General features: G+C 41.6%; 9 protein-coding genes across 15 annotated transcripts in view; 6 read left to right on the top strand and 3 right to left on the bottom strand.

Moving 5' to 3' along the window:
* The window catches only part of zfr2 (zinc finger RNA binding protein 2), an 80,854-nt gene extending 54,696 nt beyond the window's left edge, over positions 1 to 26,158 (bottom strand). The window contains 3 exon segments of the mRNA XM_034179819.1: positions 9,114 to 9,228; positions 9,468 to 9,723; positions 26,045 to 26,158. Coding sequence (XP_034035710.1) covers positions 9,114 to 9,228; positions 9,468 to 9,723; positions 26,045 to 26,094 — 421 coding nt within the window. The 5' untranslated portion in view covers positions 26,095 to 26,158.
* A 3,756-nt stretch (positions 26,159 to 29,914) lies between these two features.
* Positions 29,915 to 49,765, top strand: atcaya (ATCAY kinesin light chain interacting caytaxin a). 5 transcript variants are annotated; one of them, XM_034179820.1, is made up of 13 exons: positions 29,915 to 30,279; positions 32,315 to 32,414; positions 37,693 to 37,751; positions 37,894 to 38,142; positions 41,386 to 41,559; positions 41,748 to 41,850; positions 41,931 to 42,062; positions 47,195 to 47,281; positions 47,433 to 47,531; positions 48,630 to 48,665; positions 48,869 to 48,934; positions 49,063 to 49,106; positions 49,577 to 49,765. In XM_034179820.1, exons 2-12 carry the CDS (start codon positions 32,338 to 32,340, stop codon positions 49,094 to 49,096), a joined length of 1,116 nt encoding a protein of 371 aa, XP_034035711.1. In that variant the 5' UTR covers positions 29,915 to 30,279; positions 32,315 to 32,337; the 3' UTR covers positions 49,097 to 49,106; positions 49,577 to 49,765. The 5 variants fall into 5 exon arrangements, with proteins under 5 accessions (XP_034035711.1, XP_034035713.1, XP_034035712.1 ...); XM_034179822.1 differs by having other exon boundaries at positions 48,878 to 48,934; XM_034179821.1 differs by lacking the exon at positions 49,063 to 49,106.
* A 9,277-nt stretch (positions 49,766 to 59,042) lies between these two features.
* On the top strand, positions 59,043 to 63,647 carry mibp (muscle-specific beta 1 integrin binding protein). 2 transcript variants are annotated; one of them, XM_034179827.1, is made up of 8 exons: positions 59,043 to 59,169; positions 60,115 to 60,205; positions 60,703 to 60,751; positions 60,934 to 61,108; positions 62,321 to 62,392; positions 62,964 to 63,070; positions 63,193 to 63,278; positions 63,431 to 63,647. In XM_034179827.1, the coding sequence occupies exons 1-7, from the start codon at positions 59,144 to 59,146 to the stop codon at positions 63,276 to 63,278; spliced, it is 606 nt and encodes a 201-aa protein (XP_034035718.1). In that variant the 5' UTR covers positions 59,043 to 59,143; the 3' UTR covers positions 63,431 to 63,647. The 2 variants fall into 2 exon arrangements, with proteins under 2 accessions (XP_034035718.1, XP_034035719.1); XM_034179828.1 differs by lacking the exon at positions 60,703 to 60,751 and having other exon boundaries at positions 59,132 to 59,169; positions 63,431 to 63,644.
* Positions 63,648 to 67,605: 3,958 nt separating this feature from the next.
* On the top strand, positions 67,606 to 77,298 carry loxl5a (lysyl oxidase-like 5a). Its single transcript, XM_034179826.1, has 7 exons — positions 67,606 to 68,594; positions 68,707 to 68,815; positions 73,785 to 73,922; positions 74,749 to 74,905; positions 76,822 to 76,917; positions 77,070 to 77,185; positions 77,265 to 77,298. Exons 1-7 carry the CDS (start codon positions 67,649 to 67,651, stop codon positions 77,269 to 77,271), a joined length of 1,569 nt encoding a protein of 522 aa, XP_034035717.1. The 5' UTR covers positions 67,606 to 67,648; the 3' UTR covers positions 77,272 to 77,298.
* Positions 77,299 to 91,433: 14,135 nt separating this feature from the next.
* Positions 91,434 to 123,275, top strand: mydgf (myeloid-derived growth factor). The gene is made up of 6 exons (XM_034179831.1): positions 91,434 to 91,646; positions 105,674 to 105,724; positions 105,888 to 105,949; positions 106,247 to 106,328; positions 117,608 to 117,680; positions 120,338 to 123,275. Exons 1-6 carry the CDS (start codon positions 91,479 to 91,481, stop codon positions 120,415 to 120,417), a joined length of 516 nt encoding a protein of 171 aa, XP_034035722.1. The 5' UTR covers positions 91,434 to 91,478; the 3' UTR covers positions 120,418 to 123,275.
* LOC117518630 lies at positions 117,056 to 134,144 on the bottom strand. 2 transcript variants are annotated; one of them, XM_034179830.1, is made up of 3 exons: positions 132,944 to 134,144; positions 126,099 to 127,150; positions 117,056 to 117,318 (listed from the first exon to the last, which is right to left on the bottom strand). In XM_034179830.1, the coding sequence occupies exons 1-2, from the start codon at positions 133,958 to 133,960 to the stop codon at positions 126,233 to 126,235; spliced, it is 1,935 nt and encodes a 644-aa protein (XP_034035721.1). In that variant the 5' UTR covers positions 133,961 to 134,144; the 3' UTR covers positions 117,056 to 117,318; positions 126,099 to 126,232. The 2 variants fall into 2 exon arrangements, with proteins under 2 accessions (XP_034035721.1, XP_034035720.1); XM_034179829.1 differs by lacking the exon at positions 117,056 to 117,318 and adding an exon at positions 122,795 to 123,150.
* Positions 134,145 to 163,577: 29,433 nt separating this feature from the next.
* Positions 163,578 to 231,825, bottom strand: tnfaip8l1 (tumor necrosis factor, alpha-induced protein 8-like 1). The gene is made up of 3 exons (XM_034179833.1): positions 231,517 to 231,825; positions 167,185 to 167,464; positions 163,578 to 165,168 (listed from the first exon to the last, which is right to left on the bottom strand). The coding sequence occupies exons 2-3, from the start codon at positions 167,454 to 167,456 to the stop codon at positions 164,880 to 164,882; spliced, it is 561 nt and encodes a 186-aa protein (XP_034035724.1). The 5' UTR covers positions 167,457 to 167,464; positions 231,517 to 231,825; the 3' UTR covers positions 163,578 to 164,879.
* Positions 231,826 to 234,435: 2,610 nt separating this feature from the next.
* Positions 234,436 to 280,689, top strand: cope (COPI coat complex subunit epsilon). Its single transcript, XM_034179832.1, has 10 exons — positions 234,436 to 234,580; positions 234,744 to 234,806; positions 234,896 to 234,996; positions 241,017 to 241,169; positions 247,913 to 247,966; positions 248,221 to 248,302; positions 253,686 to 253,841; positions 256,941 to 257,009; positions 276,352 to 276,426; positions 280,447 to 280,689. Exons 1-10 carry the CDS (start codon positions 234,479 to 234,481, stop codon positions 280,498 to 280,500), a joined length of 909 nt encoding a protein of 302 aa, XP_034035723.1. The 5' UTR covers positions 234,436 to 234,478; the 3' UTR covers positions 280,501 to 280,689.
* Positions 280,690 to 281,455: 766 nt separating this feature from the next.
* The window catches only part of cers1 (ceramide synthase 1), a 111,454-nt gene continuing 104,551 nt past the window's right edge, over positions 281,456 to 288,358 (top strand). The window contains exon 1 of the mRNA XM_034179837.1: positions 281,456 to 282,185. Coding sequence (XP_034035728.1) covers positions 281,928 to 282,185 — 258 coding nt within the window. The 5' untranslated portion in view covers positions 281,456 to 281,927. The remainder of the gene's footprint in view (positions 282,186 to 288,358) is intronic.

Genomic DNA, 288,358 nt, shown 5'->3' on the forward strand with positions numbered 1-288,358 from the left:
CAAAATCAATCTTCTCTCAGGTTAACAAATACCAAAGTAAATTACCTATTAAATTAGGACAAATCTTACTCCTACAACTCCTGCTATGAAACCAAACTCTAAACTATAATCATTGCTCATTGACGGTTGTAATCATTAAATCGATCACTGTGATATGTCCTGTTATTTAACTCCTGCCAGGGTTAAATAAATATCTTAAACGTGTGAAGTCTGTGATTTTTGTATGGTTTTACAGAGGGTGTCGGATCTGACCTGCGGAGCTTATCCTTTAGAAACAGACTGATTAATTAAATTGAGGCTAATCAATTAATGAATGCTTAAATTACAAGGACCTATCCTTTGAACTAGGTGGTGCCCTGAGGTAAAATTATCCACAAGCGATAATTTTCAATATTCCAAAACATTATTATATTCATCCTGTGACTCTTTTCCCTACATGTGGAAAGGTCAACGCACTTTTCGTGAAGGGTCAAATTCATAAAATCTGTTATGATGGTCCGATTTTGACAATTTTGGTGTCTAATTATATGTTTTCTTGCATGAGAAAACCAATAAGACAACTTTCATAGACCATTATGCAAGTCTTAGCTATGAAAATACAATTATGTCAGAAAATCCAAGTTCTGAAATGGGTATGTCCATAGACCCCAGAACTTTCTAGGGTCTATGGTCATACATATTAACTGGCCTATTTTACCTCAAGCACCTTTATTGTAGATCAAAAACACTTAATATTTATGTATATTTTGGTAAATATGAAGAAAAAATAAAGATAATAAAGACATTTTAGAGTATATGATAATGGTCAATTTATCAGAATCATATTCAGGCTAGGTTGCTTTCGTAATGGCAACTAAAATTACAAAATTCACAGGTTAATTAACATTGATTTCAATTACGAGAGAAAAAGTGCATGAAAAAGCAATTTAAAATGTAAAACATGTTCCATGTGGCTTTCCATACAAGAAGCAGCATGATGCATGGGTGACAGGAGGGGTACAGGCTGGACGTAAACATTTGCATATGAAAAGAACTTTCTCCCATTGCTCAGAAGTTTGAGGAGATAAAAGTCAACCTTTTGTAGCTGTTGTTAGGTAAGTTTCGCATATTTTGCTAATTTCCAGTAATATGTTGTTGCATATAGAAAAGTAAAGTGGAACTCAATAGGAAATGTAGGTTATATGGTATTTCAAGTCAAGGTTGCTCCAAGTACATGGTCATCTGGATAGCTTCAAGGTATATAATTGACAAGTATCACATTCCATAAGCTTACTGACTTACTTTTGTGCAGTCTATTTATAACTACGGTAATAACTGCAAACATTATATACTACAGAAATCGTATTTTAATACTATATTACCTACATCAATCCACGACTAAAAATTAAAATGGGGTATGTTGAATGCAAGAAAGAAGCCTGTAAGTGCTTTAAGAGTGGTCAGCGTTGCATGGGTGCCGTGCAGAAGGCTGTTTAAACCCAGGTTGATTGCTTTAAGTAGCTAACACAACAAAACACTTAAAATGCAGTATTGTCAGTTTGGAATTTATATAGAATGTCCTTTGAATGCATTTATTTGTAATCTAATTTCAGAATTATGCAGTTTTGGATCTACATTTATTACAAGAGAAAAAAGGTACCTCTTGGAACTTACATTAACAACACAATTTATAGCTCATGGCTCTGATGCTTGAACTTGCAAATTATGATAAGTTAATGAATCAGAAAATGTGATTCTAAGAAAATTGATATTTTTTGCCCTAAGATGTCTTGTTTTGGTTGTTGTTTGTACCCTTTTTCCCCTCTATTTACACCCAAATATACTTCAAATGATGTCAAATCACATTAAATCATAGTTTTAACAAAATCATATTAATATATCTTTTTCCATAACATGGGTGCTAATCAGTTTAATTTTTTATGGAATGTCCCTTTAAGATAATTAAAATTTGTCAATTTGGTACTAATAACAAAAAAAAAATAATGTCAGTGGGTGTACTGAACTTATTTTGAATGGTTCTGATACTTGAGGTATCAAGTGTATGTTGTGTAATGGAAACAATGAATCATAAAAAATGATTTTAATAAATTAGCCATAGTGTACTCTAAAATGTCACTGTCTTCTTTGCTTTTGTATTCTGATTTTCTTTATATTCACAAAAAACATATTTATGCAATTTTTATATTTAATTAATGTGCTTGATGTAAAAGAGGCCAATTATGATCAATTTTGATGTCATAACCATTTTGAAGTTGGATAAAGTTAATCAACAGACCCATCTTAGCTGACATAATTGTATTTTCATAGCTAAGACTGGCATAATGGTCTATGTAAGTTGTCTTATTGGTTTTCTTGTGCAAGAAAACATAATTAGACACCAAAATTGTCATAATCGGACCATCATAACAGATTTTATGAATTTGACCCTTCACGGAAAGTGCGTTTGCCTTTCCACATTTTCGGTCATTGTGACGTAACGCAAGGTCAGAAATAGGTCAAACTATATATTTTTGAACTCTACTCATCAAGACGATTAATTTGATATGCATATAGCAAAGGGATTGGACCATTTTTTAATTTTGACCCAAAAATGGGGGGTTTTGGCCCAAAAATGATTTTTATTTTTGGCATCGCCCCTGATGTGAAACCTTACTATATAAGGACTTGATCTAGCATAGATGCCTGCTTGTAACAAAAAAATGCAGAAAAAAAAAAAAAATTTTTGAAGCACTTTTCTGCCTTCTGCTGGCTGTCTAATAGGGAAAAAGGAAATCAGAGCAGAGAGTGAGAGAGATATGACAAGTCCATAATATCAACTGGGACACCAGTCAACATTTGAAAATGAAAGTACAGTGAACTTTAATTCTTAAGAATGTTCAACACTGGAATTGAAACGTGGGAAAAAAAATTGGATTTGTATTTCAAAAAGGTGGTATGGGCTAATGGACTCTCAGCATGTATGCTCCTTCAGCTTCTCCCACTTTTCCACTCAGGGTCTAATGGCACCTGAGTGCCTGAACTAATGTGCCATTTTCTCCACATGATTGAGCACTTCTCAGATATAGTGCACCTGGAAAATATTCACAATGCTTAACTTTTCCACAGTTTGTTATGTTACAGCATGAATCCAAAATGGATGAAATTTTTTTTTCTCAATTCACACACAAAACCCCATAATGACAATGTGAAAAAAGTTTTGAGATTTTTGCAAATTTATTAGAAATCATTTAAAAACAAAGAAACAAACAAACAACTAAGAAATCACATGTACACAAGTATTCACAGCCTTTGCCATGAAGCTGAAAACTAAGCTCAGGTACATCCTGTTTCCTCTGATCCTTGAGATGTTTCTACACAGCTTAACTGGAGTCTACCTGGGGTAAATTCAGTTGACTGGCATGATTTGGAAAGACACATACCTGTCTGCATATAAGGTCTCACATTTGACAGTGCATGTCAGAGCACAAACCAAGCATGAAGACCTCCAAGACAGGATTGTCTCGAGGCACAAATCTGGGGAAGGGTACAGAAACATTTCTGCTGCTTTGAAGGTTCCAATGAGCACAGTGTCCTCCATCTCCATAAACTGAAGAATTTTGGATCCACCAGGACCAGGACCTGACTGCACGTTAAAACTGAGCAAGCAAGGGGAAAGGGCCTTAGTGACGGAGGTGACTAAGAACCCGATGGTCACTCAGTCAGAGCTCCAGCATTCCTCTGTGGAGAGAAGAGCAGCAATCCACCAATCAGGCCTCTATGGTAGAGTAGCCAGACGGAAGCCAGTCCTTAGTAAAAGGCACATGGCAGCCCACCTGGAGTTTGCAAAAAGGCAAAGGACTCTCAGACCATGAGAAACAAAATTCTCTGGTCTGACGAGACAAAGATTGAACTCTTTGGTGTGAATGCCAGGTGCCATGTTTGGAGAAAACCAGGCACCATCCCTACTGTGAAGCATGGTGTTGGTTGCATCATGCTGTGAGGATGTTTTTCAGTGGCAGGAACTGGGAGACTAGTCAGGATTGAGGGAAAGATGAATGCAGCAATGTACAAAGACATCCTAGATGAAAACCTGCTAGTCAGGATTGAGGGAAAGATGAATGCAGCAATGTACAAAGACATCCTGGATGAAAACCTGCTCCTTAGCACTCTTGACCTCAGACTGGGGTGATGGTTCATCTTTCAGCAAGACAACTCTAAGCACAAGATATCAAAGGAGTGGCTTCAGGACAACTCTGTGAATGTCACTGAGTGGTCCAAACAAAGCCCAGACCTTAATCTGATTGAACATCTCTGGAGAGATCTGAAAATGCTTGAGCAGCAACGCTCCTCATCCAACCTGATGGAGCTTGAGAGGTGCTGCAAAGAGAAATGGGCCAAAATGACCAACGATAGGTGCAATAAGCTTATGGCATCATACGCAAGAAGACTTGATGCTGTAATTGCTGCCAAAGGAGCATCAACAAAGTGTTGAGCAAAGAGTGTGAATACTTGTGTGCACGATTTCTTAGCTTCTTGTTTTTTTTTTTCAAAAAAATTAGCAAAAAAAAACAAAACTTTTTTTTCCCCACATGGGGTGTTGTGAGTAGAAGTTTGGGGGGGGAAATGAATTTACTCCATTTTGGAATAAGGCTGTAACATAACAAAATGTGAAAAAGTGGAGTGTTATGAATACTTCCAGGATGCACCGAATTAATGGGCCTGTGCAATATGGAATAAAAAATAAAATAAATAAATTCAAGATTTGTCATGTTTTAATTTACTGTAAGAGCTGCAACTTGAGGCAATTTAATTTAAATATGATGTAAGTTGGCAGCACAGTGGATTAGTGGTTGGCACGGTTGCCTCACAGCGAGATACGAGGTCTCTTAGATAATAAACCGACACTTTTATTTTTTTTTTTAACTATATGGATTTGAATGACATGCGATTACACCAATCATGCTTGAACCCTTGTGCGCATGCGTGAGTTTTTTCACGCGTGTCGGTGATGTCATTTCCCTGTGGGCATGCCTTGAGTGAGATGTGGTCCCGCCCTCTCAGCTGAATTCCTTTGTTTCACACGCTGCTCGAGACGGCGCGCGTTGCTTTATCAAATTTTTTTCTGGACCTGTGAGGAATATCCGAGTGGACACTATTCGAGAAATTAAGCTGGTTTTCTGTGAAAAGTTTAACGGCTGATGAGAGATTATGGGGTGTTTCTGTCGGTGTAAGGACTTGCAGCGCTTCCAGGCGCTGTCGTCGGCCTGTTTCGAGCTGAAAACATCCTAATTTAAGGCTTAATTCACCCAGGACATCGTGAGAGAACAGAGAAGATTCAGAAGAGGCCGGCATGAGGAATTTATGCGGACATTCCACTGTTTAAGGACATTTTTTTAATGAAAGACGTACGCGCAAATTCGCCGAATCGTTTCCGTGACGACTCGGCAAATCTGTGTGCGCCGCGACAGGAAAAACACCTCCGTGTTGAAAACCATTTGTAGAATTCAGGCGGCTTTTAATGGCTTTCAACAAGTGAGTAACTGAGAAATTGTTTAACAGCTTGGGCATGTTCCAACTTGCCCGTTAAGATTTCCAACGGAGGTGTTTTTCCTGCCGCGACCCCCCGCGGTCGGGTCCAGCCCGACATGCGACTCTGCCCACACGTTCTTTCATTACAAAATGACCGTTAACAATGGAATGTCCGAATAAACTCCTCATGCCGACTTCTTCTGAAAGTTCTCTGTTCTCTGACGACTTACTGCGTCAACAGAGCCTGAAATGTGGAAGTCTTCAACTTGAAACGGCGAGACGCTGCCGCCTCGAAGCGCAGATCGCCGTCAGGCGCCGTGGACCATCCTTAAAGCGACACTACCAGACCAAAATCTCTCATCAGCCGTTAAAATTTTTACCGAAAACCAGCTGAATTTATGGAATGGTGTCCACTCAGTTGTGCCTTACAGTTTTGAAAAAATTTTTATCAAACAAAGCAAGTCTCTGAGCCATTCCTAAACAATGAAAAAAATCGACGAGAGGGTGGACGACTCCTCACTCAAAGACTGCCCACAGGCGAATGACGTAACCGACAGGCGTGAAAAAACTCTTGCATGCCCACGAGGGTTCAAGCATGTCTGATGTAATCACACGTGATTCAAATCCATATGGTTTTTGAAAAAAATAATAAGGTCGGATACTTTTCTAATAGACCTCGTATTTGTGGATTTGCTTCCTGCCTGGTCCTTTGTGTGGAGTTTGCATGTTCTCCCAGTGTCTGTATGGGTTCCCTCCAGGTGCTCAGGCTTCTTCCCACTTCCAAAAACATACTGGTTAGGAGAACTGGAAACTTTAATTATGCCATAGGTGTGCGTGACAGTGTGACTGCTTTTGTCTGTCCATATGTGACCCCGCGATAGACTGGCGTCCTATCCAGGGTGTACCCTGCCTCACGCTCTAGGATAGGCTCCCCCACCCCAACCCCGTGACCCTTAATTGGTGTAAGTGAATCTATAAACTGAATGAAAAGGTTAAAAACACATAATTGCAATAACACAATATTGGATGGTCCAGTTTTCAAAACCGACATACAGTAGCTTTAATCTTGTGAGGCAAAAGCCTGCATCAGGCAGTGGAGCACCGTAAGAAAAGCGTAAACGTATACTTTATTTTTCATTTAACTTTTATGAATTGGATTACAGCTCGTCATTTACAGTGGATAAATTTAATGAGTGTATGTGCACATTAAGTGGTTTTTTTTTTTTATGTATCATGTGACATGTCATGGCTGCCTTCAGTATTTTGTCAATTTAAGTTTCTTTGAGTTTTGCCCAAATGATGGCATCTCATGAAACCTCACTCTGTACATCTTTGAAATCGTCACAAGCAGCATTGCTATTTGGCGACCATCTCCTCTGTGTAATTTTACAATCATAAAAAATGCCAACTTTTAAAATAAGCTGGTGCCGTTGTCTGCCTGAACTCACATATAGTGACAGCAATGTGGATCACTATACTTTGACTTTTAAGTTCATATTTCTAAAGAAAACTGTAAGTTAACCAATTTCATTTATTCTGTCAAACTCTTTGGATGGATAAGCCAGTTGCTTCACTTCAAATGCCTGGTTTTCTGCTGTTGTATGCTGTAGACTGCGTGCATCCCACACAAAGAGCAGGCTGAGCGGGCTGACCCCGCCTCCTGCAGAAAGCAGGCATCCATTCTGATCTTTGGACCCCCCCCAGGGGGCTGGGTCAGCAGCTTGTGAACTAGGGATCTGAGACATGAGTTACATGCAAGTCATTTTCTGAATGGACATGACAAAAATAAATGTAAATTTATGTATATTTTCTCAATGTCAGATTTTTTTGCACTATTTTTCATTCATTTTGACTGAACAGAACTACGACTGCATGAGAATTTATAAAACCCCTGGCAAAAATTATGGAATCACCGGCCTCGGAGGATGTTCATTCAGTTGTTTAATTTTGTAGAAAAAAAGCAGATCACAGACATGACACAAAACTAAAGTCATTTCAAATGGCAACTTTCTGGCTTTAAGAAACACTATAAGAAATCAGTAAAAAAAAAATTGTGGCAGTCAGTAACGGTTACTTTTTTAGACCAAGCAGAGGGAAAAAAATATGGAATCACTCAATTCTGAGGAAAAAATTATGGAATCATGAAAAACAAAAGAACGCTCCAACACATCACTAGTATTTTGTTGCACCACCTCTGGCTTTTATAACAGCTTGCAGTCTCTGAGGCATGGACTTAATGAGTGACAACAGTACTCTTCATCAATCTGGCTCCAACTTTCTCTGATTGCTGTTGCCAGATCAGCTTTGCAGGTTGGAGCCTTGTTATGGACCATTTTCTTCAACTTCCACCAAAGATTTTCAATTGGATTAAGATTCGGACTATTTGCAGGCCATGACAGTGACCCTATGTGTCTGTTTTCACAGTTTTCGCATTATGGCAAGATGCATTATCATCTTGAAAAATGATTTCATCATCCCCAAACATCTTTTCAATTGATGGGATAAGAAAAGTGTCCAAAATATCAACGTAAACGTGCATTTATTGATGATGTAATGATAGCCATCTCCCCAGTGCCTTTACCTGACATGCAACCCCATATCATCAATGACTGTGGAAATTTACATGTTCTCTTCAGGCAGTCATCTTTATAAATCTCATTGGAACGGCACCAAACAAAAGTTCCAGCATCATCACCTTGCCCAATGCAGATTCGAGATTCATCACTGAATATGACTATCATCCAGTCATCCACAGTCCACGATTGCTTTTCCTTAGCCCATTGTAAGCTTGTTTTTTTCTGTTTAGGTGTTAATGATGGCTTTCGTTTAGCTTTTCTGTATGGAAATCCCATTTCCTTTAGGCGGTTTCTTACAGTTCGGTCACAGACGTTGACTCCAGTTTCCTCCCATTCGTTCCTCATTTGTTTTGTTGGGCATTTTAGATTTTTGACACATATTGCTTTAAGTTTTCTGTCTTGACGCTTTGATGTCTTCCTTGATCTACCAGTATGTTTGCCTTTAACAACCTTCCCATGTTTGTATTTGGTCCAGAGTTTAGACACAGCTGACTGTGAACAACCAACATATTTTGCAACACTGCGTGATGATTTACCCTCTTTTAAGAGTTTGATAATCCTCTCCTTTGTTTCAATTGATATCTCTCGTGTTGGAGCCATGATTCATGTCAGTCCACTTGGTGCAACAGCTCTCCAAGGTGTGATCACTCCTTTTTAGATGCAGACTAAGGAGCAGATCTGATCTGATGCAGGTGTTAGTTTTGGGGATGAAAATTTACAGGGTGATTCCATAATTTTTTCCTCAGAATTGAGTGAGTCCATATTTTTTCCCTCTGCTTGGTCTAAAAAAGTAACCGTTACTGACTGCCACAATTTTTTTTCTTGATTTCTTATAGTGCTTCTTAAAGCCAGAAAGTTGCCATTTGAAATGACTTGAGTTTTGTGTGATGTCTGTGATCTTTTTTTTCTACAAAATTAAACAACTGAATGAACATCCTCCGAGGCTGGTGATTCCATAATTTTTGACAGGGGTTGTAGAAAATGAACAATAACTGCAACTTGAGAACAATGTAATAAAATTTAACTCACCAGTTTGGTAATAGTTCTCTGTGGGTGACCTCTGAGCTGAGGCTACACTTGTCTGGTAGTACCGTTTACTGTCATAAGCAGTCACAGCAGCAGATCGCCCATAGCTGTAGTTATCCTGTTTGGATTTACAAAATTGCAAAATGGCAATTGCAAGTGTGAAAACAGGTTTTTTTTTTGTTTTTTTTTTTGTTTTTTTGGGGGGGGGGGGTTGTTTTTTTTTACAAAAATGAATAATATTAAAAACTAACAATAAAACTCATTTATATGACACTACTCATCAGAAGAAATGACAAACATCACTACATCATACTTTGAGAACCTGTGAAATGGCACATTAAGGAAACAGAGACTCACCGTGTCCGTGTATACCTGGTATGTCTGTTGTGTAGTAGTAGGCTGGGCAGGGGCTGGGGGGTCAGGCTGTCTGTAGCCATAGTCAGGCGGGCCCTGGTGAGTCTGATAGGCAGGGTAAGTGGCAGAAGCCACAGGTCGAGCTGTTTGAACAGGGGCTGGAGAATAGGATGCAGTCACTGCATGAGCCACAGCTGAAGCCTGCTGGACAGTGTAACTGACTGTAGACGGATGGGAGTAGGCCGGGGGATGCTGGGTACTGAAGAAGAGGGGGAAGAAAATATAGGACATCAATCAATCAATCAATTTTATTTATATAGCGCCAAATCACAACAAACAGTTGCCCCAAGGCGCTTTATATTGTAAGGCAAGGCCATACAATAATTACGTAAAAACCCCAACGGTCAAAACGACCCCCTGTGAGCAAGCACTTGGTGACAGTGGGAAGGAAAAAATCCCTTTTAACAGGAAGAAACCTCCAGCAGAACCAGGCTCAGGGAGGGGCAGTCTTCTGCTGGGACTGGTTGGGGCTGAGGGAGAGAACCAGGAAAAAGACATGCTGTGGAGGGGAACAGAGATCAATCACTAATGATTAAATGCAGAGTGGTGCATACAGAGCGAAAAGAGAAAGAAACACTCAGTGCATCACGGGAACCCCCCAGCAGTCTAAGTCTATAGCAGCATAACTAAGGGATGGTTCAGGGTCACCTGATCCAGCCCTAACTATAAGCTTTAGCAAAAAGGAAAGTTTTAAGCCTAATCTTAAAAGTAGAGAGGGTGTCTGTCTCCCTGATCTGAATTGGGAGCTGGTTCCACAGGAGAGGAGCCTGAAAGCTGAAGGCTCTGCCTCCCATTCTACTCTTACAAACCCTAGGAACTACAAGTAAGCCTGCAGTCTGAGAGCGAAGTGCTCTATTGGGGTGATATGGTACTATGAGGTCCCTAAGATAAGATGGGACCTGATTATTCAAAACCTTATAAGTAAGAAGAAGAATTTTAAATTCTATTCTACAATTAACAGGAAGCCAATGAAGAGAGGCCAATATGGGTGAGATATGCTCTCTCCTTCTAGTCCCCGTTAGTACTCTAGCTGCAGCATTTTGAATTAACTGAAGGCTTTTCAGGGAACTTTTAGGACAACCTGATAATAATGAATTACAACAGTGCAGCCTAGAGGAAATAAATGCATGAATTAGTTTTTCAGCATCACTGAGACAAGACCTTTCTAATTTTAGAGATATTGCATAAATGCAAAAAAACAGTCCTACATATTTGTTTAATATGCGCATTGAATGACATATCCTGATCAAAAATGACTCCAAGATTTCTCACAGTATTACTAGAGGTCAGGGTAATGCCATCCAGAGTAAGGATCTGGTTAGACACCATGTTTCTAAGATTTGTGGGGCCAAGTACAATAACTTCAGTTTATCTGAGTTTAAAAGCAGGAAATTAGAGGTCATCCATGTCTTTATGTCTGTAAGACAATCCTGCAGTTTAGCTAATTGGTGTGTGTCCTCTGGCTTCATGGATAGATAAAGCTGGGTATCATCTGCGTAACAATGAAAATTTAAGCAATGCCGTCATATGATTCAAACCACCGCAGCGCAGTGCCTTTAATACCTATGGCATGCTCTAATCTCTGTAATAAAATTTTATGGTCAACAGTATCAAAAGCAGCACTGAGGTCTAACAGAACAAGCACAGAGATGAGTCCACTGTCTGAGGCCATAAGAAGATCATTTGTAACCTTCACTAATGCTGTTTCTGTACTATGATGAATTCTAAAACCTGACTGAAACTCTTCAAATAGACCATTCCTCTGCAGATGATCAGTTAGCTGTTTTACAACTACCCTTTCAAGAATTTTTGAGAGAAAAGGAAGGTTGGAGATTGGCCTATAATTAGCTAAGATAGCTGGGTCAAGTGATGGCTTTTTAAGTAATGGTTTAATTACTGCCACCTTAAAAGCCTGTGGTAGATAGCCAACTAATAAAGATAGACTGATCATATTTAAGATCGAAGCATTAAATAATGGTAGGGCTTCCTTGAGCAGCCTGGTAGGAATGGGGTCTAATAGACATGTTGATGGTTTGGATGAAGTAACTAATGAAAATAACTCAGACAGAACAATCAGAGAGAAAGAGTCTAACCAAATACCGGCATCACTGAAAGCAGCCAAAGATAACGATACGTCTTTGGGATGGTTATGAGTAATTTTTTCTCTAATAGTTAAATTTTTATTAGCAAAGAAAGTCATTAAGTCATTACTAATTAAAGTTAAAGGAATACTCGGCTCAATAGAGCTCTGACTCTTTGTCAGCCTGGCTACAGTGCTGAAAAGAAACCTGGGGTTGTTCTTATTTTCTTCAATTAGTGATGAGTAGTAAGATGTCCTAGCTTTACGGAGGGCTTTTTAATAGAGCAACAGACTCTTTTTCCAGGCTAAGTGAACATCTTCTAAATTAGTGAGACACCATTTCCTCTCCAACTTACGGGTTATCTGCTTTAAGCTGCGGGTTTGTGAGTTATACCACGGAGTCAGGCACTTCTGATTTAAAGCTCTCTTTTTCAGAGGAGCTACAGCATCCAAAATTGTCTTCAATGAGGATGTAAAACTATTGACGAGATACTCTATCTCACTTACAGAGTTTAGGTAGCTACTCTGCACTGTGTTGGTATATGGCATTAGAGAACATAAAGAAGGAATCATATCCTTAAACCTAGTTACAGTGCTTTCTGAAAGACTTCTAGTGTAATGAAACTTATTCCCCACTGCTGGGTAGTCCATCAGAGTAAATGTAAATGTTATTAAGAAATGATCAGACAGAAGGGAGTTTTCAGGGAATACTGTTAAGTCTTCAATTTCCATACCATAAGTCAGAACAAGATCTAAGATATGATTAAAGTGGTGGGTGGACTCATTTACATTTTGAGCAAAGCCAATTGAGTCTAATAATAGATTAAATGCAGTGTTGAGGCTGTCATTCTCAGCATCTGTGTGGATGTTAAAATCGCCCACTATAATTATCTTATCTGAGCTAAGCACTAAGTCAGACAAAAGGTCTGAAAATTCACAGAGAAACTCACAGTAACAAGCAGGTGGACGATAGATAACAAATAAAACTGGTTTTTGGGACTTCCAATTTGGATGGACAAGACTAAGAGTCAAGCTTTCAAATGAATTAAAGCTCTGTCTGGGTTTTTGATTAATTAATAAGCTGGAATGGAAGATTGCTGCTAATCCTCCGCCTCGGCCCATGCTACGAGCATTCTGGCAGTTAGTGTGACTCGGGGGTGTTGACTCATTTAAACTAACATATTCATCCTGCTGTAACCAGGTTTCTGTAAGGCAGAATAAATCAATATGTTGATCAATTATTATATCATTTACTAACAGGGACTTAGAAGAGAGAGACCTAATGTTTAATAGACCACATTTAACTGTTTTAGTCTGTGGTGCAGTTGAAGGTGCTATATTATTTTTTCTTTTTGAATTTTTATGCTTAAATAGATTTTTGCTGGTTATTGGTGGTCTGGGAGCAGGCACCGTCTCTACGGGGATGGGGTAATGAGGGGATGGCAGGGGGAGAGAAGCTGCAGAGAGGTGTGTAAGACTACAACTCTGCTTCCTGGTCCCAACCCTGGATAGTCACGGTTTGGAGGATTTAAGAAAATTGGCCAGATTTCTAAAAATGAGAGCTGCTCCATCCAAAGTGGGATGGATGCCGTCTCTCCTAACAAGACCAGGTTTTCCCCAGAAGCTTTGCCAATTATCTATGAAGCCCACCTCATTTTTTGGACACCACTCAGACAGCCAGCAATTCAAGGAGAACATGCGGCTAAACATGTCACTCCCGGTCCGATTGGGGAGGGGCCCAGAGAAAACTACAGAGTCCGACATTGCTTTTGCAAAGTTACACACCGATTCAATATTAATTTTAGTGACCTCCGATTGGCGGAACCGAGTGTCATTACTGCCGACGTGAATTACAATCTTACCAAATTTACGCTTAGCCTTAGCCAGCAGTTTCAAATTTCCTTCAATGTCGCCTGCTCTGGCCCACGGAAGACAACTGACTATGGTTGCTGGTGTCGCTAACTTCACATTTCTCAAAACAGAGTCGCCAATAACCAGAGTTTGATCCTCGGTAGGTGTGTCGTCGAGTGGGGAAAAATGGTTAGAAATGTGAACGGGTTGGCGGTGTACACGGGGCTTCTGTTTAGAACTACGCTTCCTCCTCACAGTCACCCAGTCGGCCTGCTTTCCCGGCTGCTCGGGATCTGCCAGAGGGAAACTAACGGCGGCTAAGCTATCTTAGTCCGCACCGACTACAGGGGCCTGGCTAGCTGTAGAATTTTCCACGGTGCGGAGCCGAGTCTCCAGTTCGCCCAGCCTGGCCTCCAAAGCTACGAATAAGCTACACTTATTACAAGTACCATTACTGCTAAAGGAGGGCGAGGAATAACTAAACATTTCACACCCAGAGCAGAAAAGTGCAGGAGAGACAGGAGAAGCAGCCATGCTAAACCGGCTAAGAGCTAGTAGCTGCGCTAAGCTAGCGGATTCCTAAAAACACACAAAGTGAATAATGTGTAAATAATTTAGAGGTGATTCAGCAGAGGGAGTGCTTTAGTTAAGGCACGTGAAGATTACACTGTGAAACAAATCGTTATCTAGTTAAGTAGATCAATCTAACTGCGCAGATTAAACAGCTAACAGATACAGCAAAACACCGCTGTGCTCTGGAACAGGAAGTGATACAATACCGCAGTGAGAGCCAACCACCAGTAGAGGCAAGCAAGAGCTCGCAATCCCACATCAATTAAGCAAGAAGATGAAAACAGTAAGTGAACATTTGCATGAACAAACGTTTGAGTCATTGAAACTTTTGAGTCCTTGAAGCTCATTTTTGTCATCATAATGCCGCGTTCACACCGGGCGCGACACGAGCGACTGCAGCCACAGGTTGCCATGTAATCCCTATGTAAGGACGCGTTTTGGCGCCAAACCGCGCAGCGCGACACGATGGACGATTTTGAGCATTTTGCGCGTTTGTGCCGCGATATTGCGTCGCATCACGTAGCGGTGCCCTCCTCCCCAAGTTGAAAAATCTGAACTTTTTCGTCTCTTCGCGCCGCGATGACCAATCAGGGACCGAATATGTAGTGACATGGAGATGTCAGGAGTTTGACTGAAGATGTGAACATGTCCTGCATCTGGTAGCAGCCTGTGAGCAGGACTTACGTCTCTTTTGTCCTTTATTTCACAATCATGACAGAGTTTTTGGAGCGAGCAGCAGCACCACAGCAGCAGGGAGCGGAGTTTCTCTCTCTTTTTATTTTACGAGCGCGCGCAAGCGAATCGTCCGTGGAGATTATTTTACTTATTAACTACATAGATGTATAGTAAAACAAATGGTGAGTGGTTTCTAAACACAATTATGACAGTTTTTTTGGGAAAGAGTGAGCAGCAGCAAGCAGCGGAGTTTCGTTTTTTTTTTATGTGCGCACGCGAGCGAATTGTCTGTGGAGAATATTTTATTAATTAACTACACAGATGTATAATAAAACAAATGGTGACTGGTTTCTAAACACAATTATGACAGAGTTTTTGGAGTGAGCAGCAGCCCTGCAGCAGCGGGGAGCAGAGTTTTTTCCTTTTCTTTTTTTTTCCTTTTCTTTTTTACGTGCGCGCGTGAGCAAATCGTTTGTGGAGAATATTTTATTATTTAAATACACAGATGTATAATAAAACAAATGGTGACTGGTTTCTAAATACAATTATAACAGAGTTTTTTGGGGGGAAGAGCCAGCTGCAGCAAGCAGTGGAGTTTTTTTTTTTTTTCTTTTTTTTTTTTTAATTGTTTACATGTGCGCGCGTGAACGGGACAGGAGTTCCTCAAACTGGGTCCCGCAGAGGTGGAAGGACCACTGAAAGCGGCCGTCATCCAGATGCAGCTCCTGCAGCAAATAATGATACTCTCTGTATTGGGAGCTTTTCACAACAACAAGCTTTGTGTGATCAAGGTCCGCCATGATGACTTGACGCCGAGCAGAATGGAAGCTCCTCCTATTTGATGACGCATTGGAGCGAATTTTCGCAGCGAAAGTCCACCCAAGCAGAGCGACACACCGGGCGAAGGAGGTGCGTCCGTCGCCACGCGACCCCCGCGAATTTGTACCGTCTGATCGCGCCCGGTGTGAACGAGGCATAAGGGGTCATTTATGCTCAATGTTAAACATGAATAAAGATACAGATAGAGCCTTCTGTCTGCAGTCTACCATAGTTCCCATTAGGTCCCTGTCACACTGGGGCTGCTTCAAGTTGCTTCCTGTGGCGTCATGACGACGCAGGAATGTCTGCGTCAGGTGAGCGCAGCAGGGGGCAGAGAGTAGGTGAGGACGCAGCTTGCAGGTTTTCTGCACATTCCTCTTCTACTTTATGTGTTCTTGTGCAGGGCTGCGGTGTGAGTTCTGTTACAGTTTATCTTTCCTCCTTTGACCGTGAGATGCGTGCGTGCGAACGAACTGTCCCTGAGTAAATGTGGAGATGTCTGGAGTTAGGCTTGATGTGGACATGTCCTGTCTCTGGCAATCAGTCTGTGAGCAGGACTTATGTCCTTTTCTGTCCTTTATTTAACAGAATGATGAGAGAATTTGAGGGGAGAGTGAGGAGCGCAGCCAGACAGTTTTTCTTTTAATTGTTTACATGTGCGTACGCGCACGAATCGTCCGTGAGTGGACTGGAGATGTCCAGACTTTTTACTGGATGTGGACATGTACTGTCTCTGGCAATCAGTCTGTGAGCAGGACTTTTATGGAGTTCACGAGGTCTATTAGAAAAGAAACCGACAGTTTTATTTTTTTTTTAAACTATATGGATTTGAATCACGTGTGATTACATCAGCCAAGCTTGAACCCTCATGCGCATGAGTGAGTTTTTTCATGCCTATCGGTGACATCATTCGCCTGTGAGCACACCTTGTGGAAGGAGTGGTCCAGCCCCCTCGCCGGATTTTCATTGTCTGAGAAGTTGCTTAGAGACTGGCGCTGTGCTTGATCAAAATTTTTTTTAAAACTGTGAGGCACATCCGAGTGGACACCATTCGAGAAATTCAGCTGGTTTTCGGTGTAAATTTTAACGGCTGATGAGAGATTTTGGATTGTTTCTATCGCTGTAAGGACTTCCCACGGAGCGGGACGTCGCGCAGCGCTCCGAGGCGACGTCGACATCCTGTTTCAAGCTGAAAACCTCCAAATTTAAGCCTCTGTTCACCCAGGACATCGTGAGAGAACAGAGAACTTTCAGAAGAGGTCGGAATCAGCAGTTTATCTGGACATTCCACTGTTAAAGGAGATTTTTTTAATGAAAGACGTGTGGACGGATTGCGCATCGGCTCGCAGCCGGCACGGTGCGCCCGCCACAGGAGAAACACCTCCGTGTTGATAACCATTTGTAAAATCCAGGCGGCTTTTGGTGGCTTTCAGTTGAGTGAGTATCTGAGAAATTGTTTAACAGCAGGGCATGTTCCAACTTGTCCTTAAGGCTTCCAACGGAGGTGTTTTTCCTGTGGCGGGCACGCCGGCTGCGAGCCGACGCGCCAATCCGTCCGCATGTCTTTCATTTAAAAAAAAACTCCTTTAACAGTGGAATGTCCGGATAAACGCTGATTCCGACCTCTTCTGAAAGTTCTCTGTTCTCTCACGACGTCCTGGGTCAACAGAGGCTTAAATTTGGAGGATGACGACATCGCCTCGGAGCGCTGCGCGACGTCCCACTCCATGTGAAGTCCTTACAGCAATAGAAACAATCCAAAATCTCTCATCCGCCGTTAAAATTTTCACCAAAAACCAGCTGAATTTCTGGAATGGTGTCCACTCGGATGTGCCTCACAGTTTTTGAAAAAATTTTGATCAAGCACAGCGCCAGTCTCTCAGCAACTTCTCAGACAAAGGAATTCCGACAAGGGGGCTGGACCACTCCTTCCACAAGGCGTGCTCACAGGCGAATGACGTCACCGACAGGCGTGAAAAAACTCTTGCATGCCCACGAGGGTTCAAGCTTGGCTGATGTAATCACACATGATTCAAATCCATATGGTTTTTTTTAAAAAAAATAATAAGGTCGGATACTTTTCTCACAGACCTCGTATTTAAACACATTTGTGAGAGAAGAGCGAGTAGCTGCTGCAGCAGCTGCAATCAGCAGCATTGTTTTTCTGTGCTCTTTTTGAGTGTGTAGTTTCACTGCATTGTGTATGCGGTATAAAAACAATCCTGCGTGATTTATACTTTGGGCACAATGGAACACAGCAGGAATCATAAATTGGCATTGGGTAATGTTGTATTGTGAGGGTGTGACTTCCAGTCACGTTGAGTACCGTTGCGTTGCCCTGACTTGTGCTGAAACCACTTAATTTCTGCATCGAGCAGAGGACGCAAAAAAAATTAAACATGTTCAATTTTTGCAATAAGATTTGCTTCGTCCTCTGCGCCCCTTGCACTGTTGTGGCGTTGAGCTACATTGTCTCGGCACTGGGTTGCTTCCACGTGGCATCGTCACGACACCGCACAACGCAACTCAAAGTGGGCCTGGTGTGAAAGGGTCTTTAGTGTTGTAACAGAGTAACGGCCCATTATGCTGCTGCCTGAAAAAAAAAAAAAAAAAAATACACTGCAATTGGGCTTTTATGTTGTGTTCAAGGGTGTATAGCTGGGGAATTATCATTTCTCTACATTGATTGTGGACCCAATGCTAAGCAGTGGGTACACAAAGCCATTTAAAAATGTCAATCATGACTCACCTTTCTGCTGATTAAAGTCACTAACCGGGACTCTTGTCTATTGTTGCGGGCAAGAAATGAGAATCATCCAGCCTTTCACACTTTACAGTTTTTATTCGTTCCTCATTAACATGCCTTTTTTGTGTGGCAGCCAACAGTTCTTTGGCAAGAACTAGACCATTAATATCTCCCACTTCTACAGTTCGTAAATTGAACATACAATACATACAACGGACTCTGAATTTGGATATCTGATGTTACGAACCCTGACGAGGCAGCAGTGCAACCCACTGTACGTCTGCAAAGGCGAGCACCATTTGCCATTTTGCCATTTGCCACCATGTACCATTTTGAGAAAAGAACATATTTCTGAAAATAAATAAAAGTACTTCATTTAGTCATACTTGGAGTCAGTTTTGCTTTAAATGCACAGTAAATCTATTTCAGATGATCAGCGTGCACCCTCTTTCTCTTAAAATGGTTTATTTTACTGTTTTGTGTCACGTGGGAAAGCAGTAGCTTTTAGTGCTACAGATCAACTCTTACACGGCTTATGTGCATGCTCTAGTCTTCTGTTTTTGTTTTTTTCTGGGGATGTTACAGTGCCACACACAGGCCTGGCATATGTACTAAAATGTTAAATGGAGCTTCGAGCAGCTTTGTTGCGATGGGCTTTCAGGATTCGCCCCAGAAACTTTTAGTATAGCGGTGCTGTTGACAGTTATCACCCCAGACGGCGCCTTGCGAGTCATTTTGACTGGTTTTAGATGCATTGAAAGCAAGAATAACAGACAAAAAAAAAAAAAAAATGACACTTATGCTATAATATCAAAGTTCTTTTTGCATGTTTCTAAGTTAATAAAATAAATAAGACTGAAAAGTTTAAAAACACAACATTTGATGGACATATCATTTGCTCTACTCTTCTTTAAAAATGACACATTGTACCTTTAATTCAGTCAGACAGGCAAAGTTTTACTGTCATGCTGACAGTTTAGTTTTTTTCTTTTTAACATTTCTGAGTGGGATTGCATACTTTTTAAAAACAATATAACCCCTAATTGTCTTGTTTGTGCAAGAGCTAAACCTGGACTGATTTGACTGTCAAATCAGAATCACGTTTAATGCAAAGCAAGTTCTCGCATACAAGTAATTTGATCTGTTGTCACTGGTGCATAAACAATAATACAAAGAAAACACTTCTGTAAGAAGTAAATTTGCTCTCATAAAGATGAAATCCTGGATGGAAAACCTTTCTGAATCAGTTTTTCACACTTTACTGTTTCACTGAATTATGTGGTGAAGATGATCATTGATTAAAATTGCTTCGCTTTTTTTTTTTTTTTTTACATTTTACATTACATTTCACACAACATCCCAACTCCATTGGAATTGGGGTTGTATTCAAGCAAGGTTCAGAGGCATGAGCAAACACTGACATCAGGCATGAGGTGAAAGTCGTGGTAGAGGAAAACCAAGCAAGATACGGTACATGGCTAAGCAAAAACAGATCTGTAAACAGAAGGCTGGAATGTGTACTATCAACGGAGTAGTGGCTGGGAGGTGTCTAAAAAAGACATAAATTGACAAGGTGTGAGGAACAATCTAGAAAGGGGTGTGGCTGGTGGGCAAAGATTATACATGGGGAAAGATAGTGAGGAAGGGAGTGCACAACATGGAGTGATGCAAGATACAAAGATGCGTGGGCAGGTGCAGAGTTTGAGTGAACAGAAACCCAAAGCAGACAGAAATAAAGTGCAGGTGCAGTGATGTGGAGTGAGAACATAATCAGATGGGCGTGAGGAAAACCGGGAACTATGAACCGAGCTAAACAGAAACCGAGGACAGAATAAAATATAGCAATAAACCGGGCATGAACATGAGGACTAATCAGAATAAATGGTAAATAAATACTAAAGCTAAACTAAACAGGAACTGACTAAGAAAACAAAGTAGTTAAACTATAAGAAAAACAGTGACTACAAGATAACAGAAAACAAAACCCAACATTAAAGCATAATACGAGGTCTGTTATAACAGTATCAGACCTTTTTATTTTTTGCAATAACCTTATGGCTTGAACCTTCGTGCGCATGCGTGAGTTTTTTCACGCCTGTCAGTTGCGTCATTCGCCTGTGAGCACACTTTGAATGAGCACTGGTCCTCCCCCCTCGTCAGATTTTCATTGTGAGGAAAATGTCTGAACGGCTGGAGCAGCAATGCATCAAATCTTTCCAGAAACTGTGAGAGACAGCTAGGTGGACACCATTCGGAAAATTCAGATGGCTTTCAGGGACGATTTTATGGGCATCACACAGATTAAGGAGTGGTACAGCCAGTTTAAAGACGGCGCACAATGGCGGAGGGCACGCCGCGCTACGAGCATCGATCGACAGGCTGAAACGACCAGATCCAAACTGAATGCTGTGTTGATCCAGGACGTCGTCTGACTACCAGAGAAATGGCAGAAAAGGTGGAAATAGCACTTTTCCGGCACATTCCACTGTTAAAGGAGATTGTGTCATGAAAACAGGAGCGGAGGAATTCGCCACGGAGCCGCTAATGGCGCGGAACAAAAGCACCTCCGTGTTGGTCTCACAGGACATGTGACATGCTCAGCTCTTCGACAATTTCTCGGATACTCACTAGACTGAAAAGCCACCCAAAGCCATCTGAATCTTCCGAATGGTGGAAGAGCTGGGCATGTCCCAAGAGACTTCCAACACGGAGGTGCTTTTTGTTCTGCGCCATTAGCGGCTCCGTCCTGACGCGCGAATTCCGCCGCACGTCTTTCATTACAAAATCTCCTGTAACAGTGTAATGTGCCGAAAAAGTGCTATGTCCACCTCTCTTGCCATTTCTCTGGTAGTCAGACAACGTCCCGGATCAACACAGCCTTCACTTTGGAAATGATCTGGTCGTTTCAGCCTGTCGATGGCAGCTCGAAGCGCGGTGCGCCCTCAGCCGCTGTGGGCCGTCTTTAATCTGGTTGTAATGCTCCTTAATCTGTGTGATGCCCATAAGATCTTCACCGAAAGCCATCTGAATTTTCCGAATGGTTTCCACCTGGCTGTCTCTCACAGTTTCTGAAAAATTTTGATGGAGCAAAGCGGCAGTCACTCAGCCATTTCATTTCCCTGACAATGAAAATCCGCCGAGGGGGCTGGACCACTCCTCCCACAAACCGTGCTCACAGACAAATGACACAACTGACAGGCGTGAAAAAACTCACGCATGCGCATGAAGGTTCATGCTTGGCTGATGCAATCACACGTGATTCAAATCAATATGGTTTTTGCAAAAAATAAAAAGGTCCGTTACTTTTCTAACAGACCTCCTAGATAGAAAATGAAAGGACCTAAATAACCAAGTGATAAACTAATGATTAATAATGAAAACAAATCCCCTTGAGAGCACCCAAAACCGAATTGTGGTGACAGCCACAAACACGTAACCATCCACACACAAAGACCCAGATCACAGCTAAATATCCGAGCACTACTGTGGCTGGTGTGTTGGGCCAAGACTAAAGTACACAACCTTATATGACATGGACCACTCCGGCGCGTCAAAATCATACGGCCGGCCGCGAGCGATGACAGCAATGGGCCTAAGATGCGGGGCCCCAGGAGAAAAGGGCAGCAGAAGGGCACAGGGGCCAGGAAGTGCAGCCCCCAGAGCCACCGGGGCAGAAGATGAACCAACCACCGCAACCAAATCCAAAACACGAAGAAGGACTACCAAGCCATACAAGGGCAGGGCCCAGCCCTCAGACTAGAGTTGAGGCCCAACCCCCGTGGCCAGGAAGCACAAGGCCCCCACGACACCCAAGCACCCCCAGCGCAGCCAGCAGGACCCCTCCAAACTCCCCCCAGCACCCAACCTACCCCCCACCCGGGGCCCCACCCCAAACACCAAAGCCCAAGACCAGGAGACCGCCCAAGCGAGAGCAGAGCACCATCCCACGGAGACCACGGCCCCCCAACCCCCCAGCAGCCGTTGCCCCCCCAGCGCATCCCCCGCACCCTAACCTGGTGAAGTGCATTAAAAGGGTGTGACATGTGAGGCCCAACCCCAAGCAGCAGGTGGAAGGAGAGGTGCGGCGCAGGGAGCGGGCCACATACACCAGCCTCATCAAGCCCCCAGCCCAACCCCAGATCCGGGAGAGGCGCCAGGGAAACCACGAGACGGGGGGAGGCGGGCAGCCCCGGAGGAGCACCGGAGGCCCAGTTTCTCAGGGTGCAGGACTACTTTGTGTCCCTAGCGTGAATAAGAAGTCTGCAGGTTCTCAGGGTGCTTTCTCCAGGAGTCGAATTAGTACGTGCATGTGCTAGTTTGTGCACATATTATTTGAGCGGTGCACGTAATTCTGTACTGCACTAGCACTGGTGCAAGTAACTTTATCCAAGTTTTATCAACTATAAGCACCAGTAGAATGAACCAATACAGGAATAAATAAGGAGAAAAACCATTTCCAGTGTGTTGTCTTCGTCTTCCCTGCATTTTATGACTCTCACACACGGAGCGAGTTGCTGTGCTCTATTTGTTGTGGAAAGCTGACAAACGTCACCAGCGGCGCCATCCCTGGGTTCACAACATCCTCATGAGACGTTCTCAATTCGGGGAGTTTCATTATTTGCTGCAGGAGCTGCAGTAAATAACTGGAGCTGCAGGAGCTCCAGTATGAGGACCTCCTGTCCCGTTCGCACGTGCACATGTAAACAAAGAAAAAAAAAAAACTGGCTGCTGCAGCGGTTCCTCGCTCTCTCTCCCCTCAAACTCTGTCATCATTGTGTTATAAACCAGTCACCATTTGTTTTATTATACATCTGTGTTGTTAATAAAATTATCTTCAGGGATGATTAGTTTGCACGCGCATGTGGGGAAAAAAAAAAAAGTCTGCCGCTGCTGCTGCTCTCCCCTCAAACTCTCCCCAAAGAAGAAGAGTCCGACACATCAGAAGAGAAGTTTTAAGGTTGATATAAGACTGACTTTTGGTTGTGCAAGTAACTTTTTTTTGGTGCAAGTAATTTTTTTGTTACTAGCACCAGTGAAAGTAGGTTAAAAAATGTATTTCAACCCCTGTTTCTCTTATCGTGCCCCAGTTCTGTGGAATGATCTCCCCGCGTCAACAAAACAGATTCTGTGGAGACTTTCAAGTCCAAACTTAAGACGCACTTATTTTCTCTTTCGTATGGCTAGCATACTGGCATAGTATAGTTCTGTGCTTTCTACTCTTTTATTTCATTAGGAAATGAAGCGGGCCGCGGCCTCAACTTTACCTAAATTCTGGGTCTTTTAGTGAAGCTTAGGGCTAGTGGCCGGCAATTACCTTAGTATTTCTTCTGTTTTTTTGTTGTTTAATGCTGGCAAATTATACTGTATTTCTTTTCTTTCTGATGCCTGATTCTGTTTTTTCTCTTTGTTTAAGGTGAGCTCCATCCAAAGATGGGTGTGGTATTTGTGATGAAAACCCTCCTGTGCACCGACAGCATTTCTTGTATATTCATTTTGTGAATTGTTCTGTAAACTGTGTCTGTAGCATGGCCCAAGCAGAGGGTCAATCAATCAATCAATTTTTTTTATATAGCGCCAAATCACAACAAACAGTTGCCCCAAGGCGCTTTATAATGTAAGGCAAGGCCATACAATAATTATGTAAAACCCCAACGGTCAAAACGACCCCCTGTGAGCAAGCACTTGGCTACAGTGGGAAGGAAAAACTCCCTTTTAACAGGAAGAAACCTCCAGCAGAACCAGGCTCAGGGAGGGGCAGTCTTCTGCTGGGACTGGTTGGGGCTGAGGGAGAGAACCAGGAAAAAGACATGCTGTGGAGGGGAGCAGAGATCGATCACTAATGATTAAATGCAGAGTGGTGCATACAGAGCAAAAAGAGAAAGAAACAGTGCAAAGACCAGACTCAGAGGGTCACCCCTTTGAGTCTGGTCTGCTTGAGGTTTCTTCCAAACAGGGAGTTTTTTTGTCAACACACATCAGCTATTTGAACTTCTAGCAAACACTGTAAAACTAGCTAATTTTAGTGAAGAACTGCTTTCATAAATCAAGAGAAACATTTCTTGCAGATGAATCACAGAATTAAATAATAAGTATATTACTTCTCAGAGTTAACCTACCTAACCTGAATTCAACTCTGCACTGAAAAATATAAATTAAAAGGAATTCATTTATTCAGGTATTTGGACTCCTGCAACATATGGCTGTTCCATGAGGTGGTCTAGCTGTTTAGCACAATATGCCTATTATCAACCTCATAACAAGGAATGGTTCCAAGTTTTCCAAAATCACTACTAAAAATGTGAGAGGAGTTGACTTCACAATGCAGGCACCCAAACTGACAGTCTAGATTTGTTAACTAAAGTCCATAATTCTGGTAAAACTGGCCCAACTCGAGCGATACTATAATATGTGTAATACCTACCTATATAACAATGACTTGTACCAAGTTTCTCGAAATTCCTCTTAAGTGTGAAGAGCTGATTTCAGAAGGCTTATACCCTTTTTGGGATGGACAGACATCACCATGACATAATCCCCCTTCAAGCCTTCAGCCAACGGGGGATAAAGAACCGAGGATCAAGAACTGATGATCCTATGGTCACAAGCCCACCCTTTAATGACTTGACCATCACCTCCACCACAAAAATTGTAGTCAGAAGAAAACAATTTTTCCAACAGAAATGCCTGAGGAAGTTAATGTATTACCAAAGCATTTATGTGAAGCATTACATTGCTGGATGATTAAAGGTTTGCACCCCTAAATTTCCTACTTGTGGTCCTAAAATTGCCAGTACAGTGCTCCTACTGAAAAAAGCTAACATGACGCGCTGCTAGTTGCAGACGTGGCTATTCATACGTAGCCATATTAAAAATTTCAAATGCTATTCGTAAGTAGGGCAGTCTTATTAGGGTTACGCGTTATGGTTAGGGGCTGGGATTTCTGATTGTGTTTAACATAGTTTAGGAATTTACGTATCAATAGCAAGTACAAATACGCATCCTCATGATCACATGACTTGGATTGACCAATGAGACGGATGCTATGTACAAATACAGCTATGTACAGATATCCACTGCCTTCTTGTTCTGGGTGGTCCTGGCTGGATTTTAAATCAAGATTCCACAAAAGCTCTGCATTTTCTAAAAAGTACGACTTTCTTCTGGAAACAAATTAAGTGGCAGCCAGTTCTTCAAGATCTAAACATGATGATACTGAATATCATTATTGACTCCACTGTGTATAAAAACAAAAACAGAAGATCTCTCTGCTGGCCCACTGGAACAGTGAAATATCATATTTGTTAGACTGGGCAGATAGGTTTGCTTATTTGGGCGACAAATAAGCAGTTTCCGCACCTGTCAAAGTGGCTTGTAAGAGAAGAAAGTGGACAGAAATATTAAACCCTCTGGAGACTGTCATTGGACCTTCACCGACTCAGTCCTCCTTATAATTGTCCAGAAAATCTGGCCAGTCAGCGTCATTGCACTTACCCTAACCTGCATACTTCAGTTTGTGTTTATAAGCAAAGTGTTAAAACACAAACAGTCGCTTCCCGACCAAATCTGGCCGCACGGAAAACGAAGCATGTCTTGAAATTCTGGCCTACGAAACCTGCTAGCAAACGTTAGCTAAAAATAGCTGCCCAGGTATTCTTTTCGTACACCGCCACGCAGTGAAAACCCATCAAATACCGCGTCTTTGCTGATACACCTAATTACGACTAATTAATATGGAGAAAACGCCACACTGTCATGAGCCGGCACTGGTTGAATTACCTGTACTGAGGACCGGCATGGGTGAAACCGAAATAGTTGCTGGCAGCCATCTTTGCATCTCCTTCAGACAAGCAGCAGCAAAGACCCGACACTGACCCACAAGATAACTCACTCCGCTGTCATAGACTTAAAAAAAATAAATAAATAAAATAAAATCCAAAACTGACCGACAAGAAAGTTCACTCTTCTGCTGCAGACACAGGACGGGGGATCCCATAAACGTTATTTTTTATACTCTAATATTGACGGATAAACTGCGAAAAGGCTCTGAATGCACTTTATAAAAGAACAATACATGGAAAATGGAATCCAAAATGAATGGAATCAAAAATGGATATCATTTCACCCAAACTAAAGATGGCTGCTTGGATACCATGATCTGGATGGCTGAGACTCTCTACAGACATAGTACCAGGACTGCCACGAAGGATAACCAAATATGTTGAACTCAATAATACACTGAATTTCAACAAAATTACATCAAGAACTAGTACACTGAATTTCATCTCAAGGAATCAAACTTCCCCACTAAAACCAAACAAAAATCCAACACCACATACATTACACCCAAGATTTACTAGCTTCAATGGTGTGGAACCCATGGAACATAGAGACATCTTCAAACTGTGAGAAGGTGCAAAGAAAAGTAGTCAGGTTTGTTATTGGATGGCAAAGAACAATGAGTAGCGCAACCCCCGTGATACGTAAACCGATTGCAATGCTTGTAAAGCAAAGAGAATTTCAAGACCTGATGATGTGTCATCATAGCCTGGCACAACCAGACTAATTCTCAAAGAATCAATCCAGTACGTCTCCATTCACATTTCATTTCCAGGGGGCAGTACCATCAGACACAGACAAAACTGTCCCTGAATGCTAGTGGATAGATATAAAACCAGACAAGTGTCAACCAATATACAAAGATGTTGGGTAGAGGAATAGATTCATTGGTGAATAACTATTGTCAGTTTTGCCATGAAAACCTGTAAGTCCATGACATTTTTAGTCATTTAAAAAATTTGTATTTATTTATTTAATTATGTATTTAAAATTGCCACCTCAGATCTGCTGTGGTGACCCCGAAACAAGGGAGCAGCCGAAGGGACTTACTATGTAGTAAAAATTGGTTTCGGTACATGTGGCTCTCCAACACCTCAGTGAATCATCACATAAAACCTGCCCAATTGCCGGTCGAGAGGAAACAATCTATAACAAGAGGGGGATCAAATTATTGGTCTGGTTTACCAAACAAAATGACAATATTGATAGAATAGTTACTGTATCTGTCATCTGTCAGTTAAGACCTGAGAGGACAGATGGTATAAAACCAACTACCTTACATGTAGGCTGTCAAGTATGTATCTGAGTGAAAAATCAGCTCCACAGCTATTGGGACAGTGACAAAATATTTGTAATTTCACCTCTGTAAACTACCACAATGACTTTAATACAAGAAAGCATCATATCTGGGCTCGATTCTCCCATGTGCCTTCTGGCCAACTGAACCTGAGATTTCACACCTTCTTTTTAAGAAAGTCCTTCTCTGTTCCACTCCACCAAGGAGCGATGCAGGATGCAACAGTCAAACAGTGTACTATGACCAGTCTCTCCACTCACAGCCACAGAAGCCTATAACTTCTTCAGGGTTGTCTGTGTGTTTTGATGATTTTTCTCACCAGTCTCCTCCTTGCAAAGTCAGTTAGTTTTTGAGAACTTCTCAGTCCAGACAGATATAACATACAATACAATAAAGTTTGTATTTCTTAATGACTGATGTAAATAAAGTCCTAGACATGTTTAGTAACTTGTCATTATTCATGTATTCATCCCCTAACTAGACTAAAGAACACTGGCCGTAAAAGTGATTATTTGTATTTTTTAACATATTTGGTTTGCATCAATATTTGTGATGTTTGAAAACAGAAGGACTGTGTATACAAATGGCCATTATTCCTAAAGGAAGAATATGATTTTTTTTAATTTTTTTTTTTTATTAAAGCTTTGATTTAAAGACGAGACTCTGAACTGCAAGTGTATATTGATTTCACTCTGATGGTGTGCAGAGACAGTTTTTCAATTTCAATTTATTTTCATTTATATAGCGCCAAATCACAACAGAGTTGCCTCAAGGTGCTTCATACAAGTAAGGTCTAACCTTTAACCCCCAGAGCAATAGTGGTAAGGAAAAACTCCCTCTGAGGAAGAAACCTCAAGCAGACCAGACTCAAAGGGGTGACCCTCTGCTTGGGCCATGGTACAAACATAAATTACAGAACAATTCACAGAACAATTCATGGACAAATATACAAGAAATGCTGTTGGTGCACAGGACAGGAGGATCGCCAACACAAATACAACTCCCATCTCTGGATGGAGCTGCACCTTAAACAGAGAGAAAAAACAGAATCAGGTATCAGAAAGACAAAAAATACTGCATAATTTGCCAGCATTAAGACAGCATTACAAAATGGTGTTGTTGTCTAAATGAGGATTGCATTTATTAATGATTGATGTAAATATAAACGGCTGAACTCGTTCAGCCAATTTATAGTACTTATTTATATCCTCTTTATCTTTGTGATATCATAAGGGAAACCTGTCTGGGTGTGTTTTAACAATAAGTTTTATAATAATAATAATTTAATAATAATTTATTAATTTATATAGCACCAAATCATGACTAATCGCCTCAAGGCGCTTCACAAACATCATTAAAAAGCAGAATAAAATGAAATAAGATTAAAACACAATAACAAAAATTTAACCATAAAAAGGTAAAAGAAGTAAAATAAATAAAAGGAATAAAAAAGACACACAATCATATAAAATGTTAATGATAAAACAGGGAGAACAAATGTGTCTTCAGCCTGGCTTTAAAAGTCTCCACAGAGTCCGACTGTCGTATCTGCGCAGCAGAGCACATAGGACTCAACCAGGCCGGCCAGATAGGGGGGTGCCAGTCCGTGAACAAATTTGTAGGCCAATAGTAATACTTTAAAATCTGATCTCAAAGAGACCGGAAGCCAGTGAAGGGATACCAGAATCGGCATAATGTGGTCAAACCTTCTACTTCGTGTCAGAAGTCTGGCAGCAGCATTTTGAACCAGTTAAGACCTCTGATGCTGGACTGTGGTAAACCAGAAAACAAAGCATTACAGTGGCCCAATCGAGAAGAAACAAAAGCATGAATCAGAATCTCAGCATTAGCCACAGACAAGATGGGACGAATCTTTCTTAGATGGAAGAAAGCACGATAAGTGCTTAACGATAAGTTTTAACGATAAGTTTTAAGTTTTAACGATAGCACAACTACAAGGTGAAAACAAGGATAAATCTCATAAAGTATCCAAATGTAGAAATAGAAGACAGTTGCGGGACTAGCAATGGCATCTAAAAAGTACCAACAGATAAAATGATGAAAGAGGTCCTTAAATATGAATCTACAGTGCATCGCATTTGAGGTATTGGATTTTTAATTACTGTGCATCTGGAGTACTGAGATTACAGAAGACAGCCAGTCATGGGGAAATGAGGGTATAGGATGTGTGTGGAGGGGAGAGATATGAGTGGAGGGGGGAGAGACAGGGATGGAGAGGGAGTGAGATGTTGTTGCCAGGGAACAGCAGCCATATCTAGGACTAGCGGGATTACCTCACACAGTGTTCACACATGGCTTGAATGAAAAAGGAGATGCAACCTTTGAAAAAACATTTCAAATCCAAAAAATTATAAAAGCCTTTGAATTGATATGAGAGAGAGAGAATACCTTTGGATCTACAAGCAAAGAAGCGAGGGGAGGAGAAAGATGATGATGATGATGATGATGATGATGATGATGATGATGATGATGATGATGATGATGATGATGATGATGATGATGATGATGCCAAAGCAGATGGGATCTCGCTAAAGGAATTTTGTATCTTGGTGCTGTCTGCGCTCTCTTTACGACCAGTCTTTTCATGCTCCCCTCCCCTAACAAAGGTGGCCAGAGGTGGAGGAGCAGAGGGGGAGTCCAGCACAGAGGTGTCCCCTGTCTCCTAACACCTGCTGCTGGCTACAGCCTGGCATTGAGGACACTGTGTGTCTGTGTGCATGTGAATGAGCAGAAACGGAGAGAACGAGGGGACTTTGCTGCTCATTTGCAGGATCAAGATTTCTTCCCGTTAAAATTTTTTTAGGAAACAAAGAGGCAAAAGGATGAGCCAGAGGCTTTGAGGACATCCAGCGTTCATGTGAGTATATTCACTGAATAGTCGCCTTTGTATTTCAAATATTTTCTCAGTCAGGCACATTAGATTTTTCCATAACACATTCATTTTTGGCCATCATGTGTTCTATTTGGGATGGTCTCGAAAGTCTGCAGTGAAATGTCCATATGTGGATGTGTTGCAGTTTGGTGGCCTTTAATTTTTATGTTGGATTTCAGATGTTAATTTGAATATTTTGTTGAAGTTATTTCGCTTATTGACATATTTCTGATGCCTCTTACAGGCAACGTGGTGAAGAAGCAACCTCAGCATAAATTATTCTTAAAGTTTAATGTATAACTTGCTTCAACCACAAAATGAGTGTTTGTGGATTGGACTAAATGTTCCATTGTCTCATTTTTGCTATTGTTGGATTAATATGTGTCATTTCGGAATAAGGTAGGTCATTTGAAATGTCATATTTTATGCTAATTATCATTATTATTATTATTATTGTAATTATTGTTGTTGTTGTTGTTGTTGTTGCCATTGCTGTTGTTCTTGATGGTGGTGGTGTTTTGAACAGGTAGGTCATATGAAAAGTTATATTTTTATGCGTTTTTAACTTTAGTTGCATTGTCTTCCAGGCATAGTGTGGTGGTCCACTGGTCAATGTACTTGCTTCCAATTAAACCAGAAAGTTCTTGATTCAAGACCAACCCGTTATCCATGTAACACAGAGTTATGTCAGGAAGAGCATACGGTGTAAAACTTGTGCCAAATCAGCATACAGACCCATATCGAATTGGCTGTGGCGACTCCTAGTGAAAAGGGAGCAGCTGAAAGAACTTAATAGTCACACTGTCTTTCAGTTTGGACACGGTGTTACCACCAAATAATATTTGAACCCTTTTGTACAATGAAGCTTTACATCAAGAATGACTAACAATTATCATTTCCATTTCACTATTTAGGTTGATTAATGGCATCTGATCAACCTCCAACCCTGATTTAAGAATCTGCTGTCACTCCTGACTTCCTCATTGTGTATTTCAAGTTGATACCCTTTTAAACAGTAGAATGAAACTGTCCTGCAAGTCACTATCCAAAACATAATAATACATTTTACTTGTATTTCACGTTTTAAAATACTCAGACACTTCACAATACATACTTTGTGTGCACATAGTTGGTGCTCATGTGTGCAAAAAATGAATGTTGCACAACAGAACACAGACAGACACACTTGTCAGGATGAAAGTGATGACGACAGACTGCAGGCAAAAGACTTCGCTCTGTGTTTTCTGCTGCGCATCATTTATTTATAGCTCACACGCATATGAGCACCAGTTATGTGCACACCTGTTTTAACACAGCTCCAGCTGTATAAGGTGAAGAGGCCTTGGGCAGCCTGGAACCTGGGATATTTTGCTTGGGAGACTTGGGTGATTACTGTTTGAGTCACTGTGCTGCCATACATAGTAACAACTCTGAAAATATAATGAATTATAATTTAATGATATTGGCGTATTATCATTGTTTACTGTATTTGTGCAAAGTATGTTAAATTCTGTGATATATGACACACAAGTACAAAGTAAACTGTTTCAGGTTTCTTTTATTCGTAGCAGTTTTCATCAGCACAGTCCCATAATTGTGCAGAATGTTTAACATTAAATAAAAAGTAACAATTTTGCACAAAATTCCCTCTTTAAGTAATAACGTTTGAACAGAAAAGCAGTAAATCAGGGAGCAGGGAGGTAGGATTTAGTTTGTGTTGCTCTCTATGTTTTCACCAACAGGAAATATTGGAGTATAGTGAGAGCTGAGCTCAGAAGAAAGGCCTTTTTAAAAGTCAGTCACATGGCCATCACATGCACTACTGTAGACACGGGCATAAAAAAAGAACAACATGAGTTTCATCCTTTAAATGAGAATAAATTCAGTAAACTCCTACAATGCTCACTACGTGCCAGTCATATCAAACACATTATGCGTGTCCCTATAAGTGGAGATCCAGTTTATGAGCAGTTTCTTCTGTACATAGTGTTCATAGATATTTTTGTTTCCATGCCACCAGGCCCATGCTCTCCTCTTTGAGTGATGGGCACCACAGAGGCAACTTTACGACTGGAGAACATGGAGGTGAGAGATGAGTGGCAGGATGAGGACTTCCCCAGGTGAGTTCCCTTGACTGTGTAGGCTGTCTAAAAATGGATGGCAGGAAATACAGCAGAGGGACGTGGGAGCCACTGCGGGGCACTGGGAAGCATTGCAAGGGTTGCAAAATGTTGTAGCTGATGTTCCCTCACAATGCAAGTGATATTGCTCATCAGAGTCTCCTAAAGTAACTGTGTACAAAGTCACTACAGACCTAGTAAGATATGTAGTCAATACCTTACGTCACTGATTAGCATCCATCTCACAAACATACATTGGAAGCACCAGGATGCTGAAGGAATTGGACCTTCACTCTCCATGATATCACCAAACATCTCTGTTGTGTGACCTCATGAGTCCATAAGCTCTTTCCAGGCATCTCCTGATCTTGATTTCTTTCTGAATGATTTTAAATTCAGGGGTACCAGTAAATCTCACCAAGACTGTGTTATCTTGTTTGAAAACATAATAAGCTTTGTTGCCAATATAACACAGATAATGAAGTGATGCATCCTTTAAAAACAGCAAGGAAAAAACATAGCTTTAAGTTATTACCTTTTTCTGTGTCTGTTCGCCGCAAAAACTGGTGTTACAGTCTGAAAGTTTCACACATTTCAGAACTGATTTTACCTTTTTACGGTGCATCCAGAAAGTATTCACGTTTCACTTTTCCACATTTTATGTTACAGCCATATTCCAAAATGGATGAAATTCATTTTTTCTCCTCAAACTTTTACACACAATACCCCATAATGACAATGTGAAAAAAGGTTTTTTGAGATTTTTGCAAATTTATTTAAAAAATAAAATAAAATAAGAAATCACATGTACGTAAGTATTCACAGCCTTTGCCATGAAGCTCAAAATTGAGGTCAGGTGCATCCAGTTTCTACTGATCATCCTTGAGCTGTTTCTACAGCTTAATTGGAGTCCATCTAGTGTAAATTCAGTCGATTGGACATGATTTAGAAAGGCACACACCTGTCGACATATAAGGTCCCTATAGTTGACAGTGCATGTCAGAGCACAAACCAAGCATGAAATCAACAAAATTGTCAGAGCTCCAGCATTCCTCTATGGAGAGAGGAGAAACTTCCAGAAGAACAACCATCTTTGCAACAATCCACCAATCAGGCCTGTATGGTAGAGTGGCCATACAAAAGCCACTCCTTAGTGAAAGGTACATGGTAGTCTGCCTGGAGTTTACTAAAAAGGCACCTGAAGGACTCTCAGACCATGTGAAACAAAATTCTCTGGTCTAATGAGACAAATATTGAACTCTTTGGCATGAATGCCAGGCGTAATGTTTGGAGGAAACCAGGCACCATCCCTACAGTGAAGCATGGTGGTGGCAGCATCATGCTGGGAGATGTTTTTTCAGTGGCAGGATCTAGGAGACTAGTCAGGATTGAGGAAAAGATGAATGCAGCAATGTACAGAGACATCCTGGATGAAAACCTGCTCCATAGCACTGTTGACCTCAGACTAAGGTGACAGTTCATCTTTCAACAGGACAATGACCCTAAGCACACAGCCAAGATATCAAAGGAGTGGCTTCAGAACAACTCTGTGAATGTCCTTGAGTGGCCCAGCCAGAGCCCAGAGCTGAATCCGATTGAACATCTCTGGAGAGATCTGAAAATGGCTGTGCACAGATGCTCCCCATCCAACCTGATGAAGCTTGAGAGGTGCTGCAAAGAGGAATGGGCCAAACTGCTCAAAGATAGCTGTGCCAAGCTTGTGGCATCATATTCAAGAAAATTTGAAGCTGTAATTGCTGCCAAGGATGCATCAAAAAAGTATTGAGCAAAGGGTGTGAATACTTATGTACACGTGATTTCTAGTTTTTATTTTTAACAAATTTGCAAAAATAAGAAAAATGTTTTATGTTGTCATTATGGGATGTTGTGAGTAGAATTTTGAGGGGAAAAATGAATTTACTCCATTTTTGGAATAAGGCTGTAACATAACAAAATGTGGAAGACGTGAAGCGCTGTGATGCACCATACAGTGTGTGGAGCATCAGCTTTGACATTTTGGCCATGCGGCATGTTTCTCTGTGCCTAATCCAGTGCATAGGTGCCTGAGTGTTGAGGACCCCAGTGGTGTCATGGTTCAGTGGTCATCGTGTCATGGATGCGGCATCAGAGCATGCTCTCAGACTTGACCTAATTTATAAATGTAACATATGTCACAGAAATCTAAAACCTTCCATTCAAGGCCTGAATTTTGCTTATAAGCAGATAATTTTTAAATGCAAAACTGACATTGACACTGTCTACCAGAAGCCCTGTACATATTTAATGATAATGGTTAGACAAAAATAAACCAAAAATGCACACTATGACCCCTTAAGCTCTTAATTAAAGCTAAAAAGTTAAATAAGACTAAATGTTAAAAGCTTTGCCAACATGGTTTCACACAGAAAGCCAATAAAATAAATTAATACATGAATAGATAAATAAATATACATTTACTATAATTATATATATTGTGTGTGAGTTTAAAATGCTACTTTGAAGTCATGAGATGAGCTCAATGTGCAGAAAGAGACCAGTCATGTAATGATGCTGTATGAGGCTGGGCTCTCTCCTCCTCCTTCTCCTCCTCCTCCTCCCTGCTCTGTCAGATGAGGAGGCAGAGCGCCAGGGAGCAGGTGCAGCTCTCTCAGTAAATCGTCTCAGGCTTACGTCATGTGACGCCACAGCCCTGACTGAACAACAACACAGCATCGTCAGGAAAATGGTGGCAGGTTTGGATAAAGGAGAGAAAGAGATGGAAGAATAACCAGACAGCAAATGGAAAGATAAGCTGCAACCATCAGAGACAAAGTCTGCCTCAGTCCATCTAAAGGGAGGGAATAGCTGTGACAATACAAAGGCGTGTCAAGTTAAAAAGTGTGATAAGGCTTCGACATAAGGTAAGCATATAATCTAATCATTCCCTGACATCTAAACTGTCATAGCTAAAAGGAATCTGCAGTCAGAGATGAAAGAGAAAAGCAAAATCCTCTTTTCTGACAAAGGAAGGGTCGAAATCACTGCAGGGCTCATCGTTACTTATCGCTGCCTGTGTTTTTGGGAGAGAATCTGCGTAGCTTGTTGGATTGTTCTGCAGATGGACAGAAGAGGTTGACATCCACAGCAGGAATACACAATGCAGAGTTGCACAGATGCTCAACACTGCAACTCCTGTTCCTGTTGCCACTCGGCTTCATAGATTTATGCACATGTACACCTGTCTGCCCTAATGCGCTTTCCTTTATGACACATGGAAACAGATCTCCTCCGTCTTAAAATAGGGTTGTAGTAAATAACTTGCAGCATGAAGTGCAACACAGCTGCCTCCCTCACAAGGGCCTTTTTCTCTCCCACGTACCAGACCAAAAAGTCACAACCACTGGCAGCTGCTGGTCTTTCAAAGAAGAGAAGCTTATTGTTGGCTTACATCATAAAATTTGTCAATTTATTTATAATGTAAATTCATATATGTAAAATGTTCATAACAGTCCCACAAGCATTTCACAATGTTTTTCTCTATTACATACAGTATTTTATCATGGCACAGTCACACTATAACACAAGTATATTATTAATGTTTTTAAACAAAAAATATTGTCAAAAATTTCAAGAAGCACATAGAACATTTATTATTAAACATACATAACAGAGCCTGACTGTTTCATGACATCTTACCCTTTATTGTTATGTGCAAATGTTATGTTAAAGATTGGTCAGCAGATGTCACCATATCTAATTGTATCAAAAGTTTTGAAACACTAAACCATTGCTTCATATTGATTCAGTGGTTCAAAACGCTTCGGTTTCTCCGTCACTAATTTTCATCGATAAATACCTCAGCGACCACTAATTATTACTACATGTGCACGGATACACTTATGATTGTGCAGCTGATTTATGGAAAACCCAAGTAAACGGGTACACTCTAGCTGCATTTAGTTATGCCCACTTGCCACCTCTCTTTAACATAAAGAGCTCTTACAAGTTTTGGATGTTGAACTCAACTTTACAACTCAGCTTGTAAAATTGAGTTCAACATCCAAAACTTGTAAGAGCTCTTTATGTAAAAGAGAGGTAGCAAGTGGGCATAACTAAATGCAGCTGCAATGTTTTAGAGTGTAAACATTGTGCAGTAACAGTGGCGGATTAGTACGTGGGCTTGTGATGGCTGACGTCGAGGATCCCCAACTCATGGGGTATTTTTCTGCACAAGAATACTTTTGTGACTTCCAGAAGGAAGATTGTATCAATGATCTGTTACAGGAACCTGATTAACAACAGTTTACACATTTTGAAAGCAAAAAAACACAACATACACGTCAGGAAGCACTGTGTGCACAAAACCGATGTCTCACACAATGCTAGTTATACAGTAACACTACGACCCATGAGGACTTGGACTTTGACAGACGGATGTTGATACAAGAAAACAGATCTAAATTATGAAGCTGTATAACTGATGATGCAACAGACCAAAGATGCGCTATTCATACTTGCTCCTATTGCAGCTACAGAAGCCTGGAAGTCCTTTTGACTTGTCTGGGTGTCTTGGTGGCTTCCCTCATTTTTTGAGAACTGCATTCACTGGACAGATTTACTATAGTACAGTACCCCACTGTTTGCATTTCTTAATGATTGGTGTAAATGTCCAAAACATATTCATTGACTTGGAAATGTTCATGTATCCATCCTCTGACTACTCTAAGGAAAACTGACTGTTAAACAGATGACATATTAACAATAATCGTTATGTTTGATTTGTTTAATTCCTTTTGGGTACTGAAAGTGGAAGTGTAGTTTGTAGAAATGACCATCATTTTTAAATGGGGAATGCAGTCCCTTTGTTAAAGTCCTTTAATTAAAAATTGAAAGTCTACACTACAAAAACATCTTGATTCTTTCATTTCAATTTCATTGTAGTGGTGCACAAAGGCAAACTTACAAAAAAAAAAATATGTGTCACTGTCCAAGTACTTATGGACCATTACTGTCCAAGAACTGATGCACTTCATGACAATATTTTATGTATAGTAAAGCAAACACTAATGTTTTGGCACTTTCCCTTAAAAAGAGTTTGATATTTAATGATATTTTCAAATATTGGGAAAACATTACAGAAACGTAGTGGAAATTGCTGTTTGCATTATTTTTATTGAAGGGCCCACATGTTAGTTTCGGCCAGTGACCTGTGCTTAACTTAACTCACCTTTGCATGCTGATGATTGAACTGTTATTTCTCTGCCAAATTCACAAAGTATCTGTCTACATTTGTTTTCAGGCCACTACCTGAATACGGAGACATGGATCCGTCCTGTGGTCTGACAGATAACAGAGTCTGTAAGTACCAGAGACGACTGATCATTGATGGAGATGCATAAAGACTGGAAATAGAGTTATTACTCCTGATTGGAAAGATTGCTTTAAAGGCATAAATTGTTCTTCGCCTGTCGTTTCCTTTTCTCTTTTGTTCTTCCTTAAGCTCCTCCTAACACCCTGAAGATGAGCCCCAGTGGAGGAGGTGGAGGCGGGTCCTTAGCCCATCATAAGCGCCGCACATTGGTTGCACCTGACATGAACCTGTCACTGGACCAAAGTGAAGGTTCTTTACTGTCAGATGACTTCCTAGATACACCCGATGACCTGGACATCAACATCGATGACTTGGATACTCCAGATGAGACTGACTCACTGGAGTTTATCACCAATGGCAACGACCTTGAGTGGGAAGGTCAGGGGTCAAAAAATTATTATACTTGCATACTGACTGCTGAAACACTTTATCCGCATAATTTATAGCAATCTCTCTCTCTCTCTCTCTGTCTCTCTCTCTGTCTCTCTCTCTCTGTATTTATGTACTTATATATATATAAATATATAATATAATATAATATAATATAATATAATATATTTCCTTTTCCTCCCGAGCTCGCGGCTGTGCGGGATACTGCTGCGGCCACCCCACACTCACATTGCCTCAATTCGGATGACGGACTGTCTTAAAGTTTAGCATACATAAACAATCAAATGCATATATATGGTTGTTTTAATTCTGATATGTGCCATTATTACGTCCAACTAGTAATAATTGTGGATTGATTAATTGCTGTATTTTGTCTGAGGTGATTGGTGTGAAGATAACTTTGTTGCACTTGTAACTTCATTGTACTTGTTGCAATGACAATAAAATAAATCTGTCTGTCTGTCTATCTATCTATCTATCTATCTATCTATCTATCTATCTATCTATCTATCTATCTATCTATCTATCTATCTATCTATCTATCTATCTATCTATCTATCTATCTATCTATCTATCTATCTATCTATCTATCTATCTATCTAAACAACCTAAAATCACCTCACCATAGTTTTTATTTATCTTAAACTTAAATAATCTCAACTGTAGTGTTGTATCAGTGTGAAAAATTGTAACTACAGATCATTTGGATCAAACAAATGTTTTCAGCAGAAATTTTTTTTAGATTTAATATTTTGTATTTTGGTAGTCAAGCAGTTAGTGCACTTGCTTCCAGAGCAGAAGGTTCCTGGTTCAAGAACAGCAATTTGCCATATAATGTGGAGTTACATCAGGAAGGCCATAGGAAGGCCATCCGGCATAAAACTTGTGCCAAATTAATATGCAGATCCATGGTGGATCTGCAGTGGTGACCCAGAGTGGAAAAAAAGACAAACAAATTTGTCAAAACTACTACTATTATTGTTGTTGTAATTGGAAAAAAATTACAAAAATCTTTCAAAAAAAACCCCTCACACTTAATTTCTTTATTTAATAGTCCTACTACCTGTACATGGCAACTGTTATTCCTAGGCTTTGGAAAAGAAAATAAGAAACAGATGCAGTACACTCCAAAAGTACTGGAACACTTGGTATTTCACACATTTTAATTTGTTTATGCCATTTCAAATATAGAAAGTACAAAAAATTACAAATTTCTAAAATTATCTTCCTTAAACTTAAACTGAAAGCAAATCTCTACAACTAGATATAAATTAATTAAAAATATAAAAGCCAAGATTGTTGTATGGCTGGGGGGCCTGGCTGCCTTTTTGTTTCTGTCTTTTGTTTTTCCTTCCAGGTGGCTTGCATTTGGGACTGAGTGGCTGTGTTGCTGAGGTTATCAGGACCTCACCCTGATCACCTGCGGCTCGTCAGGACTCACAGCTGAGGTGCATCTATATGGATTGGAACATGGTGGCATTTAAGACTGGAGTATACAGTGTGTATTTGCCAGAGACTCGACCTTGTGACCAGACGGGTGAGATCGTCGTCTCGGGAGCCATCTCATCATCAGTGGATGCAGAGAACGGCCAGGGTTTGATGCACGGTCTGTGAAAGAGGAGGGGGTGAGGTCTCACGCTCGTCAGCACACTTCCTGAGGTACGTTAGATTTTGTGACTAACATTTATACAGTCAGTAAATGTGGTGTCCCTCACACCTTTTTATATTGAGCTGTATGTTAGTCATGTATCGGCTTCCACTGCAGTGGAGTTTTGTGAACTGGATGTTCCATGCCTGCAGGTTGGGAAGCTGATTAGTAATCAAGCCAGGAAGTGTTTGCTGTTTGTACACCTTTAAGTGTTCTCTCTGTGTGTAGAGTGTGGACTCACATAATGGTTCCTTCTTTCACAGACTCGGTTTGTTGCAGCCACCTGGGGGGTGTCGGCGGGGTCCTTGGGTCCGAACAGCTTCTGGCTCCGGACCGTTAGCGCTGCTGGGAGCGCACCACGCCAGACCGCACTTTCTTTTGTTATTTTTTGTATCACTGTTATGTATTAAATTCAGTTAGCCTTTGTACCGTGCTCTGCTTATTTCATACTGGGTCCTTCGAACGCTGGTCGGTTCTCCGAGCTGCGTCCGACACATAACAAAGATGATGGGTTGTATAAGTAATGGAACACATTCTGCATAGTGTATGTTTTGTATCCCCAATTATACAGCTTCATAATGAAGTGGAATAGAGGAGGATTTTCTTAAAAGGAAGACCTGAACATTTAGCTACAATTTACCAGAACGCACATCTGAGATGCAAGCCTAGATTTGATTTTTTGGTGAAAGAAAATCCTCCTCTGTACCACTTCATCAAATGCAAAAACATGCAGTATGCACAATTTCTCCAATCACAGCCTATAACTTCTGGGTGTCTTGTTGGCTTTCCTCACAGTGCAGTCACTCAATTTTTGATAACGGTCTACTCCACACAGATTTACCATAGAGCGTCATACTATTTGTATTTCTTTATAATTGATGTAAATAAAGTCCAAAACATATTCAATGACTTGGAAATGTTCATGTATCCTTCCCCTGGTAATAAAACGGATAAAACCTGGCAATAAAATGGATTATTTACAAATAAAGTGGATTACTATACCAAAGCGTTCCATTGCGTATGCAACCCCATCACCTTGGCTTTTATATTTTTAATAAATTTATATCAAGTTGTAGAGATTTGCTTTCAGTTTGAGTTTAAGGAAGATAATTTTAGATTTTTTTTTTTTTTTTTTTTTTTTTTTTGTATTTTAAATAGCATAAACAAATTCAAATGTGTGAAATACCAAGTGCTCCGATACTTTTGGACAGCACTGTAGATAGATATTTGTTGTATTTATCCTATATCAATAAAATTATAAAATCTCATATTTATAATGCTTGATAATTCTGTTTTTCATTATTTTGAAAAGTTTTAATCACATCTAATATACATAAAAAGTCCAACCATTTTTTTGTTATTTTGTTCATGCACAAACACAAGAAATTACAATATCCTGTGTGTGCTGCAATGTGCAGGGTAACGAGCCTCAGTCCTGAAGCAACAACACAGATGATTAAAAACTGATACAGGATCAAATGTGAAACGAGCCCTTTCAACCCGTATGGCCTCCACAGACGGACATGATCTGGTAATCGATGTATTGTCCTTGAAAGCAACAAACTGGCTCTGTGTCTGTTCAGATGACACACCGGTGGCATCAGCTAAGGCGGGTCCTGGTGGCAGTTCGGGAGAGCTGGACGAGGATGGCACAGCCAGCAACGGGCGCCTCTGGAGGACGGTGATCATCGGGGAACAGGAGCATCGCATTGACATGCAGATCATCAAACCTTACCTTCGGGTCATTACGCATGGAGGTCAGGGTCGGGAAACAGTGGTGTGTCACAGAACTAAATGACGTGACATTTTTAGGACGCCACATAGGCCAAGATATTAAAACCACCAAATGAGCCACTTAATGTCTAAAGGAAGGGCTTGTTAAAGAACGAAAATATCTCCTCTGATTTTCGTGATGCCATATGAACTTTATGATCTCTCTCTTCAGGTTATTATGGTGAGGGCCTCAACGCCATCATAGTGTTTTCTGCTTGTTACTTGCCTGACAGTAGCTGTTCTAACTACCACTACATCATGGAAAACCTCTTCCTGTAAGGGTGCTTTTGCTAACCTGCTGTGGTTCTTTCTTTTTTGGGGAGGACTTACATATTTTTCCTCCCTGCTCCTCCAGGTATGTGGTGAGCAGCCTGGAAATGCTGGTCGCTGAGGACTATCTAATCATCTACATGAACGGAGCCACTCCACGCAGTAAGATGCCTGGGATCAGCTGGCTCAAGAAATGCTACCAGATGATCGACAGAAGGTGAAAAACTCAGAACTGAAGTTATAATTAACTGGCCTGGTTTTGTGACTAAGAGCTCGGCTTTCAGTGACTTCTTGGACTTGGCCATCAGTGTTGTATCTGTACGTGGTAGAAGTATTGAACATGTAGAGATGTTCACTTATCTCGTCACAGACATTCATGTCTCTGAGTCCTTTGCCTTTGAGATTGAGGGACACTTGGGAAGACCTTAAGCCCGGTGACATGGCACACGGTGATCACTGAATGAAGGAAAAAGTCTCAAAGCCAGAAAACGTTGAAAAAAAGTGGCCGAATCCTGCACTTCTCCCATCACCGAAAAGCCTGAGAGTGCAGAGTGCATAAAGACCGAAACAAAACTGAAACTAACAAAAGAAAAATGAAGCGAACGGCGACCTTGGTGCTGTGATCATTTCTGCAGCGGCTCTGGGCTCTCCACAGCCACCTGCAGCTGCGTTGTCTTGACAATAGGTTTGTCTTCACTACAACAACATATGCGCGCACATGCATGTTGCAGCCAGAGACAGCTGCAGCATGCATAAATAGTTAAAGTAGCTGATAAAAACATTCTTGCCGTTATTGTTTCTGTGTAAAAACGTTGCTTTTCATCCCACACATGGACGAGTCACGTTCAGCTCGTCAGATCTTTAGTATTGATCCATTCAGATATCGTCAATGTTCGTACTAGATGTCGGACTTGGGAGGTTGGATGAAGTTGGATAAGAATCAAATGGAATGCTGATGGTATGGGAACTAGACAAATGATGAGGAACCATCAAGACAGCAAAACGGAATACGAACGAACTGAGATTGTCATCAGGATTCATTCACATTTTTCAACAGTTTGAAAATTCTGACAAAGCGACAGCTACAGGAACAAAGCTGTACGACGGTTAACCGATGTCTCCGAAAGTCAACATACGAGGTGTATTAGATAAGAAACCGACACTTTTATTATTTTTTTTTAACTATATGGATTTGAATGACGTGCGATTACACCAATCATGCTTGAACCCTTGTGTGCATGCGTGAGTTTTTTCACGCGTGTCGGTGATGTCATTTCCCTGTGGGCAGGCCTTGAGTGAGATGTGGTCCCGCCCTCTCGGCTGAATTCCTTTGTTTCACACGCTGCTCGAGACGGCGCGCGTTGCTTTATCAAAATTTTTTCTGGACCTGTGAGGAATATCCGAGTGGACACTATTCCAGAAATTTAGCTGGTTTTCGGTGAAAAGTGTAACGGCTGATGAGAGATTATGGGGTGTTTCTGTCGCTGTAAGGACTTCCCATGGAGCGGGACGTCGCGCAGCGCTTCCAGGCGCCGTCGTCGGCCTGTTTCGAGCTGAAAACATCCTAATTTAAGGCTTAATTCACCCAGGATGTCGTGAGAGATTCAGAAGAGGCCGGCATGAGGACTTTATGCGGACATTCCACTGTTTAAGGACATTTTGTAATGAAAGATGTGCGCGCAAATTCGCCGAGTTGTTTCCGTGACGACTCGGCGAATCTGTGTGCGCCGCGACAGGAAAAACACCTCCGAGTTGAAAACCATTTGTAAAATTCAGGTGGCTTTTGATGGCTTTCAACAAGTGAGTAACTGAGAAATTGTTTAACAGCTTGGGCATGTTCCAACTTGCCCGTTAAGGTTTCCAACGGAGGTGTTTTTCCTGTCGCAACCCCCCGCGGTCGGGTCCGGCCCGACATGCGACTCTGCCCGCACGTTCTTTCATTACAAAATGTCTGTTAATAATGGAATGTCCGAATAAACTCCTCATGCCGACTTCTTCTGAAAGTTCTCTGTTCTCTGATGACTTACTGGGTCAACAGAGCCTGAAATGTGGAAGTTTTCAACTTGAAATGGCGAGACACTGCCGCCTCGAAGCGCAGATCGGCGTCAGGCGCCATGGCCCGTCCTTAAAGCGACACTACCAGACCAAAATCTCTCATCAGCCGTTAAAATTTTTACCGAAAACCAGCTGAATTTATCGAATGGTGTCCACTCAGTTGTGCCTTACAGTTTTGAAAAAATTTTTATCAAACAAAGCAACAGTCTCTGAGCCATTCCTAAACAATGAAAAAACGATGAGAGGGTGGGCGACTCCTCACTCAAAGACTGCCCACAGGCGAATGACGTAACCGACAGGTGTGAAAAAACTCTCGCATGCCCACGAGAGTTCAACCATGTCTGATGTAATCACACGTGATTCAAATCCATATGGTTTTTGAAAAAAATAATAAGGTCGGATACTTTTCTAACAGACCTCGTAAGTCCAGATTTCTTGTTTCATTTGGGCTTTGTTAGTGCTGAGTGACCGGGGCTTTATAGAGTCATGAAGTTGCTGGACAGAGATTTTTAGATTGCATATCTTGCAGGAGAATGAAGGTCCATATTTTTGGGGTCCTAGTGCTACCTGTCTTACGGTGTGGTTGTGCAGCTTGGGCACTAAGCAGTGAACTAGAAGATGTCTTTGGTACCAGGCCGCATTTGTCAGGTTTTGCATTCAATGAACCCAAAAATGCAGACAAGGGAACCACACAGCCAAGTGAAAGAAAAAATATACTTTACAAATCGTGACGTTATGTTCGAAGAAGACGGCTTTTCAAAGCAGAAGTATTGCTACAAGATGTTTCAATGCCTCGCTTCACCCTGCAAAAAAGTGGATAAGTGAGTGAGTGTGAGAACATTAGAAGGTGTTTGTGTGATAGTCTGTGTAGTGAGTGTTTGAGAGTGTGAGGAAAGGAGAGATAGGGAGGATGGAGGCAACTATTTATCCATCTCTTTACAGTTGGATAAAATCTGGCTTTATATGCCACCAAATTCTGTGCCATGTGAGAACTCAAGTGTACACCGTGGAAATGATCTTGTGTTTAATTAAAAACTCATGAAGTGCCCAGATCTCCTTCATTTTGTACTACTATTTTCATAACAGTCACTACTTGCACAATCACAATTTATTTCTCTATTACATACATTGTTTTATGATGGCACAACCACATTATAACACAAGTATGTTATTAATGTCTTTAAATTAAAATATAGTAAAAAAATCTCAAGATGCACATAGAACTTTTATTATTAAACATACATAACAGTGCTTGACTGCTTCATGACAGCTTGCCCTTTTTTCCATGCAAGTGCTATGTTGAAGATTAGCCAGCAGATGTCGCCATATTTAATTGTATCCGCTTCCTTAACAGCATCAAATGTTTCGACACACTGAACCATTTCAACACAATTACTTCATATTCATTCAGTGGTTGAAAAAGCTTTGATTTCTCCATCGCTAGTGACAAGAGGCAGACATGTCTGTGCCAGGAGTGACGGGTGGGAATACAGGGAGAGCATGGTAATAAAAGAATGGGTGACAACAAGAACACAGGGTGTGAGGAAAAAATATCCCAGCAATGCCACAAGAACAGTGAACAACTTAAATAGAGACAATGAGACAAGTAGATGAGCAACAGGTGGTGTGATTGGAATGTGGAACAGCTGTGAGGGAGCACAGGGTGACAAGGACAGGACAACAGACAAACGGCAGACAGGGACCCACAACAAAACCCGAGTGAGCGTCTAAGACAAACATTAATTAAGTACAACATAAAACTGAAATGAGAAATATAGGAGAACTCCAAAACTGGCTAAAGTATACAAGAACCCACAGTGAAACCTGGGTTTAGTGTATTATGACAAACCTTAAATAATTACCACATAAAACAGTGAAGTGTAAACTAAAGGAGCACTCAAACACAACTGAAGTATATAAAGTGACCCACAACATTTAAAAAAAAAAACACCAGACACGGACAAGGCCTAATAGCCTGTTGAGAGCAATTCACCTTCAGCACATGTGTGCGGTGTTCATTTGGATAGAGTAGCAGACAATTCAAAGGGCAGATTCATGAAATATCTCACTAATTCAAAAGCAGTGTGTATGTTCATTTTAACAGAAGTGTTATGGTTGGGGGTTCTGGTGGAACCGAACCGTTTCAGACTATGGACTCACACGTAGGGAGCTGGACACGGAAAACAGTTCAAAAGGAAAATAATATTTATTAATAATAACTAAGGAATGCTGCGCTGGGGTTTCTGCAGTATGGAGAATGACCCGCCTCCTGGCGGTGAAATTAGGGAGCTGTAGTTTTCTGAGCCAGGCTTGAAGGAATAAAGGCACAAAGGAGTCAGTGACCAGGGCCAGGTGGAATGCTGCTTCAGTAACCAGGAACTATGGAAGAAGACACACAGGGTGAGTGGAATGCACTAGTAACGCTGAACTACAAACAGTCACTGTTCATAAAAGGGAATAACACAGGATGTCACTGTTCATAGTTCATAAGTGGCCTTCAAGGTCAGAGGTCAAGTGCTGTGGGTTGAAGCGCAGCGACAATTAGCAGGACTTGCTACAGCTGGGCAGGGTTCTCAGTTGTTTGATATCACAGTTCATGCAGTTCTAGACAAAGTTCTTGAAATAGTTCTTTATCATAGCACAGTCACAACAGGAACTCATTGAGAATGGGATCTCACAGAGACGAGGGGAACTTAACTGGAGTTTAGTCGACGAGCGCTCCACGCCTGGAGCCAAGGAGTTCTCAAAGTGACGTTGAGGTGCAGGTATTAGTACCAGGGACCAGGTCCACTTGAAAGACATACTTGGAGCAGTAGGAAAAGACAGTTCACTCTAATGCGGGCATTGGAGGGAGAGCAGAATTACTTCAGTTTAAGTTGCAGGGTGCTTTGGCATCTGAGCGCACAGCTGAAAGACGTGTTCAAGGTAAATGTGCAGCAGTCAGGTAAAAACTCTCTGATCTCCATTTGGAGTATGACGAGGTTTGGCGGCTGGCGAGGCAAACGGTTAAGCAAGGCAACAGACAACAGACATGCACGTCTACAGTAGTATCTGGCAATTCATGAACATAAAGTCTGGGTTTAAATAGTCGCTCAATAATCAGTCATAATCTGAGCCTGGTATGAAGTACAACTTAAAGGCGCCATCTAGGAAAAGAATATGCTACCAGAACAAAACAGATGACGCCATCAAGTGGAGAACAAAAGTCATTGCACAGGTCCGGGCTAGTGAAATCCTGACAAGAAGTCTTTAATACCAAACTGAAAATCTCTGTTATTTGTGATTTACTGGCAGACTGAGGAAGAACCTGAAGTCTTTGGTCATCGCTCATCCTACGTGGTTCATACGCACTGTTCTGGCAATATCTAGGCCTTTTATCAGGTGATGCACAACCCAATCTCACACAAAAACACAAGCATGTCAACATGAAATAACAAAACTCTGAAATGTCTAATGCACATGGCATTGTTTGAAAGCAAACAATTATGAGAATGTAATTTTATCAGTAACTGAGGATTTCTGTCCTATGTAGTGTGAAGTTCCTGAATAAGATCCAATATGTACACAGTCTGGATGAACTGTCAGAAATGGTTCCCATGGAGCATGTGCATGTTCCTGAGTGTGTAGTGCAGTAAGTATCTCTGACAAATGGATACTCACTAGGTAGTCACTAGGATCATTAGGTAAAGAGCTGCAGCAGCAATTATCTTCCAGCACAGAACTTTCCATCATTGTAACACTGAAGGTACCTCTTCAGTTTTCTACTTCCTGCTCAGTGCATCTCCTTGAAATCTTCTGCTCATTTGTACCTCAGCACCACCCAGTGCATATTTAAATTTGATCAGGATCCCATAAGAGCTTTCAAAGTTATTGATGTTTTAAAAAATAAAAACTTGAATGTCAAGCAGGTTTCCGTGTTCAATTTTTAGTCCTGTAAGTCAAATCTCCTTGATATTTGGCAAACAGTGTTACTCGGCTTCTGCATGCTTAAATCCCACCGCGATCCAACTGGTACCTTAAACATTACAAATTTTAGGGGGATATTCCGTTTTGCTTTAGTTTGCCCCCAACCAGTCCCAGCAGAAGACTGCCCCTCCCTGAGCCTGGTTCTGCTGGAGGGTTCTTCCTGTTAAAAGGGAGTTTTTCCTTCCCACTGTCGCCAAGTGCTTGCTCATAGGGGTCGTTTTGACTGTTGGGGTTTTTCTGTAATTATTGTATGGCTTTTGCCTTACAATATAAAGCGCCTTGGGGCAACTGTTGTGATTTGGCACTATATAAATAAAATTGATTTGATTTGATTTGATTTGATTTGTTTATGTGATATTAAGCTTCATGTTGATTTGGCATGTTTTATGCCAGATGCCCTTCTGGATGTACTGTAACTACAGATGAACATAATTGAGAATGAGGCATAGATTGCTTTAAACTGGAGGCCTTCTGTTCAGGAGAACCTGGAACCTTAAATATTCCCGAGGTTAAAATGCCCCACTTTTCACTAACTGGCCAGAGCCACTTTAAATTTGGCACACAGTTTCTTCTCTGGCTGAGACAATGCATGCCACAGCTTTTCCAGAGGTGATATAAACCTACCAGGAAATTGATCTGAGTTGATCTTATATGAACTTTATATGAATTTTAAAATATTACATTTACGTACATGCTACTTCTTGGAAGTAGCAGTTGTAACCCTGCTTTTTCATTTTGCCTTCTTTTTTTCTCTTTATTTCAGATTTGACGAAGAGAGAATTAAAGCCAGGAGAGAAAGGTAAAATATTTTATGTAACTCTTCAGAATGCAATTACAACATTTATGCACTTGTTCTGATTTGCTTATTGACTACAAAATACTGTTTGCGTGTGTGTGTGTGTGTGTGTGTGTGTGTGTGTGTGTGTGTGTGTGTGTGTGTGTGTGTGTGTGTGTGTGTGTGTGTGTGTGTGTGTGTGTGTGTGTGTGTGTGTGTACACATGGGGGGTGCAGGATGGAACAGGAACAGCAGCAATCAGTTCCACAGGAGCCAATTAAAAAGTCTGACAGGTACTTTTAGTGCTATTCAACAAACTTGAACTTTCTGTCATATTTTTCATACTTTAGATGAAATTTCACCTTTTGCTGTATGGGTTTAGAGAGTTCTTAAGTCTCTTCATCCTTTGTTTAATTTCTAGGCCAAAGTCAGTGATTGTAAATCAAGGACTATGAGGACGAGGAGGTAAGAAAACTTTCCAACAGTTTAGCCACAAGATGGTGCTGTGCTTTGTGTAATGAGCCTCTACAGTGTGTGTGTGTGTGTGTGTGTGTGTGTGTGTGTGTGTGTGTGTGTGTGTGTGTGTGTGTGTGTGTGTGTGTGTGTGTGTGTGTGTGTGTGTGTGTGTGTGTGTGTGTGTGTGTGTGTGTGTGTGTGTGTGTGTGTGTAAAAATCCAGTTACCATGTTAATGGCAGTTGCATAATAGCTGTAGTGTTCTATATAGTACTGCAGAATAAAAAACAGATGGCAACAACATCACCCTAAACATTTTCAGAGTTTGAATTTTGTAAAAAAAAAAAAAACTTTTCAAAAGTGTCAAATGATGTTACATACTGCATGTGGGTTTGCAAAAAAAAAAAAAGTAACTTTCCCAAACGATTTGTTTTGTAATTGTGCTGGTGCTGAAGTCAACCGTTCACACCTTTTGTTCCAGTTTCAGTGCAGTGAGACTCACAAGTGGAACATGAAGCTGTGACTGTGAAGCAGAGCTCAGCAGACCTGCACAAATTTCTATGTTTCATCCTCATGCAAACTGAAGATTTGAGTCATCATTCGACGGGGAACGTTCCATCTCATATTGTGTCCCTCTGTACTGGAGGTGAGCTGCAGAGTGAAAATGGAAGAAGGAAGTTGTTCTTCTGCTGCACTCAGTTCATTTACCAGAAATGTTTTTGTCAAAGAACTCTTGCTGTTTGTTTTCTCAATTCATCTGTTGGCCGTGTATAAGTTGTAGAGTTTAAATTTCACGTTATTCCAAGGTTGTGAAGGTCAGGGTAATAAAAGGTTGTCATCTAAAATATAAGACAAAATCAACCAAAATCTAAGAAATGGTATAAAATATTGACAGTTTGTCAATGTTTCGTTTGTTTGTTTGTTAAGGAATCTTACTCTCCACACATAAACTAAGAAAGCGTTATTTCAATTTATTAGACTCAAAGATGTCCACCCAATTTGGCGCTTAGGCACCCTTGTGTTTCTGGATTAATGCAATTTTTGTTGTTTTTCTTCATTATGATGTAGGTAAAATGTCATGTTTGAAATGCATTTAAAAGCGGATCATGTTAGATAATTGAATATATACTGAAGAAAAATATCCATGTTCTCGCCCTGAGAAGACATGAATACTTTGAAGTTGACAGACCAATCCCGATTAGTCAAAGACAAACCAACACAAAGTGTTGCAATAACATCGAATTAAATGTGTGTCTAACACGATAAGAAAGTTAATTCAGTCTATAAGTTGTAGAGTTTAAATTTCATATTATTCTAAGGTTGTGAAGGTCAGGGTAATAAAAATATGTCATCTTCTAAAGTATAAGACAAGTAAAGTAAGTCCCTTCAGCTGCTCCGTTGTTTGCACTCGGGGTCGCCACAGCAAATCCAAGGTGGATCTGCATGTTGATTTGGCACAGGTTTTACGCCGGATGCCCTTCCTGACACAACTCCACATTACATGGAGAAATGTGGCAGGGGTGGGATTAGAACCCAGAACCTTCCGAACTGAAACCAAGCGCATTAACCACTTGGCCACCACCCCTAAAGTATAAGACAAAATCAACCAAAATCTAAGAAAATGTATAAAATATTGGCAATTTGTCAATGTTTTGTTTGTTTGAATCTTACTCTCCACCCATAAACTAAGAAAGCATTATTTCAGTTTATTAGACTGAAAGATGTGCACCCAATGTGGAGCTGTGCAAAAAAATCTTATGCACCCCTGTGTTTGACAAAACCAACACAAAGTGTTACAATAACATTGAATGAAATGTGTGTCTAACATCGTAAGAAAGTTAATTCAGTCTTAAAGGTAAAGTGCAGTTACACTATTGTAAAAATCTTAACATTGAAAAGGTCTTTATTATTTTTCATCTTTGCTTCATGAAAACTTTGTTATTTATATTGAGATTGTACTGACATTATTGCACAGTAAATCCTTTTCTGATTTGTCACCACAGAGTTAATGCAATACATCAAATTTGAAATGTTTTTATAGCCAGTTAAAATATTTTTTTTCTGAATATGACTGAAACCTACTTTAAAAAGGCAAATTAATATAATTTATATAAGGGGTAAATTTGTTCAAGGATTTATGTTTTAAATATTGCTAATGGTAAAAATTCTTTGGATTAACGGAATCATTCTGGAGTCAATCCAAAATTTAATTTTTTGGTTTCTTTTTTTGTTTTGTTTTGTTTTTTTGTTGTTGTTTGTTTGTTTGTTTTTACTACACTGATCAGAATTAAGCGAACACTGTACTAATGGTTACTGAACACAGACACACGCACACATTCTGTATCATAAGCTTTTCCATGTTATGCTGCACCAACATTTTGAAAGCTGTTGCCATGTTCAAGTCCTATCAGCTGAGCTGAGATTTTTTTCTGTTGTTCTCTCTGACCCAAACTGTAAAGGTTGGCTCTGTGAAATGTGCCTCAGTTTACTGTTTGTAAAAATGCTGGAAATATAATCAGTTTTTTACATTTGTGCTCATGAAATCCCAGAAAAAGAGAAAATCATGTATTTTGTAAATGCAAGGACATGTAACCAATATTTGCATGTTTTTTGTTCCATGATTTAGTTGTATACTGTACGTTGCAGGTTTGTGGAAACATAATATTACATATGTTCTGCATATGACATTTGACAGAATTTGGTATGTTGGCCCATCAAATATAACTGCTCCCGCGCAGCTGTAATGTAGACAAACATTGCACTTATTTGCACTTACCATTTTTTAATGTTACATTTTGTTGTAATTATTGTAGATGTACCGGGGACATTTCATGTCAACTCAGATTGTGATGTTAAGATGAAGCAGCCTCAAATACAGAAGATGTTCTAATGTGTGCTCAATCTGATCATAAAACTTCACTGAAGCTACTTTTTTCAGTAGGAAAACATCCCACGTTCAGTAAGTGTGCAGCTGTTTTTCATGTACAGTTGGGATGATATCAACACAGTGTCATATTTTTTGAATGCACTGACCATTCTCTGATGTCTTCCATCTGTTCACTTGTTACTCAGCTGATGGTAGCAGGAGGAAATAGAGGAGTGAGAGTTTTTTTTATTTTTGTAAAGAACACCATAAGTGTGTGTACACTCAATGTTGTTTTGCCTTTTTCAACACAGAATGTGAGTGAATTAAGTTTAGGAGATAATGTAGCATCTTTAAATATATTCAATTATCTTGCACATGCTTTTATTTTTAGCAGGTCTGACACATGAAATGCCTGCTTTAAAGTGCTGACTGTCTTTACTCATTTTCCTCTTTTACTTGGCTTTTTTGGTGCAGATTTTTCTTTTGGAAATGAATATCTTTTTTCCACTTCCTCTTAGTTCTGACAGTTTCCATTTATATGAACACAGAAACTGAGCTGATTCATCGTGTGTGCCTGATCAGCAGCTCAGAATGACCTTTAGGGTCACTGTCTGTACAGTAATGAGTGCCTGGGTTTTGAACCAAATGATGTAAAGAAATTCAAAGTTAAGGAATGTAAACTGCATTCTCAGCTCTGAATTATTACAACATATACTGTAGGTTTAATGTGTCAAATAACAATTAACATCACGAGAAAGTGAAATTTACTGTCATGACTAATACAATGCTTAAACAAATCATTTTGACTATAAAGCACAACATATTATTGCAAAGTCTTATGTTTGTCATCTGAAAATTAAAATGGGAAGGATTATTTCATTTTTATTTTTAACCATGAATATTTTTGGTGGTTCAAGAATTTTCATCAATGTTTCTGTCTTGTAACGATAGAAAAATAAATTGTTATTGCACCTGTTTCTCAATAAAGATACTGTTCATTCAAGTTAAGATATTCCTGTTGGTAAATTCTGTGGTTCTTAATCTGAGTACATAGAAACATGTAGACCCCTTCCCTGTAGGACCACATGTACATGGATCCGGACAATCGAGAGCTGAGGGAATTGATAGGCTGAAGCTGAAAGCCCTTCGTCTAGCGCAGACAGGGGTGCTGAAAAGGGAAGAATAAGGAGAAGGATTTTAGGGGCCCATGACTGACAGGGGTCCAGAGAGGCCCCTAACACAATTATAATACTGACAAAATAATATGGGGGGTGGCCCCATAAGATTTCTTTTCATGGGGCCCAAAATCCTTGGTGGCGCCTCTGAGTGCAGATACCCAGAAACACATACAGCCTTTAAAGGCTTTCTCACAAAATGTATTTTTAGCATTATCTTGGAATATAAGATTAAAAAAACAGTTAAAAGAAATAATAGAGTGCCAAAGTATAATCATGTTTGATCAATGCTAGTCTGCGTATTAGTTTGTTTGCTCCCCTACCATGTCCTTGGACCATGTGGATGAAGGTCAATGCCAGAACTGTTTATAAAGGGTTCATTTTTACCAAGGTCAGGGTGTTTGGAGTGAAAGGTCAAGGAATTTCATTTTTAACCTGATTTGGACCAAACGTGGTGCACATACACTGCTCAAACATATTAAAGGAACGCTTTGAAAACACATCAAATCTCAGTGGAAGAAAAAACATACTGAATATTTTTTCCTGATATGCACTGGTTAATGTATTAAGGAAAGGATGCCACATCCTTTGATGAAAATGAAAATTATCCACCTACAAAGGGCTGAATTCAAAGACACCCTGAAAAAATGACGTGGCAGGCTTGTCCATTTTGCAAAATTTCATTGCAGCAACTCAAAATGGTAAATGGACTGCATTTATATAGCGCTTTTCCATCTGCATCAGATGCTCAAAGTGCTTTACAATTATGCCTCACATTCACCCCGATGTCAGGGTGCTGCCACACAAGGCGCTCACTACACACCGGGAGCAATAGGGGATTAAAGGCCTTGCCCAAGGTCCCTTAGTGATTTTCCAGTCAGGCGGGGATTTGAACCCATGATCTTCTGGACTCAAGCCCAACACCTTAACCACTAGACCATCACCTCCCCTGGTACTCAGTAGTTTGTATGTCCCCCGTGTGCTTGTATTCATGCCTGACAATGTCAAGGTATGTTCCTAATGAGGCGAGGGATGGTGTCCTGGGGGATCTCCTCCCACATCTGGACCAATGCATCACTCAGCTCCTGGACAGTCTAAGGTGTAACCTGGCGGCATAATGTTCCAGAGGTGTTCTATTGGATTAAGTCAGGCAAGTGTGGGGGCCAATCAGTGGTATCAATTCCTTCATCTTCCAGGAACTGCCTGCATACTCTTGCCACATGAAGCCGTGCATTGTCGTGTACCAGGAGGAACCCAGGACCCACTGCATCAGCATAGGGTCTGACAATTGGTTCAAGGATTTCATCACGATACGTTAGCGCAGTCAGGATGTCGTTGTCTAGCCTGTAGAAGTTTGTGCGTCCTTCCAGGGATATGCCTTCCCAGGTCATCACACACCCACCACCAAACCAGTCATGCTGAATGATGTTGCAGGCAGTATAGCGTTCTCCACGGTGACTCCAAACCCTTTCCATCTGTCACATGTGTTCAGGATGAACCTGCTCTCATCTGTGAAAAGCACAGGGTGCCAGTGACAATCCTGCCAATACTGGTGTTCTATGGCAAATTCCATTTGAGCTCCATGGTGAGCCATGTTGTGCCAGTGAGCACAGGGCCCACTACACGACATCAGGGCCTCAGGCCACCCTCATGAAGTCTGTTTCTGATGGTTTTGATCAGAGACATTTACACCGGTGGCCTGCTGGAGGTCATGTTTTTGGGATCTGGCAGTGCTCATCCTGTTTCTCCTTGCATAAAGGAGCAGATACCAGTCCTACTGAGGGGTTAAGGACCTTCTCCAGCTCTGTCCAGCTCTCCTAGAGTAACTGCCTGTCTCCTGGAATCTCCTCCATGGTCTTGAGATGACACAGCAAACCTTCTGGCAATGGTACATATTGATATGCCAACCTAGAGGAGTTGGACTACAGGATCAAGGTACCGCACCATGCTACCAGTAGTGACACTGATCCTGGTCAAATGCAATTTAGTGGAAAAATCAGTCAGAAAAGATGAGGAGGGGAAAATATCAGTCATCTCCACCTGTAAAACCATTCTTCTTTTGGATGCTGCCTCACTATTGGCCCTCTAGTGCACCTGTTGTTAATGTCATTAACACCAAAGCAACTGAAACTGATTAATAACCCCTTCTGCTACTTAACTGACCACATCAATATCTCAAAAGTTGAACTGACTTGATACTATACTCTGATTAAAAAGTGTTCCTTCAACTTTTTTTTAGAATATGTAGGTCGAATCTGGAATTGGCCAAAGGCCAATCATTCAGGTGAAAGTGAAGGTCATTGGGGTTTGAGGTCAGGTCATTAGGCTCAAAGGTTAGATTTTTACAAGGCAAATAATTGTGTTCTTTACCTGGGAATTCTATAATAAACAAGGTGACCACAGCGTTATTGATGCAAAACTGTATCTATCCAACACAGCCCATAGATACTATTACCTCACTATTATAAAATGAATATGAAAAAATGTGGTCACAGAATTTTCTTACAAGCACCCGTGATTCCAAACATAAAATTTAACTAGACAATAAATAAATGTAAAATTTAGCCTAATCACAGCATGAAAATAATCCAAAATACATTCATTATTATTTCCTTTAACTTCATGCTATTATACCACATAATATCTGGGCCTATTCCTTGGGCCTGGAGTTAGAATGAGGTAGAAGCCTACTGTGCATCCAGAAAGTATTCACAGCGCTTCAATTTTTCCACATTTTGTTATGTTACAGTTTTATTCCAAAATGGAGTAAATTCATTTTTCCCTCAATAACTGTGACTGTGAATACTTACACTTACAGTATGTACAAGTAATTTCTTTTTTTTTTTAAGAAATTTGCAAAAATCTAAAAAAAAACCCTAACTTTTTCACATTGTCATTGTGGGGTACTGTGTGTAGGATTTTGACAAAAAAAATTAATTGAATCCATTTTGGAATAAGGCTGTAACATAACAAAATGTGGAAAAAGTGAAACGCTGTGAATACTTTCCAGATGCACTGTATTTGATGGACAATATCGATCTTAGTATATGAGAAGTTTCAAGTAGTGTGATCTTCTATGGTTCTTGTATTTTGATTTTACTTTTTGGGTATATTTCTCCATCCCTTTCTCGATAAGTCCCAGGGCTCCTATCACTAAAGCCACTGTTGTGATATTCATTTCCCTCATTCATTCTTTCTTGATTTTAAAGTGTTTATATTTTGACAGTTTTTCAGTTACTTTTACTGAGATGTTTCTTTTAGGTGGGATGGACATGTCAATGAGTGGGCAACTTTTTTCTGTTGGCCTTTGTCTCATGATCTGTCTGTACTGGCATGTCCCACAGGATTGTGATGTCATCGCTTTCTGTTACTGTTTGGGGCTTATGCTGCATGTATATGGCGGGCTGCCTTCCCTGCCATAATGATTTCCTGGAACTGATCACATATCCTGCATGCTTGATCTGTGCCATCTTTGAGGATTTTGCTCCAGTAATACTAGTTGGTGTGGATGGCTTGGCCTTTGGCAGCCATGTTGGTCACACCTGCTCTTTTTGGGTATTGCCAATGCAATTGTTTCTCTTCATATTTTTGTTCTTGAGCCTGATGTTTAGCTTTTTCTTTGACTTTTTTGGGCATAGATGGCTGGCGCGTCATTTACAGGCTGTGGTATTTTGGGAAAATTGAGTTCTCTTCTAAACATTGTGGCTTGGCTGGCTGTGGCTACTTATTATTATCATTATCATTCGTTCATTTTCTGAACCTGCTTATTCCAGTTGGAATATGGGGGGCTGGAGCCCATCCCAAGCAGTCACTGGGCAAGAAGCAGGGTGCCCCCTGGACAGGCCGCCAGTTTATTACAGGGCCAACACATAGAGACAGACAAACTCATTCACACTCACAGTCAATTTTAACTCATCAGTTCATTTAACTTGCTTGCTGTTAGAAGTGGGAAGAAGCCAGCGCACCCAGAAGCCCATGCAAAACTCCACACAGAACGGACAAAATGGGCCGCGATCCCACAACCTTCTCACTGTGAGACAACCTTGCTAACCACTAAACCATTACTATTACTATTATTATTATGATGATGATTAAAAACCACCCTCCAGAAGTGCTGGATAACAGCGGCAGGTTGGTACAAATGGGCGATAGTATGCACTGTATATAATGTAGGCTGCTTGATGAGTAGAACATGAGCCTGGTGTATGTGGATGTTCAAACGATTATATCCCCTGAATGTCTTCATAGAGAACCATATGTTGCTATGACCGATACCATTGTTGACCAAAATAAATTTTTCTTCTGGTCATTTCCCAGTAATGTTTTAAACCAATGTTGTTTTAACATATTATCGGTGTGTGAGTGGTGTTCCACGGTAAGCTGGGTCATGTGGATTTGGTGCTGAATGGAATCTCACAAGCTGCTGACCTTCTGTGTCCCAAAAAGGTAAATATGTGAAAGTTCACATGCTCTGACTAGGGTGGTAGTGCCTGTGCACGTAAAGGCAGCATGGAAAAAGAGCACGAGTCGCCCACGTCACACACACAAACAAAAATACACATCCCCACGAGAAAGGTCTGACTTCTGACTCATAAATACTTCAAATCAAAACAAGATTGATCTTGTTCGTACTGTGCTGTATGTGATGAAACGTCTGTGCCTATGAGCTGTGATGGAGCTAAACAACCAAACAAATGAATAAATAAGATCTCAGAAGCCTTATAAACTATAAGCACACATTGTTTCCGCAACCCAAAATGTCAATGCTCCAGGCAACAACCAAAAATGTGTAAAATGCGTAAAGTCATTAGATATTTGGCAAAAAAAAAAAAAAAAACTACAAAATATTTCTGGCAGTTGTCCTGAATATTTCAATGTAGCATTCCAGGATTTTGGACCACTGACGGGCAATAGAGAGTTTGGCTTTGCTTTAGCATAAGGGCTAAAAATCTATTCGAGTGAAATATACATATACAGAGGTTTGTAATGAAGAGGGTTACAATGTGCAAAAGGTGTTACTGATCATAACACAAAAACTGAATGTTAGTCTTGAAGAGGTAATTGTGCTCTTGAGTGCTGGAGGTCACTAGTTAGTCCAACTGAATAAAACAGGTGAAATGGGAAACAACACTAGTTATTTAGTGTTTAGTCTTTTTAGCATCAGAAAAAGTAATGTTGCCTTTTTTTGGCGGGGGGTTAATGTTGCATTTCTGAAGGTTAATCAGACCTGGAGAAAGTACTCCACAACAACTATAATAATAATAATAATAATAATAATAATTATTATTATTATTATTATTATTGATTATTATTATTATTAATCATTATTATTATTATTATTGTTATTATCATCGTCGTCGTCGTCATAAATGAGACAATAAGTTGCCCAATTTTGACATTTATGTCTCGTGCCTGAGCGACTCATGGTCTGATCCACCCTGCTCAGCGTGCCGCTCTTGTTGGAGCGACATCTCTGTTAATTTGGCATTGTGGGATAGCTTGCCGGACTACTTTTGCCGGACCCAGCGCTGCTGGATGAGTGTGAGTATTGACTTACGATAATTCAGGCGTAAAAACACACGAGATACACAAGTTCCTGTGCCAAATATACTCCTTATGCTTTTTTTTTTTTTACCCATGAAAACGCACTGTCATCACAATACAGCATTGTTTGGGAGCTACTTTTTGCGCAGGAATTCATCAAGCACGTCGGCCGTGGGCGCGTACTAACACAGAATATACAAAAACGGTATAGTAGTTCGGGCAAAACGACTTTTAGCTTGCCATATGTTAAGCTTGTGGATCATCGCGATCGTTTTCCTGGCCACGCCCCTTAATGTACGTGCTGTGCGTGCGCCTGACGTGTATATACGAATGCACCGCTGACTTTGAGGCAGTAGGAAGAATCTTTACTGGGATCCAACTACTTTTTGTAGACAGTTTGGATTTAAACGTCTTTATTTTACAGTGTTCTTGGTTGATTTTTTTGTGGATCAGTGGCGAAAAGATGAAATACATTATAGGAATTGGCGGGTAAGTTTAGTTTCTTTTGTGAAAGAGTAAATTATTTGCTAGTTTTTGATAGATATAAAAAAAAGGGAAAAGTAAATTGATGGATGTAAAATTGAGAGAAGTGTCCTTGTACTTTGGAGGCAAAAAACTGGGGCAGCTGATGTTGAATTATGACCCAGATGATTTTATTTTCTTATTGTTATTTTTGCAGTTGCAGTGTCAGTGCGCAGGACTTTTTTATAATCATTATTTATTAGAGCGCTTTTTCATTCACTTATTGCGTCAACTGCCGGCCGGGCTGTTTAAACCGGTTTACAGTGACATCCGGTGTGACTGCTGTGTTGCCATGAAACGAGCGGGACACATGGCGGGACATTTGAAAATGTTACCGCCAGAGATGGTTCAAAAGTGGAGGGAGATTTGTTACCACTTTGATGATCCGAAAGAAAAAATATTCAGAAGTTAAAATGCAGGTGTCAGTAGTTTTCTGCAACAGAACTGGATCGAAGCTACATTTTAAACAGCTTTTTCTTTGTTATACTCAGTTATGCCTGATACACTCGTACTTACCTACATTAATTTAAAGAGGACTGAAAAAAAATGAATCTAAAACAACTAATGGAAAACCCCTTTCCCAAATGAATTAATTATTTTTAAAACATCTACAAATGAGTAGCTCTGTCAGGATGTGTGTGGTGGTGATTAAGATGTGAGTGAGAATCTTCTTTTCATTTTTATGTTTTTTTTTTTTTTGTTTGTTTTTTTATAAAATACTGGCAATTGTTGCCAGTATTTTAAAAATGGACTTTGCAACATTAAAGATTATTCGTGACTGTATTTGTCAAAAAAAAGTCTTGCATAGATTTTATTTAGTTCTGCGTTTAACAAAAGCTGCTTGTGTGCCACAGTTTGATTGATACTGTTGTGCTTTTTCTTTTTCTCGCTCTCTCTCTCTGATCTCTACAGCGTCACTAATGGTGGTAAGACCACCCTGACACAGAAGTTGATCAAGACGTTACCCAACAGCTGCGTTGTGCATCAGGATGATTTTTACAAGGTAAGCTTTGGCAAATGGACAAATGCATTTATTTTAATATTATGTTTGCCTTCTTTTCCTCTGCATAATGAACATTTCATGGTCACCTCCCCACCTCTCCTCCACACTCTGACTTTGCCTGGTTCTCTCTTTGTGCCTTTGTACTTAGTCATTCAACCACATCTGTGCTTCAGGGGTTTTAGTTATGTATTTATTTATTACTACTTTATAAATTATCTTTATGTTCCTGTGTTGAACTTGTATGCTTACATGAATCCAGAAAGAACCAGAAGCATCTGCCCCCCTCTTCACCCCCCTCCCCCACCTACTACTCACCATGTGCAGACTTTTGTGTTCCACAATAGAACTTTCCATCTCCCTAAAGCTGCTTGCATCCTTTTGCATGCTATTTTGCATTTGCTTTTTTTTTTTTCTTTTCTGCCATGTGAATGGGTTCTGCAAGTGTTCCAGTTGCTGTGAGACTTGCAGCAATGTTTTATTGGTGACTGTTATTTCAGAAACCAGATCAGATAGAAGTCGGGGAGGACGGCTTTAGACAGTGGGATGGTAAGACCCGGATTTCACTCCAGGCGACTGCCAATGACTCATTGTCCACCTGATACTCACATAAGTGCTCCTTCACCCTCCTACAATTCCCCCAAGATGACGTATAATCTTTATAAAGAACATCAAATTCAGAGTATACTCTGATCCTCCTTGTACCCTTTTCTGTTGGTCCTTGTCCACAGTGATCACAGCTTTGGATATGGAGGCCATGACGAGCACGATAAAGGGCTGGTTGGAAAATCCTGTGAAGTTCGCCCGCTCTCATGGAGTCATTTTATCTCCGGCTTCTGAAATGGCTGACCCTGAGGAGCAGATCCACATCCTGATTGTAGAAGGGTTCCTACTCTACAACTACCCGTATGCTCCCTTATTCATTTTGTCAGTGGGTTGATTTGTGCACTGTGCAAATCTGCCTCTGGACCTGTGCAGATCTGGCATCTTTGCTTTATTACCACTGATGTGGTAGCTGTCAAATTTGGGTTTGTTCTTTCATTTCAAGCTATAACAAGAAAAAAAGTGGGTGAAAGGGCGCAGGCACTCATTTTTCTTAACTTGGGGGGGGGGCGGGGGACAAAATTTTACTGGTGACAAAGGCTTTTATAGTCATGTTTTAGGACAGGCAGGTGCATTTTAGAACAAGAGCAATCAGACATTTCTGGCGTTCGCCAGTACAGCTCCAGATCACCTCCAAAATTCAGTGGAGTCTTCCATGCCCTAATATCTATCTGGTGCAAATTTTGTAAGAATCTGTTTAGTAGTTTTGATGTAATCCTTCAAAGCCTATATAAAGTGAAATCTTGATCCAGATCCAGATCCCCTCCAAAATTCAGCGGAGTCTTCCATGACCTAATATCTATCTGTGGTGTAAATTTGGTGAGAATCCATTAAGTAGTTTGGAAGTAATCCTTCAAAGCCTATATTCTGTTATTTCAACATGATCACTGACGGTTAAAATGAAAGGTTGAATACAGGGTCATTTACATATGCACTAATTTTGAGATTTTTTTTTTTTTTTTTTTTTGTTCCAGGAGATGTTAAAAATGTATAATTAGATAAAAAAATTTATTTGGTTTCTGGGATCCCATGGGGCCCGAGACCCCGGCTCCTGCGGGCCTATGCTCCCCAGACCCCCTGCAAATTTTCTTCGGATTTCACAGTTTTCATTTCACAGCCTTGCTATATAAAGTGAAATCTGGACCCAGATCTGGATCACCTCCAAAATTTAATGGAGTCTTTCTTGGTCTACTATCTGTGGTGAAAATTTCATCAAACTGCAGTAGTTTTGAAGTAATCTTGCTAACAGATAGACATACAAATAAATAAATAAATGCCTATGATGTTATCATGTCCTTGGTGGACGTAATAAGGCTGTAACATAATAAAAAGTGGGGAAAATGAGGCACTGTGAATACTTTCCAGATGCACTGTGAGGGCTGATCCGTACCCTGTGTGCTCAGGCTCTGCTCTGAGCACACAGGGTGCGTTCTGCACATGCAAAGATTTGGATTTCAGCAGTGCATATGTGATGGAAACCTTATTCATCAGTAGCTGCTTGCTTTGTCTCTCCAGACCCCTGCTAGATGTTTTTGACAAGTGCTATTACATCTCTATCCCCTATGAAGAGTGCAAGAGGAGAAGAAGGTGAGTGAATGCTAAAATGTACTCACCTTTACCTATTATATTTCAAAGTAGAGTCTGCGATTTGGTAGAATTGGAGATTCTGCTAGTAGAATCTCTGATCGGAAACGACGAGTAGATTCTCCAATTGGAGAATCTACTGACAGAATCGGAGACTCTACTGGTAGACACTCCAATTCTACCATGCCATTCATTATCATGACAAGATGATATCTAGACATAGAATGACAGCAATACCTTACTGTGGAAATTAGAAAAATCTGTCTATTCACATATCTATCTACTCCAACTGCAGGCTCTACTAGTGTAGTTTCCGATCGGAGTCTCTGCTGGGATTCTGCCAGTAGATTCTCTGATCACAGTGTTTATATATGGTAGAATCTCCAATTCTACTATCTATATATATATATTTATATATATATATATATATATATATTTTTTCGTGCTCCCGTGACGAAATGAGTCAAATTTTTGTGACCGTTTTTTTTTTTTTTTTTTTTTACTCTCTATTCTTAATGTCTTCTCCTAAACCTTGCATATCAGTGACTATAAGTCATGTAACTCCATTTTTCAGTACAAGACAGTACACCGTGCCGGACCCTCCCGGTCTGTTTGACGGCCACGTGTGGCCCATGTACCTGAAGCACAGGAGAGAGATGGAGGCCACCGGTTTGAACATTGGTAAGCCACTCGGATCTGGGTCTGACTTTCCATTAGAATTATTGTTTTCCTTATTGATATTGTTGTAGATTTCACTTTGTGATTAGTCCTTTTTTTTTTTTTTTTTTTTTTTTTTTTTTCAGCATACCTGGATGGTTTGAAAACAAGGGAGGAAATCTACCAGCAGGTGTACATGGAAATCCATAACACCTTGCTCAATCGTTTATAGGTGAGGATTTATTTGAAACTCGGCCTGTCTGACAGATTAATTTGTGCATATAAAAACTGTTGTTTTGAACAAATTAATTGCTGACCTAAATAAATAAATATATGTCTATTTAAATAATATTATAACCTTGACCTTTTCTGTATCTCTTGCAGCATGAAGCTTCATCTCCATCCCTGTACAAAGCTGTAAATAATCCCAGCACTTGTTTTTTTACAGCATGTTTTTAATTTTATTATTTCTTTGTAAATAGACGAAAGCATTGTTAACGTTTCACTGACTTTGTCATCACAACTTCAGTCTGATATCTTCAGGGATTTTTTTGACCAGATCGTTAATATGTTGTCATTATTTTGAACCAATACGTGTTGTTGAACCATGTGCTCATCTCATTCATTTGCAAGTAAAATGCATAATGGGTTAGCAAAAACCTGTGTTGGACAAGTATTTATTGAGTCTCCATGTAGTCATAAATTATGCTATACAGGATCATTAAGTTCATTTTGATATTTGCTATACACCGACTCTAGTTTTGAAATGGCTGATCTCAAGGATATCTCAGAGTAGGTCACACATGCTGGGATTTATGCCGTTAGTGCTGGATTTGTATCATGTGCTCATATTACCTCTGTATGAATGGGTTAAAGTAATTTGTCATTTCTCAGAAGGGAGTAAACACTCATAATACCTCAGATAAATAAAGAAAAGGTGTGTTTGTCAGTGCAGCTACTTTATTGGAAACTACAGAGTTCCAAAGTGGTGACAGACTATACATATATGTATAACATTGGAGCCACATTTTGTGACATCGTATGAACACATTTTCATTAAATTTTCACAAGATAATGCGGCGCTCACTGCACACAGCCACTGTTTGAAGGACACCAAAGGTTAACTTTACATACAGTCAGAATCCTACCTTTGGGCCAATGCTGTTTACATTTTCATTTTTTACATAGTGTTTCACTGAGTACAAATACTGTTCATTCAGTCTGTAATTCCATTTTGACTGCTTCCAGCACCCTTGTGTAAGAGCACAAGTAGGTACACCACAAAATTCAAATGGCTGCTGAATTGCCAGCTCAACTGACTGCAGAATTTTTTTCCCCCTAAACAATGAAGTTGACCTCACCTGCCTCAAGTTAAAATAAAGCTTAATGTGTCCATGACTTACCAAGTACTACTGTTATAACGAGGGGCGGCTGGAATGTACCAGGGCTCTAGATGTATAAATAATGACTTTGTCAATATTTATCTTATGTGTAAATGAATCTCATGCACAAGTTAATACATAGGAATTCATTTTTGCACTCAATGTAGTAAAACATGGTCTCATGTATTTTCAAGGGGCTGGGGGTCAATGGCATCTATGGGGCTCCAGGGAACCAAACAGCCCTTTAAGTAAGGAGGTGATGGTCTCGTGATTAAAGTGTTGGGCTTGAGACCAGAGGATCCTCGGTTCAAATCCCAGCCTGACTGTATTACTAAGGGCCCTTGGGCAAGGTCCTTAATCCCCTAGTTGTACCTGGTTTGTAGTGAGTGCCTTGCATGGCAGCAGCCTCATATCAGGGTGAATGTGAGGCATTGATGTGTAAAGCACTTTGAGCATCTGATGCAGATGGAAAAGCTCTATATAAATGCAGTCCATTTACTGTTTAAATAAGTGTTTTGTCAGCGGTGTCCAAATCTTGGCAAAAGGATGCTGTAATTAAAGTTTTTTTTTTTTTTTTTTTTTTTTAGTCTCTTCATTTTTGTGTGTGTGAACAAAATAACAGTTTTTGGTCTGATTTGGATGAATGAATAGGGCCCAAAAAAGTGATGATTTTGAGAAATATCTGTTAAAGGTACAGATTCCAGGCAAAGGTTGAAATTGTGACACAATGTAATGCATTTTCACACAGTGGTGTCTCGATGGGCATCTTTCATAAAATGCACCAAATAAGATGCAGATCCATGTCAGATCAGCTGTGGTGACAGCAAAATAAAGAAGTTACTTTACTATATCTCCTTGTTACTGGCCTAATCGTGTGGCCATGACATAAATTTATAATGGCAATGTAGTAGCACTCTATTTTTAGTCTTCTGTGTCACACTTTTGAAGTCAGTCTAGCAACTAGTATTTGAGATGCAAATGAGGCAAATTTATCTTTTTAAAAGTTTACTAAGAAAACACAAAATTGTACAACTTAATAAAACCTATTGCTTCAAAAAAAATTCCACATCTCTAAAAAAATTAAAACTGGCAAGACTGCTAATAAGATCAAGGCTGACTTCTCAATTTTTCTTTTTAGTTTCCTGTCTGCTTACATTTGCATGATGATCCCCCTACACTGCAAAAAAGAGGTGTCTAAAAACAATACTAAACCTGAGGGAAATTATCTTGCTGCATGGACAGATATTTTCACTTGACAAAATGTCTTGAATTAAGTTTGTTAAATCTGGAAAGAAGCGTTCAAACAAAATAAGAAATTATCTAACTTCTCAATCGAAAGATTTTTTTAATGTTGGTACACTGTAAATTATTTGGTTCTAACCAACATAAAAAAACGGGTAACAGCAGGTAATACCTCCAAAATTTTAGAAACATAAAAAACGGGTAACAGCAGGTAATACCTCCAAAATTTTAGAAGCCAGGTGGCTGAAAGACATTGACATTAAAATAAAATAAACGTCCTGTGTATCCTTCAAAACTATATACACTCAACAAAAATATAAACACAACACTTTTGGTTTTGCTCCCATTTTGTATGAGATGGACTCAAAGATCTAAAACTTTTTCCACATACACAATATCACCATTTCCCTCAAATATTGCTCACAAACCAGTCTAAATCTGTGATAGTGAGCACTTCTCCTTTGCTGAGATAATCCATCCCACCTCACAGGTGTGCCATACCAAGATGCTGATTAGACACCATGATTAGTGCACAGGTGTGCCTTAGACTGCCCACAATAAAAGGCCACTCTGAAAGGTGCAGTTTTATCACACAGCACAATGCCACAGATGTCACAAGATTTGAGGGAGCGTGCAATTGGCATGCTGACAGCAGGAATGTCAACCAGAGCTGTTGCTCGTGTATTGAATGTTCATTTCTCTACCATAGGCCTTCTCCAAAGTCGTTTCAGAGAATTTGGCAGTACATCCAACCAGCCTCACAACCGCAGACCACATGTAACCACACCAGCCCAGGACCTCCACATCCAGCATGTTCACCTCCAAGATCGTCTGAGACCAGCCACTCGGACAGCTGCTGAAACAATCGGTTTGCATAACCAAAGAATTTCTGCACAAACTGTCAGAAACCGTCTCAGGGAAGCTCATCTGCATGCTCGTCGTCCTCATCGGTGTCTCGACCTGACTCCAGTTCGTCGTCGTAACCGACTTGAGTGGGCAAATGCTCACATTCGCTGGCGTTTGGCACATTGGAGAGGTGTTCTCTTCACGGATGATGCGAAGGAGATGTGTTGCACTGCATGAGGCAAATGGTGGTCACACCAGATACTGACTGGTATCCCCCCCCAATAAAACAAAACTGCACCTTTCAGAGTGGCCTTTTATTGTGGGCAGTCTAAGGCACACCTGTGCACTAATCATGGTGTCTAATCAGCATCTTGGTATGGCACACCTGTGAGGTGGGATGGATTATCTCAGCAAAGGAGAAGTGCTCACTATCACAGATTTAGACTGGTTTGTGAACAATATTTGAGGGAAATGGTGATATTGTGTATGTGGAAAAAGTTTTAGATCTTTGAGTTCATCTCATACAAAATGGGAGCAAAACCAAAAGTGTTGCGTTTATATTTTTGTTGAGTATATATGTGTGTGTGTGTGTTTATATATATAAATATAAACACACACACATTTAAATCAGTGCGATCTTGGTGAGCTTGTGTGTTGTCATTACAAGGAAAAAGTTATCAGATCATTCTTGGTGGACACATGGGAATATTTTAATTTGTGTGTCTCTTGTTAACCTGTTTGGTGAAAGACTCATAGGTTGCTATTTTTCGAGCAACAAATCAATTAAAATGTACAGTAAATTTTTTAAATAATTTAACATTGTGTTGTTACATTTACCACTGCAGGTAAGACAGCATACCCCCACACACACACACACACACAAAAACAAGTTTTATTTTTGCTTCTTTTGGAAGTTCCAAGTCTCCCCTGTAATTCGAGGGGTGGTTACAGACACTTGAACACGCCTCAACCCAAACTTTGCGTGGATTTTTTTTTTTTTTTTTTTTTTTTTGGCGCACCCGCCTAACGCACGTGACACCAGTCCTCCTCATCCCCAGCGTCAAAGTTTGATGTTGGTCACTTTTGTTTCAGTGCTGCAGCTCGTCCGACAGGGCCGTCATCACTTTGAGAAATGGAGAAGTTTGGATTTCTGTTCATTTTCTTTCTAGATGTTCTGGTGTGTTTTGGGAACGGTCAGCACCATTTACGCGCGCGTGTCGGACCGTGGAGACAGAGGATTCAGTGGGAGAACAACGGTCGCGTTTATAGTTTATTGAGCACAGGGACTCAGTATCGATCACCTGCTCAGACCAGAAGGCGCCCTCAGCTCTTACTGACCACAAAAAACAATTTGAATCGGCTTCATCCGCCTTCTGCGCCCTTAAGCAGAACCACCAGAACCAGGTCTGCAGACAGCTCTTACCAAAACGACCTCAGTCAAATGGGTGCATCCGTTTTGGGCGCAGATGGAGGACAGTACATGATTGCATCGCGGCTACCCAACGTCGGGTCGGTTCAGTCCCGACCGCGCACGGTGACCACCAGACCTGCAGCTGTTGGACACCGTTCTCACAAAAACACGTTTAATGTCAGCACTCCAACACCCAGCAACATGCAGGAGTTCTCTGGTAGCGGAATCCCAAGAGGAGGTCGCAGTTCTCCGGCGGACGATGCTGGTGCGCAACAGAGCGCGTCACCGGTGAGCGCACACAACTTTACGCGTACGTCTGGAAGCCTGAAATCAACTACGAGACCGAACACGTCTGAGTGGGTCACTGCAGGCGTGGATGGTGTGAATGAACGCCGCATCCCGCAGCAAAGCAGCTTTGGATACGCGCACAGAGCGCAGTCCGACAGCGCAGGCGAATCAGATGATTCTCCTGCAGCGCTGTACAGCAACGCAGTAGAAATCAACTTTTCTCATCCAAGGCTGGAAAACACAGACGGAGGGGACACCCAGGATCAGCACAGCGTTTCTAACACAAACTCAGTTTTCTATAACGCGTACCCGCCTAATGTCAGAGTCCCCGTGCGCCATGCGCCCGGAACGGGCTTTGGCACCAAGTTCTTCCACAACGGTACGAAATGCAAGGGACATTTTTGTTCCAAATGAAATTAGTATTGAAGAGTGGAGAGTGAGTGCATATCCTGATCATGACTGCATTCACCTCTGTGTCCCAAATCCCACAGGTCTCCCTGATTTGGTTCCTGATCCTTACTACATCCAAGCTGCCTCCTACATCCACAAAATGCAGATGTACGCGCTGCGATGCGCTGCTGAAGAGAACTGTCTTTCCAGGTGCAGACATATGTCATCAAACTAAATTTTAAAACTAAAAAAAAATTATTGACGATTTCTAAAGGTTGACAAAACCAGTGTAAATTCTCTGATTCTTTTAACCTAAATACTTTCTCACTAATGAATAATCTAATGGTCCGAGTTTAACATTCCTCTCGGGATGCCACATTAGGATGAATATTGGCCTCAGTTCTATTTGGAAAGTGCAGCCGACTGACAACACAGACAGTCACTCCTCTGATCTGAGTGACTTTGTTACTTTGCCAAGTAGAATGAGCTCTGAACGAATGGCAAAGGTTGTCTGAGGTGAATGCAAACACAAGAGAAGAGAATTTCAATAAGCACACATTTCTATATCAGTTCCAGTTCAGATTTAATAGTGTCAGCCAGTGGCGGCTCCAGAGGAGGGTGTTCTTGGTGGGGTTGGGCATTTATTTTGTGGTGAAGCAAGAGAAGTTGTTGTAAATATGCAAATGTTACTTGCATTTTGTTTGTTCACATGAATACACAACAGTTGAAATAACAACAACAAAGGTCTAGTGGCACAATCACTTTCCTGTCACTTTTTTTTCATACTGCGCCATTGTTTCCAGTCCAACAGCAGCAATGTTGTACACCTGCCGTCTGCAAATGCCAGCAAAATAGATAAAGAATTTAAATGATATGCTGTACCATATATACACAACTAAGAAGGTAAGAAAACAATTACCAACATTAGATAATGTCAAATGCTATCTTTTAGATTAGATTAGATTAGATTAGATTAGATTAGATTAGATTAGATTAGATTAGATAGAACTTTATTGATTCCTTGGGAATGCTAGCTTTTGGTTAATGTTCTATGTACTTCATCTCGTTAAATTTTCTACAACCGCTAACCGAGACTGTTTTAATGGGGACAGTGACTCTGAGCTGCCGCTAACAGAGCCAGCTTTAGCGGACAGAGAAGCTCTGTGCGGCAGCCAACACAGGCTGCTTTACTGGGGACAAAAACTCAGCAATGCTGCTAACAGATACTGTTTGATTGGGGACAAAAGGGACAAAAATTCCAAGCTCCCACTAACAGAACATTTTGCAGTGTTAAGCCCCGTTTACACATAGACGGTAAGAGCTCCCGGAAGAGTTTTTGGCCATCTTAAGGATCAAACGCCGTTGTCAACGCCGGCACTAGGGGGTGTGGCTTAGTTCCGGCTTTATCGGGAATCGGCGAAAAAATTATTCAACATGTCGAATAATTCTGGGAGCGCTCCTGGAGAATTCGTGTGATGATGGAGACAACGCGAACAACGGCATTTGATACTTTTTAATCGCCGTGTCATCCTGCTCCTTCCTGTAGTGCCACAGTTTACACCACCGTAATTGCCGGCCGGCGTTGTATCCCTAACCAATGGCGTGTAAACGGCGATAGAGCCCACAAAGGTCCTCAAAGGTGTTTTAACCGGTGACAGAGGCAGAGAAAATGGCGGCGCTAGCGAACAGTACGTGGTTCTAAACGCCACCTCCCAGTTAACGGCGTTCCAAACGGCCGATAGGCGGCGGTCAATATAAAAACGCTAGCGCGCTGCATGCAGGCCTCTCACTCGTGGCCAGCTCCAGATATTTTTGCAGAGAAGGTCCAGTATACCTCCTAAAAGAAAATTGGCAGCGGCAAGGACTTACCAAGAGGTCTGGTTCAGAAGCAGAGGAGAGCCCTGTCCTGGAGACGAGCAACACATTGAGGAGGGGAAAAGGAAGGAGAAGAAAAGGCTGAGAGATGAGCTCCCTCCCCCTGAAGTGACAGCTGCTTCAGCGTATTATACTCTGGGGGCGGTGCCTATATGCAAACGTTCCTGGAGTAACGCAGGATTTGCCTGGATAAATCCAGCAGTACACAGGGCATTATCGGCGGCAGCAGAACACCGCCGTTCACACGCGCGTCTTAACCTGCGATTGTAAAGGATAGAACTGGGTATTAACCCCCGTTGCCTGACGTGTACTGAATGCTATGGCGTCAAAACGCCGCTTTATTCGGCGTATTTAGCGGCGTTTTATCCGCGCATTTGCGGCTAGTACGGCGCTCAAAATGCCGGCAAAATGCTCCGCCCCTTTCCACCGCGAAAACAGCCGGAACTACCGCGAACTTCGGTCTACGTACTGCCCGCCAACAAAACCGTCTATGTGTAACCTGGGCTTTAATTGTGTATGTTTTTCAGCCAGTGTCTTCTCAAGTCAGGATCAGTCAGAAAGTCATAAAGCCTAATGCTGTTAAATTTGGAACCCTAATCCGCACAAAGTGGGACACAGCAATACTCAATATTTCTTCTCCTGTTTTTGAAAATGTTCCCTTTTAAATATTTTCCTGCATATACTCATGCTAAAATAGGACAAAGGCTGTTCGTAAGCGCTTTAACAACTAGACCGGAATCAACCAAGTAGTATTGTTTGAATCAGAAGTACGCCACAAATCCTAGTGCATGTAGCCAATTATTGTTTAAAAATAACAACTGCCCTTCTGACAGAACACACGTCAATTTGGAAAATTTCTTAAAATTTAGGCAGAACAACAGAAAAACAAAACAGGACAGACACTGAGTACAAGATCTGCTTCTTACATTATTAACATGATTCAGGCAAATAAATTGTTTGTGATTTAGAGATACTGATATTATGATATGGTTCTGTGTGGCCTTGACACTTGATCAGTTCCATCCAAAATTTTCTTGACTAATACACAACCCTTCCACCATGTTTATTTCACGCTGTTTCCAAACTGTTTTGAGTTAAACGGTTATGGCCTTGAGTTAAGGTCATAGGACACATGACCAGTAGAAAACTGAAATATCCAATACAATATATTGTACAATATATACACTCAACAAAAATATAAACGCAACACTTTTGGTTTTGCTCCCATTTTGTATGAGATGAACTCAAAGATCTAAAACTTTTTCCACATACACAATATCACCATTTCCCTCAAATATTGTTCACAAACCAGTCTAAATCTGTGATAGTGAGCACTTCTCCTTTGCTGAGATAATCCATCCCACCTCACAGGTGTGCCATATCAAGATGCTGATTAGACACCATGATTAGTGCACAGGTGTGCCTTAGACTGCCCACAATAAAAGGCCACTCTGAAAGGTGCAGTTTTGTTTTATTGGGGGGGATACCAGTCAGTATCTGGTGTGACCACCATTTGCCTCATGCAGTGCAACACATCTCCTTCGCATAGAGTTGATCAGGTTGTCAGTTGTGGCCTGTGGAATGTTTGTCCACTCCTCTTCAATGGCTGTGCGAAGTTGCTGGATATTGGCAGGAACTGGTACACGCTGTCGTATACGCCGGTCCAGAGCATCCCAAACATGCTCAATGGGTGACATGTCCGGTGAGTATGCCGGCCATGCAAGAACTGGGACATTTTCAGCTTCCAAGAATTGTGTACAGATCCTTGCAACATGGGGCCGTGCATTATCCTGCTGCAACATGAGATGATGTTCTTGGATGTATGGCACAACAATGGGCCTCAGGATCTCGTCACGGTATCTCTGTGCATTCAAAATGCCATCAATAAAATGCACCTGTGTTCTTCGTCCATAACAGACGCCTGCCCATACCATAACCCCACCGCCACCATGGGCCACTCGATCCACAACACTGACATCAGAAAGCCGCTCACCCACACTACGCCACACACGCTGTCTGCCATCTGCCCTAAACAGTGTGAACCGGGATTCGTCCGTGAAGAGAACACCTCTCCAACGTGCCAAACGCCAGCGAATGTGAGCATTTGCCGACTCAAGTCGGTTACGACGACGAACTGGAGTCAGGTCGAGACCCCGATGAGGACGACGAGCATGCAGATGAGCTTCCCTGAGACGGTTTCTGACAGTTTGTGCAGAAATTCTTTGGTTATGCAAACCGACTGTTTCAGCAGCTGTCCGAGTGGCTGGTCTCAGACGATCTTGGAGGTGAACATGCTGGATGTGGAGGTCCTGGGCTGGTGTGGTTACACGTGGTCTGCGGTTGTGAGGCTGGTTGGATGTACTGCCAAATTCTCTTAAACGCCTTTGGAGACGGCTAATGGTAGAGAAATGAACATTCAATACACAAGCAACAGCTCTGGTTGACAGCTCTGCTGTCAGCATGCCAATTGCACGCTCCCTCAAATCTTGCGACATCTGTGGCATTGTGCTGTGTGATAAAACTGCACCTTTCAGAGTGGCCTTTTATTGTGGGCAGTCTAAGGCACACCTGTGCACTAATCATGGTGTCTAATCAGCACCTTGATATGGCACACCTGTGAGGTGGGATGGATTATCTCAGCAAAGGAGAAGTGCTCACTATCACAGATTTAGACTGGTTTGTGAACAATATTTGAGGGAAATGGTGATATTGTGTATGTGGAAAAAGTTTTAGATCTTTGAGTTCATCTCATACAAAATGGGAGCAAAACCAAAAGTGTTGCGTTTATATTTTTGTTGAGTGTATATAAGGTCTTCACAAAGAGTGGCAATTTTGTGACTCAAGTTTATTTCACTATTTCTAACCTTACTCTTTCCTTTAACCTGAATCCTAACCTTAACCATAATCCTAACTATAACCCCCCCCCCATGCCCCCACACCTTGTGTCACCCCAAATTTCGCAATACCATCATGAATTAATTTTGTGATACCGTCACGAAAATGTGCCAAATTTCGTGACGGTATTAAACTAATGGACTAGCTCACAAACTTTTGAAATCCATGCATTTATTTCCTGAACTCGTTTATTCCATGGAAGGGCCACAGAGGGCCTGGAGCTAAACCCAGCGGTAAGATTTTGAAAGAAATTTCAAATTTGAGATGGCATTATGGTCAGACTGCTAAGATTCAGGAAGGGTGTGGTGAAGGTGGGTGGAGTTGGAGTTCCAGCCCTACCCATGACCACATACAATGTTCAGTTGGAACTCTGAACTTAGCTGTTTTTCTCCATGTTGTTTTCCTGTAGGTCTGCGTACAATCCAAATGTTGGAGACCTGGACTACAGAGTCCTGCTGCGGTTCCCTCAGCGTGTGAAGAACCAAGGAGCAGCAGATTTTCTCCCAGTGAAACCCAGACATGAGTGGGAATGGCACAGCTGTCACCAGTGCGTTCACTATTTCAATCAGACCCAATAAGTATCTGGACAGTGACAAATATTTTGGAACTTTGCCTCACATTGTAGAGTGCTTGTAGTGTAGACTTTTAGCTTTAAATCAAAGCATTTAACTAAAATATCACTCTAACCTTTTAGGAATTACAGTCATTTATCCAGATGCTCCCTCTCTTCTCACAGCCCACAAGTGATTGGATAAATTAGGGAGACATATACATGAACATTGCCAAATCACTGAAAATGTCTTGGACTTTATTTACCTCAGTCATTAAGAAATAACAAACAATATGGCAAAGTGTACTCAGTCTGTCTAGAGAAGGCAGTTATCAAAAACTGAGTGACTGTGCACAAAGGAGACTAGTGAGGGAAGCCATCAAGAGTCCCATGACAACTTTGAAGGAAACATAGGGTTCTGTGGCTGTGATTAGAGAAACAGCTTTTTTTGGTTGCATCATCACAGTCACAGCTTCATGGTATGGTGAATCAGAGAAGGACTTAAACAAGAAAACACATCAAATCTCAGTTCAAGTCTCCCATGTGCATTTTGGCAAACTGTCTTCTTTTTAAGAAAATACGTCTTTGTCCCAATACACCTTGAAGCTGTAAAAGTACATACGAGAATCATGCATAATAATAATAATAATCATCATCATCATCATCATCTCGTATCATGCATGTACAGTACAAACTAGTCTGATGTCTACATTTGATATTGATTCACACAAAGCACCAGATTTTTGGACACCAGATGGTTTCACATCAGACATTCTCACATTAGATTTGAAAGTTATTGTTTCTTGTCGCTTTCTTTTCTCAGACACTATCACAGTATGGAGGCCTTTAGCAACTATGACCTGCTGGATGCCTCCAATGGACAGAAGGTGGCTGAAGGACACAAGGCCAGTTTCTGTCTGGAAGATACATCCTGTGACCCGGGAAAACAACGCCGCTTCGCTTGCACCGCACATACGCAGGTTAGTCTGACTTCAGATTGATGGATTTGTAATCCATCCATCCATCCATCCAGAGAGCCAACTAGTAAAGTGGTCAGCCATCCATCCATCTAGTCAGTCAGTCAGCCAACTAACCATTCATCCATCTATTCAGTCAGTCAGTTAATTGGTCAGTCAGCCAGCCATTTTTTTCAATTTCAAGTTATTTTTATTTATATATCACCAAATGCACCCTGAGAACGCAAAGCCCAGGCTGGTACGTAGGGTTTAATTAGGTCAGCTAGGTAGGGAGGGGCCAGTCCGTGAACAATTTTATAGGCTAGTAGCAGAACCTTAAAATCTCATCTCACAGGGACAGGAGGCCAGTGAAGGGATGCCAAAATGGGTGTAATGTGGTCAAACTTTCTGCTTTGTATCAAACCATCCAACCATCCATTCATCCAGAGAGACAACCAGTCAGTCAGTCAGCCATTCACCCATCTAGTCCGTCAGTCAGTCAGCCAGCTGACCATTCATCCATCTAGTCAGCCAGTCAATCAGTCAGTCAATTGGTCCGTCAACCAGCTAGTAAGTCAATTGGTCAGTCAGTCAGTCAGCCAGCCAGCCAGCCAACCATCCATCCAGAGAGCCAACCAGTCAGTAGGTCAGCCATCCATCCATCTAGTTAGTCGATCAGTCAGTCACTCAGTCAGTCAGCCAGTTGATCTTTCATCCATCTAGTCAGCCAGCCAGTCAGTCAGTCAGTAAATTGGTCAGTCAACCAGCCAGTCAGTCAATTAGTCAGTCAGTCAGTCATCCAGAGAGTCAAACAGTCAGTCGGTCAGCCATCCATTCATCTAGTCAGTCAGTCAGTCAGTCAGCTATTCAACCAGTTGGTCAGCCAGCTGACCATTCATCCATCTATTCAACTAGCCAGTCAGTCAATTGGTTAGCCATTCATCCAGTCAGTCAGTCAGTCAGTCAGTTGGTCAGATGTTCATCCAGTCAGTCAGTCAATCAATTGGTCAGGCAACCAGCCAGTCAGTCAGTTGGTCAGATGTTCATCCAGTCAGTCAGTCAGTCAGTCAGTCAGTTGGTCAGGCAACCAGCCAGTCAGTCAATTGGTCAGCCATTCAGCTAACCAGCCAGCCATCCATCCAACCATCCATTCATCCAGAGAGCCAACCAGTCAGTCAGTCAGCCATCTATCTATCTAGTCAGTCAGTCGGTCGGTCAGTCAGCCAGCTGACCATTTATACATCTAGTCAGCCAAACAGTCAATCAGTCAGTCAGTCAGTCAGTCAGTAAGTCAACTGGTCAGTCAACCAGCCAGTCAGTCAAATGGTCATCCATCCATCCATCCATTCCTCTAGTCAGTCAGTCAGTCAGCCAGCCAGTTAACCATTCATCCACCTAGTCAGCCAGCCAGTCACTCAATTGGTCAGTCAGTCAATCAGCCAGCTGACCATTCATCCATCTAGTCAGTCAGTCAGTCAGTTGGTCAGTCATCCAGCCCAACCCAGTCTCACGGCAAGTCATGATTCAGCAGCACAAAATATACATTAATCTATTGGTTTGTGATATTGTGACGAAAAGCGCCTCATTTTCGTTAGGGCAGCACAAATTCATTCTAATTCATTATGTGATGGCTGCACGAAATTAAAAGTGAAGTGGGGGGGGGGGTCGGGGTGGTTATAGTTAGGCTTGGGGGAAGGAGTAGGATTAGGTTATGGTTAAGGTTAAGGTTAAGGTTAGGGTTGGGAATAGGAGTAGGGTTAGTAATAGTGAGTTTAAAAAAAAAACCCATCACGAAAATTTGACTCATTTCGTGACGGGAGCACGAAAAAAAAATTGTGAGACCGGGCTGACCAGCCAGTCATTCATCTGGTCCACCATTCATCCAGCCAGTAACTTTAAGTATGAGTGATTTTGCCCTTTCTGTCATATGTATTCTTTAGGGGCTTGGCCCTGGTTGCTATGATACATATCATGCCAACATCGACTGCCAGTGGATCGACATCACTGACGTACCTCCAGGAAACTACATTCTCAAGGTAGTATTAGACTCAAATACTCATCACATTAGCAGTGAATCTGAAAAAAAAATGTTTTTGTACATAAATGGAATCAAGTTAAATGGAGACACAACAAGTCAACAGAACTGAAAGAAGCACATTTCTCACATGCTTGCAATTTTCCTTTTCAGGTGTCAGTGAACCCATCACAGCTGGTCCAGGAGTCAGATTTCTCCAACAACGAGGTGCAGTGTGACATCAGATACACTGGAAGCTACGTGCAGGCGAGAAACTGCAGGATTACTGTGTAAGTCAGACCTGGTCAGCAGGACGTTTCTGGCTTTTCATCACAAGTTCATCACTGACGTCTGTGTTTTGTTCCACAGGAGCTGACCTGACTGAAAGGAGTCAGCTTTTTGGAAAAACAGTCATGCAGTCAGAACCTTCTGAATGTACAGCTGATACTTTGCACGCCAGCAGTTTCACACTAAGATGTCTGCTATTAACTAGATTATTTTTTAAGTTAGAATTTTTTGTAGTTATGATTGGGTTTTTAAGCAATGCATGATTACTGTGTGGATTGCCTGCAAGGAAAATTTGTATCACGAGTCACAAATGTGGTGAAAGTAAGAAAGTTTTAAAGCATCTTTTTAAATGCATCCAGTCATACAGTAAAAGTGTTGCTTTCAGCAAAGTACAGTGCTCGTTTGTCTGTAAAAGTCTTGGTATTTTTATATTATACTGAAATATATGAGTGTTGTAATAAAAAACTAATATTTCCTGTTTCTGAGACAGTGCTGTACATGATTTATTTATTTATTTTATTTAGGTTAATATTTATTGTGTGCTGTTTTCAGTTTTTCTACATTAAGCCATAATAACAGCAAAAAAAAAAAAAAAAAAAAAAAAAAGTTTCATTTTTACTTTACTTTTATGCTTTTTTTCTTGTTGGGTTTATTTTGGTGGGAAACTGAAATCTTTCATGCTAAACATTTTACAAAATATTCATTAAATATTGACATGAATATTTAGTGAACAATTTCCCATAATATTTACTTATTATTTGGCTTAACATTTATGTAAATATTACACATTTGTCTAACATTAAGCAACAGCAAAAAAAAAAGGTTTTAAGTTTGCTTCACTTTTTCAATGACATTTTGGTTTAAAACTGCCATTTTGTATGATAAACATTCAAGTAAATACTCATACTCACTAAATGTGTGGCTAAATATTAAGTTAAAAATGTAGGCCTACCTCAGTATTTAGTTATTATTTGGCTCATCATTAAACTAAATGCTGTTACCCATTTTTGCTACATATTTAGGTAAGCACATAACTAAATATATAGTTACAGTTTTGTCTAAAAAAAATTGCTTATATTGGTAAGCATGAAGCTAAATTTTTATTCAAGCATTTAATTTAATAAGTGGTGACACATTTGTCGAAATATTTACCTTATTATTTAGCTAAATGTCACAGTAAATAATTTGTATTTAGTATTCAGCATAACCTTAAATTAGTATGCAGATAAATATTTGTCTAAATATTTGCTTAAATATTTAACAATATATATTAAAGCAAATGTTTTAATCAACATTTAACTACATAGTTAATTACCACATTATTAATTCACACCCTTTTTTTCGGCTGCTCCCTTTCAGTTGGGTTGCCATGGCAAATCCTTCTATTTTTGGTATGAAACTCTGAGATTTATGTGTTAAATGTTTGTGGAATAACAGATTACACCTCAAAGAAATGTGTTAATCAGCCTCAGTCCACTTACGCCTCTCAGAAAGAGCAGCAAAAACAAATCCATCCTCACACCACACGCCTGGTATTTCTCAGTTAGTGTTTGGAAAAGCATTTAGTCCCCCGTCATTAATTCATTGCACAGTGTGTTGGAATGTCTCAGCCTGTTCATTAAAGATGCTGTCTGAGTCAAGCCACCTTGATGACTTCAGTTCTACAATAAAGACATCTGTCAGCTGCAGCTTGTTGGCTGATCTTCACTGGCTGCTTCATTTCTGTTTTACAGATATCAGCTGAATTAATCACAATTGTCACTCATATTGTTTATATTTAAAGCTACAAAGTCAGCTCACTCTCAGCATCTATTCATATCTGTGAGTGCAAAGTGTTCTGTGTAACCTTCTATGACCTGTGGGTGTTTTTCAGAAATTTATAGCTAAATGATACACTGTAGACCTAAAAGTACAGGCTTGTTACTCCTACATGAGCAAGAAAAGAATAATTTGCTTTGTACCAACTGACAAAATAAATAATATAATATAATATAATATAATATAATAGATAATAAAATAAAATAAACTTTCAAAATTCCAGGAAAATTATTTGGATTGAGATTTTGACATTCTTAAGTTCAACAATGGTGACAAAAACATTAAAATATTTAGGCAGACACAGAAATTTATTTGAAATTATAGTTTTGAAAAAATGGTTATTTCAGAAACACAATCTCATTGGATTCACCTCTAACTGCAGGAAGGTTTGGAATTATTGAGTAAATTTAAACAAAGAAAAAAAGTAATTTGTGAATGTGGGTGTCCTTGTTTTGGTGCAAAGTGGACATGCCAATACTCAGCTCACAAAAATAAAAAATAAAACACTATCTCACACACGTGCATTGTGAGTTAGTGTCAGTTATGACTTTTTTTTCTGTGCCTGATCAAATGTGTAGGTTAATCAGTGTTGAGGACCCTAGAGAGAGGAGAAACCCAAGGGGGTGCCCATGTTTCACCTGGCTGTGGCAGATAGATGGTATTTTAGAGAATTGGGAATGGACCAGTTGTCTGCTTTGGTGTTTGCCATCCAGAACATGGGCCAGTTCCTTGGTGTGGTAGATACGAAAGACATGTAACACCAACACATGGTCCCAGAATTGACTTGACCTCGCAATAAATAAGTAAATAAATAAATAATACATCGTTGGGCCACAATGGAAGCAAGCGCATATGCTTTTTTTGTGTTATCCAGTATATTTATGTATCTGTGTTTATTTAATACATTTTTATACTGTATTATTTTACACGTTTATATTTTATACGAATAAAAATCAATCATCAATCAATCAATTCTGTATCATCAGTTTTTCTTTATCCTGTTTTTTTTTTTTTCCTGTTGTCTGTGCACAGGTGCACCTGCCATTTGATGCATATTTTATAGGAACAGGAAATTGCCTGTTACCATAATTAAACAAAAGCAGAGACGGCTGTTGACCCATCAGTCAAGATCTCTGCCCGTCTAGTTACAGAGAAGTACTTTAAAAATAAAAGATTTCCGAGAAGACACTTTATCAAGAAGCACCAATGCTATGCTTTATCTCAGACGTTATTTTGTGCGTTGTTGGGTTTGTCTCAAAATCGTGTGAATATCCAAGTCATACTTGGGCTCATTTTGTTCCAGAGAAAGAAAACTTTCCTCAGACAGCAGTTTTAAAACATCACAAATGCTACTTCTGAGCACTGAACCTGCCTCCAGATCACTTTGGCTTTAAGGTTAATGTGTATTTACACACCCTACCTGCTTTGATCCCTGCAGTGACAAACATAGGACCTTCCACCTCATTTAACCTGCTTCTTATGAAATGCAAGCTGGAGTGTGGTTGTTTGAAGGACACGTGGTTCAGGGGTTTAGCATGGGGGGATTAGTTCCTTTGGTCAAATCCTAGCTGTTGCTCAAATTCTTTCCATCGGTCTTAAAGCTGTGACTGTGGGCATGCAAGCAGCATGGGGGCCACAGGCAGTCACCAACCGTCCCAATGCAAGGTTTACATGGACTTGTTGAGAAAACCAAAGCAGATCACAGTCCAGTCTAACATATTTATCATTACTGCACAATAAATATTAATGATAAATGATAAATCCTGGAAAATAAATAAAAATAAGACTCACAGATGACCAAGATCATCTGTTGAATATTAATGTGCATGAAGCAGACAGAGGCACATCACACTGAGCCTGAACTCATTTTACAAAACTCTCTCTTGCGCTCATTCTCTGTGGCACGCACACCATCATTGGTCAAGGAGCCGCCCAGGAGTTCAGCCACTGAAGTGGATCGTGGCAGAGGGTCAGGGCAGAGCGTCCGTTACTGCTGCAGCTGCTGTTTGCTCAGGGAGGGCCAGCGTGCTAAACCTCCATGGCGTGCTGTGTGGTTACGGCTGCTGACTGACCCTGCTGGAGATGTCACAGAGGAGAGAAATTCCACAGATCCACAGACGGAGCTGGAAAACCCAAATGCAAACTGCTGGCATCAGCAGCACCAGGGCTACACTATTCTTATCACGGGCTGACTCCGTCTGCAACGGTGGACCAGAGGCCCGACTATGGCCCAACTGTCTGAAAGTCCAGGTTAACAAGTGCCACCACCAGTAGGCGAGACTGCATTTATACACAATCATCCTCACTGTCTTCTTTGTCTAGACATTAATGGCAAGAACACTTAATACCCCTTAAATTTACACTTATAAGACAGCTTGGCTTTTTACTTTGCTCAGAGTTTGTTATTTGACACTTTCCGGAAAAACACACACACACACACACACACACACACATGCACACACAGCCATTTTCAAAGTTTTGAAACTTTTTTTTATTTTGACTGTCTCTATGTAAAATATGTTTCATGGGTGTAAATTGGCAATAATTTCAAATCCTTTTCCTAATTCTCCATCCTTACTTGATGTATTGAATTATAACAGAATTCCAGATAAATTCTGTAGATTGGTTCAAATGCTTGATCGCACAATTCCTCTTTATCAAAGAGTAAGGTTAGAGAGGTTAATAAAACTGTCTAAGCACAATAACACTATCAGCATAAATCTCCATTAATGCTCTCAGAGTATTAACTCACACTGCAGAGTAACATCAGCCATTCACAAGGATTAATCACTGTTAAAAATAATCCACTGATTATCCAATGATGGTGATTTAGAGTGTTGGGAAGCTGTCGACTTTCAGCAAGATAAGATTCTGTGGGAGCTGTTTATGATGACAGAACTGTGTATGTGGGGGTGGGGGGGGGGAGCTGGTACACAAGTGTGAGGTGTTGATTTTTTAACACTAAGGTGTGTGTAGAATATGAGCTGACCTCATAGGTCAAACTTAGCTCTGTTATTGTGTCTGTTTGAGTTTATAGTCTGCATTTATTTTCAGAAATAAGAAGGGTTTGTTTGCATTGTGGGATACGTTTCCTCTCCCAGAATGATGCAGCGTGTGTCCAACATCCTGACCTGGGTCGGAGCCTTCACACATCATTAGAGATTTAAGAGCCTCCCCTGCATGAAAAGCGAAATAACGTCTGTAGTTTTCCTCTTGGAGCACATGAGCAAATATCAAAATATTCAGCAGGCTCTCTGAAAGGATTCCTGCTGTTATTAATCCTGTTTTTGTGTTATTATTGGGCTAGGAAGTGGGATTTGGCAGGGAGGCCATCCTGATGAGGCTGTGAAAAGGGGATGACGAGAATGAATCTGGATCGGTCTAGCTACAGCTGGTAAAATAGGAATTTAACACATCGTCATTTTTCTCAGTTAATATATTTCTAAAGGAGCTATTGACATGAAATTTTCACCAGATGTTGGTAACAACCAAATCCACACATATAAAGAAACCAAAACAAATAAGTACATAAATTATGTGTAATAATGTGAAATGACAGGAAAAAAGTATTGAACACATTCAATTTAATTCAATTTATTTAATTTATATAGCACCAAATCACGGCAGCACGGTGGCTTAGTGATTAGCACTGTTGCCTCACAGTGAGAAGGTCATGGGTTCTATTCCCGCCTGTGGCCTTTCTGTGTGGAATTTGCATGTTCTCCCTGTGTTTGTGTGGGTTTCCCCCAAAGACATGTGGGTTAGGTGGATTGGAATCTTTAAAATTGTCCATAGGTGGTCGTGTGGGTGTGAATGTGTTTGTTTGTCTGTTTGTGGCCCTGTGACAGACTGGCGTCCTGTCCTGGGTGTACCCCGCCTCACGCTCTATGACTGCTGGGATAGGCTCCAGCCCCTTGCGACCCTTAATTGGACTAAGCGGTTGAGTGTGAGTGAGTGAACACCAAATCACAGCAAAGCTGCCTCAAGACGCTTAACACAAGCAAGGTCTAACCTTACCAACATATTAAGAATGGGAGGTACAAAAAGACATGGAAAGCCAAGACACCAGCTGAAATCTACCAGTAATTAGAAAGCAACCCTGCCCCTTGTCAGTGCAAATTAATATCAGCTGGTTCAGCCCCAACTAATGGCCTATAAAAAGGTGTCTTGTTACCAAGGTGTCACACAACAAAGATCTCATGATGGGTAAAACCAAAGAGCTCTCTCAAGATCTTCACAATCTTATTGTTGCAAAACATATCAATGGCACTGTTTACAGAAGGATTTCAAAACTTCTGAAGTGAGCACTGTGGGGTCATAAGTGGAAAGAACATCATTTCACCACAAACCGGCCACGACCAGGTGCTACTCACAAGATTTCTGAGAGAGGAATGAATTGAATGATCAAAAGAGTTGTGCAAAAGCCAAGGACCACTTATGAACAGCAAATAGACAATTGTTTCAAAAACAACAATATGTAATGCACTCAACTGCCATGGTCTGTATGCACACTCACCACAGAAGACTCCATTACTGAAGAAAACGCATGTTGACGCTTGTTTAAAGTTTGCTGCACAACATTTAGACAAGTCTGTGAAATACTGGGAGAATATAGTCTGATCAGATGAGACCAAAATTGAACTCTTTGGATGCCATAATACACACCATAAATGGCACTGCACATCACCCCAAAAACAGCATACCAACAGTGAAGTTTGCAGGTGGGAACATCATGGTGTGGGGCGGTGTTTTAGCATCCGGCACTGACAAACTTGACATAATTGAAGGAAGGATGAATGGAAAAATGTACGGAGACATTCTTGATAAATATCTGCTGCCATCAACCAGAATGATGACATTGAAATGAGGATGGACATTTCAGCAAGACAGTGATCCCAAACACACAGGCAAGGAAACTCTCGGTTTCTGCAGATGAAAATAAAGCTGCTAGAATGTCCCAGCCAATCACCTGACTTGATTCCAATAGAAAATCTATGGAAAGAACAAAAGATCAAAGTTCATAGAACAGGTTCACAGAACCTTCAAGATATGAAGAGTGTGTGGAAGAATGGACCAAAATCACACCTGAGCAATGCATGTGACTAGTTTCTCCATACAGGAGACATCTTGAAGCTGTCTTCACCAACAAAGGTTTTTGTAAAAAACATTAAATAAATTTCAGTAAGCGTGTTCAATACTTTTTCCTAGTGTCATTACATTTTATTAGACATAAATTAATATACTTATTTGTTTTGTTTCTTTGTATGTGTAGATTACTTGGGTTGTTACCAACATCTGGTGAAAATTTCATGTCAATAGCATCTTTAGAAAAATATTTACTGAGAAAAAAAAGGTGATGTGTTAAATATTTATTTTAACTGCTGCATGTTATTTGGAATCTGAATTTGATTCTAAAGCTTTTAAAGATTTTACACGTGAATGTAAATGAATGTTTGGTTTTACAGCAAACACCTGTCACGCTTCACAAAGAGGTTTTCTCATGGCTCCAGCCGCAGACACGAGACTGTTCCCGTCTGCTGTAACACAGTATGTTGTGTTACTGTGAAACAGAGAAGAATGCATATACTGAGACACGGTGTGCAAATATTATGTTTGTCTGTGTCCACTACTTGTATGTTGGAGGAATCTTGTACTGCAGAGGAGCCTGAATTTTTACTTTTGCAGGGCCAAAAAATAATTTGGATGGAGGGCTACATCCCTGATGAGTTAAATGAATGTTGATGTTGTGTGAATTCCTTATATACAAATACAGTACAATTAAAGACCTTATGTTTTATAGAAATTCACATTCTAAATCGGGCGACATGGTGGCTGGGTAGCACTGTTACCTCACAGTGAGATGATGACCTGGTCCTTTTTGTGTGGAGTTTGCATGTTCTCACCTTGTTCACGTAGGTGCCCTCTAGGAAACACTGAAATTGACCATAGGTGTGAGTGAGAGTGTGAATGAATTTGTTTGCCCCTATATGCGTCAGCTTTGCAGTAGACTGACGGCCTGTCCAGGGCGTTCCCCACCTCTCACCCAAAGAACATTGCATAGGGTCCAACCCCGCTCTCTCCATTAACAGGACTAGAAGAAAAGGGGGCTTTTTTCTGTCATTGTACATACATGAACACATACAATGAAATTTGTTCTCTGCATTTAAACCAGGCAACTGGGAACCAAATCCAGATAGATAGACAGACAAACAGATACACACAGGATATTTACCTCCACCAAGGAGGGAATGTTTTCACCAGTGTCAAAAATTACAGAACAGATTTCAATTAGATTTAGATGTCTGACACATAGTCACATTTAATTCAAAATGCTGTGAGATGTGGATGAAATTTGGAGGAAGTGTGTACTCTCTGCCGTCTAATTTCTTTCTTTCAGCATTTACTGCTCAGGAATTTTTGATTATTTGGGAAGAAAAAATAAAGGATATTAGGTTAAAAATAATCCCACTATTTTCTAGCCTCACTGTCCTGTTATTGATGTAGGTGCCCCTTGGCACCCACTATACTTGGGCCCGCTATATTAACCAGTCATTAACTCAAGTTCTGTTCCTACAAGTTTTAAATCAGCAGTGATCAAACCTGTTCTGAAGAAATCTAACTTTGAATTATGCTTGTTTTTTTTCTAATCAGAGTAGTACACCCATTTTGTAGCCAATAACACATGCTTGTATTCCAGAATGCCATTGTGCCATGCAAGGTGGAAGACCTTGACCTTTGAGATCATGTTCGCTCTAAACTCCTAGACTTGTGCTTATGATCACATAGATGCTTACTGAACCAACGCATGTGCGTTTTAGGGACATGATTTCGTAGTCAGTGGAGCAGTCACATCTAGTAAACTTGTGAGCACTGAGTTTAAAGGGGAACAGAAACGTCCACGGATTATTTATAGCATGAATAAACACAAACAAAAAAAATGTGTTCTTTTGATAGTTCAAGAAACACTAAAGACCTAAAACATCTACAGAAAATCTTGTTTTAGTCGTGGTCTGAGAGGCTTTGGCGTCGACCGGCTGCCACCATTTATGCAGGTCAGGTGGGTGACATCACTGGTGGTTGGGGGAAAGATGAACCTCGTTCTGAGATTCCCTGCCAGAGGCACCAACAAAGAGGTTATATATGACTACTAGAGTCCACACTCCCCACTAAACGCGAACGTCCCTTCATGGACAGTGACACGACGCCTCCTAACCGGGCAAAATATTGACGTTCTCAGATGTTAATCCATTTTCAATGGGGATTCGTGACTGAACACACTCAGAAAAACACTTGCAAAATACGTGTTAAAATGTCATTCTGACCTGGATATTGAGCCAGTGAAATTAATTAACATTAAATCATGTCAGGAAAGTATTAAACTTATTCTGACACCCACACATTCTGAAATATTAGTGTTGAAAGTTACACGGATCTGCACTATTAAGCTGCACTGCTGGGCTGAACCAAGATGCTGCTGCTGCTGTTTTCAGCATAGCGCAGCTCCTAAAGCCATTATGAAACATTTATATATATATTTTTACACAATTATCCACACAATTATTATTTAGTAAATTTTAATTTACTAAATTTTAAACATATACGTCCCTCTCTAACAATTAATACAGCAAAAACGTATCTCTTTTGCATGGTTTTTTCACACATTGACTACTGTTTCACGAACTGGGCATTTGCAGGCACCTCAGTATTAAAATCCATACAGCAGCTGTATAACAGAGCAGTTAAGATATATGATAGACAATCTAACTCTTATCATCACTGTAAGGTTCTGGAAAAGCACAAGTTTCTAGATTTTGAAAATCTGAAGGTATTCAAATATGCCTGCTTCATATATAAAAGTTTACATGGACCAGCACCAGCTCCTGTTAAAGAATTCATACACCTAAAAAGACTCACAGGGTATGGTACAAGATCTGACACAAGAGGTGACTGTGAGATTACTCGTAGAAGGACCACCTTTGGTCAGAACGTGTTATCCATTAAAGGTGGGCAAGCTTGGACCAACCTCCCAGTCACAATCAGGGAGAGCACCACTTTCAGTACTTTCAAAAGACAACTGAAAGCTTGGTTACTGGCAAATCAGACATGCAACCAACCATCTGTAGCCTAAAAAACAATTCAACTGTGGAGGCACCATTCAAGTTTCTTTTTCAGCTATGTACAAAATACACTAGTGTATTTTATTTTATTAAATGGTTTAGTAGTCTTTACACAATAAACTTGTGTATGACACCCTGTGCAATATTTACACTTGGGCATGTGCAAGCAAATGAGTGTATTGAGCATCGTGCAATACAACCTAGTACTGTAATGTGCAATTACAACCAGGCACTGAAGCACTTTGTACTTAGCACTTGTCACTTTAATACAGTACTTTTGCACCTCAACACCCATCATGAAACCCTTCTGGTTCCGCCATCTGTCGGCTACTCATTATTTATCAATTATTGTTACTTTGAATTGTAAATATTTGTATGTGTATTCTGTTTTAATTGTTTTTTCTGTCATGATTAATTTAATTTGGTATGTTATGTGGTCTTAGTCTGTTTCTATGTTACTGGGACTACGGATGGAAATTAGCATCTTGCTATAATCCGGCATATTTACATGTACCTATGTTCATTATTACGCATTGTCCCATTTCAAATAAACATATATATATATATATATATATATATATATATATATATATATATATATATATATATATACACACACACACACACACACACACACACACACTCACTCATCTTCAACCGCTTTTCCGGGTTCGGGTTGTGGGGGCAACAAAATCGATCATCGATTTTTGGCCTAGGGTTCTCTGGTAACATGTACACTTATTAGCATCCTTATGTTCAAACATGGTGTTCATTATGGAATGTCCGTGACTAGCACAAGTCCAATAACAAACGACCATTTGGGTTTAGATCAGGGAGGCCGTTCCTCAATATCACACCTCTCCAGATGTCTCTATTATTGCCCATGTGTGCGTTGAAGTCCCCCAGCAGAACAATGGAGTCCCCCACTGGAGCCCCATACAAGACTCCAGACACAGACACGGGCAGGAAACATACACCTGGGGCCTGTACTACGAAGCGGGGTTAACTTACTCAGATGTAACCCAGGGTCAACCTCTTAAACCGGGGTTGACAAAACGTGGTTTTCTTAAGTGGTGTTAATCGGTACTGCGACGCTGAGTAAGATGTTGATTTTTTGAACCTGTGTTAACCTAACTGGAGTTTGTGCGCGTTCACATAAAAGGGGCAGGTTGCAGCGCACGTCACCATTTTTCAATGATGGCGCAGTCACCTTACTTTACCGAAGAAGAATGCATGGTTATTATGTGGAGCTACGAGGAATTTAAATTAACATTAAGGGGGAAATCGAACACATCATCTGCTAATAAAGCAAGACAGGCTTGTTGGCAACGTATTGCTGATCGGGTAAATGCTCACATGGCACCTAAGGATTTAAAGCCATTAATGGTCATTCTGTTAACATAGGTACATATTTATCACTGTGGCATGAAGGTTATCCAACAGGACAGCCCCATGTGAGGAGAAAAAGAATGTGAAATATATAATTATAGTAACTGCATATTGGAATATTTAGAAAAATCAACCAAACCAAAGCAACCCTTATGTGGCTGAAATAAGTGAAAAGAAGGTGAGCTTAGAGTGGACTACACGATAATGGGTATATGAAATAGGCCGACTAGAACGGCTATACCTGCACATTGATACTGTGAAAAGATTTGCGATTGACATAATCTCCCTCATGCTCTCCCAGGGGTGCACTGATTGGGATTTGCATGCAATCAATGGCTCCTATTACTCTTGGGAAACCTAGGAGAAATTGTTATTGATAAGCCCCACTTCGCCTAATTAATGGACATGCATTAGACCTATTTTGATATTAGTAATTACCCATGATTGCATAAAACCCTTCTTTGATTTGCATTGCGGATAAATGGCCAGGGAAAACGACAAATGCATCCAACAGTTTAGATAGAGCAAGTACTACCTTGCGAATCATACGACATACAGTATTCTTGCTCAGATGTTCAGCATCACCGATGGAATACATAAATTGTCCACTGGCAAAATATCTAAGTGCAAGGCACATTATCTGCTTGATTGTCAGGGCATTGCTATGATGGGTGATGTTACAGACTTCTGGCCTGATCAGCTGACAAAGATAATGAATTCCCTCGGCTGAGAATCTTTATCTTTCATAGAGAATATCGTCCGGGTATGTCAGCGGATTCTGGCGGTCTTTAAAAACCCTCGCCCTGCGAGGAGAGCCCCTCACAATTTGTGCCCCAATATCAAATGGATTATCCAGGTAGGCCGGCATTGTCTTCGGAGTGATTGAAGGTGGATGGGCGGTACTTATAAAGGGAGTGGTTAAGCGAAAACCTCAAGCTAACCTAGAACATAACCTGCTTGGAGCAGGTTTGGCACGCAGCATAAATTGCCATGGCAGCATACCTCGATCAAAACCTATCCACCTTTCGTAGTACGGGTTAACCGGGAAGTTACTCCACACGTCATCAACTTACTCCCGAAGTTACCCTGATAAGCCAGTAACCCCGCTACGTAGTGCAGGCCCCTGTTTATCAACCAAATGTGACAAGAATAACCAAAACCACTCAGTTATGGAAGGAAATATTGTCTCCCTTGCTTCTCCGTTTCTGGCTTTGCCAACATGTGCAGCTTTCCCACATATTCCGCCTGTTTCTTGATGAGACTCATACAGTGGTGTCCAATGAGCGAGCTCAGTAAACTGCACTCGTCCCCAGCAGAGGAGACCCCAACCAGTGACGTCAACCGGAGATGCCTTCCACTGTTGTGAGGTAGAGTCATGCAGCAAACAGCGCCCCTGGCGGCGTACATGCGCAGCGCTCGCTCCTGCCTGACGTTCCGGTGTGTTACTCTGTGCAGCGGCTCGTGAATACATGTTACTGAGAGACACGGCTCGACTCTGTGTGTTACTTTATGCATCAACACATGTAACATCCACTGACTTCAGCCAATGGCGATTTACATGTCAATTTAGTGGCAAATTTTGGCAAATAATATCAAATCATATTATCAACACTGTGCTCAAACATTCTGCAAGTTTATGAATAACACTTACTTTTTACCAAGGAATGCACAAACAAATTCTCAAAAAGCATTTCTGTTCCCCTTTAAGCTATCCAGTAGTGTCCAAAGACATTCCAGAAAGGGCCAAGTGGGTGCAGGTTTTCTTTGCAACCGCTGACTCCACCAGGTGATTTCACTGAGGAACTCATCCCATTTGCTCAAAATGATGTTAATCAGTGACATCACCTGGTGGAGTCAGCGGTTGCAAAGAAAACCTGCACCCACTTGGCCCTTCTAGAATGCCTTTTGTCACCACTATGCTAGGCTGTCTACTGAATGGGCATGTCCAGGAAGTGACGATAAAACATCAGATAGTCTGGGGTCACTGGGCACTTGGAGTGGTTCCGGTTTGACTTAGTGGTTGTAAATAACAAAAATTGCCTCTCTGCTAGTTGCACATGAGGAAAAGAAACGCAAACCAGCATGAAATGGGGTCACCAAAGGCATTCAAGCATGTGTATACATAGATTTTTTTTTTTTTTTTTTTTTATCAAATCCCAGGACAAATCACACCCAGGTTACGTGCCATCAAGATTCCCATTCCAGAAGGTTCTTAATTTCCTGATAACTGTGAGGAAACAACAAATCTCCATGCTATCCCATTGTAGCATGCTACTGGAACCACTCCATGTGCACAAAGGATCATGGGACCCCGAAGTCGTGGTCGAGGAGCTAATATGACTCCCTGATGTTAAACCGGTATCTAGCACAACAGACAGGATAATGAAATTTAATAAGTGAAATCAAGGTATAATGACTAATAAAAACTTAATAGTTTATTAAAATACTAATAACATGAAATTATTTTGGCTGTTGATTAATAACTGAGTAATATTCAAGTTTGTAACACCATTTTAAAAACAAACAAAAACCATCTCTGTGCTTAAGAATTTGCACCAAAAACAGGGATTTTATTATACAATTAACATCAGTACAATAAAAAACAAATTTTGTAAAAGAACCAACACAATTAACCGTATAAATCAGCCTCAACAATTTCTTGTTCGGTTATGAAAAGACATCTGGAAAGTTGATTTCAAATATTTGTAGAATCTAAAAATATTAAGTGTCAAGTAGTTGAACGAGGGCGGCACCTTGTGGTTATTGATGCAAATGACACTGACTCCTCATATCAAAAGCTTAGTTAAAACATATACATGTATTGCTTTATGCCGGAGAGAGTTTTCTAATGACAAAGATTTCTTTTTACGTAATTATGCTTTTGTTGTTTGTTGTTTTTCTGTTTCGCTGTGACGTGTGACGTCACTTCACAGCGACAGTTTACTTGTCAGCTCATCGAAGAAGGAGGAAAATGATGGCGAGACATAGTAACTTTAGTTCTGTTAGTTTGACGGCGGGTTTGGTTTTATACGTGCTGTTTTGCGTGTTTGAATTGGGTGCTGCTTCTTCAGAGCGTGTAAAAACGGTGGAGTTTGACGTTAAACCAGGAGGAGAAGTTCATACTTTCACAAAGGGCATCGTGAGTGTAAATTTCTTTAAAACACTCAAACTGCACCATTGTACACGTTTTTTGTTGCCTGTATTAACCCGACTGTAAGTTTCAGTAGAATTAATTGTTAAGCCTTTTTAATTGTGATAAATTTGTATTTAAAAAAATATGTAATCCAGTATATTGTGAAAAAACTACATTGCTAATTTTGGTCACATTTTGATGACATCATAGCCCGTGAGCTGCTGACACGTCGCTGACTGCCAGTTAGCCACAACGCCGCCGCTGATTGGGTGTTTCAAATCAGCTGATCCAAAGGAATCTTTTAGCGTCAAACCCTCTTTATTTACTGTTTTAAAGCGTTGATATTCATTCACAGCAGTAACAGTGCAAATATTAACGGGCGATTCTGGAATTCTACACATTTTACAGTACATTGAATTGAAGATAAAATTGGAATAAAAAATTGTAAATAATTCTAATACCGCACTGGGCTGTTAAAATAAATATATAAATGTTTCCTCCTTTCAGGCTGTGTGGAAAAGGATTCTCTTGATACAAAGCACAACAGTTTCTCCGTTCAGCATACACACGCGTGTGCGTGTTTTAACTCAAGACTTCAGTAATTTATAGAAAGTGTGACTTAATAGTGTGGAAGCAATCCTGTGGTTAATTACGTCCACTAAGGCTGTAATAAAATCATCCGCGTGTATTTATTTATTTTTTTGTTTGTCTGTTAGCAGGATTATGTCAAAAATACTGCACAGATTTTGACGAAATGTTCACCACAGATACATACACTCAACAAAAATATAAACGCAACACTTTTGGTTTTGCTCCCATTTTGTATGAGATGAACTCAAAGATCTAAAACTTTTTCCACATACACAATATCACCATTTCCCACTAAATATTGTTCACAAACCAGTCTAAATCTGTGATAGTGAGCACTTCTCCTTTGCTGAGATAATCCATCCCACCTCACAGGTGTGCCATATCAAGATGCTGATTAGACACCATGATTAGTGCACAGGTGTGCCTTAGACTGCCCACAATAAAAGGCCACTCTGAAAGGTGCAGTTTTGTTTTATTGGGGGGGGATACCAGTCAGTATCTGGTGTGACCACCATTTGCCTCATGCAGTGCAACACATCTCCTTCGCATAGAGTTGATCAGGTTGTCAATTGTGGCCTGTGGAATGTTGGTCCACTCCTCTTCAATGGCTGTGCAACGTTGCTGGATATTGGCAGGAACTGGTACACGCTGTCGTATACGCCGGTCCAGAGCATCCCAAACATGCTCAATGGGTGACATGTCCGGTGAGTATGCCGGCCATGCAAGAACTGGGACATTTTCAGCTTCCAAGAATTGTGTACAGATCCTTGCAGCATGGGGCCGTGCTTTATCCTGCTGCAACATGAGGTGATGTTCTTGGATGTATGGCACAACAATGGGCCTCAGGATCTCGTAACGGTATCTCTGTGCATTCAAAATGCCATCAATAAAATGCACCTGTGTTCTTCATCCATAACAGACGCCTGCCCATACCATAACCCCACCGCCACCATGGGCCACTCGATCCACAACATTGACATCAGAAAGCCGCTCACCCACACGACGCCACACACACTGTCTGCCATCTGCCCTGAACAGTGTGAACCGGGATTCGTCCGTGAAGAGAACACCTCTCCAACGTGCCAAACGCCAGCGAATGTGAGCATTTGCCCACTCAAGTCGGTTACGACGACGAACTGGAGTCAGGTCGAGACCCCGATGAGGACGACGAGCATGCAGATGAGCTTCCCTGAGACGGTTTCTGACAGTTTGTGCAGAAATTCTTTGGTTATGCAAACCGATTGTTTCAGCAGCTGTCCGAGTGGCTGGTCTCAGACAATCTTGGAGGTGAACATGCTGGATGTGGAGGTCCTGGGCTGGTGTGGTTACACGTGGTCTGCGGTTGTGAGGCTGATTGGATGTACTGCCAAATTCTCTGAAACCCCTTTGGAGATGGCTTATGGTAGAGAAATGAACATTCAATACACGAGCAACAGCTCTGGTTGACATTCCTGCTGTTAGCATGCCAATTGCACGCTCCCTCAAATCTTGCAACATCTGTGGCATTGTGCTGTGTGATAAAACTGCACCTTTCAGAGTGGCCTTTTATTGTGGGCACACCTGTGCACTAATCATGGTGTCTAATCAGCATCTTGATATGGCACACCTGTGAGGTGGGATGGATTATCTCAGCAAAGGAGAAGTGCTCACTATCACAGATTTAGACTGGTTTGTGAACAATATTTGAGGTAAATGGTGATATTGTGTATGTGGAAAAAGTTTTAGATCTTTGAGTTCATCTAATGCAAAATGGGAGCAAAACCAAAAGTGTTGCGTTTATATTTTTGTTGAGTGTATTAGTCCATGGAAGACTCCATTAAAGTTTGGAGGTGATGCTGATCTGGATCCGGATTCTGGATCAAGTTTCACTTTTCACTTTATATAGGCTTTGAAGGATTACTGTTAGCAGGATTATATCAAAAATACTGCATGGGTTTTGACGAAATTTTCAACACAGATAGATATTAGGCCATGGAAGACCATTCAATTTTGGATATGATGTGGATCCGGATCTGGATTCTGGATCAAATTTCACTTTATATAGGCATTGAAGGATTACTGTTAGCAGGATTACATCAAAACTACTGCACGGGTTTTGACGAAATTTTCAACACAGATAGATATTAGGCCATGGAAGACCATTCAGTTTTGGATATGATGTGGATCCGGATCTGGATTCTGGATCAAAATTCACTTTATATAGGCTTTGAAGGGTTGCTTCTAAACTACTTCACGGATTCTCACCAAATTTGCACCACAGATTAGGGCACGGAAGACTCCATTGAATTTTGGAGGTGATCTGGATCCAGATCCGGATTCTCGATCAAGATTTCCCTTTATATAGGCTTTGAAGGATTACTTCTAAACTAATTCACAGATTCTCACCAAATTTGCACCACAGATAGATATTAGGCAGGGTTCTCTCCAGGCAATGGACCAATGGCGTTACACCTTTATAGTATTATCACAGCGCCGTTATACTGTGCCCTGCTCTCAGGTAGTTTTTTAATCCAGCCAGGCTGTGTCTGTGCTAAGCTGCCTGCTTGCCCCTACCACGCGGCAGAGAGCCAAGCAGAACAGCGCTGCAGCTCAGAGTGAGAGAGCACAGCGCCTCACAGTGGGGAAAAAACTGTCAAAGTCTTCCAGTAAAAAGAGCTCCTTCTGCTTGCGCAGCCAGCGAGAGAGAGGGAGGAGGAAAACGTGTGAACAGCGGACGCTACACTCTAAAAATGCAGTGAAGCAATTTTACCACACAGCCTCAGTGAAACAGTAAAGTGTGAAAAACTGATTCAGAAGGTTTTTCATCCAGGGTTTCATCATTAAAAGAGCAGATTTTCTTCTTTACTTTTTCCTTTCCTGTTACTTCTTACAGATTTTTTTTTTCATTTCTTTTTTATTATTGTTTTTTATGCACCAATGACCCCAGATCAAATTGCTTGTATGTGAGAACTTACTTGGCAATAAATGTGATTCTGATTTGACAATCAAATCAGTCCAGATTTAGCTCTTGTTCATGTCGTATTCTTAAAATACTAAAATAAGAAGCGGGGAAAACTGTGTTCTGATAGCAAGCACCATCTTTAATTTTTTTTCCTTTCTTTTTTTGCCTCCACCCCTCCAGCAACGTAATGACGTCATGCGTAACAATGCATGTATGAGTGTGTAATATATCTGCATACACCACATCTCCCTTTTTAAATAAAACAAAAAAAGAACATTTTTGTTTTCCTTTGTTCCTCTTTAACATTAGCTGTCTTTAGTAGCCCCTTAAACAAATACAGTATGCACCAAAACAATGTGCATTCTTTTTTTTTCTCTCATATTTTTTAACAGTTTTTTTCTCTCTCTCTCTCTCTTCACAGCACTAAACCTTGTGCTTTCTAATAATCAAACATTTTCTTATTTATTACACAGAACATTTCCGTTGGCAGATCTTTGGAGTTACAAGTCTGGCTTTTTAGGTTTGACTATTACTCTTCCAGATCTAGTTTTTACCACATCAGTGTTCACAGGTGTAACAGGATGTTCAGTAGGCATTTGAGGTTTCTGATCCAAAGACAAATCAAATTTCTCATGCACAGCAGGTGAACACAGAGGAATCAAATGCATACGATTGCGTCTCACTGTCCCCTGTGGTACTTCTACTGTGTACGATCTTGGTGTTGAGTGACTTTGGATCACAGTGCCTGGAGTTTTGGCGTCAGTCACCCACACTTGGTCTCCTGGTGACAAGTTGCACAAAGGTCTTGCACGGTGACGCCTGTTGTAGTTAGCAATGTCCACCATCCTCTTCTCCCTTTCTTTTTGAGCGAGCGTCGCACTGTCTGGCAGCGTAGGATCCAGCTGCGATGGAAGGGTTGGCAGTGTCGTCCTCAGACGTCGTCCCATTAGGAGTTCTGCAGGGCTGAATCCATTATGCGGAGGTGTGGCCCTATAGGCAAGAAGAGCTAGGTACGGATCTGTGGCTTTTTTCAGAAGGTTTTTCACAGTTTGTACAGCACGTTCCGCCTCTCCATTGCTTTGGGGAAATCTGGGGCTGCTTGTGATGTGTTTAAAGCTGTATGATGTGGCAAAGGCAAAAGTCTGACAGGAAAACTGTGGCCCATTGTCTGACATGAGGGCCTCAGGAATTCCATGATGAGCAAAAAAGGATTTCAGATGAGTTATGACATCATTGGATTTGGTTTTGTTTAGCAGGGCAATCTCAACAAACCTGGATAGATAGTCAACAGCAAGAATCTGTGCCCACTCTTTGCCATGGGCAATCAGGACATTCGGTTGGCATAAGTGGCTCATTGTGGTTGAGTCTCTCTTTGATGCATGTTCTACATCTACATCTCGGTTATTTGTTGACTCAGGCCGGGCCACCATACTGTTTGGGGAGCTCGAGGCTTACATTTTACAACACCTTGATGTCCTTCGTGTAGTTTTGAAAGCACATCATTGCGCATTGCTGAAAGAATGACCAGTCGTGTATCTTTTAACAACAAGCCATCTTTTACAGTGAGTGTGGCTCACTCAGGCCAGTAGTTTTTCAGCAATGGCTCTTGTTTTGCATGATCTGACCAACTTAGTGTGCACATGTCCATTACACCAGCACATACACTGTCCATTTTGAGTTGTTCCTTGAGTGTTTGCATATATGTGGGACTGATAGGCATGTTTGTAATTATACTGTCCACATATATGTCTGTGTTTTCCATGAATTCTTTGTCTGACTGTGTCATTTGCATTTTCAGTGGTGAGCGTGACAGTGTATCTGCTGTCAACAGTGATTTCCCAGGAGTGTACTGTACATCATAGGAGTAACGCATGAGTCTCATTCTGAAACGCTGGATTCTGGGTGGTAGGAGATCCAGTGCTTGCCCTCCCAGTAATGAAACAAGAGGTTTGTGGTCGGTTTCAAGACAAAAGTGTTTGCCGATCAGGAAATCACGAAAACGTTCACATGCCCATGTAGAAGCCAAGGCCTCTTTTTCCACTTGTGTGTAACGCTGTTCTGTAGGAGACAGTGACCTTGATGCATAAGCCACTGGTCACCATCCGTCCTCCCACAGCTGCAGAAGAACACCTCCCAAACCATAGGATGAAGCATCCGCCGATACTTTGGTGTCTCTGTTCGGATCGTATTTTGCTAGCACTGGGGGTGAGGTCAGTGCATCTTTTAGCACTCTGAAAGCTTTTTCTTGGTCCGCTTCCCAGTACCAAGCATTCTTGTTGGACAAAAGATCTCGCAGAGCTTTGTCTTTTTCGGCCAAATGGGGGATGAACTTGCCCACCTGGTTTACCATGCCCAGAAAAATCCGCAACTCTGACACGTTAGTTGGCTCTTTCATTTCTGTGATTGACTCTGTTTTTTTTTGGGTCTGGGCTGATACCTGTGTCTGCAATGATGTGCCCCAAGAAGACCACTTTGTTTTGAGAAAGTTCACACTTTTCAGTGTTCATTGTTATACCTGCTTTTTCAAGTCTCTGCAGTGTGGCATGGAGACGGGTGTCATGCTCCTCTTGAGTGCGTCCCCACACAGCACATCATCAGTGTGACACACCACCCCTTCCAGTCCCTCAATGACCTCTGTTATAGTGCGCTGAAAGTGTTCGGGCGCAGAGTTGATCCCTAAGGGTAAGCAATTAAAATGAAACCGCCCAAAGGGTGTGATGAAGGTGGTCAGTTTAGCTGATTCCTCTGACAAAGGGATCTGCCAGAAGCCCATGTTAAGGTCTAACTTGCTAAACACTTTGGCTCCTGCAAGCATTTCAAGACTCTGTTCGACTGATGGCAGCACATATTTTTCTCTGCACACGTACTCATTCAGTCCTGTAAAGTCCACACATAGCCGCAATCTGGGGCTATTCTTTGGGACAACGACCATGCCGGCGCACCAGTCTGTTGGTTCCACAACTTGTGTAATCACACCAAGCTCCTCCATTCTCTGTAGTTCCTCCTTTACTTTTCCCATCAAAGGCAAAGGGATCCTCCGTGGAGTTTTGAGAGAGAATGGAACAGCATTTGGTTTGAGCTTTATGTGATAAGTCTGCTGCACCTCTTCAAGACCATCACAAAGTTTGGGGTAAGTTGTTTTCAGAGTGTCCATTGTTACATTGTCAACTCTCACTAGCAGGCCAAGAGCTGTAATGGCAGGAAGGCCTAGCAGTGGAGAACTGAGATTTTTAACAACATAGACCTCTGTTGTCTGCTTTCCCCTGTAGTTGAGCTGTAGCTTTGTGAATCCTGCAACATCCAGTTGTGTCTTTCCTGGCCCTGACAGTGGCTTTTCTGGATGCTGGAGAACCAGTTTTTCTTTTCCAAATATTTTGTTCAAGTCTGTATCGGCTATTGCTGTCACGTCTGCTCCAGTATCAAGTTTGAAAGTCATTTCAGTGTGTCCTACCTGTATGTAGGCTGTCCATGCCTGGCTGTTGGTGGACAATGATCCAAGAAAGAACCCTTGCTCTTCTTCCTCCTCCTCAATACTTTGCACTGCCTTACTTTGCCTGCAGACCCACTGGTAGTGACCTTTCTTCCCACAGAAATGGCATTTTGCATCATTGGCAGGGCACTCATGTTTTGGGTGTGAAGCACCACCACACTTATAACACTTGTTACTCTGATTTTTGGTGTACTGTTGTTGGTGTGCTTTTACATTTTTGGGTTTGAACTTGTTAGCCTTTGTTTTGTCCAACTGTTGTTTCGTTTTGACCACTCTGTCCACTGAGCTTGCATTTATTTGCATCACGTTTGTTTCACTCCTCAAAGTTGACTGCTGCTTTTTGATTTCTTCTGATTGTCTGGCCAAATTCACAGCTTTTTCCAAGTCCAATTCCTTTTCCATCTGCATGCGCTCAGATAGCCTCGTATCGGCCAAGCCCACGACTATTCTGTCTCTTATTAGCTCATCATGGAGCGTCCCATACAACCCCTGGCAATAATTATGGAATCACTGGCCTCGGAGGATGTTCATTCAGTTGTTTAATTTTGTAGAAAAAAAGCAGATCACAGACATGACACAAAACTAAAGTCATTTCAAATGGCAACTTTCTGGCTTTAAGAAACACTATAAGAAATCAGGAAAAAAAATTGTGGCAGTCAGTAATGGTTACTTTTTTTAGACCAAGCAGAGGAAAAAAATATGGACTCACTCAATTCTGAGGAATAAATTATGGAATCACCCTGTAAATTTTCATCCCCAAAACTAACACCTGCATCAAATCAGATCTGCTTGTTAGTCTGCATCTAAAAAGGAGTGATCACACCTTGGAGAGCTGTTGCACCAAGTGGACTGACATGAATCATGGCTCCAACATGAGGGATGTCAATTGAAATAAAGGAGAGGATTATCAAACTCTTAAAAGAGGGTAAATCATCACGCAATGTTGCAAAAGATGTTGGTTGTTCACAGTCAGCTGTGTCTAAACTCTGGACCAAATACAAACATGGGAAGGTTGTTAAAGGCAAACATACTGGTAGACCAAGGAAGACATCAAAGCGTCAAGACAGAAAACTTAAAGCAATATGTCTCAAAAATGAAACCGCCCATATTCCATAACCGCCTCTTATCCCATCAATTGAAAGGATGTTTGGGGATGATGAAATCATTTTTCAAGATGATCATGCATCTTGCCATAGAGCAAAAACTGTGAAAAGATTCCTTGCAAAAAGACACATAGGGTCAATGTCATGGCCTGCAAATAGTCCGGATCTTAATCCAATTGAAAATCTTTGGAAGTTGAAGAAAATGGTCCATGACAAGGCTCCAACCTGTAAAGCTGATCTGGCAACAGCAATCAGAGAAAATTGGAGCCAGATTGATGAAGAGTACTGTTTGTCACTCATTAAGTCCATGCCTCAGAGACTGCAAGCTGTTATAAAAGCCAGAGGTGGTGCAACAAAATACTAGTGATGTGTTGGAGCGTTCTTTTGTTTTTCATGATTCCATAATTTTTTCCTCAGAATTGATTGATTCCATTTTTTTTTTTTCCCTCTGCTTGGTCTAAAAAAGTAACCGTTACTGACTGCCACAATTTTTTTTCCTGATTTCTTATAGTGTTTCTTAAAGCCAGAAAGTTGCCATTTGAAATGACTTTAGTTTTGTGTCATGTCTGTGATCTGCTTTTTTCCACAAAATTAAACAACTGAATGAACATCCTCCAAGGCCGGTGATTCCATAATTTTTGCCAGGGGTTGTAGTTGAAATGCTCTGCAAATGCATGCAGGGCTGTAACAAATGCATCAACAGTCTCGTTTGGCTCTTGTCTGCGCATGTTGAACCGTGCGCGCTCGTAGACTACATTTTTCTTTACTATGAAAAAGTTGTGGAAGCCATCACGCACTTTGGTGTAGTCCCGCTGGTCTGCCTGGCTCAGTTTTAGGCCTCTCAGGACGTCATCTGCTTCGTCTCCCATACAATATATTAGAGTGTTGACTTGATTCTCCTCCAAGCTTGCAGACAGATTACTTGCCTGACGAAATCTCTCGAAGCGACGAACCCACTTTGTCCATTCATGAGGTTTGGAAAAATCAAAGGGCTCAGGTGGCTGGATGCTAAACGTTGCGCTGGGAGTGCTAGCCGCGGCGCTAACTCCTGCCCTCGGTGAGTCGTTTCCTTCGTTGCTAGACATTTTTCATTCACCTTTCCCTCTTTCACAAACTTGACGGACCTTTCGATGACTTCATTCAGCTACACAGCACTTCTGACACCATGTCGTATTCTTAAAATACTAAAATAAGAAGCGGGGAGAACTGTGTGCTGATAGCAAGCACCATCTTTAATTTTTTCCTTTCTCTTTTTGCCTCCACCCCTCCAGCAACATAATGTCAGTGCATGTATGAGTGTGTAATATATTTCAATCAATCAATCAATCAATTTTTTTATATGGCGCCAAATCACAACAAACAGTTGCCCCAAGGCGCTTTATATTGTAAGGCAAGGCCATACAATAATTATGTAAAACCCCAACGGTCAAAACGACCCCCTGTGAGCAAGCACTTGGCTACAGTGGGAAGGAAAAACTCCCTTTTAACAGAAAGAAACCTCCAGCAGAACCAGGCTCAGGGAGGGGCAGTCTTCTGCTGGGACTGGTTGGGGCTGAGGGAGAGAACCAGGAAAAAGACATGCTGTGGAGGGGAGCAGAGATCGATCACTAATGATTAAATGCAGAGTGGTGCATACAGAGCAAAAAGAGAAAGAAACAGTGCATCATGGGAACCCCCCAGCAGTCTACGTCTATAGCAGCATAACTAAGGGATGGTTCAGGGTCACCTGATCCAGCCCTAACTATAAGCTTTAGCAAAAAGGAAAGTTTTAAGCCTAATCTTAAAAGTAGAGAGGGTGTCTGTCTCCCTGATCTGAATTGGGAGCTGGTTCCACAGGAGAGGAGCCTGAAAGCTGAAGGCTCTGCCTCCCATTCTACTCTTACAAACCCTAGGAACTACAAGTAAGCCTGCAGTCTGAGAGCGAAGCGCTCTATTGGGGTGATATGGTACTACGAGGTCCCTAAGATAAGATGGGACCTGATTATTCAAAACCTTATAAGTAAGAAGAAGAATTTTAAATTCTATTCTAGAATTAACAGGAAGCCAATGAAGAGAGGCCAATATGGGTGAGATATGCTCTCTCCTTCTAGTCCCCGTCAGTACTCTAGCTGCAGCATTTTGAATTAACTAAAGGCTTTTTAGGGAACTTTTAGGACAACCTGATAATAATGAATTACAATAGTCCAGCCTAGAGGAAATAAATGCATGAATTAGTTTTTCAGCATCACTCTGAGACAAGACCTTTCTGATTTTAGAGATATTGCGTAAATGCAAAAAAGCAGTCCTACATATTTGTTTAATATGCGCTTTGAATGACATATCCTGATCAAAAATGACTCCAAGATTTCTCACAGTATTACTAGAGGTCAGGGTAATGCCATCCAGAGTAAGGATCTGGTTAGACACCATGTTTCTAAGATTTGTGGGGCCAAGTACAATAACTTCAGTTTTATCTGAGTTTAAAAGCAGGAAATTAGAGGTCATCCATGTCTTTATGTCTGTAAGACAATCCTGCAGTTTAGCTAATTGGTGTGTGTCCTCTGGCTTCATGGATAGATAAAGCTGGGTATCATCTGCGTAACAATGAAAATTTAAGCAATACCGTCTAATAATACTGCCTAAGGGAAGCATGTATAAAGTGAATAAAATTGGTCCTAGCACAGAACCTTGTGGAACTCCATAATTAACTTTAGTCTGTGAAGAAGATTCCCCATTTACATGAACAAATTGTAATCTGTTAGACAAATATGATTCAAACCACCGCAGCGCAGTGCCTTTAATACCTATGGCATGCTCTAATCTCTGTAATAAAATTTTATGGTCAACAGTATCAAAAGCAGCACTGAGGTCTAACAGAACAAGCACAGAGATGAGTCCACTGTCCGAGGCCATAAGAAGATCATTTGTAACCTTCACTAATGCTGTTTCTGTACTATGATGAATTCTAAAACCTGACTGAAACTCTTCAAATAGACCATTCCTCTGCAGATGATCAGTTAGCTGTTTTACAACTACCCTTTCAAGAATTTTTGAGAGAAAAGGAAGGTTGGAGATTGGCCTATAATTAGCTAAGATAGCTGGGTCAAGTGATGGCTTTTTAAGTAATGGTTTAATTACTGCCACCTTAAAAGCCTGTGGTACATAGCCAACTAACAAAGATAGATTGATCATATTTAAGATCGAAGCATTAAATAATGGTAGGGCTTCCTTGAGCAGCCTGGTAGGAATGGGGTCTAATAAACATGTTGATGGTTTGGATGAAGTAACTAATGAGAATAACTCAGACAGAACAATCGGAGAGAAAGAGTCTAACCAAATACCGGCATCACTGAAAGCAGGCAAAGATAACGATACGTCTTTGGGATGGTTATGAGTAATTTTTTCTCTAATAGTTAAAATTTTGTTAGCAAAGAAAGTCATGAAGTCATTACTAGTTAAAGTTAATGGAATACTCAGCTCAATAGAGCTCTGACTCTTTGTCAGCCTGGCTACAGTGCTGAAAAGAAACCTGGGGTTGTTCTTATTTTCTTCAATTAGTGATGAGTAGAAAGATGTCCTAGCTTTACGGAGGGCTTTTTTATAGAGCAACAGACTCTTTTTCCAGGCTAAGTGAAGATCTTCTAAATTAGTGAGACGCCATTTCCTCTCCAACTTACGGGTTATCTGCTTTAAGCTACGAGTTTGTGAGTTATACCACGGAGTCAGACACTTCTGATTTAAAGCTCTCTTTTTCAGAGGAGCTACAGCATCCAAAGTTGTCTTCAATGAGGATGTAAAACTATTGACGAGATACTCTGTCTCCCTTACAGAGTTTAGGTAGCTACTCTGCACTGTGTTGGTATATGGCATTAGAGAACATAAAGAAGGAATCATATCCTTAAACCTAGTTACAGCGCTTTCTGAAAGACTTCTAGTGTAATGAAACTTATTCCCCACTGCTGGGTAGTCCATCAGAGTAAATGTAAATGTTATTAAGAAATGATCAGACAGAAGGGAGTTTTCAGGGAATACTGTTAAGTCTTCTATTTCCATACCATAAGTCAGAACAAGATCTAAGATATGATTAAAGTGGTGGGTGGACTCATTTACTTTTTGAGCAAAGCCAATAGAGTCTAATAATAGATTAAATGCAGTGTTGAGGCTGTCATTCTCAGCATCTGTGTGGATGTTAAAATCGCCCACTATAATTATCTTATCTGAGCTAAGCACTAAGTCAGACAAAAGGTCTGAAAATTCACAGAGAAACTCACAGTAACGACCAGGTGGACGATAGATAATAACAAATAAAACTGTTTTTTGGGACTTCCAATTTGGATGGACAAGACTAAGAGACAAGCTTTCAAATGAATTAAAGCTCTGTCTGGGTTTTGGATTAATTAATAAGATGGAATGGAAGATTGCTGCTAATCCTCCACCCCGGCCCGTGCTACGAGCATTCTGACAGTTAGTGTGACTCGGGGGTGTTGACTCATTTAAACTAACATATTCATCCTGCTGTAACCAGGTTTCTGTTAGGCAGAATAAATCAATATGTTGATCAATTATTATATCATTTACCAACAGGGACTTAGAAGAGAGAGACCTAATGTTTAATAGACCACATTTAACTGTTTTAGTCTGTGGTGCAGTTGAAGGTGCTATATTATTTTTTCTTTTTGAATTTTTATGCTTAAATAGATTTTTGCTGGTTATTGGTAGTCTGGGAGCAGGCACCGTCTCTACGGGGATGGGGTAATGAGGGGATGGCAGGGGGAGAGAAGCTGCAGAGAGGTGTGTAAGACTACAACTCTGCTTCCTGGTCCCAACCCTGGATAGTCACGGTTTGGAGGATTTAAGAAAATTGGCCAGATTTCTAGAAATGAGAGCTGCTCCATCCAAAGTGGGATGGATGCCGTCTCTCCTAACAAGACCAGGTTGTATATTTGAATACACCACAGTTCAAACAAGACAATTAGGGGTTATATTGTTTTAAAAAAGTGCAATCCCACTCAGAAATGTTAAAAAAAAAACTAAACTATCAACATGAAAAACTCTGCCTGTCTTACTTGAAGGATTACGTCAAAACTACTTCATGGATTCTCACCAAATTTGCACCACAGATAGATATTAGGGCATGGAAGACTGAATTTTGGAGGTAATCCGCATTCGGTTTGGCGAATATCAAAAATCTCGTTACTCTTTTTTATTAATGCTATTACAAGTAGGTACACCCCTAATTACATCCACTAAGGCTTAAAGTAGTTAGATATTGTGTTATTTTATTTGAAGTGGTTTATCCTCATTTTTTAAAGAATTGTCTGAAAATAGTTTTAGTCTGATCAACAGCCCAAAACCCCAATTTCAATTTACAGTTACAACCCCAATTCCAATCAAGTTGGGACATTGTGTGAAATGTAAATAAAAACAGAATACAATGATTTGCAAATCCTCTTCAATCTATATTCAGTTGAATACACCACAAAGACAAGATACTTAATGTTCAAACTGATAATACTTTTTTGTTTTTGTTCAAATATTTGCTCATTTTGAAATGGATGCCTGCAACACGTTTCAGAAAAGCTGGAACAGAGGCAACAAAAGACTGGGAAAGTTGATGAATGCTCAAAGAACTTAAAAAAACAATAAAGTTTATCAGTTTGAACATTAAATATCTTGTATTCAATTGAATATAGGTTGAAGAGGATTTGCAAATCATTGTATTCTGTTTTTATTTACATTGTACACAACGTCCCAACTTCAAACATTCTAAAACATTCTAAAACAGCAAATGCTCATTTATGAAGCCTCAACCAGACCATTTCCATTTTCACTTGGTTAATGACTACCTGATGAATGGAGTATTAAAAAAAGTTTGTCGATTTACAGAAATACATTTATCAACTTTATGTTATTTATTGTCTTCTTACAGGGGGATTGTAAATGTTCATTCACCTACGCCTCACAAGGGGGAACCAATGAGGTGAGTGCGAGTTCTCTCTCTCTCACTCTCTCTCACACACACACACACACACACACACACACACACACACACACACACACACACACACACACACACGTTATTTATTGATAGTTAATGACTCATGCCTTGTACTTAAACATTCCTCTGTTCTTGTGCCAAACAGCAATGGTTGATGAGTATGTTACTGAACCCAGATGGCAAATTATTTTCCTGTAATGTGTGGCGGTATGTGATGTTTATATACACACACACACACACACACACACACACACACACACACACACTGAGCTGTCTGCTTCAGTTCAGTGACCCTGACGCTCACTATGTCGTTATGAATCTGTGCAGTCTGAGCCTTTTTCCACAGTCTTTGATTTTTGCAAACGTTGACACTTTCTAAAGAGATCATGGGAACAGAAAAGCAACAAGACTGCTTTTTGACATTCATGGTTTAAAAGTAAGGATTCCTGGTTGCATCTCAGAATAACGTTAAGCTGAAAATATTTACCTTTTTGTTTCTTGCAGGCCACAGGGGAAATCATACCTGTTTTTCACCCAGTTCAAAGCTGAGCTGACGGGAGCCAAAATTGAGTATGCCATGGCATATGTAAGCACATTTCCCTTGAATGTTTAGTCAAAATACTGCCTACTTGCTCTTCAAATGAATTTTTACATTGCTATTTGAATCTAATGTTTGAAATGAAACACAGTCCACATGCCAGCAGCTTGATTTAGCTGAATTTCATGATATCACTAAATAATTAAAACTTTATTATAATTGTTCCATTAACATCGCCACATTTACTGTTTTAGCATCCTGCTACATACGAGTCAGCAGCCAAGTTCAATATGGCAAAGGAGAAATATTGATCAAAGGGTATGTTACTATAGAGAAACAGAAAATCAGTCTTTTTATTCATTTTATAAAATTTTTCATTTATGTGGAGATGCATTTAAATACTAGTTTTGTTCTGACAGAATGAACATGGGGTGATTGCCATGTACGTGACACAACGATCACTGTGGGAAAAAAAATCAGTGCAACAAGTTAAACCTGAGCACAAATCTGTCCTTTGATTTGCATGACTCTCAGTACTCCAGTTAACATTTGTTTAGAAAGATGTCATTTAAAAATGACATTTAAAAGAATACAACCTTTTTTAATCATCATAAGAGTTCACGTTTTAGGAAATTTCACATAAAACCATTCAAGTTTCAAATATACAAATAATGAATGTTTGAGTGCAATGGTAAGAATATTTTTTTTCGGTGGAAGCAGTTTTCACCTAATTAAATATTCGTTTCATTGAAAGAATATAAAAACATTCATTATTTGTTTTATATACAGTGAGGAAAATAAGTATTTGAACACCCTGCGATTTTGCAAGTTCTCCCACTTAGAAATCATGGAGGGGTCTGAAATTTTCATCTTAGGTGCATGTCCACTGTGAGAGACATAATCTAAAAAAAAATAAAAAATCCGGAAATCACGATGTATGATTTTTTTTTTTTTCAATTTATTTGTATGTTACTGCTGCAAATAAGTATTTGAACACCTGTGAAAATCAATGTTAATATTTGGTACAGTAGCCTTTATTTGCAATTACAGAGGTCAAACGTTTCCTGTAGTTTTTCACCACTGCAGCAGGGATTTTGGTCCACTCCTCCATACAGATCTTCTCTAGATCTTTCAGGTTTGGAGTTTCAGCTCCCTCCAAAGATTTTCTATTGAGTTCAGGTCTGGAGACTGGCCAGGCCACTCCAGGACCTTGAAATGCTTCTTACGGAGCCCCTCCTTAGTTCCCCTGGCTATGTGTTTGGGGTCATTGGCATGCTGGAAGACCCAGCCATGACCCATCTTCAATGCTCTTACTGAGGGAAGGAGGTTGTTTGCCAAAATCTCGCAATACATTACCCCAGCCATCCTCCCTTCAATATGGTGCAGTTGTCCTGTCCCCTTTGCAGAAGAGCACCCTCAGAGTATGATGTTTCCACTCCCATGCTTCACGGTTGGGATGGTTTTCTTGGGGTTGTTCTCATCCTCTAAACATGGTAAGTGGAGTTGATTCCAAAAAGCTCTATTCTGGTCTCATCTGACCACATGACCTTCTCCTCTGGATCATCCAGATGGTCACTGGTGAACTTCAAACAGGCCTGGACATGTGCAGGGGGACCTTGCTGCCCTGCAGGATTTTAAACCATGACAGCATCATGTGTTACTAATGTAATCTTTGTGACTGTGGTCCCAGCTCTCTTCAGGTCATTGACCAGGTCCTCCTGTGTAGTTCTGGGCTTTCTCAGAATCATCCTTACTCCACAAAGTGAGATCTTGCATGGAATCCCAGACCGAGGGAGATTGACAGTCATCTTGTGTTTCTTTCACTTTCTAATAAATAATCATAACAGTTGTTGTCTTCTACCAAGCTGCTTGCCTGTTGTCCTGTAGTCCATCCCAGCCTTGTGCAGGTCTACAATTTTGTCCCTGGTGTCCTTAGACAGCTCTTTGGTCTTGGCTATGGTGGACAGGTTGGAGTGTGATTGATTGAGTGTGTGAACAGGTGTCTTTTATACAGGTAACAAGTTCAAACAGGTGCAATTAATACAGTTAAAGAGTGCAGAATAAGAGGGCTTCTTAAAGAAAAATTAACAGGTCTGTGTGAGCCAGAATTCTTGCTGATTGGCAGGTGTTCAAATACTTATTTGCAGCAGTAACATACAAATAAATTATTAAAAAATCATACATTGTAATTTCCGGATTTCTTAGATTATGTCTCTCACAGTGGACATGTACCTAAGATTAAAATTTCAGACCCCTCCATGATTTTTAAGTGGGAGAACTTGCAAAATCGCAGGGTGTTCAAATACTTATTTTCCTCACTGTAACTTCTAAAACAGATCCTTGTCATTTGATATTTTATTAATTTATAAACAACAGAAAAGGGACTTACATTTTGGTGTTCCACTGGTGCTTAACAATCCGACACGAACTTTAAATAGGAGTCCAAAATTGCGACTATGTAGTCCGTGATGCTGTGCACTGACTTCATGTACTTTAAAAAAAAAAAAAAAAAGACTTTGCGTATTTCCTCAGTCCAGCGAAAAATCACATCAGAAATTTGTCCAGATTTTTAGCTTGTCATCCTAACAGCTCTTCATGCCTCCAGATGGCTTGCAGCGGAATGGATTTGTTTTTGTGTGTGTGTCTGTGTGTGTGTGTGTTAGAAGAATTAACAGTCTCAATTAGCTCCTTCAAGTCACTGTCCATCAGCAAAACAAACTCTGTTATGTTTAGCTAAATGCCACCCCCCGGTAGTGTGAGCATGCATGGTGGTCGGGGCGTGCAATAGCAAATTTCATATAGTACCAAAATTGCACGCTAATAAAGAACTATTGCACAGTCAGTGAAACACAACGGCAAATACTGTAGTATGAATAATCCATGTCACGTGACATATAATCAATCAATTTTTTTATATAGCGCCAAATCACAACAAACAGTTGCCCCAAGGCGCTTTATATTGTAAGGCAAGGCCATACAATAATTATGTAAAACCCCAACGGTCAAAACGACCCCTGTGAGCAAGCACTTGGCTACAGTGGGAAGGAAAAACTCCCTTTTAACAGGAAGAAACCTCCAGCAGAACCAGGCTCAGGGAGGGGCAGTCTTCTGCTGGGACTGGTTGGGGCTGAGGGAGAGAACCAGGAAAAAGACATGCTGTGGAGGGGAGCAGAGATCGATCACTAATGATTAAATGCAGAGTGGTGCATACAGAGCAAAAAGACAAAGAAACAGTGCATCATGGGAACCCCCCAGCAGTTTACGTCTATAGCAGCATAACTAAGGGATGGTTCAGGGTCACCTGATCCAGCCCTAACTATAAGCTTTAGCAAAAAGGAAAGTTTTAAGCCTAATCTTAAAAGTAGAGAGGGTGTCTGTCTCCCTGATCTGAATTGGGAGCTGGTTCCAGAGGAGAGGAGCCTGAAAGCTGAAGGCTCTGCCTCCCATTCTACTCTTACAAACCCTAGGAACTACAAGTAAGCCTGCAGTCTGAGAGCGAAGCGCTCTATTGGGGTGATATGGTACTACGAGGTCCCTAAGATAAGATGGGACCTGATTATTCAAAACCTTATAAGTAAGAAGAAGAATTTTAAATTCTATTCTAGAATTAACAGGAAGCCAATGAAGAGAGGCCAATATGGGTGAGATATGCTCTCTCCTTCCAGTCCCCGTCAGTACTCTAGCTGCAGCATTTTGAATTAACTGAAGGCTTTTTAGGGAACTTTTAGGACAACCTGATAATAATGAATTACAATAGTCCAGCCTAGAGGAAATAAATGCATGAATTAGTTTTTCAGCATCACTCTGAGACAAGACCTTTCTGATTTTAGAGATACTGCGTAAATGCAAAAAAAGCAGTCCTACATATTTGTTTAATATGCGCTTTGAATGACATATCCTGATCAAAAATGACTCCAAGATTTCTCACAGTATTACTAGAGGTCAGGGTAATGCCATCCAGAGTAAGGATCTGGTTAGACACCATGTTTCTAAGATTTGTGGGGCCAAGTACAATAACTTCAGTTTTATCTGAGTTTAAAAGCAGGAAATTAGAGGTCATCCATGTCTTTATGTCTGTAAGACAATCCTGCAGTTTAGCTAATTGGTGTGTGTCCTCTGGCTTCATGGATAGATAAAGCTGGGTATCATCTGCGTAACAATGAAAATTTAAGCAATACCGTCTAATAATACTGCCTAAGGGAAGCATGTATAACCTTGTGGAACTCCATAATTAACTTTAGTCTGTGAAGAAGATTCCCCATTTACATGAACAAATTGTAATCTATTAGACAAATATGATTCAAACCATCGCAGCGCAGTGCCTTTAATACCTATGGCATGCTCTAATCTCTGTAATAAAATTTTATGGTCAACAGTATCAAAAGCAGCACTGAGGTCTAACAGAACAAGCACAGAGACGAGTCCACTGTCTGACTGAAACTTCAAATAGACCATTCCTCTGCAGATGATCAGTTAGCTGTTTTACAACTACCCTTTCAAGAATTTTTGAGAGAAAAGGAAGGTTGGAGATTGGCCTATAATTAGCTAAGATAGCTGGGTCAAGTGATGGCTTTTTAAGTAATGGTTTAATTACTGCCACCTTAAAAGCCTGTGGTACATAGCCAACTAACAAAGATAGATTGATCATATTTAAGATCGAAGCATTAAATAATGGTAGGGCTTCCTTGAGCAGCCTGGTAGGAATGGGGTCTAATAAACATGTTGATGGTTTGGATGAAGTAACTAATGAAAATAACTCAGACAGAACAATCGGAGAGAAAGAGTCTAACCAAATACCGGCATCACTGAAAGCAGCCAAAGATAACGATACGTCTTTGGGATGGTTATGAGTAATTTTTCTCTAATAGTTAAAATTTTGTTAGCAAAGAAAGTCATGAAGTCATTACTAGTTAAAGTTAATGGAATACTCAGCTCAATAGAGCTCTGACTCTTTGTCAGCCTGGCTACAGTGCTGAAAAGAAACCTGGGGTTGTTCTTATTTTCTTCAATTAGTGATGAGTAGAAAGATGTCCTAGCTTTACGGAGGGCTTTTTTATAGAGCAACAGACTCTTTTTCCAGGCTAAGTGAAGATCTTCTAAATTAGTGAGACGCCATTTCCTCTCCAACTTACGGGTTATCTGCTTTAAGCTGCGAGTTTGTGAGTTATACCACGGAGTCAGGCACTTCTGATTTAAAGCTCTCTTTTTCAGAGGAGCTACAGCATCCAAAGTTGTCTTCAATGAGGATGTAAAACTATTGACGAGATACTCTATCTCCCTTACAGAGTTTAGGTAGCTACTCTGCACTGTGTTGGTATATGGCATTAGAGAACATAAAGAAGGAATCATATCCTTAAACCTAGTTACAGCGCTTTCTGAAAGACTTCTAGTGTAATAAAACTTATTCCCCACTGCTGGGTAGTCCATCAGAGTAAATGTAAATGTTATTAAGAAATGATCAGACAGAAGGGAGTTTTCAGGGAATACGGTTAAGTCTTCTATTTCCATACCATAAGTCAGAACAAGATCTAAGATATGATTAAAGTGGTGGGTGGACTCATTTACTTTTTGAGCAAAGCCAATAGAGTCTAATAATAGATTAAATGCAGTGTTGAGGCTGTCATTCTCAGCATCTGTGTGGATGTTAAAATCGCCCACTATAATTATCTTATCTGAGCTAAGCACTAACTCAGACAAAAGGTCTGAGAATTCACAGAGAAACTCACAGTAACGACCAGGTGGACGATAGATAATAACAAATAAAACTGGTTTTTGGGACTTCCAATTTGGATGGACAAGACTAAGAGTCAAGCTTTCAAATGAATTAAAGCTCTGTCTAGGTTTTTGATTAATTAATAAGCTGGAATGGAAGATTGCTGCTAATCCTCCTCCTCGGCCCGTGCTACGAGCATTCTGACAGTTAGTGTGACTCGGGGGTGTTGACTCATTTAAACTAACATATTCATCCTGCTGTAACCAGGTTTCTGTTAGGCAGAATAAATCAATATGTTGATCAATTATTATATAATTTACCAACAGGGACTTAGAAGAGAGAGACCTAATGTTTAATAGACCACATTTAACTGTTTTAGTCTGGTGCAGTTGAAGGTGCTATATTATTTTTTCTTTTTGAATTTTTATGCTTAAATAGATTTTTGCTGGTTGTTGGTGGTCTGGGAGCAGGCACCGTCTCTACGGGGATGGGGTAATGAGGGGATGGCAGGGGGAGAGAAGCTGCAGAGAGGTGTGTAAGACTACAACTCTGCATATAACCCACCAATCAAATGACGAGGATCCACTCAGCCGTTATGTAATGAAGTATAATGAACTTGGGTGACGTGTTCAATTGCCTTGTTCCATTCATTATACTAATTGTAATAGTTAAACATATTTCCATCACTAATGGAAATGAACAGGTTTCTTTCCCAGAAGACTGGTGCCATGTTACAGCTGGGTGACTGAGACGATGCAGATGAAGTGTCTTGTCTGAGGACACAGACAGGTAGTTTTTGTAAGCACTGCATTTGCTCCACCAATGTGTCAAAATATTCGATCCGTTCCATAAGGAAGATATCACATGCTTCATTTTGTCCACCAGCTGGTTTGAGACAAATGTCTCAAAACATTCCAGTTGATTTGCACCCCCTGGTGCTAAAACATAATAAAACACAAGTGAGTGAACAAGGATTTTTTATTTGTATTATTGTTATTTAAAGATGACACATGCACTACTGTTATACATTGCTTTTATCAAAAAGGATTTTTTTTTTTTTTTTTTTTTTTTTTTTTTTTTTTAACAAAGGCAAACGAGTTCTGGTAAATAATGCACTCAGAGATCTAACGGCTGATGATGTTTGAGTACAACTAAGGTTATTATACAGTGAACGTATTAGGTCCACCAAGGACATAATGAAATTATCAGCGTTTATTTACTTGTCTAGATTTTAACAAGATTACATCAAAACTACTGCACGGATTTTGATGAAATTTTCACCACAGATATTAGGGCATAGAAGAGTCCATTAAATTTTGGAGGTGATCCGGATCCGCACTCTGGATCAAGATTTCACTTTACATAGGCTTTTAAGGATCACGTTAAAACTACTTCTTGGATTCTTACTAAATTTGCATCACAGATAGATACTACGCCGTGGAAGACTCCACTGAATTTTGGAGGTGATCCGGATCCAGATTCTGGATCAAGATTTCAATATGTATGCTTCATTTTGTCTGATTTTGAGGATTAACTCAAAACTACTTAACAGCTTTTCTCTAGATTTTCACCACACATTGGTATTAGGCCTTGGAAGACTCCATTACATTTTGGAGGTGATTTGGATCTGCATCCGGATTATGGATCAGGATTTCACTTTGTAGACCTTAAAGGATTACGTCAAAACGTCTTCACGGATACGACATCACGATGTAAAACCAAGATCAGGAAGATACTGTTTTGTTTTAGCTTGTGAATTAAATATCAGATTTCAACAACTTGATGAGTCGGCCCATTCTGGATCAGTATGTAATTATTGCATTGTGTTGTGGAATCCGGATGCAGGTGAAGTCCGGGTCACGATGTGAATCACATATGTGTTATTTTGAGTCCTTGTCAATCCTTGGCAGATGTGAAAAATCTCAGATTGTTCTTGTTCTTTAATATGGAAGAGACACTTTTGGTTGGAGAGAAAAAGAAAAACCGTTAACAGCACCATGTTGTTCATAGTTTTCATTAAGTAAAGTAATTTGCTCTTACTGTTTCTGTACTATTGCCAATGCTTGATAAATAATGCATTTTTGGGAAGGAGCATGATTGTTCATCGGCTTCCAAATAGTGGAGGTGGGGGGGTCGACTCCTTAACTGCTGTATGGTGGAAAAATAGATTTTTGTGCAACGCCTGTTGTGCTGTAGTAATTTGTTGGAGGCCAACCCGCTCCTCTCCTCGTTTTTGGCTCCTCAGCTTTTCTCCCGCTGTGTGATTAGTTGGCACGCTGTTTGTGTTGGACAGCAGAATGCTCACAGGATGCTTACTGCTTAACAAAGGCAAGTGGGAGCAGAGACTTGTTTGTCTGTAATACCCCGATGGCTCTGGCACCCCGTCAGTGTCTAGAGCGTTTCATTTCAACTTGTTCCTGAACCAAAAAATCATTTTAACATGGCCTGAATTTACAGTGTCTGCACAAGTGTCAGAAAATCAAGGCACAACACAGCGATTTTCTGCATTCCTACAAAGAATAAGCCATCCACCTCCAGTATGTGCCAACGCTACAGCAACATGCTTGTCAGGCTCAGACATCAAATATGCAGCAACATTTTCGGTCCCGCAGTTTGTTCTCCTTATTGAGCTCATATCAGATTTGAGATAGAAACGGCTGTCAAAATCTACACTTTGATCTCGGCTGTTCAAATAAAATAGAGACCAGTGTTCCATGTAGCGACACAGTTTATTTCACTGCTGTTGGCATCATTTGTTTAGAACATATTAAAGTGATGTAATATTCTCAGGGGGTTAAAATGCCAAATGTTTGAACTGAATCAAGTGTTGCCTACTGTGTGTGAAACACAAAGCTCAAGAATTAGGTTATAAGTAAAATTAAATCTGATTTTGTTCAGATTAAGTATAAACATCACCGAATAACAATGCAGTGCAGAAAATTCCTGATTTTTAAGTCTTGAGCCAGCTATACACTATTTATTTTTAATACCCCAGACTGAAAGGAATGAGGCCATGTGGTAGTGATGAGGAGTCCAGATTGTTTACCTGAAGACATTGCTTGATCAGGTGATGCCTGAAAAACAAGATTTGTGTGTGTGTGTGTGTGTGTGTGTGTGTGTGTGTGTGTGTGTGTGTGTGTGTGTGTGTGTGTGTGTGTGTGTGTGTGTGTGTGTGTGTGTGTGTGTGTGTGTGTGTGTGTGTGTGTGTGTGTGTGTGTGTGTGTGTTAAAACATCTATCTAAAGCAGATGTTTTGCCAGCCTGGTGCACTGACTTTGAATGATAATTATTAATATACAGTGTAAGTTTTCATGAGATTGATATCTATGGAGTTCATAAATTCTGACCTGTAAAGGGAGGTCTCGAGTTGTGGATTTTGGTGGCTCAGGGATATTAGTATATAAGCCTCTCTTACTTTTATTGATGGCCATTTATTTATTTGCTAAGTTTTTTCTCCTTTATGATGAAGGTCCACATGGAAATCCCATGCTTGCTCCGGGTGTTCCTGTTCAGTTTTAGTTCCTTCATTTTCATATAGCGAGTTGTTAAGTCCCAGCAAGTATGGTGTGTTTGACAAATTAACACAGGCTGTGATAGCAATGCAACACGCAGGACACTGAAGTGATTTTGAAAAGTTGATTTAATCTTGTCTTCAGGCTGGGCACAGAAGGCTTCACACTGCATCCACAAAATTTTCACAGTGCTTCACTTTTTCCACATTTTGTGACGTCACAGCCTGCTTCCAAAATGGATGAACTTCATTTTTTCCTCAAACTTCTACACACAATACCTCATAATGACAATGTGAAAAAACTATTTTTGAGATCTTTGCAAAGTTATTTAAAAAAAAAAAAAAAAAAAAAAAGAAATCACATGTACATCAGTATTCACATCCTTTGCCGTGAAACTCAAAATTGAGCTCAGGTGCATTGTGTTTCCATTGATCATCCTTGAGATGTTTCTACAGCTTAATTTGAGTTCACCTGGGGTAAATTCAGTTGATTGGACATGATTTGGAAAGGCACAGACCTGTCTACATATAAGGTCTCACAGTTGATAGTGCATGTTGGAGCACAAACCAAGCATGAAGTGAACGGGATTGTCTCAGAGGTCCCCGTGAGCACAGTGTCCTCCATCATCCGTAAATGGAAGAAGTTCGGATCCACCAGGACTCTTCCTAGAGCTGGCCGCCTGTCTAAACTGAGCGATCGGAGGAGAAGGGCCTTAGTCAGGAAGGTGACCAAGAACCTTATGGTCACTCTGTTGGAGCTCCAGCATTCCTCTGTGGAGAAAACCTTCCAAAAGGACAACCATCTCTGCAGCAATCCACCAATCAGGCCTGTATGGTAGAGTGGGCAGACTAAAGCCACTCTTTAGTGAAAGGCACATGGCAGCCCACATGGAGTTTGCCAAAAGGCACCTGAAGGACTCTCAGACCATGAGAAACAAAATTCTCTGGTCTGATGAGAAAAAGATTGCCAGGTGTCATATTTGGAGGAAACCTGGCACCATCCCTACAGTGAAGCATAGTGGTGGCAGCATCATGCTGTGGGGATGTTTTTCAGTGATAACAACTGGGAGACTAGTCAGAATTGAAGGAAAGATGAATGCAGCAATGTACAGAGACATCCTGGATGAAAACCAGCTCCAGAGCGCTCTTAACCTCAGACTGGGGTGACGGTTCATCTTTCAACAGGACAATGACCCTAAGCATGCAGCCAAGATATCAAAGGAGTGGCTTCAAGACAACTCTGTGAATGTCTTTGAGTGGCCCAGCCAGAGCCCAGACCTGAATCTGTTTGAACAGATCTCAAAATGGCTGTGCATTGATACTCCCCATCCAACTGGAGCTTGAGTGGTGCTGCAAAGAGGAATTAGGAAAACTGTCCAAAGATCGGTGCGCCAAGCTTGTGGCATCATATTCAAGAAGACTTGAGGCTGTAATTGCTGCCAAAGGCGCATCAACAAAGTATTGAGCAAAGGGTGTGATTTTCTTAATATTTTATTTTTAAGAAATTTGCAAAAATTTCAAAAACCTTTATTTCTTGTTGTCATTATTGTGTGTTGTGTGTAGAAATTTGAGGGGAAAAATGAGTTTACTCCATTTTGGAATAAAGCTGTAACATAACAAAATGTGGAAAAACTGAAGCGCTGGGAATACTTTCCAGATGCACTGTATAAAACGTTCATGTCTGAGTCGCTCAGCTCATTTACTTCTGGATGTTTGCATGTCTGATAGAGTGAAGCACACACCGACTCGCCTTCTTGTCTGATCAAGGACAATCCTGACACCGTCGTCAGTGAGAGCACACAATTCCTCCTTGTGCTGTAAAACAAAGGATAAACACACAGAGAAGAGAACGTCCATAAATGACGGTACCAAAATAACCTCGGACACACCTGCCACCTCCACACAGCACCTCCTTGACCTTGTCGCCTGTTCCGACCTCCCTGTTCTGTCTGGCAGGGAAATTGCAGCCTGCTCTGTAGCCTCCATTATGTTTTGTTTAATTTATGTTTTGTTTATTTTTGTTTTTCCTCTTTTTCATGTTTTTGACATCCCACCTTCCTGATTTTCCTCCCACTCTGCATCACCGCTGCCACTGTGTCTCCAGTCACAGACTGCAGAGTCGGGTCAGAGCGATGTGCCTTTGAAACCGGAGGAATTTACAGTCGGAGAATCAACAGGTGCGAAACCTACTGTATTTCCTTTTGTTCAAGTAACTCCTGCTGTTTGTCATGTCAGTTTCTGCTTCCCTCCCTCTTGTTTCCCGCTGGTTCTCTCCAAGGATGTTCTCAAGCTGTGAGCATGTTGCTGTTTGTCCCTGCGGTATTACTTGTCATTCACTTTCTGTATAACTCCCCACTGCATCTTCATTTCCAGACAGACTGTGATTGGCAGGATTTGACAAGTCACAATGAACAACAATTTACTGTAACTGCAGTGTTTAAATTCCCCCCCCCCCCCCCCCCCCCCGCCCACCAGCTTAGAAGCTGCAGCGCAGAGGCTTACAGTCTCAGAATCAGCCTTACGCACAATCCCGCTCTGAGAACATACTCATAATTTCTAAGAATAGGCTCCATCACTCTGCATGCCTGTGGGTAACTGGCCGTTTTAGATACAGCGCACATCAAAAAGTGGGCCTTGCACATCCCCTTTTTGCAGGCTGCTGCTGTTTTGTCATTGTCAAACCAGCCTGTGTAATAACCAGCCTGCACCACCAATAGTCAAGCAAGGTAACAGCAGCAGCAATGGTTTGACCTGCAAATGCCAAGTTAATGTCACAACCATGATGGTCATCTTGATGTTTGACATCAATAAATGGAATCAGCATGTGTGTTATGTTACAGGCATCTATCCATTTAAAGAAAAATTAGACAACCAGAGCGAGTTTTTTGAGTTCACTTTGTTCTGGTAAGCGGTTAATCTCACCGTGCTGATAAGTGAACCCTTCTTGAAAGTGCCAACACATCCATGCCACTAACTTAACTGCTAAAAGTTGCACATTTCAATTTATCGACACAGCACCAAATCACAACGCAAACTGCCTCAAGGTGCTACACATGAGTAAGGTTTAAACGTTACTCACCACCTCAGAAAACACACTGGCAACACTAGGAGTGAGGAAAAAACTCCCTCCGGTGTTGATTATAGGAAGAAACTTCAAGTAGACCAGAGTCAGTGGGGTGGCCATCAAAACAAAAAGACGAAATGAAACAAAAGCACAATTGTTAATCATGCAGAGGCAGAAATGTTGTAGCTAAGCAACTATATACAGTGGTACCCAAAAGTTTAACCCTTGAACTCTTACGTGTTAATTTTGAAATGACATAAATATATATATATATATATATATATATATATATATATATATATATATATATATATATATAAATATATATAAAATGATGCCCAACTCACAGTGAAAACTAATCTCGACAACATGACATAAATGAAATAAAAATATAAAAGCCAAAATGACAGGTTGTGTAAATAATTGTCTGAAGAAAACTGTAAAAGTGTTATTTTGCTTGTGGGTGCCATTACGTACACAACCTATCATTTTGGCTTTTTGTTTTTTATTTCATGTATGTAATGTTGTAGAGATGGGTTTAAAGGGCATCATTTTGGAATTAATTTTTGTTTTATTTTAATTTGTCACTTCAAAATTAAGACATAATTACGCAAGGGTTCACAAACATTCACACACCACTATGTATATAGTGTCCGTCCAGTTATGGCAGTTACCGATGGCTCAAAAGACAAATGAGGTGAAGGGCAGAGTATCCCAAGTTGTTTTTTTGTTTGTTTGTTTGTTTTACAACCACATGATGGTTCCCTAACCCATAGGCACACTCCAGAGCTCAAACAGCTGTCTTGCATTAACATACGTCTGGGTGGGTCTCATGTCCACAGGACCAGTTCTGGATGGATCCCTCAGACACACCACCAACCAGCACTCCCAACAGCTCATTTTAATAATCTATTCCTATTAATAGAATTTGGACTTAATTTTGAGAGGTGGTCTTTGGGTCAGAGAACAGTTGTGTCCATTTTTTTAAATCTGTTTTTCCTTTTTATCCCTTCTCTGGCATTTCAAGAACCAGCAATAGGACATGGAGGTCTACAGACCAAAGTTGTAAATGCACATTATTACTGCACTCTCTCATTACTTCTTGTTATTGTTGTGTGCTATTTAAAAAAAAAAAGTACAGGATTTCAAGTACAGCACTCACTCAAAAAATTGTACATCCTGGATTCAAATAAAAAGATGAATGGTTTTTGCGGTCGCCATGTTAAAACTCTAATTTGGGATTTTAAAAAAAGGAAACAACATGCACAACCAAAGTATTAAACTCCAGGTGCTGAACTGAGCAATAAGTGCAAAAACGGGGGGTGAACTCCAGATGCTTATTGTTCTTGTTTTGGCCATTCATTCTCAAACCATTGCTTATGAGATGGTGGCAATAAATTTGTGAGAACAATTAGCATCTGGTGTGTGTTCTCTCTCTCTCTCTCTCCATTCTACTCTGTAAAAATAAAAAATAAAATAAAATTAGAGCCAGCATTAGGTTTTGCATTATACATTTGGATGCTGCTCCTCCCCACAGAGGTACAGCAGTAGTAAATCAAAGACCATCAAATGTAGTTAGAACATTTACTGCCTGCACAAATGTCACCACTGTAGCTTGCTGAACCAGCTGCTGTTATTTTCTTTGCCTGTAGGTGGTGCAGCTTGGGCGGCCGTTGGCTTCACCTGTTTTCAGGTGCTTCACTTGTGTGTCTTGGTTTTGCTCTCACGTGCACTCTAACAATGTTTTGCTCTCTCTCTTCCAACTTCTAGTGACCCACACAGAGGGAAAGTTCAGGGCTGAACTTTCAAAACTGACCCTCATTGGATTGACGCCTCGTGCCGAGCTCTAACTGTTCTGGAATCTGGTTTGGTTTTGGTCCATTATTCGACCAGTCAGAGTATTTGTGGAAGATCTGAGGCCGAGCTTGTGTGTCTTAGCTCAGTCACCAATGAAGGAAGGATTTGGTGGAGTTCTTTCTGAAAATCAAGAACTGGAGTCGGATGCACCTTTCATGGTACAGCTTTGCCTTTCAGAACATTATGTGGCAGGTACTCGGCACCGGTGTATTTAAATGGATTTGGGACAAAACCACATACAGTGGGGAATCGGTTGTGCTGAAATATTTCTTTGACTACTATAAATAATGAAATTTCTTCTGAGCACAGTGTCTTAATTAAAATTCCACCAGAAGATCAAGTGCTTCCATAATTTCTGAGGCTTTCAGAGCGCAAATCTGTTCTGATAACCTGTGGTGCATGTGAACAAATATGAGTAGAATAATGTGGAGGCTGGTAAAGAATCTCTAGCATTAAAAAAAAAAAAAAAATAGCAAGGACTGTATCTAGGATGTCTTCCTGAGGAATGTAATCACCATGTTAATAATTACATACATTTTCCTTTATCTCACATTGCTTTCAGCTGAGCAGTTCTGGTATTTTACCCCCCCCCCCCCCACTCCATCGAAGCAAAGGAAAAATTGAGGGGGATTAAACTTAAACGGTAATCACCCTGCTTGTTCCTCTGTCAATGAATCTTGTGTAACTCTTAAACTGTGTGGTTGATTTCATTAAAACTTCACACAGTGGTAGCACACAATATGAAGATGTGCACGAAGGGAAACAACTTCAGTCACTTCAGTCTGATGTTTTCAAGAGAAATAATTGGAATTTTGTGTTTAATTAATGGATCAAACAGTATGATGTTGACTTCATAAGTGCAACTCCTCCTAAACCACTTTTATCTATTTTTAACAAAACTTCACAATGGTAGCACACCATATGAAGATGTGCATGAAGGAAAATGGTTCTAGTCTGACATCTTCAGTGACAGAAAACTGGAATTTTGTGTTTTAATAAATGCATCACATTGACACTGCACAGTTCCTCCTAAACCATTTTAGAGATTTCAGTGAAACATCGCACCATGATAGCATGATACCATATGAACACATATGACGGAAAACAATTTGTGTCCGACAACTTCAATAGAAGATAAATGGACTTGTTTATTAAATACATTATATGTTTCATATCAGATTAATTGAGTTGTTTATTCACAAAGGACTGACTGATATATAATGCACGCAGGGAACTATTATATGGACCCATTCCAGTTGGTACTGCATACCATTACTGTTTTTCTTTGCTGTGTAACCTGAGCTACAGAGAAAGCAATTCAGCATTTTCATTCTACTTGTGAGTAAACTCATGTAACATCATTGTAAACGCACTACAAATTTGCAAATATAATACCCCGTCACACTAGAGGCCGAATGCCGTCCGACTGAAAATTTGACCTGCATTCTGGAGGTGTCATGGTACATTTGAGGACGGTGGACAGCAGTCTGAGAGCAGTCTAAACAGTCAGCCAACTTCCTGTGGCTGATTGGAAGTCAAGGTGGCCAAGCTGGAAAAATATCGTACGGCAGTCGAGGTGGACTCTAACTGCAATCTGACTGCATTCTAACTATTCGCACGGCATCAAAACAGCATTCGAAACTGTCTGTCTTTGAGGGAAAGTCGCCATGATCAGGTACGTCTCATCCTGCCGGCATGTCCCGAACTGCACCCCCGTGCATCCCGTTCGGGGTGTGCAAAGGAAATATTGTAATGTGCAAAGTCTGTGGCACGTAGTCATTTTATGAAGTAGATGTGAACATTTGGCATACCGTAAACACTGTGTTGCTGTGAGTCCAGATGGCTGCGCACCGCGTCTGTCAGTGGACCAGCACACAAGCTCTGTTTGCCTGGCCTCTCTCTCGGACATCAGACCTTTAGCGGACAGCGAACCTTCCTGCCATCCGGCAGCTGCAAGCGGCGATGATGGCAGACAGTTCTGTTCTGTGTGGAAAATTCTGGACGGATCGGAGCTTTTACATAAGACTCTTTGGATCCTTGCTGCCGGTTCAGATCAGGCCGGGGTTTATACCCGTGCCTGCCACACATGCAATCACCGCACACGTGTCTGCCACGTGTGGATGAATCAGTTGGGGCGGGTCGGAGCGCAGTCTGGATATTCGGACGGCTGTCCTCCACAATTCTTATTCCCTCCCAGATGTGACACAGATTGTGGTTTGTTTGTTTTTTTTTTTACATACTGCTTGATTCAGCTTGGCTCATTCTCATTTGTGCTAAGTGTGACGGGGCCCTAAGTAAATAATAGTTATAATGCATTTTGTTCATTAAAAAGCTTCTCATATGTAATTTGCACTGATGGGTTGTAATTTTTCAGTGAATATCCAGTTGTCTGGTTTGATAAGTAACCAGATATATTGCCAAATATTGTTCACATGCATCATTATTTCCTGAGCCATTTTGAAGCCCTTGTTTTCGTCCCTCAGTGCCACACATAAGGATGATGTAGGAGTTTTGACAGGTTTCAGAGCTGCACCCCGCTGTCTTCCTCACGCTGGGAATTCATTCCAGATTTGACGTTTTTGTTTTGATTCCATGTTCGGGTTTCTGGCAAAGTAGTTACCGTGTTTTGTCTGCGCTCAGATCCTCTGGGCTGAGAAATTGCTCAGTAGGGATGTGTGTGCCCCTTTGTCATCAACAACAGGAAATACCACAACCAGATGCCGCCTCTGAAAGGAAACACATGAGATGTTACTTATTGTGTATGTATTTTCTTTTTCTACTCTTTCTTCTGGTTGATGATTATAGGTGACGGATGTTTCAATAAAGACATGTCTGTTCTGTGGAGAAAGCTCAATGTTTTGTCAGATGTAATCTGATTGAACCTCCCACATCCTTGTAAAAGGGTAAACATGAAAAGAAGAGAAATTTGATTGTCACTGCAGAGCCAGTAAATCTGAGCAGGGCTGAGCCACCATAAAATTAGGTGTTAGCATTTATTTTTTTATTTTTGGAGCTGCCTTTAGATCTGTTTAACAAGACTAATGTGTGCCAACTTTAAACCGAGGAGTAGTAAAAAATATGTGCATTTGTGCAGTGTAGTATATGAATGAGACTCTAAATTATACTGTGCAGATGTAAAATAAGTTTAATGAAGATATAGCGGTCTAGTGGTTAAGCGTTGGGCTTGAGACCAGAGGATCCTCGCTTCAAATCCCAGCATGATCGGAAAATCACCAAGGGCCCTTGGGCAAGGTCCTTAATCCCCTAGTTGCTCCCGGTGTGTAGTGACCACCTTGTATGGCAGCACCCTGACACTGGGGTGAACGTGAAGCATTATTGTAAAGCACTTTGAGCGTCTGATGCAGATGGAAAAGCGCTAAATAAATACAGCCCATTTACCATTTTTTTAAAAATTCAACCCTTTGAATTAAAGATGAAACTCTACTGTAAATACACCTTGATTAATTGTCAATTGTCTCCAATGTGATTTTATGCTTAAAGTCCTTTTCACACCAGGCCAAGGTAGAGTTACGTAATGTGGCGTATCCTATGTGGCATTATGCTGAGGGATGCAAAGGGGTCTGCGAAATCGATGCAAAAAATGAACATGTTTAATTTTTTTGGAGACATTTGGCTTACAGCACTCCATCCAGTGCTCTACACAATTCTATGCAGCTCTCCGCTACTGTATGCAAGTCTACATAACTCTGCGCTACTGCACACTATGCTTCTGCAATTGTACACTACCCTACGCCAGTCCGGCTAAAAATCCTTTAAGGTTTTTTATCAGTACATATCTGCATTGTTAGATTATATTCATCCCGCTGGACTTTGCTAAACTTTGCTGGCAGTGAAGCTTCAAAACCACAGAAGAAGAAGAGGCAGGCCAAATCTCTCCCTGCATGCAATGTAGGCAGCCATTCCTGTGTAATATATATGCAGCACAATGCAGCTGTACACTCCTGGAGTGAAAGGGGCTTATGCAAATCTTTTTTTAAATAAAATAAACCTAAAAATCAAGTGGGGTATTTAGATATCCTGTTGCATCACCTCTCTATTGGGTGCATGACTTTTGGCCAAAGGTAACCGTAAAATATCAAACCCAAGGTCGAAACTATTAAATTTAATCAGTTTGCAACCAATATGGTTTAAACTGAGATGAAGGGTTATGTGTTAAAGATAAATGGGTTCAGTTTTGGGCAGATTTGATCAAACATTGACTCCACGCAGAAGCAAATGTTATATTTCTGAATCACAAGGAAATAATTTGCATGATTTGTTGTGAAATGTGTAAAGTGCAGGAGTTACACCCTCTAAGTGCCCATTCTTGTTCATTTTTATACTGAAAAGGAAGGTGAGTCATTGTAAACTGCCTCAATTTGGCATTCCTTGGTCAAAGCTATAAAATACACTGCAGCCATGTGCATTAAATGTGAAATTTAATTGCAACTGCAGCTATGAAACATACACATTTCTAGTAAACTGCTTGTGATGTATTGGCAGATACTTGGCACAGCTGACTGTTAACAAGGTCACATGGAAACAGGCAAGGGGCTCCCACAGAGCATCAAAGTTGTAATTAAAGCATCTTAGTGCAAAGCCATGACTCCTGCAGATTCTCATTTACAATGTCTGAGCCCCGTGGGGGGAAACAAAAAAAGCCATCACTTTGTGCTTAAGATGGCTGTTGTATTGAGTAATGTGTGTCTGTGCTACCAGAGCTCTTTATTTACCATCAGTTCATTCTGTCTCGGAGCTGCCGCGGTGCTGTTCTACAAATCCTAAACACATATCACGACACTTTACATCTACTACCAGCTGAAATATTTGCTTTTAACGTCTCCCACAGAACAGTTTGGGGTAAAAAAAAAAAAAAAAAAAACAGCTGCTGCTGGAGTTGTTACATTATGGTAACAACGCCTTCATCAGATAGTTAGAATCTAATTAGTCTTCTCAACGTGAAAGTGGACAGAAGTGCTTTGGAGAGGGAGACATCAGATCACTTAAATAAACAAGATGATTTTATGTGTAATCAAACCAGCTGGTTTTCTGGTATCTGATTTTTTTTTTATTATTATTATTATTTATTTTTGTCTTGCAAAAACACCCCCCGCCTGTTTCTGTCTCTTTATGTGTCATGACATTTGGAGGGGAACAGATGGCGATTGCGGCCGGGTTGCGCAAGCCTGAGGCGAGGAAGATGGTATTATGTGACGAGTGACCAGCTGCCCCGTCTGTGCTGATACAGACCCGGGCGTGGCGGTTGTGACCCAGTCAGTTTGGAGTTGCATGCACTCGGTTTACCTTTTATCTGGCCTTGCTAACTTCGTAAGAGATGTTTACTGCCTCGTTTACACTTTGACAGTTCAGGCTGAACTGAACTGAGGTGTATTGTGAGATTAATGTACCCTGGCGTGCCCGACTCACCTCTTTTTCAGAATTACATTTTCCGACATATTTCATTGGAGTTGATCTAATTGCATTTACCCTTTAACTGGTCAGTCAACTGGAATGTTTGAGTTTGGCTGAACGTCATGTGCCTGTAGAAGGGGGGTCGTGTTACCACAGTAGTGAGCTGAACAGCTGTTACAGTGCCCTGTGTCGATACCCATGAGACTTGTTGAAGAACGTGATAGAGACGAGGACTCCAGCTTGTTCTCCGTGACATACTCACCCCAAGATTCCTCTGTGTCTTCACCCTGGAAACTTGGTCTCAGCTCAAACTGGCGAGCCTTCAATCACTCTTTACAGGCTCGTGGCTGGCGCTATGATTGTGTTCAATCAGCCGCCTCCTCCTGCTGCATTGTCTCACACTATGGTTGACAGCAGCCTTCTTTTTTCGGGGTACGGTGGAGCTTTGCAGGGCCGTTCCACTTCTTTTGTGTGTTCAGACAGTCGGTGGTGTGGGTACGGAGGAGGCTTGCGCCCTCTGCGGCCTTGTGTTGCCAGTTGTTTAGGCATATTGGCGGGGGAGGCGCACTCACGCGTTCGTGGTCCATGAGCAGGCCCCGCTGAGGATGCCTGCCTCCCTCTACCAGCTTGAATTTCTGAGACAGTGGGTGCACGGCTGTCTGACAGAGGCCGGATCAGTAACGGAGAGACAGGTTGGGCAGATGACTTGTCACCTTGTGTGGTCTGATAAGACCTGATTTTGGTCTCTATGGTGACCGAAGGGCTGAACACAAGGGGTTGGTGGTGCCTCTGAAGTGGAGGGGAGGGAGGTTGGTGCACATTTACAGTTCGAGGGGAAAGTCCAGGTGTTGGAGGCCGACCAGGCTGGCAGCTGCTTCTCTGAGGAGACAAAAGAAGATCCTTGGAGATGAGGCTTTGATGTTGAGTGACACCACCTATGTTCACCGCCGATTCTGCTGAAGCAACATTATCGAGGCACAGCAGGGACCCACCTGGTCTTGGAGAACACCCAATGCTGCAGCTAAACCGAAGGGTTCTAATTCTGTCTATTCCAGCGGTTATCGGGCACAGTAGCACATTTGGTGGGGATTGCCTCAGAAAGCTCTTGCTTCTATCGAGGCTACCAAATGAGTCAAGTAGTTTTTCAGGCATTGAGGACCTCTGATGGTTGTTGCCTACTGTGACCTCACTGGAGCAGGAAACTGAACTGGAGGTGCTGACAAGTGGAGCCTTGGCGACGGTGTCTCCTCCAAATCCCTCCTGCTCCTCATTCAAGTCAATGGATGAGGTCAGATAGTCAATCTGCTGTACCACCTAGAAAATGCACACTTATGGTAAGTAAAAATAAGAAAATGTCTGTTAAAGATTAGAAAAAAACAATGCAAGTAATTACGGAATAACCCTGTTGTGTCTGATAATTTGCGGACATTAATGCTGGATGTTACGGTCGCGTTAGCGGAGCCGGTAAAACGGATATTTGCGACCGTAATCCAGCATTAACATCCACAAATCATCAGACACAAGGGGGTTATTCCCATTCTAATCCAATTCCATCGTTTGCACGGTTTGTTTCTGTAAGTAAGTAGGTCGGCGAAGCTTACCGTAGCAACAGCGTCTTCATGCCAAACTGGAAATTCTGTGAGCAGACCCACAGATTTCCCCATCTCGTCAGCTCCACTGAGTAATTCTATATCAGAATCCATGAATACTTTTGTATGGTAGCTTAAATCCATGCATTTCGGCATTGTCGTCGCTCCGCCAGTTTCTCTCGCTCTCAGCTGGCAGCGCCATTATAGACATCTGCGTAGCAACGCAGTCAGGGTACGGAGTAATATCTCAAATGTGAAACGGTCAAATATTTTGCCACCGTTAACGCAATATTTTATGGTCTGAAATCTCACACAATTAGCCAATCAGATTTGCACAACAAATGTAATTGGATTAGAATTCAGATCTATAATGCTGTTTAAAAAAAGGACACTGCTGCTATAGAAATATAGGACAATGTGTGAGTAATTATGTTTCACAGAATGAGCCTGATAGTACTTGACTTGGAGTACTCCACATTTGTACCCTAGAAAGAATTTGCAAAAATGCATTTACTAAATTTAATTGGCTTTTCCTTTACATTCATCTGCCTCACTCTGGATACATGGATACAGAGGAACATGATACAGTATATCAGACATGGTTCCACTTAACGCATGTTTAATACGTGCAAAGCATTTAATGCCGAGCTACATGTGCTCCAGGATGCACAATGAAAGAGGCTGGAGAGACTGAAGAAAATTACACTGGGGAAAATGTTTGACCCATCTCTCCACCTGCTCCACGTGCGCAGATAAATCGTTGGCCCCGCATGGAACAGATGAATTATTGTTTTGTTCTTTGCTTTGAACAACGTTGCTGCTGATGTCAAAGGATGACCTGGTTTTCATTTTTATTCTTGTCCCTGTGTGGGAAATAAATAAATAATAAATAAAACCTATTTCATGTTACTTTGAAGTGTGTGTGCTTGTGAGGTACCTCTGGGCAGGTGCTGCTTGTTAATGTTAGGAGTTAGTGACCCTGTTTTTTTTTGGGGGGGGGGGGGGGGTTGCGTGTTTGTTTTTAAGTCCTGCTCCTAAGGGTGCTTAGTAAAAACACCTTCACATAATCACTGATGAGATGTGGTGTTTTCTCTGTGTCTGTGCACACACGCACTTACACGTGCATACATGCACACACACATATATAGTAGAATATAGTATTCACTGCACTTCAGTTTTTCCACATTTTATGTTCCAGACTCATACCACAATGGCGTAAATTCATTTTTTGTCTCAAAATTCTACTCACAACACCCCATAATGACAACATATAAATAGTTTTTCAAATTTTTTGCAAATTTATTAAAATTAAAAAACTAAGAAATCACATATACATAAGTACATACGGTGCATCCGGAAATTATTCACACAGCACTTCACTTTTCCACATTTTGTTATGTTACAGCCTTATTACAAAATGGATGAAATAATTTTTTTCCTGAAAATTCTACACACAGTACCCCATAATGGCAAAGTGAAATTGAGATTTTTGCAGATTTATTAAAAAAAAAAAAAACGCGTGTACATAAGTATTCACAGCCTTTGCCATAAAGCTCAAAATTGAGCTCAGGTGCATCCTGTTTCTACAGTTTAACTGGAGTTTCGCCTGGGGTAAATGCAGTTGATTGGACATGATTTGGAAAGGCACACACCTGTCTACATATAAGGTCCCATAGTTGACAGTGCACATCAGAGCACAAACCAAACATGAAGTAAAAAGAATTGTCTTTAGACCACTGAGACAGGATTGTCTCCAGGCCCAAATCTGGGGAAAGGTACAGAAAATTTTCTGCTGCTTTGATGATCCCAATGAGCACAGTGGCCTCACTCAGCCATAACTTGAAGATGCTCTGATCCACAAGGACTCTTCATAGAGCTGGCCGCCCATTTAAACTGAGCAATCAGGGGAGAAAGGTCTTAGTAGGGGAGGTGACCAAGAACTTGATGATCACTCTGTCAGAGCTCCAGCATTCCTCTGTGGAGAGAGAATAACCTTCCAGAAGGATAACCATCTTTCCAGCAATTCACTAATCAGGCCTGTATAGTAGAGTGGTCAGATGGAAGCCACTTCTTAGTTAAAGGCACATGGCAGCCCACCTGGAGTTTGCCAAAAGGCACCTTAAGGACTCTCAGACGATGAGAAACAAAATTCTCTGGTCTGATGAGGCAAAAATTGAACTCTTTGATGTGAATGTAAGGTGTCATATTTGGAGGAAACCAGGCACCATCCCTACAGTGAAGCAGTGAGGTGAAGGTGGTGGCAGCATCATGCTGTGGGGATGTTTTTCAGCAGCAGGAACTGGGAGACTCGTCAGGATTGAGGGAAAGATGAATGCAGCAATGTACAGAAACATACTGGATGAAAACCTGCTCCAGAATGCTCTTGAACTCAAAAAGGGGCAATGGTTTATCTTTCAGCAGGACAATGATCCTAAGCACAAACCAAGATATCAAAGGAGTGGCTGCAAAGAGGAATGGGCAAAACTGCCCAAAGATAGGTGTTGCAACCTCAGCACAGTCTCACACTTTATTTTGTGCCCCATCATGAAATAAGTCACATTTTTTGACACTTTTTTATTCTACTATTTCTAATCCTGCAATTTCTCCTAACTCTAACCATAACGTGAATCTCTCCCTAACCACCCCCCCCCCCCCCCCCCCCCGCATCACCCTGCATTTCGTGCCCCCGTCACGAAAATAGGCGCTTTTCATGACGGTATCACGAACCATAGATTAAGTTACTTTTCGTAACGCCACCATGAACTGCTGTGACATTGGGTTGCCAAGCTTGTGGCATCACATTCAAGAAGACTTGAGGCTGTAATTGCTGCTGAAGCTGCATCAACAAATTACTGAGCAAAGGGTGTGAATGCTTACGTACATGTGATTTCTTAGTTTTTTCTTTTTTAATAAATTTGCAAAAATGTAAAAAAAAAACAAAAAACATTTTTTTCATGGTGTCATTATGGGGCATTGTGAGTAGAATTTTGAAAGACAAAATTAATTTACTCCATTTCTGAACAAGGCTGTAACATAAAATATGGAAAAAGTGAAGCGCTGTGAATACTTTCTGGATGCACCACAAGTACAACCCCTGGCAAAAATTATGGAATCACCGGCCTCGGAGGATGTTCATTCAGTTGTTTAATTTTGTAGAAAAAAAGCAGATCACAGACATGACACAAAACTAAAGTCATTTCAAATGGCAACTTTCTGGCTTTAAGAAACACTATAAGAAATCAAGAAAAAAGATTGTGGCAGTCAGTAACGGTTACTTTTTTAGACCAAGCAGAGGAAAAAAATATGGAATCACCCTGTAAATTTTCATCCCCAAAACTAACACCTGCATCATATCAGATCTGCTCGTTAGTCTGCATCTAAAAAGGAGTGAACACACCTTTCTAGAGCTGTTGCACCAAGTGGACTGACATGAATCATGGCTCCAACACAAGAGATGTCAATTGAAACAAAGGAGAGGATTATCAAACTCTTAAAAGAGAGTAAATCATCACGCAATGTTGCAAAAGATGTTGGTTGTTCACAGTCAGCTGTGTCTAAACTCTGGACCAAATATAAACAACATGGGAAGGTTGTTAAAGGCAAACATACTGGTAGACCAAGGAAGACATCAAAGCGTCAAGACAGAAAACTTAAAGCAATATGTCTCAAAAATCGAAAAATGTACAACAAAACAAATGAGGAACGAATGGGAGGAAACTGGAGTCAACGTCTGTGACCGAACTGTAAGAAACCGCCTAAAGGAAATGGGATTTACATACAGAAAAGCTAAACGAAAGGCATCATTAACACCTAAACAGAAAAAAACAAGGTTACAATGGGCTAAAGAAAAGCAATTGTGGACTGTGGATGACTGGATGAAAGTCAGATTCAGTGATGAATCTCGAATCTGCATTGGGCAAGGTGATGATGCTGGAACTTTTGTTTGGTGCCGTTCCAATGAGATTTATAAAGATGACTGCCTGAAGAGAACATGTAAATTTCCACAGTCATTGATGATATGGGGCTGCATGTCAGGTAAAGGCACTGGGGAGATGGCTGTCATTACATCATCAATAAATGCACAAGTTTATGTTGATATTTTGGACAATTGAAAGGATGTTTGGGGATGATGAAATAATTTTTCAAGATGATAATGCATCTTGCCATAGAGCAAAAACTGCAAAAACATTCCTTGCAAAAAGACACATAGGGTCAATGTCATGGCATAGGGTCAATGTCAACGAGCAGATCTGATGTGATGCAGGTGTTAATTTGGGGGATGAAAATTTACAGGGTGATTCCATAATTTTTTCCTCAGAATTGAGTGATTCCATATTTTTTTTCCTCTGCTTGGTCTAAAAAAGGAACCGTTACTGACTGCCACAATCTTTTTTTTCTTGATTTCTTATAGTGTTTCTTAAAGCCAGAAAGTTGCCATTTGAAATGACTTTAGTTTTGTGTCATGTCTGTGATCTGCTTTTTTTCTACAAAATTAAACAACTGAATGAACATCCTCTGAAGCCGGTGATTCCATAATTTTTGCCAGGGGTTGTATTAATAGTGTGTTTGTGTGTGTGCGCATGTGTGTGTGACGTTTTGCTTTATGGCACTTTTCTCCTGATGTACAAAAGTTGCCTGTGTAGTGTTTCTGTGATATTTGAACAGTTGCTCCTCTTCCCTAAACAGTGAGTGATTATTAAATAAAACTGTGGGATGCTGCTTGAGCAACTCAATGATAAAACAGAGCTTTGAAATAAATATGCGTCCAAACTCATCTCTTGCGTCCTATCTTCCTTTGATGTCTTCCCCCCCCCCCCCCCCCGTCTGGAAAACTTTGGATTTTCTGTCACTGTGGATGCTTGCTGCCTCCTTTTCATCTTTACATGTAGCCTGCACATGCTTTCATCAGAAGTATATTAATGCTGTCACACACAAAAAACAAAAACAATGCAGAGTCCCTAGTCAGGATGATGAGGTTACTATCTCTGTTTTAATGATAGCTGATCCACTGCAGCCGGGATTAAAGGTGAGATTTACATGTCACTTTTACTAGATGATGAATACAAGCCACAGACACCTAATTGATTCTAAAAGCCCTCTCTGAGCCATCCAGCTGTGCCTGGAGCAACATCTGTCTGTAAGGAGAGAAAACGAGGATGGTTTTTCTGCTTTGCCTCATGTCACACAGCATCATCGGTACATCCACTGAAGGCTTCAACCAAATGAGGCGTGAGTGGAAGTAGACTAGGGCAGTTAGAGAAGCGTTGTAAACCACTGCAAACCCCTCCCCTGCTGACTTCATAATGCATGTAACATTCTGCTGAGAACATTCTTTCTAACCTGTCTTTTATTTTTTTGCGAGAGTGTGCACCCTGAGGCACGAATACGTTCTCCATAATGATGGGCTTCTGTAAGGTCTTGAAAGTACCATGATGATTCGTAGGTGTGCTGAACATATAACATGTAGATGTTATTTATCTGTAAGTTCTGCACAGTCAATACTAATGTGGCTCATTACCTCTTTCATTTCCTGGTGGACGTCCCTCAGGGCCCCTAACACCTGCTCGAGGTTGTCCACCACACGTTTGATCTGATTCTGTACAGCCTTTCTGCTGCAGCCTCCCTCTGTCCTTTGGTTTTGAACCAGAAAGGAGGTAGACTCTGGGCTGGTTCTGGCCTTCCTGGGGCCCCGCAGAGATCCTGCACATCCTGGACCCCTTTGAGGAATCTCTGTGGAAAAGATGACTCCATTGAAGATGCTGGGGCTGTTAAACCCATCTTCACACGGCTCTGTCACAGCCATCAGGTCTCTCTGACTCTGAGAGCTTCTGCTCTGAAGCTTGATGTCACTGAGCTGCCTGTGTGTGTCCGAGCTCAGCCAGCTGGATGAATGGAGGTCTCTCTGGCTGTAGGTGTGTCTAGCGTAGTCCCACACCTTCCCTCTTCTGTCCTCTGTGCACACCACAACAGGCACCTCACTGTGTTGTTCCCGGCCAGGCAGTGCAGGACCAGGAGGTGGTCCCGCGAGTGGCCTACATTTCCTGACTGAGCCCTCGTCATTCTGCGAGTGATGACGGTTGAGGTATCTGCTGTGGTTTCTAACAAGCGAGCCTTCAGAGTGGTTGTCCTGGACAGGGGCAGAGCTGTTCTCCTGACCTTGTGGCCCCTCTAATGTATCAGGGTCTGGATCAGGTTCCAGGGACTTACTCTTTTCCTTTAGCTTCCCCGGCCTCCCTGGCAGTATGTTGTGCCCCTTCAGCACAACCGGTAGTCTCCTAACAACGCTCACTCCATTACACCGATGCTCCCTCCTCCTTAGTCGTTCCTTTCCCTCAGTCCGCTCCTTGGAGAAAAACCCAATTCCTTTTGCGGTCTCTCGTGGACTCAGGTGGTTGCGAGCCTCTGAGCTGGATTTGAAGGGTCTGCTGATCCCCAGGTCATCGCTGTGGTGCAGTTTCAGACTGTTGCGCAGCCATGGGATGAAGTGAGCAGCAGCGTGGGACTTGAAGCCCGAAGCCCGACTGTCTGAAAACATGACGGATGTCTCGTACCCTCACAGAGACGAGGAGCAGAAGAACAGGAGGACCCCTGAGACAGCTTCCTCCTCTTGTTCCATGAATCTCCTCCTACCTTTGCCATTAATGTAGACTGTAGTTACTCTGCCTTCACTCTCCCCAACTCTTTTTCCTTTCCAAAACTTTTATATGCTTACTCCCCCCCCACCCAACCCCCCCCCCCCCCTCCACCTCTCCAGATCCAGTTTCCACCCACCACTCCCCTGTTCCTGCTGAAGTCTGCTTCTGATTTTCTTGCCTTCTTTCCTCCTACCCCATTTCTGGTCACCCTCCTGGTATCCTCTGTTGTCGAGACCCTCACTGATCTGCCTTTGGAGATCCGGAGGCCTTCGCTCCGTCCATCCTCTCGCTGTCCCCGCCTGAGTCTCTCTGGCTCAGTGGTAGGCGTCCTGTCTCTACATCTCTCTCTCTCTCTCCCTGCACTGCGCTGTGCTACCTCCTATCCTCGTTCTTTCTTCCTCCCACTCCCTCTCACTGCTCTAACTCCCCTTTTCTCTCCTCATCTCTGTCTGTTCTCCCCCGTTACTGCCTGCTCTCATCTTTAAAAAGCTCCTTCCTCTCCTTGTTTCCTTTGTAACTCTCTTTCCCGTGCGTGCCACTCCTTTTCTCTCATTTGTCAGAGAGTGATAAAACTTCAATCAAGACGTCAGTGTTACTAATCCCCCCCGCTATGCCAGAGTGTGCCCATGTGACTCCCCCTGCCCGCGTTCTCATCTGATTACTCCTTCTCTGGCTCAGCCCCTCACAATTAAATGCTGCTTAGGACACCAGAGGGGGTTTAAATGAGTTGAGAGGGATGACAGCAGGAAAGGTTGGAGGAGGAGGAATAGAGGGCACATAATTGTGAGTTGCAAGATCAGAGATCAGCGGTAGTTTGACAGAAACTATAAGATGCATGGCTGTAAACAACAGCCTGCCGGCGGCACAGCAGTCTACTCCGTCAGCAAATAGCATCACGTTACATTGTGGTTCTTTGTGTTTGTGTTTTCTGCCGCATATCCAACTTCCATTTGTTCCAATTATGTAGAGACAGCTGCTATTTTCGAGTTTCTTATTCACATTCCGATTCCTTGGCTGTGCAGATTAGATTTGTTGTATCTGACAAGCTCAACGTTGCCTTGCAGGTGCTTTTTTTCCACTCGGCCGCCGCGGCTGGATGGACCCGTTCACTCTCCGACAGGATTTAAAATGAGAAGATGGCAGCACGCAAGCTGTGACAGTTTGCTGTCACTCAGCAGCGACACATTCCAAGCATCTGTCATTCCGTGAGTCACCGTAGCATTTTATTCTTCTGGTATTGTCCTGTTAAAATACTGACTTCATTCAGTGACATGTTCTGCAGGTACGTGTGCAGAACACACTCACAGGTCGGCCCTAAGCTCTTACTGCATGCGGACAGACGTCCATCAGCTGGTAATGATCCTTAGTCGGGATTAAACCAGAAACAGCAGAAACAATAAAGTAGTCACTATTAATCCTCGAGTGCGGAGGTCTCAAACTAAAGGCTCAGGGATCAAATAAGGAGACTGAACTCAGCCTTCAGTAGCTTACATGCAGTGTGCTTGATGTTGTTGGCATTATCTATGCAGACAAAAGTAGAAGAAGTGTGTGTCTCTACTGGTGGTTGGCTCTCACTGCGGTATTGTATCACTTCCTGTTCCGGAGCACAGCAGTGTTTTTCTGTATCTGTTAGCTGTTTAATCTGCGCAGTTAGATTGATCTAGTTACCTAGATAACGATTTGTTTCACAGTATAATCTTCACGTGCCTTAACTAAAGCACTCCTTCTGCTGAATCACCTCTAAATTATTTACACATTATTCACTTTGCGTGTTTTTAGGAATCCGCTAGCTTAGCGCAGCTACTAGCTCTTAGCCGATTTAGCATGGCGGCTTCTCCTGTTTCTCCCGCACTTTTCTGCTCTGGGTGTGAAATGTTTAGTTATTCCTCGGCCTCCTTTAGCAGTAACGGTACTTGTAATAAGTGTAGCTTATTCATAGCTTTGGAGGCCAGGCTGGGCGAATTGGAGACTCGGCTCCGCACCGTGGAAAATTCTACAGCTAGCCAGGCCCCTGTAGTCGGTGCGGACCAAGGTAGCTTAGCCGCCATTATTTCCCTCTGGCAGATCCCGAGCAGCCGGGAAAGCAGGCCGACTGGGTGACTGTGAGGAGGAAGCGTAGTTCTAAACAGAAGCCCTGTGTACACCGCCAACCCGTTCACATTTCTAACCGTTTTTCCCCACTCAACGACACACCCGCCGAGGATCAAACTCTGGTTATTGGCGACTCTGTTTTGAGAAATGTGAAGTTAGCGACACCAGCAACCATAGTCAATTGTCTTCCGGGGGCCAGAGCAGGCGACATTGAAGGAAATTTGAAACTGCTGGCTAAGGCTAAGCGTAAATTTGGTAAGATTGTAATTCACGTCGGCAGTAATGACACCCGGTTACGCCAATCGGAGGTCACTAAAATTAACATTGAATCGGTGTGTAACTTTGCAAAAACAATGTCGGACTCTGTAGTTTTCTCTGGGCCCCTCCCCAATCGGACCGGGAGTGACATGTTTAGCCGCATGTTCTCCTTGAATTGCTGGCTGTCTGAGTGGTGTCCAAAAAATGAGGTGGGCTTCATAGATAATTGGCAAAGCTTCTGGGGAAAACCTGGTCTTGTTAGGAGAGACGGCATCCATCCCACTTTGGATGGAGCAGCTCTCATTTCTAGAAATCTGGCCAATTTTCTTAAATCCTCCAAACCGTGACTATCCAGGGTTGGGACCAGGAAGCAGAGTTGTAGTCTTACACACCTCTCTGCAGCTTCTCTCCCCCTGCCATCCCCTCATTACCCCATCCCCGTAGAGACAGTGTCTGCTCCCAGACCACCAATAACCAGCAAAAATCTATTTAAGCATAAAAATTCAAAAAGAAAAAATAATATAGCACCTTCAACTGCACCACAGACTAAAAAAGTTAAATGTGGTCTATTAAACATTAGGTCTCTCTCTTCTAAGTCCCTATTAGTAAATGATATAATCATTGATCAACATATTGATTTATTCTGCCTTACAGAAACCTGGTTACAGCAGGATGAATATGTTAGTTTAAATGCGTCAACACCCCCGAGTTACACTACCTGTCAGAATGCTCGTAGCACGGGCCGAGGCGGAGGATTAGCAGCAATCTTCCATTCCAGCTTATTAATTAATCAAAAACCCAGACAGAGCTTTAATTCATTTGAAAGCTTGACTCTTAGTCTTGTCCATCCAAATTGGAAGTCCCAAAAACCAGTTTTATTTGTTATTATCTATCGTCCACCTGGTCGTTACCGTGAGTTTCTCTGTGAATTTTCAGACCTTTTGTCTGACTTAGTGCTTAGCTCAGATAAGATAATTATAGTGGGCGATTTTAACATCCACACAGATGCTGAGAATGACAGCCTCAACACTGCATTTAATCTATTATTAGACTCTATTGGCTTTGCTCACAATGTAAATGAGTCCACCCACCACTTTAATCATATCTTAGATCTTGTTCTGACTTATGGTATGGAAATTGAAGACTTAACAGTATTCCCTGAAAACTCCCTTCTGTCTGATCATTTCTTAATAACATTTACATTTACTCTGATGGACTACCCAGCAGTGGGGAATAAGTTTCATTACACTAGAAGTCTTTCAGAAAGCGCTGTAACTAGATTTAAGGATATGATTCCTTCTTTATGTTCTCTAATGCCATATACCAACACAGTGCAGAGTAGCTACCTAAACTCTGTAAGTGAGATAGAGTATCTCGTCAATAGTTTTACATCCTCATTGAAGACAACTTCGGATGCTGTAGCTCCTCTGAAAAAGAGAGCTTTAAATCAGAAGTGCCTGACTCCGTGGTATAACTCACAAACTCGTAGCTTAAAGCAGATAACCCGTAAGTTGGAGAGGAAATGGCGTCTCACTAATTTAGAAGATCTTCACTTAGCCTGGAAAAAGAGTCTGTTGCTCTATAAAAAAGCCCTCCGTAAAGCTATGACATCTTTCTACTCATCACTAATTGAAGAAAATAAGAACAACCCCAGGTTTCTTTTCAGCACTGTAGCCAGGCTGACAAAGAGTCAGGGCTCTATTGAGCTGAGTATTCCATTAACTTTAACTAGTAATGACTTCATGACTTTCTTTGCTAACAAAATTTTAACTATTGGAGAAAAAATTACTCATAACCATCCCAAAGACATATCGTTATCTTTGGCTGCTTTCAGTGATGCCGGTATTTGGTTAGACTCTTTCTCTCCGATTGTTCTGTCTGAGTTATTTTCATTAGTTACTTCATCCAAACCATCAACATGTCTATTAGACCCCATTCCTACCAGGCTGCTCAAGGAAGCCCTACCATTATTTAATGCTTTGATCTTAAATATGATCAATCTATCTTTGTTAGTTGGCTATGTACCACAGGCTTTTAAGGTGGCAGTAATTAAACCATTACTTAAAAAGCCATCACTTGACCCAGCTATCTTAGCTAATTATAGGCCAATCTCCAACCTTCCTTTTCTCTCAAAAATTCTTGAAAGGGTAGTTGTAAAACAGCTAACTGATCATCTGCAGAGGAATGGTCTATTTGAAGAGTTTCAGTCAGGTTTTAGAATTCATCATAGTACAGAAACAGCATTAGTGAAGGTTACAAATTATCTTCTTATGGCCTCGGACAGTGGACTCATCTCTGTGCTTGTTCTGTTAGACCTCAGTGCTGCTTTTGATACTGTTGACCAGTTATGCTGCTATAGACTAGACTGCTGGGGGGTTCCCATGATGCACTGTTTCTTTCTCTTTTTGCTCTGTATGCACCACTCTGCATTTAATCATTAGTGATTGATCTCTGCTCCCCTCCACAGCATGTCTTTTTCCTGGTTCTCTCCCTCAGTCCCAACCAGTCCCAGCAGAAGACTGCCCCTCCCTGAGCCTGGTTCTGCTGGAGGTTTCTTCCTGTTAAAAGGGAGTTTTTCCTTCCCACTGTAGCCAAGTGTTTGCTCACAGGGGGTCATTTTGACCGTTGGGGTTTTGCATAATTATTGTATGGCCTTGCTTTACAATATAAAGCGCCTTGGGGCAACTGTTTGTTGTGATTTGGCGCTATATAAAAAAAAAATTGATTGATTGATTGATTGTTTATTTATATCCAGGACATTGCCATCGGCGTAGCTCTCATTTAATAGTCACATTGTGGTTACCTAGTTGTTTCTGTTTTAGTTAGCACAGACATAGTTGTCAACTGTGTCACCTGAAAAACAGCACCACAAAGAGACAAGAAAGAAGGCAGACTTTGTTACAGTCATGACGGGATTGAAAGGTAAGGTCAGGTCAGATCTGAGAGCATCCACCACACTACAGAACTGCCTGGGGTCCGCTATGTCAACCATCCATGCAGACAACCGTATCCGTCTATATGCCGCTGTCAGGTGAAACATGGGCCTCGTGGGTCAAGGTTTTCTGACCTTGACTTCACGGTCGATGCTGTGATCTTTATAGAATCAATGGATACCCTGATTGCAGTACTTATGAAGCTGAGTGGAGAATTGGAGCGTCTAGATCAAGGCTAAAACCCAAGATTTCATTGACTTCCTGAAGTTGGCCATCAGAACTGTATTTGTATGGAATGACAGTGTTGAACTTGCAGAGACATTCTCTTGTCTCAGCAGTGACATTTATGTTTCTGACTCCTCAGCCTTTGAGATTGATAGATGCCTGGGAAGAGCTCATGGAATCCATTCCTAATGCAGGTAATGTCTGGATGTCTTTTGGTACTAGGTCTTTTTGGATGTTCCTAAAGTACCACTGGAATGACTTTGTGTCAAAAAACGGTTTCTTTGGGAGACTCACGCATAATCACTTGTATTGTCTTTTTTGGCAGTTTGTTTTCACTTGCCATCTGCACAGATCCATTCCTTAGCTTAAACCTCTCAATGCCTTTCCTTTGTATCTGTTCAGTACCACAGACCTGTGCAACTTGTGCTTCGGTTTAACAGGTGACAATCTGTTTGGTTAATTTCATGATATAAATGGGAAATGGGCTGCATTTATATCGCGCTTTTCCATCTGCATCAGATGCTCAAAGTGCTTATGCCTCACATTCATACACCGATGTCAGGGTGCTGCCATGCAAGGCACTGACTACACACCGACAGCAACTTGGGGATTAAGAACCTTGCCCAAGGGGCCTTAGTGATTTTCCGTCAGGCTGGGGTTTGAACCGAGGATCCTCTGGTCTCAAGCCCAGCGCTTAACCACCAGACCATCACCTCCCCAAACATATCCCTATAAAATGCCCATGAACAAAGAACCAGAGAAACCCAATCCCATTTAGTGCAGCAGATAAGTGAATATTTACTGAGGGATCCTTCAAATGGTGATGCAAGCACCAAATTTGGCACACATACTCCTTAGACATTACTCTTTTAAAAATGCCGGGTACCCATGTGAACTTTCAATAGGCGGCCAAAAAGGGGTCAATTGATTATTACACAGGGGTCAAAATTTAAAAATGCTCCAATCATATTGAAAGGTATTCCATATTATTTGTCTGATCATAAAGATTCCAAAAAGGTATAGTTTGGACTATCTGTGAATGAATGTTCCGGAGTTATGGGGTAAAAACAGCAAGAACAGTGACAAAGGTCAATTTCAATTTGTACAGGGGTCAAAAGTTAAAGTTGCTCCAATTTTGGTAAAAAGTGATGCACATTATTAGTTGAGTGAATACGGTTTTAAAAAGGAATAGTTTGCATCATGTATCATGCTTAGTTATCATGTTACAGGGTAGCATATGTCACATGTCATAGAATCCAATGGATGCCGATATTGTTTAACCTTTACTTTGCAAACCAAGCATGCAACACAGTCAAAACTATTCCATTTATTAATCCTATTAGCTCAACCAGTAATTTGCACCACTTTTTACCAAAACTGGAGCAACTTTAACTTTTGACCCCTGTACAAACTGAAATTGACCTTTCTCAGTGTTCTTGCTGTTTTTACCCCATAACTCCAGACCATTCATTCACAGATAGTCCAAACTATACCTTTTTGGAATCTTTATGATCAGACAAATAATATGGAATACCTTTCAATATGATTGGAGCATTTTAAAATTTTGACCCCTGTGTAATACTTCAATTGACCCCTTCTTGGCCGCCTATTGAAAGTTCATGTGGGTACCCGGCATTTTTAAAAGAGTAATGTCTAAGGAGTATGTGTGCCAGATTTGGTCCTTGCATCACCATTTGAAGCATTTTTTTTCAGTTATCCGCTGCACTAATTGTGCACTGCCACTACTTTTGCATTTAGATATACACGACGTAAAACAGACACAAGGACTTGAACGTCCCCCAAATAGATTTGTGTTCTGCATTAAAGACCATGTTCCACAGAACCTCAAGATAAAACACCTAAATCTATGAAATATACAGACATCCCAAAATACTCTGTTCAATCTGACCCCTCAACAGAGACAAAACCAGACCAGTGGCTCTCGGATCCATTAAGACCGCTGCTTACTGCTTTAGAGCTTATTGTTCTACATGAACACTGTTATCCGTCATCTCAGATCATCTTCCTTTTTCCTCATCATCCTTTTTGTTCAATTTCGAAGCATAGCCATAGCAACTAAAATAAATAAGCCCTTCCAAATTCTTCGCCTGCTTGTGTGTGCATGTGTATCCTGACTCTTAAAAGTCACTTTTTCTTCAATCAGTCACCCACTTTGTGAGGTTGATAAATGAAATGAAATGCACAATCTTTTCTCATTTTAAAGTCAATGTGGATGAATAAGCAGCTGTCACAGTCGGTGTACATTTAAGGCGAGTGGAGCAGCCCCTTGAGTACCTCTGCCTGTACGCCTGCCATTATTATAATGTGCTATATAGTATGTGCATGAGTGACTGAAGGGCAAAAAACAGATGCAATGACATCGGAGTGGTGAAAAGTCTACTTCTTCAGTTTACTGTGGTGCTTTATTCATTTTCATAATTTGTTTTCTTTCTTCTCTTTCCTAGAAAAATATGGCCTTTTATTACTGTCATATAATTTTCAATAAATGGACAGATCAGTCCTGGGAGAACATCTGTCGCATTACAGAATCAATTTAGATCCTGAATGGTAATCCACCAGGCAGACCACCGGTCCATCCACACCCCTCAAAAGTAACAAATACCTGCTGCAATCAGGTGAAATCTGGTCATCCCTAAATCCCTGTTTGATTAAAAAAAAAAAAAAGTCATGCCAGCAGCACCTAAGATTCCTCCAAAGAGACCTAGTAGCAAAAATACTCAGTTATTGCCTTATGTCATTGGTTAGTGGAGAAGAAGATCTATTCTTTTTGCACTTTATGGGAGTAAATTTCCTGGGAGATGAGGTAAACCTGTTTGGAGCATCACCTCTGGAAAAGAGAAAACCACTGGGGAGAGCATTAAGGGTCTTGTCTGTGAAGGGTGTCGACTGATACGGTGCAGCAGGTGCAGGTGGGCATCTAGATCAGTGGTGTCCAAAGTATTCCAGAAAGGGCCAAGAGGGTGCATGTATCTAGAACATCCTTTCTCTCAGTATCACTGGCACATCTTGGAAAAACAAAACGAGAGCACGTGGCCTCTTGCAGTGTTTTCCAGCTTCTCTAAAGAGCTCCATCACTTGTTTTGGATCAGTTAATGCAAACGGAGAAGCAGCAGAATGTCTGTGCATGCTTCCTGAACTTAATATCCCCACTGTCAAGGATGTCCTGCGCAAAATGGCTTTTAGTCACGAGGTGAACACCTTTGGGCATTTGGGAACTTTCTTATATAACAAGCTGGACAGCAGAAATGTTTAGTTTGCAAAGGGTATAATGTGTCCATGCTGCTGTATGTAGCAATGCATTTAGACAAAGTGAAAATGAGAAATTTTGTGAGCAGAATGTTCTTTTGCTGAATTAAGCGAGCAGATGCTGAGGTGGCCTGTGTTGCAGTGATGATAGTCCTCAGGGCTTCAGCCCTCACTTCTAACAGCGGCTTTCTGTCCTCCATGTATTTCCTCTGTTATGTTTGCTTTTGGATTCCCCTTCGTCGTGCTTTTCATCCTTGCACAACACGTCAGTCAGGCGCTCTCTGAGGACTAGAGCAAGTGAGGAAGGAAGAAAAAGAGGAAGCGAGAGGTGTGTGTGGACACCAAGAAAGAGTGAAAGAGCAGCGAGCGAGAAAGGGAAGGAGAAGGATGGCGGGGAAAAGGAGTTTTGAAAGACTTGTAACTTCCAAGCTGACTGTCATAGATGTGCTTGCCAGAGGGGAGAGCACCTTTAAGCATACTGGATGAGAAACGATGTGAAGGGACTACAAAAGCAAAGTAATACATAATAAGCTGAGTTCAGTTCGCTCTGCCAACCAACATGAGATTGGTGGAAGAAAAACAACTAAAACTGCATGAAAGGTCACCAAAGGCCTTGTGTAAAAGCCTCAACCCAGTCTCACACCATGTCATGATTCAGCAGCAAGAAATATACATGAATCTATTGGTTCCTCATATAGTGTCACGAAAAGTGCAAAATTTTCGTTATGGGTTCACAAATTTATTCTAATTCATTCCGTGACGGGTGCACATAATTAAACGTGCAACGGGGGGTCGGGGTGGTTAAGGTTAGGGTTGGGGGTAGGAGTAGGGCTAGTAGTGAGTTAAAAAAAAAAAACGTCATGAAAATTTGAATCATTTCATGACGGGAGGACGAAAAAAAAAACGTGAGACTGGGGTGAAAAGCCTCAACACATGAATTTCCACAGAAGTGAGGAAATACAGTCGTATACGAAAATGAAAACTCGACAAAATGTGAGGTGCGTCTTGTGAACTCACTAACATGAGATGCTACATTCACACTATAATCTCGTAGTGACCACTGCACACTTCTGAATTTGGATGAGTTCTGATGACACCATGTAAAACCAAAACCACAACACTACTCCAAAGGCATAGTTTTATCACACAGCACAATGCCACAGATGTCGCAAGATTTGAGGGAGCGTGCAATTGGCATGCTGACAGCAGGAATGTCAACCAGAGCTGTTGCTCGTGTATTGAATGTTAATTTCTCTACCATAAGCCGTCTCCAAAGGCGTTTCAGAGAATTTGGCAGTACATCCAACCAGCCTCACAACCGCAGACCACGTGTAACCACACCAGCCCAGGACCTCCACATCCAGCATGTCCACCTCCAAGACGTCTGAGACCAGCCACTCGGACAGCTGCTGGAACAATCGGTTTGCATAACCAAAGAATTTCTGCACAAACTGTCAGAAATCGTCTCAGGGAAGCTCATCTGCATGCTCGTCGTCCTCATCGGGGTCTCGACCTGACTCCAGTTCGTCGTCGTAACCGACTTGAGTGGGCAAATGCTCACATTCGCTGGCGTTTGGCACATTGGAGAGGTGTTCTCTTCACGGATGATGCGAAGGAGATGTGTTGCACTGCATGAGGCAAATGGTGGTCACACCTTGATACTGACTGGTATCCCCCCCAATAAAACAAAACTGCACCTTTCAGAGTGGCCTTTTATTGTGGGCAGTCTAAGGCACACCTGTGCACTAATCATGGTGTCTAATCAGCATCTTGATATGGCACACCTGTGAGGTGGGATGGATTATCTCAGCAAAGGAGAAGTGCTCACTATCACAGATTTAGACTGGTTTGTGAACAATATTTGAGGGAAATGGTGATATTGTGTATGTGGAAAAAGTTTTAGATCTTTGAGTTCATCTCATACAAAATGGGAGCAAAACCAAAAGTGTTGCGTTTATATTTTTGTTGAGTATATATATATATATATCAGAATCAGAAGAAGTTTATTGCCATTGCCAGTGAACAGGATTCACAGACTAGGAATTTGCTTCGGTACAATGGTGCAACATTAAGAAGAGATAAAATGCTAAGATAACATATGTGTCAAAATAAGATAAAATGTAAGATAAAAAAAGAAATATGAAATATGAAAGGTTGTGTGCAACAGAAAAACAGAGAAACAGAAAAACAGTGCAGTGGGAGGAGTGCAATTAAAAACCAAAGTACATTGTCTAAAGTGACCCGTGATAAAATGATAAAGTGACAGAGTTAAGGTTAAGGTGACTGAGTTATGAGTTGTTCATGAGTCTAACGGCAGAGGGGAAGAAACTGTTCTTATGGCGGGAGGTTCTGGTCCAGTTGGACCGTAACCTCCTGCCCGAGGGGAGTGGTTCGAATAGACCGTGTGCAGGGTGAGAAGGGTCAGCTGTGATCCGACCTGCTCGGCCCAGAGTCCTGGAGACGTGCAGGTCGTGGAGAGATGGAAGGCTACAGCCGATCACCTTCTCAGCAGAGGCCACAATGCGCTGCAGTCTGTGTCTGTCCCTGGCTGTGGCCCCGGCGTACCACACCGTAATGGAGGAGCAGAGAATGGACTCGATGATGGCCGTGTAGGACTGCACCATCAGCTAGACAGGCAGCTTGGCCTTCTTCAGCTGCCGCAGGAAGTACATCCTCTGCTGGGCCTTCTTGATGAGGGAGCTGATGGTTGACTCCCACTTGAGGTCCTGGGTGATGGTGGTGCCAAGGAAGCGGTGACAGACCACAGTGGTGATGGGGCTGTTGGTGAGGGCGAGGGAGGGCGGGGGGGCTGTGGCTTTCCTGAAGTCCACGATCATCTCCACTGTTTTCTGGGCATTGAGCTCCAAGTTGTTGCTGCTGCACCAGGTCACCAGCCGGTCCACCTCCCTCCTGTAGTCAGACTCATCCCCATCCGAAATGAGTCCGATGAGGGTGGTGTCGTCCGCAAACTTGATGAGCTTTACAGAGTCGTGGCTGGAGGTGCAGCAGTTAGTGTAGAGGGAGAAGAGCAGAGGGGAAAGGACACAGCCCTGTGGAGATCCTGTGCTGAGAGCCCGAGTGTTCGAGACATTTTTTCCCAGCCTCACACGCTGACTCCAGTCCGTCAGGAAGTCTGTGATCCACCTGCAGGTGGAGTTGGGCACGTGGAGCAGAGAAAGCTTGTCCTGGAGCAAAGCTGGAAGGATGGTGTTGAATGCAGAGCTGAAGTCCACAAACAGGATCCTAGTGTAGGTTCCTGGGGAGTCCAGGTGCTGCAGGATGGAGTACAGGGCCAGGTTTATGGCGTCATCTACAGACCTGTTGGCTCTGTAGGCAAACTGCAGAGGGTCCAGGGGGGGGGGTCGGTGATGGACTTCAGGTGGGATAAAACCAGGCGTTCGAAGGTCTTCATGACTACAGACGTGAGAGCCACAGGACGGTAGTCATTAAGTCCAGTGACGAGTGGTTTCTTGGGGACTGGAACTATGATGGAGGACTTGAAACAGACTGGAACATGGCATGACTCCAGGGAGGTGTTGAAGATCCCCGTGAAGACTGGGGCCAGCTCATCAGCACAGTGTCTCAGGGTGGCAGGAGAGACACAGTCTGGGCCCGGGGCCTTACGTGGATTCAGCCTTTTGAAATGTCTCCTCACGTCATCCTGACCAATAGGGCAACAGGGGGAGTGGGGAGGGCAGCAGTGAGAGGGGGGAGGTCCAGAGTGTTTGAATATCCAGTTGTGTGGGGGGTGGGGAGGTGTGAGTCCTTGTCTTCAAAGCGTGAATAGAAGACGTTCAGGTCGTTGGCCAGCTTCAGTTCGTCAATAGAACGAGGTGCTTTGGGCTTGTAGTTGGTGATCTCTTTCAACCCCCTCCACACAGAGGCCAAGTCGTTGGCAGAGAACCTTTGCTGCAGACGTGAACTGTACATGGATTTAGCCTTTGCCACCTCCTTGCTAAATCTGTACTTTGCACCTCTATAGCTGTCTCTGTCTCCTTCTCTGAAAGCCACCTCTTTCTGCTGACGGAGCTGCTGGAGTTTAGGTGTGAACCAGGGCTTGTCATTGTTATATCTCACCCTGGTGCACTGTGGGATGATGCTGTCTTCACAGAAATGAATATATAATGTCACAGTGTCCGTGTAGTCATCTAGACTGTCTGTTGAAGCCCCAAACATGTCCCAATCTGTGGTGGCCAAGCACGCGCGTAGCTCCTCTACAGCTTCATTGCTCCACACTTTAGACGTCCTCACAACAGGTTTAGAGAGTTTTAGTCTCTCTCTGTATGCAGGGATCAAGTGGACCATCACGTGATCTGAGAGTCCCAAAGCTGCACGGGCCACCACGCGGTAGGCACCACTCACTGTCGTGTAACAATGATCTAACGTGCTCCCTTCTGTGGTCGGGCAATTAAAAAACTGTTTGTATTTTGGTAATTCCTGACTGAGATTCCCTTTGTTAAAATCACAGAGAATTATAACAAGAGAGTCCGGAAAGTCTCTCTCCACGCTCATAATCTGATCCGCGAGCGCGGCCTCGTGCACGTCCGCGCTCGGTGGAATATATACGGAGCAAAGTATGAAAGAGTTAAACTCACGTGGAGAGTAGAACGGTCTGCAGTTTATGAGGAGATATTCCAGAGAGGGACAGCAGTGTTGGGAGATCACAGTCACATCGGAGCACCAGGCGTTGATATAGGAGCAGAAGCACTGGTATTTTGCCTCAATAAGCATTGAATAACAGTGCAGAGAACCTCATCCAGCTCTCAAGACCTGCTATGTGGTGCTAACAGCACTAGTATATAAATTAAATAATACTGAAATTTAATTATTAATTAATTAATTATTTAAAAATACTGAAATTTTTTACTGAAATTATATATATATATATATATATATATATATATATAGTCCATCAGTTTAAGCTATTTTTAAGCCATAAGGTTAGAATTGTGACTTTCAGTGAAAACGAGTGCAGAGCTCCGCTTAGCAGGGATCGCTAGCAGTGGCAGTTAGCTGCCACGAACTTGACTATTTAACCTTTGTGGGGATTTTGTTACAAATTTCCAATATCATACAACTTGCTCTGTGGTTAATTGTACTAATGGAACATCAGAGAAGTCTGTGCTCCAGTATTTCCATTGAGTGAAATTTCAGTGCACTAATCATGGTGTCTAATCAGCATCTTGATATGGCACACCTGTGAGGTGGGATGGATTATCTCAGCAAAGGAGAAGTGCTCACTATCACAGATTTAGACTGGTTTGTGAACAATATTTGAGGGAAATGGTGATATTGTGTATGTGGAAAAAGTTTTAGATCTTTGAGTTCATCTCATACAAAATGGGAGCAAAACCAAAAGTGTTGTGTTTATAGTTTTGTTGAGTGTATATATATATATATATATATATATATATATATATATATATATATATATATATATATATATAAAAGGTCAATTCAGGTCAACTTTGGAAGTATGTGCTGATGTGCCGTTACCTCACATCATCACATCCACTGTACCACCTGAATCCCTGGATGGCAGCCACCTAGGCAGATCTTCATTCTTGAAAGTAACCACCCCTGTCTGCTGCAAGCAGCTGAAATGTGGGCATCACCTTGACCTTCTCCAGCCACTGGAATCCTTAACATTGGTGTACCTGCATGCTGGATCATGTCCAGAGAAATTATGCAGTGCAAATGATACACCTCATTGGACCCCTAAGTAACTGTTCATTTGACACAAAGTCATTCCAGAACTCATCCAAGGATCCCCCAAAGAGATCTATACCAAAGACATTCAGTCATCACCTTAGGTCGCTGGTTAGAGTCCAAGTCCCACAGCCATACAGCAAGATGGGAAGCTCCAGGACCTTCAAGACTTGGATGTTTGTTCTCCTACAAAAATCATCACCAAACAGTCTGTCCGGTGGCCTCATGAAATCTTTGAAAGCGCTATCTGTTAAACGCAAGATGAGAAAACACGATTAAGATTCAGACAAGTTGGACTATTGATTAGTTGTGTAAGATTACCCTTAACAAAAAGTAATACATGCAAGTATGTTTGAAGTATACTTCCAGTTTACGTTTTATATACTTATCAGTACTATTTTTTGGTAAGGGTAACTAACTGACAAGTAAATTTAAACCTACCAGACACAGAGGACAACTAGTCCCATTTAGAAATCTCCAGTGAGGAGAATCTCATTAAAATCTAAGACGGATTTTTAGTCTCATCCCTTGGTCGGTGGGGCTGTCTATTTCAACCGCTAAAAGTGATAAAATGGCGTTTAAGGAGTTCCAAATTCATGGCAAGAAGTTCAAATTGTTTTCTAAAAATCTAATTTCGAACGGCTGCTCAAAATTAGATTTTTAGAGAAATGGCAGCTGCAAAATGTTTTCCTGGGGTCAGTCACAATAAAAAACATTGTGACCCTTAATTGTAGTGTCTTTCTCTGTGACAGATTTGTTTAATCAACTTTCAGGCAAAACAAGAAGATCAAGTTGGTCACACCGGGTGTCATTGCTACAACATTCAGATGTTACGGTTAAAATTTCACATCAACAACATGAAAGTACGGATCCATCCCCCCTTGTATACTGTAAACAGGCCTCTGCTGGTGGCGCAGTCATGTGGAAAATGCATAATGCTATGATGTCAATGTTTGCCAAGGCAAAAACCTCTGAGGAATGTTTCCAGCACCTTGTTTAATCTATGCCATGAAGAATTAAGGTACTTCTGAAGGGAACTGGGTGTCCAACGTAACCTGGAGCAAGCAAGGTGTCTCATAAAATGGTCAGTGAGTGTAAGGTATTTGGACAGACTGGTACATATTGTTCAAGTAGAGTATGGGAGCATGCGCTGGTGCCCTGTGTTGCTACATACACCAAACAATGGGCCTGCCGTGGGTCCTGGATGGCAACCAACCAAAGCAAACAACTAATCCAATTCCACCTCTTAATAGTAACCATCCGTCTGCCACAGCCAGGTGAAACATGAACTTCCCTTTGGCCTTCTGTAGTCACTGGGATCCTCAACAGTGAGGCGCCTGCATGCTGGATCATCCACAGAGAAATATATCACAAGGCCAAAATGTCATTGGAGAAATTCCTTCACAATGCAAATGATACGCATCATCTGTACAGGAGGTAGCTCAGTGGATAAGGTGCTGGCTTACCAGTATGTAAGCCTGGGTTCAAATCCCGCTCATACTACCTGGCTGTAAATGAGGACCAGTCGACTTGGGACGTAAATGTGAGGCATCATTGTAAAGCACTTTGAGCATCTGCTAGATGGAAAAGTGCTATAGAAATGCAGTCCTTCTTCTGAGCCTCCCTAAATAACCACTTGTTTGACAGCAAGTCATTCCAGTGGTACCCCAGGATCCACTTGGCCTAGTACCAAAGACATCCAGTTTTCATCTTCTGTCACTGGTTAGCATTCACGTCTCACAGTTAAACAAGAAGCACAGGGACCATAAACAGTTGGACCTTTATTCTCCTTCAGAGATATTGGTATCACCAAACACCTCTGTGCAGTGACTGCATGAGCTGTTCACAGGCATTTCCCAAGCTCAAGAGGCTCAGGATGCAAAAACATGAATGTCACTGCCAAGATAAGTTCAAATCTTTCACCGCATACAGATACACATCTGATAGGCAGGAAGTCAGTGAACACCTGGATCTTATTAGTCTTGATCCAGGACCATTACAAACCCAGACCCTCCAATTTCTGTCACGTGTTGCAATCAGGTTATCCATTGATTCCGCAAAGATCACAGCATTGTCCTCAAAGTCGAGGTCAATAAAACGTTCCTTCTCCAATAAACACATAAGCCGCTTGTTTCCACAACACTATCCAACATGTTGCTCCTCCCAACAACATATTTTTGGGAGGAGAAAAAATTGTTATCTTAACAATGACCCCCCAACCTTCCAGCTACACCCTCAGTCACACTCTTTTTTGACTCTGGGCTTCAAAGTCATTATTGTTTGCAGTGATGATTCCAGAGTATTGCAGGTTTTAGCTGTGAGTTGTGCGATAGCACACTGCTGGCTGCTGTTTAAACACAGTGCCTTGCTGGTTTGGTTTGCTGCACCCACTCACAAATCAAACATGGCAGTATTTTTGTCCATATTGACAGCCAGACTGCGTTACACAAAACCCAACTGCTTGTTTTAGTGTTTACCCTCCCTTGCTAGAGCTCAATATGTCCAACGTTCAGAGAGGAATTCTGCCCTCATCCATCATTTTTACACTAATTGTACAGCAGCTCAGCACTTTATTTAGTCCAGGTTATGTTAGCAGTCTGGACCACAAATCACAAACTCTGTAATCTATGCCTGAACACGAGTGGAAAGAGTAATAGGTTGCCTTTTCACCTCACTCCCACTTTGGATGCAGGACAGCTTCTTTGTGCTCACTTCATTGTGTAGAGATGATAATTATGCCACGGTGCACGCTGGCTTCACCAAAATGTATCAGAGCCCTCAGTAACCTCTGCCGATAATCACGCTGTCATTTAAAAGCATTTCAGCAAGACACACTCTGCAAGGAAATATCAGTGGCATAAAAGACAACTCAACTTTAATTTCTCTCCAAGATCGTCTTGTACCTCTTGTAACACAATGAAGCTACTAGAGGCGAAAGAGACGACTCGTTAACGTTAATGACTGTCGAACAGCACAGTCAAGTATAAAAGATGGAACTGTATAAAATCAGATAATGAGATGTGATTAAGATGTACTTAAATCTAAGTTTATTCAGCACACACTCCTCCGAATGCAAGGCTACATTCAAACTGCACGTTAGGAAAAAGATGATTAAGGGATAAATGGACACATGGCAGCGTGTTGGCTTTTTAATTGCGCAGCACGATAATGTGCACGTGTTGTTATTGTAATGTCTGAGGTTCCCCTGAAATCAACATTAATTTGCTTTTATTGGGAGTTTCTGTTGCTCCTTCTAAATTTGAAATAGAACTGAAAGAAAGGTAAAGACAAGACATAAACCTTCCTGTCTTTGTAATAACCTGTGCAGTTTCAGTTTTTATGTGTGTCTATGTCCTCTGGTAGGACACGTTTATAGGAAGCACATAAAATCATACTATAATTTGAGAAATGCTTGTCCACGTCCTTTGGCAAACTTCTACCAAGCTTGATATGAGAGTGACAGTCGTACATTGTCCTTAAAGGGTTTGTTTTGGCAGAGGTCAATGTCATTGGGGTGAAAAGGCAACTGTTTCACTCTGATTTTCACAAAAACTGGCACACATATGGAGTTGAGATTTGAAATTGCCCTGTAGGGTCAAATTTGCCCAAGGTCAACCACCAAGGCCAAGGTTGTGTCTGTTTTCTAGGCCTCCTCTCGCCCCAGGTCCTTTGACTGATTTCTGTCAAACTTGCTATGACAATGAAGGTTCACCCCCAAAACGACACTTAAAAATTAAATTTAGGCAAAGGTAAAGAATTTTATTCTGAACTTGATTTGGATTAAATATGGCACACAAGCTACGTTTACATGAAGGATTCCAGTCTGAATGGAATCTGATCAGAATGGAATGAGTGTGATTGGTGAATCCACATAAGATCAGATTAACACACAGGTTTATACAGTATGTATGGCTCAATACAACTGGACTTGCTATTTTTTGCATGCATACAAAGCAGTTCTAATTGGCCACATCAATTTCCACGTCGTTCTATTTTTACTGCTCAAACTGCAGCAGCTTTTTTCTTAACGGAGTGAACCTTTTTACCGCTATGACTAGATTCTGGAACACCGGTTGGCGGTTCACAAACATTATGAAACATCTCATTCTGTTTGTTTCTGGCCATTGAAGAAAGTCAATGATTTTTTTTAATGTCTTTGAAAATTTATGGCGTTGCTTCCCCTTGTCCCTTCATGGGAATATCTGAGGCCTTTTTGCACATTTAATGTCATTGCCCTTGATGCACAGAAAGGTCACCCTGTGGCAAACAATCTGGTCAGGTGTTAATATAACTAATATTGTCTAATCTAATAGATTGCAAAAGTATTGGACAGATCTGAACTGCACTCTGATCAGACTGACATATTTCATTCTGATTGAAGACGTTATATGAAAAATTTCTATCCTGATTCTCAACCATTCTGATTAAAAATTAATTATTAGGGTCCATGTGTAACAGAGTCAGTTATGCAGCAACAATGTGTGTATGCAAAAATATGCTGTACATTAGTTATTGGTATAATTACACAAAATCTGTGTAACCTTGATTTTATTTTTATTCATTTATTTTAGCTAATACCTGACAGGTTGGGCCTCCAGGTCAGTATGTGGAACGTCAATATGCACCTGTCCCCTTACGTTCACATTTTAATGTGACACCGCCCTCTATAAGTAGCGTTTTCGCGCCTTTCCTCTCCCCTTTTGTTACTGATGTCCGAGGGAGAGGTAAGTCGTCTTGCACTCGGGAGGGAATTTCTGTTTTAGCCTTGGTTAATTGCATTTTCTTAAGTTTATCGGCTAGTTTAGGTTTGTTATAAAGTACCTACGATATGCTGAAACATATCTGTCATTTGTGTAGGGGCATGTTGTGTTGAAGCCACTGACTGGAGGATTTTTATTTTTTATTTCATTGTTTGTCAGAAATTAAATGGAGACGACCTCCAAAGATACCCACGTCTGAGACTCTTCTTCAAACACAACGCAGAGTCAATCACTACCGGTTACACTTGGTGCCGTTACGACCCGTTGAATCTCCGATCAGCGCCCGTCTGGTCCCCGGGGTGTGGCTGCTGTCTGCTCCTCCTCCCTGTTCATCTCTGCCTCGGAGAGCTGCGCTCGCTCCCGCCGGCGCGCGAGGTAGAATGGCCAGTTAACGAGCTCGTGGACGCACTTATTGCCATTTTTGTTTAGCTGTTTGTGTTGTCAGGGGTGGAAATTTTCAAGGCTTGTAATATGGATGAACGTAATGTCACATTTAGGGCGGGGAGGGGCCAACCGGTTGCTGGTAGGGGTTGGTTGATGTCCCCTGGTGTTCCCAAATATACAGCTGATCAGACAGTTAACCCACCTTTGACCCCCACTGCTAGTTCCACGCCAATTACCCAGCCAGGCCCCAATCCCACACGAGTCATATCTGTTGACTATTTTGGAGACATGATTACAAATTTGGCCAAACAAATTGGGGAAAATATCTCAGCCAGCCTTAACACTATGCACCACTCTAGTACCATCCAGCCTCAGTCTCCCACTACAAGTCAGTCATCCAGTGATGCTGGTCTGTCACAGTTGAAAGTTGTGCAGTCAGATGTTAAAGCTCCACCTTACTTCAGGGGTGATCATGCTGATGTGTTCTCTGTTCATGAATGTGAGGACATGATGAGATGTTACCTGAATAGGATGAAATGTGACACTCATGCTGAAATGGTTGACCTGATAATGTCGAGACTTACAGGCAAAGCTAGGGATGTGGTGAAGGTGTCGCTCCGTAGCCATCCTGAACTGAGTTCAGCTGACCTGCCCACAGCTGTGTTTGATATATTGAAATGTGACTTTAGTGAGTTGTCATACTCTAACTTGCCCATGAAAGATTTTTACAGCACTGTTCCCCGTGCTGGTGAGAGTGTTATGGACTATTGGATCCGCCTTAACAAGTCCATTGATGCTGCTGATGAGTGTCTCCGGAGGTGAGGTAAATCTGTGGAGGACCCCAGTGCTGAGGTGGTCTTGATGTTCATTAATCATTGTCCTGATCCCAGGCTTGCCATGTCATTCCAACTGAAGGTGCCTGAGCAGTGGACTGCAGCTGAGGTTCAGGAGCATCTGGATGCTCACATGAGAAATATGAGAAAGTCAGCAGCCCAGTCCCAACACAGTGGGTTTGTCAGCCTACAGTCAAAGCCCTGTAACAGATTCTTTTCACCCTCTTGATTTTAGCGTGTCCCAGGCTGCTTTGGTAGCACACCAGCCAAAGTTCCCTCCTAACTCTTTACCGGCCTCTGCCCTGGCCTGCTGCCAGCCCCAGTCAAACAATGTAGTAGTGAATTCCCATGAGCCTGTTTCTTGGTCCCCCATCTCCTGCTGTGTCTGACCCGGTTCATGCTGCCATAGGCTCACCTAACAACTGGTGTTCAACAGGTTGTGGCTATGTTTGATAAAGTCTGTCTTTGTGTAATGCTTCTCTTGCAACAAATCAAAAGCCAGTCAGCCATCAGCCAGTCAGTCGTCGTCCAGCCCACCGTCAAGCTGGTCAACCATGTAACCCACAGGTTTCTGAGCCCTTTGCATGCAAGGTCTGTGGCTCCAGTGACCACTCTACCCATGCACACTGTAGGCTTTACAGATTGTGCCTCAACTGTTTCAGTCCTGGTCACATAATAAGTCAGTGCCCGCGAGTCTCTCTTTCCCCAGCCATGCCACCACCTTCTCCCACCAATGCTGATTTAAACTAACCCGCCTGTGTAGTGAGAGGGGTAACATGGGCGGTGCTGGTGACACCCTCACTGTGGATAATGACTTGCAATTGATCTATGTGAACAGTTGTAGTAAATTTCCTGATGACAAAACAGTTATTGTTGTGGGTTCACATAAAGTAGAAGGAGCTAGTGACTTGTTTTATGCTCCAGTGTCTGTCGGGGGTCAGTCTAGCTTGAGAGGGATGCTTGATTCAGGGAGCATGTCATGCACTCTCAGTGTAGAGGCAGAGTCCAAGCTTAGAGCTGCTGGTGCTCTTCCTAGCCCTCAGCCTGTGCCTGACATGGTGGTCCTTGTTGGTTGCGGTGGCCTAACACAACCCAGTTGTATCTATGACCTGGAAATTGAGGTTTATGGGTCCAAATTCGTTGTGCCGACTTTTCTTGTCCCGGGACAGAGAGACGAGTTCATCATTGGCAGCAATGTCGTTAGGCCAATAATACAGAGGATGAAGTCTGATGATAAATACTGGGAGATTATCCACTCCAACACTTCAGACCCTGAGTGTGAGCAATTCCTTCAGTTGCTCAGCTGCATTACTCGTTGGTCTGGTCCAGAACTGCCTGACAAAGTTGGTACTGTCAAGCTGCGGCAGGCAGTCACTCTTGCACCACAGATGGAGTATCTGGTGTGGGGAAAGTTACCCAGTGGTGCTCCTGTGTCACCTGGGAGCACTATCATTGTGGAGCCCACCTCTTCTCATTCAGCTCCTAAAGACATCATTGTTGGTCGGGTTGTAGCACCCATGTGGGGAGATTGTTGGGTCCCGATGAAGGTCCTTAACCCAACAGTGAGACCCGTAACACTGCGCCGCAATGCAAAAGTGGCAGATGTGTTTCCTTGTGTGGCAGTGGAGGACCTCCCCCTTTCCCAGGGTGTGAGTAGGCCACAGACCTGTCAGTCAGCGGACTCTAACCCCAAATCAGATGCCAACTCTACCCCCTTTCAGCGGCTTAAGGACTGTGGATTGGCAGACATCAACCTTGAGGGCTGTGAGGTGTCAGATGAATGGAAAGAGCGGATAGCTGAACTTGTGCTTACTTACCAGGATGTCTTTTCTAAAGACAAGCTGGACTGCGGGGAAGCAAAGGAGTTTGTCCACCGAATTCACCTTACTGATGATCGCCTCTTCAGGTTTCCCTATCGCCGTGTCCCTCCAGCACACTATCATAAACTGAGAGAGGTGGTGTCTGAGATGGAGTTGAAGGGAATTATCAGTAAGTCAGTCAGTGAATATGCTTCTCCGCTGGTCCTTGTCTGGAAGAAGTCAGGGGAATTGAGGATCTGCACTGACTTTCGCTGGCTTAATGCCAAAACTGTCAAGGACGCCCATCCACTGCCTCACCAGGCCGACTATCTTGCTGCCCTTGGTGGTAACGCCTTTTTCAGCACCATGGACCTCACATCGGGGTTCTACAACATCCCTCTCCATGAGTCTGACAGGCGGTACACAGCCTTTACGACACCCTTAGGCCTGTACGAGTACAACAGACTTCCCCAGGGCTTATGCAACAGTCCTGCATCATTTATGCGGATGATGATCAGCGTGTTCGGTGACTTGAACTTCTCCAGCCTCCTTTGTTATCTGGACGACCTACTCGTCTTTGCTTCATCCGAGGAGGAAGCCCTGAAACGGCTGGAGGTGGTCTTCTTGCGTCTCAGAGCCAGCAACCTGAAGCTGGTGCAGAAGAAGTGCTACTTCTTACGCAGATCTGTGAGGTTTCTGTGATGGGTGTGTGCAGGATGCCTTCCGTCTCACTTGCCAGCCACAGTCACTGATGGGTCTCTCTCACTCTTCTGTTGAAGGCTCAATGTCCGAAGAGGATGTCTCCTCACTCCTCTCCTCTTTAGACGAATGGGACTCTGCTCCCAGGCAACGTGCGGCCTCCATGGCTGACCACCTCACCACCCTGAGACCTCCTGGCCAAGATATGTTGCCCTCCTTGTCTCTTCCTGAGCTTCAGTCACACCAGCAGCAGGACCCAGTCATCTCAAGAGTCACTCACTACGTTGACAGGAAACGGAGACCTTCTAGGCGTGAACGCTGCAATGAGACTCCTCCAACTCTGAGATTGCTGAAGCAATGGGATAAGTTAACATTGCTGAACAGCATCCTGTATAGGGCCACAAAGGATCCCTTGACCAAACAGACGAGGTTCCAGTTTGTTGTGCCTGGTTCCCTGAAGGCAGATGCGTTGTCAGGTGTTCATGACAATGCTGGTCATCAAGGCCAGCCCCGCACACTTTCTCTGGCTCACCAGCGGTTCTACTGGTATGACATGGAGAAAGATGTCCACAGTCATGTGAAACACTGCCACAGATGTGTCCTTAACAAGACTCCAGAGCCTTCTGCAAGAGCTCCACTGGAGAGCATTAAGACCTCTGCACCTCTTGAGCTCGTGTGCACTGACTTTTGGTCAGCTGAGGACAGTCGCAACAAGTCTGTGGATGTCCTTGTGATCACTGATCACTTCACAAAGTTGGCACATGCTTTTCCCTGCCAGGACCAAACTGCCAAAAGGGTGGCCAAGAGACTGTGGGACAACGTCTGCATTTATGGCTTCCCTCAGCGCCTCCATTCGGATCAGGGAGCAAACGTCGAGAGTGAATTGGTTTCTGAGCTCTTAGAGTTGTCGGGAGTTGAGAAGTCCCACACCTCACCTTACCATCCTATGGGGAACGGCAGCACAGAGAGGTTTAACTGCACCTTGGGCAACATGTTGAGATCACTTCGCCTTCGTTCCAAGCAGAAGTGGCCACAAATGATCCAGACAATGACCTTTGTATACAATTGCACGGTTCATGAGACCACCGGGTTCGCGCCCTTCTACTTGATGTTTGGGAGAGTCCCTAGGCTGCCAGTTGACCACCTCTTCAAAAACGTACTCCGTGATGTGAGTATGATGCCTATGTGAAATCACTTTTGGAGGACCTGCACTCTGCTATGGCACTGGCTCAGAAAAACTGCACAGCTGAACAGAGACATCAGTGTGACCAGTACAACAAACGGGTCAAAGGTCAGCCTCTGTCTCTCGGTGACCAGGTGCTGCTGGCAACCAAGGGCGTCAAGGGTAAACGTAAGCTCTCTGACAAGTGGCTGCCTGTTGTACATACCGTGGTGGCCTTAAAACCTGCCTTGCATATCTATCGGATCAGGGATCCAGAGGGAAATGAACGGGTAGTTCACGGAACCTGCTGCTTCAGGTCAACTTCCTTCCACTGGGAGAAGTCTTGGATGATGGTTCTCCAATGTCTGTGCCCGCCCCCAGCATGACCAATGCCCCCCCCTGGATCTGATTGGCATGAGACAGATGTGTCTGGTTTAGACACTACAGCTGCAACGGCTGAGCCATCCCTTGCTGATTCGCTTTCAGAAGTTGACTGGGATGATGGCCGCACTGCTTCATGGGTCCGTGAGCAGTCCTCCATTAATGAGCCCCCTACTTCTGGCTGTCTGACTTCTCCCTCTGTAGCGGCGTCACCTGCTTTTGGTACCCCTGCCATTGCCCTGGACCCCCCAACAGCTTTTCCAGCTCTCCTGCCACAACCACCACCTGCTGATCCACCTCAAGCACCCGATGCAGATGGCCACTGTACCACGCGGTTGGGCAGAGTCATTAGACCGGTTTGCCGCTTGATTGAGTCCATGGCACAACTTGAGTCCATTCTTGGGGTCCAGCCGGGCCCGTCCTGTTCTTCATGTGTGAGATGTGTGAATCATTGTGGCATGTTACGTAAAACTGCTCTTTGTTGTTGTGGTTTCATGTTGCTATATTGTGCCCTTTTTTCTTACTCACCCACCTCGTCGACCTGTGTGTGTGGTGTATACGGCACCTCATCTTGTCTGTAGAGTACTGAGTTCTTGCTAGGCGCCAAGCATTGCTCACATTCTCTTATCCTTTCAATAGGAAGCTCATATTGCTGGTTCATGTCGTTTGGTTATTTTCTTGATGGCCAGGTTGCTTATGTGGATTATTTGTTACCCAGAATGTGTGTAGTTCTAGGGGGGTGAGCGTAACAAAGTCAGTTATGCAGCAATGTGTGTATGCAAAAATATGTTGTACATTAGTTATTGGTATAATTACACAATCTGTGTAACCTTGATTTTATTTTTATTCATTTATTTTAGCTAATACCTGACAGGTTGGGCCTCCAGGTCAGTATGTGGAACGTCAATATGCACCTGTCCCCTTACGTTCACATTTTAATGTGACACCGCCCTCTATAAGTAGCGTTTTCGCGCCTTTCCTCTCCCCTTTTGTTACTGATGTCCGAGGGAGAGGTAAGTCGTCTTGCACTCGGGAGGGAATTTCTGTTTTAGCCTTGGTTAATTGCATTTTTTTTTAAGTTTATCGGCTAGTTTAGGTTTGTTATAAAGTACCTACGATATGCTGAAACATATGTCATTTGTGTAGGGGCATGTTGTGTTGAAGCCACTGACTGGAGGATTTTTATTTTTTATTTCATTGTTTGTCTGGTATGTTATATCCCGTTAAATGATTTAATGTAGTTATTCCCCTTTTGTTACTGATGTCCGAGGGAGAGGGGCATGTTGTGTTGAAGCCACTGACTGGAGGATTTTTATTTTTTTATTTCATTGTTTGTCAGAAATTAAATGTTGACGACCTCCAAAGATACCCACGTCTGAGACTCTTCTTCAAACACAATGCAGTCAGTCACTACCGGTTACACATGTAAACACAACTACATTTAGCTGGATTCCAGAATTGCCCTGGCAAGGTTATCTAGAGATCATTCCCCTTTGGTGAAGGACACTGGGGTCAAATGTCAGATTGTTGTAGACTTCACCATGTGCATGCCACAAATATTATTACCTGGTATCTCAAAGTGCCAGTCAGATGTCCTAACAATGCTATCTGTAGGATGGAAGGGACTACACAAATCCAGGTCAGTCAGATTACTCCCAAATCTGGAAGAAATTACAACATTCACTTGAACACAATGCTCAGAGTAATAAAAGAATATTTAAAACTAAATTTTTGTTTATTGTATGTAGATACAGTACAGAGAAACAATCCTATGTACAAAAACAGCAACAACAAAAAAAATCTCGATCAAAGAAAAAAAAAGGTATGCTTCACTTGAGAGATTGAAGTCATGTTATACATATTTTTGTAAAGCTGAAGGTTGTTGCCAAAATTCCCACATAGACTGAAGGGATCCTTCAAAAAACATTTTCAGGTCTCTAAGAAACAATCAATTTCTGTGTCTGTTACTTTAAATGGAAAGGACCACAAGTCTAAAATAAGCAGTTTAATACTAATTTAGCTTATCAACAGATAAGATTTGGTCACATTTTAACATGTAATCCTAAACATATGCAACTCTTCATCTTGCACAACCTTTAAGTAAAATAATTGGGGCTGTTGCAGAAGTGTCCAATCTTTCTCTCATGGCATTTCCCAACAAGTATGGCGCATCTGGAAAATATTCACAGCACTTCAGTTTCTCCACTGTTACTTACAGCCTTATTCCAAAATGGAGTAAAAACATTTTCCCCTCAAGATTCTACTCGCGACACCCCATAATGACAACATGACAAGAGGGTTTTTTGTTGACATTTTTACAAATTTATTAAAAAAAAAAAATTCATATGTACATAAGCTTTTGCTCACTATTTTGTTGATGCAGCTTTGGCACCAATTACAGCCTCAAGTCTTCAATATGATGCCACAAGCTTGGTGCACCTATCTGCAGTTTTGCTCATTACTCTTTGCGGCACTTCTCAAGTTCCATCAGGTTGGATGGGGAGCGTCAGTGCACAGACACTTTCAGATCTTTCCAGAGATGTTAAAGGGGATTCAGTTCTGGGCTCTGGCTGGGCCACTCAAGGACATTCAGAGTTGTCCTGAAGCCGCTCCTTTGATATATTGGCTGTGAGCCAATCCTGTCTGAGGTCTACAGAATTCCTTTGATTTCATGCTTGGTTTGTGCTGACATGCCCTGTCAACTATGGAACCTTATATGTAGATAGGTGTGTGCCTTTCCAAATCATGTCCAATCAACTGGCATTACCTCAAGTGGACTCCAATTAAGCAGAAGAAACATCTCAAGTATGATTAGTGTAAACAGGATGAGCGTGAGCTCAATTTTGAGCTTCATGAGAGGCTGTGAAGACTTGTGTACGTGTGATTTCTTAGGTCATTTTAATAAATTTGCAAAAAAAAACAAAAAAAAAATCACATGGTCATTATGGGGTATTGTGTAGAATTTTGAGGAAAAAAATGAATTTCATCCATTCTGGAATAAAGCTGTAACATAAAATATGGAACAAAGTGAAACCCTGTGAATACTTTCCAAATGCACTGTATATGAAGGATTTTAAAGCAAATGTGAATTGAACTAGCCCTGAGATGAGATTGGACATAATGTCATCCAAGTCAAATCCCGTATTGACACTAAACCCTGCAAAAATGATTGGGTCAGAATGAGACTGTTTGAGCAAACCAGAACAAAAACTGTAACAAAGTGTCTATAGCAGGAATGAGTATTTGGAAACCAAACCAAGTCTTTATTGTCATCACAGTCTTCATCAGGGTTACAGTGATCAAGTGCACTCATAAAATTTTCAACAGCATCAGTCGTCTTTCCTTTGGTGGAGCCGCATGATGTAAAATTTTCAGCAATCCTATCTGGAAAAGCACAGCGCTTATTACACGGCTCAATTTCCAATTCTCTCACAGGTACGAGAATGCACACAAACACACACACATGCGCACACACAGAATACAAAATTAAGCTGCAGCACCAAACAATCTCCCAGACAGGCTCAGTGATAGACAGACAAAAAGAAAACGATTATGCAAGGATGGAGAGGGACAGTATCTGTGTGCTTCTTGTCCCCTTCCCACAAAGACGCATCTTTCACTCCACTAAAGGGACTGGCATCACCTAAACAAAGATGGTTATCTCAGTCGTGTTTCATGAGCTGCCGTGCGGTGAAATGGAGTGGCTGTGCTCGGCGGAGGCAGGCTGGAGGCCATTATAGCAGCCCAGAGTGGGGAGCTGTAATTGCAGTGGGAGAGTACAATCAGGTGCCGTGTTTATCTCTGCTCTAATCTCTATATAATCTGCTTGTCCCTTTTTCATACACCACCGAGCTGCACTTTTTGTCCAGCCTTTCATCAGTCTCCTCAGGGGGGAGTCTTTTTTGACTGTCAGAATTCCAACTGGATTTTTGTGCTTTTTTGGACAATCCTGAGGCAACACGGATAAATCTGAAACACGACTGACCCAGATACAACGCAATAACTAGTTTGACTGCATGCACACACACACAACCAATAAAATACCACAATCCCTTTTCTACCTTCATTAGGACATTTACTAACTTAAATTTTTGTCAGGCACTTTAAAGGAAATCACAGAGAGATTTGAGTCAGCGCAAGGACAATCAACGATACACGGCATAATCACATTCCTTCATCTTTATAGTCCACCACATGACACAAAGGCTCTGTTGTGGTGGCTGTAAAACACATCATTAAAGCTACAAAAAAAAAAAAAAAAAAAGTATATACACTGCAGGTGTGCCACCTCCAAAAACAGTCTGGACTCTCAGGCTGGAGTTCAGTGCATGATATTGGGACCTGCAAATGTAAAAAGGATCACTAAATGCCTGTGCTTCACATAGTTTGATTGCTGCAAGAAAGTACAACACAGCACTTCCATAGAGTACAGCACTACATTTATTCCTTTTTAAAACCTGGATATTTGGAGAGGTTTTTTCCCCCCTTGCATTTTCTTTCATTAGCAGCACCTTAAAAAGGCACTATTGATGGCTGGATTCTCATCTTTTTGATTAAAGAGGTCATATTCTGCAGATTTTCTCCAAGTTAAAAGGTAAAATGTACAGACGCTAAGGACATACATCCTAAAAAAACAACAAAAAAACACACACACACAAAACATCCCAGGCTGTTGCTTTAAATAGCAAGGAGTTGCTGCTGGCCACGCCCTCTCAGAGGAGAAACGTTACTCAGTACTTCAGAATACGTTAGCTTACTATATAGTACACAAAAACCAGTACATAGTAATCTGTAGTTTATCCAAATACACAGTAGGTGTCAAAGTAACCAGATGATCTACTTCGATAGTATGGAAATGGCCTAGGGATGTAAATCTGTGCCATCAGTTGAATTTTTTAGCATCACAATCAGATTTTGAAGTTGAATTTCTAAGGCTGAATTTGTTTAGCATCAAAATATGACAGCCTCAAAAACCTCAACCTAAAAATCAACCCCCCCCCCCCCAAAAAAAAAATTCAACCTCAAAAAAATAGAAAAGCAGGGAGAAGCAACCGATCCCTGTCTCAATCATCCAACATTTATGGAAGTAAAGCTGTGACGTTGGATGACTGAGAAAGGGATCGGTTGCTGCTCCCTGCTTTTCTATTTTTTGAGGTTGAATTTTTTTTTTTAGGTTGAAGTTTTTGAGGCTGGATATTTTGATGCTAAACAAATTCAACCTTAGAAATTCAACTTCAAACTCTGATTTTGATGCTAAAAACATTCAACCTTAAAAATTCAAATTCAAACTGATGGCACAGATTTACTTCCGTAATGGCCTACAATACACTGTCCTATGATGCAGCTGGAGTCTGATAACCAAACAAGAGGAACTTCTGGGAAAATTCAAATAAGATAACAGACATACATGCATACATGAAAACAGGATCGGCATACACGGGGCTGTGTGGCACTGTACAAATATGCATCGGGAACAGTTGGTTGATTAAAAGAAAAAACTTGCAGTTGAAAGATGGAAATTTTCACATCATATGTGGGCATGTGCGTTTGTGTTGCCTGTTAACATTGGGGTCAAAGGACAGGTAAGATGGCGGCAGTGTAGTACATCCATATTATGTCCCTACTACTTGCTCACTTATTTCTAGTACATACTACGGTATCGGTTTGGTGGTAGGTTCCAAACAGACATTAGAACATACAAGTATTCAGATGCAGGGCCTAGCTTGCTTGCAAACAGCGTCTGTGTGTCTCGGAAACACGAGTTCAGGTAAGGACTTCTGTGACATACCATGCGTCAAAAAACAAAAAAAAAAAAAAAAACAAAAAACGAGCTGTTTCAAGCTTAAATGTTACATTGCTACACACACCATCATAGAAATGTGGAGTGCTAAGAACATTTAATGTGAGACTGCAACCATATCTGATTAAAACAGGAAGATGAGGAATTACTTCCCACAATATGACCACTTTAAACACAAGAACAAGCGTGTTGTTGCCGGAATGAGGATTAAAAACAGTTGTTAAAGCTCCTTTTTCAGAATATACTGATGGGAGTACTGAGTTTTACATTCATATAAATCATCTGCTGGGTTTACTGTGAAATAAAAAAAAGACAAACTGGACAACACTTTGAATTAACAAGTCAAGGACACTTCAGTGTTACAATAATATCCGGTCAGCACACAAACAAGTGTGTGTGTGTGTCATCAGGTCAATGAGCGTCCTTTGAAAGAAAAAAAAAAAAAAAAGTCATGCATGATGGGACATCAAGTTGATTTGAGGTAAAGTTGCCTCACGACAAGCCCAAGGTCACAGAGGTCAGAGGCTTCCATCGTCAAGCATCTTATTGATGCCGTTACAGATCCTCTGCAGGTGGGCACGATAAACCTCCGAGGGCCCGTACAGTGCGGCCAGGAAATCACAGTCGGCAAAGTGATTGAAGACATGGTTGACCCGGGAGTGGCTCTTAGCCGTCAAGTGACGTTTGATGACCTGGTGGAGCAGTTCTCGGCAGTCATTCAAAATGGCGCTCATGACGCGACGATCGAAGGTGAACTCGATCTGGTGGAAACTGACCGCCGTCATGGCCAGAGTGTGGACCTTCTTCCTGTTAGACACGAGCACACGCTGTCAGTCTGGAACTCAGAGCACAACAGCAGAAGTGAAATATGTTTTGGTTAATAACAGAAAGTGCTGTCTCGAGATTTTCTTTGGAAAAGTTTCGCCGCCCTCGCTGTAGCTGTTATAGTATAGTCCTTTGCAGCAATACATCTCCATGCTAACATAATCACCATTCTCCATGCTGTGCATTGATATCACTTTTATACGCCTCAAGCTGAGTTTTAATGATTCAGTTGAAAATACATAAACTGATGTAAAAGTCAGTTTCCCTAAATTGCTTCTATCAGCACACAAAACTGTTAAATTCTTCCTACTTGAAGCTTTTAGCCAGAGGTAGAACCTTGTTGTTCATAATTTGCCACCTTCTGCTCGACAATATAGCATTACTCAAATCGAGGTTTTAAAATGCTGCACATTCTTGATATAAAAAAGGCAAAATAAAACAAAGCAAACAAATAAAACAAAAAACAGACCAAGGGGAAAGCAAGGGGTCAAAACCACCAAGGGGACTCCAAGACAGAGTCAATTCCTATCTAGTTTCAAACCCATCAGAAGTGTCAAAACACTGAAAGGCCACACGCAGTAACATCAGAAAAATCACTCAAACCATTATGTCTGTATTCAATAAAAAGTAGTAAATGCCTGTGAGTGGCCACTTCAGGCATTTAAAATGACTGCAGGGTCTCCACTTACTGGCAGTTGGTGAAAAGTAGGTCAACAAGCACGTGATGTCATGATAGGGAGTGGCCTGCCTGGATTAACAGTCCACAAACATGGGAGACTGGCTTGTGTTTACATTCTTTTCTCTGCCGTTCTGCTGTTTATGTGTCTTATGTGGAAATAATTCAGATACTTTGAATCACCACGGTATGTGGAGTCTATATTGGGGGATGATGAATCACTGTATTGTTTTTGCCAAAAACTGTTCTTCATGAATTTCCTGTAGAGAATAAGCAGCAAGATGACACATGGGCACGATTTGTCAAGAGGATGTGAAAGGACTGGAATGGTCCCACAAAAACACTTCTACCATATGAAGGTGCCATTTCACTGACGACGGCTACATAAACAAGTGCCGTACAACAAGTTCCTGAAACTGAAGATGGACACCACCTACAGGACACATTCTGATCATGTGCATCCCCCCCTTTCTTATTTTTCGTGTACACAGTCTGTCTGAGGCTTCATTTGATCATACGGCTATTCCAACATGAAACTTCAAAGGCCTGGGTCCAATGTGTTACCCACTAAAAAATGGCATTATGAAAATAACATTAACGACTACACAGCCATATTACTGACCAATACAGAACTTCCAAGCGCCTGGCTTCCTGACACGTTCATTGTCACCGTTTTTGTCAGATTCCTCGTCTGAATCTTCTCATTCTGACTGTTCTGGTTCGAACATGTAAGGCTGTACACCACCTGGGTTCTACACTGTCAAACTCTCCTCAAATCATCGTCAGCATTCAGAGAAATATTGGATGAAAACTTTTCCAAATCTCTGCATCCTCTGCCATTGTGAACGAAAGCAATGAAGACGGAGTAGACCCTGCTCTGACGTCACACAGCAGCATGCAGTCTCACCAGCAGGATACTTCAAGAGCAATGTGTGACCAAATAAGGAATGAAATAAACTGACAGAATGATTTGGGGAAAAATACAGACAACTCTGGCTTTAGATAGAACAGCCTTCAAGGAAAATTAGGGAATAACCCTGTTGTGTCTGATGATTTGCGGACGTTCATGCTTGATTTTTACGGTACGTTTTAATTTTTTGCCACCGTCCACATGATATTTTATGGTCTGAAATCTCAAACGATTAACCAATCAGATTCATGGAAGAAATGTACTTAGATTAGAATATAGATTTCCAGACATTTGCATGTGGCCTTTAAGGTCATTAGGCAACTACACTGTGTCATTGTAAAAAGTGTTATAACACACACAAAGTTTCCTCAAAAGATCAAGCAAACTCCTGTAAACCCTTTTTTCTCCCCACCTGAAGTTCTCCACCACGATTAGCTCCTCACTGTTGAACTGGTTATTCCTGTAGAGCACACCCAGCTTCACCACCATTTTGATCAAATTCTTGATGATCTTCTGGGACTCTTTACGGTTGCGGGTGTACTCTTTGGTGACGCGGTACAGCTCATCCAATACTTCGCTGCTGGTGTCATCAATGAAGAGGTTGGCCACGCTCTTAGTTGCCATTTTGCTCATGAGTTTCTTCTGTGCCTGCAAGGCTAAGCTCTTGGTGCTGAAGGAGTCCATGGTCAAGTCTAGAGCAAGACAAGGTGAAGATGACACATAAAAAGTGGTTAGAATATTTAAAGACATATTCTTATTTGGAAAAGGATTTTTGAAGTTATGGGGGGAAATTTTTTTCCTGGTGCTTTATGGTAGAGTGGTACAGTTAAAGCTAAAATTCAGCCAGTACAACCAGCCAATCACCTCTCCAAAGTAGCCATCTATAATGTATTTGAGGCAGCCAAGTGAAACCTAGATCTCCCCTTGGCCTTATGCAGCTGCTGAGGTTCTCCACACTGAAGAACCTACATGTTGGATCATAGTCATTCAAACATGCTGTATGGCCAAACTGAAGCTGATATTCATTCACAATGTAAGCGATACTATCATGCAAGTCTCCTGAAATAACAGTTTGACACAAAGTTGTTCCAGTGGTACCTAAGGATCCTTTGAAGAGACCTAGGACCAAAGTTATCTAGTTGTTGCTTTGGGTCACTGGTTAGAGTCAAGGTCTCACAACCATAGAGTAAGACCGGAACCAAAAGATTTGCAGGAGACCTCTGTTCACTTGCAAAGATATTGGGCATTGCTAAACACCTCTGTCCAATCACCTCAGGACTGCATAAGCCAAATGAAATTAAGTAATAATAATAATAATAATGCTAAAAATAATATAAATGGGCGGGGGGGGGGGGGGGGGGGGTCCAAAACAGACAGACATTCAAAAGACATTTTCATACAGTATACTGCACAAGTCCATCCATCATTCCGTGCTTCTAGATGATGTTGTACTGTGTTAATTGTATACAGGTTCCAATGGAATACTTTGTCAGAAACTGAGGTGCTATCATGGTAATAGCTAAAAATGTAAACAATTCACCTACTACTCAGCTCACCACAGTCATTAGCAAAGAGATTGAGAACTTAAAATTACCCTCCACCCCCAAGTTTCTAATTGCTATGATCTCCCCCACCGCCCCCCACGCTCCCCTTTACAACAACTTTATTTTGACCTTTAACCCTGATGGAATGGCCCCTTCTCATATTGCAGTAACACACTAGAGACCAGATTTTGGACTAAAATGTCTCAGAAAACCCAAGTTTCCATTTGATCCACATTATTTCTGAAAAGTGATGAGGAATTCCAGTTTTAACCTTTAACCATTAAAAATGGATTCAAAAATGGATTTCACTGACAAGTCAATGTTTTCAGGTTAAAATGCAAACTTTTTTTTTGCAAAGAATCTATATATTATAGCCAAATGGCCTCTGTGTGTGTGTGCGTGTGTGTGTGTGTGAGACCTTGTGCATATGTACGGCTTCGATCACGGAAAAACTGGGTGGAGCTAACATTTGCCATTTGGTAAGCTAATGTATTTTGGGTCAAGGATGAACGCTGCCAAAACAGAAAATTGATAGGACTAATATTTTTGGAGAAATTAGGAATATTAGCTAACAACAGTGAACAATGGAAGTTGATCAATAATTTCTGAATGTACACACCATTCCAGCAGGGCATGTAAATCATCTACATATAAAAAGCCAAATGGCCTTTGTGTACGTGTATGTGTGCATGATTTTATTTAGTAAGTTCAATGAAAGTACATAATAATAGAGCCCGACCGATATGGATTTTTTGAGGCTGATGCCAATAACGATATTTGGATGAAAAAAATGCCAATAATCAATAAATTGGCCGATTTGCAGATAGCCGATAAATCAGCTGATAATTTGTTTGTTTTTTTAATGAATAAAATGTTCTTTTTTGGACCCTTAACAAAAAAGGTATGAGCTAAAAGCTGAACCTTTGTCCTCATATTGATTAACTTTATAACAGAGAAGAATTTTCAAGTTCAAAAAATGCAAAAATGCAATTGGAGCAGTTAGGAGGCTATTCAAACGGGCCAACTAGTAAGATATCACTCCTGAAAACGATCTTTGCCATATCACGTGAGGTAAATCTGCCCTACGATTGGATTTTGGAAAACCATGTGACGGAGAACCAATTACGATTGGACACTCACATTGCGCACGTCATCACACATCTTCTATGAGGAGTACCAAGATGGCCGACGGTGGATCGAAAGTCCGCTGTGTTAACTTTTCAGCAAAAAAAGAGTAAGTTTCTATCTCATATCATTAAAAAGTTATTTACAATTTAGTAAAGCTTGGTCCCAGCTGTCGTATCCGACGGCGTCGGCCCCAGAGGCTTAATGGCAAATGGCAGTAATTCCCAGAACCCTACGGACGACCAGTGAATCTGAATGTTTCAACCTCTTAGCAGTAAACAAAAGTTTTTCATGCTAGAAATATGGTCTACACAACGTTGGCTTAATAAAAAGCCTGACCGATGCAATGAAGCACATTTGACACATTACTACATAAACTGAGTTAATCAAACTGAGTTGAACTGAAGCGGGGGAGAAATGTGGGGTGAATGTAATCGCAAAGTTATTACAAACAACATCCTTATAAACTTACTTGTATGCTTTTGTCAGCCGAATAGTGCAGTGCGATGGCGAACTACGGGGGCCGGTGATGAACACATTTAAGCAGGGGTGTAAGCAGCTCTCAGTTGAATGGAGTCAGAGCTCCATCTACTGGATAAATGGTGCAAGGATATTTTACATTGCCAACACAAACATTATTTCAGTAACTGTTCTGTTTATGAGAAATTATCGGCGTTCTATCGGCAAAAATTCGGCCGATAGTAAGTACTTTGAAAAGAGCTTATATCGGCCGATAATATTGGCCGGGCTCTACATAATAAATGTAAATACATTAAAAATACATGGATGACACAAGAAAGTGGAAAAAAAAAAACGTAATTCCAATGTGGTCTATTTAAAAATAAAATGACAAAATAGAAGTAGTAATAAAATATAATAATAATGGTGATTAATAATAGTGTGCATATAATAACAAGAACCTAAACAATTTATAAATACATTAAGACAGTAAATTAGCATTAAAACATTACGTAATTAACAGGAAATGAAAGGGTTGAGTTCTTCCTCTAAAAACTTTTATGTTCTAAGGTTCCAAACACATTCTAGACTCTCACACCATTCCGACTCATTATAGATACTTTGCATAATTTATTACCACCCTTGGAAAATGTCAACTACCTATTTTATAAACTCTACCCAATCTAGAGCCCATGGATCCTGTTTGGGGTTTTCCACCCCTCCCGGTCATCTATGTGGGGAGCAAACTCAGAAGACAAGACTCTAAAGACTGACAGGAAATGGACTTCAACTTTAGATTTCATATTAAAAGATGCTTTCACTGAATAGAGAGTTGCTACGACAACTTGCAAGCTCACCTCCGCGATCTACCCACGTCTTCCGGCTACTCTCAACTCCACACTAAAGGTGGGTGGGCCTTTACCCTACGCGTGGATCAGTTAAGCTATATGATTGGTTGAAAAACGTTGCATTTGGCATTTACAGTAGTATTCAGAATAATAGTGCTATGTGACTAAAAAGATTAATCCAGGTTTTGAGTATATTTCTTATTGTTACATGGGAAACAAGGTACCAGTAGATTCTCACAAATCCAACAAGACTGAGCATTCATGATATGCACACTCTTAAGGCTATGAAATTGGGCTATTAGTAAAAAAAAAGTAGAAAAGGGGGTGTTCACAATAATAGTAGTGTGGCATTCAGTCAGTGAGTTTGTCAATTTTGTGGAAAAAACAGGTGTGAATCAGGTGTCCCCTATTTAAGGATGAAGCCAGCACGTGTTGAACATGCTTTTCTCTTTGAAAGTCTGAGGAAAATGGGACGTTCAAGACATTGTTCAGAAGAACAGTGTAGTTTGATTAAAAAGTTGATTGGAGAGGGGAAAACATACGCAGGTGCAAAAAATCATAGGCTGTTAATCTACAATGATCTCCAATGCTTTAAAATGGACAAAAAAAAAAAAAAAACAGACGCATGGAAGAAAACGGAAAACAACCATCAAAATGGATAGAAGAATAACCAGAATGGCAAAGGCTCACCCATTGATCAGCTCCAGGATGATCAAAGACAGTCTGCAGTTACCTGTAAGTGCTGTGACAGAAGACGCCTGTGTGAAGCTAATTTATTTGCAAGAATCCCCCGCAAAGTCCCTCTGTTAAATAAAAGACGTGCAGAAGAGGTTACAGTTTGCCAAAGAACACATCAACTGGCCTAAAGAGAAATGGAGGAATATTTTGTGGACTGATGAGTTTAAAATTGTTCTTTTTGGGTCCAAGGGCCACAGACAGTTTGTGAGATGACCCCCAAACTCTGAATTCAAGCCACAGTTCACAGTGAAGACAGTGAAGCATGGTGGTGGAAGCATCATGATATGAGCATGTTTCTCCTACTATGGTGCTGGGCCTATATATCGCATACCAGGTATCATGGATCAGTTTGGATATGTCAAAATACTTGAAGGTCATGTTGCCTTATGCTGAAGAGGACATGCCCTTGAAATGGGTGTTTCAACAAGACAATGACCCCAAGCACACTAGTACACGAGCAAAATCTTGGTTCCAAACCAACAAAATTAATGCCTCACAGATGTGAAGAAATCATGAAAAACTGTGGTTATACAACTAAATACTAGTTTAGTGATTCACAGGATTGCTAAAAAAAGCAGTTTGAACATAATAGTTTTGAGTTTGTAGCGTCAACAGCAGATGCTACTATTACTGTGAACACCCCCTTTTCTACTTTTTTTTTTTTTTTAACCAATAGCCCAATTTTATAGCCTTAAGAGTGTGCATATCATGAATGCTTGGTCTTGTTGGATTTGTGAGACTCTACTGAATCTACTGGTACCTTGTTTCCCATGTAACAATAAGAAATATACTCAAAAACTGGATTAATCTTTATAGTCACATAGCACTACTATTATTCTGAACACTACTGTATATACGGTTACTGCTCACATTGTATATCTGAAATGGTATGTGCCATATCAAAACTGTGTTTTGTCTGTGTAGCGTGGTAAGCAAAAGACGTCCGTCACCCCAGCGGAGATATGAAGTTATCGGGCAACGTTCTAGTTATAGTGTAAAGTTGCAACTTATGGTGACATGGTTTTGTTTTTGACATGCATAATTTGACACCAAAACTGTGATGATACAATTAAACAAAGTGTCAGCCTGGAAAGGGGACAACATTTTCATACAATGCCTGTTGCACTGTATGAAAATGTTGCCTTGATTCAAGTCCCATCAACAAAATGAACAATTTTAAAGTAGAGAGCCAAAAAGTGCCTTCTTTAAGATAACTGGGAGTGACGGCTGTCATCTTAGTAACAGTAACTCTCTGGCTTGAAGCAGTTTACAAAATGATCACACAAAGTAGACACTATAATCTGGATGTCTGAGCTGGCGAGTGCAATTTAAAGAAACAAGGTGTTAAAATGGGATATCACACCGCACGAATGTTGACTCATTCATGCCATTGTGTGCCCGTATTCTGTTTGTGTACGCCTATGCATACATTATCGTTTGGACAATGAAAAGCTACGTCAATGACAGTCGTTTGGGGTCACTTCAGTCTGCGGCTGTCACCTCCCTTCCACATCCTCCGTCAAAGGCAGGCCTGCAGTTGTGGGTCAGTGAATTTCCCGGATCACTTCTTCAAGTTTACAAGCCCAGTCAGATTTCCTGTTCTCTCCCGGTTTAACCTCAAAAATCTCCAAGGATGACGTGAAGTGTGTGTGTGTGTATGCACGCACACTCACACGCTCATGAAAACTAACAACAACAAAAAGTTTGCCACAAAAGCTTCCTAATTTCACTGCAGAGGAATGAACAGTTTCTAGAAGTGATGAATAACGGCATTAAGAGCTTTAATCTGATATACTCAAAAATGGATCTGCTCCTATAAAATTATGCAACAGGCACTTGAATTTCACAATGACCTGTGAAGTTGTGGGCACCCTAGATTTCTGATAATGTGTTTGCAAATCAGCACCTTATTTTTTATATCTATGCAGGTCACCACATCTGCATCAAAACAATATGCGATGCATTGTGATGAATTTTCAGTCTTTTATCACACATTCTTGAGTTATAAATTGGCAGCCTAATAAATATATTTGCATATGCCATCCTATTTGTGTCACCATAATGCACACACACACACTTTGAATATAAAGTCTTTCTCATACAGCAATCTCATATAATGGGTGATTACTTTAAAAAGAAATGAAAAAACCCATCTATCCTCAATAATATGAAAATATATGAACCTAACAACCTTAAAACCTAACCAGATCCCAGGTTGTAGTAATGTTCCAAGTATCAAATGTGTCCCATGCACTGGTGAGGATTTATAGGAACATTTCCACACATTGACAAACACATGTATGTATGATGTTCTAATGTCCTATACACTATGCCCATGCATCCTGGAAAGCAACCACCCAGGCAGACTACTGCTCCATCCCTACCTTTCAATATTAGATCCTTAAAATTCTAACTCCAAGGCATTGTTGACTAAAACTATGACTTTCTATACTGCACAATAAAACTACAGCAGGAGTCACCAACCCTGCTCTTGGAGATCACCTGCCCTGCATGATTTCCATCTCTCCCTTCACCACCCACTGGTAACTAATCAAGTCAAGTGTGCTCATCCAATCAAGAGCTAGGAAACACCAGACCTGGCTAATCAGGTGTGGTTGCACCAGGCATACATGGAATTATGGCAGGTGAGTTCCAGAACCAAGGTCAGTGACCCCTGAACTTTATCCATGCAATGTATGAGTCAATGTTTGGAATCAAATGTTATCACAGATGTCCAAAATAATAGATAAGTGTAAAAAAAATGCAACATATGCCTACATATGTTCAAGTACTGATTTGTAAATATTTTAAAAATCACCATGTAGTAGGTAAGCTGTACAGAATGTGCACCAATAATAGTTATAATTATTAAGACAGTCGAATGGTAACCAGGGAAATGCTCCCAAAAATAAAGCAGAGGAATGGGCTTTTAAAAACAAAAACAGAGTGTGTGTGTGTGTGTGTGTGTGTGTGTGTGTGTGTGTGTGTGTGTGTGTGTGTGTGTCAGCTCTGTAAACAAACAGAACAAGTGATCACGGTTCATTTGAGCACTCACGAAGAGTATAATCAAAGGGTAGTATTTGCGTATTATTGGAATTCGTTTTGCAAGATATATGTAACCTTTATCACAATCAGTGATTGGTCAGTTTTGAAAGGACAAGATTTGTACATACTATGGGTCTGGAAAGTATTCACAGTGCTTCACTTTTTCCACATTTTGTTGTTAGCATTATTTCAAAATTAATGAAATTCATTGTTTTCCTCAAAATTCATAATGACAATGTTTAAAAAGTTTTGATTTTTGCAAATTTATTAAAAAAAAAAAACAAAACAAAAAAAAAAAACCTAAGAAATCACATGTACGAGGTCTGTTAGAAAACTCCGACCTTTTTATTTTTTGCAAAAACCATATGGATTTGAATCACGTGTGATTGCATCAGCCAAGCTTGAACCTTCGTGCGCATGCGTGAGTTTTTTCACGCCTGTCGGTTGCGTCATTCGCCTGTGAGCAGGCTTTGTGTGAGCAGTGGTCCACCCCCCTCGTCGGATTTTTATTGCAAATAAAATGTCTGAACGATTTGGAGCTTTGCTGCATCAAATTTTTCCAGAAACTGTGAGAGACCTCCAGGTGGACACCATTCGGAAAATTCAGATGGCTTTCAGGGACAATTTTATGGGGATTACACAGATTAAGGAGTGCTCCAGCCGGTTTAAAGACCGCCCACAGCTGCTGAGAGCGCGGCGCACTCCGAGCGCCGATCGACAGGCTGAGACCCCACTGAAACAACCAGATCATTTCCAACATGAAGGCTTTGTTGATCCGGGACGTCGTCTGATTTCCATAAAAATGGCAGAAGACGTGGACATCAAGACTTTTTCAGCACATTCCACTGTTACAGGAGTTTTTTTTCATGGAAAGAGAAGCGGAGGAATGCGCCACGGAGCCGCTCATGGCGCGGGACAAAACCACCTCCATGTTGGTCTCACAGGAGGGCTTTCAGACAGCTTCTGGTGGCTTTTCAGTCGTGTGACTATCAGAGAAATTGTGCATGAGCTGGACATGCCAGAACATGTCCTGTAAGGCTTCATCACGGCATTGCTTTGCGCCATGCGGCTCCGTCCCGACGCGCGGAATTCCTCCGCTCCTCTTTCCATGACAAAAACTCCTGTAACAGTGGAATGTGCCATTCATTTCCAAACTGAACGCTGTGTTGATCCGGGACGTCGTCTGACTACCACAGAAATTGCGGAAGACGTGGACATCAGCACTTTTTCGGCACACTGAGACAGACGTGCGGAGGAATTCCGCGCGTCGGGACGGAGCCGCATGGTGCAAAGCAACGCTGTGATGAAGCCTCAAAGGACATGTTCTGGCATGTCCAGCTCATGCACAATTTCTCGGATAGTCACACGACTGAAAAGCCACCGGAAGCCGTCTGAAAGCCATCTCAAAGCCGTCCTGTCAGACCAACACGGAGGTGGTTTTGTCCCGCGCCATGAGCAGCTCCGTGGCGCATCCCTCCGCTTCTCTTTCCATGAAAAAAAACTCCTGTAACAGTGGAATGTGCCAAAAAATTCCTGATGTCCACGTCTTCTGCCATTTTTGTGGAAGTCAGACGACGTCCCGGATCAACAAAGCCTTCACGTTGGAAATGAGCTGGTTGTTTCAGCGGGGTTTCAGCCTGTCGATCGGCGTTCGGAGTGCGCCGCGCTCTCAGCAGCTGTGGGCGGTATTTAAACCGGCTGGAGCACTCCTTAATCTGTGTAATACCCATAAAATCGTCCCTGAAAGCCATCTGAATTTTCCGAATGGTGTCCACCTGGAGGTCTCTCACAGTTTCTGGAAACATTTGATGCAGCTAAGCTCCAAATCGTTCAGACATTTTATTCTCAATAAAAAGCCGATGAGAGGGGTGGACCAGTGCTCACACAAAGCGTGCTCACAGGCGAATGACGCAACCGACAGGCGTGAAAAAACTCACGCATGCATACGAAGGTTCAAGCTTGGCTGATGCAATCACACGTGATTCAAATCCATATGGTTTTTGCAAAAAATAAAAAGGTCGGATACTTTTCTAACAGACCTCGTACATAAGCATTCACAACCTTTGCCATGAAGTTCAAAATTGAGCTCATATGCATCCTGTTTCCATTGATCATCCTTGAGATGTTTCTACAGGTTAACTGGAGTCCACCTGGGGTAAATTCATTTGATTGGACATGATTTGTAACATGCCTGTCTACATATAAGGTCCCACAGTTGACAGTGCATGTCAGAGCACAAACCAAACATGAAGTCAAAGGAATTGTCTATAGACCTCTGAGACAAGATTGTCTCGAGGCACAAATCTGGGGAAGGGTACAGAAACATTTTCTGTTCTGAAGGTCTCAATGAGCACAGTAGCCTCCATCATCCGTAAATGGAAGAAGTTCAGATCCACCACAAGAACACGATGGTCACCCTGTCAGAGCTCCAGCATTCCTCTGTGGAGAGAGGAGAACCTTCCAGAAGGACAAACATCTCTGCAGCAATCCACCAATCAGGCCTGTGTGGTAGAGTGACCACACAGAAGCCACTCCTTAGTAAACAGCACATGGCAGCCCACCTAGAGTTTGCCAAAAGGCACCTGAAGGACTCTCAGACCATGAGAAAAAAAAAAATTCTCTGGTCTGATGAGACAGATCGAACTCTTTGGCATGATTGCCAGGTGTCATGTTTGGAGGAAACCAGGCACCATCCCTACAGTGAAGCATGATGGTGGCAGCATCATAATAGCGTTGTGAGTACAATTTTGAAAGAAAAATGAATTTACTCCATTTTGGAATAAGGCTGTAACATAACAAAATGTGGAAAAAGTAAAGTGCTGAATACTTTCCGGATGTACTGTAACATCATCACAATATGGTCTGTCAACAATGGTCTGTGTGGTTGAGAGACACTATAAATTAGGGGTAACCAGCCCTGCTCCTTTTACTATTACCTCGCTCTTCTCACTGCTAATCAACTAAACCAGAAAACACCAGCTGTGAGTGAGTGAGTAGCTGTGGCTGCAGTAGGTGGAATAGGAAAACACGCAAAACAGGTGATCTATAGGAGCACAGTTGGTGACCCCTCCTGTAAATCAACCTCACAGGGGCTCATTTGCAACATTTTCAGATAGAACTATACGTGCTCCAATAGATAAACCTACAGACAACATAATGAAACCAAGGAGGAGGGTCAGCACCTCCATCTCAAGGAAGGCTTTCACGCATACACCTAGCAGACCAACTGTTATTTTAGAAATGCTGTGACATATGTACTCCTTAAGCCGTGTGGTGGGTCATGATAAAAAAAAAAAACAAAAACGAAACACAATGAACAGCAGCACACCTGCTGGCTGACTTGTGATTTTCAGTGTTGCTGATCCTGAAAGTCAGTGTGTCTGCAGCTACTATGGCTTTCATTCCCCCCCCCCCGCTCTTTTCTTCTCTACCTCTCTGTCTGCAATCCCTCTCCAAGAATATCAATAAGACTCCTTCGAGAGAGTGTCAGCAGGAAGCTTCCAGGAAGGCAGAAACCAGAGAGAAAGGGTGGGAGCGTATTATATATCAATCCTGACACAGCGGGAAAATGTAGATCTTGAATGTGGGAGGTCATTTATATACTGCTTGGTGCCTAATCTATTCTGCTGAATGCACACACCCCCCCCCTCCCCAAATACCAGCCAGAGATTGAAACCTCTCGGTGTGCTGATCGAGGGTCAATAGATCTCCACTGATTGTTTCTCAAAACCAGACAAGCTGCTCTGCTTACAGAAAACCCAGCACTGATGCAATGTGTGTGAAATAAGAAACAAAGACACCAATGATTCAAAAAAATAAAATAAAATAATGAACAGAATGTGAAATCTTCATTTCTATGTCGTCAACTGCTGAACATCTGTCACACAATCATGCAGACACCCTCTGACTTTTCAATGGTCAGCCTCGATGACGGAAAGAGCAGCGTGCATCCTTAAGGCAAGCTTCCACTTACCACCCACTCTTCTTCTATGTGCCTTTGTTGATAGAACTTTAACAGTTTTGGAAAGTAACTAAATAGCCGCAATCTTTTGCTCAGACTGGAGCGTGACTGCACAGTGCACATTAAATTCCTCTTGCATCAGCAACCATCGTAACCATCAATTCAATAGTGGAAAAATGCGAGGAAAAGGGATGACAAAGGAGGCACTTTGTTTTTTATGAATGTAAATAGTCTGTGCCTGCAGCAGATTTTGATCTAAATCGGTATCACTTAAGGTGGGAAAAACAACACTCACAACCCAGTCTCACTAAAGTGAGAAAAAAAGTTTGAATTTAATCTTTTGATGGGTTTGAGGGCTTGGTCACCAAAGTGCGAGGAGCAATTACGGTCAACATCTGATTCCACAATCTTATGATCTACAACATATTTTGCCATACAAGGGGATAATTATACATAACAGACTGTGAAAACTGGAAATGTCCCAATCACATTTTCTGCCTCCAATCAGTCATTTAATCTAATGTGTGTATTTTCCTAGATTACACTTGCACAAAACACACTGCAAACACATTAACATCAATACAATGCTTGACAACAACAAATCTTTTTTTCCCCCAAAATGTAAGAGTATCTTTAACCCAAGGTGCCCCTTAAATGTTTTAAGTTATTTTACAGTATAATAAAACAATTTTTATATGTTTCTTATCAATTCCACTTAGTGCAAGTGCAAAGTCTGGTGGCTGAGTATTAGTTGATAAAAAAAAGCATTCATCAACATCATATGCAAAAATATCATACAAGTATATCTTCAAAAGTGGACCTTCACCTAAAAAGGTCTGGCTATGGATCTGTACGGCTGTTTTTGGGGGGTGGGAGGAGACATACACACACAAACAAAAAGCACTGATGAGACAGGATGGCGATAAAACACAAGTACTCATGTGGAATGTTGCACCGGATTTGTGCCATCAGTCAGAAGTAGACTTTGTGTCCATTTGGAATCTCTCCCTGCACATTGCTGCTGTACTAGAAGCAATCACTGAATAGAGTGGTCTACGGCTCCGTCTGCGCTGAGGTTTTGAAACAATCTGAGACAATGCACAGTGGACAGTGCAAGACTTGTGTTGAATAAACCAGATTCAAAATTGCTTTGATTGGTCCAGATGCTGATTGCTGTAATAGGATCAGGACATCCCCATACCAAATTACTTTCCACCACCTCAGCTGATGCAGAATATTTGCTTGGCTCATGGACTAAAACATTTAATGCTGTTAGAGTTCTTGTGCATCCTTCTCAATTTTTGGGGGGATAGAAAACATTCACTGCTTGCCATTTTGGCCTTCTGTCTACCCAAAGCTGGTGCTTTTCAACTGAAAAGAGCTTTTCAAAAGCAGTCTCCAGAGCAAACAGAGCGGATAACAATGAAAACAATGGCTGTGTGCTTTTTAGCATGGATGACAAAAAGAGAGATTTTCATAAACAATGACATCAGCCGGGAGCAGTGAGACAACAACATTCTGTTGCATCCAACTGTGAGAACGCAATCTGAAGGTACGCTTCTCCTGGTTTCACTCTACAAATAATACTTTTAATCAATGAAAACTAAGCAATAGATTAATTGCTTGATCTACAGTATCAGAAGAAAAAAAAAAGTTTTTTTTTAAATGATTCTTTGCAACTAACAGTCCAAAACTCAGATGTATTATATTTTTTACAGTGATATGAAACAAAAAATGTAGCAAAATCTCACTAGAAGAAACAGAAAAAGACCAGATTGATTAGTTATGCTTCATGAGGACATACATTACAGTCACCATTTTTGTTTATTGCCTAGAGGTGATTAAATCATTACAACATTGTCAACACGATCCATTTGTGATAGTCTTAAGAATGTTTCTGTGAAGGCTCTCAGTTGTCCAGGTGGTTTCCATAGTAGAGAAGCTTGAATCTTCGACTGGACTGGGTTGCTTGACGAGAGGACGTTTCGCTTCTAATCGCAGAAGCTTCCTCAGCTAAATTTCTTGCTCTGGTAGTCTGACTTCTGTCTTGACTCTTGTAGAGAATAACAAACAGAAGCCAGCAAAAGCTGGAGTTTTAAACCTAACAAGACCCCTCCTACTGAGAGGTAGACTACTATTGGCAGTGACTAACAATTGCTCTAATACCACCTATAGTACTCTAGTTAGCGTCCTCCTAGTGACAGGGCCGCTGTCCCTCCTAACGATGTGACTGACGCCTCGCCTGAAGCCTCTCCTGATGCTTCTGTGAAGGCTCTCAGTTGTCCAGGTGGTTTCCATAGTAGAGAAGCTTGAATATTCAACTGGACTGGGTTGCTTGATGTGAGGATGTTTCACTTCAAATCACAGAAGCTTCCTCAGCTAAAATTCTTGCTCTGGTAGTCTGACTTCTGTCTTGACTCTTGTAGAGAAGAACAAACAGAAGCCACAAAAGCTGGAGTTTTAAACCTAACCAGCCTCTCCTACCGAGAGGCAGACCGCTATTGGCTAGTGACTAAACAATAGCTTTAATTAGCACCTATTGTGCTCTCGTTAGCACCCTCCTACTGACAGGGTAGCTGTCCATCCTAACGATGAGGCTGACGCCTCTCCTGACGGCTCTCCTGATGACATGAATGACGCATTACCATGACAAAAGAGTAAAACTGCTTTGACCTGAGTACCCCACTGTAAACAGGGGACAAAGCGTGTCTCAGACCCCCTCCCTGGTTAAGGCTGGGTTTCAACTGTTTCACATACAAAGCTTCCTTCACACCTTTCTCAAACCATTTCTTCTCTCTGGCTAAGATTTTAACTTCCTTGTCCTCAAACGTGTGGTTAGTGTTTTTAAGGTGGAGATGAACTGCAGACTGAGGTCCACTGGTGCCCTCTCTGCGGTGCTGGTATAGCCTTTTGTGTAATGGCTGCTTAGTCTCACCTACTCCGGTCAAAGCAGTTCCAGTCTTTTGTTCATGGTAATGCGTCATTCATGTCATCAGGAGAGCCGTCAGGAGAGGCGTCAGCCTCATCGTTAGGATGGACAGCTACCCTGTCAGTAGGAGGGTGCTAACTAGAGTACTATAGGTGCTAATTAGAGCAATTGTTAGTCATTGCCAATAGCAATCTGCTTCTCAGTAGGAGGGGTCTTGTTAGGTTTAAAACTCCAGCTTTTGCTGGCTTCTGTTTGTTCTTCTCTACAAGAGTCAAGACAGAGGTCAGTCTACCAGAGCAAGAAATTTAGCTGAGGAAGCTTCTGCGATTAGAAGCGAAATGTCCCCGCGTCAAGCAACACAGTTCAGTCGAAGATTTGAGCTTCTCTACTATCTTTTAAGAATGAAAACATTTGACATTGTAGCACGAATAAAGTAGATCCTCCTTCATCCACTTCTGATTTCACAGATACTTGTTCAGTTACCTCACAGCAAATAACTTTAGTGCCCATCTGTACTTTGAGCTCGGCATTTAACACGGACAGTCTAAAGCCCACAGATGGTGGGATTTTCAGAGACAAGTAAAATTAAGGTGTACTGATTTGTCAAGTTGGGTCTGATGAAAGCATGAAGATTTGGAGTCAAACAGAGACTCTATATTACAATAACCAAGTGTGTGTGTGCACGCATGCATGTGTATGGCTTTGATCATGCAGAAACTGGGGAAAGCTGACATTTGCCATTTGGTATGTTTATGTATTTTGAATCAAGGATGAACACTGCGAAAACAGAAAGTTGATAGGACTAATATTCTTGGAGAAATTAGCAATTTTAGCTAACCAGTAAACAATGGATATTGTGCTGCAATGCAATATGGAAGTTTGGGGTTTTAAATGTTACTGTGGTTCATGTAATTTTAACAGTGTTGTTAGTGTTGTTGATTTATTGTGTTTTTGTAATTCAACTGGTTTAGTCAGTTTAGTTAAGGGTCATGTTACCGTTACCATGAGTGGGTTAAGTGTCATGTTGCCATTACCATGAATGAAAAGTGTAGTGCCTTTGTTATCTTCCACCACCATCTTCGTGTGTAGGTGTGTAAAAATAAAACCAACTGCTTGCGGCAGAATGCAGAATAGACAAAAAGCTTTGCGTGCGTGCGTGCATGCTTATAACTTCGATCAAGGACAAACTGGGGAGAGCTGACATTTGCCATTTGGTATGCCTATGTATTTTGGCTCAAGGATGAATGCTGCCAAAAAGGAATGCTGATAGAACTAATATTTTTGGAGAAACTACAGATATTACCTAACAATACTGAACAGCGGATGCTGATAAATACATTCTGGATTCACATGCCATTACAACAGGGGGCGGTAAATCATCTATATATTAAAAGCGTGCATGCAAGCATGATTTTATTTAGTAAGTTCAATATAAGTACATAATATAATTGTAAATATGTTAAAAATACATGGATGACACAGGAAAGTGAAAACACTTATTTCCATTACGACCCATTTAAAAATCAAATGACAAAATAGAAGTAATAACAACAACAACAACAAGTGTATGTGATAACAAGAACCTAAACAATTTATAACTACATTAAGACACCAAATTAACATTACAAAACTATGTAATTAACAGGAAATAAAAGGGTTGAGTTCTTCAAAAAAAACTGTTGCGGTCTAAGGTTCCAAAACATTCTGGACTCACACACCATTCCAACTCATTACTGAAACTTTGCATAATTTATTACCACCCTTGAAAAATGTCAGCTACCTATTTTAGAAACACTACCCAATCTACAGCCCGTGGATCCCCACAGGCAGCATGCTAGTGAAGGCTTAACCATAGTTTAGTGCAATCACAGACACTGACTGGCCTAGTTACAAAGACTGTATCGTCCGCAATGATCTGACCACTGCGACAGCAGCAACTCGCCTTTCATTGTTAATCAGAGGTGACATTTTGTAGTAGGGCTGCAGCTACTGATTATTTTTGTAATCGAGTATTCTACCGATTATTCTGGCGGTTAATCGAGTAATCGGATAAAAAGTACTTTTGCGTTTTTAAACAACATCAATAGTCCAGGGCTCTCCCTAAGCAATGGCACAATGCCCTGTGCCAAAGTCTTGACATTTTGTTGAAATGGCGATGGGATGTGGCTTTCTGTTATGTTTTTTTTTTCCCCCAACTTGTAAAATGTAACCATTTTGAGTATTTTTTTTTACGTTACCGTGTTTGTGAAGCATTGTGTGTTGCCCAGAAAAAGCGAAACACTTAGTGTGAGTCTGAACAGCAGCCAGCTTCGACTGTGGGTACCCAGCCGTCGGGTCAATAGTCACTCACCACGTCGAGCAGACCGTGTGTTTTTTATTAATAGACAAACACACTGCTTCGATTTAAATGCACAGTAAGTCTATTTCAGATGATCAGTGTGGACCCTCTTTCTCTTAAAAGGCTTTATTTTACTCTGTGTTGCATTGGAAAGCGGTAGCTTTAAGGGCTAAATTATTAGCTGTTACACCCTGAGCGCATGCTGTAGTCTTCTGTTGTTTTTCTGGGGACATTACAGCACCACACACAGGCCTGGCATATGTTCTACATCATTTAAACGAAGCTTCGAGGCACAGAATTTGCCTCGATCATTTTTTGTAATCGAATTATTCGAGTTATTCGAGTAATCGTTTCAGCCCTATTTTGTAGAGGCGACAGTCGCTTTGCTACCAGCTGGGTGGGGGCGTAAAATAGACAAGAAATCTGTTTTAGGCAAACACTGAGTGACACGACACAGCGACTACCAACCTGAGTGAATACGTAGCATGACATGACAACAAAATAAACCAAGATGGCAGAAAACACTCCAAAACAGCTTATTTCTGTATAAACTGAATATGTTTCTCATATATTTTATCAAGGTTAGCAAGAAATAAACACTTCTAAATCCAGAAATGCTGTTTTTTGCAACCACATCTGAAGTGATTTACAAGACAGTTCACGGAAATGTGAGCTTTCATGCCCCAGGAACGCCCATTAAGCAACAAAGTGAACTGCTTGTTGCCGTCATTTGTAGCTAATGTGACTGTAGCTTAACTCTGCAAAGTCAGGTGGTAGGAGTTGCTTGATCCTGGATTCAGTGTCCAAAATGGCATGGCTACATAGGGACAGGGTTATTTAATACTACTGCACTGAAGAAGAAGAAGAAGAAGAAAAAAAAAGTCGGTTGGATTCACATTTTTAATATGCACATTGGTTGCTCTTGATCAGAATGTGTAAGATATTTTTGTTGTGTGGGCCGCTGAAGAGGAGGTACTGCTGGCCCACCACCACCAGAGGGCGCCCTGCCTGGAGTGCGGGCTCCAGGCACCAGAGGGCGCTGCCGCCTCACAGGAGCAGCCGGGGTGACAGCTGTCACTTATCACCGACGACAGCTGTCATCAATCATCTGATCTTCAGTGGTATATCAGCAAGACGGCATCTCCACCTCATTGCCGAGATATCGCTCTACGAAGAGGTAAATTCTCAGCTGACTGTATTGTGGAATAACTGTTGCTTGTGTGACTTGGACAGCATTTACTCTGTTCCTTTTTTTGACGAGAGGTGGAGGTGATTTCCCACCATACGTGTTGCTGGGTGCACACGCACCCACTTCTGTGTTTGCTCCTCGCCAGCAGTACCAGATCCGACACGCGTAGGCAGTGGCCACCTGGGAGTTCGGGACTTGGCGGCTCCAGTATTCCCGGGGTTCGGTGGCGGTGGAAATCGTGTGGTTCCGGTTCGACTTGGACTGACGTCTCCTATCTTCGAGCCTGCCCACATAACACTGTGTATATTGGAGTTTATATTGTAATCTGTCGTTGTTGTTGTGCAATTTCACAACAGTAAAGTGTTGTATTTGGCCTTATCCATTGTCCGTTCATTTGCGCCCCCTGTTGTGGGTCCGTGCTCTTACACTTTCACAACAGGATATCTCGGCCATCGTCATGGATCCCGAGGGGCGTCAACCGGCTGTTGAACGGCCAATGGAAGAACAGGGCGCACAGGCGGCCGCAGGAGGAATGATCGGTGAGTTGCAGCAAATCCTCACCGCTTTTACGGCTCGGTTGGATCTAATGACCGAGCAGAACGTCCTCCTTAACCGCAGGGTGGAGGCTCTCGCCGCACAGGTGGAAGCGCGCCCTCAGGGCGAAGCTGCGGCTCTCCCTCCTGTGGACCCTGTGCGAAACAATGACATTCCACAGGTCGTTCAACGACCCCTCCCACCATCCCCGGAAGCATACATAAGCCCGCCAGAGCCGTACGATGGTTGTGTGGAGACGTGCGCTGATTTCCTTATGCAGTGTTCGCTCGTCTTCGCACAACGTCCCGTTATGTACGCGACTGATGCTAGTAAAGTAGCTTATGTCATAAATCTGCTTCGTGGTGAGGCACGCGCTTGGGCTACAGCGCTCTGGGAGCAGAATTCACGGCTCCTTCAGGTGTATGATGGGTTTGTGAGGGAGTTCAGAACAGTGTTCGATCACCCAAATAGAGGTGAGACCGCTTCAGCCGTGCTGCTGTCAATGAGACAGGGGCGCCGGAGTGCAGCTGCTTATGCAGTCGACTTCCGCATCGCGGCTGCAAGGTCCGGCTGGAATAGCACTGCCCTCCGCGCCGCCTTTGTAAACGGACTGTCACTGGTTCTAAAGGAGCACCTGGTGGCTAAGGACGAACCGCGGGATTTAGACGGGCTTATCGATCTCGTCATACGATTAGACAATCGGTTAGGAGAACGCCGTCGGGAACGAGACGAAGGGCGTGGCCGGACACGCGTCGTCCCTCTCCCTTCCGGTTCCGACCGCGTTCCGCCCTCCCCACGCTCCACGGCCCCTGCGCTCCGTGTGGTGACAGCTCCCCCTGCTGACGAAGCTATGGACATGAGCAGGGCCACATTTAGGGCACCAGATAGACAGAGGAGGCTGGCCCGCGGAACATGTTTTGTTTGTGGCTCGATAGAGCATCAGGTAAGAGACTGCCCCGAGCGGTTAAAACACCAACGCCCGCCCCTAGAAACTGGGCTAGGGGTGGGCCGAGACATTCACGTGGGACACACCCACATTGCCACACGACTCCCAGTTACAATCCTGTATGAGGATTTAACCCTGAAGGCCCCAGCACTGGTGGACACGGGCTCTGAAGGGAATCTGTTAGACAGCAGATGGGCCAGGGAGATAGGGCTCCCTCTGGTGGCTCTTACCTCGCCTGTGCAGGTACGAGCACTAGATGGCTCCCTCCTCCCTCCAATCACACATAGGACACCACCTGTAACTCTGGTGGTGTCAGGAAATCACCGGGAGGAGATCGAGTTTTTTGTGACTCCGACTACCTCCCGTGTGATCTTGGGTTCCCCTGGATGTTGAAACACAATCCCCGGATCGATTGGCCGTCCAGGGTAGTGGTTCAGTGGAGCGAGACCTGCCATCGGGTATGTTTAGGTTCCTCGGTACCTCCCGGTTCTCAGGCTAAGGAGGAGGTCAGAGTCCCACCCAATCTAGGGACGGTGCCGGTGGAGTACCACGACCTTGTGGATGTGTTCAGCAAGGATCTGGCACTCACCCTTCCCCCCCACCGTCCGTACGATTGTGCCATTGATTTGGTTCCAGGCGGTGAGTTCCCGTCCAGCAGGCTGTACAACCTCTCACGGCCTGAGCGCGAATCAATGGAGACCTACATCCGGGACTCTTTAGCCGCCAGGTTGATCCGGAATTCCACCTCCCCGATGGGTGCAGGTTTCTTTTTTGTGGGTAAAAAAGATGGCGGACTTCGTCCATGCATTGATTACAGGGGACTGAACGAAATCACGGTTCGTAATCGATACCCGTTGCCCCTGTTGGATTCGGTGTTCACGCCCCTGCATGGAGCCCGAATATTCACCAAGCTAGATCTTAGAAATGCGTATCACCTGGTTCGGATCCGGAAGGGAGACGAGTGGAAGACGGCATTTAACACCCCTTTAGGCCACTTTGAGTACCTGGTCATGCCGTTCGGTCTTACAAACGCCCCTGCGACGTTCCAAGCTTTGGTTAATGATGTCTTGCGGGATTTCCTGCACCGATTCGTCTTCGTATATCTGGACGATATACTCATCTTTTCTCCGGATCCTGAGACCCATGTCCGACATGTACGTCAGGTCCTGCAGCGGTTGTTGGAGAACCGGCTGTTTGTGAAGGGCGAGAAGTGTGAGTTCCACCGCACATCTTTGTCCTTCCTGGGATTTATCATCTCCTCCAACTCCGTCGCTCCTGATCCGGCCAAGGTTGCGGCGGTGAGAGACTGGCCCCAACCCACAAGCCGTAGGAAGCTGCAACAGTTCCTCGGCTTTGCTAATTTCTACAGGAGGTTCATTAAGGGCTACAGTCAGGTAGTTAGCCCCCTGACAGCCCTGACCTCACCAAAAGTCCCCTTCACCTGGTCGGATCGTTGCGATGCCGCGTTCAAGGAGTTGAAACGGCGCTTCTCGTCTGCACCAGTTCTGGTGCAGCCCGATCCTAGCCGCCAGTTAGTGGTTGAAGTGGACGCCTCGGACTCAGGGATAGGAGCTGTGCTGTCCCAGAGCGGGAAGACCGATGAGGTCCTTCACCCGTGTGCCTATTTTTCCCGCAGGTTGACCCCGGCCGAACGGAACTATGACGTCGGCAATCGAGAACTCCTTGCGGTGAAAGAGGCTCTTGAAGAGTGGAGACATCTGTTGGAGGGAACGTCCGTGCCATTTACGGTTTTCACTGACCACCGGAACCTGGAGTATATCAGGACCGCCAAGCGGCTGAATCCCAGGCAAGCCCGCTGGTCACTGTTCTTCGGCCGTTTTGACTTCCGGATCACCTACCGTCCCGGGACCAAAAACCAGAGATCGGATGCTTTGTCCCGGGTACATGAAGACAAAGTCAAAACGGAGTTGTCGGATCCACCGGAACCCATCATCCCGGAGTCCACTATCGTGGCCACCCTCACCTGGGACGTAGAGAGAACCGTCCGGGAGGCCCTGGCACGAAGCCCGGACCCCAGAACCGGGCCGAAGAATAGACTCTACGTCCCACCAGAAGCTAGGGCTGCAGTCCTGGACTTCTGTCACAGCTCTAAGCTCTCCTGTCATCCAGGGGTGCGAAGAACCGTGGCAGTTGTCCGGCAGCGCTTCTGGTGGGCGTCCCTGGCGGCCGACGTCCGGGATTATATCCAGGCCTGTACCACCTGCGCCAGGGGCAAGGCCGACCATCGCAAGGCCTCGGGATTGCTACAGCCGCTGCCCGTGCCTCATCGCCCCTGGTCACGGGCCTCCCGCCGTCCCAGGGCAACACCACCATTCTCACGATAGTGGACCGATTCTCCAAGGCTGCCCACTTTGTGGCCCTCCCGAAGCTCCCAACAGCCCAGGAGACAGCGGACCTCCTGGTCCACCACGTCGTCCGGCTGCATGGGATTCCAACAGACATTGTCTCCGATCGCGGTCCCCAGTTCTCCTCGCACGTCTGGAGGAGCTTCTGCCGGGAACTGGGGGCCACGGTCAGTCTCTCATCCGGGTATCATCCCCAAACCAACGGGCAAGCAGAACGGGCCAATCAAGAGATGGAGCAGACCCTGCGTTGCGTGACAGCCGCGCACCCGGCGGCCTGGAGTACCCATCTGGCCTGGATCGAGTATGCCCACAACAGCCAAGTGTCGTCCACCACCGGCCTCTCCCCTTTTGAGGTGTGTCTGGGGTATCAACCCCCGTTGTTCCCGGTGGTTGAGGGAGAGGTCGGTGTGCCCTCGGTCCAGGCCCACCTGCGGAAGTGCCGTCGGGTGTGGCGTGCCGCCCGTTCTGCTTTGCTAAGGGCCCGGATGAGGACAAAGGCCCATGCAGACCGGCGGCGGACCCCGGCTCCTACGTATCGTCCTGGGCAGGAAGTGTGGTTGTCAACTAAGGACATTCCACTGCAAGTGGCCTCCCCAAAATTACAGGAATGGTACATAGGTCCATTCAAGATCCTCAAAATCATCAGTCCCGCCGCAGTGAGGCTTCAGCTTCCGGCCTCACTGCGGATCCATCCCGTGTTCCACGTGTCAAGGATTAAACCGCATCACACCTCACCCCTCTGCACTCCGGGTCCGACACCACCTCCTGCCCGGATCATCGATGGCGAGCCGGCTTGGACAGTGCGCCGGCTTTTGGATGTCTGACGGATGGGCCGGGGCTTCCAGTATTTGGTGGACTGGGAGGGGTACGGCCCCGAAGAACGCTCCTGGGTGAAGAAGAGCTTCATCCTGGACCCGGCCCTCCTGGCCGACTTTTACCGCCGCCACCCGGACAAGCCCGGTCGGGCGCCAGGAGGCGCCCGTTGAGGGGGGGGTCCTGTTGTGTGGGCCTCTGAAGAGGAGGTACTGCTGGCCCACCACCACCAGAGGGCGCCCTGCCTGGAGTGCGGGCTCCAGGCACCAGAGGGCGCTGCCGCCTCACAGGAGCAGCCGGGGTGACAGCTGTCACTTATCACCGACGACAGCTGTCATCAATCATCTGATCTTCAGTGGTATATCAGCAAGACGGCATCTCCACCTCATTGCCGAGATATCGCTCTACGAAGAGGTAAATTCTCAGCTGACTGTATTGTGGAATAACTGTTGCTTGTGTGACTTGGACAGCATTTACTCTGTTCCTTTTTTTTGACGAGAGGTGGAGGTGATTTCCCACCATACGTGTTGCTGGGTGCACACGCACCCACTTCTAACTGTGTTTGCTCCTCGCCAGCAGTACCAGATCCGACACGCGTAGGCAGTGGCCACCTGGGAGTTCGGGACTTGGCGGCTCCAGTATTCCCGGGGTTCGGTGGCGGTGGAAATCGTGTGGTTCCGGTTCGACTTGGACTGACGTCTCCTATCTTCGAGCCTGCCCACATAACACTGTGTATATTGGAGTTTATATTGTAATCTGTCGTTGTTGTTGTGCAATTTCACAACAGTAAAGTGTTGTATTTGGCCTTATCCATTGTCCGTTCATTTGCGCCCCCTGTTGTGGGTCCGTGCTCTTACACTTTCACAACAATTTTCTAATGTTTCTAACTGAGAAACACACAGACACATTCTGATCACATGCAACCCATTTGCATATTTAAGTCATGTTTCCTTTTTTTCAGTGCTGGTGTAGCTCGAAAATTGTGTTTTTGAGAGAAATGGCAGATACTCCTGCAGGATTGCATAGCTTACAAAAGTGCCCAGTTTGTGAACTCCCACTGCAGACTTCTTGGAGCTTCCATGAGGACACAGTTGATATTTTACAGACTGCCTTCTGCTCAGTGTCCCAGATATGAAGATTAGACTGTTTTGAAGGAGGTTACATGCAATCTGGTTGGAGGACTTGCAAACATGGACACAACAAATCTACCAAATAGACTGTAGGAGTTCTTTTGTGACAAGGCCTTGAAAGTTGCCAGAGATCCCAAAGTTCACAGTAGGAGGTGTTTTATCTTTGAGGACATTCTCTGTACAGGGTTCTCCCCAGAGATTTTTAGTACAGCAGTGCTGTTGGGAAATATCACCCGACATGGCGTGCAACACTTCCACTCAGGGTCCTATCTGACCATGTGTCCTGAAGCCCTAAGACAAAAATGAAAATCTTTTAGTACCATTTCTGGTCTGATTCTGTGCGGAATTGTTGATTAGTTAAATTCATCTACAATGTTTCTGTTTCATGACACACTGTATGTTACAAATGTGCAATAAACTTATTTGAAAGAAAAACAAACGTACAGAAAGAATTTAAAATGTGGGAGATTCTAGACTTTAAAAAAAAAAAAAAAAAACACATTTCTCCTGTACAATTTTCAAATTGAAAAGTTTGAATTTCCAAGTCACAATATCACCAGGCTGGGAGCATTCACTTCAAAGTGTGAAAATCGCACCCTGTGTTTGTGATTCAGACTGACACCCCCTATATCGCCAAAAAATAAAATAAAAATAGAAAAACAAAAGGTCCAGCTTTCCTCCCCGAGTCAGCAGGTGCATTTCTGAAAAAAGTCTTATTACTCTGCATTTGTCGGCATTTTTCACCATGTGATGTACACTTTGGGAAAAGCAGAAACATCCCGATGGCTGATAGACAGTGAAACGAACAATGCTTCATCTGATAACGAAGCTTCTGTTCTGTAACGGAGCAGCACTCACCACACTCGCGCAGTTTTTTGCACAGTGGAAAGCGGCTGCTTCTGCGACTACATCAAAATGAACAGTTATCACTTAGAAACGAGTCATTATAACACAATCTCACACTAATGTAAACTTTGTGGTTCAGTTTTTAATGTTAGCAGCATTCAAGTGTGCGCTGAGACGTTTTCCCCCAAGAAGCACTGAGGGAAACACTCGGAAATGTTATGATTTCAGTGCGACATGTCCTTTAAAACACAGAAGAATGGAAATAATCCACGCAGCTATCCAGCCTCAAAATCTTAAAGTGTGTCTCGGTACCTGAAGAATTTTGAATTCCGTTCTGCCGTTTCCTTCATAAAAGCCTCCCTGTTCACTGTCACAGAGGCGGCATCGTTCTTAGCCTCTGATCTGATCAATCCCACAGCAGACAGCGTTGATCGAGTCGGCTGTGCACCTGCCTCTATACAATCGCGCCAAGACGAAACAAAAAATGCAGAGATCGTCCTTTGATCATCTGGCTTTGTGTAACACTTGCGTTTTGTCATGGTTTATGTCATCTGGATGTAATAAAGAATAAAATAAAGAGCTGAAGTTGTTTATGTGAAATTTCCCGCAAAAGCTGATTTGTGAGCCGTTAGTTTCCCAAGTCTCCTGCTAAAATATCATGAGATGCCACCCTATAATAGTGGTGCTAGATGGCAGTATAACAGTGTGGCGCCATTGTTCCATTGTCTGGGGAGAACTCTGGTGTATCATCCCCAGGAACCTGAGTGCAGAGTTTGTTGGAAATTGCTGGCTGCATAAGGGGCTGAGAAAACATGCTGTGATAGCACTGAGGGCAAACAAGGAGGCATTTCGTCAAGTAATTTGTGAAGAAGTGACATAACGTCTGTGATTGAGTGACTCTCAACCTGCATGCAGAGTAAATTAAGTATCATGTTCCTCTGAAACTTACACCTCTTGCCTTCACAGTCATTGAACAGTCCTGACTGACTCTATAAAGCTGATTCTCCCACCAGGATGATGGACACCTTTAATGCCAGGGTTTTGGTGGCTGATCCACCAATCAGCTGAGAACCCCAAATCTCAGTGTGATTGCAGAGATGATGAAACAACTGAAGATAGATGAAGTTGCAGAGATCTGTGGCATTGGGGTGAACTCTTTCAAGAAGATGGATATGCTATTCTTCTGGCATTGGAAGGCACTCTTTGCTTCCATTGGTGAGACGAGCGTCATCTTAACCATGGGAAAAAAGGACGCCTGGATTGCAACAGTTACACTGCTCTGTGTCAGGCAAGGTATTTAAATTTGTGCAGCAGTTCTTTGTTGTACCTCCTGATCGCACATCATTTGATTTGTTGTTTGAGCTGCTCTATGGGACAACTTGAAAATTAGCAAGATCACCAAAAAGTTGCTGGACATTAAAGTCAGCCTGAACACACACACAACTGTGTGGCATGGAGGCAGAGTTTCTGATTTCTTACCAGTGAATACCAACATTCATTAAGAATGTGTTCTGGCTCCTACTCTCTTTAAATAATGTTGACATGGACGGGGTGGTATGGCCATGGCGTCCAGCAACTTAGGTGCCTTTGTTGGTGAGGAAAGGACTTTGAATTTGCATACAATGCAGTATTGTTTGTGAAATCAATGGCTGCCCCAGTTGCTCCACTTAAGATGTTTTGATTCTGAATATTTGAATTTGTGATGGTCTTAGATCAAGTCTAAGACCCAGACTTTCAACAAGTGCTAAGGCTCAGCCAACACAACTGTACCAGTTTGTGGTTAAAGTCTCAAGGTTGTTAAGGGGTTCACTTCTATCCACAGTGACACTCATATCTCTGGGATCTTTGCCTATATGTTCGAGAGAAAGGCCTTATGAAGTCATGAGATGTGTGTAAAAGAGATGTTTGGTGTTACCAATATGTTTGCAAGGGAACAAAGGTCCAACTCTTTTCAGCTCTTTTGTTCCAATGTAACTACTGTATATATGGTATATGGTTGTGAGAACTGGACATTAACTAGTGACCAAAGACTGGATGTCATTGATACTTTGTCCTCTGGATGATTCTCGGGTACTGCTCCAGTGACTGTGTTAAACCAGTGGTTACTCAGAGGAGGTGTACTCCTTGCATTGTGAAGGAGTGTCAGCTACAACACGAAGCCATGTAGTGCACCTCCAAGCATAAGACAACGCATACTCTGAGTGGGATGCTGGCTGCTCTGTGCCAACAACAGTAAAATGATCAGATGATGATATCCGTTCCATTTTCAATGAGTTTGTTGAAATTGGGATAAAGGAATGGCGAGACCTTATAAAATCAAGAGAATGAAAATGCTCATCAGATTATCTCTTAAAATACTGTCACTCCCTGTAGTACAACAGGATTTTCTTTTACCACAACATCAGATCTAGGCTTGCATCTCAGATGTACCTTGTGGCAAATTGTAGCTGAACTTTCAGGCCTTCTTTTTAAGAAAATCCTCCTCTATACCTCTTCTTCATGAACGAGTATAACTGGGGATACAAAATGCCTCACTGTTCTCCTTCTTGCACAGTCACTCAGTTTTTGAGAACTCCATGCAGGTTTACCACAGAGTGCCAAAGTGTTTGTGTTTCTCCATAATTTATGTAAATTAAGTCCAAGACATATTCAGTGTCTCGGAAATGTTCATGTATCCATCCCCCGTGTTGTTTGAAGAAAACTGGCAATAAAACAGGTATTTACAGGTATTATACCATGGCATTCCATTACTTATGCAACCCATCATCTTGGCTTTTATATTTTTATTTAATTTATATCAATTTTCAGTATATCAGATTTTAGATTTTTTTTTTTTGGGGGGGGGATTTGAAATAGCATAAACAAATTAAATTGTGTAAAATACCAAGTGTTCCAACACTTTTGGAGGGCACTGTATGTATTTAAATATTTTGTCCTTTGGCAAATACGTCAGTCTTCCATGGAGTTGGGGCCCTAATGGACAGATGACGTCGCATTTCCATGGCGTTCTGCCCCGAGCAGAAACATTTTCTTGGTTTACAGACAAATATGCTGCATTTGAGCAGAGTTTGGCTCTTCAGAAGCATGAAGTTATGTTTCCTCACTCAAACAGCTCCACTGCATCACCGCTCTGAGAGAGCAAGAGACAAAGCGAGAGAAAGAGAGTGCACCGTCTCTTCCAGACATGGAGCTGCACTTGCTGTGTCTGTCCTTTCTCTGCTTGCCGGCCTTTTGACCAATCAGAATGGCAGAATGAACAGTCGGACAGCAGTATGAAAAATAAAGGACATGCAGAGGACAATGTGCAAGCAGTAGCAAAGTTCTCCGCCTGATGCAGGGCTGTACGCTTAGCTTTTTCACTAGGAGCACAGGTGCTCCTAGTGAAAAAATTTAGGAGCACTGTGAAATTTCTTGATACAATTTTATTATTAACGCAAAGACACATACTGTACAGAGAGTACCTTTTCTACACACACATTTTATATGATTCTAATGTATTTATTTCATTGTTTTGTACTTTCTTTTCTATCATTATTTACATCATTGCTTTTGTCCATTTCATTACTTTTTGCTGTGTATTTCTTGTATTATTTTAAACCCTCACACACACATAACATCCCCGTCCCACTTTTTATACTCAGGTCGCCTGCTACGCTTAGCTACATTCAACCAATGGTCCACAGCACACACACTCTCTCTCACACACACACACACACACACACACACACACACACACACACACACACACACACACACACACACTCTTGTCGATTTGTACAGATGTGGGAATGGTTTTCTCTATGGGATATACAGTGGTCCCTCGTTTATCGTGGGAGTTATGTTCTAAAAATAGCCCGCGATGGGCAAAATCCACGAAGTGGCCAGCGTTATTTTTTACAATTATGATAGACGTTGTAAAGCTGTAAAAGCCCTCACTACACACTTTATACACTTTTCTCAATCAGGCATGAACATTTTCTCACTTTTCTCTCATGTGTAAACACTCTCAAAGTTCAAACCTGAGTAGAAAAATTCCGACCCCCCCCACTCCCCAATTCAAGGGGGGGTACCTATGCTTGTTCCCCATGTTGAAAATATACCCCCTATCTAGGGAAAACCTTCAGACAATCACCCCCCATCATGGGCTTTTTTGCATATTTTTTTATAATTTTATTTTTTACTGGGGTCTGACGAAAAACTACCCCATTTTTCGAAAATCTCGGGAGATGATTTGAAAACAGGGCTGCCACAAACGACTATTTTGATAGTCGACTAGTCAACGATTATTTTTGCGATTAGTCGACTAGTCGGATCATACAGAATTTCCTAAATTAAGGTCTGCAGCATTTTCAGAGAAATGTCGGGATGAAAACATGAACATTTCCAAATCAGTGACTATTTCTTAGACTTCATTTACATCAATCATTCAGAAATACAAACAGTGTGGTACTTTATAGTAAATCTGTGTCAGGTAGGCAGTTCTCAAAAACTAAATGTGCATGCTGGAAGGAGACAAGTGAGGGAAGCCACCAAGACACAACTCTGCAACATTTTTATTTTTATCTTCATTTTACTTATAGTCCCAACTTTTTCTGATTTGTGGTTGTTTCTGTTGCATTTCTGAAATTATGGAACTGCTTTAAAGAAAAGTGTGAACATTTTATTGTGTTTTAAAACTTTGTGGCGCAAATGCAAACACCAAACTCTTATAAAGAGGAAAAAATACCTGGACATGTGCAGGAAAACTGATATAAACTGAACAGAACAATGCAGGCTGATTTGACTCCCCATATTTTTTGTATAAATAAATCAGAATAAAATAAGAGGTAACTCACTTTGAAATTAATAAAACATATAGCTGCAGCTTATAATAACTTTGGAAAATAACAAAAATCAGCAGCTTGGATTTTTATTCTGACTCCAGTTCATTTAGTGTGATGAAGTCATTTATTTCTCCTCATCGCTTAAGATTGAACAAATAAATACCTTTGGAAAATAGCAGCTGTTAAAGTTCAGAGTTCTCACCTGCTTTTTGTGATCTGTGCCTCTGAACATCACTGCAGTGTTGTGTAAGTGTAGTGACACGGACCCACAACAGGGGGCGCAAATGAACGGCCAACAGATGAGCCAAAAAGTAACAATTTAATGTTGTGAAATGTGCACAACGAAATACAGACAATCTCAGAATATAATTACAGTCAATCCACAAAGGTGACGTGTGGGCAGGCTCGAGGATAGAAGACGTCTGTCCTGAGAAGAGCCGGAACCACACGATTTCCGCCGCCACAGAACCTGGTGAATACTGGAGCCGCCAAGTCCCGAATTCCCAGGTGATCACCGTCCGACTGTCGGATCTGGTACTGCTGGCGAGAACAAAGACAGTCAAGTGTGGGTGTGTGTACACCCAGTAACAACAACGGTGGGAATGCCACCTCCACCTCTCACTCAATAACTTGCAGAGTACTGTAGATTCCTCAGGGGAAAAGAGTGCCTTCAGCGCTCAGCTTTCACCGACGGAGGTACCGGTACTCCTGCAAACACTCACAATATACAAATATTGTAATCACAAACGGCTGAGGATATTACCTCCGATGAAGTACGATATCTCGGCGATGAGGTTGAGATGACGTCTGGGTTTTATGGAGTGCAATGATGAAGAATGAGTGACAGCTGTCAGGAGTTAATGAGTGACAGCTGTCACTCCCGGCTGTGTCCGTGGCGGCAGCGCCCTCTCGTGCCTGAAGCCCGCACTTCAGGCAGGGCGCCCTTTGGTGGTGGGCCAGCAGTACCTCCTCTTCTGGCGGCCCACACAACAGGACCCCCCCCTCAACGGGCGCCTCCTGGCGCCCAACCAGGCTTGTCCGGGTGTCGACGGTAGAAATCGGCCAGGAGGGCCGGATCCAGGATGAAGCTCCTCTTCACCCAGGAGTGTTCTTCGGGTCCATACCCCTCCCAGTCCACCAAATACTGGAACCCCCGGCCCATTCGACGGACGTCCACCACGGGAAACAATGGGGGCTGATACCCCAAACACACCTCAAATGGGGAGAGGCCGGGGGCAGAGGACACCTGGCTGTTATGTGCATACTCGATCCAGGCCAGATGTTCACTCCAGGCCATCGGGTGTGCGGACGTTACGCAGTTCCAATTCCTGATTGGCCCGTTCTGCCTGTCCATTGGTCTGCGGGTGATACCCGGACGAGAGGCTCACAGTGGCCCCCAGTTCCCGGCAGAAGCTCCTCCAGACGTGTGAGGAGAACTGGGGACCACGATCAGAGATGATGTTGTTGGGTATCCCATGCAGATGGACGACGTGGTGGACCAGGAGGTCTGCTGTCTCCTGGGCTGTTGGGAGCTTCGGGAGGGCCACGAAGTGGGCCGCCTTGGAGAATCGGTCCACTATCGTGAAGACGGTGGTGTTGCCCTGGGACGGCGGGAGGCCCGTGACGAAATCCAGGCCAATATGGGACCAGGGGCGATGAGGCACAGGAAGTGGCTGGAGAAGCCCTTGGGACCTCTTGTGGTCTGCCTTGCCCCTGGCACAGGTGGTGCAGGCCTGGATGTACTCCCGGACGTCGGCCTCCATAGACGCCCACCAGAAGCGCTGCCGGACAACTGCCATGGTCCTTCGCACCCCTGGATGACAGGAGAGCTTGGAACCGTGACAGAAGTCCAACACTGCAGCTCTGGCCTCTGGTGGGACGTATAGACGGTTCTTCGGACCGGTTCCGGGGTCCGGGCTCCGTGCCAGGGCCTCCCGGATGGTCTTCTCCATGTCCCAGGTGAGGGTGGCCACGATAGTGGACTCTGGAATGATGGGCACCGGTGGATCCGACAGCACCGTTTTGACCTCGTCTTCGTGTACCCAGGACAAGGCATCCGATCTCTGGTTCTTGGTCCCGGGGCGATAGGTGATCCGGAAGTCAAAACGTCCGAAGAACAGTGACCAGCGGGCTTGCCTGGGGTTCAGCCGCTTGGCGGTCCTGATATACTCCAGGTTCCGATGGTCAGTGAAAACCGTGAATGGCACAGACGCTCCCTCCAACAGGTGTCTCCACTCCTCAAGAGCCTCTTTCACTGCAAGGAGTTCTCGATTGCCGACGTCATAGTTCCGTTCAGTTGGGGTCAACCTGCGAGAAAAGTAGGCACACGGGTGAAGAACCTTATCGGTCTCTCCGCTCTGGGATAGCACGGCTCCTATCCCTGAGTCAGAGGCGTCCACTTCAACCACGAACTGGCGGCTAGGGTCGGGCTGCACCAAAACTGGCGCAATAGAGAACCGTCGTTTCAACTCCTTGAACGCGGCTTCGCACCGATCCGACCAGGTGAAGGGGACTTTTGGAGAAGTCAGGGCTGTCAGGGGGCTAACTACCTGACTGTAGCCCTTAATGAACCTCCTATAGAAATTAGCGAAGCCGAGGAACTGTTGCAGCTTCCTACGGCTTGTTGGTTGGGGCCAATCTCTCACCGCCGCAACCTTGGCCGGATCAGGGGCGACGGAGTTAGAGGAGATGATAAACCCCAGGAAGGACAAAGACGTGCGGTAAAACTCGCACTTCTCGCCCTTCACAAACAGTCGGTTCTCTAATAGCCGCTGCAGGACCTGATGTACATGCTGGACATGGGTCTCAGGGTCCGGAGAAAAGATGAGAATATCGTCCAGATATACGAAGACGAATCGGTGCAGGAAGTCCCGCAAGACGTCGTTAACCAAGGCTTGGAACGTCGCGGGGGCGTTGGTGAGGCCGAACGGCATGACCAGGTACTCAAAGTGACCTAACGGGGTGTTAAATGCCGTCTTCCATTCGTCTCCCTTCCGGATCCGAACTAGGTGATACGCATTTCTAAGATCCAGCTTAGTAAAGATTTTGGCTCCATGCAGGGGGGTGAACACGGAATCCAACAATGGCAACGGGTATCGGTTGCGAACCGTAATCTCATTCAGCCCCCTGTAATCAATGCATGGACGGAGTCCGCCATCTTTCTTGCCCACAAAAAAGAAACCTGCCCCCATCGGGGAGGTGGAGTTCCGGATCAGCCCGGCAGCTAATGAGTCCCGGATGTAGGTCTCCATTGATTCGCGCTCAGGTCGTGAGAGGTTGTACAGCCTGCTGGACGGGAACTCAGCGCCTGGAACCAAATCAATGGCACAATCGTTCGGACGGTGCGGGGGAAGGGTGAGTGCCAGATCCTTGCTGAAGACGTCAGCAAGATCGTGGTACTCAACCGGCACTGCCGTCAGATTGGGAGGGACTTTGACCTCCTCCTTAGCCTGTAAACCGGGAGGAACCGAGGATCCTAAACACACCCGATGGCAGGTTTCGCTCCACTGAACCACCACCCCAGACGGCCAATCAATCCGGGGATTGTGCTTCAACATCCATGGGAAGCCCAAAATCACGCGGGAGGTAGAAGGAGTTACAAAAAACTCAATCTCCTCCTGATGGTTTCCAGACACCACCAGAGTTACTGGTGGTGTCTTGTGTGTGATTAAAGGGAGGAGGGTGCCATCTAGTGCCCGCACCTGCAATGGCGAAGGAAGCGCCACCAGAGGGAGCCCTACCTCCCTTGCCCATCTGCTGTCTAGCAGATTCCCTTCTGACCCCGTGTCCACCAGTGCTGGGGCTTGAAGGGTTAAATCCCCGCTCAGGATTGTAACTGGGAGTCGTGTGGCGATCTGTGTGTGTCTCACGTGAATGTTTTGACCCCCCCTTAGCCCAGTCTCTGAGGGCGGTTGTTGTTGTGGCCGTTTGGGGCAGTTTTTCTGTGTGTGCTCCTTTGAGCTGCAGAGAAAACACTCCCCGCGGATCAGCCTCCTCATTTTGGCCCTGTGCGTTTCCCTAACAACGTCAGCAGGGGGAGCTGTTGCCCCACAGAGCGCTGCGGCTGTGGAGCGTGGGGAGGGCGGCCCCTTTTCGAACCCGGAAGGGAGAGGGGCGGCGCGTATCCGGTCACGTCCTTCGCCTCGCTCCCGACGGCGTTCCTCCAACCGATTGTCTAACCGTATAACGAGATCGATAAGCCCATCTAAATCCCGTGGTTCCTCCTTAGCTACCAGCTGCTCCTTCAGGACCAACGACAGTCCGTTTATGAAGGCGGCACGGAGCGCAACGTTATTCCAGCCGGACCTCGCAGCCGCGATGCGGAAGTTGACTGCATAAGCGGCTGCGCTCTTGCGTCTCCGTCTCATTGACAGCAGCACAGTTGAAGCGGTCTCTCCTCTGTTAGGGTGATCAAACACTGTTCTGAACTCCCCCACAAACCCAGTGTATGCTGATAACAACCGTGAGTTCTGTTCCCAGAGCGCCGTAGCCCAGGCGCGTGCCTTACCCCGAAGCAGAGCAATCACATAAGCTATTTTACTAGCATCTGACGCGTACATGACGGGACGTTGTGCGAAGACGAGCGAACACTGCATGAGAAAGTCCGCGCACATCTCCACACAACCTCCGTACGGCTCAGGAGGGCTTATGTATGCTTCAGGGGATGGTGGGAGGGGTTGTTGAACCACCACTGGAACGTTCATATCCTGCACAGGGTCGGCAGGAGGAGGAGCTGCAGCAGCGCCCTGAGCGCTCGCCGCCATCTGTGCGGAGAGAGCCTCCACCCTGCGGTTCAGGAGGATGTTTTGCTTGGTCATCTGATCCAACCGAGCCGTAAAGGCGGTGAGAATGTGCTGCAGCTCACCAATCACGCCTCCTGCAGACGCCTGCGCTCTCTGCTCTCCCATTGGTCGTTCAACAGCCGGGTGATGCCCCTCAGAGTCCATGACGCTGGCCGAGATATCCTGTTGTGTAAGTGTAGTGACACGGACCCACAACAGGGGGCGCAAATGAACGGCCAATAGATGAGCCAAAAAGTAACAATTTAATGTTGTGAAATGTGCACAACGAAATACAGACAATCTCAGAATATAATTACAGTCAATCCACAAAGGTGACGTGTGGGCAGGCTCGAGGATAGAAGACGTCTGTCCTGAGAAGAGCCGGAACCACACGATTTCCGCCGCCACAGAACCTGGTGAATACTGGAGCCGCCAAGTCCCGAATTCCCAGGTGATCACCGTCCCCGACTGTCGGATCTGGTACTGCTGGCGAGAACAAAGACAGTCAAGTGTGGGTGTGTGTACACCCAGTAACAACAACGGTGGGAATGCCACCTCCACCTCTCACTCAATAACTTGCAGAGTACTGTAGATTCCTCAGGGGAAAAGAGTGCCTTCAGCGCTCTCTCAGCTTTCACCGACGGAGGTACCGGTACTCCTGCAAACACTCACAATATACAAATATTGTAATCACAAACGGCTGAGGATATTACCTCCGATGAAGTACGATATCTCGGCGATGAGGTGGAGATGACGTCTGGGTTTTATGGAGTGCGATGATGAAGAATGAGTGACAGCTGTCAGGAGTTAATGAGTGACAGCTGTCACTGCCGGCTGTGTCCGTGGCGGCAGCGCCCTCTCGTGCCTGAAGCCCGCACTTCAGGCAGGGCGCCCTTTGGTGGTGGGCCAGCAGTACCTCCTCTTCTGGCGGCCCACACAACATGCAGCAGGGTTTTATTTTTTATCCAGTGTTTGCGTAATTTTTCCTCAGTTCATTCATATATTTTCATTTTTTAAGGATGTTTTTAAGGATATTTGACCGTTTATTTCATCTCATAAATTCAGTATACGATGCGCACATGGTGTGAACAGGACGGTGCCATCAGAAAAACACCGGTAGAGAAAGAGCAGAGAAAAGAAAAGTAGTTTTTTTGGATGACATTAGTTGACAAGGCATTTTGCAGATGGAAAAATTACTTTTTTCGGACAAAATTAATGAATGAATGAATTTATTCAGCACACAGTCCAAAACAACAAAAAACTTACAACGAAAAAAGAAAATGAATTACAATGCATCCGTGTTCACACTGATGCACTGTAATGTTCGTGTTCATTTTGTTCAAAATGAACACGAACGTATAGAACCAGTTCCTCATACGCTTCCTTAGTGTGACTGGGGCTTTAGAAACCATTAAGATTTTCTCCCTAAAACTTTGCATGTGATCATTATATGTAGAGGCACTAACACTAATTTTTTTTTTTTTTTTTTGCCAATTCAGAATCAGCCACCATGGGTCCTCAAGTTCATATAGAATGATGACCCTATGTCACGATTTAAAAAACAAAAACAAACAAACAAATAAACAAACAAACAAATAATGAAAAAAAAACCTGTACATGGTGTAATTTTGGGTGTTAATTTTTTTTGGATGCATATTTTTGTTTTTTTAAAAGATCACTTTCAAATTAATACATTTGCATAAGAGACCCAAGCAACCATGTGCTTTTGGTTCTGCACAAATATCTTAACAGCTTTTGAGACAGCATCGTAAACAGATGAATGAACAAACAGAAAAGACAACTCCTTTCAATGCCCCCCCACTGTGGCAACCGCTCACACCTTTACTGCTCCTCTTCAGGTGACGGCAATAGAAAACATTGTTTTCTAACTACAAATGAGGAGATTATTAGCCATTTCTTATTAGGACATTTTAGAGTGGAGACATACTGCTCAGATACTAGCCTTACATTACAAGTGCAGATGCAGTTCTCACACGTAAAGAGCAATGTGAAATTGAATTGGGTGAAATATGCTTTTTCCCACATCTGGGTTTTGCAAGTTTCACTCAAGGCGTGACATAACAGACTTATCTTTTCAGGACGGAGGGAGGTTCTCGTCCCCACTCTTGCAGCACTTCCCTTTCCCCAAGGTGTGAAAACCAAAGGATTAATAACAAGGGTTCTCATGTGACAATGGCTGAGAATGATGAAAATGTTAACACATAAGGGATTTTTATTTTTTTGTCGTTATTGCCGTTTCATTTTGGTGACTTTGCAGCAAAACAGTTGGTAGTGCCAATTCTAAACAGCCTGTGATGTGTGCTGCCCAGGGACCGCCTGGACAACCCTTACACAACATCTCCAAAGTATTTATAAAAACAAGAAATTCTAACAGATTTAAAGCCAAAAAAGACATGACAAGACACACTGCCGAGTGTCAGGGCGAACTACACGACTCAGTCAAGTCTGCATGCAGATCACACATACAGTAACCGCACCTCAAACACCTGCACGGCAAAAGTGGACTGGACGGTTACAAAGAGTTTCAAACAGTGTAAATACCTGCCCCAGAATGAACCCATGCTTCTAATCAAATTAAACCAGACCCTGCTTAGGGGGCTGACCACAGCTAGGATCAGAGTGTACTTGACCCCAAATTACAGCAGTATGAACACTGCATATTGTACTCAAGCACAGTTTGCATCTGGTGTGAAAACCTGTACTAAAACACGGACTGCTATTGAGGATACAATGGAATTAAATTAATGTATCATTCGTTCAAGTGGTTAGTTGTGCTTGTTTCCAGAGCAAGAGGTTCCCAGTTCTAGATCACCCATTTTCCACGTAATGTCTTGTTGCGTCAGGAAGGGCATCTAGTTTAAAACTTGTGCCAAATCAACGTGCAGATCCATCTCAGATCTACTGTGGCAACCTATAGCAAAAAAGGGAGAAGCCATAGGTTCATTAGTTTTTCAATATAGAACCCCCCTCCCCCGGAAATATTTGTTTCAAAAACCAAAATGAAAAAACACATACAGTGGGGAAAACAAGTATTTGACCCCCTGTCAGTTTTGCAGGTTTTCCCACCTACAAAGAATGGAGAGGTCTGTAATTTTTATCATAGGTACACTTCAACTGTGAGAGACAGAATCTAAAAAAAAAAAAAAAAAAAAAAAAAAAATCCAGTAAATCACATTGTATGATTTTTAAATAATTAATTTGCATTTTATTGCATAAAATAAGTATTTGACCACCTAGAAAAACAGAGCTTAACAATTGGTACAGAAACATTTGTCTGCCATTACAGAGGTCAGACGTTTCCTGTAGTTCTTGACCAAGTTTTCACACACTGCAGCAGGGATTTTGGTCCACTCCTCCATACAAATCTTCTCCACATCTTTCAGGTTTGGAGTTTCAGCTCCCTCCAAAGATTTTCTATTGAGTTCAGGTCTGGAGACTGGCCAGGCCACTCCAGGACCTTGAAATGCTTCTTACGGAGCCCCTCCTTAGTTGCCCTGGCTGTGTGTTTGGGGTCATTGTCATGCTGGAAGACCCAGCCATGACCAATCTTCAATACTCTTACTGAGGGAAGGAGGTTGTTTGCCAAAATCTCACAATACATGACCCCATCCATCCTCCCTTCAATACGGTGCAGTCGTCATGTCCCCTTTGCAGAAGAGCACCCCCAGAGTATGATGTTTCCATCCCCATGCTTCACGGTTGGGATGGTTTTCATGGGGTTGTTCTCATCCTCTAAACATAATAAGGGGAGTTGATTCCAAAAGCTCTATTTTGGTCTCATCTGACCACATGACCTTCTCGCATGCCTCCTCTGGATCATCAAGATGGTCACTGTTGAACTTCAAACGGGCCTGGACATGTGTTGGCTTGAGCAGGGGGACCTTGCTGCCCTGCAGGATTTTAAACCATGATGGCGTAGTGTGTTACTAATGTAATCTTTGTGAATGTGGTCCCAGCTCTCTTCAGGTCACTGACCAGGTCCTCCTGTGTAGTTCTAGGCTGATTCCCAGAGGTGGGACAAAGTCACCATCAAGTCACTCTCAAGTCATGAATCAGCAAGTCCCCAGTCAAGTCTCAAGTCAGTTTGCAAACAGTTGGTGGTCATTATGACTTGAGACTTGACTTGGGACTTACCCCCAATCTCAGTTCTCTTTTGTACCCCTTCCCCTTGGCCCTACCCCTACGCCTACCCCTTTAAAACAAGGGGTAAGGTGAAGGGGTATGCCTCTAGCCCTATGAATTGAGACACCCCTCCACCTTAGGAGGAAAAAAATCTGCCCGTGTCAAACTGCCGTCTTACCGTTTGTTAACATGGCAACTGAAATGCAACTTGTTGCAGTCGCCTGTTTGCTCTTTTTATTTTCTTGCTTTTCTGTGTAAATGCAAAGAAATAGAAGTAGTTGCAGATTTCTTTGATGCATCACAATCATGTCATGTTAATTAATGTAATTAATTTGTAATTTATAATAATAAATAATAATTAATAATTAATTAATTAGTAATTAATTAATGTTAATACAAATAATTGATCAATAATAGCAATAATTAATATTGTTCGATTAATCTAATTGATTTATTAGTAATTAATTAATGAATTAGTAATTTAAATAAACACTTGAAATATATCAATCTGTGTGCAATGAATGTATACGAGTTTCACTTTTTCAATAGAATGACTGAAATAAATCAACTTTTTCATGATATTCTAATTATATGATCAGCACCTGTATGTATGTTATTGTCATGACTGGATGTGGCGTGGCACAAAAAGTGGTAGGGCACACAATGCAGACTCACAGGCTGAAGCGTGGAGGTAAAAATAGGCTTTATCAAAAAAAACAGGCAATGGTTCAGTACACAAAAAGGCAGTCAGCGGGGCGGCAGTACAGACAAGCAAGAGGCAGATTCGTAGTTCAGTACACAAGCAGGGGTCAGGTTCATGGCGTGGCGGAGATTGAGTCAAACAAGCAAGGTCAAAAAACGAAGCAAACAGGCTGTGGCAAAGAAGGCAAGGATGTGACACACGATCGACAAACTAGCAGGGAAGTGAAGGACTGTGAGAGCTTAAATACAAGGGGAGTAATCAGGGCGTGATGTAAAGCAGGTGCAGAGAACAAGGCGTGGCTAGATGAGACAGTGGAGTGACAGGTGGGTGTCATAGACAAAACAACTAAGGGCCAGTGACACACCCACAACCAACAGAGATAAAAAGAACAGAATACCACAAACTGAGTGCTCATGTGTGAGGGAGAAACTTAAAGACAGAACTCACCATGTGGCCAAAATAGAACAACAAATAATACAACATATGATCAAAATAAACAGATACGTGTTACTAAGAATTAAGTGGTAAATGGAACAGATGACTACAGAATAAAAAGGTGATACAATAAATGATAAAGTGGCAAACAGACTAACTGGGAAACAGATGAACATAGAATGTAATACACAACCAAAGGAACGTAATCAGAAGAAAACACTGAAGATAAACAATAACTAAAACCAGAGACTAAAGCATAATACACTAAATGTGATAAAACTAAACTGAGACTGAAGTAACTAAAGGAACCATGAGAAAAGAATACAAATGCATAAAATGAATAAAGAAAAACAAACTACAAATTAGACAGGAACAAAGACAAAACTAAATACATGGCAACCAGGTGAAACAAAGAAAATAAAAGAAACAAAACTAATCATAAACAGAGCATAACAAAATGATAAAACACAAGGCACAGAGATAGACAGAATAATCAAAACCAGAAGTGAGGCCAAATGACAAAACCATGACCAGGGCCTTGAATGGGCCGAATCCTGACAGTTATGGGCTGCATCTAGTTCTGTTAACCTTATATTTCTTTTTCAAATTCTCCCATTTTTTGCATCCAGCCCTATTTCCTTTAGAAATTTCCTTGACAAATAATAGCAGTCTATTAGGACATCAGGTTATGTGTTACATATCTACATGTGTGTATATATTTTCCAACATTGATGAAACTTCTCATTTTCTGCTTGAAAGTTTCTTAGGAGACGAGTGTGCACGGGGCTCCCTGTTTTACAAAATACACACGCGTTACAGACCTTGAAATCCAACAGCAGGGATCACTATTATCCAAAGATTTATGAACATATAAATTAACTTGCTTATCCTTTATCATAGTTTTCCCCATTGTGAGATATAAAAGTGTTTTATCGTAGCGTTCGTGTGTATGCGCATTATAACGCCTCAGCGCACGAGCGAAGTTACGATATTCTTCAGAATGACAATATATGCAACATGTATCCAGCAGCATACACGTTGCTGTCATAGACAACTGCCTGTAAAGTTTTTTGGCAAGTTAAAACTTTCTAAACAGCGTAATTTGTAATGAAAGCTGCTTCATTTGTGCGGCTCTTTCGGTGCCATGTTTGTTTTTTCAGAGACAGTAGTAAGCTCCTCCTACTCCTACCCCTTCAAACGGAGTGTGCATCCAGATTCACTCCAAACGGAGGGCTTTGTAGCCCTCTGCCTCGCTCCAAAAAGAGAACTGAGACACCCCTCCGTCTCTCGTGCCCGCACAAAACGGAGGGGGAGGGGTAAGGGGTACAGTTGAGACGCAGCCTTGCAGATTCATGACTTGAGAGTGACTTTGTCCCACCTCTGCTGATTCCTGACGTTTCTCAGAATCATCCTTCCCCCATGAAGCGAGATCTTGCATGGAGCCCCAGACTGAGGAAGACTGATAGTCATCTTGTGTTTCTTCCATTTTCTAATAACTATGCCGACAGTTGTTGTCTTCTCACCAAGCTGCTTGCCTGTTGTCCTACAGCCCATCCCATCCTTGTGCAGGTCTACAATTTTGTCCGTGGTGTCCTTAGACAGGTCTTTGGTCTTGACTATGGTGGATAGGTTGGAGTGTAAATGACTGAGTGTGTGACAGGTGTCTACGGGTAATGAGTTCAAACAGGTGCAATTAATACAGGTATAGAGTGCAAAATCAGAGGGCTTCTTAAAGAAAAATTAACAGATCTGTGAGAGCCAGAATTCTTGCTGGTTGGTAGGTGATCAAATACTTGCAAAACTGACAGTGGATCACATACTTATCTGCCTCACTGTAATAATTTTAAAGCCAGTGATGCAAATCTGTGTGGAAAAACTGTCTATTTTCTAAGTAATAGATGGTGGGGTTTCTAGAGGCCAAAAAAAAAAGATACATCTAAAAGGATACATTTAAAAACTTAAATACAATTTCAATTTATTAATTTATATAGCGCCAAATCACGACAAAGTCGCCCCAAGGCACTTCACATAATTCACACCAACACAAATTAATCTAAAATCAAAATTAAAAGCAAGAAAAGCACAGTTAAAAGATAAAATACAGTAGAATAAAAAGAAATTACAAAGCAAACACAAACAGATTAAAAAATTAATGATAAGACAGTCTAAAAAAGTGGGTCTTCAGTGTTGATTTAAAAATCTCCACCGTGTCAGACTGCCGAATAACAGCAGGTAGATCATTCCAAAGAGCCGGACCACGGTAGGCTCTATACCCCACAGACTTTTTGTTCATCCTCGGAACACACAGAAGCCCTGCGCCCTGTGAATGCAAAGGCCTCGCAGGTACGTAGGGCTTAACCAAGTCTGCCAAGTAGGAAGGCGCCAGTCCATGAACAATTTCATAAACCAACAATAAAACTTTAAAATCCAATCTGGCAGAAACCGGTAGCCAATGAAGGGATGCCAGAATGGGAGTAATGTGGTCAAACCTTCTACTTTGTGTCAAAATTCTGGCAGCAGCATTCTGCACCAACTGAAGTCCTCGAAAGCTAGACTGCGGCAGGCCAGAGAATAAAGCATTACAATAATCCAATCTAGAAGAGACAAATGCGTGAATCAGAGTCTCAGCATCAGCCATAGACAGGATGGGGCGAATCTTTGCTATATTTCTCAGATGAAAGAAACCAGTCCTCGTAATGTCCCTAATGTGGAGGTCAAAGGACAATGTAGGATCAAAGATTACCCCAAGGTTCCTCACTTTGTCAGTATGATGTATAACACATGAACCTAGGCTAAGCGCCAGCTGATCAAATTGGTGCCGATGTCTTGCTGGGCCAAGAACCATCATTTCAGTCTTATCAGAGTTCAAAAGTAGAAAGTTGCTAGACATCCAACTTCTCACTGCTACAAGACAGTCCTGTAAAGATTTTATGTGGACAAGATTTCCAGCAGCTATCGGCATATACAACTGAGTATCATCAGCATAACAATGAAAAGCAACCCCGAAACGCCGCAAGGGGTGCCATATACAGGGAAAAAAGCAGGGGACCCAGAACGGATCCCTGCGGAACCCCGAACTTCATGCTCTTAAAGTCAGAGGTAGTGTCATTGCACAAAACACAATGGGAACGACCAGACAGATAAGACGTCAGCCACACAAGAGCAGTTCCAGTAATCCCGAAACAATTTTCTAGCCTATCAAGTAGAATATGATGATCAACTGTGTCAAACGCAGCACTGAGATCCAACAACACCAATGCTGTAGTAGTATCCGAGTCCACAGCTCGCAGAAGATCGTTAACTACTTTAATAAGTGCTGTTTCTGTGGAATGATGTCTTCTAAAAGCAGACTGCAGTGGCTCAAAAAGGTCATTCTCAGTAAGATAGTCCACCAGCTGCCGTGAAACCACCTTTTCCAGATTTTTAGAGCAGAATGATAGATTTGATATCGGCCTATAATTTTTCAATTCACCGGGATCAAGATTAGATTTCTTGAGTAGTGGTTTAACCACTGCAGATTTAAAACAATTTGGAACAGATCCAGAGTTTAAAGAAAGGTTAACAATTTCCAGCACAGTTGGCCCAAGACTGGGCCAAAGATCCTTAAACAATTTTGTTGGTATAGGATCAAATAAACAAGTTGCGCTTCTAGTAGACATCACGAGTTTCGTCAGCACACCTTGTGAGATACTGTTAAATTCTGTGAATTTAGGTATCACCTCAACATCAAATACAACATCAACAATGTCAAATGAACAGCATCATACGAATGGGATAAAGGTAGGCAGAGATGTTTTGTAAACACCTGACATATGTCAGACATACTTCCGGGTCTAATGCTCGTTTTTGCAGTCCACGAGAGAAGCTCTACCACTAAAAAACATTAGGGCAAATGACCTACAAACAGTCCGGGATCACCACATATTTAATAACTTAAACTGTCTGGGCTATTGGCTGTTGGGAAATTTCACTGATATTCTTCAAAACATTTAAGATCTCTAGATACTGCTGTCTGCTAAATAAACAAGTTTTGTATTTTTTCCACTTTAAATCAATATTCCATTGATAACAGTATGACTGAAAATAAAATGTCATTATATTTGGCAAACGTTAATTTTCTTTCTTTCAGTGTAAATAAGATGACCTACTTATTTTAGCTGTTTTCTCTTAAAATATAAAAATAGAAATTTTACACTTTCCTATGACCCTCTCAAACATGTATTCTGAACATTCTGAATGCTCTGGAAAATCTACAGCTGAAAATACAGCTGTATTTGAAGTAACACTCGGGACAAAAAAGGGCGTGGTCATTGTCCGGCTGTTTGTCCCGGATAAAGACCTTGGCACATATCCCAAGTTGTTCACTAGGGTCACATTAGTCTCGAACATTTGCGTTATCCTCTCCTAAATGATGTGCATACTAGGGCTGAAACGATTAATCGAGTAACTCGAATAATTCGATTACAAAAAATGTTCGAGGCAAATTCTGTGCCTCGAAGCTTCGTTTAACGTTGTAGTACATATGCCAGGCCTGTGTGTGGCGCTGCAACGGCCGCAGGAAAAAAAAACAGAAGAAGAGTGGAGCTAATCAAATTAGCAACGATAGCTACCGCTTTCCAACGTGACACAGAGTAAAATAAAGCCTTTTAAGAGAAAGATGGTCCACGCTGATCATCTGAAATAGACTTACTGTGCATTTAAAGCGAAGCAGTGTGTTTGTGTATTTTTAAAAAAACACACGGACCCGGTGGCCAGCTGCTCTCTCTCTCTACCCAGTGTGAGGGGCTCTCAGAGCAGGCGAGTCACAGCTCTGTCCCCGGCTACATGGACAAACAGCAGAAGTCCACTCTTTCTTCTGTTTCCTTCAGACTCACACTGCTTGACGTTTTAATTTCTGCTTTTTTGGGCAACACACAACACTTCACAAACACGTTAACTTAAATAAAATAATAATAAAAAAAAAAACTGACTGAGACTTGCATGTTCAACCTCCAGCTGAAATGCATCTGCTGAATTGCAGAGAACGAGGGATAAAAAAAAAAAAAAAAATCAGGGACCAGTCCATCAACCTTAATTAAAAAAAACATAAAAATGGTTACGTTTTACAAGTTGGAGAAAACAAAACAGAAAGCAACATCCCATCGCCATTTCAGCAAAATGTCAAGGCTTTGGTGCAGTGGCATTGTGCCACTGCTTAGGGAGAGCCCTGGACTATTAATGTTTAAAAACGCAGAAGTACTTTTTATCCGATTACTTGATTAATCGCCAGAATAATCGATAGAATACTTGATTAGTAAAATAATAGATAGCTGCAGCCCTAGTGCATACATGTGTCAGCTAGGTCCTCTACCACTATTAGGATATGAATCTTCAGTAAAAATTTCATAACAAAATAAAAAAAGTGTGGTCTCCAGGCTGTTTACAAACAAACGGGGCTGAAAATATAACCTCCAACCAACTTCCTTCCTGGATTTAATTATTGAAAAATGATGGCACCTCATGACAGTTTGCCACTGCAGAATGACAGGAATACCGCTATGACGAGCAGTATGACAGTAATACAGCGTTGGGAGTTGAACGGGTTTAACCTCGATAGTGAAACCAGAGACTCTCTCAGAGATGCAGGCGCAAACAGCGCTGTCAATCGTGTGTCAACTGGCTGAGGGACACAGATAAAAGGCTGTGATCTTCCCGCAGTGTCCTCATGAGGATTCAAATGATTGTTGATGCGGGGTCAGCTGATAGGCACTTTATTCTTGAGGTTTAATCTACTTTGCCTCTTGAGTTTCAGGTAATGCTGACATCTGCATTTGTGACATTTTGGCCAGAAGGTTTTGCTGAACTTGTAAAAAAAAAAAAAGAAAAAAAAAAACAACAACAACAACAAGAGGAAAGAGTAGGCTGTCACCTCCTACTGCTGGCTGTCGTATTAGGTTTGTATTATCATAACATGGCCGTTGCTAGGCCCTTTAAAGCTTTTGCAGTGAATAATGGCTGTAAAACCTGCACCAGACATCCTGTTTGGACAAGCTGAGAGCATCTGTGTGCCGTGTACACATTGTAATCATTAATACTGCAAATACATTTTGTCTGTTTTTCATGTGACACCCAAAGTTAAAAGGTCAGGTGAGAACTGGAATAGAAACTAGTACATTTTGTGGCAGAGCAGCCAAAAGGGGTGGACCTAGAAAATTAACAGACAAAAAAAATGTATAAGTTTAATGGTAGGGTGTGTGGATAAAATTGCACAAGATTTTGCAAGCAAGCGGAACAAAATAGATGCTATTAATTTTCAGGTGGCTTTGGAGGATGATTTTTTTTTTTTTTTTTATATCATTAACGTGTTCTTTCTTTAATCACTTATTTTTGGATTAGTCGATTGTCAGTTTTCCAGTAAATCCTAACCTTAAATTCTACCAATAACTTTATACCTTGCATAGAAATATTTTGCCATAAAAGAATAAAAAAAACTTTAATAATCAAACATATAAAAGTACAAAGTACCACAAATTAAAAGGGCATTCATGGATTTTATTTATTTATGTATTTATTTTTGCAGTTTTACGTCCAGGGACACAAGAAGACAGAAGATAGCAGTTATGCATACATATATATTCCTGGATGCACTGTATGTGCTTGTATAGTCCATGTGCTGACCATAGCCTTTAAATATAAAATGAATGTCAAATGAAAACTTGGCATTTCAATGCATTCACAATGTTTCAAAAGTCGTAAAATTTCCCACAGTTCAGTACCCATGAAAAGCTGAATATACTTTTTTTTTTATTGTGTCGTATATTTCAGCCTTTGTCGGCCACATGGTGGGCATCATGGTTCTATCCACTGTTGCTAGGTTAGCTCATGTTTAGATGGCATACATGTCTGTGCAGTATTACGTGGACCAAACAAAGTCACTTTCAATTGATCTGCTGTAACAAAAGTACAATGTGTTTTAATTAGTTTGTTCTCATTATATGCCATTTTACGTTGAGCACATACAGTAGTGTTCAGAATAATAGTGGTGCTATGTGACTAAAAAGATTAATCCATGTTTTGAGTATATTTCTTATTTTTACATGGGAAACAAGGTACCAGTAGATTCTCACAAATCCAACAAGACCAAGCATTCATGATATGCACACTCTTAAGGCTATGAAATTGGGCTATTAGTTATAAAAGGTAGAAAAGCGGGTGTTCACAATAATAGTTGTGTGGCATTCAGTCAGTGAGTTCGTCAATTTTGTGGAACAAACAGGTGTGAATCAGGTGTCCCCTATTTAAGGATGAAGCCAGCACCTGTTGAACATGCTTTTCTCTTTGAAAGCCTGAGGAAAATGGGACGTTCAAGACATTGTTCAGAAGAACAGCGTAGTTTGATTAAAAAGTTGATTGGAGAGGGGAAAACTTATACGCAGGTGCAAAAAATTATAGGCTGTTCATCTACAATGATCTCCAATGCTTTAAAATGGACAAAAAAAAAAAACAGAGACGTGTGGAAGAAAACGGAAACAACCATCATTGATAGAAGAATAACCAGAATGGCAAAGGCTCACCCATTGATCAGCTCCTGGATGATCAAAGACAGTCTGGAGTTACCTGTAAGTGCTGTGACAGTTAGAAGACGCCTGTGTGAAGCTAATTTATTTGCAAGAATCCCCCGCAAAGTCCCTCTCTTAAATAAAAGACGTGCAGAAGAGGTTACAATTTACCAAAGAACACATCAACTGGCGTAAAGGGAAATGGAGGAATATTTTGTGGACTGATGAGAGTAAAATTGTTCTTTTTGGGTCCACGGGCCGCAGACAGTTTGAGTTACGACCTCCAAACTCTGAATTCAAGTCACAGTTCACAGTGAAGACAGTGAAGCATGGTGGTGCAAGCATCATGATATGGGCATGTTTCTCCTACTACGGTGCTGGGCCTATATATCGCATACCAGGTATCATGGATCAGTTCGGATATGTCAAAATACTTGAAGAGATCATGTTGCCTTATGCTGAAGAGGACATGCCCTTGAAATGGGTGTTTCAACAAGACAATGACCCCAAGCACACTAGTAAACGAGCAAAATCTTGGTTCCAAACCAACAAAATTAATGCCTCGCAGATGTGAAGAAATCTTGAAAAACTGTGGTTATACAACTAAATACTAGTTTAGTGATTCACAGGATTGCTAAAAAAGCAGTTTGAACATAATAGTTTTGAGTTTGTAGCGTCAACAGCAGATGCTACTATTATTGTGAACACCCCCTTTTCTACTTTTTTTTTTTTTTTTTACTAATAGCCCAACTTCATAGCCTTAAGAGTGTGCGTATCATGAATGCTTGGTCTTGTTGGATTTGTGAGAATCTACTGGTACCTTGTTTCCCATGTAACAATAAGAAATATACTCAAAACCTGGATTAATCTTTTTAGTCACATAGCACTACTAATATTCTGAACACTACTGTATAAGATCATAGCCTGCATTGATTTTTCAGTTATTGCTTTACAATGCTTTTTTAAAATCACAATATCATTAAATATTACAGATATCTTGATATTTTGTGCCTTTTTAAAGGGTCGCAACTGCAAGAATTTACAATTTACCTCAATATAATGAGCTCAGATTTAAAATTTTCCAGAGGAATTTGACTCTAAACTTGTACATTTCCTTGATATGTAGATTAAATTAGAGAAGGAGAAACTCCTTTTCTCTCTATATAGGAAGGAGACAGACTGTAATGCTTTCATTCTGGCTAGTAGTTCATGTCTCAAGGCTCTGAAGTATAGCCTCCTGAAGAGCCAGGTTTATAGAGTTAGGCGTATTTGCCATTCTACTGAGGATTTCATTGAGAAGGCTGTGGATATGAAGCAATGTCTCATGGGTAACTTCTGTTATATAGAGTGCATTGAGGAAGCATATATTTTAGCTCTTTACACCTCAATCTGGGCTATTAAAAAAAGAAAAGAGTGTGAAAAAGGATAAGAAATTCTCTGCTTTTTGTATCGCTACGTATATTCCTTCAGCTCATGTGATTTAAAATACAATTTTGAAATAATGACCTCTTATTGCAGATGACCTTTCCTTTCAAAATAAATTTAAGGTCATTTAGATGGGGACCTAATCTCCATGATAAGGTTGTAAAGGCCAGTATAAATACAGATCCCAAGCAGACCCTTTTGGCACCATTAATAGATGGTAATTATCCATGTGGTAGTTATCCCCAATGCAATAACACACATAAGAAAAGGGCCTTTAAGCATTCTAGGACTGGTAAGTCTTTTCTGGTGAGGGGATTTATCACATGCAATATCAAGAATGTGACTCATATTGAAGTGCCCTTGTGACAAGGTCGACAAGGCATTGCACATCAAGATCTAACTGGATGTGCAACTTGATTTCACTGATTGACTTATAAGTTAGAGTGTGTTCATCGTCTCAGTCTCCTCTCTCAGATGTTAATTGTCAATAAATACAAAATGCCATAAATATGAACCCATATAATGTAAACATCCAGATGAACTACAGCATTGTAAACAAGTACTGTGAGTCACTCAAACACAATCACCTTGTTATAATTACCTACCACACACACCCAAGGCAACAAAGTACATTATGAAACGTTATAAACTACATCTTCATTTGTTGCCAACAAATCCTGAACATGATTAGCAACATAAAGGTAGGAAAAATGACACACTGTTTAAAACAAAGGATCACTGAACATAAAAGTTTGATAAAGCCGCTTTCACACCGGGCCAACATAGGGTTGCGTCATGATGATGCAGAGTTTATGCAGCCTAACGCCACAATACTCTGAAGGACGCAAAGGGTGATGCAAAACGGATGCAAAAAATTAAACATCTTTAATTCCCCCCCACGCTGCGTGCAACTGACGCAGACATTCCTGCATTATTAGATACGCAGCATATGCAACTGTATGCAACCCCCATGTGAAAGGAGCTTAAGGCAGACTGATCCCAACTATATAGTCGCTTTACAGAATGTGCTCACACTGTCTCATCCCTTTACTTTCAGGGTACTGAGCGACTAAGATTGCCAAGAGGACGCAGCATTGATATGACTGTGCCAAAGGGAACTTTTTTGAATACACACCTTGGGCTCATTATATCCTAGAGGCTTAAATGCTGACTTTGATATGAGTGCTATGTTGTAGAACCGTTTCTGGATATATCCCCTTTACACTGCTTTGAGGAATTGCACTATATGATGACTTGTTGTCTGATGTTTGTGCAACTTCTCTGCCTGGTTTGATCAGGTTATGATTTTATATTTTGTGTCATTTTATTCACTGCACATTCACTTGCACACTGGGGAACTACGCTGTGTTTTGTTCTTGTGCCTAATTTGTTCATTGATGTGTTTTGTATTGGTGGACTTTTGTACCTACAGAACTCCAATTACCCAACTAGACACAGGTGACCTCATACAGGTGTAACCTCTTTAGATGATTTCACTGATTGACTTGACTGATTGACACACCAAAAGAAGACAAACTGTCTTCTTTTGATGTGCAATGGACTGATGGTCTTCCGATTGTTTGGTTTTTAAAAAAAAGACATATTAAAGATCTACTTGGAGTAAGTGTGCAGAAAATTATTATTTGGTGGCTCATTTTGAAAAAGGTAAATCCAAATTCCTGCAAGCATAGCGTATGATGTGGCCTCTGCAGAGACTGCAGTCGTGCGTCAATCAATGAAAGCTGAAGGAAGAGACATGTGACAAAAGGCTAGAAATAGGATTTCCACCTACCCCAATCCATCCCATCATGCCTTGTGAGGAAGAAGCGGCTACTCCGCTCAAAATATCACCACTCCATTACCTGTTGCCAATCTAGACGGCTTTTGGATACAGATAATGGGCAACAAAAATACTCCACATCTGGCCACCACAAGCCTCCATGAACACCAGAGAACTTTATCAAAAAAAAATATCAATAAAAACCTAGAGGGATGACTCAATTTTCTTAAGAGCCACTTCATTATATATGTGATTTGCTGATGCTGACAATTTTCCTGCTCTCTATTTATGGTATGTCTGACTTGCTACTGTTAATGTTGTACTTTTCAAATATATAATCCTTCCCAGTGCCCCAAGACACATATTATGTGTTGCTGGTTAGAATGTGTTCATCGTCTCAGTCTCCTGTCTCACCTGTCAATTGTTCAATAAATACAAAAGGACATAAATATGAACCCATATAATGTAAACATCCAGATGAATTACAGTATTATGAACAGGTACTGCGAGTCACTCAAACACAATCACCTTGTCATAATTACCTACCACATACCCAAGGTAACAAAGTACATTGTAAAACATTATATACTACATCTTCATTTCTTGCCAACAAATCCTGAACATGACCAGCATCATAAAGGTAATATTCATTGGAGGGCTGCAATAGCTTATATTGCATTCATGCAGAAATCCCCTGAATTTATTTTAATGCCCAAGCAAACATCTAACAACTTACAGAAAAAAAAAATGGCTAAGGCTGTGACCATCAAACCTTGTATGCTGTGCATCTGGGAAGTATTCACTACGCTTCGCTTTTTCTAAATTTTGTTATGTTACAGCCTTATTGAAAAAAAAAATGGGTGAAATTCTTTTTTCCCCTCAAAATTCTACACACAATATGCCATAATGACAATGTGAAAATGGTTTTTTGAGATGTTTGCAAATTTATTAAAAAGAACAAGATACTAAGAAATTGTGTACGTAAGTATTCACAGCCTTTGTTATATGAAACTCAAAATTGAGCTCAGTTGCATCCTGTTTCCACTGATCATCCTTGGGGTGTTTCTACAGCTTCATTGGAGTCCACCTGGGGTAAATTCAGCTGATTGGACATGATTTGGAAAGGCACACACCTGTCTACATATAAGATCCCACAGTTGACGGTGCATATCAGAGCAAAAACCAAGCATGAAGTCAAAGGAATTGTCTGTAGACCTCTGAGACAGGATTGTCTCGAGGCACGAATCTGAGGAAGGGTACAGAAACATTTCTGCTGCTTTGAAGGTCCCAATAAGCACAATGGCCTCCATCATCTGTGAATCGAAGACTATTCCAATCTTTGGGCAAACCTGTCCAAAGATAAGTGCACCAAGCTTGTGGCATCATATTCAAGAAGACGTGAGGCTGTAATTGCTACCAAAGGTGCATCAACAAAGCATTGAGCAAAGGGTGTGAATACCTATGTACACGCCATTTGTTAGTTTTTTTTTATTTTTTTGTAAATTTGCAAAAAAACTTTTTTCATATTGTCACTATGGGGTGTTTTCAGTAGAATTTTGAGGGGAAAAAAAAAATTACTCCCTTTTGGAATAAGGCTGTAACGTAACAAAATGCAGGGCTCGACATTGCCATTTGCCCGCTGGCGATTTGGCTCACTTTCAGGCCAGTACAATTAGAAAATGATGGCCTGCTCGGGCCACTACAAATATTCACAAAATTATATTTATTTTACTGTTTTTCCAAGTCAAATTTCTTCACATCTCTGTGTCATCAAACTCTAACAAGTCCGCCATGTTTGTTTTTGTCTCGTACCACGCTCCTGCATTGTCTCACGCATGCTCCACTGAGGAAAGCAGACTTCAGGTCAACGAAATGTATGCTGTCCATGCATGGAGCGTGCACTGAACAGGGTTATTCAAGAGAATATAGTTACAGTGTAAATACAGCGTAATTTCCACCACTTTTCCCCCCTCCCTCATATCCACAATTCCTTACTAATATAGCATACATCAGATTCCATTAATGTTCCACACCTAAACAGGTGGTGGCAGTAATGCACTGTGTTGGTTTGTAAACCGCCAATAAACAAAAAAGAAAAAGAAGAAAAAGTATTATAGACATACTCAACAATGAACAATATGTAAATAAGTAACACAAAAAATTATGTTCAAAGTAAGTTCAAACATAAACATGTTCAAACAAAAACTGAAATGCAAAAAAGCAGTAAACTAATGGCAATTTTGTGCAGCCTTAGTCTTCATTAATTTCAGCCTTAGAATGCACCAGAATGCACAAAATTGCATCAAAATTTAAAAATTTTGGGGGCTGTAGTTTGTGTTGTGCATTTATCCCTGGGCCAGAATAATCTTGATGGGGCCAGTAACTTCTCAAAGCTACTGGCCCTGTGAGCCAGTGGCAAAACGTGGTCAATGTCCATCCCTGAAATGTGGAAAAGGTGAAGCACTGTGCATACTTTCCGGATCCACTGTAGGCGTAGTACTAGACACGTTCTAGAGGTGCACTGCAATCACTGGAGTAAATGTAAAGCAGGCCTTAACCCTTAAATGGTCAAGCACATATACATTTTTTGAAAATCAATTAATTGCTATTTTCTAATGTATCAAGGCTATAATAACACACTACCATGATTTTTATCAAAATATGATCTTCATTTTCAATTTTACACTCTGTATCCCCAGAGATACATCTATTTAGCTTTGAAAACATATTATAGACAATTAATTAGCTACTCTCTTTCAAATGTTGCACACAACTTTTTAAAAAACGCTGGAAAATTTTGAACAATTGATGATGATTCACATTCACACGTATTGAGCACCGGAAACAAGTCTATAAACAACAAGGTAACTAACATGTATACACAAACTAACATATGTACAGAAAAAGATCTTACTCCTGTTCTAACTGTAACATCTTCCCTCTGGAGCTTTTACACTAACAATATCCTATTGGCAGTGGAAGCTGAGGAAACAGTTACGAGCATTTTGACCAGTGACAATGCAAAGCCTCACATTGCACTTCTGACACATGACAGAGGTCTGTCCATCCTGCATTGACCTTTCACTGACAGAATAGGGAAGTGGTCAATCCTGTCATATCTCCTATCATCCACAGGCCCGAGGACTTTTGGCTGTTTGATTACTTTTGGTGGTGTATTTTCATTTTATTTGGAGGGATGTCCCCTTTTCTGCTTTTCAATTTTAAATTTATTTTCATTTATATAGCGCCAAATCACAACAGAGTTGCCTCAAGGCGCTTCACACAAGTAAGGTCTAACCTTACTAAACCCCAGAGCAACAGTGGTAAGGAAAAAGTCCCTCTGAGGAAGAAACCTCAAGCAGACCAGACTCAAAGGGGTGACACTCTGCTTGGGCCATGCTACAGATTACACAAATTACAGAGCAATTCACAAAACAAATATACAGGAAATGCTGTTGGTGCACAGGACAGGAGGGTCTCCAGCACAAATACCACACCCATCTCTGAATGGAGCTGCACCTTAAACAGAGAGAAAAAAACTGAATCAGGCATCAGAAAGACAAGAAATACAGTATAATTTGTCAGCATTAAACAACAAGAAAAACAGGAAATACTAAGGTGATCGCCGGTGACTAGCCCTAAGCTTCACTAAAAGATCCAGAGTTTAGGTAAAGTTGAGGCCATGGCCTGCTCTGTTTCCTAATAAAATCAATTAAAAGAATAAAAAGCATATAACTAAACAATGCCAGTATGCTAGCCATACCGTGAACAGCTTTTTCAGGGTAGATGAGTCCTTTGGCAACATCTAACCTGAAGTCCTTCAGACACTGGTATTTCTGACCAAGTGGGGCTGCATCACGAAGGTGGAGAAGCCAGGCATTATTGACAGATTGACTATCTGTACAGTATAGTCCTCAAACCACAAGTATATCTGAGAGTGAGGGTTCCTATTTTATACCCCTATCTGGACAACGTATCCCCTGGGATACAGACATGCAATGCCCGATTATTAAAGCTGTATAAATGCAAGTCATTAATTTTAACCCTTAATGTTCAGATCAACCATTTGGTAGAGCATATGGATACCTACTATATTCTAGTGAAAAATGTGAGGACAAAAAAGGGATTTTAATATGAACGGGGAAAAGGTCACGTGTCTACATATGTAGATAACTCTTTTGGGTTTAAAATGATTGAAAAAACAAAACCAAGCAGAGATTTCTAATGTTTGCCAATCCGGATCTGGATCACATCCAAACTTTAATGGAGTCTTCTATGCCCTAATATCTATCTGCGGTGCAAATTTGATGAGAATACGTGAAGTACTTTTGAAGTAATCCTTCAAAGCCTATATCAAGTGAATCCTGATCCAGATCGCCTCCAAAATTCAGTGGTGTGTTCCTTGCCCTAATATCTATCTGTGGCACAAATTTGTTAAGAATCCATGAAGTAGTTGTGACGTAATCCTTCAAAGCGTATATAAAGTGAAATCTTGATCCAGAATCCAGATTCGGATCACCTCCAAAATTTAATGGGGTCTTCCATGGCCTAATATGTATCAGTGATGAAAATTTCACAAAAATCTGTGCAGTAGTTTTGACGTAATCCTGCTAAAAGTAACCCTCCAAAGCCTATATAAATTTAAATCTTGATCCAGAATCTGGATTCGGATCACCTCCAAAATTTAACGACGTCTTCCATGGCCTAATATGTATCGGTGATGAAACTTTTGTCAAAATCTGTGCAGTATTTTTGACGCAATCCTGCTAACAGTCAGGCAGACAGATAAATAAATGCAGGTGATTTTATTAGATCCTTGGCAGACATAAAAAAAATTCATATCATGTAAAGGGGGAATGTTGCACATGCAATATTCATCACCTAGCATGAGACAAGATTATGTGGTTTTGATACGTTAGTCAGACCTACGACAGCTGTGTGTTGAATTGTGTATTCAGACAGTTAAGTTATCCTTCTCCACAGATTCTCTTTAGTTGCACAAAATTATCTCTCTCCACTTTGAGAAACAATAGAGAATGCTTGCCCTTATATAAAGGTGCATCCGTGCTTTGTGTTAAGAAAGGACATGTCACCACTCAACAAGCTGTTCAGGAAACCCTCCGCCGTTAGGATATCAACAGTAGGATTTCAAAACGACTCAATACTGAAATTTCTTCTTTCCCCTACTTCTGTGTCTCATGCTTTTCTTGAGATATTGCGTAACAGCTGAGATGCTGCTGCTGCTAATAAGTCAAACCGTGCTGGGAACATTGCATATTAACTACTGCGTATGACAGATGTGCGAGTTTGGGTAATGGTCCCTTTGCAGGGAAGGCAACTGCACGCTCAAATGCACCGTGCTGATATGGATGGACTGTGTCTTTGTACGAGTACGCGTCATCGCCTTTCTCGTCTTCCCATGCAATTATCTGTGAACATTTGGGCAGATCTGCGGAGAAAAAAGTAATCACTTTGTTCACTCAGACGCTATGCTCCAGCCTACCCTTAAGAGTTTCCTCAGATCTGCCAGAGCAAAGCTGAAAAATTAATAATTAACCCATCACCATATAATGTATTGGGATTAATAATTCAGTCTGAAGATTTGGACAAAAATAGACAGGGGGCTAAGGAAAGTCTGCTGTGACGCAACAAGTTGAGGCAGTGATGTGGGACAGCGACAGAGCGCTGATTCTGATTAACACTCCACACTGGGGGGGGGGGGGGGGAGTAGCTGCAAGCTGATGGTGTTAATTTAGCTACATCAGTCAGCGTTAAGCATGATTAATAAGAATGGGATTACAATCGCTCTGTGATGTGGTGCCAGAGGGCCAACACAGTTCTCAACATTTATTCAAGAATTAATTTTCAGAAGTGGCAATTATTTTACAGTTACAGTTGAGCAGATATCAGCACCAAGGCTCAACATCCAGTCTGGATAAATAAAGCAAATGCGGAAAATCTTTTAGTTCCTTGAAAAGCCACTTGAGGTTGACTCCAAAAACAAATCACTCTCCATTGAAGCACAAACAAATATTTTTCAAGCCGGTACATAAAATGGTTTAGGTCCCTATAGCTAGTTTTTGCCTTCATAAAAAGTGCATGGGGGGTAACTACAGACATGATCACTTTGAGTGACAGCTATGTGCTGGAGTCAGGACACCGCTAGTAAAGCCGCTGGGGATTCAACTCGGTCAAGCCAAGTGCATTGTCCTTTCACAGCATTTTAAATACCTGAGATCACATGGCTTGCTGTAGGGTTAATTGCAATAACGGACCATCAAAGACAATGTTGTTCCACTATTTCCACTGAATGGTATTTTAGTATGAGTTAATTATGTTAGCACCAGATCAGCACTAATTACAATGCATCTTGGTGACATTATGTTCACTAATGGCACCCAGTCCCCAAAAATACGCTTTAATCAAAGACCCGACCCAAAGTTTGCCCACTGTAGCTTCACTTGTTTGGGAACTCAAGCCTGAGGGGGATTCTTCATTTGTCCTACCCAGGTCACAGTAGTCTTCCCCATGTTCCACCTCTTTTCCCCATTTGTGAGTTGGCCATAGGTGGTGTTAAACACTGCCAAGACAGCAACATTTGGAGTTGCTCCATTTGAATGTCAAAAACCTGTGGGTGACGTAACTGTATATACAACCCCTGGCAAAAATTATGGAATCACCGGCCTCGGAGGATGTGAGTGATTGAGTGATTCCATATTTTTTTCCCTCTGCTTGGTCTAAAAAAGTAACCGTTAATGACTGCCACAATTATTTTTCCTGATTTCATATAGTGTTTCTTAAAGCCAGAAGTTGCCATTTGAAATGACTTTAGTTTTGTGTCATGTCTGTGATCTGCTTTTTTTCTACAAAATTAAACAACTGAATGAACATCCTCCGAGGCCGGTGATTCCATAATTATTGTCAGGGGTTGTACACATACACAGCACATGCACAGGCTGACTTAAGGCCCCCTGACACAAGCATGACTTTTGATTCACGCACTTGCATGCCCGTGACGATCCCACCTGCTGTGTTGCCAACTGGACACGTTCTTTGTTCCACTGCCTGCCACGTGCTCTGTGCTGGACGCTGTGTATATAAAATAATTATTTTGTGTCAGATTAATCATTTTCTATGTAAACTGGCCATTGAAAATGGCTCTAATCGTTTCCTGAATCACAGAGGGCTGCTTCAGTTTCGGCCGTTCGCGTGTGCCTAACGTGCTGCAGAAAGCATTTTGAGCCATCTTAAAAGGTAATTATTTGTCATGTTTACATTGTCATGGTTTGGTAAAACAGTTGTGTGTTCTTTCCTTCTTGTGTGCAGCTGTTAAAGTGTGTTTTGATAGATTTAACATCCTGTTATAATCCTTCAGACAAGCTGTGCTCTGATGCGATCCGCTGACGTCACCACTCGCTCTGTTAGATCACGCCACGTAGCAAAACATTTATGCATGAAGGATTTTTTTGAACATTTTAAAATTCTCTTTGCGCAATTGCACGCACCGGCACCCCTCTCACGTTCAGTCTGCACCAGACGAGTTTACTCTCCTGCACGACACACAGGTTGTGCAAGTGCGTGAATCAAAGTCATGCTCATGTCAGGGGGTCTTTACTAAAACCACAACCACTGTCACATGACTGTGTTTTTAATGTCATGTCAACAAGTCTTATGCACTGTGAACACCATAGATAGCATTTTCACAACATAAATCACAAAAGACACAATTAAGGTGCTAACGGGTGCTTGAGCTATGACTCATGCCTGTGCTTGTGACATTTCAATTAAGGCCACCACAAGTGCAGAGCACATTATGACTAATTTTTCTCACTTCATGACCAGAGAGGCCAATTTGATAACTATAACAGAGTGCCAAACAGCAATGAGGTGGGCTGGAAGAACAGCAGGGAAGGTGATTGAGTGCAACAAAAATGGATCAATGCCTGTAATGACTCAAGTGGGATCTCTGATTAATCCTGTGTTTGCCTACTGACAGATAATGTGATCGGTCTCTCTGTCTCACTCAATTTCTAACAAAGCCATGGTATTAGCCGGTCGTGCAGCCACATGCTCAGAGCATTGCGGGTTTCCACGGAAACTGGAAGTCACCCGAGTGCACAGCTGAACTTTGCAGTTTAGTAAAAGCATGCCAAAGTCATCTGTTGTCTTGTCAATGAGTTACCATAGATTCTCCTCAGTGGAAACAGCAGCATCTCTGACAACGCTGGGGAATATCTGGCAACATGACTATACTGTCCTGTTCAGTCAGCAACAAGGACCTTCACGTGCACATTTACACTGAAATCTAGAAAGGGTACATTAATTAGCCTACTCTACTCTAATGTAATTAATTCCTACTCTTTAATTCTTAAAGGACTCATAACACTGGTCAACACATTTTTCTTGCATGGAGTTTTTCAATGGATTTTGGGTAATTTGGGTTACGCCAAATCCGAATCTGGTATTAGTTTTTGCCAATCACATCATGTTTTTGAGATATGAAAATATATTTCTCATATCAATCATTGGCAGGGGTGGTGGCCAAGTGGTTAATGCACTTGGTTTCAGTTCAGAAGGTTCCGGGTTCAAATCCCACCCCTGCCACATTTCTCCATGTAATGTGGAGTTGCGTCAGGAAGAGCATCTGGCATAAAACCTGTGCCAATTCCACATGCAGATCCACTTTGGATTTGCTGTGGCGACCCCGAGGGCAAACAAGGGAGCGGCTGAAGGGACTTAGATTTCTCGTATCAAGCACTGAAGCAAAAGTTGTAGTCTCAACTCTTTGGCGCCATAAATGTTATTATGGCTCTTGTTCACATTCCGTGAACCTGGTTTAAAAACTACGCTTTCAAAACTGTTTTTGTGCATGATTAGTGGCGTCAAACTCATGAGTGAATGACCATACGAGGGTAGGCTGAAAAGTTCTAAGGCTCCCCATGAAGGAGTAATGCATTAACTGCACTATAGTGAGCCTTAGAACTTTTCAGTTTACCCTCGTATTTTGTGTAAAAATCCATCAACAGGGAACATGCAGATTGTAAAAAAAACCTGACGTGATAGAGGAAATCTGAACTCAGATACTGAATCAGCCCCCCCAAAATTTCCTTAAATCAGTTCTCAAAGTCCATGCAAGAAAAATAAAAACGTTTTTTGTTGTTGACTAGTGTAATATATTGCTACAGTATAGACCACAGGTGTCTCAAAAACAAAACAAACCAGCCACAAATGCTTCATACAAACTTAAGTGAGGCAACCTAAAAATTTAACATAATTTCAGGTCTTAAATAGTAGAACAGGTAACTCAATAGATAAGTAGTTGGGCCACCAATATGTAGTCCTGGGTTTGAACCCTGCTCATGTTCTTGGACAAGACTCTTAGCCTGTTTTGTCTAAGTTCACCGAGCTCTAAATGGCTACCACCTTCGGATGGGGAAATAACCTGAGCAAGAGTGGGGTCCAGTCCATGCAGAGGTGAAGACTCTTGTCTGCTTCATGCTACGCACTCTGAAGATACGTACAGACACAAAAACAGGCTGCCGGGCCTATGGACTTGGGTATAAAACAACCTGTTTATGTGCCTGTTCCTTTCAAGCCGGCGTGACACGGCATGACTCAAGAGGAGATGACATGCAATCTTTAGGACATTAGTATTCATGTTGGGTGCAGTATGTGCATGTGCACGATAACCCACAACTCACCACAGTGCGCCCTGCTGTGGTCGCACTTTGCTTTGCACAACATCGCCAGCAGGTTCATTCACCTTTGGAGTAAAGTGCGATCTCTGCAACCCAAAAAGTGGTTTGAACATGGATTTCAATTCTTAACAACAAACAACTAGTGACTGAGTTAGAGTTAAAGTTAAAAAGCACTCAGTCAACCACTTCTTGTATCTGGTAGCTCAAACACTTGCATGTTTACCACAGTAGATGTAAAGAATTTAAAAAATGACATGATACAGGCAGCTATTTACCTTAGCCTTCTTCACATTTGGTGATGCCACTCTCCATTCAGTCCATACAAGTAGACTGTCTGTGAGAGGCTCGTTCTTTTGCTTACAAGCTGTAGGATCCTCTCCATGTTACCGGACTCTTCGAATGACATTTTTACCTATTCAGTAGGGACAACGGCTGGATTTTAGCTTGCCCTAAAGGCTTGCATAGTATTGCCCCTCATGGAAAATGGACTTGTATAGGTCAAGTGGAGAGCAATATAACCCAATAGGAAGAAGGCCAAGATAAGTCGCTGTCTGTATAATCTGTCATTTTAAAAAGGATCTGTTTATAACAAGAACAAGCCCCACATAGACAACAGACTTGTGATGAAAGATCAGGACTGAAATGTGGTTGAGACAAAATCTGAGATGCTGCAATACATCCTGTTTTTGTATACTCGTGTGTGGATGAGCACTGCCATAGTGAAGAACGGCTCTATAATACACTCTATTATAGAGTGAAATCAGCTCTACTGTCTTGTCAAATCAAGTGTTTCTACTTCAATAAGAGTTGATTTTCCACTGTGATAGAGTTGATTTAGCACTGTGATAGAGTATATTTAAATCTATTTGGACTGGGACCAAATGTTATCCCAGCAGAGTAAATTTTACTCTGCAAACTTTATTGACGTATACTATTTATATTTCAATTAGAACCCGACCGATATATCGGCTGGCCGATATAAGCCCTTTTCAAAGTACTCACTATCGGCTGAAATTCTGCCAATAGAACGCCGATAATTTCTCAAAAAGAACAGTTACTGAAATAATGTTTATGTCGGCAATGTAAAATGTCCTTGCACCGTTTGTCCAGTAGATGAAGCTCTGACTCCAATCATCTGAAAGCTGCTTACACCCCTGCTTAAATGTGTTCATCACCGGCCCCCGTAGTTCACCGTCACACTGCACTGATCGGCTGACAAAAGCATACAAGTAAGTTTAGAAGGATCTATATCCTTATCCTGAACCTATATCTAAGTTGCAGCAACAAGAGGTACAAGATCAGATGTATTTCACAACTCTTTTTAATTTCACAAAGGTTTAATTCTTGATTGCATTTTTTGAACTTGAAAATTCTTCTCTCTTATAAAGTTAATCAATATGAGGACAAAGCTTCAGCTTTTAGCTCATACCTTTTTGTTAAGGGTTCAAAAAAAGAACATTTTATCAATTAAAAAAAATAATATCAGCTGACTTATCGGCTATCGGCACATCAGCCGATTTATCGATTATCTGCATTGTTTTCATCCAAATATCGTTATCGGCATTGGCCTCAAAAAATCCATATTGGTCGGGCTCTAATTTCAATTGTGAACAAGGGAGACCTTTAAAAAAAAAAAAAAAAACACCACAGTCAAAGGTGGAAGGGGATGCTTTTTTGTACTCTTTTGTCCATTTTTGTCCCATGTATTTGCTCATGTAAAAGCAATTGGTGTACTTTGAACAAACATAACAATAGTCATACTAATCTTTACAGCAGAATCACCATCATCTGGGGGAGCAGATGGTGAATGATAATGAGAAAAGCACTAACTTTGCACTCTTGATAAAAAATCTTGCCTCCATCTCCAGGAAGCTGGAAATAAACCATTGTTTGTGTTATGTTTTAAAAAAAAAATGGCTGGTGTCCAATTTATTAGGAACAGCCTATTAAGAGTCAATATGCACTTTCAATGAAAGCAGATTAAACATAACATGTGAAGTGCATGTCTTTGAAGTATTCATTTTTATGTTGACAGATGTTATATGCCAGTGTTAAAACAACTTCATTAATACGTGACACTCACTTTGGCTCTGCCTCATCTCGTTGGTTGTCAGTTATTGCTACCGTCAAAGACAAAAGGAAGTTCAAGCAAACAAAACAGATTTGGCAGAAAGCGTCAGAGTCATTTCACAACTGACACAGCTAATGCAAGCAGCAACTCCTTGACCTAATGCAGGAACGCTGTAATTCATTTGACATGTGTGTTGGGGCCGTGCATGATAATGTGCGCTGCTACCTGCCAGACGCCTGCATGCACACTGAAGCCATTCATCCACACTGAAGCCTTGTTCTACAGAGAAGCTTTACAAAGTAAACATAGCAATAGGTTACAAAACATGTCACTGTTTGCAAAACATGTCTCCACCCTTTCAAGGCTGGTTTTGAATAAATGATGTGAATTAGCTTGGAATAGGAGAAATGAGGCTCATTAGCTGCACAAAGTAGAAGTGCAAATTTTTCCACTGTAAACCAATTCTTGCAGGTTACTTTTGTTTTTGTCCAAAGTGCAAAAATGATCCCCAAAACATCTAAAAATAGAGCCTATAGTCAAAAATGTCCCAACATCCCCTTTTTAATGTTCCAACTGGTTCCAACTACAGCATCATCACGTGACACAAATCAGCAACGAAAAGGGAAAGTGCACTCAGAGGACACATACTTCGCCAATGGACTGTCTGCTACTGATGGTTATTTTCATTCGAGATTAATCTACTGATGATGTCCTCAAATATCTTGTTTTGTCCACAATCCAAACATATCCAAAGCTGTTTGGATTTTCACACCTTTATGCATTTCAGAAAAATTAAACACTAATCCTTGAGCAACCTTGCTCAAGGTAGATGACACATATTTACAGAGTTGTGCAACAAATAGATGCAACACCCTTTCAAAAATGGTAGTCAGTTTCAGGCAAACAAAATCTTCCAACTTTCCCAACATCTGCATACTCACTCACACATCTTCAACTGCTTACTCCAATTAAGGGTCATGGTGGACTGGAGCCTATCTTAGCAGTCACAGGGCGTGAGGCGGGGTACACCCTGGACAGTTCGCCAGTCTGTTACGGAGCCACAGACAGACAAACACAGTCGCAGCCGCACGCGCACGCGCACGCACACCTACGGACAATTTAAAGTTGCCAATCCACCTAACCTGCATGTCTTTAGATGTGGGAGGAAGCCGGAGCACCGAAGGGAACCCACGCAAACACTGGGGGAACATGCAAACTCCAGACAGAAAGATCACAAGTGGGAATCAATCCCATGACTTTCTTGCAGTGAGGCAACAGTGCTAACCACTAATCCACCATTTTGCCCATCTGCATACTGCACTAAACAATCACATAACACTGCAGCTAATCAATACAGGGAAGCAATTTGGAGTTTAAAGAACTCTCTCAGCCCTTTACAACATAATAAGGCACCACAACTTTCAAAAGAGACAAACGTGAAGCCTATTTGTACAAGCTCATCGCCTCAAGGTGAAAGAAACTGAATACATTTGGAAAAAAATAAAAATAAATAAAAAAAATTAGGATCACCAAAATTTGCTCAACCTTGAGTTCACAGAATGTACTGTATGTGTAATAGAGGTGGGCGATACCGGGAATTTTGGTATTGATCCGATACCAAGTAAATACAGGCCCAGTATCGCGATATCAATACCGATGCGTTTTCATATTTAAGCTTCAGAGATTCAAAGGATCCAAAAAACCTAGGACAGAATTTTGCCAAACATTGTACGTGAGAACAAAATACTTTATCATCACAATCAACATTTTTGTTTAAAAAAATATCACTCAACACAACTTAAAGCAAAATCTCCTGAGGTAGAGGGCTGACAAACCACAATACAAGGGTGAGCTGCTCCGTGTTGTGTGACACAACGCAGTGCTGCTCTTACAGACAGAGAGTACACTTTGATGAATCTGCATGTGCAGCAGTCAGTGCATGCCGGAGACAAAAAAAAGCTTGAGTATCGATCTTTTTACACAAGGTTCATTCAATACCAATATCAATACCAGCGTTGGTATCGATATTAGTATCGATCCGCCTACCTCTAATGTGTAACCGTTTTTGAGTGTTTGCTCTGAGACGATCAACAGAACACTTATTTTGAAATGTCGATGACGTCAAATAAAGTGGGCGTGTCAACACAACACCTGATTTGAGATGCTAACCACCTAAACGATGGTTTATTATAACGAGAGTGAAAAAAGTTTCACAGCTTTTTAATAGTACGTCTCCATCCTCATCAATATACGTCGATAGCCAATATTTGTTGTATGCACATTAAGTCCTGCAACAAACGCTAAGTTATATCAGATACAGAAAACAAAAATACCCACCCATTATTAGTTGTTTTAATGACCTGGTCTCGTCAGGTAAAAAGTCTTATTGTTTTAAGAAGAGGTGCTAAAACAACAGCTGAGCTGTCTTGGTGACAAGTAATCTGAGCACCAGGTTGTAGACAGGTCCGTAGCTTTGGTTTACGCTGTCTTTTGCGGACGAGATGTTTCAGTAAAAAGTGCTCAGACATAAACTCACCTCTCAGAGGGACACGGGGGTGGTGATGACAAATTAATCCGAAAGAAATCTCAAGTTTTCATCCTGACAAGGCGTCTAACGTCGTCATCACAGCATGTTTTTGATGGTTTTGCGCCGTTAAACTGTCGGCTTCGTGTATCAGCCGCAGATGTGTAAATTATTGAACAGTTTTCTTCTCTCGCCCGCTGCACAGATCGGTTACGAAAGTTCGTTGTAACCCGATTCCTCCACCTCATAAAAAAAAAAGTTTCAAACTTGAGGAGCTCTCGGAAATGACTAGATTGATGTGAAGTCTGACCAATGAAGGAGGAAAAAAAGAGTCGACAACCAGCCCAATCAGAAGAGAATAAAAGTAGCATCTAGCTTAGCGACCCTGCTCCCCCCTCCCCTTTTTTTTAAAGGCTTCCAGTAATTATCCATGTCCAGTTCCCAGAGGAAATGATATTAGGCAACAATGAGCAGGAACTGTGGCACAGCTTTTACAAATCACAGACAAAATGATTCATTGGCTTCTTGTTTACTTTTCTGGGCGTGAATTACATCTTAAAATTCTAGTATTTTATCCAAATCTGTTTTTAATCCAAACTAATATTTCAAAATGTAGCATTTAATTCATTATGAGAATAAATTTCTCCAAGTCAAACCAGAGTGATTCCATTATTTTAATCAGTTTATTCTATGGATGTCAGCCTTCTTGCTGCGGCATGTTTTAGCTCTTTGAATTGGATTTCCATCTAATAAATATATTTAGCTGGGACTACATATATTTATTAGATTGAAATCCTGCACATAATTGAATTGAGTTCATTCAATGAGTCATATTTTGAGCGTAATCCGACCTTCTCTATATTATTTGAGGGTGTATATTACCACCCCAAACTGATTTTGAAGTTCACAACAAATTGTAATACTCAAGTCAAAATGACCACCAATTGTTTGCAAGCTGACTTGAGACCTTGACTTGGGGCTTGCAGATTCATGACTTGAGAGTGACTTGATGGTGACGTTGTGCCACCTCTACTCAAATAGCTAACAAACCAGATCCAGTTTTGTTCAATTTACAAAAATAAAACATGATTCTGGTGACATACACCATTAATCACCTTTAATTGTACTGTTGCCTATAAATCTGTTGAATTTGGCCATGGTAATTCCATAATTATTATTTTTTTTTAATTGTCACACTTTTGTAAGTCTACCATAAATGCAAAAACAACTTCAACATGCTCTCCTTAATACTAGGACTAGGATTAGTGGACCCTAGGACTAATGGGAAGTTCCCCTCGGTGAAATTAAATGCTTTCACTAATATTAATTAATCTTATAGGCATTACAATGCCACATCTTTCTTTAATTGAGGCAGAGCGCCATCTACTGGTAAGATATAATGAATGAGCAGGGCGTATTAGAGGAAGCGTTTTAAAGTTGGGTTCACTTTGTGGCGTGGCGTCCGTCATACGGCTGGCTGAGAGGTTCAGGTCACATTTCTAGATTTCACCCTTCAGACAGTGAGCTAGTGTCTATGTGCAAGACACTTCACTTCAGTCGTAGACTCTCATCTGCTTCACGCTACGGTATCTAAGTATAATCATCTGTACCAATGGCTCTCAAGGGGATAAACAGGACCAGGAAATCTGCAGATATGTCTTCATGATGTCGTGATGCAATTTATTAATAAGTTAAAACAAAAACAGATCAGACCTGAGTCTGCCTCAAAATCTAGGCAACTCTTCACTGACCCAAGGGCCAGCTTTCCACAAAAGTTTCTTTAAATCTGTCCTCATTCATTCATTCATTCATTCATTTCATGCCGCTTATCTGGGTCTGGGTTGCAATGGCAGTAGACAAAGCAGCTCACACACTTCCCTATCCTCTGCCAAGTCCTCTAACTCTTCCTGGGGGACCTTGAGGCATTCTCAAGCCATCTGGGAAATATAATGCCTCCAGTGTGTCCTGCTCTTCCACAGGGCCTCCTCCCAGTTGGACATGCTTGGAATACCTCCCTAGGAAGACGATCAGGGGGCATCCTCAGCAGATGCCCAAACGAGTTCAGCCCCTTCCTTTCAATGCAAAGAAACAGGTTCTACTCCGAGTCCTTCCCAGTCTAGCTTCTCACCCTGTTTGGAGTGTAAGCTCAGATATCCAATGGAGAAATTTAATTTCTGCCACTTGAACAGAACAGAAATGACATTTAAAAAAAAAAAATGATAATAATACAACTCGAAGCTGTATAACTAGTATAACAAATGTTTCCAAGCAAATGAGACAGCTGTTTCACCATCCAGTGACATCATTAATAAAATAAAATTTCCAAATATGTGTGCTAGTCTTCACTTTAGAGAAAATGACCAAAAAGGAATTCATAATGAATGCTATGATCTCCAGCTGTAACAATAATTGGGGCTATACATAATTATTCCAGGTATGAGATTATTATTAGGACAAGACTCCGGAAAGCAACACTTTTGGTAGCCGGCAATCAGTTCACACTATTGCGGTTTCAAATCCCACAAAATCTCGTAAGACCTCAGAGAGGTGGCTTTCACTGCAAGATGTACTCGTATATTATATTATATTATATTAATAGTAACAGTTATATTATTACTGTTATTATTATTATTATTATTATTATTAGTAGTAGTAGTAGTATGGTTTCACGGCTACTGAGTCACTTGTTAATATGACCACAGTAGATGGTCATCCCCACTGAGTCTGGTCTACTTGAGATTTTTTCCTTTAATGACAAAAACGCTTAGGGATTTACTTTACCCTCACCACTCTCGCCAATGTGCTTGCTCATGGGCTTGATGAGGTCTATTTCTTACTCATGAATGCCGCTTTGAGGTGATTTATGGTGAAAACTAAAAATCGAAATTGAATTAAACTACACCTCCCATAATCCTCGTTCCATCGCAGGACAGTGACGCATTTGTGCTACGTGTCAGGAACTTTTGCAGTAAATATGGCGGCACAACAAGGCGATGTTGATGAACTATTTGATGTCAAAAACGCATATTATATCGGCAGTTATCAGCAATGTATTAACGAGGCTCAGAAAGTGAAGGTATTTGTCAAAGTCTTGCAAGTGAATGTGGTCAAATGTGTTGTTTTTGCTTTCTATCGTCCCTTTAGCTTTACAGCACCTAGCCGTGTTCGCTAGTATTGTGGTTTAATGTTTTGTCATTTCACCAAGATACGTAACTGCTAACCATGTTTTGTCTCTAAAGCTTTCAACGGCAGAGAAAGAGGTTGAAAGGGACATGTTTTTGTACAGAGCTTATATCGCCCAGGTAATCCCAAATGATCTTTATTACTGAACAGAGTTGTTTGATATAAGTACTTTGTAATATGACTGGATTCCTTGTGTGTGTTATTGTAGAGGAAATATGCTGTAGTTCTCGACGACATCAAGGCTAACTCTCCACCTGAGCTTCAGGCTGTCAGGATGTTTGCAGAGTATCTTTCTAATGACAGCAAAAGGTTTGAACCTATTTTTATGCCTTTACTTCATCTTATTGATTGTACTTTATCTGGTGTATCTGCATTCATGCTCAAAGGTCTTAATGATGCTTTTCAGAACCACCTCAGCCAACAGATACAAAAGGGTGGGTGTTGTCTGATTCCCCTTATTTGAAGACAATACAACTCAAAAACAGTTCATCAATGACATGGTCTGTGTCCTGGCTGTCCTGTTAACAGTGAGACTGGCTGGTGTCTGCACGTAGCATCTTAGCTTCACTTAGCACAACACTATGCAAAGGCACAAGTCAAACACGGCCAGTTCCACACTTTTGGAAGAGGAAATGCACTTTAAGAATTTTCTCCTTGTCACACAAAAGGAAAGGGTAACATCCAATCTGTGGTTAGAGCCATGTTTGAAGACCCTTCTCCTGGTGTGCTGGGCTTCACTTGCTGCTGTTTGTCTGACATGCACTATTTAAAAAACTCCTCTCACTTTCCTTCTCAAAATATCTTTGGAAAATCTTTCCACCTAATAAGCAACACTAGTCATTTTAGTGCATCCTTGTAAAACACAGATTTGAACCATTTTGACATATTCACCACCAAAGTCCACAAAAACACTGATTTCACACTGTAAAAAATTCAGTTTTTCCTGTGAATTTCAATAGAGGCCCTCGAGGGGGCAGTTACCGTTCTTGAATTCATCAAAGTCCCCATTCCTCACAGCTTGACGTTTCTGAGTGTTTATCAGCAGCAGGTGAAATCAAACCTATTTCCCCATGTTGATGACTTAATTTCTCAGGGCATATGTCACCAATCAATATTTTCATAATTCTTTATTTATCTAGAATAGTCAGCTTATTTGATATTTTATTTACTAATGATACACACTTTAATTTCAGTAGTGGTCATTGGTGGAAGTAACATGTTTTTAAGGGTGTGTGTATGTTTAAATTGAATTACATTTCTTTATTTCTGAAAAAGTACAGTTCTGCATTGAAAAATTTACCCCCCCCCCCCCCAAAAAAAAACCCCCCCAAAAAAACAATTCTGATTATGATGGTATGGCGTTTTAGTGGTTAGCACTGTTGCCTCACAGCAAGAAGGTCATGGGATGACATCCCACCTGTGGCCATTTTGTGTGGCATTTACATGTTCTCCCCATGTTTGTGTGGGTTCCCTCTGGGTGCTCTGGCTTCCTCCCACTTTCAAAGACATGCAGGTTAGGTGAATTGAAAACTTTAAAATTGTCAGTAAGTGAGAATGTTAGTGTATGTCTGTCTATGTGGCCCAATGAAGGTGTATCGTACCTCTCACCCAATGACTGCTGGGATAAGCTCCAGCCACCAATGACCCTTAATTGCAGTAAGCAGTTGAAGATGAGTGAGTGAGTAAGCATATAGAAAATGAATGAATACGAGGTCTGTTAGAAAAGTATCCGACCTTTTTATTTTTTCAAAAACCTGATGGATTTGAATCACGTGTGCTTGCATGAGCCAACCTTGAACCTTCGTGCGCATGCCGATGGCTTCAGCACGAAGCTGACGGACTAAAGGGCAACTACTTTTCTGCACAGTCCATCTTAGTACTAGATAACGTACACGGTCCTTTAAGTAAGACTATCATTTAACACTGTATTTTGTGTTTCGTCACTTTGATTTTGTTTTGTGTTAAATTTTGTTTGAATAACTGAAACTATTCCATGTAAGAAATACGAGGACTGTCAATAAAGTATAGGTCCTTTTTTTTTCAAAAACTATATGGATTTCATTCATATGTTTTTACGTCAGACATGCTTGAACCCTCATGCGCATGCGTGAGTTTTTCCACGCCTGTCGGTGACGTCATTCGCCTGTGAGCACTCCTTGTGGGAGGAGTCGTCCAGCCCCTCGTCAGAATTCCTTTGTCTGAGAAGTTGCTGAGAGACTGGTGCTTTGTTTGATCAAAATTTTTTCTAAACCTGTGAGGCACATCGAAGTGGACACAGTTAGAAAAATTAAGCTGGTTTTCGGTGAAAATTTTAACGGCTGATGAGAGATTTTGAGGTGATACTGTCGCTTTAAGGACTTCCCACGGTGCGAGACGTCGCGCCGTCGTCAGCCTGTTTCAAGCTGAAAACCTCCACATTTCAGGCTCTATTGATCCAGGACGTCGTGAGAGAACAGAGAAGTTTCAGAAGAAGTCGGTTTCAGCATTTTATCCGAATATTCCACTGTTAAAGGAGATTTTTTTTAATGAAAGACATGCGGACGGGTCCGCGCGTCGGGAAGCAGCTGCCGCGACGCTCCGCCACAGGAAAAACAACTCCGTGTTGATAACCATTTGTAAAATCCAGGCGGCTTTTGATAGCTTTCAGTGGAGTGAGTATATGAGAAATTGTTTAACAGCTGGACATGTTCCAACTTGTCCTTAAGTCTTCCAACAGAGGTGTTTTTCCTGTGGCGGAGTGTCGCAGCGGCTGCGTCCCGACGCTGCAATCCGTCCGCACGTCTTTCATTAAAAAAATCTCCTTTAACAGTGGAATATCCGGATAAAATGCTGAAACCGACTTCTTCTGAAACTTCTCTGTTCTCTCACGACGTCCTGGATCAATAGAGCCTGAAATGTGGAGGTTTTCAGCTTGAAACAGGCTGATGACGGCGCCTGAGAGCGCTGCGCGACGTCTCGCACCGTGGAAAGTCCTTAAAGCGACAGTATCACCTCAAAATCTCTCATCAGCCGTTAAAATTTTCACCGAAAACCAGCTTAATTTTTCTAACCGTGTCCACTTCGATGTGTCTCACAGGTTTAGAAAAAATTTTGATCAAACAAAGCGCCAGTCTCTCAGCAACTTCTCAGACAAAGGAATTCCGACGAGGGGCCGGACAACTCCTCCCACAAGGAGTGCTCACAGGCGAATGACGTCACCGACAGGCGTGGAAAAACTCACGCATGCACACGAGGGTTCAAGCATGTCTGACATAAAAACATATGAATGAAATCCATTGAAAAAAATAAAAAGGACCTATACTTTATTGACAGACCTCGTACAGTAAAAAAAAAAAAGAAACAAAGACAAAAGCAGTAGTATGGCAAATACTTTCATTGCACACTATTTCCCACTGATTAGTACAGTTTTAAAAATATAAACAAATAATTTGCCAAGTTCAACACTGATCACTTCTACATCAGTACTCCTGATAACCAATATACGAGGTCTGTTAGAAAAGTATCTGACCTTTTTATTTTTTCAAAAACCTGATGGATTTGAATCACTTGTGCTTGCATGAGCCAACCTTGAACCTTCGTGCGCATGCCGATGGCTTCGGCACGAAGCTGACGGAGCAAAAGCGCCTTCGTGTTGAAGCCTCACAGGACATGTTGTGACATGCCCAGCTCTTCCACAATTTCTCGGATAGTCACACGACTGAAAAGCCACCGAAAGCCGTCTGAATCTTCCGAATGGTGGAAGAGGTGGGCATCATTTTTCGGAGTCCAGCATGTCCTGTGAGACTTCAACGCGGTGGCGCTTTTGCTTCGTCAGCTTCGTGCCGAAGCTATCGCATGAATTTCGCTGCAACACTTTTCATGGCAAAATCTTCTGTCACAGTGGAATGTGCCGAAAAAGTGCTGATGTCCACCTCTTCTGCAATTTCTTGGATAGTCACACGACGGTCCCACATCACCACAGCGTTCACTTTGGAAATGATCTGGTCATTTCAGCATGTTGATGGCCGCCCGGAGCATGGCTTGCTGTCCACCGTTGTGCGGCCGTCTTTAAACCGATTGTACCGCTCCTTAATCTGTGTGATGCCCATAGGATTGTCACCGAAAGCCGTCTGAATAATCTGAATGGTTTCCACCTGGCTGTCGCCCAGTTTCTGGCAAAATTTGATGCAGTCACGCTGCTCCAGTTGTTCCGTCTTTTTCCTTGGAATGAAACAATGCCGAGCGCATGACACACACCTCACACAAAGGCTGCTTACCAGGAAATGATGCAGTCGACAGGTGTGAAAAAATTCATGCATGCACACGAAGGTTCAAGGTTGGCTCATGCAAGCACACGTGATTCAAATCCATCAGGTTTTTGAAAAAATAAAAAGGTCGGATACTTTTCTAACAAACCTCGTATATTGGTTATCAGGAGTACTGATGTAGAAGTGATCAGTGTTGAACTTGGCAAATTATTTGTTTATATTTTTAAAACTGTACTAATCAGTGGGAAATGGTGTGCAATGAAAGTATTTGCCATACTACTGCTTTTGTCTTTTTGTTTCTTTTTTTTTTTTTTTTTTTACTGTATTTCTTACACGGAATAGTTTCAGTTATTCAAACAAAATTTAACACAAAACAAAATCAAAGTGACTAAACACAAAATACAGTTTTAAATGATAGTCTTACTTAAAGGACCGTGTAAGTTATCTAGTACTAAGATGGACTGTGCAGAAAAGTAGTTGCCCTTTAGTAAATTAATCCACAGATTTAACAGAAATGGTCTCATTTCAGTGACTGATTTGACATTGGTGCAGTCACCGATTTACTAATCCAATTGAAGGGGAAAAAAACCAAACCAAACTATTTATGTTAGGCTGGTCAAACTCCTGCTAAGATCCTCATTGAGAAATCCACCAATATGGCTCATCTAAAGCACTTCCACAAGGACAAATGGGTTAAGAAATGCCAATAGATAGATGGTCAGGTATGCAAGTATTTGACAAAGTATTTTTAATCTGGGCAGCACGGTGGATTAGTGGTTAGCACTGTTGCCTCACAGCAAGAAGGTTGTGGGTTCAATTCCCGTGGCCTTTCTGTGTGGAGTTTGCATGTTCTCCCCGTGTTTGCGGTGGTTTCCTCCGGGTGCTCCGGTTTCCTCCCACATCCAAAGACATGCGGGTTAGGTGGATTGGAATCTTTAAAATTGTCCATAGGTGTGGGTGTGTCTGTGCTTGTTTGTCTATTTGTGGCCCTGCGACAGACTAGCGTCCTGTCCTGGGTGTACCCCGCCTCGCACTCTATGACTGCTGGGATAGGCTCCAGCCCCCCCCGCGAACCTTAATTGGGCTAAGCGGTAGAAGATGGATGGATGGATTTTTAATCTGTCTAGGCTACAGTTGGTGATGCATAAATTCAGACTGACTTTTAAAAAATGTGGGAAAAGTTCTGCTGCAGTGTATCGTGCTGCAGGTGCGAGTATTAGTAGGGGAGACCGTGACTTCTGTCCCTGGAACATTTTTAATGTATAACTCTCTGAAACACTATTGCCTGCATTTTGAGGGCCAGATTTTGTGAAGTAAAGCCATTAAAAAAAAAAAAAATCTTTGTTACAGCCTTACGATAAGCCAAAAGAAACAAGGCATCAGGACATAACATGGAAGCGTGTAGAAATGTACGTGTCAAGAGCAATGAACCAGGTGTAGAGACCTCTGGCGCCCTCTTTTAGCTGCCCTGGATCTGTTCAGTAATTCTGCTCAACAGCATGTTTGTAAAATAAAAATACTAGTCTATCGTTCTGGAAGGGGGATTGGTCTGTGCCATCAGTCTTTTAGCCATCATTATTAGCTACCAAAACTTAATTAATTTGCTGTTAAATGTCAATATAATACTAGTATTAATATGTTGCATAACTAGACAGACAGGTAACTGCTCAAAAAACGGTTTTTAATAACACTAATGATATTTAAATCGATATTGAATTGAAATAATCGATTCTGAATCTTAAGAATCGTAATCGAATCGATTCATGAAATTTGAATCGACACCCAGCCCTATTGCACGTTACCACATGTGCTCTTTAAAGATCAAAACACAGTGACAAAACCAGATTGTTGCACTATGAAACATTACTTTAATGTAGTATATGAGCTGAAGCCTTGCACTGATGATATGAAACAATAGTTGTGTGTTAAATAATGAAAATGCTGCCCGTTCCCAGCCTTAATTCCCCTTCAAATACATGCATACCTCACAATGTCTGGAAATCATGTACCACTTGTAGTTGCATCTAAATGTATTCTGTAAAGTTATATGTGAACAGTTTTACTGCTTCTGTTTTGTTGTAGGGATGCTATTGCTGCAGATCTTGACAAAAAAATGTCAAAGAGTGTGGATGCTGCCAACACGGCTTTCCTCCTCATGGCTGCCTCCATCTACTACCATGAGATGAACACAGATGCAGCTCTCAGGACTCTGCACCAAGGAGACAGCCTGGAATGGTAAAGAGAAACCAAACACTTAATTTCCAAGCATGTGTGTGTTTGTGTGTATATATATATATATATATATATATATATATATATATATATATATATATATATATATATATATATATATATATATATATATATATATACTCAACAAAAATATAAACGCAACGCTTTTGGTTTTGCTCCCATTTTGTATGAGATGAACTCAAAGATCTAAAACTTTTTCCACATACACAATATCACCATTTCCCTCAAATATTGTTCACAAACCAGTCTAAATCTGTGATAGTGAGCACTTCTCCTTTGCTGAGATAATCCATCCCACCTCACAGGTGTGCCGTATCAAGATGCTGATTAGACACCATGATTAGTGCACAGGTGTGCCTTAGACTGCCCACAATAAAAGGCCACTCTGAAAGGTGCAGTTTTGTTTTATTGGGGGGGACACCAGTCAGTATCTGGTGTGACCACCATTTGCCTCGCAATGCAACACATCTCCTTCGCATAGAGTTGATCAGGTTGTCAATTGTGGCCTGTGGAATGTTGGTCCACTCCTCTTCAATGGCTGTGCAAAGTTGATGGATATTGGCAGGAACTGGTACACGCTGTCGTATACGCTGGTCCAGAGCATCCCAAACATGCTCAATGGGTGACATGTCCGGTGAGTATGCCGGCCATGCAAGAACTGGGACATTTTCAGCTTCCAAGAATTGTGTACAGATCCTTGCAACATGGGGCCGTGCATTATCCTGCTGCAACATGAGGTGATGTTCTTGGATGTATGGCACAACAATGGGCCTCAGGATCTTGTCACAGTATCTCTGTGCATTCAAAATGCCATCAATAAAATGCACCTGTGTTCTTCGTCCATAAGACGCCTGCCCATACAATAACCCCACCGCCACCATGGGCCACTCGATCCACAACACTGACATCAGAAAACCGCTCACCCACACGACGCCACACACGCTGTCTGCCATCTGCCCTGAACAGTGTGAACCGGGATTCATCCGTGAAGAGAACACCTCTCCAACGTGCCAAACGCCAGCGAATGTGAGCATTTGCCCACTCAAGTTGGTTACGACGACGAACTGGAGTCAGGTCGAGACCCCGATGAGGATGACGAGCATGCAGATGAGCTTCCCTGAGATGGTTTCTGACAGTTTGTGCAGAAATTCTTTGGTTATGCAAACCGATTGTTTCAGCAGCTGTCCGAGTGGCTGGTCTCAGACGATCTTGGAGGTGAACATGCTGGATGTGGAGGTCCTGGGCTGGTGTGGTTACACGTGGTCTGCGGTTGTGAGGCTGGTTGGATGTACTGCCAAATTCTGTGAAACGTCTTTGGAGATGGCTTATGGTAGAGAAATGAACATTCAATACACGAGCAACAGCTCTGGTTGACATTCCTGCTGTCAGCATGCCAGTTGCAAGCTCCCTCAAATCTTGCGACATCTGTGGCATTGTGCTGTGTGATAAAATTGCACCTTTCAGAGTGGCCTTTTATTGTGGGCAGTCTAAGGCACACCTGTGCACTAATCATGGTGTCTAATCAGCATCTTGATATGGCACACCTGTGAGGTGGGATGGATTATCTCAGCAAAGGAGAAGTGCTCACTATCACAGATTTAGAGTGGTTTGTGAACAATATTTGAGGGAAATGGTGATATTGTGTATGTGGAAAAAGTTTTAGATCTTTGAGTTCATCTCATACAAAATGGGAGCAAAACCAAAAGTGTTGCGTTTATATTTTTGTTGAGTGTGTGTGTGTATATATATATATATATATATATATATATTGTGTATCCGGAAAGTATTCACAGCACTTCACTTTTTTCCACATTTTGTGATGTTACCATAACATGTTATGAAATTCATTTTTTCCCCTCACATTTCTACACACAATACCCCATAATCTCAGTGTGAAAAAGTACAGTGAGGAAAATAAGTATTTGAACACCCTGCGATTTTGCAAGTTCTCCCACTTAGAAATCATGGAGGGGTCTGAAATTTTCTTCTTAGGTGCATGTCCACTGTGAGAGACGTAATCTAAAAAAAACAATCTGGAAATCACAATGTATGATTTTTTTTTAATGTCTTCTACCAAGCTGCTTGCCTGTTGTCTTGTAGTCCATCCCAGCCTTGTGCAGGTCTACAGTTTTGTCCCTGGTGTCCTTAGACAGCTCTTTGGTCTTGCTATGGTGGACAAGTTGGAGTGTGATTGATTGAGTGTGTGAACAGGTGTCTTTTATACAGGTAACAAGTTCAGACAGGTGTAATTAATACAGGTAAAGAGTGCAGAATAAGAGGGCTTCTTAAAGAAAAATTAACAGGTCTGTGTGAGCCAAAATTCTTGTTGGTTGGTAGGGGATCAAATACTTATTTGCAGCAGTAACATACAAATAAATTATTTAAAAAATCATACATTGTGATTTCCGGATTTTTTTAGATTAAGTCTCTCACAGTGGACTTAAGATGAAAATTTCAGACCCCTCCATGATTTCTAAGTGGGAGAACTTGCAAAATCGCAGGGTGTAATTGTTGTTTTTGTTGTTTTTTTTTTGTTTTTTTTAATTTATAAAAAAAACAAACAAACTAAGAAATCACATGTACATAAGTATTCACAGCACAGAGATGTTTCTACAGCTTAATTGGAGTCCACCTGGGGTAAATTCAGTTGACTGGACATGATTTGGAAAGGTACACACCTGTCTACATATAAGGTCCCACAATTGACAGTGCATGTCAGAGCAAAATCCAAGCATGTCATCAAAGGAATTGTCTATAGGCCACAGAAACAGGGTTGCCTTGAGGCACAAATATGAGGAAGGTTACAGAAATATTTCTGCTGCTTTGAAGGTCCCAAAGAGCACAGTGGCCTCCATCATCTGAAAATGACGGAAGTTCACATCCGGTATAAACCGGATACTCGCACTCACCGAGCAAAAGCAAAAGTCCCAATGTTTTTGTATGGTTTTTCATGTAATAAACACCGTATACACCGGATTTTGTATAATGGACTTTTAGTCACATTGGACAAAATGTCTAGCCCCATCGTAATTAATTCTGTTAAAAACCCCTCGCATGTACTGGACAGAGCAGTCTGGGTGTGCCCAGTCGCAACAGAGGTACAAAATAAAGTTTGGCACTGACGCTAGTCGATTTGAGGAAAGTGGGTGCCGTATTTCCTTGATTAAAAGACTGGGCGTTAATTTTTTCAAACCGTGCTCAGACCTGGTGCCTAAACGGCATAGGCTTTATTCCGTTAGAAGTGATGCTGTGTTTGTGTAGACTGTCCCCGGAAGTGGTAAAATCCTGCAGTATCATGCAGGGGTTCAAAGGAGACTGCGGTGCCACATTAAGACAGCCACCAACGTGACAGAGAACTTCAAAAGAGTCACGCGCATGATGACGTCATTTCATGGCCACAGAATTATGGAGTTGCAGAAGTATAAATCAGGCTTTAGGATTTTAAAGTACCACTATGCAGACTCAATGTAATCTTTGTACTGCACATAATGGTCGGGGTTTATTTAAGGCAGGTATTAAATTTTTTCAGATGAAGTTTTGACCCGGCCATTAAATGAGGCAGAACGCTTCAAGGTCAGGTGTTTAATCAAGGAAATATGTAAGCCTAATTGGTGCTGGGGATTCCCCATAGATCGTTCGGCGCCTCCTGACTGTAACTAATCCATGACATACATATAACGGATTTTGTCCGTTTAATACATATAGCAGATTTCGATTATAATGGACAAAATTCGCTGGTCCACCTAAATCCATTATATGCAAGTTTTATATTTAGTCAGTCCCTGATTGTGCAAGTTCTCCTACTTAGAAAGATGAGAGAGGTCATTTTCAACATAAGTACACTTCAACTGTGAGAGACAAAATGAGAAAAAAAAATCCAGGAAATCACATTGTAGGATTTTTAAAGAATTTATTTGTAAATTATGGTGGAAAATAAGTACGAGGTCTATTAGAAAAGTATCCGACCTTATTATTTTTTTCAAAAACCATATGGATTTGAATCACGTGTGACTACATCAGACATGCTTGAACCCTCGTGGGCATGCGAGTTTCTTCACGCCTGTCGGTTACGTCATTCGCCTGTGGGCAGTCTTTGAGTGAGGAGTGGCCCACCCTCTCGTCGATTTTTTTTTTTTTTTTTTCATTGTTTAGGAATGGCTCAGAGACTGCTGCTTTGTTTGATCAAATTTTTTTCAAAAACTGTAAGGCACAACTGAGTGGACACCATTCGATAAATTCAGCTGTTTTCGGTAAAAATTTTAACGGCTGATGAGAGATTTTGGTGTGTAAGTGTCGCTTTAAGGACGGCCCATGGTGCCTGACGACGATCTGCGCTCCAAGGCGGCGGCGTCTCGCTGTTTCAAGCTGAAAACTTCCACATTTCAGGCTCTGTTCACCCAGGTCGTCGTCAGAGAATAGAGAAGTTTCAGAAGAGGTCGGCATGAGGAGTTTATGCGGACATTCCACTGTTAAAGGAGATGTTGTAATGAAAGAACGTGCGGGCAGATTCGCATGTCGGGCCGGACCCGACCGCGTGGGGTCGCGACAGGAAAAACACCTCCATTGGAAACCTTAACGGACAAGTTGGAACATGCCCAGCTGTTAAACAATTTCTCAGATACTCACTTGTTGAAAGCCATCAAAAGCCGCCTGAATTTTACAAATGGTTTTCAACATGGAGGTGTTTTTCCTGTCGCGGCGCAGACGGATTTGCGGCGTCGTCACGGAACCGACTCGGCAAATTTGCCCGCACGTTCTTTCATTACAAAATCTCCTTTAACAGTGGAATGTCCGCATAAACTCCTCATGCCGACTTCTTCTGAAACTTCTCTGTTCTCTGACGACGACCTGGGTGAACAGAGCCTTAAATTAGGATGTTTTCAGCTCGAAACAGCCAGACGGACGCCACCTCCGACCGCGCCGATCCACTTTGTGAGCTGTCCTTAAAGCGAAAGAAACTCCACAATCTCTCATCAGCCGTTAAACTTTTCACCGAGAACCAGCTGAATTTCTCGAATAGTGTCCACTCGGATATCCCTCACAGGTCATGAAAAAAGTTTGATAAAGCAACGCGCGCCGTTTCCAGCAGCGTCTCAGACAAAGGATTTCAGCCGAGAGGGCTAGACCAGTGTTCACTCAAAGCCTGCCCACAGGCGAATGACTTCACCGACACGCGTGAAAAAACTCACGCATGCGCACGAGGGTTCAAGCATGTCTGGTGTAATCGCACGTGATTCAAATCCATATAGTTATTTATTTATTTATTTATTTTTATAAAACTGCCGGTTAGTTTTCTAATAAACCTCATATTTGGTCACTCACAAACAAGCAAGATTTCTGGCTCTCACAGACCTGTAACTTCTTCTTTAAGAAGCTCTTCTGTCTTCCACCTATTACCTGTATTAATGGCATCTGTTGGATTCCATTATCTGTATAAAAGACACCTGTCCACAGCCTCAAACTGTCAGACTCCAAACTCAACTATGGCCAAGACCAAAGAGCTGTCAAAGGACACCAGGAAGAACATTGTAGACCTGCACCAGGCTGAGAAGAGTGAGTCGACAATAGTCAAGCAGGTTGGTGTGAAGAAATCAACTGTGGGAGCAATTTTAAGAAAATGGAAGACATAAAGACCATTGATAATCTCCTTCGATCTGGGGCTGCACGTAAGATGTCATCCCGTGAAAAATGATCATGAGAACAGTGAACAAAAATCCCAGAACTACACGGAGGGACCTGATGAATGACCTGCAGAGAGCTGGGACCAAAGTAACAAAAGCTACACACTACGCAGAGAGGGATTCAAATCCTGCAGTGCCAGGCGTGTCGTCCTGCTTAAGCCAGTACGTGTCCAGGCCCGTCTGAAGTTTGCCAGAGAGCATATGGATGATCCAGAAGAGGACTGGGAGAATATCATGTGGTCAGATGAAACCAAAATAGAACATTTTGGTAAAAACTCAACTCGTCGTGTTTGGAGTAAGAAGAATGCTGAGTTGCATTCCAAGAACACCATATCTACTGTGAAGCATAGGAGTGGAAACATCATGCTTTGGGGCTATTTTTCTGCAAAGGGGACAAAGGAGGCCATGTATCGTGAGATTTTAAGCCAAAACCTCCTTCCTTCAGTGTGAGCATTGAAGATGCAATGTGGCTGGGTCTTCCAGCATGACAGTGATCCCAAACACACCCCTCAGGAAATGAAGGAGTGGCTCCATAAAAAGCATTTCAAGGTTCTGGAGTGGCCAAGCCAGTCTCCAGACCTCAACCCCATAGAAAATTTGTTGAGGGAGTTGAAAGTCCCTGTTGCCCAGCGACAGCCCCAAAACATCACTGCTCTAGAGGAGATCTGCATGGAGGAATGGGCCAAAATACCAGCTACAGTGTGTGCAAACCTGGTGAAAACTTACAGGAAACGTTTGACCTCTGTCATTGCCAACAAAGATTGTTACAAAGTACTGAGTTGAATTTTTGTTATTGACAAAATACTTATTTTCCACCATAATTTACAAATAAATTCTTTAAAAATCCTACAATGTGATTTCCTGGATTTTTTTTTTTCTCATTTTGTCTCTCACAGTTGAAGTGTACCTATGTTGAAAATTACAGACCTCTCATCTTTATAAGTAGGAGAAATTGCATATATATATATATATATATATATATATATATATATATATATTCCTGATACAGGCAAAACTGAATTACTTGTATGTGCTATTTTTCAGCATGGCTATGACCATTCAAGTACTGCTGAGTCTGGATCGCATTGACCTGGCAAGGTATGGAGAAATTTAAACACATGAATGATTTGCATTCTGTCATTATGTCAAATACGGCGTTTGAATACTCATGGAAAATGTCTTGGAGGTTTTTCAATGCATTAATATTGGACAGTGTATACACTTACCCTATATATTATTAAGTCTGGGCCAATATTGAAATAGTGACTTTTCTTATGCTTTTTGTTTTTGTGATGTTTGGAAATGTTTAATTTGCAGTAGTGTTTCTGTAATTACTCCACACTCTGATACAGGAAAGAGCTGAAAAAGATGCAAGAACAGGATGAGGATGCTACGCTAACCCAACTGTGTACAGCTTGGGTTAATATTTCTGTGGTAAGGCCAGCAGCATTCATCTGTAACAATACCAACAGATACAGTTGATGAGTTAATAAAAATAATTGTTAAATTATTTGTAAGCCCTTCAGTACTTTCTTGGTGTTCACTGCCATTGGTGTTGTCTGTCTACTATACACTGAGGAAAGTTGATTTCTGTTTGTCGTGTTATCTGCAAATGACTAAATAAATAAATAGCTAAATAAAGATACAATAAGTAAAAAGAAAACATTCTCCGCACTTTTGCCAAAAGCACAATAATCTGGTGCAACCAGGTCAGGATGAAACTTGAGGAAAAAAGGAAAAATGGTGCAACACAGATGTCTGTGCAAAAAAAAATGATTAAAGGTGCTAAACACAAGACGGACTGATGTTTCGATGTAAAAACTTCATCTTCATCAGGACTCTGATGAAACAGGACTGATAAATGTAACAGTATTCCATATGACCAGTGGTGGGCACAGTTCTGCTAATCCGCTAACCGCTAATTATCGAAGCTAATGTTTTCGCTGTCGGATTAGCTTTTCTGATCATTTTGAAAACCATCAGCGGACTAATTATCTTCCGATAAATTTTGGTCCGATCATTTTTAGAACGCTAACATATTTTTGCAGGCGTGGTGAACAAAGCTTAATAGTTACAAACATTTATGAAGCCTGATATTAAAGATTTGAGTACCTACCTGTTAAATGTTTAATAGTAGATGTACAGTTCTATCCTTTGCAAACAGAGGAGAGCTAGTTCCAGGGGAAACTGCTTTATCCTCTGCAGACAAAGGAGAACTGGTCACAGAAAAAAAAGCTCTTTTTTTTTTTTTTTTTTTTTTTTTTTTTTTTTTTTTTTTTTTTTACCCCATACTGACTTACTGGCAATATCATCCAAGTCATCTAGAGGCATACAGTTAAAATTTTAACCAAACTAGTTTTGGACAAGTTATTTAAATTAACGTCACTTCTGAAGTTTTATAAAGTGAAAATATCAGTTATGTTTTAGTTTTAAAGTAATGCACTAATTTTGAAGGTTTTAGTGTGGACATGCTGTCTCCACAAAGTGCATTATGGGCAATCTCAATATATTCACGACAGGAGAAATGTATTTGAGATGCTCTGATCAGGCTCCGCACGGACAACAGCATTAAACCCTTTGTATATTGTGCCTAAAACTCTCGTGAATATATTCTCTGGGTTTATAGACGTTGTTATTGTTTGTTTTATGTAAAAATGACAGAAGAAGCTCAGGTTGCTTCTCCATTATTTTCACTTGGAATCATTGTGAGCTGCATTCGCTTCCTGTTTGCACTTTAATGTCTTGTTTATGTCAAACACTGTCTGTCCTCTTTGTTCCAGAGTAATATATATAAGATGTCTGAAATTCAGTTTGCGTTTATTAAATTCCACGCATCTTAAACGTAGCGTAACGTAACGTTATTTATTTGGAATATTTGTTTTAGCAAGTTTTCAGGGTCTCTTCTGCCATCTCCTGGCCAGTAGTGTTCATGGCAGCATTTGCCCAAAGTATTGCGATATCTCACAGTCCTTTGCACGCCAGAGAGTTGCAGCCTCTTGCTGCAGCTGATGAAAAGAAATAAAAATGTACAACCCCAATTCCAATGAAGTTGGGCCATTGTGTAAAATGTAAATAAAAACAGAATACAATGATTTGCAAATCCTCTTCAACCAATATTCAGTTGAATACACCACAAAGACAAGATATTTAATGTTCAAACTGATAAACTTTGTTGTGTTTGTGCAAATATTTGGTCATTTTGAAATGGATACCTGCAACACATTTCAAAAAAGTTGGGACGGGGCAATAAAAGAATGGGAAAGTTGATGAATGCTCAAAGAACACCTAATTGGAAATGTGTGTGTCATAATTGGGTATAAAAGAAGCATCCTCAAAAGCCTCAGCCATTCACAAGCAAAGATGGGGTGAGGATCACCACTTTGTGAACATCTGCATGAAAAAATAATCCAACAGTTTAAGAACAATGTTTCTCAGAGGTCAATTGCAAGGAATTTAGGGATTCCATCATCTACAGTTTGTAATATAATCAGAAGATTCAGAGAATCTGGAGAACTTTCTACATGTAAGCGGCAAGGCCGAAAACCAACATTGAATGCCCGTGACCTTCGGTCCCTCAGGCGACACTGCATTAAATCCGACATCATTGTGTAAAGGATCTTACCATGTGGGCTCAGGAACACTTCTGAAAACCGTTAACACAGTTCATTGCTACATCTTCAAGTGCAAGTTAAAACTCTACCATGCAAAGTGAAAGCCATACATCAACAACATCCAGAAATGCCCCCGCCTTCACTGGACCGAAGCTCATTTGAAATGGACAGACGCAAAGTGGAAAAGTGTGCTGTGGTCTGACTCCACATTTCAAATTGCTTTTGGAAATCATGGATGTCGTGTCCTCTGGACAAAAGAGGAAAAAGACCATCCAGATTTTTACCAGCGCAAAGTTCAAAAGCCAGCATCTGTGATGGTATAGGGGTGTTTTAGTGCCCATGGCATGGGCAACTTACACATCTGTGATGGCACCATCAATGCTGAAAGGTACATGCGGGTTTTGGAGTAACACATCCTGCCATCCAAGCAACGTCTTTTTCAGGGACGTCCCTGCTTATTTCAGCAAGACAATGCCAAGCCACATTCTGCACGTGTCTGCAGTCCAGACCTGTCATCCATTGAAAATGTGTGGCGCATTATGAAGTGCAAAATACGACAACAGAGACCCCAGACTGTTCAACAACTGAAATCGTACATCAAGCAAGAATGGGAAGGAATTTCACCTACAAAGCTTCAACAATTAGTGTCCTCAGTTCCCAAATGCTTATTGAGTGCTGTTAGAAGAAAAGGTGATGTAACACAGTGGTAAACACACCACTGTCCCAACTTTTTTGAAATGTGTTGCAGGCATCCATTTCAAAATGAGCAAATATTTGCACAAAAACAATAAAGTTTATCAGTTTGGACATTAAATATCTTGTCTTTGTGGTGTATTCAGTTGAATATAGGTTGAAGAGGATTTGCAAATCATTGTATTCTGTTTTTATTTACATTTTACACAACATCCCAACTTCATTAGAATTGGGGTTGTACATTTTGGTTGTATAATGTTCATTTTCAATTGTTGTCGTGGATTCTCTCTGTGCTGTTTAAACTGCAGCAACTCTCTGATGCGCAAAGGATTATGTATTAGGGTCTGAGCATCTGGCTGCCAGTAGATGGCAGTGTTCTATTTATTTTGACCCCGGTTATATCAGATGGTTGTCTTGGTGTAAACACCAACACATTAATGTGAGGTGTGTGTTGGTGTTTACATAGACTGAATGAGTCAACCAATCAGTGTTAGCGGAGGCTCATTTTACCCATAATCCCTTTGGCATCTGTCTGTGTTTGCTACAAAACTTCAGAATTAGTGCATTATTTAAAATAAAACGTGTTATATTTTAACTTTGTACAAATGACAGAATTAACATTAATGGAGTTATTCTATCTGGATTAATTTGTTTTATAAATCAAAATCATAATTCAAAGCTGCTTTTTTCCCCAAGACCTCTGCCTCACAGCGACACTGCTATATGCTGTTAAGGAATAATGGCGTATTTCGTGTCTATGTAGAGTTGAGTTTAGCTGCTCTTCTCAACTGCTTCACTGCTGCAAGCTATGTAGTAAACAGAAACTTCTAGCAGTGGGCAGGGCCCACAAAGACAGAAGTACTGGCTCATTGTTTGAGTTTGTGGTTGCCTTTGATGCTGCCAGAAGCGATCATGATGTTAAAGCTCAAAATCAGCTTGTTAGTAGTTGCAAGTGTACCGGAGACGATACTAAAAGTTATCAGTTAGCTGTAGCTTCAGATAATTTTTTTTTTTTGGGTGGTTTATCGGTTTAGCTTCATAAAATAACTTTTCAGTTAGCCGATTAGCTGTTATCGAAGCTAACTTTTTGATTAGCTGTGCCCACCACTGCATATGAAAAGCAGTTGTCACTGTTAAAATACAAAACAAATAAATAAAAATTTTGAAATCAATTTGTAGCAGCAGCCCATATGTAAATAAGATTTACAAAATTGATATGATTAATATTTTTTGAGAAATTAGCGATATTACCTAATAAAAATGAACAGTGGACGTTGTGCTACAATGCACCATGGGGTTTTGGGATTTTAAATGTTGTTTTTGTGGTTCATGTTAGTTTAACAGTCTTGTGTTATTGATTTAATGTGTTTTTGGTAGTTCAGTTGGTTTAGTCAGTTTAGTTAAGTGTCATGTTGTTCTTACCATGAGTGAGAATGTAGTGCTTTTGATGTCTTCTGCCATCGTCTGTTTGTGAGTGTGCAAAAATAAAATCACCTGCTTGCGACAAAGCCAAAAATCTTTGCGTGCTTGCATTTGTATAACTTCCATACAAAATTCCATTTAAAAATCAAATGACAAAATAGAAGTAAAAAAACACATACTACTACTAATAATAATAATACTGATGATAATAACAACAATAATAATACTGATGATAACAACAATAATGATAAATAATAATAATAATAGTGTATATGATAACAAGAGCCTAATCAATTTATAAATACATTAAGACAGTAAATTCACATTTAAAAAATATAAGCAGTTAACAGGAAATAAAAGGGTTAAGTTCCTAAAAACTATTGAGGTCTAAGGTTCTAAAAACATTCTGGACTCACGGTCACAAACTATTCAACTCATTATAGAAAGTTTGCATAATTTATTACTGCACTTGAAAAATGTCAGCTTGCTACCTATTTTATAAACACTCCCCAATCAAGAGCCCGTGGATCCCATGGGCAACACGCTAGTTTATTTTATTCTGCTTTGCATAGACCCATTGATATCTGAGAAGGGCTCATCATATGGAGAAAATGGCCAATTACCCATACAACCCTTTTGAAATTTGAAGACTGTAACTGCTTTCTGGTCTTTAGCAGTGTTCCGCACACACCTAATTTGTTGAACATCTTGAGTTCAGCCTAGCAGCACTGAATGCTACTGTCCGACAGACCGGGATAGTAGTGTACAGACATGAGGTTATAGGTCCCTGCGCATCTTGTGTGCAGGTCATGTTGCAAGGTTTTGTGAATTAAACATGATGCAATGCACTTCAGGAATTCAAGAAGTTTTGTGTTATTCTGAATTTTGACACTTTTTTTTTTTTTTTTTTTTTTTAACACTCCAGGTATTTGTTTCAAATAGCTGTTTTTGGTCTCCAACAATTAGTATTGTATCGGCCCAGAAAAAGCCACTTCATTCTACCCCTAATTCAAATGTACAAACAGTGTTGCGTTTAGGGTACTAATATTGATTGCTCACATTTGATCATTTTATCATCGTGCTTGTACCAGGGTGGAGAAAAGCTCCAAGATGCTTACTACATTTTCCAGGAGATGTCTGACAAGTACTCATCAACACTGCTGCTTCTCAATGGGCAGGCAGCCTGTTACATGGCTCAAAACAAGTGGGAGGAGGCTGAGGGAGTGCTGCAGGAGGCCCTTGACAAGGTCAGATCTCATCTGTGTTCATTGTCACTTTTGTGTGTGCGGTGTGAACTTGGGAGCATGCATAAACTACTGTTTGTGTTTATTATGGTAAACAGGTCAATGACATGCTTCTGGGAATGACCATGGGTTCATATAAATTTTTAATTTATGCCAACTTAACAAAGAAAGAAAGATTGGTGGTGTACATTGTAAGTGATAACCTAAAGATTAGAGAACAGGGCTTGTGGGTCATAGGTTCAGTTCTCCAACCAGAAAAGAAAATCACTCAGTTCCCTTTGATCAACGTCCCTCACCCAAATTTACTCCTGGTGTGCAGTTGAGTGCCTTGTGTGGTAGCACCTTGATAATCTACCTCAGGTGTCTTGTAATATTGATCAAAGTGTATCACCAGAACATGTTGACAACCTTCTTGCCTCACAGCAAGAAGGTCATGGGATCGATTCCCACCTGTGGTCTTTCTGTGTGGAGTTTGCATGTTCTCCCCGTGTTTGCATCCAGATGCTCCGGCTTCCTCCTACATCTTAAAACATGTGGGATAGGTGAACTGGAAACTTGAGAATTGTCCACGTCTCCCTTGTAAAAGAGGTCTTGATTTCAATGGGACTAACCTGGTTAAATAAACGTTAAATTACAAGATTCATTTAAAATGATTTCAGAGTAAGCTGTTAAGTCTGGTATTTCCAAGACATAAGTTGCAGTACTACTGCTGTGAAAAATGAGAGTAAGCATTTCAAGTTCAGTGGAGGCTTCCCACGAGAAGTGCAATGTAAATTCAACTTCTTGCCTTTTAACAGCAGATGGCGCCACATACATTATTGTAATCCACAGTTTTGAGAGTTGGGCCGTAATAGATAACTCAAGGGTTTGACCAGGTTACTGCCATGTAATCAAGTCATGTCTGATATATATATATATATATATATATATATATATATATATATATATATATTTTTTTTTTTTTTTTTTTCCCCAAGGACATTTTTTATTGTTATTTTCTTCATACAGTAGTGTTCAGAATAATAGTAGTGCTATGTGACTAAAAAGATTAATCCAGGTTTTGAGTATATTTTTTATTGTTACATGGGAAACAAGGTCCCAGAAGATTCAGTAGATTCTCACAAATCCAACAAGACCAAGCATTCATGATATGCACACTCTTAAGGCTATGAAATTGGGCTATTAGTAAAAAAAAAAAAAGGTAGAAAAGGGGGTGTTCACAATAATAGTAGTGTGGCATTCAGTCAGTGAGTTCATCAATTTTGTGGAACAAACAGGTGTGACTCAGGTGTCCCCTATTTAAGGATGAAGCCAGCACCTGTTGAACATGCTTTTCTCTTTGAAAGCCTGAGGAAAATGGGACGTTCAAGACATTGTTCAGAAGAACAGCGTAGTTTGATTAAAAAGTTGATTGGAGAGGGGAAAACTTATACGCAGGTGCAAAAAATTATAGGCTGTTCATCTACAGTGATCTGCAGTGCTTTAAAATGGACAAAAAACCAGAGATGCGTGGAAGAAAACGGAGAACAACCATCAAAATAGAAGAATAACCAGAATGGCAAAGACTCACCCATTGATCAGCTCCAGGATGACCAAAGACAGTCTGGAGTTACCTGTAAGTGCTGTGACAGTTAGAAGACGCCTGTGTGAAGCTAATGTATTTGCAAGAATCCCCCGCAAAGTCCCTCTGTTAAATAAAAGACATGCAGAAGAGGTTACAATTTGCCAAAGAACACATCAACTGGCCTAAAGAGAAATGGAGGAATATTTTGTGGACTGATGTTGTGGACTCTATTTGGGTCCAAGGGCCACAGACAGTTTGTGAGATGACCCCCAAACTCTTAATTCAAGCCACAGTTCACAGTGAAGACAGTGAAGCATGGTGGTGCAAGCATCATGATATGGGCATGTTCATCCTGCTATGGTGTTGGGCCTATATATTGCATACCAGGTATCATGGATCAGTTTGGATATGTCAAAATACTTGAAGAGGTCATGTTGCCTTATGCTGAAGAAGACATGCCCTTGAAATGGGTGTTTCATCAAGACAATGACTCCAAGCACACTTGTACACGAGCAAAATCTTGGTTCCAAACCAACAAAATTAATGCCTCGCAAGATGTGAAGAAATCATGAAAAACTGTGGTTATACAACTAAATACTAGTTTAGTGATTTACAGGATTGCTAAAAAAGCAGTTTGAACATAATAGTTTTGAGTTTGTAACGTCAACAGCAGATGCTACTATTATTGTGAACACCCCCTTTTCTACTTTTTTTTTTTTACTAATAGCCCAATTTCATAGCCTTAAGAGTGTGCATATCATGACTGCTTGGTCTTGTTGGATTTGTGAGACTACTGAATCTACTGGTACCTTGTTTCCCATGTAACAATAAGAAATATACTCAAAACCTGGATTAATCTTTTTAGTCACATAGCACTACTATTATTCTGAACACTACTGTAAGTAGGATTACAGTGTAGATGGATATATATTGTGGCCTTTATCTTTAGGTATATACATATTACTGATATTTGATTGGCAGGATGTCTGTATATATTATATTATTGGTTTGTGTAATGCCCCAAAGAAAGACACGAACATCTCACTTAAGAAGTAGAGAAGTGATCGCAGGAATGAGTGCTTGATTGGTGACTAGAATAAATGGCATAACAGGATATTACATAATCACAAGTTTGGCCGCTGATATCGCCTCTTATGGGTGCAATGAATTTTCACTGTGCTATGCTGTGTGTGGCAATGTTGGGCCAAAATTTATCTCACAGTATAGATCTGTGCAGAGTTGGAATTCACACAGATTAAAAAAAAAAAAAGACTGTTCTGTGCATAGAAACGTATATTGTTTAAACAATGGCCACACTTCTGTTCATGGAAGATGCCTGTATTAGGGTGTAGCATGACATAAAAATTGTACCCCCATGAAATGAGAGGATTAATGCATAATTCAGAGCTAAGAAACAGGCTTTGGAGCAGATACTTTTACGAACTAGTCTCCACTCTTGTGTTTCTGTTGCAGTTTGCATTGTGACTGTATGTTCCTCATGTTGTTTCTGTCTCATTTTTTTGTTTTTCTACTTTCAGGATAGCAGCCACCCTGAGACTTTGATCAATCTTGTTGTGCTAACCCAGCACCTAAGCAAAGCTCCGGAGGTGAGACTTTGGACCCATAGTTTTAATGAGATCACTGCGTAAACAGCTATAAGTTCTTATAGCTTGTCATATAAAAATCAAGGCTTCTGCCAAGAGTAATATCATAACTCTGCTTAAGAGTGATAGATCTATCTGAATACCTGTTTCTTTGTTTTGGCAAAACCTGTAGAATGCATTCAGCATTATCTTCTACGTTTACTGTACATCCGGAAAGTATTCACAGCATGCCCCTTTTTCCACATTTTGTTATGTTATGGTCTTATTCAAAAATGGATGAAATTCATTTTTTTCCCCCAAATTCTACATACAATACCCCATAATGACTATGTGAAAAAGTTTTTTTAAAACTAAGAAATCACATGTTTCAGTATACACAGCCTTTTGCCATGAAGCTCAAAATTGAGCTCAGGTGCATCCTGTTTCCACTGATCATCCTTGAGATATTTCTGCAGCTTAATTGGAGTCCACCTGGGGTAAATTCAGTTGATTGGACATGAATTGGAAAGGCACACACCTGTCTACATATAAGGTTCCACAGTTGACAGTGCATGTCGGAGCACACACCAAGCATGAAGTCAAAGGAATTGTCTGTAGACCTCAGAGATAGGACTGTCTCGAGGCACAAATCTGAAGAATGGTACAGAAACATTTCTGCTGCTTTGAAGGTCCCAATGAGCACAGTGGCCTCCATCATCCATAACTGACAGAATTTCAGATCCACCAGGGCTCTTCCTGGAGCTGGCTGCCCGTCTGAACTGAGCAATCGTGATAGAGGGCCATAGATAGGGAGGTGACCAAAAACCCAATAGTCACTCTTGTCAGAGCTCCAGCATTCCTCTGTGGAGAAAAGAGAAACTTCTAGAAGGACAACCATCTCTGTAGCAATCCACCAATCAGGCCTGTATGGTAGAGTGGCCAGACAGAAGCCACTCCTTTGTAAAAGACACATGGCAGTCCGCCTGGAGTTTGCTAAAAGGCACCTGAAGGACTCTCAGACCATGAGAAACAAAATTCTCTGGTCTGATGAGTCAAAGATTGAACTCTTTGGTGTGAATGCCAGGTGTCATGTTTGTAGGAAACCAGGCACCATCCCTACAGTGAAGCATGGTGATGGCAGCGTCATGCTGTGGGGATGTTTTTCAGTGGCAGGAACTGGGTGACTAGTCAGGATTGAGGGAAACATGAATGCAGCAATGAACAGAGCCATCCTAGATGAAAACCTGCTCCAGAGCGCTTTTAACCTCAGACTGGGGTGATGGTTCATCTTTCAGCAGGACAATTACTCGAAGCACACTGCCAAGATATCAAAGGAGTGGCTTCAGGACAACTCCATGAATGGCCTTGAGTGGCCAGCCAGAGCCCAGACCTGAATCACATTTAATATCTCTGGAGAGATCTGAAAATAGCTGTGCACCGACGCTTTTTTGTAAATTTGCAAAGAAAAAAAAAAACAACCTTTTTGTTGTTCTAGGGTGTTAGGAGTAGCATTTTGAGCTAAAATGAATTTACTCCATTTTGGAATAAGGCTGTAATGCAACAAAAAGTGGAAAAACTGAAGCGCTATGAATACTTTCTAGATGCGCTGTAAAAGCATATCACTGTCTTTCGTGCTGTGTGAGAGTAATACACCCTGAGTTCAATGTTCATAAGATAAAGATTTGATTATCTACATGACATTTGATGAACTTTAATACAGTCTTCATGATGGACTCGGAATTATCATGGACATGTTTGCAGCTGTGATAAACAATGATTACTCCTGTGCTCAGTTTTTTTTTTTTTTTTGAACTTCACTATACTGACCATATACTGACCTGGCCTGGGCGGCTTTGCTTGAGCTGCTGCCCCCGCGACCCGACTCCGGATAAAGCGGAAGAAAATGGATGGATGGACTATACTGACCATTCTCTGCATGCAAACTTAATCCTCAAGACAATACAGATTAGGAATTGGCCATTTACTGATTTTACAGTCTACTGTGTTTGGAAGAAGCCACAGTTCCAAAATGGCAAAGGCTTTCTGTTTGACTCTATGAACACCATAAACAAATATAAAATAAAATAAATTAGTGTGTTGCCCATTGGGATCTACGGGCTCTAGATTGGGTAGTGTTTAGAAAATAGGTAGCTCACATTTTTCAAGCGTGATAATAAATTGTGCAAAGTTTCTACAATGAGTTGGAATGCCATATGAGTCCACAATGTTTTTAGAACCTGAGACCTCAACAGTTTATCAAAAAGAACTCAACCCTTTTATTTCCTGTTAATTATGTCATTTTTTAATGTTAATTTACTGTCTTAATGTATTTATGTGTTTTGGTTCTTGTTATCATATACACGGTATTATTATTATCAGTATTATAGTTATTGTTATTATTGTTTATTTAATTTTTACTTCTATTTTGTCATTTGATTTTTAAATGGACCACATTAAGTGTTTTCACTTTCTTGTGTCATCCATGTATTTTTTTAACGTATTTCTAATTCTGTTATGTACTTGCATTGAGCTTACTAAATAAAACGCACGCACACATGCACTCACACTTTTAATATATAGATGATTTACCACCCCTGCTGGATTGGAGTGTGAGTCCAGAATGTACAGTAGTGTTCAGAATGATAGTAGTGCTATGTAACTAAAAAGATTAATCCAGGTTTTGAGTATATTTCTTATTGTTACATGGGAAACAAGGTACAAGTAGATTCAGTAGGTTCTCACAAATCCAACAAGACCAAGCATTCATGATATGCACACTCTTCAGGCTATGAAATTGGGCTATTAGTAAAAAAAAAAAAAAAAAAAGTAGAAAAGGGGGTGTTCACAATAATAGTAGCATCTGCTGTTGATGCTACAAACTCAACACTATTGTGTTCAAACTGCTTTTTTAGCAATCCTGTGAATCACTAAACTACTATTTAGTTGTATAACCACAGTTTTTCATGATTTGACATCTGCGAGGCATTAATTTTGTTGGTTTGGAACCAACATTTTGGTCGTTTACTAGTGTGCTTTTGGTCATTGTCTTGTTGAAACACCCATTTCAAGGGCATGTCCTCTTCAATCAATCAATCAATTTTATTTATATAGCGCCAAATCACAACAAACAGTTGCCCCAAGGTGCTTTATATTGTAAGGCAAGGCCATACAATAATTACGGAAAAACCCCAACGGTCAAAACGACCCCCTGTGAGCAAGCACTTGGCGACAGTGGGAAGGAAAAACTCCCTTTTAACAGGAAGAAACCTCCAGCAGAACCAGGCTCAGGAAGGGGCAGTCTTCTGCTGGGACTGGTTGGGGCTGAGGGAGAGAACCAGGAAAAAGACATGCTGTGGAGGGGAGCTGAGATCAATCACTAATGATTAAATGCAGAGTGGTGCATACAGAGCAAAAAGAGAAAGAAACACTCAGTGCATCATGGGAACCCCCCAGCAGTCTAAGTCTATAGCAGCATAACTAAGGAATGGTTCAGGGTCACCTGATCCAGCCCTAACTATAAGCTTTAGCAAAAAGGAAACTTTTAAGCCTAATCTTAAAAGTAGAGAGGGTGTCTGTCTCCCTGATCTGAATTGGGAGCTGGTTCCACAGGAGAGGAGCCTGAAAGCTGAAGGCTCTGCCTCCCATTCTACTCTTACAAACCCTAGGAACTACAAGTAAGCCTGCAGTCTGAGAGCGAAGCGCTCTATTGGGGTGATATGGTACTATGAGGTCCCTAAGATAAGATGGGACCTGATTATTCAAAACCTTATAAGTAAGAAGAAGAATTTTAAAATCTATTCTAGAATTAACAGGAAGCCAATGAAGAGAGGCCAATATGGGTGAGATATGCTCTCTCCTTCTAGTCCCCGTTAGTACTCTAGCTGCAGCATTTTGAATTAACTGAAGGCTTTTCAGGGAACTTTTAGGACAACCTGATAATAATGAATTACAATAGTCCAGCCTAGAGGAAATAAATGCATGAATTAGTTTTTCAGCATCACTCTGAGACAAGACCTTTCTAATTTTAGAGATATTGCGTAAATGCAAAAAAGCAGTCCTACATATTTGTTTAATATGCGCATTGAATGACATATCCTGATCAAAAATGACTCCAAGATTTCTCACAGTATTACTAGAGGTCAGGGTAATGCCATCCAGAGTAAAGATCTGGTTAGACACCATGTTTCTAAGATTTGTGGGGCCAAGTACAATAACTTCAGTTTTATCTGAGTTTAAAAGCAAGAAATTAGAGGTCATCCATGTCTTTATGTCTGTAAGACAATCCTGCAGTTTAGCTAATTGGTGTGTGTCCTCTGGCTTCATGGTTAGATAAAGCTGGGTATCATCTGCATAACAATGAAAATTTAAGCAATGCCGTCTAATAATACTGCCTAAGGGAAGCATGCATAAAGTGAATAAAATTGGTCCTAGCACAGAACCTTGTGGAACTCCATAATTAACCTTAGTCTGTGAAGAAGATTCCCCATTTACATGAACAAATTGTAATCTATTAGATAAATATGATTCAAACCACCGCAGCGCAGTGCCTTTAATACCTATGGCATGCTCTAATCTCTGTAATAAAATTTTATGGTCAACAGTATCAAAAGCAGCACTGAGGTCTAACAGAACAAGCACAGAGGTGAGTCCACTGTCTGAGGCCATAAGATCATTTGTAACCTTCACTAATGCTGTTTCTGTACTATGATGAATTCTAAAACCTGACTGAAACTCCTCAAATAGACCATTCCTCTGCAGATGATCAGTTAGCTGTTTTACAACTACCCTTTCAAGAATTTTTGAGAGAAAAGGAAGGTTGGAGATTGGCCTATAATTAGCTAAGATAGCTGGGTCAAGTGATGGCTTTTTAAGTAATGGTTTAATTACTGCCACCTTAAAAGCCTGTGGTACATAGCCAACTAATAAAGATAGATTGATCATATTTAAGATCGAAGCATTAAATAATGGTAGGGCTTCCTTGAGCAGCCTGGTAGGAATGGGGTCTAATAGACATGTTGATGGTTTGGATGAAGTAACTAATGAAAATAACTCAGAACAATCGGAGAGAAAGGGTCTAACCAAATACCAGCATCACTGAAAGCAGCCAAAGATAACGATACGTGTTTGGGATGGTTATGAGTAATTTTTTCTCTAATAGTTAAAATTTTATTAGCAAAGAAAGTCAAGTCATTACTAGTTAAAGTTAAAGGAATACTCGGCTCAATAGAGCCTGACTCTTTGTCAGCCTGGCTACAGTGCTGAAAAGAAACCTGGGGTTGTTCTTATTTTCTTCAATTAGTGATGAGTAGTAAGATGTCCTAGCTTTACGGAGGGCTTTTTTATAGAGCAACAGACTCTTTTTCCAGGCTAAGTGAAGATCTTTTAAATTAGTGAGACGCCATTTCCTCTCCAACTTACGGGTTATCTGCTTTAAGCTGCGAGTTTGTAAGTTATACCACGGAGTCAGGCACTTCTGATTTAAAGCTCTCTTTTTCAGAGGAGCTACAGCATCCAAAGTTGTCTTCAATGAGGATGTAAAACTATTGACGAGATACTCTATCTCACTTACAGAGTTTAGGTAGCTACTCTGCACTGTGTTGGTATATGGCATTAGAGAACATAAAGAAGGAATCATATCCTTAAACCTAGTTACAGCGCTTTCTGAAAGACTTCTAGTGTAATGAAACTTATTCCCCACTGCTGGGTAGTCCATCAGAGTAAATGTAAATGTTATTAAGAAATGATCTGACAGAAGGGAGTTTTCAGGGAATACTGTTAAGTCTTCAATTTCCATACCATAAGTCAGAACAAGATCTAAGATATGATTAAAGTGGTGGGTGGACTCATTTACATTTTGAGCAAAGCCAATTGAGTCTAATAATAGATTAAATGCAGTGTTGAGGCTGTCATTCTCAGCATCTGTGTGGATGTTAAAATCGCCCACTATAATTATCTTATCTGAGCTAAGCACTAAGTCAGACAAAAGGTCTGAAAATTCACAGAGAAACTCACAGTAACGACCAGGTGGACGATAGATAATAACAAATAAAACTGGTTTTTGGGACTTCCAATTTGGATGGACAAGACTAAGAGTCAAGCTTTCAAATGAATTAAAGCTCTGTCTGGGTTTTTGATTAATTAATAAGCTGGAATGGAAGATTGCTACTAATCCTCCGCCTCTGCCCGTGCTACGAGCATTCTGGCAGTTAGTGTGACTCGGGGGTGTTGACTCATTTAAACTAAAATATTCATCCTGATGTAACCAGGTTTCTGTAAGGCAGAATAAATCAATATGTTGATCAATTATTATATCATTTACTAACAGGGACTTAGAAGAGAGAGACCTAATGTTTAATAGACCACATTTAACTGTTTTAGTCTGTGGTGCAGTTGAAGGTGCTATATTATTTTTTCTTTTTGAATTTTATGCTTAAATAGATTTTTGCTGGTTATTGGTAGTCTGGGAGTAGGCACCGTCTCTACGGGGATGGGGTAATGAGGGGATGGCAGGGGGAGAGAAGCTGCAGAGAGGTGTGTAAGACTGCAACTCTGCTTCCTGGTCCCAACCCTGGATAGTCACGGTTTGGAGGATTTAAGAAAATTGGCCAGATTTCTAGAAATGAGAGCTGCTCCATCCAAAGTGGGATGGATGCCGTCTCTCCTAACAAGACCAGGTTTTCCCCAGAAGCTTTGCCAATTATCTATGAAGCCCACCTCATTTTTTGGACACCACTCAGACAGCCAGCAATTCAAGGAGAACATGCGGCTAAACATGTCACTCCCGGTCCGATTGGGGACGGGCCCAGAGAAAACTACAGAGTCCGACATTGTTTTTGCAAAGTTACACACCGATTCAGTGTTAATTTTTGTGACCTCCGATTGGCGTAACCGGGTGTCATTACTGCCGACGTGAATTTCAATCTTACCAAATTTACGCTTAGCCTTAGCCAGCAGTTTCAAATTTCTTTCAATGTCGCCTGCTCTGGCCCCCGGAAGACAATTGACTATGGTTGCTGGTGTCGCTAACTTCACATTTCTCAAAACAGAGTCGCCAGTATCCAGAGTTTGATCCTCGGCGGGTGTGTTGTCGAGTGGGGAAAAATGGTTAGAAATGTGAACGGGTTGGCGGTGTACACGGGGCTTCTGTTTAGAACTACGCTTCCTCCTCACAGTCACCCAGTCGGCCTGCTTTCCCGGCTGCTCGGGATCTGCCAGGGGGAAACTAACGGCGGCTAAGCTACGTTGGTCCGCACCGACTACAGGGGCCTGGCTAGCTGTAGAATTTTCCACGGTGCGGAGCCGAGTCTCCAATTTGCCCAGCCTGGCCTCCAAAGCTACGAATAAGCTACACTTATTACAAGTACCATTACTGCTAAAGGAGGCCGAGGAATAACTAAACATTTCACACCCAGAGCAGAAAAGTGCAGGAGAGACAGGAGAAGCCTCCATGCTAAATCGGCTAAGAGCTAGTAGCTGCGCTAAGCTAGCAGATTCCTAAAAACACACAAAGTGAGTAATGTGTAAATAATTTAGAGGTGATTCAGCAGAGGGAGTGCTTTAGTTAAGGCACGTGAAGATTACACTGTGAAACAAATCGTTATCTAGTTAACTAGATCAATCTAGTTGCGCAGATTAAACAGCTAACAGATACAGCAAAACACCGCTGTGCTCCGCAACAGGAAGTGATACAATACCGCAGTGAGAGCCAACCACCAGTAGAGGCCAATTAATTTGCCTCTTCAGCATAAGGCAACATGACCTCTTCAAGTATTTTGATATATCCAAACTGATCCATGATACCTGGTATGCGATATATAGGCCCAACACCATAGTAGGAGAAACATGCCCATATCATGATGCTTGCACCACCATGCTTCACTGTCTTCACTGTGAACTGTGGCTTGAATTAAGAGTTTGGGGGTCGTCTCACAAACTGTCTGCGGCCCTTGGACCCAAAAAGAACAATTTTACTCTCATCAGTCCAGAAAATATTCCTCCATTTCTCTTTAGGCCAGTTGATGTGTTCTTTGGCAAATTGTAACCTCTTCTGCACGTCTTTTATTTAATAGAGGGACTTTGCGGGGGATTCTTGCAAACAAATTAGCTTCACACAGGCGTCTTCTAACTGTCACAGCACTTACAGGTAACTCCAGACTGTCTTTGATCATCCTGGAGCTGATCAGTGGGTGAGTCTTTGCCATTCTGGTTATTCTTCTATCCATTTTGATGGTTGTTTTCCGTTTTCTTCCACGCATCTCTGGTTTTTTTGTCCATTTAAAGCTTTGGAGATCATTGTAGATGAACAGCCTATAATTTTTTGCACCTGCGTATAAGTTTTCCCCTCTCCAATCAATTTTTTAATCAAACTACGCTGTCTTGAACGTACCATTATCCTCAGGCTTTCAAAGAGAAAAGCATGTTCAACAAGTGCTGGCTTCATCCTTAAATAGGGGACACCTGATTCACACCTGTTTGTTCCACAAAATTGATGAACTCACTGACTGAATGCCACACTACTATTATTGTGAACACCCCCTTTTCTACTTTTTTTTCTAATAGTCCAATTTCATACCCTTAAGAGTGTGCAAATCATGAATGCCTGGTCTTGTTGGATTTGTGAGAATCTACTGAATCTACTGGTACCTTGTTTCCCATGTAACAATAAGAAATATACTCAAAACCTGGATTAATCTTTTTAAGACACATAGCACTACTATTATTCTGAACACTACTGTAAATATCCATGTCCATTGTTCAGTGTTTTTTTTTTTTTTTTTTTTGCTAATGTTTTATGCCCAAACCACCTCAACTGGCTCCTTTCAATGCGAAGGAGCAGTGGGTCTACTCTGAGTTCCCCACAGATGACTGAACTTGTCACCCTGTCTCTAAGGGAGACACCAGCCACCCTCCTAAGGAAGCCCATTTCGGCTGCCTGTACCCGGAATCTAGTTCTTTCAGTCATGACCATAGGTGAGAGTAGGAATGAAGATTGACTGGTAGATGGAGAGCTTCACCTTCTGGCTCAGCTCCCTTTTTTGTCACAACAGTAAAGTAGAGTGAATGCAACACTGCCCCTGCTGCGCAGATTTTCCGGCCAATCTCATGCTCCATTGTCCCCTCACTCATCAACCAGAGCCCGAGGTACTTGAACTCCTTCACTTGGGGCAAGACCGTATTCCCTACCCGGAGTAGGCAGTGCATTGGTTTCCTGCTGAGAACCACGGCCTCAGATTTAGAGGTGCTGATCCTCAGCCCAGCCGCTTCACACTCTGCTGTGAACCAGTGAGTGTTTGAGATCACAGGCTGATGAAACCAACAGGACCACACTGTCTGCAAAAAGCAGTGATGAGACACTCAACGCACCAAACTGTAGACTCTCCTCCCCCGACTACACCTTGATGTCCTGTCCATGAATATCACAAACAGGATTGGTGACAAGGAACAGGAACATAACACTTTTAACTAAACTGACTCAACCAAATGAACTACAAAAACACAATAAATAACACTGACAACACAGTTAAACTAACATGAACCACAATAACATTTAAAACATCAAAACCCTGAACTCCCTGGCGCATTGCAGCACAATGTCCAATGTCTACTGGATAGCTAAAATCGCTAATTTCTCCAAAAATATTTATCCTATCAACTTCCCGTTTTTGCAGTGTTAATCCTTGACCCAAAATACATAAGCATACCAAACGGGAAATGTCAGCTCTCCCTAGTGTTGCCGTGATCAAAGCCATCCACGTGCATGCACACAGAGGCCACTTGGCTATTATAATATAGAAATGATGATGCTTATCATAAGTGTCAAAAACTGACACTATGCAACAAGGGACAGAGAGGAAATATTGTTGATGTTCTTCATATTTGCATGCTACCAAAATCACATTTTTTTAATCACCCATTTTTTCCATATAAATATGATGAAACGAACATTGTTGTTCGACAGGAGAGTGTTGCTATTCTCGTTTTACAATCTAGAAAACTGTGTCAGATGATGAGGACTGACCATATTTGGATTTGCTGTAGCTCATGGTCTGGAAGTTGCAGTATACTGCTGTGGTTCTGGAAGATTTTGGTCCCGCTTAAGCTATGTTCACACCACTATGCAAAACTGTGTGATCACGCAAATGAAAGCACAATCTGTTAATAGTACATCCAATCTCCACAAACTTGTATGTGGTCGCGAGTGGTTGGCTCTCACTGCGGTATTGTATCACTTCCTGTTCCGGAGCACAGCGGTGTTTTTCTGTATCTGTTAGCTGTTTAATCTGCGCAGTTAGATTGATCTAGTTATCTAGATTACGATTTGTTTCCCAGTGTAATCTTTACGTGCCTTAACTAAAGCACTCCTGCTGAATCACCTCTAAATTATTTACACATTATTCACTTTGCGTGTTTTTAGGAATCCGCTAGCTTAGCGTAGCTACTAGCTCTTAGCCGATTTAGCATGGCGGCTTCTCCTGTCTCTCCCGCACTTTTCTGCTCTGGGTGTGAAATGTTTAGTTATTCCTCGGCCTCCTTTAGCAGTAACGGTACTTGTAATAAGTGTAGCTTATTCGTAGCTTTGGAGGCCAGGCTGGGCGAATTGGAGACTCGGCTCCGCACCGTGGAAAATTCTACAGCTAGCCAGGCCCCTGTAGTCGGTGCGGACCAAGGTAGCTTAGCCGCCGTTAGTTTCCCCCTGGCAGATCCCGAGCAGCCGGGAAAGCAGGCCGACTGGGTGACTGTGAGGAGGAAGCGTAGCCCTAAACAGAAGCCCCGTGTACACCGCCAACCCGTTCACATCTCTAACCGTTTTTCCCCACTCGACGACACACCCGCCGAGGATCAAACTCTGGTTATTGGTGACTCTGTTTTGCGAAATGTGAAGTTAGCGACACCAGCAACCATAGTCAATTGTCTTCCGGGGGCCAGAGCAGGCGACATTGAAGGAAATTTGAAACTGCTGGCTAAGGCTAAGCGTAAATTTGGTAAGATTGTAATTCACGTCGGCAGTAATGACACCTGGTTACGCCAATCGGAGGTCACTAAAATTAACATTAAATCGGTGTGTAACTTTGCAAAAACAATGTCGGACTCTGTAGTTTTCTCTGGGCCCCTCCCCAATCAGACCGGGAGTGACATGTTTAGCCGCATGTTCTCCTTGAATTGCTGGCTGTCTGAGTGGTGTCCAAAAAATGAGGTGGGCTTCATAGATAATTGGCAAAGCTTCTGGGGAAAACCTGGTCTTGTTAGGAGAGACGGCATCCATCCCACTTTGGATGGAGCAGCTCTCATTTCTAGAAATCTGGCCAATTTTCTTAAATCCTCCAAACCGTGACTATCCAGGATTGGGACCAGGAAGCAGAGTTGTAGTCTTACACACCTCTCTGCAGCTTCTCTCCCCCTGCCATCCCCTCATTACCCCATCCCCGTAGAGACGGTGCCTGCTCCCAGACTACCAATAACCAGCAAAAATCTATTTAAGCATAAAAATTCAAAAAGAAAAAATAATATAGCACCTTCAACTGCACCACAGACTAAAACAGTTAAATGTGGTCTATTAAACATTAGGTCTCTCTCTTCTAAGTCCCTGTTGGTAAATGATATAATAATTGATCAACATATTGATTTATTCTGCCTTACAGAAACCTGGTTACAGCAGGATGAATGTGTTAGTTTAAATGAGTCAACACCCCCGAGTCACACTAACTGTCAGAATGCTCGTAGCACGGGCCGGGGCGGACGATTAGCAGCAATCTTCCATTCCAGCTTATTAATTAATCAAAAACCCAGACAGAGCTTTAATTCATTTGAAAGCTTGACTCTTAGTCTTGTCCATCCAAATTGGAAGTCCCAAAAACCAGTTTTATTTGTTATTATCTATCGTCCACCTGGTCATTACTGTGAGTTTCTCTGTGAATTTTCAGACCTTTTGTCTGACTTAGTGCTTAGCTCAGATAAGATAATTATAGTGGGCGATTTTAACATCCACACAGATGCTGAGAATGACAGCCTCAACACTGCATTTAATCTATTATTAGACTCTATTGGCTTTGCTCAAAAAGTAAATGAGTCCACCCACCACTTTAATCATATCTTAGATCTTGTTCTGACTTATGGTATGGAAATAGAAGACTTAACAGTATTCCCTGAAAACTCCCTTCTGTCTGATCATTTCTTAATAACATTTACATTTACTCTGATGGACTACCCAGCAGTGGGGAATAAGTTTCATTACACTAGAAGTCTTTCAGAAAGCGCTGTAACTAGGTTTAAGGATATGATTCCTTCTTTATGTTCTCTAATGCCATATACCAACACAGTGCAGAGTAGCTACCTAAACTCTGTAAGTGAGATAGAGTATCTCGTCAATAGTTTTACATCCTCATTGAAGACAACTTTGGATGCTGTAGCTCCTCTAAAAAAGAGAGCTTTAAATCAGAAGTGCCTGACTCCGTGGTATAACTCACAAACTTGTAGCTTAAAGCAGATAACCCGTAAGTTGGAGAGGAAATGGCGTCTCACTAATTTAGAAGATCTTCACTTAGCCTGGAAAAAGAGTCTGTTGCTCTATAAAAAAGCCCTCCGTAAAGCTAGGACATCTTTCTACACATCACTAATTGAAGAAAATAAGAACAACCCCAGGTTTCTTTTCAGCACTGTAGCCAGGCTGACAAAGAGTCAGAGCTCTATTGAGCTGAGTATTCCATTAACTTTAACTAGTAATGACTTCATGACTTTCTTTGCTAACAAAATTTTAACTATTAGAGAAAAAATTACTCATAACCATCCCAAAGACGTATCATGATCTTTGGCTGCTTTCAGTGATGCCGGTATTTGGTTAGACTCTTTCTCTCCGATTGTACTGTCTGAGTTATTTTCATTAGTTACTTCATCCAAACCATCAACATGTTTTATTAGACCCCATTCCTACCAGGCTGCTCAAGGAAGCCCTACCATTATTTAATGCTTCGATCTTAAATATGATCAATCTATCTTTGTTAGTTGGCTATGTACCACAGGCTTTTAAGGTGGCAGTAATTAAAGCATTACTTAAAAAGCCATCACTTGACCCAGCTATCTTAGCTAATTATAGGCCAATCTCCAACCTTCCTTTTCTCTCAAAAATTCTTGAAAGGGTAGTTGTAAAACAGCTAACTGATCATCTGCAGAGGAATGGTCTATTTGAAGAGTTTCAGTCAGGTTTTAGAATTCATCATAGTACAGAAACAGCATTAGTGAAGGTTACAAATGATCTTCTTATGGCCTCGGACAGTGGACTCATCTCTGTGCTTGTTCTGTTAGACCTCAGTGCTGCTTTTGATACTGTTGACCATAAAATTTTATTACAGAGATTAGAGCATGCCATAGGTATTAAAGGCACTGCGCTGCGGTGGTTTGAATCATATTTGTCTAATAGATTACAATTTGTTCATGTAAATGGGGAATCTTCTTCACAGACTAAAGTTAATTATGGAGTTCCACAAGGTTCTGTGCTAGGACCAATTTTATTCACTTTATACATGCTTCCCTTAGGCAGTATTATTAGACGGTATTGCTTAAATTTTCATTGTTACGCAGATGATACCCAGCTTTATCTATCCATGAAGCCAGAGGACACACACCAATTAGCTAAACTGCAGGATTGTCTTACAGACATAAAGACATGGATGACCTCTAATTTCCTGCTTTTAAACTCAGATAAAACTGAAGTTATTGTACTTGGCCCCACAAATCTTAGAAACATGGTGTCTAACCAGATCCTTACTCTGGATGGCATTACCCTGACCTCTAGTAATACTGTGAGAAATCTTGGAGTCATTTTTGATCAGGATATGTCATTCAAAGCGCATATTAAACAAATATGTAGGACTGCTTTTTTGCATTTACGCAATATCTCTAAAATCAGAAAGGTCTTGTCTCAGAGTGATGCTGAAAAACTAATTCATGCATTTATTTCCTCTAGGCTGGACTATTGTAATTCATTATTATCAGGTTGTCCTAAAAGTTCCCTAAAAAGCCTTCAGTTAATTCAAAATGCTGCAGCTAGAGTACTGACGGGGACTAGAAGGAGAGAGCATATCTCACCCATATTGGCCTCTCTTCATTGGCTTCCTGTTACTTCTAGAATAGAATTTAAAATTCTTCTTCTTACTTATAAGGTTTTGAATAATCAGGTCCCATCTTATCTTAGGGACCTCGTAGTACCATATCACCCCAATAGAGCGCTTCGCTCTCAGACTGCAGGCTTACTTGTAGTTCCTAGGGTTTGTAAGAGTAGAATGGGAGGCAGAGCCTTCAGCTTTCAGGCTCCTCTCCTGTGGAACCAGCTCCCAATTCAGATCAGGGAGACAGACACCCTCTCTACTTTTAAGATTAGGCTTAAAACTTTCCTTTTTGCTAAAGCTTATAGTTAGGGCTGGATCAGGTGACCCTGAACCATCCCTTAGTTATGCTGCTATAGACGTAGACTGCTGGGGGGTTCCCATGATGCACTGTTTCTTTCTCTTTGTGCTCTGTATGCACCACTCTGCATTTAATCATTAGTGATCGATCTCTGCTCCCCTCCACAGCATGTCTTTTTCCTGGTTCTCTCCCTCAGCCCCAACCAGTCCCAGCAGAAGACTGCCCCTCCCTGAGCCTGGTTCTGCTGGAGGTTTCTTCCTGTTAAAAGGGAGTTCTTCCTTCCCACTGTAGCCAAGTGCTTGCTCACAGGGGGTCGTTTTGACCGTTGGGGTTTTACATAATTATTGTATGGCCTTGCCTTACAATATAAAGCGCCTTGGGGCAACTGTTTGTTGTGATTTGGCGCTATATAAAAAAATTGATTGATTGATTGAGTACTTGTGAATGAAATACAACCCCTGGCAAAAATTATAGAATCACCAGCCTCGGAGGATGTTCATTCAGTTGTTTAATTTTGTAGAAAAAAAGCAGATCACAGACATGACACAAAACTACAGTCATTTCAAATGGCAATTTTCTGGCTTTAAGAAACACTATAAGAAATCAGGAAAAAAAAATTGTGGCAGTCAGTAACGGTTACTTTTTTAGACCAAGCAGAGGGAAAAGATATGGAATCACTCAATTCTGAGGAAAAAATTATGGAATCATGAAAAACAAAAGAACGCTCCAACACATCACTAGTATTTTGTTGCACCACCTCTGGCTTTTATAACAGCTTGCAGTCTCTGAGGCATGGACTTAATGAGTGACAAACAGTACTCTTCATCAATCTGGCTCCAACTTTCTCTGCTTGCTGTTGCCAGATCAGCTTTTCAGGTTGGAGCCTTGTTATGGACCATTTTCTTCAACTTCCACCAAAGATTTTCAATTGGATTAAGATCCGGACTATTTGCAGGCCGTGACATTGACCCTATGTGTCTTTTTGCAAGGAATGTTTTCACAGTTTTTGCTCTATGGCAAGATGCATTATCATCTTGAGAAATGATTTCATCATCCCCAAACATCCTTCCAATTGATGGGATAAGAAAAGTGTCCAAAATATCAACGGAAACTTGTGCATTTATTGATGATGTAATGACAGCCATCTCCCCAGTGCCTTTACCTGACATGCAGCCCCATATCATCAATGACTGTGGAAATTTACGTGTTCTCTTCAGGCAGTCATCTTTATAAATCTCATTGGAACGGCACCAAACAAAAGTTTCAGCATCATCACCTTGCCCAGTGCAGATTCGAGATTCATCACTGAATATGACTTTCATCCACTCATCCACAGTCCACGATTGCTTTTCCTTAGCCCATTGTAACTTTGTTTTTTTCTGTTTAGGTGTTAATGATGCCTTTCGTTTAGCTTTTCTGTATGTAAATCCCATTTCCTTTAGGCGGTTTCTTACAGTTCGGTCACAGACGTTGACTCCAGTTTCCTCCCATTCATTCCTCATTTGTTTTGTTGTGCATTTTCGATTTTTGAGACATACTGCTTTAAGTTTTCTGTCTTGATGCTTTGATGTCTTCCTTGGTCTACCAGTATGTTTGCCTTTAACAACCTTCCCATGTTGTTTGTATTTGGTCCAGAGTTTAGACACAACTGACTGTGAACAACCAACATCTTTTGCAACATTGCGTGATGATTGACCCTCTTTTAAGAATTTGATAATCCTCTCCTTTGTTTCAATTGACATCTCTCATGTTGGAGCCATGATTCATGTCAGTCCACTTGGTGCAACAGCTCTCCAAGGTGTGATCACTCGTTTTTAGATGCAGAGTAACGAGCAGATCTGATTTGATGCAGGTGTTAGTTTTGGGGATGAACATTTACAGGGTGATTCCATAATTTATTCCTCAGAATTGAGTAAGTCCATATTTTTTTTTTTCCCTCTGCTTGGTCTAAAAAGTAACCGTTACTGACTGCCACAAATTTTTGTTTCCTGATTTCTTATAGTGTTTCTTAAAGCCAGAAAGTTGCCATTTGAAATGACTTTAGTTTTGTGTCATGTCTGTGATCTGCTTTTTTTCTACAAAATTAAACAACTGAATGAACATCCTCCGAGGCCGGTGATTCCATAATTTTTGCCAGGGGTTGTATGCCAATCGCTGTCCGTGGTACTGAACTCATCCAAAGGAAAGGGATGGGGGGGGGGGGGGCGCAACACAAACATTCGCTCACACTTCTTCCTGCAAATCCATGTTGCTTCAAAGCGTGCCAACTACCACGGACTCTCGCCCACCTAGATGTATGCACAGGGCATGTTTGAGTGTGTGTTCATAAAAGAAACAGCACATTGGCAGGACTGCTGTTTTTGTACATGTAGACACAACAACACCTGCAGGACTGAAAAAGTACAGTGCCTGGCGCAGTATTGATTACATTTTTATTATTACAAATTCCAAAATAACCCTAGAATGCAAAATATTGATTTCAGTTGCTGAGCTGACAGCCTGTAGAAATCATGGCAAGTGGCATTAATGATCATAAAGGCATACCACTGGTGATGCCACTGATCATCAGGCGGCATGGGCTGTTTCTCAACGGCTCACACGATGCAGGACTAGTCCCGTAATGATGCGACAATGATGGAGCAACCTTCTTTCAATATCCTGTGACCTCAGAATTTACAATTCAGTTGCAGCTGGATTTTGCACATCCTCACAAACCACCCATGACCATTTTTTTTTCTTTTTTTTTTCGTCCACTGATCAGCCATGACCACCAAGTCAAACTCTCTTCTCATGATTGGTCTGGTGATTCCTCATATTTTAGGTCATGGGCAAGTAGTAACCTGGTGATATTTCTGGTGTGACTGTCCCTTTAATGCACACCTGGGCATTTTACGGCCCGCGGGCCGTATCTGGCCCTTTGGTTTACTCGGACTGGCCCACAAATACCTTGAAATTAAAGAATAAATCAGGGTTCTCCCCAGACAATGTAACATGTTGTTATACTGCCATCTAGCACCCTTATAGTGTGGTGTCATCTCGTGATGAAGGTGTAGCGGGAGACTTGGTAGGAATTGGTGCACAAACCTGCTTTTGCTGGAAATTTCACATAAACAACTTCAGCTCTTTATTTTATCCTGTTTACATCCAGATAACACAAATATGACAAAATGCAAGTGTTACATGAAGCCAGATGATCAGAGGACGATCTCTGCATTTTTTGTTTCATCTTGGCGGGACCACAGTCCGTGCAGGGTGTGATCGCTGGGCCGTCTGTGGAGGAGGCACGCCAGCACCAAGCACATGGAGGCAGGTGCACAGCCGACTCGATCAACGCCGACTGCTGTGGGATTGATCAGCTCAGAGGCTAAGAATGATGCTGCCTCTGTGACAGTGAACAGAGAGACTTTTATAAAAAAAAAAAAAAAAACGGCAGAACGGAATTTGAAATTATTCAGGTACTAAGACACACTTTGAGATTTTGGTGCTGGACAGCGGTGTGCATTATTTCCATTCTTCTATGTTTTAAAGGACATGTCGCACTGAAATCATAACATTTCTGAGTGTTTCTGATAGCATTTCTTAGAGGAAAACGTCTCAGCGCGCACTTGAATGCTCCTAACGTTAAAAACAGAACCACAGATTAATTACAAAGTTTACATAAGTGTGATATCGTGTTATGATGCCTCATTATTTTAAGTGATAACTTAATTTTGATCATTCACGCTGCTTTCCACTGTGCAAAAACTTAGTGCGCGTGCACACTGCATGAGTGCAATGTGTATTGCTCTGTTAAAGAACAGTCTCGTGTCAAAACAGACATTCAAAGTAAAATAAAAATAAACTTTACCAGCTCCACTGAGAAGAAGAAGAAGAAAAAAATCCTGAAGCCATCCACTTGTGATTTCCAGAGTCCACTCCACCAAAAAAACAACGTCATGGAGACATTCCGCGTGCACGCTCACGGTGGGTCTAAAATAGTGTCCAGTGACACAGATTCTGAAAAAATTAAGAGTTTTGGGGTGAAGTGTGTCACCTCCTGTCTCTCTGTACAGCTTCTGTAAATCCGAACCTTCAGAAGCTTCGTTATCGGATGAAGCAGCGTTCGTTTCACTGTCTCAGCCATCGGGCTGTTTCTGCTTTTCCTAAAATGTACATCACATGCTGAGAAATGCAGAGTAAAATGCAGATTAATAATGTGTTTTCCAGAAATGCACCTGCTGACTCGGGGAGGAAAGCTGGACCTTTTGTTTTTCTATTTTTATTTTATTTTTTGACAATATAGAGGGTTGTCAAAATCTGAATCACAAAAACAAGGTGAGATTTTCACAGTGAATGCCCCCAGCCTGGTGATATTGTAACTTCGGAATTCAAACTTTTGAAATTGCATAATTGAAAATTATGCAGCGTAAATGTGTTTAAAAAAAAAAAAAAAAAAAGTCTAGAATCTCCCAAATTTTAAATTGTCTTTCTGTACATTCTTTTTTCTTTCAAAGAAGTTTATTGCACATTCGTAACATACAGTGTGTCAATGAAACACAAACATTTTAGATAAATTTAACTAATCAATTCAGCACAGAGTCAGACCAGAAATGGTACTAAAAGATGATTTGTTTTAGGGCTTCAGGACACAAAGTCGGATAGGACCCCGAGTGGAAGCGTTGCGCGTGGTGATAGTTCCCAACAGCACCACTATACTAAAAATTTCTAATCAGAACATCGAAGAGTTTGACAAAACAATGCTATTTATTGCTTTTTATATAGGAATAAAATTATTATTGTGCAGACTTGAATTTAGCCTTTTGGCCCAACCCTCCACAATATTTTCTGTTTCTCATTTGGCCCTTTGCAAAAAAATAACTGCCCACCCCTGCCTTAATGTTACTATTAACCAAGTCAGGAAATGTTTGTTTGTTCTATCAGTCTTCTTACTTTCTTATATTTGTATGGTCTTGACATCTGTCCTTAGGTAACTAATCGCTACCTCTCCCAGCTGAAGGATGCTCACAAAGCCCATCCTTTCCTCAGAGACTATTTGGCAAAGGTAACATACTTTTAATTTGTATGCTCTGTATATGTCCTTCTATTGAGTAATGTTTGGAAGCATGTGCAGTTGTCATGTCATATATTATTGCATCCAAAATGACAAAGTGGTAAACCCTCCTTTGGATCCCGGTATTGCAACCATCCAGGTAGACAAATGGTCCATTCCCACCTCTTGAAAGTAGCTACTTCTCTGCCACAGCCACATGAAATGTGGATGAATCCTTGGCCATTTACACTTTGTGGAGTTCTCAGCACTGATGAGTGCTGCATCATGACTAGAATGCACTATGTGACAAAAATGTGACATTTCCTCACAAGTGTTGCATATCGAGAGATATTGTGACTGTTTGTTTATTCACACAAAGTCAATCCAGCAGTACTCAAGGATTCTCTGAAGAGACTTATTGCCAAAGATACCCAGTCATTACCTGAGGTCACTGTTCAGTATCCAAGTCTCATAACCATACGGTGAGGCTAGTATCTCAAAGTGATAACTTTCTCATGTTGAATCTCACGACTTGCACATGGTGGTTGACTGTCCGCTGAATGCCATCTGGAGTGACAGTGAAAATTCGGCAAGCAGTCTGTACACATACCGCACACACAGTGCTATTACATAGTCCACATCCACCCTCACAGACAATGAAAATAAAACAATAATTCTGGATCCCCTGTCCACATTCTCCACACAGGTGAAGTCTAATGCTGCTGGCCGGGGCAGCAGCATTAGACTGCGGGCCTCAGAAAAATGAATAAATAAATAAACAGCCACCCCAGCTGCGGAATCGTCAGGTGCCCGCCTGGAGTTCATCACGCTGACTTTTTTTTGGGGGGGGGGGGGGTTCTTCAAAAATCAAGTGAGAAGTGGGTGCTGCCCTTCGTCAGGCAAGGGGACGGTGAACGGCTGCAAACCTCGCGCCAACCTGCGCATATTTCCTCGAGGATGCCGTTCAGACTGTCACAGCCCAGTGAGATACTAGCCTAACGTGTGAAGCACCAGCACCCTAAAGACTTGGATGTTCGTTCTCCTGCAAAAGTATTGGAATCACCAAGCATCGTGACTTCATAAGCTCGCGCAAGTAATTTCATGATCGCAAAGGTCATGGACCCAGACACATGAACATCACTGCTGAGATAAGTTAATGTCTACAAGATTGGCACGTTCACCACAGACAGGATTTTAATAGCTGAGTCCAGGAAGTTACCGAAAGCTTGGCTCTCAGTCTCAATTCAGGATATCACAAACTCAGACACTCAGGCTGGGTTGCACCAACGTGGTTTAAACTTTAATCTACATTTAATCTCAGTTTACTTTTTAGTCGTGTTGCACCAAACTTAAACTTAGTTTAAATTTAGTTTCCACTAATCTCTGGTTAAATCTAATCCATGGCTAATCTCAGATTTAATACCCCACTTAAACTTAGATTAATTGTGAGTCTGTTGCACCAGTGATTTTAACCCAAGGATAAACCTGGATTGCCTGTTTAATATAAACCACCCTTGGAGGAGGTTTAAATTAGTTATTCGGACAACATGCTGCTGCTATTCGTCTGCTTGAGTTACAAGATAGAGTTCCACGCAGAAATATTCGAGATAGGCTAAACCCTGTTGAATTCTACAGCAACAGTGAGTTTCTCCAGCGGTACAGATTCACAAAAGAGTTTGTATTGTACCTCAGTGAAAAAGTCGGACCAGCTATCAAGCACAGAAGCTGTATCGGAGTTTGCCTTGCTTTTTAAATTCTTCCAGCAGCCTTTCAGCTGAGCCTTGTCCCTGGCCTCCTTTATTCCTGTTGCCCCATTGAATCTCTCCGTTAATGATGCCCACGCCTGCTCCTTCTTTTCTGTCATTAAATTATCAGGTTTTTTTGTCCTCTATAATTTTCCGAAATTCCTCCATTAGCCCTGCCAGTAAATTTTTCTCAAAAGAAGAAAAATTGGATGCCCTTTGACGAGGTGCCATCTTCACTGATGCCATCTTCACTGCCTGAGTGATACAATGTAACGGCCGGCACGCGACAGTGTTTACAAATATATCAAACAGGCCATTCCAGAGCACTGAATGCAACGGCCCATTATATTATTATATAATTCAATGTGTCATCGTTTGTTTGTTTACAGTCAATTTTAGTTGTATGTTTTGTCTATTTATGCATACATTTGACCATACCCATTAATGGCGGCTGATGAACATATTTAAGTTTATTTTAATCCTTGATTAAACCAGTTTAGGTAATCCAGGTTTAAATTTAAGACGTGCAACACATCTCAGATTAATTTAAACCCAGTTTAAACATGGATTTACTAAATTCAGTTTAGGCCTAAACTAGGTTTAATTTAAGCTATGTTGGTGCAACCCAGCCTCAATCTCTCAAGTGCTGCACAAACACCACAGCATCACCTGTGAAGTGAAAGTGCAGAGGCAGATCAATAGTACCTCTGATCTTTGCTTTTTGTCTAGTTCTGTGTTTACTGTTCAGTCTTTATCACTTTTACTCCTTCATAATTTAAATAGATAACTTGGCTGTTTTGACAGACGGTAAAAGTAGATGTTCTTGGCTGTTTTGACAGACGGTAAAAGTAGATGTTCTTGGCTCAAAGTGAAGAGCATTAAACATTGCCTAATGTTTGTCATGCATTTAGTTATTGCAGGTGAGTGTCAATGTACATAAAATTACAGTAATTTCTTTTGGCTTCTCACTTTGTATTCAGGGTCACCACGGTGGGTCTGATATGGATCCACATGTTGGTTTGTCACACGTTTTACAATGGATGCCCTTCCTGGCATAACTCCATGTTACACAGAGAATGGGCACAGATGGTCTTGAACTGGGAATCTTCTGTTTTGGAAACAAACACACTAGCCACTTGCATGAGAACCAGTATACATACCATTCATCCAGGACGTATTCACAGCGCTGCACTTTTTCCACATTCTGTACACATTTTACACAATCTGTAGACTCACATAAATGATTTTAATGACTTATTACTAAAAATTAAGCAGTGAGAAGGTAGAATGCAGTTCACAACAGCAACCACAGCATATTGTTTTTCTTTTGACTGACACCAGTGGTTCAGGGTTGTCATAGCGGATCGAGTCCAGAGACACCAGGGAACTGCTTACAGATTCACGAGGTACACTACCAGTTAAAATTTGGTAATTTTCCATCCTTTTGAAGTGACAGATTTGCCGTCGGCCTCTTGGTGGCTTCCCTCACCAGTCTCTTTCTTGCAAAGCCACTTAGTTTTTGAGAATTGCAAACTCCAGGCAGATTTACCACAGAGTACTATACAGTTTTATGTTTCTTTATGATTGATGGAATAAAATTTGTGTCTGTAAAAGTGATGATTTAGTTGGGTTTTACCAAAGACTGTCCATAATAACACACTCCATTATTTTAATTTCCATCTGATTGTAAACATACAGCATAAGTTTAAAGAGCACAGTTTTTGGAAGTTTTCATGAAAAGAAGCTTGAATCCTTTATCATTTGCTATCATATAAATAAATAAATAAGTTCATGCCAAAGGGACGGAGCACAACTATAACTCAGTATATTACCTAAATGTGAACCAACAACACAAGAAATACAGCAAAACATCAGGATGATCAATTTATTAATTCAAAAACTAAACCACATTTTATATTCAGAAATGAATGTCCTCAAACAACTTTAATGTAGTCCTTTTTATCTGCACTGTTTAAGGGTGTGAATACTTATGTACACGTATTTTTTTTAGTTTGTAATAAATTTGCAAAAAAAAAAACAAAAAAAAAACTTTTCCATATTGTCATTATGGGGTGATGTAAGTAGAATATGCTGAATTTACTCCATTTTGGAATAAGGCTGTAACATAAAAGATGGAAAAGTGAAGTGCTGCGAATACTTTATGGATGCACTGTAAGCATACTAAAACTGGGTCGTCGTACACAATCATTACGATGTAGCGTGTTCCTTGACAGATTGTTGCTTCTTGTTTTTAAATGCTTTCTTGTGCTCTTTGTTTTTTCTTTAGGAGAATGACTTTGACAGACTAGCAATGCAGTACGCCCCCACCGTTGCTTCATAAGACTTCTGCTTCTGCTGAGACACCAAAACAGTTTGTTCTACTTTAAGACCACAGTAATGTGTTTGTATTTTCTCTTAAACTCATACACTTTGAATTTGATCGTTTGCATTGTTAATAAAATTGTTTCACTTATTGACATCTGTCTCCTGTAAGCATTCCTTTGGAATTGTAATAAATGTTGAATATCCACGTTGTGTTTGCTGTGCATCTTTCAGGATCTCTCATGAATCCAGTAAGCCTTTTAAAAGTCATAGCAAGGCTTTTGTTGGTGGTCTTGTTTTTCTGAAGCCCTTTTGTGATCTTTTGTGAAACGTGTGGCAACATGCTGCACAATGCATACAAATTCTACCCAAGTCTTTGGCTCACGTTCGAATGCATTGTCATATCTTGATAAGAATGGTTATGCAATTATTGAAAACCTTCACAGATGATAAATAACGGAAGAAAGTGCATTATCTGCAGGATGGGAGGAATGCAAACAGGCTTTAGACTGATGAACATGGTTATCATTTGTATACTGTCTCTTTAAGAATTGCTTTTAAACTGTCATGGTTCAAACAAAGGGTCCAAAATGAAGATAGTGGTCCTAATCACAATTATGTCCCGCCTCCCTTTTTTTTTTTTTAAATCGCACCAGTTGAGTCCCTCTGACAGCAGCGCGCGCACACGACTTGATCGACACTGAGTAACGGCAGCAGCGAGGAGGACCGCAGCAGCTTCTCTACGGGACACTTATCCGCACCTGTTCTTCGGAATAACTGAAGCGGTATTCTGGTCGTTGTATAAGAAATAACGGACAGAGAGATGAGAGATGAGCTCGTGCGGCGTGTAGCGGCGCGTTGATCGCGTGTGCTTGAAAGGTGTCAACCTCCAGTTAAAAATCCCTGGATGTGCGCTTCCACTACGTTTTCGTTCATTTTTTTTAATTATTATTTTTTCAAGCTGCCGTGGATCTCAGAGGCCGCTGTGAAACGCCGTTTGTGTTGGTTTGATTAGACTTAGCTAGGCGGCTAACCAGGACGCGCTGATGTGCCCGCGTGCGTAGCGGCATGATCAAAAGAGAAGCCGGCGCGCGCCGCCGCTGATGGTTAAACTGAACAGTGTTTCGGTTTTGTTTGTGTGATTATCACATATCGACGCTGTGGACAGACCCGGTGGGCCCTGAATTAACTAATAAAACAGTTCTGGACGCAAAGGATCGGCCCATGTCTTAATTTGGAAAACAAAAGAATTAAGCTGCTGAAGAGGGTAAGCTGGTTAGATAAGCTTGTTTCTTCGTTTTTAAGTGATCTGTTGTTGCAAGCTGTTCGTTGGATTACACATACACGCAGTCTAGACTGACTGATCCCTGGACGCCCGGTGTCCCTGAATCGGCGTCATTTTTTCATCTGTATTTATTTAGATTTTTCTTTCTGCACCGCACCGCTATGGGCAGCTACAGCGGGTACAGTGAGGGCGCCGGGGCCGGTGAAGTAGAGCCCATGCCGGGATACGTGGACCTGATCAGCAGAGCCTCAGTCACCATGTGGGACGCGTGGACGGACTGTAGCTCCTGCGGTCTGGAGCTGTCCAAACAGACTCTACTGGATAACGCCTACATCACCTGCATGGAAATCGCTCTGTTTTTCTTTTGCGCCTTTCTGTGGACCCAGATGAGGCGGGGACTGACAGAAATTCTATTCAAGGTAGGTGACACCCACAGTGTCAGCATAATTGATATCCGCCCCAGAGGTTGGTTAATTTCCATCGTTAATTACGGATTTGAACTCAGCCACATGGGATGTACAGCCAGTGCATTATGTGTCCCAAGTCCAACACACCGGCATGGTGTGAGGGATCCAGGCTTGGGTTTTCCATGTGCCATTTGGCAAACTCGCTGAAATTTCATGTCTTCTTTTTAAGAGTCCTTTTCATTTTCAGTAACCTTAGACATTTTGTATTAAATATTCTGATTATGCAAAATAGGTTCATTGCATTTATTTCTGAACATATTTTAAATTCTGTATTTACAAATGAGGGTGTCAATAGTTGTGTCCAGGACTATGTAAAAGTTTTTAGTTGGCAGACAGGCTGCCCATGTGCACATGTTCAAGATCATACAGCAGTGTACAAGTCCATGCCAGACTAAAGACTTAAGGCCATCTGGTCTCCCAGTTCCATTCCAGATTTCTGGCCCCAATTTGCATTCCAATTCTAAAATTGCAGACCATCGGTTACTGCCCAATGCACTAGAGGTGGGAGCATCGATCCTAATATTGATACCAACGCTGGTGTTGATATTGAACGATCCTTGTGTAAAAAGATCAGTACTCAAGCTTTTTTTCTCCTGCACACACTGACTGCTGCGCACGCAGATTCATCAAAGTCTACTCTCTGTAAGAGCAGCGCTGCGCTGTCACACAACACGGAGCAGCGCACCCTTGTATTGTGGTTTGTCAGCCCTCTACCTCAGGAGATTTTAAGTTGTGTTGAGTGATATTTTTTAAACAAAAATGTTGATTGTGATAAAGTATTTTGTTGTCACATACATTGTTTGGCGAAATTCTGTCCTAGGTCTTTTGGATCCTTTGGCTCTATGAAGCTTAAATATGAAAAAGTATCAGTATCAATATCGGCGATACTGGGCCTGTATTTACCTGGTATCGGATCAATACCAAAATTCCTGGTATCACCCACCTCTACAATGCACCCAAGCATGGACGAGTCCCATTATACATGTTTGTGCACATGCCCACAACGCTACATCACAGTCTATGGGCTACTCTCGCATCATTACCACACTTTTGCACGCTTACAACTGTATTCTGTTTAGGAGTCTGACATACTTTATGGGATTTATGTTGCAGAGGAGAATTAGGAGGCTAACCATATGTGTCTAGCCACAAGACTATGAGACATGCTGTAATACCCTACAAAATGTGCTAGATAGGAACAGCAGCAGAGAACGTGCAAACCAGATATAGGAAGGAATTTGCAAATGCAGCTAAGTTAGCTGTGTTTGCTTAGAAGTTAAACTTGAAGATGGTGCAGGCAGCACTTACTACACAAAATATGCCTCCTGCTACAATTTACACCCCTACATGTTAAATTGCTGTCTTTCAGTATGCAGACAGCAGACCTTTCTCAAAGCTTAAACTCAGAGAATGGAAGGTCCCATCTCCCACTTTTGTAAAATATTGCACCTCCTCTGCATAAATTATGTCTGTCTGTTCACTGTTTTGGATCACGATATATCCAGGTCTCACACAGTTTTTGAACATGTTCAAAAACAAAAGTTGGGACGGGAGTCATAAATCAGCAATGGGAGACAGGCCTAGGTATGGGGGACACAGAGTAATGGGTGAAGGTGACTTGCATGAATTACTGTAATTTCATCTGAAAATGATCAATAAAATATGCTAATACCTTATGTTGGCATGACATTCAGACAGAAAAATAGCATGCAATGTACTGGACAAGACAGGCAAATTTTTGGAAGGGAATAACGTGAACTGTTTAAACGTTACATGCAAGCTGAATACATTTAAATCATATTTTATCTATTCCACATGCTTTTATATATTTTAGAGTGAGCTATTCAGAAGCTTTTAGATGTATAAAATATCAATACTTTGACATTAAGAAATGTTACAGTAACTGCTCTATTCAGGGCTCTGTGTGTAGAGAGATTGCAGCAAAGTCATAAATTGCAAATTATGTCAGACTAAAAGTGATGCAGGCTGCCTCCACTCTCTTAACCACACTGCTGCAGCGCACACACACACACACACACACACACACACACACACACACACACACACACACACACACACACACACACACACACACACACACACACACACACTTATATGTTTGGTAACATGTCATTTATAGTTGTAGCCATCAGTCAGACTCAGGGAAAAAACAAAAAACTAACCAGCTCCCAGAAATCAATCCTTTTAAAATACTGAACACTTAAGAGTGCTGGCTCAGATAGTTTTGGAATAGAATTGTATAAGACATTCCCTGAAAACTTGGCACCACTTAGGATGTTTAATCATTCACTTGAAACTCAGAAATTCCCAAACTCCTTGTATAAGGCCAATATCTCACTAATCTTAAAAGAGGGTAGCCTTGAGACAGAACCCTCATGTTATTGTCCTATTGCATTACTGAACTCTGACATAAACATTTTCACAAAATTACTAGCAAACAGGTTAAACAAACATATTGCCTCCATTATTCATGCAGGCCAAACTGGCTTTATCCCAGAAAGATTTTCTTTGAATTACAAGGAGGATCTGTCTTCTGCTTAAATGTGGAGAATGCTTTTGATCAGCTAGAATGAGCATATATATGGAGGGTACCCCTAGGGTAGGGGTGGGCAATTATTTTTTGCAAAGGGCCATAGAAGTAGAGAGATTGGAATGCCAACTCAAGATCTTGAGTTGGCATTGAGTTCTGTTTGTGAGATTGTGACCCCAGGATTCCAGCCGCGAGAGTTGCTGTAATTCACTTCCGTTCGTCTGCCACATGCACTTTTTAAGGATAGTTTCTGTGTGTTTTTTTGTGTTTTCTGCCGTGGCTTCAACAAGTTATTCCTTCGAAGTATGTTCAAAGTGTAGTTTGAATTAAGTTCTTGTTGATTTTAAATCGTATTCAAGACAAAACTTGCTAATATTATTGATAAGAGCATGCAGACTCAGCAACTGTGGCGGAAAATCACGGTCAATAATCATTAATTATTCATCAAAATTTGTATAAAAAATAGAATAAAAGCACACATCATTTGTCATTTATAAAAGCATCATAGTAAAACTCATAAATATAACTATAAAACTCATAAATAGCACAGTAAAAGTAATCAAATGCCATAATAAAATCGTCAATCAATAAAAATCAAACACTAAAAATAATCATAGTATTCCTTTGAAGTAATAACACTTGGAACATTTACCACATGATGAGGGAGGCTGTTCCACAAAGTTACAACTAAATATAAAATATTTTCTTGAGTCATATTTGCACCTCAAAAATGTGAGAGTGGCCTTTCAAACATAAATAAAGTCTTTTGTGGAAAAAATACAGCCTGAACACACACACATATATATATATATATATATATATATATACATGGGGGGGTTATTAGTCAGTCCAACGGCAACATGCAGAGATGTGTGCAATAACCAATACCAATAACCAGCAAAAATCTATTTAAGCATAAAAATTCAAAAAGAAAAAATAATATAGCACCTTCAACTGCACCACAGACTAAAACAGTTAAATGTGGTCTATTAAACATTAGGTCTCTCTCTTCTAAGTCCCTGTTGGTAAATGATATAATAATTGATCAACATATTGATTTATCCTGCCTTACAGAAACCTGGTTACAGCAGGATGAATATGTTAGTTTAAATGAGTCAACACCCCCGAGTCACACTAACTGTCAGAATGCTCGTAGCATGGGCCGGGGCGGAGGATTAGCAGCAATCTTCCATTCCAGCTTATTAATTAATCAAAAACCCAGACAGAGCTTTAATTCATTTGAAAGCTTGACTCTTAGTCTTGTCCATCCAAATTGGAAGTCCCAAAAACCAGTTTTATTTGTTATTATCTATCGTCCACCTGGTCGTTACTGTGAGTTTCTCTGTGAATTTTCAGACCTTTTGTCTGACTTAGTGCTTAGCTCAGATAAGATAATTATAGTGGGCGATTTTAACATCCACACAGATGCTGAGAATGACAGCCTCAACACTGCATTTAATCTATTATTAGACTCTATTGGCTTTGCTCAAAAAGTAAATGAGTCCACCCACCACTTTAATCATATCTTAGATCTTGTTCTGACTTATGGTATGGAAATAGAAGACTTAACAGTATTCCCTGAAAACTCCCTTCTGTCTGATCATTTCTTAATAAAGTTTGACAAAGTTTTGACAAAGTTTTTTAATTCGGCACACAAAATATTCAAATAGAAAAAAATGAACAATTCCACAAACAAACACAGACAAAACTAGTGAGTCCGAAAGGGTGTGGGCTGAAGCAAAGCTTATTAGCGCCCACCCCTGCTAGTACAAGTCCAACAATTCTAATCAGTCATATTTACATAAATATAAATACACTACTACATGTCGACACACAGACATACACATCAATATACTATTCACTTATAATTATATTTATATAGTACCAGATCATAAGAAAGTCAAATCAAGGCACTTTACGCCAGTAAGGACTAACCTTACCAACCCCCAGAGCAAGCACTAGGCAACTGTGGTGAGGAAAAACTCCATATAAGGAAGAAACCTCAAGCAGACCAGGCTCTTGGGGGTGACCCTCTGCTTGGGCTGTGCCACATATACCTATGTACATACGTATATACTTTACAAACATAAATATATCAATCAATCAACTTTTTTCTTATATAGCGCCAAATCACAACAAACAGTTGCCCCAAGGCGCTCCATATTGTAAGGCAAGGCCATACAATAATTATGAAAAACCCCAACGGTCAAAACGACCCCCTATGAGCAAGCACTTGGCCACAGTGGGAAGGAAAAACTCCCTTTTAACAGGAAGAAACCTCCAGCAGAACCAGGCTCAGGGAGGGGCAGTCTTCTGCTGAGACTGGTTGGGGCTGAGGGAATAAACCAGGAAAAAGACATGCCGTGAAGGGGGGCAGAGATCGATCACTAATGATTAAATGCAGAGTGATGCATACGGAGCAAAAAGAGAAAGAAACAGTGCATCATGGGAACCCCCCCACAATCTACGTCTAAAGCAGCATAACCAAGGGATGGTACAGGGTCACCCGATCCAGCCCTAACTATAAGCCTTAGCGAAAAGGAAAGTTTTAAGCCTAATCTTAAAAGTAGAGAGGGTATCTGTCTCCCTGATCTGAATTGGGAGCTGGTTCCACAGGAGAGGAGCCTGAAAGCTGAAGGCTCTGCCTCCCATTCTACTCTTACAAACCCTAGGAACTACAAGTAAGCCCGCAGTCTGAGAGCGAAGCGCTCTAATGGGGTAATATGGTACTACGAGGTCCCTAAGATAAGATGGGACCTGATTATTCAAAACCTTATAAGTAAGAAGAATAATTTTAAATTCTATTCTAGAATTAACAGGAAGCCAATGAAGAGAGGCCAACACGGGTGAGATATGCTCTCTCCTGCTAGTCCCCGTCAGTACTCTAGCTGCAGCATTCTGAACCAACTGAAGGCTTTTTAGGGAACTTTTAGGACAACCTGATAATAATGAATTACAATAGTCCAGCCTAGAGGAAATAAATGCATGAATTAGTTTTTCAGCATCACTCTGAGACAAGACCTTTCTGATTTTAGAGATATTGCGTAAATGCAAAAAGGCAGTCCTACATATTTGTTTAATATGCGCTTTGAATGACATATCCTGATCAAAAATGACTCCAAGATTTCTCACAGTATTACTAGAGATCAGGGAAATGCCATCCAGAGTAACGATGTGGTTAGACACCATGCTTCTAAGATTTGTGGGGCCAAGTACAATAACTTCAGTTTTATCTGAGTTTAAAAGCAGGAAATTAGAGGTCATCCATGTCTTTATGTCTGTAAGACAATCCTGCAGTTTAGCTAATTGGTGTGTATCCTCTGGCTTCATGGATAGATAAAGCTGGGTATCATCTGTGTAACAATGAAAATTTAAGCAATACCGTCTAATAATACTGCCTAAGGGAAGCATGTATAAAGTGAATAAAATTGGTCCTAGCACAGAACCTTGTGGAACTCCATAATTAACTTTAGTCTGTGAAGAAGATTCCCCATTTACATGAACAAACTGTAATCTATTAGACAAATATGATTCAAACCACCGCAGCGCAGTGCCTTTAATACCTATGACATGC

This window comes from Thalassophryne amazonica, chromosome 10 (genome assembly GCF_902500255.1).
Source record: "Thalassophryne amazonica chromosome 10, fThaAma1.1, whole genome shotgun sequence".
NCBI classification, from domain to species: Eukaryota; Metazoa; Chordata; class Actinopteri; order Batrachoidiformes; family Batrachoididae; genus Thalassophryne; species Thalassophryne amazonica.

Coding starts and splice junctions, on each gene's coding strand:
- LOC117518630 (XM_034179830.1), bottom strand. CDS start 133,960: ATGTTTTCAGACAGTCGGGCTTCGGGCTTCAAGTCCCACGCTGCTGCT. Junction 127,151..132,943: donor TCCACCAGGAAATGAAAGAG/GTAATGAGCCAC, acceptor TGCATTTTCTAG/GTGGTACAGCAGATTGACTA.
- loxl5a (XM_034179826.1), top strand. CDS start 67,649: ATGGAGAAGTTTGGATTTCTGTTCATTTTCTTTCTAGATGTTCTGGTG. Junction 73,923..74,748: donor GAATGGCACAGCTGTCACCA/GTGCGTTCACTA, acceptor TTCTTTTCTCAG/ACACTATCACAGTATGGAGG. Junction 74,906..76,821: donor CTTGCACCGCACATACGCAG/GTTAGTCTGACT, acceptor TGTATTCTTTAG/GGGCTTGGCCCTGGTTGCTA.
- mibp (XM_034179827.1), top strand. CDS start 59,144: ATGAAATACATTATAGGAATTGGCGG. Junction 59,170..60,114: donor TACATTATAGGAATTGGCGG/GTAAGTTTAGTT, acceptor TGATCTCTACAG/CGTCACTAATGGTGGTAAGA. Junction 61,109..62,320: donor TTCCTACTCTACAACTACCC/GTATGCTCCCTT, acceptor TTGTCTCTCCAG/ACCCCTGCTAGATGTTTTTG.
- tnfaip8l1 (XM_034179833.1), bottom strand. CDS start 167,456: ATGGACTCCTTCAGCACCAAGAGCTTAGCCTTGCAGGCACAGAAGAAA. Junction 165,169..167,184: donor ATCGTGGTGGAGAACTTCAG/GTGGGGAGAAAA, acceptor CGTGTCTAACAG/GAAGAAGGTCCACACTCTGG.
- atcaya (XM_034179820.1), top strand. CDS start 32,338: ATGGGCACCACAGAGGCAACTTTACGACTGGAGAACATGGAGGTGAGA. Junction 32,415..37,692: donor CAGGATGAGGACTTCCCCAG/GTGAGTTCCCTT, acceptor ATTTGTTTTCAG/GCCACTACCTGAATACGGAG. Junction 47,282..47,432: donor ATATCTAGGCCTTTTATCAG/GTGATGCACAAC, acceptor TGTCCTATGTAG/TGTGAAGTTCCTGAATAAGA.
- cope (XM_034179832.1), top strand. CDS start 234,479: ATGGCGGCACAACAAGGCGATGTTGATGAACTATTTGATGTCAAAAAC. Junction 234,807..234,895: donor ACAGAGCTTATATCGCCCAG/GTAATCCCAAAT, acceptor GTGTTATTGTAG/AGGAAATATGCTGTAGTTCT. Junction 247,967..248,220: donor GATCGCATTGACCTGGCAAG/GTATGGAGAAAT, acceptor ACTCTGATACAG/GAAAGAGCTGAAAAAGATGC.
- mydgf (XM_034179831.1), top strand. CDS start 91,479: ATGATGGCGAGACATAGTAACTTTAGTTCTGTTAGTTTGACGGCGGGT. Junction 91,647..105,673: donor ATACTTTCACAAAGGGCATC/GTGAGTGTAAAT, acceptor GTCTTCTTACAG/GGGGATTGTAAATGTTCATT. Junction 106,329..117,607: donor TTGAGTATGCCATGGCATAT/GTAAGCACATTT, acceptor CTGTGTCTCCAG/TCACAGACTGCAGAGTCGGG.